The sequence below is a fragment of the Danio rerio genome, chromosome 16, assembly GCF_049306965.1.
Source record: "Danio rerio strain Tuebingen ecotype United States chromosome 16, GRCz12tu, whole genome shotgun sequence".
Classification (NCBI taxonomy): domain Eukaryota; kingdom Metazoa; phylum Chordata; class Actinopteri; order Cypriniformes; family Danionidae; genus Danio; species Danio rerio.
In genome coordinates this window covers 47289341-47577698 of record NC_133191.1, presented here as the reverse complement: position 1 = coordinate 47577698, position 288358 = coordinate 47289341, and the positions used below count along the sequence as shown (strand labels likewise).

At 35.4% G+C, this 288358-nt stretch overlaps 13 protein-coding genes, 2 long non-coding RNA genes and 1 other non-coding gene across 30 annotated transcripts in view; 10 read left to right on the top strand and 6 right to left on the bottom strand.

Moving 5' to 3' along the window:
- Positions 1-2538, bottom strand: part of dbf4 (DBF4-CDC7 kinase regulatory subunit) — an 11001-nt gene extending 8463 nt beyond the window's left edge. Inside the window, exons 1-2 of one of the 2 annotated variants that reach the window (XR_012391604.1) lie at positions 2250-2510; positions 1895-2055 (exon numbers count right to left, since the gene is read on the bottom strand). Coding sequence is in view for 1 of the 2 variants with exons in the window: in NM_001135135.1 (NP_001128607.1) it covers positions 1895-2055; positions 2250-2286 (198 nt within the window). In the remaining variant the exon portion in view is untranslated. 2 annotated transcript variants of the gene reach the window in all.
- A 228-nt stretch (positions 2539-2766) lies between these two features.
- Positions 2767-15795, top strand: slc25a40 (solute carrier family 25 member 40). Of its 3 annotated transcripts, none has more exons than XM_005158270.6 (11): positions 2767-2806; positions 3119-3226; positions 5130-5189; positions 5502-5608; positions 5676-5743; positions 5818-5942; positions 6044-6217; positions 8609-8718; positions 9846-9927; positions 11719-11799; positions 15037-15795. In XM_005158270.6, exons 2-11 carry the CDS (start codon positions 3127-3129, stop codon positions 15189-15191), a joined length of 1062 nt encoding a protein of 353 aa, XP_005158327.1. In that variant the 5' UTR covers positions 2767-2806; positions 3119-3126; the 3' UTR covers positions 15192-15795. The 3 variants fall into 3 exon arrangements, 2 of the variants coding, with proteins under 2 accessions (XP_005158327.1, NP_001002360.1); NM_001002360.1 differs by having other exon boundaries at positions 2791-3025; positions 15037-15790; XR_012391405.1 differs by having other exon boundaries at positions 2800-3025; positions 8609-8945; positions 9646-9927.
- An 8156-nt stretch (positions 15796-23951) lies between these two features.
- rundc3b (RUN domain containing 3b) lies at positions 23952-64286 on the bottom strand. The gene is given in 11 exon segments (NM_001007416.1): positions 23952-24438; positions 28640-28767; positions 30431-30577; positions 39604-39761; positions 42927-43098; positions 45871-45951; positions 46260-46349; positions 49319-49404; positions 52682-52815; positions 55489-55604; positions 64074-64286. Coding segments are annotated over 11 exon segments (1353 nt in total). The 5' UTR covers positions 64169-64286; the 3' UTR covers positions 23952-24292.
- Positions 64287-77029: 12743 nt separating this feature from the next.
- On the top strand, positions 77030-95268 carry sema4aa (sema domain, immunoglobulin domain (Ig), transmembrane domain (TM) and short cytoplasmic domain, (semaphorin) 4Aa). Its single transcript, XM_009292609.5, has 14 exons — positions 77030-77190; positions 82835-82995; positions 83110-83166; positions 85640-85735; positions 85844-85937; positions 87420-87542; positions 87769-87902; positions 88470-88651; positions 88747-88888; positions 90183-90372; positions 90481-90596; positions 90751-90914; positions 91661-91725; positions 94265-95268. Exons 1-14 carry the CDS (start codon positions 77091-77093, stop codon positions 94858-94860), a joined length of 2220 nt encoding a protein of 739 aa, XP_009290884.1. The 5' UTR covers positions 77030-77090; the 3' UTR covers positions 94861-95268.
- A 4246-nt stretch (positions 95269-99514) lies between these two features.
- On the top strand, positions 99515-112889 carry si:dkey-7j14.6. The gene is made up of 7 exons (NM_001199721.1): positions 99515-99690; positions 101656-101858; positions 105312-105413; positions 105677-105733; positions 108775-108927; positions 109036-109137; positions 112331-112889. Exons 2-7 carry the CDS (start codon positions 101685-101687, stop codon positions 112406-112408), a joined length of 666 nt encoding a protein of 221 aa, NP_001186650.1. The 5' UTR covers positions 99515-99690; positions 101656-101684; the 3' UTR covers positions 112409-112889.
- A 1802-nt stretch (positions 112890-114691) lies between these two features.
- On the top strand, positions 114692-126549 carry si:dkey-7j14.5. 5 transcript variants are annotated; one of them, XM_002664987.8, is made up of 8 exons: positions 114919-114945; positions 115080-115180; positions 117613-117723; positions 117820-117876; positions 120684-120800; positions 121114-121182; positions 123473-123586; positions 125365-126549. In XM_002664987.8, exons 2-8 carry the CDS (start codon positions 115121-115123, stop codon positions 125449-125451), a joined length of 615 nt encoding a protein of 204 aa, XP_002665033.1. In that variant the 5' UTR covers positions 114919-114945; positions 115080-115120; the 3' UTR covers positions 125452-126549. The 5 variants fall into 5 exon arrangements, with proteins under 5 accessions (NP_001313430.1, XP_002665033.1, XP_021322368.1 ...); XM_021466693.3 differs by having other exon boundaries at positions 114919-115002; NM_001326501.1 differs by lacking the exon at positions 121114-121182 and having other exon boundaries at positions 114692-114945; positions 125365-125862.
- Positions 120717-123477, bottom strand: LOC141378307 (uncharacterized). The gene is made up of 2 exons (XR_012392492.1): positions 122141-123477; positions 120717-121968 (listed from the first exon to the last, which is right to left on the bottom strand). It is a non-coding gene; the product is annotated as an uncharacterized lncRNA (long non-coding RNA).
- Positions 126550-129470: 2921 nt separating the features above from the next.
- Positions 129471-140141, top strand: nudt17 (nudix (nucleoside diphosphate linked moiety X)-type motif 17). 4 transcript variants are annotated; one of them, NM_001030103.1, is given in 9 exon segments: positions 129471-129580; positions 129706-129781; positions 130654-130770; positions 130851-131034; positions 133114-133139; positions 134612-134704; positions 137604-137702; positions 137786-137922; positions 139517-140141. In NM_001030103.1, coding segments are annotated over 8 exon segments (903 nt in total). In that variant the 5' UTR covers positions 129471-129580; position 129706; the 3' UTR covers positions 139689-140141.
- A 2027-nt stretch (positions 140142-142168) lies between these two features.
- On the bottom strand, positions 142169-162037 carry LOC101886004 (uncharacterized). Of its 2 annotated transcripts, none has more exons than XM_017351547.3 (8): positions 161889-162037; positions 161169-161350; positions 156036-156109; positions 155796-155956; positions 152041-152702; positions 149194-149334; positions 143211-143276; positions 142169-142454 (listed from the first exon to the last, which is right to left on the bottom strand). In XM_017351547.3, the coding sequence occupies exons 1-7, from the start codon at positions 162010-162012 to the stop codon at positions 143220-143222; spliced, it is 1401 nt and encodes a 466-aa protein (XP_017207036.1). In that variant the 5' UTR covers positions 162013-162037; the 3' UTR covers positions 142169-142454; positions 143211-143219. The 2 variants fall into 2 exon arrangements, with proteins under 2 accessions (XP_017207036.1, XP_005158352.1); XM_005158295.5 differs by having other exon boundaries at positions 155817-155956.
- Positions 147098-174167, top strand: LOC100330743 (uncharacterized). Of its 2 annotated transcripts, XM_073926610.1 has the most exons (8): positions 147098-147285; positions 147915-148180; positions 165117-166509; positions 167584-167730; positions 171686-172116; positions 172201-172377; positions 172462-172638; positions 172717-174149. In XM_073926610.1, exons 5-8 carry the CDS (start codon positions 171696-171698, stop codon positions 173397-173399), a joined length of 1458 nt encoding a protein of 485 aa, XP_073782711.1. In that variant the 5' UTR covers positions 147098-147285; positions 147915-148180; positions 165117-166509; positions 167584-167730; positions 171686-171695; the 3' UTR covers positions 173400-174149. The 2 variants fall into 2 exon arrangements, with proteins under 2 accessions (XP_073782711.1, XP_002665043.1); XM_002664997.8 differs by lacking the exons at positions 147098-147285; positions 147915-148180; positions 165117-166509; positions 167584-167730 and having other exon boundaries at positions 169728-172116; positions 172717-174167.
- Positions 174168-175854: 1687 nt separating this feature from the next.
- mtx1a (metaxin 1a) lies at positions 175855-202387 on the top strand. Its single transcript, NM_001128238.1, is given in 8 exon segments — positions 175855-175947; positions 187451-187520; positions 189312-189391; positions 191773-191865; positions 191948-192130; positions 194721-194797; positions 199795-199952; positions 200040-202387. Coding segments are annotated over 8 exon segments (960 nt in total). The 5' UTR covers positions 175855-175866; the 3' UTR covers positions 200258-202387.
- Positions 202388-207923: 5536 nt separating this feature from the next.
- On the top strand, positions 207924-241058 carry thbs3a (thrombospondin 3a). Its single transcript, NM_173225.2, has 23 exons — positions 207924-208091; positions 209393-209599; positions 214036-214289; positions 215773-215875; positions 215963-215989; positions 216088-216170; positions 219099-219150; positions 220104-220252; positions 220859-220999; positions 222047-222121; positions 222204-222356; positions 225958-226068; positions 226403-226510; positions 228380-228539; positions 228619-228737; positions 230047-230099; positions 230250-230452; positions 232272-232450; positions 234297-234345; positions 234417-234613; positions 234733-234905; positions 240404-240543; positions 240694-241058. Exons 1-23 carry the CDS (start codon positions 208001-208003, stop codon positions 240753-240755), a joined length of 2889 nt encoding a protein of 962 aa, NP_775332.2. The 5' UTR covers positions 207924-208000; the 3' UTR covers positions 240756-241058.
- LOC141378306 (uncharacterized) lies at positions 240616-243658 on the bottom strand. The gene is made up of 2 exons (XR_012392491.1): positions 242672-243658; positions 240616-240866 (listed from the first exon to the last, which is right to left on the bottom strand). It is a non-coding gene; the product is annotated as an uncharacterized lncRNA (long non-coding RNA).
- Positions 242786-242867, bottom strand: mir92b (microRNA 92b). The gene has a single exon (NR_030047.1). It is a non-coding gene; the product is annotated as a microRNA 92b (primary transcript).
- A 3107-nt stretch (positions 243659-246765) lies between the features above and the next one.
- Positions 246766-257497, top strand: hjv (hemojuvelin BMP co-receptor). 2 transcript variants are annotated; one of them, NM_001045281.1, is made up of 5 exons: positions 246766-246830; positions 248810-248867; positions 250876-251052; positions 252940-253451; positions 256597-257497. In NM_001045281.1, exons 3-5 carry the CDS (start codon positions 250950-250952, stop codon positions 257212-257214), a joined length of 1233 nt encoding a protein of 410 aa, NP_001038746.1. In that variant the 5' UTR covers positions 246766-246830; positions 248810-248867; positions 250876-250949; the 3' UTR covers positions 257215-257497. The 2 variants fall into 2 exon arrangements, 1 of the variants encoding a protein (NP_001038746.1); XR_012391342.1 differs by lacking the exon at positions 256597-257497 and adding an exon at positions 253943-254216 and having other exon boundaries at positions 246775-246830; positions 252940-253893.
- Positions 257498-268741: 11244 nt separating this feature from the next.
- On the top strand, positions 268742-272260 carry txnipb (thioredoxin interacting protein b). 2 transcript variants are annotated; one of them, XM_073924901.1, is made up of 6 exons: positions 268742-269179; positions 269727-269802; positions 269893-270040; positions 270133-270492; positions 271264-271548; positions 271642-272260. In XM_073924901.1, exons 1-6 carry the CDS (start codon positions 268921-268923, stop codon positions 271651-271653), a joined length of 1140 nt encoding a protein of 379 aa, XP_073781002.1. In that variant the 5' UTR covers positions 268742-268920; the 3' UTR covers positions 271654-272260. The 2 variants fall into 2 exon arrangements, with proteins under 2 accessions (XP_073781002.1, NP_001239433.1); NM_001252504.1 differs by having other exon boundaries at positions 268743-269179; positions 271645-272260.
- Positions 272261-288358: the final 16098 nt, after the last annotated feature.

The following is a 288358-nucleotide window of genomic DNA, read 5'->3' as shown; positions in this document are numbered from 1 at the left end:
TTAAAGAGTCTATTATTTGATTTTAGGCATGGTATAACCGTTTTCAAGGTATACCGCGGTTTTGAAAAGTCAAGGTTTTAAAACCGCCAAATTATTCTGCTATACTGTTCCTATGTTTTATGTAAGATTTGTTTATTAAACTTTTTTTTAGGACAACAGCATCTCCAGCAGAAAAGATATGAAATCTGTTTTTAAATAAATGAAAACAGCAGAAGTCAAAGATTCATTTTAATTACTCAGCCTAAAATGTTTACTGTTGCAAACTGTTTTAAATGTTTCTCAAAATAAAATTTATTGTGTTTAAAGGGGGAAAAAGGTTTTTTACACAGACATTTAAAAATAACATTTTAGAGCAGTAATCACAATACAGTGAAACTGTGATATTTTTATCCAAGGTTATCATACCGCCATAATCTTATACCGGCCCATGCCTATTTGATGTATATTACTGTGTTATTATATTATTTAACTTAAACAAAAAATATACATTTTTTTATTATTTATATTTATTATTTCAATTAACAAGTACAATATCAAGGAGTCTATAATTTGATTTAACCATTATTTGCAGGAGGCAACGAGTTAAATGTTTTTCAGTGTTACAACAGAGTAAACAGAAATCAGAGAGTTAAATTCAACACCTTTTAAGACCTTTTAAAGACTCCTTCCATATATTATAAACACTTTAGGTATCAACCGGAAGCACTTGTGAGATTTTAACTTACAGAATATTTACTAAATATTAACAAAAGAAACTAATCCAAAACTAAAACATTATTTAAATACTGAATAAAAATCAAATAAATCTAGCTAATTCAGCAGGTTGGCGCCTATAGAACTCAAGAAATAATGGTCTTTATTTGGTTGCCGCAGTAAACAAAGCAGCATTTATGTCAAATATAGCAGGATTTTATTGATTTTATTAACTACACAGCATCCTGATATTCACAGATTTGTTTTAGCCCAACTTAAGTATACAACCATACATTGGATAATCAAAAATTATATTAAATTAAATATCTTAAAAATAGCATTTAAATATTTTTTTAAATACTTTTTAGGGCCTTTAATTTCTTTGCATTGATTTATCAACTTGTTATACTTTTTAAAACCCTGCAGACACCCTGTACAATAAGTTTCATACATTATTTTATTTATTTAATCAAAGTCTCATTGAGATACAATATCTCTTCTACCAGGAAGTCCTGGTTAAGACAGACAACATAGAACAGAACTACAGAAAAATACAAAAAAAAACACACACACACACACACACACACACACACACACACACACACACACACACACACACACACACACACACACACAGACAGACACACACAAAAATAATATAAGCCATAATTAATTATTAAGACGTGCACTGTTTTAAATAAACAGATTTCAAAATATTTTTTAAATAGGCAAGATTAAACATGTATTATTATTATTATTATTATTATAAATTTAAACAAGAATCACCAAGTGGAGGCAAATATTACTAATTAATTGTAATTATAAATTTAAACAAGCAAAAAAACTTTGCCAAAATTGTACAAATTCAAGTCACAATAAAACTGAATGATAAATTCATTTTCTTTTTGGCTTAGTCCCTTTATTAATCTGGGGTCACCAAAGCAGAATGAACCACCAACTTATTCATCATATGTTTTATGCAGCACTTGGCCTTCCAGCTGCAACCCAGTACTGGGAAACATCCATACTGAATGATGACTTATTAAAAGTATAGGACAGAATAAGCGTTGTCTAATATTAAGAGGAGCATATTTGCATATATATTACAATGCATGGCTGATCTACGTTTGTTGATAAACTAATAAACAATTGTCTACAAATAATTATCCTGGATGTGAAAATAACAATTATGAGCACTTACACCACCAAGTGTCTTGATGTCATTTTCCAGCAGCTGGGTTTTCATATTCCAAGGAAGATCCAAGTAAAATATTCTGCCTTTAAATGGCTTGTTCTGAAGATCACATGTTGATTTAATTCTGCTTTTAGATGATGCACAGTTGTGTCCTTCCAGCTTGGGGTCTGTGAAGATGAACATCACAACTGAACGGTTAAAAGCCGAAGTTCAAAACACGCACATCGATAAGTTACGTTACGCAATAAACAACAGCATGCACGTTTCTCAAAACATCATTATTATGAGAGACTATTGTTACAAAATAATCAGAACGACACATATCATTAGTCAACAATAAGTTTAAAGAGCTTCACAGCACCTCGGTCCTTAAACCTGGAGAAAGAGTCGTGTTTCATAATGGAGATTTTGGTTGTAACGGTTACAGCCCTAAACTCGGCTAAACCTGCTTTTTAAACCGCCAACATGCAGCAACATTACTTCGAAGTGTTGGTTGATTAAAAGACAACACAAAAACACAACACTGCATTAAATGCATCCGCTGTTTGTAAATATCAACATAACAAACACTCAACGCAGGCTGTTTCCATTTTCCCGCTCGAGGGGACTTCTCTCCACTCCCACAAAACCTGAGTAATCTTGACGTTCGTGAAGAGAGATTCGACGAATATGTTTTGACGTTTTTAAAAAAACTTCACCTCAAAATGTTAATGTTTACCGTTAACTACACTTGTATAAATACTCTGAATTTTATGTAGAATGTTTATTTTAAAACTACTATGAAATATGCAAACTATAACTTCGATGCGCTTTCATGTCGACGAACGTCTGTTTAGTTCAACGGCAAAATTTAAATATCCGGAAGTAACGAATCTGCCAGTGCGAAACACACAGTTGGATAAACACATGGCATATTTGGTAAGCGCAATGGCGCACACTGGTGAATAAGCGTGAAAGTCATGACGATTCACGTGAATTCGTAATTTTTTTTTGGATAGCATTGATGACATTGCTTTTTTTCTTTCGGGGTTACATAGCGTATGCTATTTACATCATTTTTTAAATCTCAGCAGTTGTCAGTTGTAATGATACACTGGAAACTGTCAATGCAATAAGGGCTGATTATACATGATCAAGGCAAGGTTTAGTTTTGGCTGTCACTCATTGAAGACTGAGGTTAATGAAGTTTGTGAATGCAGATTCATCTGTTTTTTTCCCTCTCGATCGCAGGCTTTGAGATGAGCTGTCAGGAAAGTTCTCCAGGTCCCCCGGGGGACATTACACCCTTCCAGCAGATGATGGCGTCCTGCTCCGGGGCAATTATTACATCACTCTTGGGTAAGAGACTGCACATTTGTTATGTATGGATAAATATATAGATGTATACCTTTTATGTTTTTTTTTAAAAAAAAGCTGAGTTGTATGCTATTTTATTACCGTATTTTGTTAGAGTCAGTAAATGTAGATACATTCATCATTTACATTGTGCGTTTTTCTTTTAAATGTAGCATAAAATACTGTACCATACACAATATTGTACTTTAACACGTTGTTACTAAATAGATACCAAAATTATGCATTTATATATAGTACTAGTCAAACATTTGAGAACATTTGGATTGGTTAATGTTTTAAAATTAAAAACTTAGCATGACTGCATTTATTTGGTGAACAGTACTATCGTGAAATATTATTTCAAATTTAGATAACTTTTTTTCTATTATACTGTATTTGATAATGTGATTTATTTCTCTGATTCAATGCTGGATTTTCAAGAATGGCTATGTGAAATTATTCTTAGGAAATTATTCTAAGATGCTGATTTGCTGCTTTGTTAAGATAAATTATTATTGGTGCTCAATCATTAATAATTGTTATTATTACTAGTCTTTATATTTTTGTGGAAACCATGATGGATTTTACATTTCAGGACTCTCTAGTGAATAGTAAAAACATTTTTATTTAAAAACAAAATCTTTTGTTTCATTTAGAAATGTCTCAAACTTTAATCACATTTGATCAATTTACTGTGTCCTTGATGAATAAACGTTTTTTTTTTTTTTAAGATCATGTGACACTGCAACTGGAGTTATGGTTGTGAAAATTCAAGATTGAATAAAAGAAGTAAAATACATTTTAAAACATTAATTCATTCATTCATTTTCTTGTCGGCTTAGTCCCTTTATTAATCTGGGGTCGCCACAGCGGAATGAACTGCCAACTCATCCAGCAAGTTTTTGTTTCTCTGGGAAACATCCAGACACACATTCACACACACACTCATACACTACGGACAATTTAGCCAACCCAATTCACCTGTACCGCATGTCTTTGGACTGTGGGGGAAACCGGAGCACCCGGAGGAAACCCACGCGAATGCAGAGAGAACATGCAAACACCACACTGAAACACCAACTGAGCCGAGACTCAAACCAGCGACCTTCTCGCTGTGAGGTGACAGCACTACCTACTGCGCCTCTGCTTTGCCCCATTTTAAAACATATTGACATGAATTATTTGAGAAAACTATTTGAGGAAATAAGTCATTTTGAAATGAATTGATTCATTCATTAATTTTCCTTCGGCTTAGTCACTTTTTTATCAGGGGTCGCCACAGTGGAATGAATCGCCTGAGTTTAGTATAGATTTGTTTTGTTTATTCATTCATTCATTTTCTTGTCGGCTTAGTCCCTTTATTAATCCGGGGTCGCCACAGCAGAATGAACCGCCAACTTATCCAGCCGCAACCCATCTCTGGGAAACATTTACAGACACACTCATACACTATGGACAATTTAGCCTACCCAATTCACCTGTACCGCATGTCTTTGGACTGTGGGGGAAACCGGAGCACCCGGAGGAAACCCACGCGAAGGCAGGGAGAACATGCAAACTCCACACAGAAACACCAACTGAGCCGAGGTTCGAACCAGCGTCCCAACGACCTTCTTGCTGTGAGGCGACAGCACTACCTACTGCGCCACTGCCTCGCTGATTTGTTTTGTGTCTATATTTTTTATAACAATACTGTTCTTATGTAATTGTTCTTATGTAATTTCTTATGTAATTGTATGTAATTGTTGATTTATTAAATAGTAGCCTTCTTGAACAACTTAAAAAATATTTTACCTTAACCCTTGATTCATTTACCATTCAACTATAAGCATCCTACCTATCTATTTTACTATAAAATCTAACACTATTTCAGTAATACTTATGTTTTTTTTTTGTACATTGACAGTAACACCTCTGGATGTGGTAAAAATCCGACTGCAGGCCCAAAAGAATCCTTTCCCCAAGGGTAAGCTTGAGCTGCTGTCCTTTCAAATAAAGTAAAAGCACAGATCACCCAAAAATTCTTGTTTCAGACATTTATGAGTTTCTTTTCTTCTGTAAAACACACACAAAAAGGGACAATTTAAAGAAAGCTGGAACCACTGACTTCCACAGTAGTTGTTTTTTCGACTATGGAAGTCAATAGTTACAGGTTTTAAGCATAAAACCTGTGTGTCTTCTGTTGTGAGGCTGGGTAAAGAGTGAACAGCTGAATTTTTGGGTGAACTATCCCTTTAAAGAGTTGATTTGGCTGAAAACCTCACTCATATTTTGTCAGGAAAATGTTTTGTTTACTGTAACGGACTGATGGATCATATATGCGTCTGCGAGAATGGCAATACAAAGGTCTGGTACAAAGCACCCGGACATTTCAGCGGCACATTGGTAAGATGAACTATATAGAAATGTAAATCCAGCTGCGCTTGTTTTTAATTCTTTTATTCTGTCCCAGGACGCCTTTCTTAAGATCATACGTATGGAAGGAATCAGGTCACTATGGAGCGGCCTTCCTCCAACGCTGTGAGTGTCTAAATAAATTTCTGAAACCAGACATTAAATGGACCCAAATAATGAAACGTTGGTTTTCTTTGCAGAATAATGGCAGTGCCTGCGACTGTGATTTATTTCACATGTTACGATCAGCTGTTTGCTCTTCTCAAGCTAAAGATGGGCGACCGATCGGATCTGGCACCGCTCTTTGCTGGCGCTATTGCAAGAGGTATTGTTTTAACACGACTGATTAAATGCTTACCTTTTTTTCTCCACGTGCTGAACTTCTGTATCAAACTTCTGAATAACATGACATGAGTTTTGTGTCAGTGGGCTCGGCCACAGTAATCAGCCCCCTGGAGCTCATCCGCACCAAGATGCAGTCTGAGAAACAGTCGTACAGAGAGATGAGTGCTGTCATCCGGTCAGCACTGAAAAACGAGGGTTTGAGGTCTCTGTGGAGGGGCTGGGGACCCACGCTGCTACGGGACGTCCCATTCTCAGGTGAAGCACATAAGCTATGTTTGCATCCACCTATTCATGGAATATTACATAGAAAATGCTTGATAAAAACACCAAGAGAGTTTTGAAAATGCGATTGAAGTAAACCAAACTTTTACTTGATAAGAAAAAAAACGTGCATGAACTACGATGAAAATACATTTGCCGAATAAATTACAGTACGTGCAAGTGGTTTTGTTAGAAATCTGTAAGTGATCACGTGATAACAAAATCGGTGTGATGGGATGGTGTTGATGTTAATAATAAATAATTTGTTACATTTATATAGCGCTTTTCTAGACACTCAAAGCGCTTTACACAATGTGGGGAGTCTCCTCATCCACCACCTGTGTGCAGCATCCACCTGGATGACGCGATAGCAGCCATGTTGCACCAGACAGCACATCCCACACCAGCTGATTGGTGGAGAGGAGACAGAGTGATGAAGCCAATTATGATATGGGGATGGTTAGGAGGCCATGATGGACAGAGGCCAGTGGGCAAACCCATACTCTTTTTCAAAGGACATCCTTCGAAAGATTTTTTTTACGACCTCACAGTTGGAATCTCGGTTAAACGTCTCATCCCAAAGTCGTTAAACATCTGAAATGTTGTTTTGCCCATTCCCTTAGCCACAGCAAATTACATTTTTCTTTTGCATATTTGCTTTATTCGTAAATGTTTTATGCGATATCCCAGTTTTGCGCATAAATTTAATTGGCATCTTTGGATGGAAACAGCTATTCACTTGCTCCTTTAAAGCACAAGATACTACATGCTAGATTTGCTAAAACGCAGATTTAACTTCAATCCACAAAAAGCACTGATGATAGAGGAAATTTCTGAAGATGATCTACTGACAGTGTGCATAATTGAAGAACAAAGGCACTTCAGCTAATTGCCATAATGCAAGTAATGGTTTGGTAGCATTGTCTTCTGGCATTCCAAATAAATGTACATGAGTGAAGAAAGTTATACAATTAGTGCTGGGCAAAGATTAATGGCAATTAATCACATCCAAAAAAACAAATATGTTTTGACATAATACACTGTATGTGTTTCCCAGAGATGGGTTGCGGCTGGAAGGGCATCCGCTGCGTAAAAACTTGCTGGATAAGTTGGCGGTTCATTCCGCTGTGGCAACCCCGAATTAATAAAGGGACTAAGCCAATAAGAAAATGAATGAATGAACACTGTATGTGTGTGCGTTACAATTATTTATGATTTATATGTGATATAAACAAAAGTATACAAAACTATTTTGTTACATACTTTAGATATGTACACTGATATACAGTGGTCAGCATAATTGTATATACCCCATATTAAAAATATATTTTAAAATATATATTTTTTAATATATATATTAAAATATTTTATCCATAACAACATAAATTTGGGTGTTCTAGTTTTTGGGTGTTATCATAAGTTATTTTGTTAGATAAGCTCCAAAAAATAGTAATTTAAAAGAAAGATTTTCCTGAGCACACTATAATTTGCATCATATACATGTATGTTACATATATCAAAACAAACATTTTCTCAAATCTATGCGTGCATGCATGCATTTTTTTTACATACATAAATATGCACAGCACACACGCATACATTGTCAAAACAATCTTTTATTCAGGATGTGATTCATTTTTGCCCAGCACTAAATGTATTATATAATATATATAACAATAATACAATATTTATAATAGGATTTATTTTCTAAATAAATTCTGTTGTTTAAATCAGGGTTTTATCATATTTGAAATGTAAAAATATTTCACAATTTTCGTTTTTTTTTTTTTTTTTTCGTTTTTTTTTTTAGCTGAATTTTTACTTAAATGAAATTTTGGTTTCCTTAAGAGACTTCTTTCAAAAATAAAAACTTTAAAACTTTAAACACTATAATAATATTAACCATACCACAGAAGAGCAATATTTTAACAGGGTTTATTCAAGTCTATTCCAGACATTGAAAGTCAGTGAATTAGTTTTTGTCCGTGCTAGGATAATAGAAATGTTAAGAGCATTGGCTTCAACATGACCACTTCAAAAACTGGGTGTAAAAAGTAGACGACAGGAAATCTAAATATAAAACATAAACAGATTTTTAAAAAAGTTCATTCGTATCCATTGCTGTTCTCATAGTAGCTAATAAAAGTCATGCAAAATAATATCCAAGCTATAACCATTTTAATATTATTCAAAGCACAACAGCAGCAGCCAGCTTTTACCCTTTATTAGACGTCAGTTGAATCTGTCATAGTCAGGGAATTTCACATTTAGCTTTAAGTGGAAAATCCTGTTTAAAAGAGTCCTGCACGTCTTTATATGATACATGTGTCATGTTTATTGTTATTACCTAATATCAATTATCTGACTTTGTGTGTTTGTCCTCAGCTATGTACTGGTTTAACTATGAGAAGGGCAAATGGTGGCTCTGTAAACGCTACAGCTGTAGCGAACCGACTGTTGCCATCACATTCACAGCTGGAGCTCTGTCTGGATCAGTGAGTCCGACATCTACATCTGCACCCACATCTCATCTTTAAGGGATAGTTCACCCAAATGTTAACATTCTGCCATCATGCACTCACCCTGAAGCTTTTCCAAACCTATACAAGAAAAAGACACAAAAAAAAGGTATTTTGAGGAGTGTTGGGAATTAACCAGGCTGTATACAGTAGACTTTGACTTCCATAGTATGATAACTTTGTGGTTTCCGACATTCCTCAAAATGAATAAATGAAAAAAAATGTATATAGAAAGATTCTTGAATATTTACAAAGAGACATTGAATTTCACAGATAACAAATGACATGAGACGTTTGACCAGATATGGGAGAGTTGGAGAAATGAGACGCGGGCGGCATCCAAACAATAAAAATAAATAAAACAAAAACAATCTATGTGGCCCAATCTCTACCCTATCTATCCAAAATAAAAATGCAGAAGTTAGTGAAAAGAATCTTCGCGTCTAATACGCACTACCTAACCTACGCTGATCTTTGATGGAAAAACCAAAAGTACAGTGGGTGGAGCACGCCCCTTACCTAGTGTGTCTAATACAGAGATATTCAAGCTACTTGTGCACAATGTATGTCGCACGACATTCTTACCTGTCCCACTCTCCAACCTCAGATGCGCATGACATCGACGGTAGACAAATGGAGAACAAATAACGGACAGATACCAAATTGTAACACACAGTAGACATATATCAAAAAACACAGACACACAGCACAACACAGAAATTCAGGGCCTCCAGTGTAGCGTCCTGTCACCACTTTTATGCCACGGTGGCAGCGGCTGGATTGGAGACCTTGGATGACGTCAAGGGGGGCACGGCAAACAGCTGGGCAGCGGTAGCCAATCGGAGCCACTGTATAGGTGGAAGCGGGAGAGAGGTAGAGAGCAAGCGAGCACAATAATGTAACAATCTTCTTATACATGTTTTAAAAAATTGAGGGTGAGTAGGTAGAGTTTTTATTTCTGGGAACTCTTTAACCATTTATGAGCCCAATTTGTTTTATAAACAGTGGATACAGTATGTGTTTGTTTACATCTTATGTGCATGGTGTGTCTATGAAAATGTGTCTTGATTTGTCAGATTTGCTATATATTTTTCATGTTTCAGATCGCGTCGATCATCACACTGCCGTTTGATGTGGTTAAAACAAAACGACAAGTAGAAATGGGTGAACTGCAGACCATGAAGTGTGAGTATTGAAAAAATTGTTCAATTGTTTTTTATTTTTTAGTTTTTTTTTTTCACAAACTATTCCAATTTTTCAAATAACCTAAAAATAAAATGCTAAAATATAGGCGTAAAACATAATTGTGTCAGCGTAACATTGTTTTAGGGTTATTCTGTACTTCTAAAATGTATATATTAAAGAAGTGATCCCATTACATTTTATTGTACTTTAAATGATTAAAAACTTCATGACAAATGGACAGTGTGCTATTGTGGCCAAGTATAATCATTTCAAATGAAAATGAGTTTATTTAAATGCACTATTATCCATAAATGTCATCAGATATTTTTTCTCATAAATATGCCTTTTGGCTATATATCATAAACTACTGAGTGACATTTAATTGGGTCTTCTGTAAATCATGGTAAAAGTATATTATTTTTTGCTTAGACTAAAAAGAGAGAGAAGAAAAAAATAAATAAACTTGCTAATACGTCAGAATTATTAGCCCATCCAGTACATTGCTAGATGCTAGTATTCAGCTTAAAGTGACATTAAAAAAAGGTTAATTAGGCAAGTCGGGCGAGGCAGTGGCGCAGTAGGTGCTGTCGCCTCACAGCAAGAAGGTCGCTGGTTCGAACCTCGGCTCAGTTGGCGTTTCTGTGTGGAGTTTGCATGTTCTCCCTGCCTTCGCGTGGGTTTCCTCCAGGTGCTCCGGTTTCCCCCACAGTCTAAAGACATGCAGTACAGGTGAATTGGGTAGACTAAATTGTCCGTAGTATGTGAGTGTGTGTGTGACTATGTGTCTGGAAGGGCATCCGCTGCGTAAAAACTTGCTGGATAAGTTGGCGGTTCATTCCGCTGTGGCGACCCCGGATTAATAAAGGGACTAAGCCGACAAGAAAATGAATGAATGAATGAATGAATTAGGCAACGCATTGTATAACGATGGTTTGTTCTGTTGACAATCGTAAAAAAAATATTGCTTAAAGGGGCTAATAATATTAGCTGTGTCTCATTTCAGAGGCTGCATCCTCTGAAGGATGCAGACTTCAAAGATGTGTTTTTCGAAGTCCACACAGGCCGAACTGAGCATTTTGAAATGAGATGATCTAGCCCAACAGAGGACAGATCTCATCACCAGTCTGCTGTTAATAAACAGTAGTGAAATTTGTAATTTTTTTTTTCAAAGTGATTTTAAAACTTGTTTCAAGCGATCTGAAGGCAAAACAAGGTTTACGAAAGCTAGAAATAGATTTCCTTTGATCCATACATGTACACATAAAACTGTAAACAGTCTATAAAATCACTCTTTAGTTAGACGTGTCATACTCTTTTTGTTTTTTAACGTGTGTTTAGATATCGAAGTCAAATAAAACCTAATTCATACATTTAAGAGAGTTAAGAGAGTTTTTTTTAAAAACATCCTGCCGTTATTAGTGCGCAATGAATCTTGCACTTCGAATGCATTTATCAGAGGATACAGCCTCTGAAATGATCACAGCGATTGACCTTAAAGTTATTATTTTAAAAAAACAACTGTTTTTATTCTAGCTTAAATATAAAATAAGAAATAAAACTTTCTCCAGAAGGAGAAATATTATAGGAAATACTGTGAAAAATCTCTTGCTATTAAACATGATTTGGGAAATATTTGAAAAAGAAAACAAAAGTCACATGAGGGCTAATCATTTTGACTTCAACTGTATAAATTACATTATAATTTAGTTTTGATGTTCGAATACCACTTTTTGTTTTTGACCCATAATGAAATCATTAACAAGTCATTAATATGCAGTAATGTCTGTTTAGTGTCCACGCAAGTCTCATCCAGCACATGCAGTGTGATGAAAAGGATAGTGGCTGAAAATGGAGTATCAGGACTCTTTGCAGGTAAATGGATTTATTGACCAATTTGAGGGATGTAAACAATAACAATGGTACCGACATATTTCCTGTTTTACATTTTTTATTTCTATTGCTTACGAGAATACAAAAAGGTCCACATATTAACAAATAATGTTCTGATAGCTGTTTGAACATTAGGTTATGATTGAATTGCGTATTGTTACAGATATGAAGAAGTTTAATAAGAAGCAGGAAACGTTCATGGGCCTATGACATGACCACACTGAAATGGTCTATAACAGTGGTTCTCAAACTGTGGTACGTGTGCCACTAGTGGTACCGTAGGCTTCCTTCTACTGGTACATGGAGGAATCAAATATGTCATATGTACATGCTACATATATTTTAAAAAGTATCAAAAAATTTTTTATATATGAATATGATGAGATTGATGACATATAGCCTATATTTATGAGGTCCAGGCAACATTTCCAGGTGTTGATAAACAGGCCACTATATCGTCACCTTGGTTCTATTAGCGTTCTAAATGATTTTGAGCTTCCAAGTTTTTGCATTGCATATAGCAAACATTATGTGAGTAACAGTTCTCTTTCATATCTTAACATGACAGAGACCCTTAATGTACTCTAAATGTAAATTATCAAAGTTCTCTTACATTTGCAAATTGGAGTAAACAAACCACTGTAAATGCAGACAGAACCTTCTCATTCTTAAAAGTCTTTTTCCACTTGGAATTATAAGGTTCTATCTGGCAGATCATTCATTGAAGCTTTACTTTTCAAGAAATACAATCAAAAATATATATAAATTGGTGTTGTAACAATATGTTGATGCTTATGAAAGCAACATTTTTGCTTTCTATAACATTTATTTCATGTTTTAGGATGAACATTTGTTCTTGTTCAAATTAAACACACAAGGCTGGGCTAAATATTTTGTGCAGATGGTAATTTTATGTAATTAATATGTTTATTTATAAAATTTTATTCTTAATATGAATTATTGAGTTTTTTTAATATTGATATTTATTGAATTATATGCCCCATAAATTAAATAAAGTATTTTCCCTTTAAGGCTTAATATTAAATTTAAAGAATTTAAGATAAAACAGACAATGAGCAAATGAGTTTAATAAACTCTGAAAAATGTTTTACTTACTATTTATACACAAATACAAATATTTCATGTTTAATATAGACTTTTTTAATATTTGTTTCTTTTGAGACACTGCTTGCTGAAGAGCTACTTGGGCTCCAATGAGAGGGAGCTTGAACTCCAACTCCTTCTCCTATAAGCTGTTTTAATGCGTACACCCTCCCCTAACCCCAACCCCCAGTGACATCACTGCAAGGAAGGAAGGAGGAGCTGGAGCTCAAGCTCCCCCTTGCTGGAGCTCAGCTCTGCCCAAGTGGCTCTGCAGTGCGTGCCACTTTTTCTTTTTCAACAATGTAAAATGTAACATTTCATCTCAATGACAAAAAATGCTTCGAAATCATCACATTTACACACGTCTCAATTTTGTGTGGTTCATTATTTAGTCGGCTCTGATTTTTGTGTGATTTTTAGTGGTGGGCAAAGTGAGGCTTCGTGAAACACTGAAACTATCGAAGCAAATGTGTCGAAGCTTCGAAACGTTTCGAAACACCACTCTACGGTGACACCTACTGGTCATTTTATCTGTATTACACTGAAACTGCTTCAGCAAAGAACAGTTGAGCAAATTGAGGTATCAAACCCCACTTTGTAGCCTTGAATTATCAAATGGTTTAGTCGAGCGGTTAGAGTACGTGACTATCATGCGGGAATAATGGGTTCGAATCCAGACTGTCACAAGTGTGTTGAAATGCTTTACTACCAGTTGGTAATGCTTTGTTATTGTATCGTTTTGTTTCAACATTGCTCTGACATACGAATAAACATTTGTAAATAAATTTGTATTTTGTTCATATAACAGGGTTGTTACTAGATCAGATACAGTTGTGGCCAGAAGTTAACAATAATTATTTATATTATTAATTAAATTTCCCATTGTATTTTATTAACGTCTATCCAAAACCTAAACCCATCACAGTACTGTAAAAATATGAATTATTGTTTTACAGTGTTACAAAAATGATGCTAAATTGATGGTGTATCCGCAGCTGTATCCTATCTAGGCTACACCATAAAACAGTAACATGATTAAAATACATAAAATCATGATTTTGGAGTATTTGTAATAGTCGAGATTCGAACCCAAAAAAAATTTGAAATACAGTTCCATAGTGCACACGCACGGTCCACTAGCCCATACAAGACGGAGACTTATTAAAGATCATGCCAGTGAAATGCAGATTCTCCGGGTCTTGAAACGCCTCTGAAATGATCGATGCTTTGAATCGCTTTTGTCACGTGACCAAGTGTTTCGAAACACTTTAGTCACATGACCTGGGTGTTTCGGATCATGCTTCGGTACAGTGTTTCGAAACACTTGCGCTTCGGGATCTCGACACTGTGTCGAAACGTCAGTTTCACGTCAGCCATCCCTAGTGATTTTTATCTTTCTGGACTTTCCCGCTGTCAGTGGATCAGTTTGGTGAAATGACAAAGAAAGCTGATCCTGATTGGTCCTCGTGCGTGCATTGAAAATGCTGATTGGCTCACAGAAAGAACCTTATAGAGCCAAGCTAACTTTGTAGATAAAACCGTTTTTGTTTTTTAAATAAAAAGTCTTAAAATGTAAACAACTTATAAAAAAAAACCTCCCATAATGTAAACAAGTTGTAATTCAATAAGAATATGTGTGGATATTAATAGAAAGGCAACTCGCCTCCCCCTTTCGACCATTAGAAGCTTTATCACAAATTACAGATGGAAGCTTAAAGGATCAATCCAACCCAATATTGCTTCGTTCTAAGGAAGTCTGGAAAATGGCTCATAAGAGGTGCCAAATCTCTCACTTATCTCAATACTACTCCTCAATATGGAATAATAACTTTTTCAAAATTGGAAAAAAGCCCTTACTTTGGGGTCATTGGCTTAGAAGTGGTAAAGGTACTTTAAATGATTTATTTAATAATGGTAAATTAATATCTAATGATGTTTTGAGAAAAAAAAATTAGAAGGACGAGATCATTTTTGGATGATTTTACTTGATAAAAAAAAGTTTGAGAACCACTGTTCTATCATATATAAATGTGACCATTCAAAGTGCTTGTGTTGTATATTACTGCACCACCACTAGATGTCTCAACAGCACAGCTCACGTTTTCTGTTCTCCAGGTTTCATGCCGAGGCTGATTAAAGTGGCTCCTGCGTGTGCTATAATGATCAGCACATATGAGTTTGGGAAAGCTTTTTTCCGCAAATACAACCATCAGAAAGAGGGTCAAGCAACTGCGTCCCAGCACATCATTTCTCACACAGAAAAGCACTAACACTCGATCACGAACATGCCGATAAATTACTACACAATCCTTTTTCCATCATGTATTATATGTTGCTGCCTATCTAAAAGCAGAGATTATAGATTTGCTGTGAATAAAACAATGTACCTTCTCCTGTAAATTTATAAATAGGGGCACGTTCCTCCCAGATCATTCAGATTACAATTTAATATTTGTATTTTGATATTTATTTATTGATTTAAATGAGCTGAAGAAACTTAAAGCCTATGATATGAACTGATATTAAGGTGATGCCAAATTATTTGCATCGCGTTCACTGTGATTTATTTTATTCTGTGTTTTAATTTGTTGTTTAAGCGTCTTAGTAATGTTTCAGTCCTGCCTTTTGTAGGTGTGTGTTGAAACCAATGCCAATGTGTGTGTGAATGGTGCCAAAACGACTGAAGCTGTTGTGAGTGAAGGCCAGGTTGAATAATCAGACTATTTGAATTGTTCTGTATGCAACTGTTTTTTAATTGCTGATTAGTGTCTGACTATTAATCTGAATATCCACAGCGCTTTTAAAGAATTTCACGGTGTGTAATTCAGTTCGTTTTTTTCAAATTGATTCAATAATGAATTTTTTGAAACCTCATCGTCTCAGTTTCTTCATTCAGACAAATGCACAATATTGTCTCCAGTTTCTTTAGATTAGTATGCACAGGCATTATTCAAATTACAATTCATTTGAACAGAAAAATGTCTTGGTCACACTACACAATAAGGTTTCGTTAGTTAACGTATTTACTAACACACTCAAAAAACTTGCCCAATAAACTTATTTAAAATAAGCTTATTTAATAAGCTTAAATTCTTGAGATTTCATTGGGACAACTTAATCTTTTTATGTTCAATCCGCATAAATATGCTAAAAGTATTAAGTTAACTGGTCACACTTTACAATAAGGTTCATTAGCTAATGTTACTTAATGCATTTACTAACATGAACAAACAATGAACAATACATCTACTACAGTATTTGTTCATGTTAGTTAACAGTTAAAGAAAATACAGTTGTTCATTGTGAGTTCATGTTAACTCACGGTGCATTAACTAATGTTAACAAGCATGAGTTTGGATTAGTAAATGTTAATTAAATTAACAATTAAAAATTAAATTAAAAATAATTAAATTAAATTAAAAATGTAAATTAGTAAAGTTTGTATTAGTAAATGTTCAATAATGATTAATAAATGCTGTACAAGTGTAGTTCATGATTAGTTCATGTTAGTAAACGCATTAACTAATGAACCTTATTTTAAAGTGTTACCAACTTGATTAATTTGTGTTGGGACAACATGAATGGGGAGGTGTCTTCTGGCCCCTGTAAATCTGTAAATCTATTTTTGTGTCACAATAAAAGTGCGTTTAGGAATAAAAATGCAATTTTAAAACTTTTAATAAATTAAGTCCTTGGCTATGTACAGGCTATTATTACGTTAGTTTTACGTTAAGAAATGCAGCCTTGAATTTACTTGTCGGCAATGCTGGAAAATAGATGTAATATTGATCAATTTAGTTTTCAGTCACGCTCATGTCAAAGTAATATTCAGCTCGTTTAGTTTTGCCTTCATTCATTTTTGTTTTCAGTCGTGACATCACAAATCTTCAACACATGATTTATTTACAACACGTTTTTATACATAATAGTTTAACTAATTTCTAACTACTTCTTTGTCTTTTTGCAAGATAGTTGTATTCACATTAAAGTGTAATTAAAACACTTAACTGGGTTATGTTAACTAAGGAAGTTAGAATAATTAGTCAAGTGATTGTATAACTGGTTTGTTGTGTAGACAATCAAAAAATATACACTAATTATTTGTTAAGGAGGCTAATAACACTGACCTTAAATTTATTTATTCATTTTTTTTTATTAAAAACTGCAAGTAATAAACTATAAGAAATAAGATTTATTATGACTCCAGGGGTCTGTTTCAGTAAGGAGGTTCAACCAACTTGGAGTTTAAACTTGAACTCTTGAGTTGATTTACCGAGAGATTAAAAACTCTTCAGCTGTTCTGAAACCGAAAACTCATCTGAGTTAGGTCAATCAACTTTAAGTAGACATACTCATAGTTAAGTGCGCACACAATGACTATAAAAAACATTATCAATGGAGCTCAAATATTACGAGTGACCATGGCAACATCTTAAAAATGAGATCAGCATTTCTTTCTCCAGCTGAACTTGATGTGCTCATGCAAATATAGCAAATATGAGCATATATTTAAAAAAGCAACACCACTGCATCATATCAGACTGTTGTTGAGGCCAAAATATGACCCTTTTTGATGTATAAAAGGGGCTCTTTAAATCCAACTCCCTAACCATAAGCCCGCACGTTATGAGGAATAGCTCTGCATATTTGCCACTATGCTAATTTGTGCTGTGCTTCTTACGTTACTCCACATGTTAATGATATATTATGTCTCTGTTCTTTAAATTGCATATTGTTGGCAAATCATCCGCAGACATTTCCACTCTTATCGGCACCATTTTAGAATTGCCCTGTTTGCTAAATAATTTTTGCCTGTTGCTGGCCCAGTGTTAGTAACATCATAATTATTTATTTCGCAAAGTATTCCAGACAAAACGGAGTCATTCAGCCAAGCTTTTATTAACATTTTAATTTATTGAAAAAACAAAACATGATCATACATGATAACATTAGGTGAACTCTTAAAACATATTGAGGCTAAATTATAATGAATATATGATATTCATCTCAGTGCGCCCTAATTATCCTCATACCTTTAATTCCTGTCACTGTCCAACAGAACATCAAGGAAACGATAGAGAAATACATTCACAAATGTCTGTAAAAAAGGCGACATTTCTGTAGTGTTTTAAATAGATTCGCACTTTACTTGAAATCAAAGCATAGAGATCCATTCACACCAAAAACCAAGAACATATTGTTGTCCAAATGTCCTGTTTGTTGTGCATGTAAATGTTTGAGCTCTTTAAAGCAGGACGGATTGATTGGCTGCATTTAAATTAGTGAGCTAATTATAGCAGGAAGGATTCTGATTGGCTGACAATTGTCTTATTCATTTGCTGGGAATAAAAGCATTCCAAGAGTTATTCCAATGGTTTCATTCTGTTTATTAAACGTGCCCTGCAGATGTTGTTTATCAGCTGAGCAAAAAAAAGTCTTGACATAAATTACCTTTATTATGTGGAAACAGACCAAACCAAAACAATAAACAAAACGGAACAAAACTAAACAGAACAAAATGATACAAAAGGAAACAAAACTAAACTAAATTAAACAATAAAAAATAAAACAGAACTAAACAAAACAAAACAATAAAACAGAACAAAACAGACCAAAGCAAAACAATAAACTAAAATGTAACAATTCTAAACTAAACAGAACAAAACAATTTGGATCTAAATTAAACAAAGGAATAAAAAAACAAATCGGAACAAAATGGACCAAAACACAACAATAAAAAAAACATATATAAAAAAATATGAATGAAACCAAAACAATAAACTAAACTAAACAAAATGGAACAAAACTAAACAATAAAAAATAAGAACAAATCCGACCAAACCAAAACAATAAACTAAACGTAACAAATCTAAACGAAACGAAACAACATAAAAAAAACTAAGCAAAACAAAACAATAACAAATAAAACAGAACAAAACGGACCAAAACAAAACAATAAATAAAACGGAATTACAAAATACAGATGAAACCAATACAATAAACTAAACTGACCAAATTCAGAACAAAATTAGACAAAACAAAAATAAAAAATAAAACAGAACTAAACAAAACAATAAAACAGACCAAACCAAAACAATAAACTAAACGTAACAAATCTAAACTAAACGGAACAAAACAATTTGGAACAACATGAAACAAAGAAATAAAAAACAAATCGAAACAAAATGAACCAAAACAAAACATTAAAAAATAACAGATATTAAAAATATGAATGAAACCAAAACAATAAACAGCAAAACTAAATGGAACAAAACTAAACAATAAAAAATAAGAACAAAGCCGACCAAACCAAAACAATAAACTAAACAGAACAAATTTAAACTAAACAGAACAAAAAAAAAAAAAAAACCAGAACAGACCAAAACAAAACAATAAATAACAAAACAGAACTAAAAAAATATAGACGAAACCAAAACAATAAACTAAACAAAGCCGACCAAAACAAAACAAAAAATAAAAAACTAAACTAAACAAAACGGACCAAACCAAAACAATAAACAAAACAAAAAATTCAAGGGAATCGTTTTCCAGGACACAGTGAGGGCACTAAAGGACAGTGAGGGTTTACCTTTAATATGTGCTGTTAGTGTGACCTATTCATCTGCTATAATTTATATGGATTTTTTTTAGTTCTCGTCCTTGGTGTGACTGTGCCTCAGGTACTGCAATGCATTTCGGTCATTCCACTGCACATTCAGTAATTTTAATTGCACATTATAAAATAATAGGGCTGTGAAAAAACCTGACACAGAAAAACTGGCGTTGAACAATGTAAAACATGCTGTTCACATGTCACAGATGGCACAGAAATGAAGTCACGAACAGGCGGACAAGACATTCTTTACCACTAAGATTATGGATGTTCAGCAAGGCAAAATACGAGCCAAAAAGTCTATTTGAAATGAGTGCAAATGAAGGGAATTCTGCATACGTGTTTCCCTAAGATTTCTGTAGTGTGCCGATGCTAATGAGCTTAATACGTTCCGTCAATTTCATATACAACTGGTGGCTAAGCATGCCTCTTAATAAGCAATTGATGATCAAAGTATTAGAAGTGATTCTTTGACTGTTTAACACAACTTTACCAATTAATAATGAATTTAATAAACAAATAGGTTGCTTCAGATTATAGAGCAGCCAATTAATTAAAAACAAACCATCAAATACATTAATTATCATAAGCTGATTGAGCATCTGAATAAAGAGATGCTGCCAAAAGTTACAATTCTGTCTTCATTTATTCATACTTGACGTGTTCTAAACAATTTCATAGTTTTGTTCAGTTGAATGTAAAAGAAGATATTTTGAAGAATGTTGCAAATTGGTAACTATTGCCATCTACAGTATTTTGTTTTCCCTACTATGGTAAGAACATAAGAAGATATTTTAAAGAATGTTGGAAGTTGGTAACCATTGACTTCCATGGTATTTTTTTCTTCTATGGTATGAATATAAAAGATATCTTGAAGAATGTTGGAAATTGGTAACCATTGAAGTCCATAGCATTTCTTTCCTACTATGGTATGAATATAAGAGAAGATATTTTGAAGAACATTGGAAACCGGTAACAATTGACTTTTATAGTATTTTGTTTTTTTCTACTATGGTATGAATATAAGACAAAATATTTTGAGGAATGCTGGAAACTGGTAACCATTGACTTCCATAGTATTTTTTTCCTTTCTATGATATGAACATAAAAGATATTTTGAGGAATGTTGGAAATTGGTAACTATTGGCTGCTAAAGTATTTTTTTTTTTTTTCTACTATGGTATAAATATAAGAGAAGATATTTTAAGGAATGTTGTAAACTGGTAACCATTGACTTTTATAGTATTTTTTTCCTACCACGGTATGAATATGAAAGAAGATATTTTGAAAAATGTTGGAAACCATTGGGCAAACATCTATATTTTTTGTTTTATTTTTATTTCTATTTTGTTTTTCCTACTATGTTTATGACAGTAAAAGATAGAATGTTGGAAACCGGTAACCATTGATATATTTAGTATTTAGTTTTTCCTACTATGGTTTTAGTGTAAAAGAAGATATTTTGAAGAATGTTGGAAACCATTGGGTAACCATTGACATCTTTAATATTTTGTTTTTCCTAATATGGTTTGTATATAAAAAATATATTTTAAAGAATGTTTAAAATTGGTAACAATTGACTTCTATGGTATTTTGTTTTTTTTACTATGATATGAATACAAATGAAGATATTTTGAAGAATGTTGGAAACCAGTAACCATTGGGTAACCATTGACATCTTTAATATTTTGTTTTTCCTAATATGGTTTGAATATAAAAGAAGATATTTTAAAGAATGTTGAAAATTGGTAACCATTGACTTCTATAGTATTTTGTTTTTCCTACTATGGATATTAGTGGTTAAATGTTTTCTTTTACATTAAACAGAACAAAAACTTTTTGAGGGGGAGTGGGGATGTATTTAAAAAAAAGAGCTAATTGAAAGACATTATATTGCTGTAGCAGATGAACAGACATTTATACAGTGGCTTTACAAGTCAATACATAATATTTATGTTCATCTCAATGAACATCACTGGCCTAAAGTCCTCTTCATTATAAAGTTAAATTTTGCAACATACAAACAAACAAACAAACAAACAAACAAACAAACAAACAAGTTTGATTCGCTCTAGAGGTAGAATAATCACAGCATTCACTGTACACTAAAATAAGAAGGAATTTTTGGCTGGATTATTTGTGTCGTCTTTAAAAAAAAAATAAATAAATCAATACCGGCAATTTCTGTTCACACAAAAATGACAATTTACTGCAGATTTACTCAGGTCAGCAAATATGTTGGTAAACTTTTTCTTCAGTAAAGCATTCAAGAAGAGTTTTGCTGAAACTGTGGCCCTTTGTGACTCAAAATGCAAGTCAATGGATATATTGAGAGACATAAAAACAAACAGGCAAAATAAAATTAAGACCAGTTGCTCCTGATAATACCTGAATGTATTATAAAGAGAAACCTTTACTCTGTGCAAAAAAAAAAAAAAAACTTATTTACCAAATTTAATCCACAGAATCTGCAAATGGTCTTTTGCCTGGTACCTTGCATTTTATGACCACAGCTAAAAATCTCTAATGTTGTATTGAAGAAAAAGAACTTTGATGGTCTGTACAGTGAGTCAATCAACAGCAATTTTGTCACTTCTGGATAAACCACATCTATAAAAATCCTTTATTTTTGGTTATAAATACATTTCTTTACCCCAAATCTAATAGAGCATATTATTTATCGTCCACATTATTCTTAATTATTTTACAAATGCCTGACAATAGATGGCACCATTGCACAACAGCGACTATCTATGAGTGATGATGAGAAAAATGTGATGTTGAGTGCTAGATGAGAATGTTAATCACAAAACTCATGAATATGTAAGAGAACAGAGTGAATCTCAAAGACTGAAAAAATATATTAACATTCAGAGTAAAGGCAAGAAAACAAAGCAATATTTGTTGTTGAACACGCTTCTTTGACACAATTAGACCAATTCATATTGATAGGGCTCCGTTTTTTCAATCTCACAATCCAAATGATTCCTAATAAATTAAAAAGGGGTCATGTCCTAAATATTTCCCCCTCACTGAAATATCACAGCCAATGATAGTTAGTGTTTTGCAGTGTGTGTAAAGAAAATAGTTAACGGTTTTAGATGCCATGGTGATTCTAGTTTTTTAAGTGATTACATTATTCACTATAATTGATATAATTTATAATGAAATGTGGATTAAAAATTCGTATAAACTTCGTATATATCTGTGACAGTTTAGTTTGTGATATGCTATGTGTTTGAATGTTTATAAATCATCATTTTCCAGAACAAAGGGCATTTAAGACCAATCATGATTTAGCAGAGGTTGAAATGTTATTTTAAGGGGACAAAATAAGACACAACAATCAGTATGAATTATGAAATTAATATAAGGATTAAAATATAAAAAGTCCTCACAAATCTTAAAATAAACGAAAATTAAACTAAATATAAAAACAAAAATAAAATAAAAAAACATTTTAAAAAACAGGGGTAAAGTTTAGCCGGAATCAAAGTGTATTTTTTAAGGGCGCCAAAATGTGTGGTGATGGGTCCCAAATCAAACCAAAATAAAAAAAAAAAACTAAACAGAACAAAACAAATTGGAACAAAGAAAAAAAAACATTTTAAGAATGAAAAAGAACAAAACGGACCAAACCAAAACAATAAACTAAAGGTAACAAAACAATTCAGAACAAATTAAAACAAAACGGAACAAAACAATAAAAAATAAAACAGAACAAAACTAATCGGAACAGAACAAAATGAAACAAAATGGAACAAACCAAAACAATAAACTTAAATGTAACAAAACTAAATAAAATGGAACAAAACCATTCAGAACAAAATAGAACAAAAAACAAACAAACAATAAAAACAGAATAAAACTAAACTAAAACGTAACAAATCAAAACAATTAACAGAACAAAACGGACCAAACCAAAACAAAAAACCAAAACTAAATGAAACAAAACAAAAATAAATAAATAAATAAAACGGAACAAAACTAAACTAAACAAAATCGGACAAAACTAAAACAAAAAACAGAACAAAACAAAATAAAAAGGACCAAACCAAAACAATAAACTAAATGTAACAAAACTAAACAAAACGGAACAATACAAAACAATAAAAAATAAAACAAAACTAAACAAAAACAAACCAAACCAAAACAATAAAATAAAAAATACGGACAAAACCAAAACAATAAACTTAACTAAACAAATCAGAACAAAATGAACAAAAAGGCACCAAATTCGGAACAAAATGAAACAAAACAAATAAAAAAAAATTTAACAGAACAAAATGAACCAAATCAAAATAATAAAAAAATAAACTAAACTAAATGGGCCAAGCCAAAACAATAAACAAAACAAAATGAAGGAATCATTTTCCAGGACACATTGAGGGCACTAAAGGACAGTCAGTGATTAACGGGGTTCAAATCTGTAATTCCACACAGGACAAATTTCACATACAGGAGCAAGAAATCTATGGCCTTTGCAAAAAAAAAAAAAAAAAAAAAAAAAAAACAGCAAGTCATTCGAGCTGGGCAAATTCCCCACAAACACTCCTGAGTCAAGATTGTCGTTCATCATCATTCATTATAACTTAATAATCACAAACAGTAGCTCTAGACCTCCACAACCAAATATTCACATAGGAGAAAGAAATTGCACTTGAAACGAAAGTAAAACCAGCCTCATCTCTAGCTTTTTGTTTCTCCATCCGTGTGTTTATGCGCGTGTGTAAAATGTCCATACTTGAGTCTTGGTGCTCAGGACGGGGTCAGTCCAGGGCTGGTCATGTCTGTTGTTGGACTGGCCAGATACTCGCTGGACTTCAGACTGGCCAGAGATTTGTAACTCGCCATTGAGGTCAAAGATCCACACAAACCCCTCAGAGATGGGGTGTCCTCTTTCCCTGCGGAAACACAGGGTAGGAGAGTGAGGAGACAATGCTAATATCATTTCACAAGCCTGATGCCATTACAGGGACACAAAGCATTGCAGCAGACACAACATCTGAGGAACATTTGCAGGGAATTTGTAACACCAGACCACAAAAGCAGGGGCAGTTCACACAGTTTACTGAAGGGCAGTTTATATTTTATATATGTTATTAATAGCCTATTTAAGTTTTAAGGTGGTTTTTAGCCTATTTTTTTTCAGTGCATGCATTGATAGCTCCTTCAAATACACAGAATATACATACTTGTCTTATTTGTGTTTAATTCGATACAATGATAAACACGGACATGCGCATTTTTTAGAAAATACCCTATTTATTTCATTTAAAAATATGTTAGGCCTATATTTATTTATATAGACTATTAAAATATTATTTATTTATTTATTTAAACTAGCCTACAGTAAGTCGCAGGTCAAATAGGCTATTTAATATTAGAACAATAGGCTATTGCCGACTCGCCGCAGCCATGTCTATAATAAAACTCTTATCAGAAAACAGTGAACACATATGCTAAGAGCAACATTGTGTTAGGGTGCTTTCACACCTACACTTTTGTTTCGGAACGTGTCTCGTTTGCCCAGTTAGCGCGGTTCGATTGGCATATGTGAAGAGGGCAATCGCGCTCTATTCCGCGTCAAAGTAATTGCTCCAAGATCGCTTGAATGAGGTGGTCTCGGCTCGATTGAAACGAACCCTGGAGCGGTTCGATTGCAGTGAGAAAGCGATCCGATCCGAGCGCGGTTATATCACAGTGTTTTATGGATATGTAATAGGCTTACGGCTATATGAAGAGAGAATTATGAGTAGGGCGGGAAGTTTCGCGAGTCTCCGGATGCCCGCAAACGAGTGATGATCTCGCGTCTCCCTCCCGGTCCTCAAATAGGCATCGTCACGCACCCTTCTCACCCCTCCCCACCGCATCTCTCCTCAGACACGTCGCGCGCTCGCGCACCTTGTCAATCACCCCCAAACCACCACCTCTCCTGACAGCTGAGCGGGACTCAGCAAAATAAACCCTGACACTCTGACCAATGTGAGGAGAGTTCACTCGCACGTGACTTGTTTTATCTCTTTTGGTCCGATTGGAAACTTTGCAGTGTGAAAGCGAACCGCTCCAAGAGCAAAGAGCAACAATGTAACATTTGTAATCTCTGTTTCGGAACAACTGAATCGATTCACAGGTGTGAAAGCACCTTTAGATCTTAGCAAATACAAATGTGACACTGTTCATGATTAATTTTGTGATTGATTAGACCTGAAGCCGCACCGTGCTTACTAAACAAAGCATTGGAAAACTTCACCGCATAGAAACATCATGTGCGGGTGCAAGTCCTCTATCCGCCTCCCGTCTGAAAGGACCGTAACGCATCCTTGTTTCTTCCGTGCCTAGATAAATATCATTTCATTTGCTTTCATCCATGTGTATTATATCCATTTTGCGGCAGACCCGTGGGCCGAGGATAACGGCATGAACCCGAAGTCATCATCAAATCCTATCCCATCGCACTGTTGCATTGAGTCTTGTTTGATATCATTTTGGTATCAGCACCTATTTAGCTGTAAGAGTTCATATTTGCAGATTTGCATTGATTTGAATTATTATCCATATCAAAGGTAATGCAAATACAGTACGTTATTAAATAAGTTTTAAAAAACAGCCAAAAGGTTAAAAAATATGTTTAGATATGGTTAAATATATTAATAAAAGTATTATACGTAACACTGCTGCGCCCCCATGTGATAGTATCGTGTATCGCGATCTCACAGGGGGACGATATGGCGATCTGAAAATTTCGTATATCGCCCAACCCTATTTTAGACACAGTGCTGCTCATCACTGTCAGTTCCAAACCAGTGGACCAATCAGAAGAACTCAGAGGCGGGGTAATTGTCGCAAGTTTCTGTTTACAGGCACACTGTAGGTTCTAATACAAACATGTGAATTAAATGTATGCACAAAACTGCAATATTGCATTAAAGACATGCAAATAAAGCAGCACCCAATGAGTCAAAGAGAACAAAATCGTCACTTGCTGATTAGCTAGTGCAAAATAAAAAATAAAAATAAAATAAAACCGGAGCTTGCGGCTGTAGGAAAAGCTGCATGAATCTTTATTTAATAAATGACTTGTGCCTCCGCAGACAATGCCGAAACGCAGTAAGCGAGTGGTGGCGTTTGAAGGCGTGAGACACGGAGTGCAGATGCTCTTGACAATTCTGGAGGTAATTATTAATGTAACAACACCAATACTATAATGGTTCAGGCGTAAGAGCTGAAGATGTTTGCCCAAACCTGAAGGAACCCAACAGGTTCAGACTTAATTTCTATCATTTTAGATAGGGTTGGGCCAGGCTCATTCTTGCGCTCCGGCTTGTGTGGTTAATGAACAATCATTTGTTACAACATTAAAACCCATCCGTGCGAAGGAGAAGTCAAACCGAGTAAATTTTGCAGAGTGGGAAAATGTACAGCAAGCTGACAGGGGAAATGACGAGGTCACCAGCTACATTGAAACCGCTGTCATGGAAAATGACATGGATGTTCTTGGCTGGTGGGAGATGAAAAAACAATCCCACCCAAAACTTGCAAAATTAGCCAGATCAGTACTATGCATCCAGGCCAGCAGCAGCATTTGTGAAAGGGTGTATAGTGCTGCTGGACGCACCATCCTGAGCGCAGGACCATCTACAGTGGATTCAATAATGTTTCTCCTCAAAAACATGTAGCCTAATCTTGGTTAATTAAAGGATTTTCAAATTATAACTAAATATTAAATAAAAATGCATATTATAGTCAGAATATATAGGCTATTGTTGCCATTATTCTTTTAATATTCAGCTTCACCGTCGCCTTAAGGCCGGATTGTGAAGAGAAGTGGCGAAACAAATCCCGCAGAGCCTTTATCTTAATTTCGTTATTGAAAAATACCCGTCATCATTTATAATTTATTTTAATTCAATTTGTTAGGAAAGATTTATTTTTATGGGTGTGTTGGCCAATTTAGAGTGCTGAGATGTTACAGTGGACTTATTTTATTTCTTTGTTCCAACTTCTAAGTGTCCTATACGTTTGTTATGAATAAATTATGATAAAACACATAAACAACTCATTCTTTAAAAAAGGCAAAAGAGCTGTGTGCATGTACACATTTAAATAATGTCAGGCTGTAAACGGGTTTAGGCTTTTGAAAAGCTGTCAATCAAAATACTTGTTAAGCTCGGGCGGATTTCTGTCGGGCTCAGGCCCAATCAGGCCTAACTTTTATGGCTCGATTACAGCTCTATAAGGTATTTTAGAATGACCAAAATAACAATTGAGATATTTTACAATGCGGTCAGCCTGCTGGTTTGTCCATTCACATTTTTATCATCATGTGATCTCTTACAACAAAATCACATGGCTTTTTTAAAGCGCGTACTGGAATTTGTTCACTAAAATGCGCATTTTAAAAGACTATTAAAAATGTAAAAATTTACATTTTAAAAAATGACAAATTATTTGTATTTATACATTATTACATAACTGTATTTAAATATGCTAATTTTACTTTTTACTGCAGTGCAAACTACATTAATCATTACAATAATTAAAATGTAGTTAAATAATTTAAATTGCTTTCGAATTTATTAATGTTTTAATATATTTTGGTAGAACTTTAGTTTAGGTCACTATTCACGGCATTAACAAACCATTAACTAACACTACCAATCCTACTAATAAAACTACTAATTAGCTGTTTATTAATAGTTAGTAAGGTAGAAGATGGTATTAGGTTTTGGGTAGGATTAGGGATGCATCTACTAATGAGTTCGTATCCTAGGTAATAAGCCAGTAGTTAATATCATGATTTGTTACCTAAACTAGTGTTTTGTGGGGTGTTTTCAAGAGTTTCACCCAAACAGCAATACTGAGAGAATACTGTTCTCTTCCCTCAGGTGGTGTAATGACATAATGAAGTGACATCATCTATAACAGAGCTTGTTATCAGACAGTGACGTCATTATAGTTGACTCGCACGCACGCATGCACGCACGCACGCACGCATGCACGCACACACACACACACACACACTCACACTCACACCCACACACACACACACACACACACACACACACACACACACACACACACACACACACACACACAACAGACCTTCTCTGTGCCAGTGTGCAAGTCCTGCTTTGCTGTCCAGACTGTGTGTGTTGAGTTGTACAGGATCCAGAGATGTTTGAGAGAGACTCATATCTGCAGAAAGCTGCTCCAGACTCGGGAAACTCTTCCTACACACACAAAAAACCCATTAACGTTAAAAATTATGATAACAATTTACAATAAAGTTAACCTTAATTAAATCATTAACTAAAAAATGCATTTTTATGAATTACAGTATTTATTAATCTTTTGATAATTATCCTTGTTAAAAATGCAAATGTTGGCTCAAATGTTTTGCATCTTTTTACTTGACATGGCTTTAAATATGTATTATTAAATGACTTTGATTATCAAAAATGCTTTAGAAAGGTTTTGTCACTGTTCGTTCAAATTTTAGCAATTTTTAAATGTATTTTTGAAAAATATATGACTTTATCCAATTTAAACAGAAACAAATATTTAAATCAGTCCCAATTCACTGTTAGTAAGTTGTAAAGTAGTAATGCCATTAGTAAAATTTTAAAGAAAAGTATTATGTAAATTATATATATGCGTTTATGCTTATTTACTAAAGTTGAAATGATTAGTCAGCATTAAAAAATACTCTTGTTTTTGAGTTTTCATTTTTATCACGTGACCTAATGTGAAGGCCTGCAATATAATTAATTGTTGAAATAAATGATTATAATAAAAATTTGTACAGTCAAAATAATTAGCCCTCCCGTAAATTTTTAAATGCTTTATTTTGGCTAGAATTAAAGCAGTTTTCACTTTTTTAAGCTATTTTAAGGTCAACATTATCAGCCCCCTTTAGGATTGTCAACGGAACAAACTATTATAATACAACGACTTGCCTAATTACCCCAGCTTGCCTAATTAATCTAGTTAAGCCTTTGAATGTTACTTTAAGCTGAATACTAGTATCTTGAAAAATATCATGTACTGTCATCATGGCAAAGAAAAAAAGAAATCAGTTACACTGCATCTGGAAAGTATTCATAGCGCTTAACTTTTTCCACATTTTTTTTTTATGTTACAGCCTTATTCCAAAATGGATTACATTTATTAATTTCCTCAAGGTTTTACACATAATACTCCATAATGACAATGCGAAAAAATATTTTTGGAAGTTGTTGCGACGGTGTACAGCCACTTTCAGATCTCTCCTGAGATGCTCAATAGGATTTAGGTCTGGGCTCTGGCTGGGCCACTCAAGGACATTCACCGAGTTGTTGTGAAGCCGCTCCATTGATATTTTGGCGGTGTGTTTTGGGTCATTGTCCTGCTGGAAGATGAACCATCACCCCAGTCTGAGGCCAAGAGCAGTCTGAAGCAGGTTTTCATTCAGGATGTCTCTGTACATTGCTTAATTCATCCTGATGGGGTTCCTGATGGGGGTGGGGGGGGGGGGGGGGGGGGGGGGGCTAATAACTCTGACTTAACTGTATTTGACATAATTTTCATAATAAAAATCCAACAAAAATTAACACCAAAAAATAAAGTTCAAAATAACATCCCAGTGTATATTTAAGTGAGAAACAGCACTGAAGTTTGGTTTACGATTCGATCAGCCCATTTAATATAAGCCTCTGCAGCAGATTATCAATACATGAGAGCGATGGCTGTGGGAAGTGTGCCAGTGCTGTAATGTGATTTGAGAGCTGCGGACGCGAGCTAAAACTAGAGCCAGAGAGCCTTGGCTTCCTGAATCATTCGCTGACCATGAAGAACTTGACTGCAATCCAATATTAGATGAGTTGTGTTGTGAAGCTGCATGTATGAAGCACATACTCTTCCCATGGGCCTGTGCGTTTTCTGTACAGGAGCGTATCGAGAGCCACGGCATTGCCATCCAGAGCTCCAGGTGAAGGCCACTGGTTTGTCAGGTGCGAGGTGAGCTCCTGTCTGGAGCGGAGGTCATGGTTCTTCAACACCGTCCTGGAGGAACAAACAAGCATAAATCAAATCTCACAACTTTCTGTTTTATTGGAATATTGTAGTATTTATTGTATTGTGATTTACTTATTTAAAGGTGCTGTATGGCCGTTTCTAGACACATCTAAAGCACACATGTACCATTATGCATTTGCAGATGATTAAGAAACATGCTAAGTGAACAAACTTGTTTGTCTGAAAAAGCTAAAGTTAGTTATTCTCCTTTTAAAAATGTGCATTTACGTGTCGGAACATCCGTCTTTGTGTTTGGCCTCTATAACCCACCCACTACCAGTTTACCCAATTATAATTTGGCACTCCGGGTGGACTTGGTGGAAAACAGTGTATTTCATTTCAGATTTGAAGGCTGCCTCAATATATGTGGCTTGATATTACCTTTTTTGATCACCTGTACCTGTGGCTAGTAGTTTTTTCAACATTACTAGCCACTCACCATTTTTCTGGTACCGGCCGGTGGATCAATTGGTACCGTGCCGCACAAGAAATCATTAATTACTTCTGTTTTATGTATTATCTGAGTCTGAACAATCTTTTATTTTGAAAAGTCTTTTATTTTGAAAAATGACCATATGCTTTCGGTTACATCTCGGCCACTTGAGTGCCCAAGTTTAACCCACAAGCTGCAAAATGACTAAGAAACAGGCGTCTATGGAAAGTTTCTTTGCTAAGGGGAAAAGGCCCGGTGAAGGACCCACAAACTGCCAAGGAATAAATCCACAACCCATTTGTCAACAAATCAGGTAAATCCACCATAGCTGTGCAGGAAGATCAACTGCTGGAGATTGCAAATGATGGCGGCTTTTTAGGGGCCGTGCGCATCTCGCTTGTCTAGTGTTTGCGCAAGTTTGTTATTTCCAATGGAGGCGTGCGGCTTGCGCGCGCAAGCGGCGTGATACGCTCTTGCATTCCAGGCGCACCCACTTGAATGTATACCGCAAGCCCACCGCGAGTCACATGACAAGAACTGACCGATTAGCTTCAGCTTGTCTGAGATAATTAGTCTACAGAAATACCAAAATGTGTATACATTTCAGTTTTTCGGTAGACTAGAGCCCAATCCCAGTTGTATTTTTGTACCCCTTCCCCATGGCCCTTAAAACAGTGTGAAGGGGAAGGGCTTCAAAATTTACCCCTAAAAATTGGGACAGCACTACAGCACCTGCATCGTGATCTCTTGCTTCATATGAGATCAGATGATCGCGACTGCTGTAGTTATTCCAGTTGTGTTATTTTTTTATATTTATCTTCAGCAAATCACTGAAGGCATATATTATATTATAATAACGATCTAATGTGGCGATAAGCTCCTAACTGTACTGTGCATTTACACAGTGGCCATTTCTTCTATGCAGACACACCAAAAAGAACACTAACATTATAGAAGACACTGTAAAAAGCCCATTCCCAGCCACTAGACATTACTGACAGGGTATTCGAATGTCTTCGAGTGTCAGAATGTTGTGATACAGGAGATTTTATTATGGATTGTGGTGCGCGAATTTAGCTGTTTTTATTTTAGGCTTTTTTTTTTTTAAAGCATGATGGTGAAACACAAACGCCCTTATGAACGTATTAAAACATGTGTTTGTGTGTTGTAAAAATTCGTAATGATGACTGTAGCGAGGGGGCGTGGCCGAGAGCCATGGGAACGGAGTGAGGCCACCGCGTATGTGTATACACCTGCGGTGCGTACCTGCCTCGAATCCCACGGAAGGAGCTCTGGACAATAAAAGGAGGAACGATGGCAGAGGAAGCCGAGACAGGACCGGGCTCGGGCATTTTACCTTTGCTTTTAGTTTGACGGCAGTCTCCGTGAGGAGCTGCCGTCCGTTTGTTTTGGTTTAGATCACTGTTATTAATAAATCATTTAAAAAAACTCCGTCAGTTCTCCGCCTCCTTCTTCCCGGCGGCCAAAGGTGCCGTGAACTTTATTACAATGACAAAAAAATATTAATTTGTGGATCTCCTTACTTCCAGGAGCAGCGTTCCTGCTATTGTGGCTGGTGTATTCTGGGAAATCTTTTTTACCCCTTGGTTTCGAGTGTCGTCCTGAAAAATCTTCGTTCGAAGAGGTATCTAACCCTTGCCCTTAGCCCAACACCTTCAAGCTAAAGAGAATTAAGACACCAAGGGGAAGGGCTAAGGGGTAGAATTGGGACTGAGTCCATTTTAAAGAGGACCGTTTCTTTTTGGAACTTTTAAACTGTGCGCAAAAGCCCTCGTCACAGTGAGTGAAGATAGCCCGTGTCTCATTGCGTGCGTGATTATCCTCTCATTCGGTATTTATCGGCTTTCTTTTGCTCACGCGAACACAGTTATTTTTGTCATCTCTCACGCTGACCCTAAACTCTGCTTTTTAAGAAAACTACAATTTAAAAATGAACTACAACCATCCAAAGTGTCTAGTGTGAGTGGCTCTCTAACATGCCACAGTTAAAATCTATCCGCATTTGGTGGGTTGGCGGGTGCTAATGTCAAGCCCTATATGTGGATATAATATATACTAAAGCAACAAGTGAGTGTAAAAAACAGTGCCACCATGTGCATGTGGGTATTTTTGCTTTTAATTAAGCATCAAAAAAAGCATTAGACCACCCCTTTAAGCTGCAGTCTAAAATAAAATAAAAAAATTCACCATCCTGGTTTGGATGGCAGTTGTTTGCAGAATATTTCATTTTTTACACAAATGTATCTGTTACGTTTAATGACTTTAATTTTCACAAATTTATTTGAGGCATTAAAGAAGACACTTGTGTTTGATATGCTTTCTATTTAAATAAAACCACTTTTGTGGACACAAAAATCAGACCCACGTTACAATATGAAAAATAAATAAAATAAAAATGCTGCAGTTCGGGTCTTATGCTGACTTTAACATTTAAAAACACTGCACAAAGTGTAAACACAGCCTAAAAAAAACGTTTGAGAATCAGCAATGCTTGTCCAAATATTTTACCTCCTATCACACAACCACCTGCCCAAATCTCCAAAATCAATTTTCATTGACAAGTCCCTGACCGTGCCCCAACATGCACAGCACAACATTCTGCGCCAAATATTCCCTTTAACTTCAGCAGCTGGACTTGAAAACTGTCCACTCAAGTGAAAAATCACTCTTAGCGGTGTGCAAACACTCTCGGCCCTCAGTATTGATTCATCCAGATGGTTCACTGCAGATGATACTAGGAAACACAAACAGCTTCACATGGACAGAGACACACTTGTATCTGCATTTGTAAACAACATATATACAAGTGTGCACTTTGGGTTGTTGGAACCAAGAAACTATTGCCTTGTGGCTGCCAAACTCTGCAAATATACTTCATATGATTATCGAGTTAAACACCTCAAACCATACATTGACATTAGCAAGATCTCCCCGGATAAGACTAGATAATCAGAATTCAACACCAACTAGCATACTGATTATCCTATGAAATCATTCAAATGTGAAGATTTGGTGTGCTAAACAACATTTTTTATAATTATAGTTGATTATTCAGTTTTTCATGGCACACTATACTACACAAAAGTATGGGTAAAAAAGATTTAAATTAATTGATTGGTTACTTCAATAATGGCCCGTTTCCACTTGGTGATACGGTACGGTATGACAGTGGTTCTCTCGAGGGGTCGCGGGACAATGAAGGGGGGTTGCCTGGTGATTTCCAAAAATCTATTTATTTTTATTAAACCATTAGAATTATCATATTTTATCCATAACTATACTGAAAAGAAAAAAAATAGTCATCTATAGTTACTATGTACTATATAGTTACCATAGTAGCTTCTAGTTACTAGTTCTATTAGATTGCGACCCCTGGGGAAATTACATTATGTTAAAGACAGCAATAGCGTCAGATGTAGCAGATTGATTTTATAACACTAGGTTAAGCTTTCTGCCACATTTACAGCACTGACATACATAAAAAAAATTAAACGAAGAATAGACTTGGGTCTATTGGTGTGTGTGCGCCATTACTGGCAAGGTTTCTGTATTTATAACACCTCAGAGGATATTTTGGTTGTCGCAAGTCACTGGCATTGTTATTTCGGGGGTCAAGGGCTGAAAAGTTTGGGAACCCCTGCGGTCCCCTTTTATGGCCGTTTCCACTGTCAAAAGATTCCAGACGAGCAGCTGAATACTATTGGTTTACAGAGATATGTCACTGTCTTGTGCACAAGCCAGGAAAATCAAATGAAAGGAATCGTCATTTTTATATACACAGCCGAAACACCGTAACAACACAGACATACAATAATGTACCATGATTGACCCAAGCTCAAACAAACCTTGTCGCCGTCTTGATGAACAGCCACAAAGCCAAGAAGAAGAGCAGAATCTACCCTGCGTCCTGTTGTTGTTTATAAGGTCGTCTAAAGTGCGAGCATTTTTGCTTTGTTGAGAGAGCTCGCGTGCATGTCTATAATTGAAATAATGAACTTATTGAGCTGATGATAATAACATGGGCGTGATTATATTAAAGTGCTTCTGACATCCTTTCAGAAACGGACAAACCCAAGAGTGAAGAGCAAAAAAACAGCGAATGATTCTTTCAGCAGCCTAAAACATAAACAAACTGCCATGTTTAATTTTTATCATCACCTTTTACATTTCCTCGAGCGACAATGACGTCGGCTGAAACTATCTGTCATACACCATACAACCATTGGTACACTTTTGGCAGTAGAAACACAAGCCTGATAAAGGTGACCCGTACCAACCTGTACCATACAGTACCACTCAGTGGAAACGGGTCATACTGCATTAATAAATTATAAATACTAAAAGGTGAAAGAAAATGCATGTAAATTATATAAGAAATATTATTGTATAGTAAAAATAGTTATTGTTATATAGAATATACTATTCTGTTCTTTCTATTCTATTCTGTAATAGTTAAAAACAAGGTGTGACATGGTGGCTCAGCAGCTAGTACTGTCGCCTCATAGCAAGAAGGTCGCTGGTTCGAGTCCCGGCTGGGTCAGTTGGCATTTCTGTCTGGAGTTCGCATGTTCTCCCCATGTTGGTGTGGGTTTCCTGTGGGTGCTTCGGTTTCCCCCAGAGTCTAAAGATATGCACTATAGGTGAATTAAAAAAAATAAAATGGCCGTAGTGTTCGAGTGTAAAGGAGTGTGTATGGATGTTTCCCAGCACTGAGTTGTGGCTGGAAAGGCACATTGTGTAAAACATGTGCTGGATAAGTTGGTGGTTCATTCCGCTGTGACGACGCCTGATTAATAAAGAGACTAAGCCGAAAAGAAAATGAATAAATGAATATTTAAAAATAATTGTGCTTGTAATGCAATTACAATTCTATATTTTAGTAATACAAATCTGGAATAAAATCTACTATTAAAAACTACAGAAAATAATGTTAAGGTTGAGTGTCTGTATTAGTGTGTAGAGTGGCTGTAATAATAATAATAACAAGTAAATATATATAAAAAAAAAAAAGAATATTAACATGATTTCTGGAGTATCATAGGACATTGAACATCGGACACTGGATTTAATAATTTTTAAAAATTGTATTACAACAGAAAGCCTTTTAATTTATGATAATATTTCAATTTTACTAATTCCAAAATGTTGACAGGTTTAATAGTTAGAGATTTACTTTCTTTAAGTAAATTTACAATTTTGTGGGGTGTAAGAAATGGGTTATTTTTTTGTTTCTTTCCTGTTTCACTTAACGATCAACCAAATAACCAGAGAAGGGTCTTATAAACTTAAGACTAACTTCACACCTTTCTCCAAATTTCAGGAGGGTAAAATATTGACCCTCAAGCATGACCAAATGACCAGAAAAGGCTCTCATGACCTTAAGGTTAACCTTCAAATTTCAAGAGGTATAATATTCACTGTATGATAATCATGCTGCCTCTACAAACCTCAAATTTGTGCTTTGCAATTAGAAATAATCCACACCTAGTTGAAAAAGAGAGAGAGCGGGCCTGATCAACTTACTCTTTCCTCTTACCTAACTGGCCAACCTTTGGCCAGCACCCAAATTCTGACTATGAAGGTGAGGGTTTCTTGCTAAAACATTGGAAGCTCAGCCGTGGGATAAGTGCACATTGCCCACCATTTTCAAACACACGTGTTGGTTTTCCAATGTGACTCCAACGGGCTCTCCAGTCTTTGAAGAGGAAAATAAAGGCACATCTCTGAGGTTGTATATATACGTATATCAAATTGCTTGGGGTTTCATTATCTGTCATTTATTCCTGTAATCCTTATTACTTATCTATATTTCGCATTATAAGCCTTTTATGCAGTTTTCTCGTATTTCGGTTAATGATGTTCATGAGTATGATTCATGATTATTGACTATTATTTTGATAATAGTCAATAATTATTTTGATAATGCTGATTCCAGCTGTGTGTACCAGCAATAAACAGATGTTTTGCTTGATTAGTATGGTGTATGGACCGTTATTGGTGCCTCCTCTTGTTGATTAACTCCACACTTGTCTCAGTTGCATAAACACAAACAATACTAAAACCTTCTTGGTATACTGAAACATTTTACATACTAAAATTGGGGGCATACTAAAACATGGGGAAACGATACTAACCCATATTTATGTATACATATACCCTTATCTAGCCAATTGCTTGTTAATTGTTGTATAATTAGGTTGCATAATTTATTCAAACACGAAAACTCTGTCATTTTCCAACCGCTTGTTATTTTTGCAACTATAAAAATCAATGGTTACCATTAAATTTCTGGTTAACCAACATTCTTCAAAATATCTTCTTTAGTGTTCATCTAAAGAATCAAGATTAGGAACAACAACAAATTAAATTGTTGGTCTCTTAAATACTTGACACATTGTTCACAACACAATCAGTTTAATATACAAGAACAATAGCCAAAAAAAAAGTCACAAAACAATCAGATTCTTTGTCCTGCCATCAGTCTCTCTTACACTCCTCCCTTCCATCTGATTCCATCCTCTCTCCGCTTACATGCTGCAATAATCTATTAAGTTATTTGCGTCAGTCTCTATAGAAACCCGGCTCTGGTTCAGCTTGTGACGTCTCTCCAGAGCTCAGCTGAACCGTGAACTCCAGCTGTCTGACAGAATGAGCCGAGAAACGCATTCAGACATCATCCGCACTGACACTCGCAAAACGCTGAAGATTAACCGCTCTTCAAAATAGATGAGCAGCATAATATCTGCATGATAAATGAGAGCACGCTGCAAAAAATCTCTTTAAGGCGAGACAAACCTTTCGTCTTCTGCAACGGCACATTTATATGAACATGAATCATGCATACATAAGCAAATTTAATAAAGAGCTGTGCCACTTTTGCATGCAGGAATTTAGCACAAAATCCATAATCATATTCAGCAACCAACCACAATTCATTTTATCCCTCTCAAGGCAGGCGTTGCAGATTTGCAACAATTAAAAATTAACTACTTTATTACTCCAGATACATATTTTATGAGTTTTTTTACTCAGAAGTACCACTTCAGGACTTGCAGGAGATTGTCAATTAGCAAAAACAGTTTCCCCACTTGCACACCAGATGACACAAAAGACAAAAACTGTTTCTTGGAGTACCACATGACAAAGTGACTTGGAAACATGACCTACTCAAAGAGGATTTGAGATATTGGATTGGGATCCCATATTGGTTTTGTTGTTGTTCTCCCACTGAAAAGCAATTTGTTACATTGTTTGAAAAGTTGTATATAAAAAGTTATTGTTCATATCATATTCAGTCGTCAGTGTCTAATTACCACACTGGGCCAATGTGGCAAATCTGCAACATCCCAGAATGCCTTGCATGTGAAGGTCTCTCTAAAAAAAGTCAGGATTCTATTTTACTACCCCATATGACTATTTTCCCCAAATATCAGATTTTTCCTGTTTCTAAAACTTAATTTGAGCCTGAATTATTATTGTTTGCCTTAAAGGTGCCCTAGAGTGCATCGACTCGAGGTATTTGGCTTGTGTAAGTATAAAAATTCTCCAGAAAAGTTTTATAAGCTCATTTATAAGCACAGGAATTACCCTTAGAATGAAAACATCCATTTTGACCATATTTGGAAGGGTCTAAATAAGCTCTATTCATGAGCTCTGCTTTGATTTACATAAAACGAGGAAACAATGTTTTTTTAGGCTCATGCTATATGTCATTTCCATGTACTGAACTCTTATTGTTCAGTTATGCCCTAAAAAGAAAACCTGTGTATATCTAGGAGTAGTCTAATAATAAGAGCAGTCACATCACTTCATCAGACAAAACACAGACTGATATGTTGCGCACTGTATCATTAATATGCATGCGCCAGGATGCATTTACTTAATATTTATGTGGGACGTTTATTTTGAAAATGGTAGCTGTGCATCAGGATGTAAAATGCTGGATATACGGATTGTAAATGTATTCACCTCCATTCTGAAGAGGCATACGGTGTTTAATTGTATCTTTTGGTATATTATTGTGTTTATTGTTTAACTGAATGTAACTTGGACCTAAAAAGGTATTAAACAACAGCAACATTTCTGAGCGCAGTAAAGGACAGCAAATTAAGAACAGCAATGACCAAATACGGACTGAGTGCTTACAGACAGACTTAGCGTGTGATAGAAACATCTGTACAAATTTTAAACACATTTTTAAAAACTAAAACTGAAATAGACTAATTGAAGCTAAGAAGAAAAACTTATAATAAAACAAAATCTAAAAAGCAATTAGCAAAATAAACACATTCTATTCAATACTTCTTTGCAAACTGCATTCAGCACTAATGGTTTGGGAGTGTTTATGTTCCTACCTGATTTGATTATGTTCTAGATCACAGGTGTCAAACTCAGTTCCAAAAGGGCCGCAGCTCTGCACAGTTTAGTTCCAACCCTAATTAAACACACCTGATCAAAATAATTGAGTCCTTCAGGCAGAAACTGTGCAGGGCTTCGGCCCTCCAGGAATTGAGTTTGACACCCCTGCTCTAGATTAATAGTGTCAGTGTTTGAGACTCACAGCTGATCCTGCAGCTCCAGTATGATGATCTCGAGCTGCTCTTTCTCCAGTTTGTGGCTGATCTCGGTGTCGGTGAGCCGCTGCAGGAGAGCTTTATTCTGAGAGACAGACTCAGAGAGCTGAGCTTCTCTGAGACGCACTAGCTCCTCCAGATAACCCTACAAAATCACAACAGCTCACGTCAAAGACTTTTACAGGAACATCTCATATATATGACACACAGGACTGAAGCCATCAGAACACATGACCTAAACTGCAGACTGTCAGATATTTAATATGCGAGCCTGGAACACAAAACCTTCTTATGTTGCACAGGTATATTTTGGCATTAGTGACAAATCCACTGTATGGTCAAAATTATAGATTTTTCTTTTGTGCCAAAATGCACTAGAATACTAAGTATTAAAGGTTCAGGACACCCTGGAGAACTTTTTTTATATATATTAACAGATTTGTGTGTGTTGAGCATCAGTTAAGACGATGTTAGCACCTGTCAGCTTTAATTGTGGGGAAAACTGGATAATTTTGTGCTTTTGTCAGCTAATTTCAGCTTCCGGGTTTAAAATGATTTTTGGGGCGGGATCAAAATCGGTGACGTAGCGCAGAACTGCAAGTGCAATGATGACGCGTCGGTTTCTCATTATTATTCATAGCGAGGTTTTCTTATCCTATGAGAAGAGCCGGCTGCTTAATTATTCATCAGACCTGCCAGATTTGCCAGAGTCAAGCCCGAGCTGTGAGACACAGACCGACAGTTTATGAAGTCTCATATGTGTTTGTTTCCATGATTCACGGGGTTTGTTGCATGTTTTTCCCCGCGATCTTGTCAGGGCCGATCATACAGCAAAGCTGTGTGAGTGTGTTGCTAGCATTTTTGTCGGGAGAGCAGCACGAGAATTAGAGAATGGCGGACGCTGTCTTTTATCAGGAGTTCGTTCACATTCAGACACATCACTGTGCTGCTGTGTACGCCTAAATCCTCCAGATTACCAGCAGGGCTATCTGTTAAAATAGACAGGTCAGGAGACCTGCTGCACTGAGTCTGCTGGATATGGGGATTGAGGGAGAAGTCTTTGGTAAGAGTTTACAGGAACACATTTATCTTTATAATGATATAAATTGTGGTTATGTGTATTTGAAATAACGAATAACAAATGTAGCAGGGCACTAAATCACTGTTCATTTCTTTGCATTTTAACTTTGTGAACTATAAACTCATGCGTCTCCTCAAGGTTTGTCTCATTTTGTGAGCTAACTGACATCAACAGTTGTTCGCTCCCCTTCTCCCCTGCTGGCCACGCCCACTCCTGCCCTATGCTCGCGGAGCTCCACGCCCATTAATCATGCATCTTTTGAAAAAAATCTGAAGTAGACTTTAACCGAAAGTGGGGGGTGTCATGGCCCTTTAAAGAATGTTTCATGAAAACATGTTGTTCATTTCCTACTGTAACTATATCTAAGCTAAATTTTTAATTAGTAATATAAATTCAGCGATCAGTCTATACACAACTGATCAAATGGTACAGGGTCAGTGTTTTTTATCATCATTATTAATTTTCTGTGGATATATATATATATATATATATATATATATATATATATATATATATATATATATATATATATATATATATATATATATATATATCCACAGAAAATTAATAATGATGATAAAAAACACTGACCCTGTCAGTATATGTATAAGATTATCTTATACATATATATATATATATATATATATATATATATATATATATATATATATATATATATATTTATATATATATATATATGTATGTATGTATAAGATTAATTATAAGATTAATTGCTATAAATTCTATCATTTGTACTTGCATAATATATGTATATCACCGGCCACTTTATTAGGTACAGCTGTCCAACTGTTCATTAACCCAAACTTCTAATCAGCCAATCACAGGGCCGAAACTCAATGCATTTAAGCATGGTCCAAACAATCTGCTGCAGTTCAAACCAAGCATTAGAATGGAAAAGAAAGGTGATTTAAGTGACTTTGAATGTGGCATGGTTGTTGGTACCAGACGGGCTGGTCTGAGTATTTCAGAAACTGCTGATGTACAGGGATTTTCATGCACAACCATCTCTAGGGTTTACTGAGAATGGTCCAAAAAAGAGAAAATATCCTGTGAGCAGACATTTTGTGGGAGCAAATGCCATGTTGATGCAAGACGTAAGAGGAGAATGGCCAGACTGGTTCAAGCTGATAGAAAGGCAACAGTAACTCAAATAACCACTCGTTACAACCGAGGTATACAGAAGAGCATCTCTGAACGCACAACACGTCCAACCTCGAGGCAGATGGGCTACAGCAGCAGAATACCACACCAGGTGCCACTCCTGTTAGCTAAAAACAGGAAACTGAGGCTGCAATTCACACAGGCTCACCAAAACTGGACAATAGAATATTGGAAAAACGTTGCCTGGTCTGATGAGACTCGATTTCGGCTGCGAATTTGGCGACAATAACATGAAAGCATGGATCCATCCTCCCTTGAATCAACGGTTCAGGCTTGTGGTGGTGGTGTAATGGTGTTGGGGATATTTTCTTGGCACACTTTGGGCTCATCAGTACCAATTGAGCATCGTTACAACACCACAGCCTACCTGACTATTGTTGCTGACCATGTCCATCCCTTTATGACCACAGTGTACCCATCTTCTGATGACTACTTCCAGCAGGAAATGTACCATGTCATAAAGCGCATCTCAAACCAATAGAGCACGATGGGATATGGTGGAATGGGAGATTCGCATTATGGCTGTGCAGCCGACAAATCTGCAGCAACTGCGTGATGCTATCATGTCAATATGGACCAAAATCTCTGAGGAATGTTTCCAGTACCTTGTTGAATCTTTGCCATGAAGGATTAAGGCAGTTCTGAAGTCAAAAGGAGTCATTACTAGTAAGGTGTACCTAATAAAGTGGCCGGTGAGTGTAAAAATTTGTATCACATATATATATATATATATATATATATATATATATATATATATATATATATATATATATATATATATATATATATATGACAGTTATGACTTATTTATGATAATACATGAGCCACTAAAATAGTGAATTCACACAGATTTCTAAATGCAGGATGCCTGAAAGTCACATTTCCTTTACAGCCAATGAAAGCCAAAACAGAAGGACAGGGAAGTTTACGGTGCTCTCTGGTTATACAATATGATATTTCCTTTTTTTTGCAAACAGAAGTTCAGCATTCTGCACACACAGTTCTCTCTCCACACACTCAAACAATCAGATAAGCAGTGGTCTTGACCTTCTGTTCCAGCACGACTCTGTATTTCTGCTCCAGCCTCTTGCTCTTGCTGAACCAGCTGCTCTGATCCGCCATCAGACTGGCAGCCATGTGGGATTCAGGAGTTCCTGCTTCACTGCCGCTGCTGCCCAGCGTCCTCATCTCCTCCTCATCACTGCTGATACTGTCAGAACTACAGCGCACATGTTCAATATATGAGATTTAACCATGTGCTTTACAGGGATAGTTTTTCCAAAAATTCATATTCATCATTTACATGTTTCAAACCTTTATGAGCTTCTTTCTTCTTTTGAACACATAAGAGGATATTTCGAAAAATTCTGGAAAGCTGTAACCATTGACTTTCATAGTGTTTGTTTATCCTACTATGGACAAACTTACAGGTTTTCAGCCTTCTTTAAAATATTAACTTCTTTGTGTTCAACAGAAGAAAGAAGCTTATAAAGGTTTTGGGGTGAACTATCTCTTGATATCGCTTGATATTTAATAACATATTTTCAATATAACATCATACAATATATTACATGCCTTTATGTAGCACTCTTATATGAAATGGATTAAGTGAAAGATAATTACCATGACACAGACTACATGTTGTTAGAAAATACAGAAAATTATGAACTGCAATTCTTCTATTCGAATGTTCATGTTATTCTTTAAAAGGCACCTATTTTACCCCTTTTGCAAGATGTAAGATAAGCCTTTGGTGTCTCCAGAATGTGCAAGTGAAGTTTCAGCTCAAAATACCCATAAGATTATTTATTATAGTCTCCAGAATCTGCCAATTTTGCTGTACAGTGTAGCGGTTTTTGTAGCCTGTGGCTTTAAATGCAAATGAGCTGCTTCTCCCCGCCCATCGTTCTCACATGCATGTCTGTTTCTCATCACAAGTTATTTCAGATAAACAGCACAGTGACAGAGACAGACTTGGATGAAGCTGAAATACAGCTCATTAGTCAAAAATTGCCGTTTGCAGTACACACACACACACACACACACACACACACACACACACACACACACATATTAGCATTTACTGACAGCATGCGGCCAAGGTGATTATATCGGTTAAGAATTAGATCGCGTTTTTTGGTCTTTATTACAAACATGCCCTGTTTTAAAAATGTTTTAAACTTATAAAAATCACAGAGAGTTGTAACAAATGTTTTAATGGCAGTTTATTTGCAAAAAAATGTTGTGGACATGTGTATACACAGGCACATGCAGAGACATTCCAAGAGGCATGTGTACGATGAAACACTTGAAGAGGGGGGAGAATGGTTGTTGGGTGGAGCGAGGGCACTTCAGATCATTTTGGAAGGGCACTTTCTATCCATGACGAAAAAGGGCATGTGCGCTGCACAGGTTGAGCCCTATGTGTGCACGTGCCTGTGTATACATGATATTATTGAAACATGGTGCCTATCAATCAATGGTGGGTTTAACATGGGTTTTTTATTTCTCTTTGCTATTTGGGCTTATTGGAACCTAATTAGAATAAAACCTAAGTATCATCTTTTGATAAGATGTACTTATTGAGAAAAATGATGTCCATATATGTGGACTCGCGGTCCGAATTTACACAAAACACTTTTTTCCTGACTGTTTTTTAATGCATTGATGACATATTATTTTTTTAACATGTTTTGACTATCACAGGGTAAAAACACTTTTTTTTTTGCCCATTTTGAACAGTTAAAAATAGTGTTTGGGACATTTCTTATGCTGCAAAACAGTTGCAGGATGACTGTATGTTTGTAACAAAATATAAAACATTCAAAGTATTTTAAATAGAAAGAAAATTCACTAAATAAAAGTGAATTGTTGTGATTATATCACTCCAATATGACTGTGGACACACTGTACATACACACAGCTCTGTCCAAACAGCTTACAAAAGTTGATTTTCATCATAGGTGCCCTTTAAAAATATTACAAAGTTCTGAAAAATGCATCAGGGTTTTCACCAACGAGTTTTCAATATGATCCGAAAAGCTTCTTAAGCATAACATCTGCTTGATTTATGATTTTACACATGATCATTTCATATAGCAGTCAAGTCTATAAATACAACATAATATTTTACAGATTTAAAATGCAACTAATCTCTACAAAAGCAAAGCTGACTTTAGTAGTAATTAATTAGTTCATTGGTTCTGCAGTAATTAAATAAATCAATAAAATGGTATATTGTAATAACAATTTGGACACACAGTAAGAGTCGATAGGTTCATGTTAGTTAAGGAATTTACTAACACGACTCAAGAATGAACAATACTTGTACAGCATTCATTGATCTTTTTTCAACATTTAATAATGCATTATTCATTCGTTTTCCTTTGGCTTAGTCCCTTATTCATCAGGGGTCCCCACAGCGGAAGGACCGCCAACTATTCTAGTATATGTTTTACGCAGCGAATGCCCTTCCAGCTGCGACCCAATACTGGGATACACCCATACACAATCATTCACTCACACACACACACACACACACACACACACACACACACACACACACACACACACACACACACACACACACACACACACACACACACACACACACACACACACACTTATACACTTATACACTTATACACTAGGGCCAAATTAGTGATTCCAAATCAACTATAGCGCATGTCTTTGGAATGTGGGGGAAACGGGAGCACCCGGAGCAAACCCACTTCAACACAGGGAGAACATGCAAACTCCATTAACACATTATTAAAATCCAAAATTGTGCTAGTAACATTAGCTCATAACAAGAGCTAACAATGCATGACTGTATTTGCATTAACCTAAACAGAGATGAATAAATCCTGTAATAATTGTGCTGTTTATTATTAGTTTTGTGCTAAAGGAACCTTAAACTATATTATATTAATAACATGATTAAAATACTAATATGATGAAATAAAAGCAGCATTGATGAGCACAAGCTTACGTTTGAGTGAATTTAAGGTAAGGTGTGTAGTCGATGACCACGGGACAGCCTTCATCAAGCCCCTCCCCCTTCAGGCAGAAGCTGTCAATCAAAGAGGATAGTTTCAGCATGGGCCAACAAATGCACTTTGTCTGATGAAATATATTATTGGATGTGATGATCCAACAGAACCTTAGGAGGTTGCTTATCTATATTTGTGTGTGAGAGAGTGTGTGTGTGTGCGTGTGTGTGTGAGAGAGAGAGAGAGAGAGTACATGAGCGTGTGGCTCGTATCAGCAGGTGTTTATCGAGCGCCACCCATATAGTGAATGATCGTCATCCTGTCCTGCGGTGCCTCTGCTGAATGTCACGGTCGCCAACAGACAGGAAGTGAATGAATATGATTATACCTAAAGTCGATGGCGTTCAGGCCAATCAGGGTGTCCGCCAGAAGCCCAGCCTCCTCCCCCAGAAGTAGAGCCCCCTCCTCGTAAAACCTCCTGGCAGACAAACACAAGATGAAAGATTTTTTTTAATATTGAGCTGCATTTAAGCTTCCATCAATGTGCTTTAACATTTCTAATAAGATTATTTTGATTTAGAGCATTTATTTGCAGAAAATGACAATAGGTTGTTTGAAATCACTTGGTTTTGGAGGGCAGGGAGTAAAAAACTGAATGAGAGACGGAGGAAAGTAAGTAGTTTTGCAATTTATACCATATTTCTAAGGAGATACAAATAGAAACTAAGCACATATGCTGGGCATGATCCTTATATCATGAAGATGGTGGTTTTTCTACTAAACTAAAGTATATTTGCATGTCATTGAGGCGGTAGATACTGTGTAAGCTATTACGTTACATAAAAAAATACTATAGTAAATACTAGTGTTTGGAAGCTTATACTATAGATAATTACTTAATAATTATTAATTATTGTCATAGTACTTATATTGTTGCTGTGGTAAAACACAACAGTAGTAATAAACAAATTATTCAATGGGCTTCAGTTTCTATAATTAGACACCATCATAATGCAGCACAGTTTACACTAACATTACAGTACTTATTAGAGTTTATCAGTTTATACTACACCTTATATAATATATAATATATAACACAATATTCTGTAGCATTCGTTAACAAAGAGTTACACATTACATACTTTATTATGTGATTCAAAAACATGTTTATTATAAATGACTATAGTTTTTCCACCATGTGGATATCTTCCAGACATCACGATAACAGATGAAAGCATACAAAAGCGTGGACGCATAGTCTACATTATTATTTATTTATTTTTGTAAGGGGATATAATCCACAGTAATAACCGTCAATTTTTGTTGCAAGGGTTGCATTTCTTTTTTGTTCAGTCACCGACACCAAACATTCACCGATGCTGCGCATATAGATGTTAACGTTACGGCAGTTTATTCTGTCAAAACACCAGTAAAGACTTGGATTATTACGAAACAAGATGGAGATTTCATTGCGATTAGATGGCAGGGTGCATTATTTATATTCTCCTGGATTTTGTATAAGTGTGGTGGTGTTTCAGATTTTATATAACACATGAACATATTTAAACACATAGCTAGGCCTGTATATAATCTTTATTTGTGCTGTCAAATGATTTATCGTCTTCAAAAAAAGTTTGTACACATGGATGTATTGAATTTTTTTTTACTACATTCTTCCATTTTTTAGCCAGTTCTTGAGCTTTCCCCTGTTTATGAGCAAAAACCTTTGGTGTTCTATAAAAGCTGTTCTGCATTTCTTATTATAGCCAGTTTAAACAATTATAAACAACACAAAACAGAAAGATTTCGACGTTCTGATATCCACTCCTATGTAGAAGAATCACTTATTGCCCTCCATCTGAATTTCACGTATCATCAATGATGTCACGTGAAAACAACCTATAAGTCAATATCAAATAAATTACATGTTTTCAGACCTTAAATAGTGAACTAGAAGAACAAATGGAATCAAAACTAACCATATGACTTTGTTAGCTCAAATTTTTATTTTGTGGTGAACAAATTATCTGTGCATGTCATTAAGAAAAAATTAATGGTTTGGCCATACGATCTAGACCTAAAATCTGAAAAAGCAACGTGTTTGTTTTCAGTTAAATTCTCAGATTATGTCTGTCTTAGGTATTAGGCGTGGCTAACATACTTAACCACGCCCCTCCAACTGTCAGTTATGACAACAAACAGAAATGGTGAGGAGGAGGAGGTTGTAATAACTCGAACCGAAACCCTATATTTCTAAATGAAAAGCTTACTTTACTACATCCAATCAGCTAGGAGTACAAAAAAAACAAGCCACGCCCACTGCTTATCATTTATTATTCTATTTCTCTGGGAACAGTGTCACGCAAATGAAACAGAATTATAATAAATGGTCACAGCGTCCGGTTCATGCAGACTTTAAATATATGTATTTAAGTATGCATGTATTAACATATGTAATTATAGGACTTTATAAAAATAAAGGAATTCTAGACTTATAAACATCTCATATGTAAATCATGTCAAACACACATGCACACATTTACGTCAGTGAAACTGTGCTTTTACACTAATCAGAAGCAAAGAATTTGACATTTTTAAATATGTAAAAATGCTAGCAAATCATGTTAGTGGGTGTTTACTTCTGGTCTACAATCAGACAATAGTTTATTACTTTCATTTATTCATTTTCCTTCGACTTTCAAAGGTCGCCACAGCCGAATTAACCGCCAACTATTCCAGCATATGTTTTACGCAGTGGATGCCATTCCAGCTAGGAAACATCCATACATACTCATTCACACACACACACACACACACACACACACACACACACACACACACACACACACACACACACACACACACAAACACAAACACAAACAAACACAAACACAAACAAACGCACACGCGCACACACAAAAACACAGACAAACACACACACACACACAAACACACACTCTACAGACAATTTAGTTTATCCAATTCACCTATACCGCATGTTTAGACTGTGGGGGAAACCAAAGCACCCTTTGGGAAAAAGTCACTGGGAGAACGTCACACAAACATGAGGAGAACATGCAAACTCCACACGGAAATGCCAACTGACCCAGCCGGGACTCGAACCAGCGACCCTCTTGCTGTGAGAGGACAGTGCTAACCACTGAGTCACCTACAATAAGTTCATTATTGTTTTAAATAAAAAAAAATCTTAATAACTTCATAAATGGACCTCAGAAAGCAGTATAAAATGCAAGCAAAATAATAAAAAGCAGTTCTTGATTCTTTTTTTAATTTATAATATTATGCTGTGTTTATTTCAGCGATGTCTCAGAGTTTAAACAATCAAACAAGCGCTGTAAAGAGATATCCATAAAAATAACCGATCCCAATCAGCCTGCAATCAAACATAAGAGTCTCGCTGTGCCTCTGAGTGCAGAGTAAAGATACCTTGTAGTTTTGAAGTCTCTGAGAGCAGCAGAAATGTATTCAGACAAACGCTTCTCCATTAACGCCACTCTAATCCAGGCTCGACCCTAAGAGAAAAAGAGAGGGAGAAAGAGAAAGAGAAAAGAAACATTATTACAAAGCATCTGAATAAATGTAAAGTTGTGTATTGTATTTTAATTTATATTCGTTTACTATTTAATCATAATTAAAAATTTAATTACAACTAATAATTAAATTTAAATAATTAAATCTCTTTCATTGTCTTTTTAATAATCATATTTTTAGTATTATGCATTGATGAAATGAGCAGTTGGATGTGCCAAAACTTTCTTTAGTTAAACAAAGAGAAAACTGAAGTGATTGTGTTTGGATGAGGTCCTCAAGGTGAATCTGTACCTTGGCTCTAATGGGCAAACAACGATAAATGAGGTCAAGAATCTTGGTGTGACTCTGGAGTCAGATCTAAGTTTCAATAGTCATGTCAAAGCAGTAAGTAAATCAGCATACTATCATCTTGAAAACATTGCAAAAATGAGATGCGTTGTTTCTGGTGAGGATGTAGAGAAACTTGTTCATGCTTTCATCAGCAGCAGGGTGGATTACTGTAACGGCCTCCTCACTGGCCTTCCCGAAAAGACAGTCAGACAGCTGCAGCTCATCCAGAACGCTGCTGCCAGGATTTTGACCAGAACCAGAAAATCAGAGCACATCACACCTGTCCTCAGGTCTTTACACTGGCTCCCAGTTACATTCAGAATAGATTTTAAAGTATTATTACTGGTCTATAAATCACTAAATGGCCTAGAAGCTCAATATATTACAGATATGCTCACTGAATACAAACCTAACAGGTCACTCAGATCTTTATGATAATATAAACTACAAAATTCCAAGAGTTCAGTCAAAGCAGGGTGAATCAGCTTTCAGCTACTACGCCCCCTGCAGATTTAATCAGCTTCCAGAAATGATCAGATGTGCTCCAACATTAGGCACATTCAAATCAAGACTGAAAACACATCTGTTTAGCTGTGCCTTTACTGAATGAGCACTGTTACCGACATATCGCACTATTATGTTTTTCCTTTCTTTTTCATTTCTTTAAAACCTGTTTTAAAACATTTTAATCAGTTTTTAATCATTTTTATTCTTTGTTGTTTTTATTCTCTTGTTTTCTAGTCTTGTTTATGTAAGGCACTTTGATTTACCATTGTGTATGAAATGTGCTATTTAAATAAACTTGCCTTGTTGCCTTATCAAAATTCTAACTGTGTTTTTTTTCTGTATGTATGTATTAAGAGCTGCACAATATATCATTTCAGCACTGATATCGCAACGTGTGCATCTGCAATAGTCACATCGCAGGATCTGCATTGTCAATTTGGAATTAGAGTTAACCAGAAAACAAAGAAAACCATAACAGAGTAAAAGTAAGAGTTCTTCAAATAGAGTTCAAATAAACTTGTTAAAATATCACAGAAAAAAAATATCACAATGTCAGTTTTTTCCAATATCATGCAGTATGTATTATATAATACAATTTACAATTTTATTCCTTGTTTATGTACTGTAGTCTGCAATGCTTTGGTAATACTGGACGCGCTATGCCAATAAAGCTCTTTTTGAATTTGAAAGAGAGAGAGAGAAAGAGAGGGAGAGAGAGAGAGAGAAAGAGAGGGAGAGAGAAAGAGAGAGAGAGAGAGAGAGAGTATCAGGGAAAGAGGATTGCTTTTACCTGTCAGCCACAAAAGCCTTTAACGCTGAAGTTATTCAGCAGAGCGAAGGCACTGAGCTGGTTTTACGTCTGATATTAACATCAAAGCAGACACATTTGAGCCTGAGGCGATCTGTCTTAGCTGACCACTTCTGTTCACATCACTGAGATTTCTACAGGACTAGTCTGATCTGCTGGTTCCGCTTTCCTCTTTTCATACTTTGCGACAGTAAATCAGTCCTTTTATTGTTAATGTCAATGAAAATCAGTGTTTCCTACTGTTTTAACCAATTGAAATGAGTCTTATTTTTATTTTTTTCAAATTTTGGGTTACAGTTTAAGTAATTTTTTCTTCTTTTTTATAGGTTTATGTTTTTTTTTTCAATTATTTTAATAAATTAAGTTAAACTAAATAAAAATTTAAAATATAGAAGTACTGTACATACTTCACAGCTAGCAGATGTAATATAATATAATATAATATAATATAATATAATATAATATAATATAATATAATATAATATAATATAATATAATATAATATAATATAATATAATATATTTCCCAGAGATGGGTTGTGGCCGGAAGGGCATCCGCTGCGTAAAAACTTGCTGGATAAGTTGGCAGTTCATTTCGCTGTGGCAAGCCTGGATTAATAAAGGGACTAAGCCGACAAGAAAATGAATGAATGAATGAATGAATAATATAATATAATATAATATAATATAATATAATATAATATAATATAATATAATATAATATAATATAATATAATATAATATAATATAATATAAAGCAAATTAACTAGGTCTTTTTTATATTTTATGTTTTCCTTTTGTTTTGTTAAGCGACTAGTTTTTTGTTGTTTTGCCATTTTTATTTGTCATCATATTTATTATTTTTATTATTAATTATCATTGTTATTATATAAAAGATATTGAAAATATATAAAATTAGGACTGACTCATAATGTAATTAATAACAGTAATTATTCATATTCGTTGTTGGTAGTTAGTACAAATACCAATACTTAATATTAAAAATTTACTTTGTCACCTCTGGCCCATTAAATATTTTTCTATAATTTTGTACAAACATCATTGGAAATTTTACCAATAATTTAGTTAATTAAGATAATCCTGTAACACAAATTTAAAACCTGAAAATAAAATAAAATGTTGAATTGGCAACTAATTGCTAAAACCAAAAAAAATAAAGCTGATAGGAATTCATTCATTCATAATATATTCATTCATTCATTCATTCATTCATTCATTTTCCTTCGGCTTAGTCCCTTTATTAATCAGGGGTTGCCACAGTGGAATGAACCGCCAACTTATCCATCGTATGTTTTTCACAGCGGATACCCTTCCAGCTGCAACCCAGTATTGGAAAAAACCCATACACTCTCACATGCACATACACTATGATCAATTTAGTTTCTCCAATTCACCTATAGCGCATGTCTTTGAACTGTGGGGCAAACTGAAGCACCCAGAGGAAACCCACGCCAACACAGTGAGCCACCATGCCGCCCCAATAACAGTATTTTTTTTTAACCAAATTAAAATTAAAGCTAATTTAAAATATCAATAAACACTACAACAGTATAGTAATGACACAACAACAGCACAATAGATGTGTGTCCTGACCTTCGCTCTGGAGCTGCGGACGTTCTCCATGTTCTCGATGCTGTGGATGCAGCTGTGAGGGACTTTACTACACGCCATGCGGATGAAATCCCAAAAACTACGAGGACTCTCATATCCAAACCAGCTCACTTGACCTACAGAACACACAGGCACACAAAGACACACACATACACACAGACACACACACACAGAACAAAACATTGATTCCACAAGAAGAGCAATGCATTCATTCAGAGGCGAAACCACTCCAGAATAAAAAGCTGCTGATTTTGTTTTGTTTGAATGCAGTTGTGTTTTAGTGCAGAGGAATTGTGGGTAAACATCCAAGCCAGTCATTAAACGGATTGAATCTGACAAGCGAGGAGCTCCGCGGGGAGTTCAGCTTTTTAAGATGTTGTAGAGAATATACATACACATGGAGAGATCAAACATTTGCTGGAAGGCTGAAAAACGGATATTTATACTGTTTTGTCATGCTGTGCGAGTCGACTCTCGAATCCAAAATGAGACACTCAGGGCTTTATTTATACCTCATTACATCTGTGTGTCAGTGCATGCGTGCGTGTGTGTGTGTGTGTCTGTTTTAACTGCGTGTGTGTGTGGCTTAACAAATATCAAATAAATAAAAAATCTCTCTCTCTCTCTCTCTCTCTCTCTCTCTCTCTCTCTCTCTCTCTCTCTCTATATATATATATATATATATATATATATATAAATATATATATATATATATATATATATGTATATTTAACATGTAAAAATTTTCATAATTACATATGCATATATGTGTGTGTGCGTGTATATGTATATATATATATAGTTGAAGTCAGATTTATTAGCCCAGCCCCAACCCCAATTGATTTTTTTTTCTTTTTTTAAATATTTCCCAAATGATGTTTAACAGAGCAAGAAAAAAAAAATTCACAGTATGTCTGATAATGTTTTTTTCTTATTCGTCTTATTTGTTTTATTTTGTCTAGAATAAAAGCAGTTTTTAATTTTTACAATGTAGTCTTGAAAAATATCTTCATGGCAAAGATCAAATAAATCAGTTATCAGAAAAGAGTTTAGAAATGTGTTGAAAAATCTTCTCTACATTAAACAGAAATTGAGGAAAATAAAAACATTTTATTTAATCATGCGTGGAATTAATACTTTAAATTTTTTTTATATTATTTATATTAAGAATAAAACATCAAAACATTAAAAAGAATCATTACAATACAGTCATTATTACTCTTAAAAGAACTGGAGAAAAAAAATTGCATCACAAATAGTTTCCAACTACTACTACTACTACTATTAAAGGCTGATTTATACTTTCGCCTGGCGACGTGTTGTGGACCTCCGCTCACTGCATTTGCACCTCACGAAACAGACGAGGCTTTTATACTTGCTGCATTTGCTGTTGTGATATTCTTTAAAACGACAGGGGGCAGTCAAAAGAAACTGACGGTAAAGTCAGATGGATAAACAGAGTAGTAGGACGTTTCCAGAACTACGTCATATCATTATTATCATTCAAGATTTTAAAAAAAATTATTTTTATAAATTATTTTGATGATTATGAAGATTTTTATAACCATTCGAGATTTGTTTTTAATCAAACTTTGATGCATCACTTGCTTTTGTACATATCTTTGACATTTCTACCTATTAAAGTTTATCAAAATATTAATGACTACAGAACATGAGCTGCTCTATAAATATATTGTTTATAATGGAAAGAAAATGAGCGCACACACACACACACACACACAAAAAATGCAGTTTTTTTTTTTTTACTTAGCCCACTCCACAATTCACACAATACTGTCTGGCTAGTTTGTGTCCTCTACTTATAAGCTAAAATGCAATAATGGTCCAACATTCCTGACCATTATCACCAATAAAGCCTAGAAAAATAGAGCATCAGTATATTGTAAACAGGTTTAAATATTCTTTTCCAGTTATCAAAGTAATAATTTGTTACTTTTTTTAGTTTTGTATCTATTTAATTGTTTTAAATAAAAATACTGTATGTTAATACATACAGTAAGTCAAAAAAATAAGGCTCAACAATTGTGTTTCAGCTTATTTGAAATAAGTAGTTTGAACAAACAGCAAACATCATTTTTGAGTGTGTCCTCGTAATTCAAAATGCGTAAAAATCATACTTAATCGGGTCTTTTCACATTCAAAATTGACCACAGGTGTCATGTGAGGGTTGGTTTTAGGGGCAGGGAGAGGGTAACTTTGCGTTCGTGTTTGCCGCCTTCGGTGTAAACGCATAGTAAGGCTATATCAGGGGTCACCAGCCCTGTTCCTGGAGAGCTACCTTCCTGCAGAATTCAGTCCCAACCCTGATCAAACACACCTGAACCAATTAATAGCACCTAAAGCAGCACTTGATAATTACAAACAGGTGTGTTTGGTTAGGGTTGTAACTGAAATGTGCAGGAAGGTAGCTCTCCAGGAACAGGGTTGGTGACCCCTGGGCTATATAATAAACGGTTTTAACAGTATAAAATACATAACATCTAGAGAAAGTCTTAGAAAACCACTGTAGTGTAGCTCCACTCAATCGATTTGTGTTGGCATGACATCAAGGAATAAAGTTAACTTATTAGTTTTTACAAACTTAAATGGATTGAACATAAAACAATTAAGTTGTCCCAAAAAACTCAATTTTGTTGTTTCAGCTTTTTAAAATTAAGTAGTTCAAGTAGTAGTAGTAGTAGTAGTAGTAGTAGTAGTAGTAGTAGTAGTAGTAGTAGTGTGTGTGTGTGTGTGTGTGTGTGTGTGTGTGTGTGTGTTTTCTTCCTCACCCTTGAGTCTGTGGCTCAGAATATGTTCTAGAATAGAAACAAAGTTGATGAACTCAGCAGACGTGTCGTCTATCGTCTCAAAACATGAGCGATCAATGAGGGTCTTCACGGAGAACCTGAGCAGACAAACACAAACATCAGCATGACAGAAATACACACAACACAGCTTAAACTCTCATAAACTCTCAACAGCTCGTACAGTAAAACACTGACAAAATTTAATTATACAAATATTACCCAAGATTTCATCATTTTAAAGCTCACATAATGCCAATATGAGGTTAGAGAAATGTTCATTTTTATACACCATACAATTTTTAAATATGCATGTTTTATTTAACATTTATAGGATTTTGAACATTGATGCAAATAAAAGACAATTCTCAATAAACATACATACATAACATATGTATTTGTTATATACATCATACAGTTTTGCTTTTACAACACGTACAACAGTTTTGCGCACTTTGAAAAAGCAGAAAAATAGTGACAGTGTAACTTATATTCTATTATGTAATATTTTTTAATTACCTTTTATAATAAACCCATTAAAATTTTTCTTTTAATATTAGTTTTATAATTGTTGTACATGTAGTGCTGTTTAACAATTATTCGTGGCTAAATGAACACAAAATAAAAATTATTATATAATATATTATGTGATTAATGTGTGTGTGTGTGTATATATACACATATCCATGTCTAAATATATATATATATATATATATATATATATATATATATATATATATATATATATATATATATATATATAAAAGTATATATACGCAAGTAAATGTTTATAAATTAAATTAGTATGAGTGCATTTCCATATACATAATGAATATACACTGTATAGATGCATGTATTATACACTCACTGGCCAATTTATAAGGTACACCTATCCAACTGCTCATCAACGCAAACTTATAATCAGCCAGTCACATGGCAGCAACACAATGCATTTAGGCATGTAGACATGGTCAAGACGGTCTGCTGGAATTCAAGCAGAGCATCAGAATTGGGAAGAGAGGGGATTTAAGTGACTTTGAATGTAGAATGGTTGATGATTGGGTTGGTCTGAGTATTTTAGAAACTGCTGATCTACTGGGATTTTAAAGCACAACCATCTCGAGGGTTTACAGAGGTCCGAAAACGGAAAAAAAATATCCAGTGAGCGGCAGTTCTGTGGGTGCAAATGCCTTGTTGATGCCAGAGGTCAGAGGAGAATTGCCAGACTGGTTCCAGCTAATAGAAAGGCAAGAGTAACTCAAATAACCACTCGTTACAACCGAGGTATGCAGAAGAGCATCTCTAAATGCACAACGCGTCCAACCTTGAGGCAGATGGGCTACAGTGGCAGAAGACCACAGCAGGTGCCACTCCTGTCAGCTAAGAACAGAAAACAGAGGCTAGGCTCACCAAAACTGGACAATAGAAGATTGAAAAAACGTTGCCTGGTCTGATGAGTCTGGATTTCTACTGCAACATTCGGATGGTAGGGTCAGAATTACGCATCAACACCATGACAGCATGGTTTCATCCTGCCTTGTATCAGCGGTTCAGGCTGGTAGGGGTGTAATGGTGTGGGGGATATTTTCTTGGCACACTTTGGGCTCATTAGTACTAATTAAGCATTATGTCAATGCCACAGTCTACCTGAGTGTTGTTGCTGGTAAGTGTAAGTGTGCCAGTGTAGTACCCAATAAAAGTGGCCGGTGAGGGTATATAATTTTATTTAACATAATTTTTTTTAATTAGTCAATTAATCGTTAAACAGCATAAAATATAAGCTTGTTATTTTTAGAATTTCCATTTAGCTTTCCATTTATTTTAATTTCAGTAATTTTAGGACAGATGCACTGACGCAGATAAAAATAGAAAACTCAAAGTACACATAATTCAGCGCTTAAACAGACGAAATAGAGCCGAGTCTCCAGTTAAACCCCAAAAATTAAGCTTTTAAAACACTCCTAAAAGTGCATTTAGGAGCCAAAAGAGATATCTCGTGTTTTGTGGAGCACCATTATAGCCGTTTATTATGCTCTCATCAAATGTAATCATGGCATAAATGACTGTCCTTTTCATTATCGGCAGCTCTTGTGCTTTTATTCGTCTCCTCATGACTTCCGAATACCCAGCAGCCTTCTTGCAAATGTCATTTCAGAGAAAATTTCTCTCCTGACATTTCCTTTCTAAAACACAGAGCAAATGTGGAGGAAAAAAAGATGAAAGTTCGAACAGACAGTACTGATTAAACATCATCATATGTATAAAAAAAAACTGAACCATTATCAAATGTGCCGCAGTGCTTTATATAACGAATTTGCAATTAACTTCAAATGTCTCATTAGATTATTTTATCAATGAAACTAAAAACTATTAAAATTTATTTACGAAACCTGGAATGAAATAAAATTATATATAAATATTACATAATGAATTTAAAATATTGTTAAATATATAAAAACAAAAAAATAATAATTTAAATTAAATTAAAATTTCATTTAAATTAAAAGTAAAAATTACATCAAGAAAAAAATAAATAAAGCTAATTAGATAATCCTGAATAGCCTTATAATACAGTACACAACATAAATATATTAATATAGCATAATTAATAGGAAAATTAGCAATAATGTCTTCCAGAAGACACTGTGTTCAGGTTGGCTTATCACTGCAAATCTTGTCACGTATCGTGTTGTTAGACCATGGGATTACAATATCACCTGCTCACCTAATGTTTACATTTGTAATATTTATCTTATTTGCTAATTAATAACCTCATGTAGAACTCTGAATCTGAGTCTCATTTCATAGTCTGCTACTGTCAATTCAGTTGCAGACACACACTTTGTGAGCCTTCATAACTGAATGAATGAAATACGCTGTTTTCCATCAAGGCAACCCAAGTGCTTAAATACAATTGGCTAAAGTGGCATTGGGCGGGTCAAAAGAACCAAAACAAAGACAGACATTCTGGCACGTAGCGCACATGTTCAAAGCAGAATATCTGACTTCAGCATTGTTTTTCAGATCAACAAGAATGTTCACTTGGCATGATTCTTTAATATCTGCAAACATATGATGGTTTTTTATGCTTTAGAAGGGTCAAAAACAACATCATTCAAAGAAAAAACTACATCTTCATCTGCATCTTCCAAAATATTTCACCTCTTTGTGACAAACGTAATTCATCAGATGCAGATCTATCTCACAGCTTTATTTTCTGTTCTAAGATACAGACTTATTGGAATGGAATTTTTGGAGCGCTTTCCGAGGTCTAGAAGTTGCAATTACAACCAGATCCATTGTTTGTAATTCTGGGATTCTCTGAACAAATGCATTTGTTGTCAAATACACAACATAAAATGCTCTCATACTGCTTAACTACTGCCAAGAAGCTACTGCAACTGTTTTAGAAAAAAAGGAATCCCCTACATCACCGGTTCCCAAACTGGAGTGCGTGCACCCCTAGGAGTGCGCAGTCTGACCACTAGGGGTGCGCGAGAGAATGTTTGTAATGGCGGAAAACTCATTTATTCATTCATTTTCTTTTCGGCTTAGTCCCTTTATTAATTAGAGGTCGCCACAGCGGAGTGAACCGCCAACTTTTCCAGCATATGTTTTACACAGCGGATGCCCTTCCAGCTGCAACCCATCTCTGGGAAACATCCATACACACTCATTCACACTAATACACTACGGATAATTTAGCCTACCCGATTCGACTGTACCGCATGTCTTTGGACTGTGGGGAAACCAGAGCACCCGGAGGAAACCCACGCCAACACGGGGAGAACATGCAAACTCCACACAGAAACACCAACTGACCCAGCCGAGGCTCGAACCAGCGACCTTCTTACTGTGAGGCTACAGCACAACCCACTGCGCCACCGTCTTGCGGACGGAAAATGTTATCTTTTAATATTTTTATGCATTTATCTTGGGCAAACTTTACATGTCATATTTATGAGAGAAAAGAAATTCACTGAGAGAAAAAAATAAAATAAAATCACATTACAAATTGTAATTTACAACCCATGCATACTCGCTCATCTCGTGGTTTCATGTCTCCGTCACAATAGCCCCGCCATTTCACATTAGGCGCCAAGTGATAGTAGATTCATAATTGTTTTTCTGCTTACTATATTCATCAAAATGGACACCTGGTCAAAAACTGGCACTTTGAAGAAGTCAGGTGACAGTAGGGATGAATATATGATTTGACACTTACTAATAAGACACAGCCACTTACAAGACATGCCTGTAAGTTTTTGTTTTTTTAAAGGAAAATTGGTGGAAACGCAGAAGAAGTAAAAAGGAGGCACAAAAAAGTAGTACCTTTCATCTGAAAAGTTGCACCATCGGTTTCTTGAGCACTCTGCAGCATCCACCAAGGTGCTCTAGTGACTTTTGTCTATACTTAATGAAGCTGTGAAAATGATCAACTTCAAAAAAGCTTGTCCATTAAATTCACGTAATTTATTATTTTTATCTTAATCACGTATACAGAAAATATGTGTATTTAGTTATTGTAGTAAAAAATGTGGAGTTTAATCTGAGGAAGGGGTGCTTGACAGCTGTCAACTATTAAACGGGGTGCACACAGCAAAAAGTTTGGGAACCACTGCCCTACATGTAAACTGTGGCTTGGAGAAATTGCCTCTATGTTAGATTTGGAGCAAATTACATACTATTTAAAAAGAAAACTTAAACAATTTGACAAAGTTTGGAATCCTTTTACCTTGAAAAATAAAACTCTCATAATAATGCATCATTTGTGTAATGTTTTAACATGCTTTGTCATCATACTGTTGTTCAAACAGGTCTTTGTAACAAGTTTGCTTGTTATGTGGGTGTTTTTTTTATTTAATTTTCATGTTGTTTTTCCTTTAAATGTTTCTTATTTGCTTTGCCTGTTATATGTAGACAAAACATGTAAACTGAATTCTTTTCTTCTTGAATCTGTGTCTTCAAGTCAAAAACTTACATACAGCATCTTTAAAGTGACTTAGGATTGTAATAATATGACTTATTTTACAAACACTGCTAACACAATTTCAGAAAATTGAATTTCTCAGATTAATCCGGCCCGACATTTCAGCTGAGAAGATCCCAAAATAGATTTTTTGAAGTTTCGTGATCATTTCAGGAGCATTTAAGACTTCATTCAGCCCCTTTCATGATTCTCTGAGACGGTGTTATCACTCAAAGAGACCTGCGGTGATTTCATTCAGTCCTCTGGATCAGATCTCACAGGATGAACAGGAGCGGAAATGAATTTTTGCTTATCTGCTCCTCTGTTCTTCTTCTTCAGACACAAACAGTAAAATGCCTTTGTTTGTTTGAGCTTCACTCTGTGATTGTAAATGAGTGATCGCATCACGTCACACTCTGAGCCTTTTGATTGGCTGATTCCTGCTGTGCCTCCTCACAGGTTTGACATTCATTTGTGTTCAGATTGACGTTTTTCCTGCTTCAAACGTGCCCTGTGTTATGCTGCTTAATCAAACATACTAACGTAATTAATCATTTTCACTTTTATACAAATATGTTTGGGTTCTGATGTGTGTGCGTGTCCTACAGCAGCTATTGCTAATTTGACTTCCTCTCATAAGTTTTGGAAAGTTGCAATATAAAATGTTTATATAAAAGGGCAACTGCATGAACTAAGTGAACTAATTCTCAGTTTCTCTGAAATTATGATTCATTGTTTTGGGTGCAAGTAAAATTCATTCAATTATTTTCCAACAGCTTAATCCCTTTATTAATTTGGGATCGCCACAGCGGAATGAACCACCAACTATTCCAGCATGTTTTACACAGCGGATGCCTTTCCAGCCAAGAAAGTGAATTAATACTAACAAAAAAAAACATATGCCAGAGTAATTAGCAGTTCATTTCCTGCAAAAAACAAAAACAAAAACAGCGGAATGAACCACCAACTTATCCAGCAAGTTTTTACTCAGCGGATGCCCTTCCAGCCGCAACCCATCTCTGGCAAACATCCACACACACAAACTCACACACTACGGACAATTTAGTCTACCCGGAATGAACCATAGTCTACCATAAAACCGTGATACATACCAAACCGTAAGTAGATTGAACTGTTGCACCCCTAATAAAAACCCTCAAGCTGACATCAACAGAAGGACTAACATTCCAAACGCAGAAGCAAATAGTCAGACTTTCATTGAAGATTACCAAAACAAACAAAGATATTAATTGGATTAACTTGTACAGATTAATCATTCACCTTAAGAATAACAACTTGAGCATGTTAAATAAACATAAAAAAATTTTGATTCAAAGCAAGCTTAAAGGCTCGATCACATTTTAAAATAACAAAGCACCTTATCTTTAACCTTACTGATAGTGTTTTTAAAAAGCAAACGTTAGATACAAAGGTATTTGCTGAAGCAACCATTTTTAAGCTTACTTTTACAATATGATCAGTTTATCTTGACTGGGGTTTCAAGTGACTTGTACGACCAAAAACGCCATATGTGATCATGTGAGGCAAATGTCAAAATTTATTAGTAAGATCATAACAAAGTGTTGTCTTTGTTAACCCTTTAATTACACTGAAGTGAACTGAACTGTAAAAACTGGACTGAAGCTGTTTCAATTCACTATAACTGCATCTATGTTAAGCTGCTTTGACACTACATTGTAAAAAGTCCATAGAATTAAAGATTAATTGAATTGAATAAATGTTTCTAGGGATGGATCTGTAAATGAAGATATAATAAATATATTGAAGAATGCCAAATTTTATGTCTGTCTTAAAAAACTATTGGGAGAGAGTAGTGAATAATATCCTGGATTCTCTAAAGATCTAATGTATTCATATTAGTCATGATTCAGGGTTAAAGAAATAAAGGTTAAATAGAGTTTAATTAAAAATGAAAATTCTGTTATAATTTATTTATGCTTCACTTGTTCAAAAACTGAGTTTCCTTCTTTCGGTGAACACAAAAGAAGATACTTTGAAGAAACCATCGACTCCTATGTTTGTTTTTCCTACAATAGATGTCAATGATTAACAGTTTTCAGCTTTCTTCAAAACATCTTCTTTTGTATTCAACAGAATAAAGAGACTCAAAAAGCTTTAGAACCACTTCAGAAAAAATTAACGAAGAGCACATTTTAGTTTTTTGGGTGAACTAGTCCTTTAATAGTATTTGACTGATATTGGTTTTAGTTTCAGCTATTACTACAGAAAGCTTTTTTTTTTTGCAAAAAAAAAGACAGACAGACAGACAGACAGACCAAAGTATAATTTTTAAATTAGCTTTCAGCATTTGAAGATGTTTCGACATGGACTGCTGGAATTTAGATATGACATAGATATGTAATTTAAAAAGTACACAACAAAAATTCAATATTAGATCGTATTATGAATATTCGTTTTTATGATCTCAAAGTGACTTTTTATTAGTTTGTTTTAAATCAACTCTTTGACTCTACTAAAAAAAAAAAAAAAACATTGTATAATTAATAGTGGTGGGCCATTATCAGCATTAACGTGCTGCATTAACGCGAGTCTCTTATTCTCAAAGTTGGGTTGGGAGCTGGGTCTATTCTATGCAAGCTATGATGACTTGATATTTTAGTGTGGATGTATACCTAAACGGTGAACCGTCTGAAAAAATTGCCCTTCTAAATCAAACCAGCAAGATGCCTGACTTTAAATGCAGTTCAGCAGTTTCACTTTAACTCATAAACATTTCATTCATGCCGCCGTGACAACCTGGGGTATTAGAAGCAAATAAGGAGTAAGAACTGGTGAGAGTGTTATGGAATTTATTAACGCACACCAAATGGAAAGAAAAAAACTTCAGTGTTATGCAATGTGTGTGTGTGTGTGTGTATTTGTGTGTGTGCGGTCCTTTACTGACAGCCGTGTGTTTATCTTGTCAGAAAATATGCCGAAAAGTCCTACAGGACGGTGTTTACTGATGGCGGTGTTTACTTCAGTAATGCCACTAATATATGCATATATGTATACTCCAATTGTAATTAACTCACCACAGCACTTACAGAGGTAAAATTGGTTTTATATTCTCACATTTGAACATTATCCTTAATACTAGCATCATTTCAGAAAAGTATTATTAGCAAATTAATAGTCAAATCATATTAGCAGCCAATGACCATTAAAGTACAGCATCGTTCAGTCAATTGAATAGTGCTAATGTTGTTTTGAAGTCATACTTAAATGCTATTTCACACCCAATAATCAAATCAGCTTGATAAACAATATATGGAGCGTTAAATGAGCAAATAATAAAGCAACTTTATCTCAATACAGCACTTTTTCTAAGGACTCCTCCATCTATATGACGTGATGCTCTTGTGACAGATCTCAGATCAGCGCTTCTGTGTGCAATACACGTACATCACCTTACCTCCCCGACCCAGCATCATAAATGTGCAAAAACAAACTTTAAAAAAAATAACAATGACCTCACCACACATGTGTGCGTGTGGCCGGTGTTCTGCAGTGTGCTACATGATCAATGTGTGTGTGTGTGTGTGTGTGTGTGTGTGTGTGTGTCAGAAGCAGATTTTACCTGCACACGGTGATCAGATTCCTCCTCTCTACAGCTCTGATGCGCGCCGCCGCTTTTTTACGAGCCCCGCTGAACCCGAGATTTAACGATGCCATGGTCGTGTCTGTCCGATGCACGGCTGTTTATTTCTTTACGTCCTTTTCTCTTCTGATGCTGCTGTGGATCAGTCTCCAGCTCGCGGACTCTCGCTGACTCTCACCGGGGCCATAGAAATGGAATAGGAGGGTGGAAAGGCAATTAGTATGAACGGGGAGTCCAGGATGGGCGTGGCGTTGCCGTATTTCTAGAAATAAAAATCTTACTTTAGCTCTTAATTTAAGTTTGTTTTACTTTAGATTTAATTTTAAAAGGCCATGGTAAATTTCCATTACTACATTTTATACAGAATACATTATAAAAGCCAACGGGATTATCACGCGATCCATGTTACTTTTCTCAGCGCTGGTTGGGATCTACCAATCACAGAATGATTTGTATAATCGATTTTTTTTGTTTACATGCTGATAAGGTGATGAGCCCAATCCCTGCTCATAACGTAACATGTCTCCTTATACACACATATTTACACGTGTTTCTAAAATTGAAGCAGAAGAAGTCTATTAAGTAGAGAAATTAACTTTTTTAAAACACCCTGCACGCCCTGGAGGATAATTTTGTGCCTCAAGAAATAATTTAAACCTCATAACAGTCATAGAACATGTCATCATTGAGCGCTTATAGACGTTTATAAGCCCCGTTTTTAATAACCAGTAAAGGCGTTTTTAGTTATAAAATTGTTGTGAGACATACCAACAAAGGATTTGTATAATTTATTAGTAAAAATCAGTGATTTTCTCTGATTTCAGTTGATGTAGTTTACTTTAATCTCACTAGGTGGCCCCAAAGTTCTAGAAAGCAGCCTATAACATGAAATAAACAATATTTTACAGCTTTCTAAACATTTACAGCTCTCATTTATATCTATCAAAAACATATACCCAGCTACTGAATATAGATAGGGAAAAAATGAAGAGATTGGAAATCGTCAGTGATCTGAGGTACTTCCCAACAAACACACAACGTTGCCTCAACGTAGCGACCTTCCTACAACGTTGTACCAACCTTGCAAAAAGGTTGAGGATTCTACGTTGTTGCTAAACGTTGTCACAACGATGTCATAAGGTTGCCATTTAAACATCACGAGGGCCGCATACTTTAGGTTGTGCTTAGGTGGCGTGGACAACCACTGTACAACATTTACTGGTCACAGCTGAATCAGTTTAAATTTCAACAAGCCGTCGTCTCATTCATCAACGACCGAGGAGACGTGAGTATTGTTTTATTTCTTCTTGCTAAATAAGATACGTAAATCGTGAATATTCAAACAAACCTACGATTTCGACAACAATCTGTTCCAACATTACACACACACAAAACCCGTAATGAAGTTATTACGAGCGAGTAACATTTTAGCATTCCGTTCACGGACGGCGACAACATTAAAATCATTATGTTAAATCTCTCGATAAAACATTTCCTGATTATTTACCTACGCTTAGTCTTTAGTCAAATGGAAAATAATGTTTTTGAAGTTCAGTTTTTTCCATATCCATAGTGATCAGTCAGTATGATACTTTATCACACGAGCCGACCCACTTTTTACAAAACACACAAAATAACTTTTAAAAACAAAACATCTCTGTGCAGTTTGCGTCCCGTTAAAGGAACAGTTCACTCAAAAATGATATGTACTCACAAATTATTTGCCCTGTAAATAATAGCCTAAGTGATTCCAAACCTTTAAGTTTCTTTATTCTATTGAACACTAAAGACTGTAAGCATTTGCTTTCATAGTAAGAAAACACTAATTAAATAGTTACAGTTTTCCAGCTTTATTTAATACATCTTTTTTATTGTTTAGCAGAAAAAAAGCTAAATAAGTTTGGATCAAATAAAGGATGAGGCTAAATGGCAGAATTGTCAGTTTTGGGTGAGCTATCCCTATAAGTTAAAGTATATAAGTTGATGTTCATATGCCTGATTAATATAGATATTAATAAAAAGGTCTGCTAGTCTAAATTTCTATTTTGATTTATCTTTTGATGTTTTATTTAAAACCCACTCGTTTCTTTGCTCAACAGGCTATTTTCACATGGAGGTAATCTTCTATTGATAATTTCTGGATTTTAAGTATGTGTAAGTTGCATAAAACTCTATTGTTTAACCACTCACTGTTGTTTTCAAATTACTTATGTAACTTGTCTTTCAGAATTTTTTCAGCTGTTGAATTCACCTCAGATCAGTGTTGCTGTAATTCCTGATCTATGGAAAGAATAATTGAATGAGGTAAGAAGTATACTACTCTATTTACTATCATAATAAATGTAGTATTGTTACCTAAAACAGCATGTTCATAATGTGGAAAATAGATCATGCTTATGAAAAATTACTTTATTATTTTGTACAGCTGTTATTGAAATGACACTAATTTTAACATTCCATTTACAGCGAGCAACGCCACAACTACAGGGCCTGTTCTTTCTCTTCTCATAATTTAAGTAAGTATTGGGAGACTAACTCTGACTTCTGTTAACTCAAACCTGTTTTCCCTGTATCTCTAAATTTATTGAATTGTATGTAATTTTGGTATATGATATATTATTAAAGCATTAAAATAAAGTAGGCTACATAATTACTCACTGGAGATTTTATATAATGAAATTACAATAAATGTCTGAAACTTCAATAACTTGCTAGTCATAGTCGTTTCCATCTGTCCTCTCTTGTTCACTGCCTATTTTGACTTGTGTCTGCTGTGGATCTCTGAAGCTGGATTATCTGTTGGATTTGTTTCTTCCTCTGACTGCTTTCTCCATACCAACAACTACGACTGGTCTTCACCCAACAAACACACAACGTTGCCTCAACGTAGCGACCTTCCTACAACGTTGTACCAACATTGCAAAAAGGTTGAGGATTCTACGTTGTTTCTAAAGGTTGTCACAACGATGTCATAAGGTTGCCATTTAAACATCATGAGGGTCGCATGCTTTAGGTTGTGCTTAGGTGGCGTGGACGACCACTGTACAACATTTACTGGTCACAGCTGAATCAGTTTAAATTTCAACAAGCCGTCGTCTCATTCATCAACGACCGAGGAGACGTGAGTATTGCTTTATTTCTTCATGCTAAATAAGATACATAAATCGTGGATATTCAAACAAACCTATGATTTCGACAACAATCTGTTCCAACATTACACACACACAAAAGCCGTAATGAAGTTATTACGAGCGAGTAACATTTCGGCATTCCGTTAACGGACGGCAACAACATTAAAATCATTATGTTAAATCTCTCGATAAAACATTTCCTGATTATTTACCTACGCCTTGTCTTTAGTCAAATGGACAATAATGTTTTTGAAGTTCAGTTTTTTCCATATCCATCGTGATCAGTTAGTATGATACTTCATCACACAAGCCGACCCACTTTTTACAAAACACAAAATAACTTTTAAAAACAAAACATCTCTGTGCAGATTGCGTCCCGTTAAAGGAACAGTTCACTCAAAAATGATATGTACTCACGAATTATTTGCCCTGTAAATAATAAGTGATTCCAAACCTTTAAGTTTCTTTATTCTGTTGAACATTAAAGACTGTAAGCATTTGCTTTCATGGTAGGAAAACACTATGGAATTAAATAGTTACAGTTTTCCAGCTTTATTTAATACATCTTCTTTATTGTTTAGCAGAAAAAAAGCTAAATAAGTTTGGAACAAATAAAGAATGAGGCTAAAATGGCAGAATTGTCAGTTTTGGGTGAGCTATCCCTATAAGTTAAAGTATATAAATTGAGGTTCATATGCCTAATTAATATAGATAGTAATTAAAAGGTCTGCTAGTCTAAATTTCTATTTTGATTGGTCTTTTGATGTTTTATTTAAAACCCACTCTTCTCTTTGCTCAACAGGCTATTTTTACATGGAGGTAATCTTCTATTGATAATTTCTGGATTTTAATTATGCGTAAGTTGCATGAAACTATTGTTTAATCACTCACTGTTGTTTTCAAATTACTTATGTAACTTGTCTTTCAGAATGTTTTCAGCTGTTGAATTCACCTCAGATCAGTGTTGCTGTAATTCCTGATGGAAAGAAGAATTGAATGAGGTAAGAAGTATACTATTCTATTTACTATTAAATGTAGTTATGTTACCTAAAACAGCATGTCCATAATGTGGAAAATAGATCATGCTTATGAAAAATTACTTTATTATTTTGTACAGCTGTTATTGAAATGACACTAAGTTTAACATTTCATTAACAGCGAGCAACGCCACAACTACAGGACCTCTTCTTTCTCTTCTCATAATTTACAGTAAGTAAGTATTCGGAGACCTACTCTGACTTCTGTTAACTCAAACCTGTTTTCCCTGTATCTCTAAATTTATTTAATTGTTTGTAATTTTGGTATATGATATATTATTAAAACATTAAAATAAAGTAGGCTACATAATTACTCTGGAGATTTTATATGTAATGAAATTACAATAAATGTCTGAAACTTCAATAACTTGCTAGTCATAGTCATTTCCTGTGTAGTGCTGTTGTGTCAAGCTCTGATCTGTCCTCTCTTGTTCACTGCCTATTTTGACTTTTGTCTGCTGTGGATCTCTGAAGCTGGATTATCCGTTGAATTTGTTTCTTCCTCTGACTGCTTTCTCCATACCAACAACTACGACTGGTCTTCAGCTGCGCTCCCCGGTCTGCTGTATTCTCCAGTCCAGAGCTTCACTGACCAGTGTTTGAATTTTAATTTATATATTTATTTATATATTTATTTACATTTTAATGATTTCTTGTTTACTTTTCTTGTTTGTTTACCCTTTAGTTTAAATATATATATATATATATATATATATATATATATATATATATATATATATATATATATATATATATATATATATATATATATAATCTAAACTTTATTTTATACTGTTTGCTTATAATTAGATACTGTATGTGTACTGTATGTATTAAATGTTGTGAAATATATAATAAAAAGTTTGATTATATTCATTTGTGTGGCATTTTTACACTTTAAAGTTTACACATGCAGTTTTTAAATTAAATAGGAAAAATAAATGAACAATATTTCATATTAAGCAATACTGGAAAAGAATTGCTGCTTATCCTGTATTCTAGGCAGTAATGATAAACTGCCACAAAAAAATATTAATACAAGTAGTAAGAACGCCGCCTCGCGGTTGCTGAATGTCGCACGACAACGTTGCTACAGCCTTCTCACGTCTTACATTTCTACGTTGTGACAATGTAGCGAGCACGTAAGCGGCAACGTTGCCTTTGAAAAAATACAACGTTGTGCAGACATCGCTACAACGTAAATGTGTTTGTTGGGTTGATTGATGGTAGCTCTGGGTTTCATAACATTTGTGATATTATGTACAGGTCTCATCACATTTTATCTTCTGAATTTTATCATCTAAAAATTATTGCAGTATGAATGATTTATGTATTAGTAAACACACAGATATGAAACAGATGGCACTGTATAAAATCAACAGTTTATAAACTGCATAGCCCAATAGTTTTGGTCCCCTGATTGATCGATAGCCGTGGCCCATGTTTTATTTGTAACTGCTAGCCTTTCAAACAGTCAATATTCTGTCACATTCATAGACCTTACGCATTTAAGTTATTTAAAGTGTATTATATTAATGTAGGCTATATTTGGCATAATTCACATTTAATTTTAAACCACACCAAAGAAACTCTTCTTGTGTGGGAGAAACGTTTGTTGACATGAACACGTTTAAAGTAATCTAAAGTTGGGAAAGCTAACATTTTCGGTGTGGAAAATAATCATTTGAAAATGTAAGGGAAAAAATCAGGTGTTAAAAATAAGTAGTACTGTCTCTAGAAGCATCTCAACTTTCACTATTTTTTGCATTAACATTTGTACTGTTTAGAGATTTTAATAATTCATTAGTAAATGTTGATTACTAAATGCTGTACATGTATTGCTCATTATTAGTTTATGTTAGTAAATAATTAACATAAAATAATGAAGGTTTATTGTCAGGGTGCATATTACAGGGGGGGGTTAGGGGAATTGACCCCCCCACCAACCCAGGCTCATTCTGAAAACGTACCGATATATACATTTTTGGAGAGTGCCAAATACATCCCAGAAGGTACGTTTTTAACAGTTTTTGTTTTCGCAAATCCATCAAAGGCTGCTGTGTGTGCTTTTTCAGATCTCAAATTTCTCTGAGTGCCATTTACACCTGCTGTTCTCGCTTAAATCCACCAGAGGCCGCTGTTGACTGACTGACTGACTGACTGACTGACTGACTGACTGACTGATTGACTGACCCACCCTCCTCCTTCCCTAAGCCCAATCACAGTGTTTTGAAAAACAATCCTTGAAAAAGAAAAGCCCTGACCTGATTTTTACCAAGTTTTCAGATTTTACCACATTCTCACCCTGTTATTAACTTGTTTATTTTATTTTTTGGATTCTTGTTTTTGTCCACTTTCTGGAACTGTTCTTCGCCGTACTCGAACCTCGTCGTCACAGTCAACTCCTCTCTCTTTAAAGATGAAATGCAGCCATACGTACTTCTGGCTACATAATTTGCAATCTCTAGAAATGTAAATAGGGCTATTTGTTTAGAACCAATCAACACTTGATCTCCTCTAAAGGATGTCAAATCAAGATGTTTGGGGTGTGGGTGGGAGGGGGGGGGGGTCAGCCTTTTAATAGTGAGAAATAGTCTTCTCTGATCTGTAACTTAAATAATATAATTAATAGTTTCTATAATAAAATGCATGCAATGCATTTCACCACCCCTGCAACGGTTCATACCATTGTGAATGCATAAACGCACCAATCAGTTTCAGCAGTTGGTTTCAACAGTCTAAAACCTTTCAGCACGTGACCCCCAAAATAACAATGCCAGTGACTTGCGACCCCCAATATTTACTAAGGTGGTTATAGACATATAATCCTTGCACACAAAACAGCGTACACATACCAATAGGCTTAAGTCTATTCATCGTTTAATTTTGGTGAATGCCACTTGGAGACCATCCTCTATGTTCAGTTGTGACCTGTATTCATTTTTAATGTACGTAAGTGCTGTAAAAGTTTTAGAAAGTTTAACCTGGTGTCATAAAATCAATGTGCTGCATCTGACACTATTGCTGTATTTAATAAAATGTAATCATACTGAAGGCTTTTTATTTGCATGTTGTTTTTTATGTTTATTATTAACAACATGTTGACAATGTAACTATTATTTTGTTCTTCAGTAGGTTATGGATAAAATATGGTAATTCTAATAGTTTCATAAACTGAATTTGATTTTTGGAAATTGGCAAGCAACCCTCTTCATTCAACCCACACTTTGGGAACCACTGATAGAGCAGGGGTTCTCAAACTTTTCAGCTCACGACCCCTAAAATAACAATTCCAGTGACTCACAAGTCGCGACCCCCACTATGCTTAGAGGTGGTCATAAGTATACAAAAATTGCACACACTGGTGCACACACACCAATAGAAACTATATAAACATAAGCATATTGACAACACAAAAAAGTGCAACAGTCTTACAACCATATATTATTTTATAGTTATTATTAATTCGTTTAATTTAATATTAACCTCACTTAATGAGAATGGTGAGCACAATGTTTATAGCACAAGACTATTCTTGCTTTAATTTTGGAAACTTGAAGATCGTTCTCTGTGCTCAGTTGTGGCCTTTATTTTTAATGTATGTGAGTGCCATAAAGTTGAACATTATACCGTAAAATGAATCTGCTGCAACTAACGCTACTGCTGTGACAATAATCTAGCAAAATCACCTCAGGGGTCGCAATCCAACAGAAAAAAACTGAAAAGGTTATGGATAAAATATGTTAATTTTAATAGTTGAATAAAGTATATGATATTTTTGGAAATCACCAAGCGACCACCAGGGGGTCCTGACCCCCACTTTGAGAACCATTGCAAGTGTTCACAAGACACTTCTCTTCTAAAATAGATGAGTGTATCTTCATATAGCCTAAAAATAAAGCAAAATTGGACAGTTTGTACTTGTGCACATAACTACTCTGAGATTGCTGTAGGTCAGAATACACTAAATATCCTTCAAAACACAGAAAATTTTATGTTTTATTATTAAATTTAGTTATAATTAAAAAATGTAAAAATACACGTTTTTGAATCACTGAAGCATGTATTACACATAACATTACTGAAAACATTGACCCCACTTAATCATCAATGTATAATTTGCACCCTCCTTAATGTAAAGTGTGATTAACGTGGCATTATGGGACTATTTAGGCAGTGAATGTTTAGTGCACAAGAAGAAGTTTGCAATTGATCAGTGCTTGTGTGACCAACATCCTTATCAGTGCACTGACCACTGAACAAGCCCAGCAAGCATTTTTTGTTTCTGAAAGATGTCAATAGACGTTGTTTTGGCTAAAACAAAGCTAAATTGGGTCTGTTAGTAAAAATCTAATAGACTTCTAAGAATAGGCCAAAACTAGACTACTTATCAAATAAACAGAGATGAATGACTGCACATATAAAGTCTGTCTAATATGTCTATTTGACGACTAGTCTAGTTTTGGGCTATTCTTAGATGCTTATTAGATTTTCACTGACAGCCCAAGTTTAGCCTTGTTTTAGGTAAGAGATCTACATTTAGATGTCTATTAGATGTCTGTTAAACACAAAATTGTTTGCTGGAAGGGAGCAGCTTGAGCTGCATACTGTATAGGCAATTTTAATCATCACACAAAATCTTGAATTTTATTTAATCGAATACAGCTACTAGACTAAACTATGCAAAAATTGTGTTGTTATCAGTGCTTGTAGTGTTTTGAGCAACTCAAAAGGTGGCAATACAGTATTTCTCACTTCAGCCCCCAGGAGCCCCGTAGTGCTCACTTTAGAAGTCTCACTAATCTCGCACACAATTGAGGTCATGGAGCCTCTAATAATGAGAGGATGAGTGGAATCGAGAAGAGGAGGAAGAGATTTCAGTGCCTTAGGGCTTCCAGAAGCAGGATTTTAAAAAGACTGTGGTGGAGAGAAATAGGAAATTAGCTCAGCGCACATCAATGATGTCACTGTCACTGACTCATAATGCTGTTTTCAGCGATTTGTCTCCATCATGTCAAAAATAAAACCATCAAGTTTTTGTGTGTGTGCAAAGATACAAACCATAAGTCAAACAATTCTTTTTTTTTTTTTTTTTTGCAGTGCACTAAAAACAAACCCAATGAAAACAAGTCACTTCTGACTAATAACAGCACTACAAGCAAAACTACAGCACTGACAGTACATTAAGAAAGTTATTTGAGAATATCTGTATCAAATTAATCTTATGAGTCTATTGAACTAGTATTATGTTAAACTGATGTAAAACAGCTTGCATAACTTACAGAATTCAGTTGAAACAAGTTACAATGAACTAAAACATACTGTCATGACTAATTGTTCATATACATTTTTACAGTACAGAAAGTGATAAATGACCCACCGTATATGGTCAAATAAGGTCTCTCCTGGGGCCTCATGGGATGATAGTGAAGTGTCCATTTTCAAGAATTTCCATTTTACCTGTTTTCCAGTAATCACCTAGCACAAATGTGAATATAAACAGAAGTGAGATGTTAAGTTCTGAGGGAACAGATCACTTCTGTGTGTGAGAAAGCTTCGTCTGTGTTAGTGTAATGTATTGGTTTGTTTTGCTTTTTTGGATATAGGTTTGTCAAAAACAATTACTTTGTTTTCATTTTAAATTTACCATTGCTGTGTAATTATAGTGTTTAAGATTGGAATTCATCTAATAAAAAGATAACACATTGTACATGCCTAGTTGTCCAAAGTTTGAAAAATCACAAGTAGGAATTAATGTTTAAGACAATTGCTTAAATGCTTTGAATTTCTTAATATGTAAAATAGAATAAAGAAATCGAAACATTTTAATTGTCTAATCTATGAATTAAAAAATGTAAAGAATGAATTGCTTGGGTGTTACAATCTTATTTGTATTTATTTATTTACATTTTTTGTTGCTGTTTACATTATAGTTCAAAGGCTAAAACATTATTTGGTCACTTGTATGTAATATCTAATCAAGTAATATAAAATCTGCAAAAAGAGTCACTGTCACTAAACTGTTGTGCATGTCTCCTTTTCTGCCTTTAGTTCAAGTAAGCATGTTTCCGTTTTTGTATTGTTTTTTTTAATTCACTTGTTTGCCTAAAATAGCTACAGTACCTGGCATCTTCTTGCTGTAACCAAGCTCTGTGCTCTAAATGTGTATCCACATCCCTTCTCATAAAACCACATGCTTTTCACTTGTCTTTTTCTAGCACTGCTTCAAAACCTACCTATCTGAACAGCATCATAGCTGTGCTTTTCAAAACAAAAGGTAGGCTACATGAACATATTGCATTAAAAAACTCATTAATAATATAATAATGCAAAATTCATTGAATGCTAATAAAGCTAACAAAATATTCAAATTATTAACATATAGAGGAAATAAGTATTGAACACTTCACCATTCATTAAATGCATTCATTTTCTCAGAAAACATGGTTTTCTGAGAAAATTAAAAGGTGCCGCTGAGTTGAAATTTTCACTGAATGTTGGTAACAACCAAAAAAATCCATATATAGAAAAAAACAAAACTAATTAGTTTAAAAATTAAGTTCTGTGTAATAAACTTTAACAACAAAGGGGAAAGGTATTAAACACATGAAGAAAGGGAGCTGTAGAAAGGCAGCGAAAGCCCAGACAGCAGCTGAAATCTCTCAGTATTTATTTAGCAACCCTCATTCACACACCTGGTCCAGATTCCACTTGATTGCAAACACACACAGCTGAAGCAGTCCAGGACAAATCAGTTGTACTATAGACACAGCACACACACACACATCATTGCTGAGTCTTGTTTCTGTTTCAGAGCATCACATAAGCATTTTCCTTGCCTTGTCTAGCCGTGTTTTGACCATTGCCTTGTCTTACCATTTATATTGATTTTTTGCTACCTGTACTAACCTTTTGCCTGTTTTGACTACAATCTAGGATGATCTTTATGTTCCTGTTTGCTACCTGTTTGACCGTTGCCTGCCTGACTACTGTCCTTTATAAACTGCATGTGGATCCTCACCTCTGTTGTCCCAGACTCTTACGTGACGCCCTGACTGACTTATCTGAGATGTAAGAGCCGAACCACAGCAGTGTGGATCTTGAGATTAGTGGCGGGCAAAGACAGGCTTCATGAAATACTGAAACAGTTAAAGCAAATGTGTCGAAGCTTTGAAGCATATCGAAACCCCACTCTACAGTGACACCTAGTGGTCATTTTTTATGTTTTGCTCTGGAACAGCTTCAGCAAAAACACAGGTAAGCAAATTGAGGTATTAAACACACATTATAGAGTTGAGGTTTCAAGTGACTTAGTGAAGTGGTGAGAGTTCCAGACAAGCATGCAAATATAATGGGTTCGAATCCAGGGTGATGCAGCTATAGACGTTAGTATTTAAATGCTTTGTTCTTGTAATGTGTTTTGTTTTATCATTGGTCTGACATTCGAATACACTTTGTGAATAAATATGTCTTGTTTCGGTCATAAAACAGTAACATTATTAAAATAGATCAAGTCATTAATTCAGAGTATTTGTCAGGAATAAAACCTTTGCTGCACAATAACTGTGCACACACATAGTCCACTAGGCTACATAAGACAATATTTTCTGACACTGTCAGTCAAATGGAGATTTGCCAGGTCTCAAAACACATCTGAAGTGACCAATGCTTTGAATCGCTCTAGTCATGTGACCTGGTGTTTTAAAACACTTTAGTCACGTGACTAAGATGATTCGAAACATTCAGGTCATGTGACTAAAGTGTTTGGGCTCAGTTTCACATCAGCCATCCCTACTTGAGATGCACAATGTCTTTAGGGTTGCCAAGAGAATTAGGTTTTGGGATGAAATGAAAGTAGGCAGTGGCAAATATGGGCGATTGCCCAGGGTGCCATCTTTCTGGGGGCGGTACCAACCCACCCACACCAATTCATGTTTTTCGTGTTTATTTTATGCTTTTGAAATGCATTATGGGGCCTTGATCTTTCGTCCATCAACCTTCAACCTTGAAAACGTAAAAATAAGTGACTTTTATTAAAATTTTTAATAGTTTAAAGTGATATTTGTTTGGGTTGGTGTTGTATATTACCGTACAAAAACTTTTTAATAAACTGCCTGTTCATTTTTCTGATATTTTACAGACTCACTTCACTCTATATATTATTTCTTATACATTATATTATTTCAAACTACTAAAATGTCAATAAAAGTCACTGTAATAATCTGTAGAGTTGAAATTTCAACATCAAAAGTCGACAGAGCAGAGATCCACATCCTATGATGCAATTTACGACCATAAACAAAACACTGGTGAATCACAAAATACAGAAACTGTTTACAGCGTACAGGAGAAGATGTATGCCAGTATTTGATTTCCTTCAAAGCAAGCTGATTGGATTGTTGTTGTTTACTATTGTTGTGATCTCATATGATTGACAGGTTGTCCCGCCCCCACGCAAACTAAAATATCCCATTAAAAGAACCTTTCTGCTCATGTTATCTTTAGGAATAAGACATTTATTAATCAAATCACACATTTTCCACATCCAACTGAGACATAAACGGAAACGCACTAATATTGAAAGATATCTTGATAATAATATAATTCAATTGCTTGTGACTCATTCCGTGCTGCTGTCTGGTGAAAGGCCATTAGCATAAAGTGTTCAGTGAAGGAAGAGCATGGAGCCTAAACTCTAAGTGGTTTGAGGTTTTAAATCTTCCTTCCTGTTGTGTTCAAAGAGGGCTGTTCAGAGGAAGTGAAATCCAGTCACACTCTGTTTCACGAACTGATCATAAGGTTATTTTTTTCCTCAAACATCTGTCAGCATGGCAGCATTGTTTGGGATCTGGATGTTTAAAGTCATCTTCTTGGGATTAATAGATCCATCTCAAGCTTCAGTGCGTCCTCGCGTCTCATTCGCCCGTGGTAAGTGAAGCTCTGATAGCTTTATGGTAATAAGATATATTTGGGGATATATAGTAATTGCCAGATGTGCAAGTTGAGGATATGCTGGTAGACATGCTTGAGCTCCAGAAACCAGAACAGGATTTTTATTCGTCATTTGTGACTGCATTTCTGACAAAATCAGGGTTTTCAAACTTTCATAAACCCGGATTATCATCATCTTAAACAACTATTTTAACCCCATAAAAAGCTATTTTGACACTGTACAATCCCAAACTTGTGTTAATGTTCTTATTTGCATATATGCATGGTCATTGTCACAGACTGGACTACTAATGCAGCATTGGATGTTAACGTTTTTCATTCTTCATTTATATACTGCTATAAAATGTTATGTTGAATGGCCTTTTCAGCTGTGAAAGAGTATTTTTAATGTGTTTTCTTTTGCTTCATGCTTTGCACATTTATTGTATTAAAAGTGTAGTAAAGCCAAACAAAAAAATAATAAATTGAACATCATTTGTTTAACCAGTTTTACCTCCACCTACTTACAGTGGAAAAATATCTGTTAATTAACACTTTCCATATTTTGTGCTTCACAAGTTTTTTTTTTCTGTTTATTTTCATATATATAATGGTAATTGCATTATAGGATGTTGATCTCTGCTCTGTCAAATTTTGATGCTGAAAATTCAACTCTACAGTTTAACAAAGTGACTTTTTTGACATTTTAGTAGTTTGAAATCATATAATGTACAAGAAATAACATTAAGAGATAAACAAGTCTGTAAAATATCAGGAAATGTACAATTTGCAATTTACAGTGCAACACCAACACTGACAATATAACAGTTTAAACCACGGGTCACCAATCAAGGTCCTGGAAGGCCGGTGTCCCCGCAAGGTTTAGCTCCAACTTGCCTCAACACACCTACCTGGGTGTTTTAAGTATACCAAGTAAGACCTTAATTAGCTTGTTCAGGTGTTTTTGATTAGGGTAGGAGCTAAAATCTGCAGGACACCGGCCCTCCAGGAGCAAGTTTGGTGACCCCTGCTTTAAACTATTAAAAGCGTTAATAAAAGTCACCTTTTTGAGCTTCCAAAGGTTAAAGTTGTTGGAAGAAAGATCAAGATGCCATGACGCAATTCAAAAGCATATTAAAACATGAATCACAAAATATGGAAAGTTTTAGTTTTAAATAGTAATACTTTGGGTTTCATTTGTCAGTGTTAAATTTCATAAAGGCAAGTAAAACTTGTGGTAACCCTGTTTCTAAACCTGGTATTGACACCAAAAATAAAGACACTAACCCAGGGTTTATAAAGGGGCATTTTATTAATTCTCCGCATTGATTCTTAACACATGGTTAATTTTTAATGTAATTATTAGCATTAATTATTAACGTTTTGCATTAATTATTAATGTAAAAATGGAAGTAGGGTAATGTTGTTTATACAGGTTTTGGAATGGCCCTGGTTAACTATTTCAACTATCAAAAAATAAAATTTCCTTAATGAATAAATGACAAATTGTTAACATGACTTCTAAACAACATAATAAAATATTAATAATATACAAAAATAATAATAAAATAGGCTTTATTTGTGAACTACAAACCGTTTTTGAATATGATTGCATTATTATGAGATTAATCTTACAATTTTTTAGCGTAGAATAACTTCACCAATTGAGTCATGTTTGGCAAACACTATTTCTGTGCATGTTTTGCAACCATGATTCTCTTAACTTGTGAGTTGTGGTTTTGTTTGTTATTATTACCCATTACTGTTGTTCTGCAAATGGTCTAAACGTTGCAGGGTTCTGATGGTGGAAACCACCGCTAGCCGATCATACCAACCACACGGTTTCTGAGCTCAGTTCATCACTGAAGACATGCATGGTGAAAAGCTCAATTTAGATAAGTGGATTTCTCATGAAAAAAGAAATTGTACACTCTCTGCTGCGTTTTACTTATAACTAATATATGTGGCTGCACTTGAAAGAGGAACTGCTTTGAAATGTTTTTGTCATGCTTCTTCTAATAAACACTGAAGTTTGGGCTTTTATTTGATGCATTTATTCAGCAAAGATGCATCAAACTGATCAAAATTGGCAGTAAAATTATTAGAATCATTTTTGCTCTTTTGAACTCTCTATTAATCAAAACATTCTGGTGTACACATAAATATTAAGCAGCATAATTGTTTTCAAAATTAATATTATTAAATGAGCAACAAATTTTATCAGCATATTAGAAGGATCTATGAAAGATTAATTGACACTGTAGCTTAGTGTATAGGTGTTGAAAATTCAGCTTTGTATCATAGGAATAAATTACGACATTCAGTTGGTAGGGTCAGAATTTAGTGTCAACATAAAAGCATGGATCCATCCTGCCTTCTAACAACAGTTCAGGCTCGTGGTGGTGTAATGGTCTTGGGGGATATTTTCTTGGTACTCTTTGGGCCCATTAGTACCAATTTGCCATCGTGCAAATGTCACAGCCTGAGTATTGTTGCTGACGCTGTCCATCCCTTTATGACCAAAGTGTTACCATTTTCTGATGGCTACTTCCAGCAGAATAACACTGCATGCCATAAAGCGCGAATTATCTCAGACTGGTTCTTGAACATGACAAAAAATTCACTGTACTCAAATAACCTCCACAGTCACCTGATCTCAATCCAATAGAGCACCTCTGGGATGTGGTGGAATGGGAGATTCGCATCATGGATGTGCAGCTGACAAATCTGCCACAACTGTGTGATAATTTCATGTCAATATGTACTAAAATCTCTGAGTAATATTTCCAGTACCTTGTTGAATCTACGCCACAAAGGATTAAGGCAGTTCTGAAGGCAAAAGGGGGTCCACTAGTAAGGTGTATCTAATAAAGTGGCCGGTGTGTGTGTGTGTGCATATATATATATATATATATATATATATATATATATATATATATATATATATATATATATATACACTGACCGGCCACTTTACTATGTTATAATTTACATCAAGGGTTCTTAAACTCGGTCCTGATGGTCTGATGTGCTGCAGTTTTTAGCTCCAACTTGCCTCAAAACACTAGCAAGGATATTTCTAGAACCCTAGTTAGAGTTTGATAAGCTGGCCCAGGTGTTTCTGATTGGGAATTGAGTTCAAATTTGCAGGACACTGGCCCTCCAGGACAAAGATTAAGAACATTGATTTATAGTATAATCTAGTGTTAACATCCTCTTATAAGACACTCTGGGTGACATTTCTGTTTGTGCAGGATTACTAAACCTCAGCACATGGGTTGTGCCTGTTTCCGCAGATCAAAAAGAGGAAAGGAGTGTCAGTGTTGAGGGTTCATTGCAAAACTGTGAAATGTAAACACAATTTAAAAGTCAACAGCAAGTTATGAATATTAAAAATGATAAAAAAGTGTGAATATGTAAAAGTGCCAGTCTGATTTCTTCATATTTTCAGATTTAAGTTTTGCATGTATAAATTGACGATTGGTCACAATAATAAATGTATTTGTTTGTTGTGATATAGTAAATCATAAAATGTAGATTTAAGATATAGAATTGAAAGCACTGGTGTTGTATGAAAATATTGTCTATATTAATGTGTCAGTAAACAGTGTAACTTAATAAACATACAGTACCTGAAAATGAAAATGCTTAAAAAAAAACCATCTACACATACAGTATAACTGTGGGCTTCCTTAAGCAATCACACACAGCATTGGTTTTCCTGCATGAGAAGACTTTATTTAGCCACATTTCGATTAGACTAGTGAGAATCATTTAAGAAATTTATGCAGACAATATTTTTTTACAACACATTTACTTGTGTGTTTTGCCCAGCGTGAACTACAGTAGATGCTCTTAGGCTGCATTCATACTAGTGTAAAAACACTCCTTGTCTATACTGCCATCTTTACCACGTTTCTGAATGATAATCATGCCTTTCATGTTCACTGGGCAGGCATATAGTATGTCAAAATCCGTACTTGAAGTGTACTGCAAGTATATAATGGCAATATGAGAGGAGCCATGCATATCAGAGAATGATACACGACCAATCAGAGAGTAATTGTGAATAGCCATACATGCATTTTAAAAGGTTTTATACTAAAATATAACACAAACGTGGATGCCAGGCATAACTGTATTAAAATGACTGTGCATTTCTGAGTGTGCTTCACACAGGTGAGTGGGCTTGACAAACCACTTGTAGAAACACTTTTCTCTGTATATGCAGATACTTAAACTGCGTTCTACAAGGATAACGACAATGAAAACAATGTTTACCAGTGAATGAACCACAAATCATGTTGCACTACTTGTTTTCATGTTTGCACAATATCTTGCACAACATTGTTCTGTCTTGATGTAGATGTAAAAGTAATTGCATAGTCTCTCTTGGGTTATGTGTATAATTCAGGTACATGTAAAGATAGCAGTTAGAATAGTTAGATTATCATGTTAGGTTTAAATGAATTTGGCAGGGCCGGAGTGGGACTCCTTTTCAGCCCTGGAGATTCAAGCATTAGACCGGCCCACCTCAGTTCACGACTGACTATATTAAAATAACGTCATATCCAAATCCGTTTCTAATGGACTATCACGTCTTTTTCAAGAAAACAGCTGCTTTAGAACTTCAAATGTTCAACAACCCTAACAGTATTAAATGTCTTAACAATAAAAAAAAAATAATAATAATAATAAATTACTCAGTTAAGATTCGAAACCGGGTCAGCAGCGTCATAACGCAACATGCTGACCACTGGACCACAACACATCACCACTGAACCGTTACATCATCATTAACCTGGAGGCTTCATCTTGCTCACGAAGCTGTAAGAAAATAGATAAAAAGAGCGAAGCTGCGGCAAAATAATGAATAAAAAGAGTGAGGCTGTGGTCAAATAAATAAATAAATGAAAAAAGTGCGACTGCTGAGAGCAACAGAGTCTGGGGCTAAGGACACTGGCCAATGCGGCCAAAAAAAAATAGACCAGCCCACCGGGAATTCTTCCGGTCCTCCCGATTAGCCTATCCGGGCCTGCATCTGGTGGTTTAAAATAGCTCTTTTATCTAGTCCTGTGTTCATATTTACGATTACGTTTATTCATGTATCTCAACTAAAATAAAAAATCAATTTGACTCAACGTTGTGTCAACTTGAAACACTTATGCACTAGTGTTAGACAACAACTTCTTTTTGATGAGTGCCATTTACTATGGATGTCGATTTGTTAAGTTATTTTCTAAATAATAATTTAAAAGCCAAAATTGTGTACTGTAATATCGTAGTATGGAATAAGATTTCTTAATTTCTCCTCTTGAATGTCTTATGTAACCTTATTAAAACTAAACATGGGTTTACAAACAAATCAGTAAAAAAACTGTTCATCCAAACAGAAGCGTCTAGTCTTAGTCTGTGCAATGAAACAGCCCCTGCAACCTTTTAGTGTTGACAGCATATTGATTGTTTGTGTTGCTAAGGGTGCATAAATACGCGTGTGACATGAATCAGTCATAGCTGTGCATTATAGTGAATAAATAATCAACTTCAAAGTGAAAAATGGAAATGAGTTCAGTGCAGTCGTAGAGTCACATCACTGATCTCCAAACATAACCCGTCGGTTGTTGTTTTTGTGTTTCCACAGGAAGTTCAGAGCGTGTGTTGGGCATCTACAGCAGCTCTACACTGAAAAACACCTCCACTCTGCTGCTCAGCACAGATGAAGACACATTGTTTGTTGGCGCTCGAGACGCTTTGTTCTCTCTGGACGTCAGTCAGTCTGATAGTATTACACTCAAAGATGAGGTGATCCAGATATTTCAGTTTACAAAATGAAATCTCATTTTGGCATGATGAAGACTGTACTAGACTTGGAGAACATTTTACAACATAATATTCATAGTTAAAATGTTTTTACAGTTGAAATGGACACCATCTTCAGACCAAACAAAAACCTGTAGAGTGGCATCAAAGCTGGTATGTGGCACTGCTAATGTTATTCTACACAAAAAAATTACAATTTTTACATTTAGTCATTTAGCAGATGCTTTTATCCAAAGCGACTTACAAATGAGGACAAGGAAGCAATTTACACAACTATAAGAGCAACAATGAATAAGTGCTATAGGCAAGTTTCAGGTCTGTAAGGTCTAAGAAGGAAAGTTTTTTTTTTTGTTAGTTTTTTGGGTACAGTTAGTGGTATATGTATATAATATATATAATTATAAATATATATATATATATATATATATATATATATATATATATATATATATATATATATATATATATACACACACATATATATATATACACATATATATATATATATATATATATATATATATATATATATATATATATATATATATATATATATATATATATATATATATATATATATACACACACATATATATATATATATATATATATATATATATATATATATATATATATATATATAATTAGAAATTAGAAATTATATATAATTAGAAATCAATTATAAATAAACATTATATAAAATATACCATATGTCCAATTGTGCTCTCTCTCTCTCTCTCTCTCTCTCTCTCTCTCTCTCTCTCTCTTAATTCAATTCAATAATTGCTTTATAGGCATGACAATTGTTACAAATGCATTGCCAAAGTAGTTATAAAATTTACATAAAAAGTAACATACATATATAATAAAAAACAAAACAAAACATACAGTAAATAGTAGTAGTAGCAAAAAAAAAATATATATATATAATAATTAAATAGAATATCAACAATACATAATATTATTCAATATATCACATTAACATTCAATATATTATATTATTATTCAACATTAATTATTCATACAAATCAATACAAAAATAGATCAGAATAAACTGTACATTTTTAGGATAAAACAGTAATAAAAACAATAATAATCAGTATGTTTACAATGATTCATTTATAATCATCTAGGTGTGTGTGTGTGTTTCTCTCTCGCTCTCTCTTTCTCATGTATATATATTCTTTTTTTTTTTCTTCTGTAGGAAGTCTTATTTGTTTTATTGCAGTTAGAATAAAAGCAGTTTTAAATCTTTTAAAATCATTTTAAGGTCAATATTATTAGCCCCTAAACACTATATTTTTCATATAACAATATATTTTAGTCTACAGAACAAACCAGAACAATAAGTTGCCTAATTACCCTAACCTGCCTAATTAACGTAATTAAGCCTTTAAATCTTACTTTAAGCTGAATACAATCTCAAGTCTCAATCAACTGTATATGTAACTCATTAAATTTGCTTAATGTCTCTTATAGTTTATTTAGGATAACTTCAAAAGACTTCAAAATGTACAACACATAATGTGCATACATGATATTATTTGACCTTTGAGTTTAAGTTAAATAAAAACATAAATGTATTTAAACTTTTATTTGATAAAATCATGTTGGTCCAACTCAATTGCACTTAACTGTAATTAAAAATATTCATACGAAATATATATATATATATATATATATATATATATATATATATATATATATATATATATATATATATATATATATATATATATATTCATTCATTCATTCATTTTCTATTCGGCTTATCTAGTAAAATTTTATGTACTGTCATCATGGCAAAGATCAAATAAATCAGTTATAGAAATGAGTTATTAAAACCATTATGTTTAGAAATGTGTTGAAAAAATATTCTCTCCTTCAAGCAGAAATTTCAAACAGAATTTTTTTTTCAAAAAAAATCAACAGGGGGACTAATAATTCTGACTTCAACTGTATATATAGATGGTGCAAAACAAATTTAGTGGATGGAAATTCTGCCCTCAATTAAATTATGTTCACAATGAGTTTTTTTTGGGGGGGTGTACTAGTATCCTAAAAAACTCTAGTAAGATATTATGTACTGTTATCATAGCAAAGAAAAAAGAAATCAGTTAGAAATTAGCTATTAAAAGTAATCCGTTTAGAAATGTGTTAAAATAATCTTCTCTCTGTTAAACAAAAAATGGAGAAAAATGTACAAGGGGTTAATATTTCTAAAGTCAACTGTATCTTAACCAAAATAATACTATTTGAATAAAACAGAAAATACTCTGTTTCTTTGTATTTACAATTTATGTTTATGTGTTTAAGTAAAACCTATTTTTTGTTTTGATGACATGTTTTTTAAATCTATAAAATGAATTGCCATATAATATTATAATTTTATATACAAATATATAATTTTAAGAGTTAAGACATCAACATTTTGATGGAATGACCCTCTTATTCTGACCAATTGTCATTTATTTAGGAAAAAAGCAGAAAAAAGTTACATTACAGATCCAGACAAATGGCAATCATCAAATGATTGACCCTTAATGCCATTAAAGAGACTTTAAACAAGCTTGATATTCATTTTAAGATACCTCTTAATTTTGACATTTTATACTTCTCCACACAGGACTGTGGAAACTTCATCAGTATTCTACAGTTTTTCAACTCTACACACCTCTACGCCTGCGGGACAAATGCATATAAACCACAAGCAATCATCATTGTAAGTCAAATAAAACCACATAAATTACACAGATCAATAAATGAGGATAAATGAATTATTACTTGAGGGATGGACTGTCACTGCTCAGACTGGACATCTCTGTTTTAGCCAGCAAGTTCTCTGAATGCAAACATCGACAAAAAAGATGCCAAAAACTGCTGTCCCTTCAGCTCCACGCAGAGGAACACAGCCATCATTGTTGGTGAGAAAACACGTCAGCTCAAAGATCATATCTAATGCATTCACACACAAAGTCAGCATGAAATCATACTACTGTACAATAATGTACATACTATGATACATATCTGAGGAAAAAGACTCAATTGAGTATTGAATAGTTTTTATTTGGGTTGGGTAGATTTTATGTGAGGCCCTTTTTTAATGTGATTTTAAATTTTTACATAACATTTTCAGAGATCTGATCAAAAGGCTACCCTATCTTTCTGCTATTTGCATGTTGTCGAGACTCTGTTATTTTGTAGCGACCTTTTACAGGAGGGCTCAGATAAAAATGTACCACAGATTCATCTTTCATAATAAATTTGACTTTTTAGCTTTAGTAAGTGTGTTGTCTTGGTGTTTAGGTGTAAACAACATCTGCCAAGGTATGATGCTTAGTTTAAGCTCAAAAGATGCTCAAAGTTTAAAGCTTTTACAAAATTAGCTTTTTAAAATTTAGCTTTTTTGAATGGCGGGTAGAAACTACAATATTTCAAAAGTTCACACTTAGCTAATGGTTGATTACAGTATAAAGCATGTTTGGCGTGCTGTCCCAGGAGAGAGCCCTGAGCTCATAAGATCATTGAGTCCTGGGCTCCCTCCCGTTTCCAAGGAGTTTGAGCTCCGGTAGGTCTCGATAACTCCCCTGCTTATTTATGGCTAATGATTGCCATAATTGGGATTGCTACGGAGAGATATACTGTTGATTAAGAGCTCATCTATCGTGCTAATTTGGTTTGGTCAATTCACCTATGTCGCATGTTTTTGGACTGTGGGAGGAAACCAGGGAACCCTGGGGAAACCCACGCAAGCATGGTGGAAACATGCAAACTCTGCACAAAAATGTCAACTGGACTGTTAAAGACTATGACCAGTTGCATTCTTGCTGTGAGGTAACAGAGCTAATCATTGGGCCGCCGTGCCGGTCAATTAAGGAAAAGGAGGAGAGGTAGGAGTGGAAGGGGAGATTCTTCAATACAAAGATGACTGAGGTAAGAAACTATGCTTATTTATAGTGACTTAGGAATCATCTGGTGAATCATGAAGTGCTTACGCAGCACCAGCTGTGGTCAATCATAAGCACGTAATCTTCTCGAAATTAGTTAATAAACTTCACTAAGTTTGGTTGGCTGGTGACATCACAAACCCTAAAATGTACATAAATCCCACCCCTGGCCATTATATTTCTTTAAACATGCACAAAATAATTAGCCAATCAGGGCACACTGATCCATCTGACCAATCAGAGGCCATTGTTTATTTTTTAGGGAGGGGCTTCATACAGTATAATCAGAAAGTTAAAAGACTGTTTTTAGGTGGATGACACAAAACTAAAATAAAACAATGCAAACAATATTGAGATTTTATTTCAAACATAGAACAAACACATTTAAGCGAACCCCATAAACGCAAACAAGCCTTGAATTAAAGCTGATTTTTAAAATGATGACCTCTTTGTTTACAGATGGAGAGCTGTATACAGCAACCAATGTCGGCTTCTTCGGGGACAAAAACGTAATTTCTCGCTGTCATAGTAGAGGAACACACAACAACTTGGAGCTTGAGACTGTACCGAAATTGCTACAGGGTTTGTTTGTTTTTCTGTAAAAATATTAATGCTGCCATGATGCTAATAACACATACAAGGCAAATGTTCTTGATGTCCTTACTTTAATATAGGCTGACACAGGAGTTGTTGGTTTGATTTGAGTTTACTTTACAAAACTCCTTCATGGGTGATTACAGTAACCTTGAGCAAACATAGGCTACTATTTTTATAGATTGAATAAGTTCCTTTTTGTTTTTTGTCTTAGAGCCTGTATTCATAAGCTCAACACATGTCGCCAGTGAAGGGAAGATCCTGCTGTTTTTTACTGAGAATGGGGACTTGAGCGGAGACTATTTTGGAAACTCTTTTACTGTGTCTCGTGTGGCACAGGTCTGCACGGTAAGACTTACAGTAATAATTAACCCTTAATCAAGTAACCCTTATGGTCACATAAACATATGACTTATGACATACGAGTCTTTACTATTATTCAATTTATTATTACTATTTTCGAGTATTCAGGAAATAACAAAGTAAGCTGATTGCTGTAGTATATTTCATCTTATTCTTAATACAACGTTCATTATCCACACGGATAAAATAATGATGTGCACAGATGTTTACTTAAAGTATTTATTAGCAAACATGATATAAAATGATGTGATATTTTAGCCTTGAGAAAAAGGTTTTATTAGTTTTTATATTTTTTATGAATAATGCCACCTTTCTGTCTGTGATGGTACTGCACTTCAACTGTAACGATAATTAATTGACTCTTTATTAATTTTTTTTTCTAATGTTAGGCAGAAAAGGGACCTAATATAAGAACTATAATAACTTATATTTAACCTGTCCTCTCATTTGAGTCATAAAACACCGAAGCAGCACAAGAAGGAAGCGTTTGAGCTTGTCTGTTTTATAGGCTCCTCAAAACTAAATTTTTAATGACGTAATTCTTTATATCAGGATGACAATGGAGGAACCCTCACCTTACAAAGACGATGGACATCTTTTGCTAAGGCTCAGCTGGTCTGCCAACAAGGAGAAGATCTTCAGTTCAACAAACTTCAGGATATTGTCAAACTTTCCCCATCCGACAGTGATTCTCCAGACAAGACGCTGTTCTACGGGGTCTTCACTTCACAACGGTGACAAACATTTCTAGCAAATGCTCCATCATACTGTTCTGAAAGGTCTTGGGTTTTCTGTTTAAACATTTTCTTCCCATGTTTCTCTTATTCAGGTCGGTTTCATCTGGTCTGTCAGCGGTGTGTGCTTTCAGTCTGACGGATATTAAAGCTGCGTTTTCAGGGAATTACAAGACATTCGACTTGAGAGGAAATCACTGGTCACCTCAGCCAAATACAGACGGCAAACTCGGCAAGGTAACAGACTGAGAGAGATGTAATCTGTAACTTCACGAATCTTCCTAAATTTAGTTGAGGAAAAAAAATAATTATAAATAATTATAAATAGTTATAAACATAATTCAAGTTTAAAAAAATATTACTTTATTGTTTATTTTATTTGTATTTATTTGTACCATATTAGATATATTTTACTATATATATATATATATATATATATATATATATATATATATATATATATATATATATATATATATATATATATATATATATATATATATATATTTATTTATTTATTTATATATATATATATATATATATATATATATATATATATATATACAGTTGAAGTCAGAATTATTAACCCTCCCTTTTATTTTTATATATTTTTTTTATATCTCCAAAATGATGTTTAACAGAGCAAGGAAATGTTCACAGTGTTTGATAATATGTTTTTTTCTGGAGAGAGTCTTATTTGTTTTATTTCGGCTAGAATAAAAGCAGTTATAAATTTCTCAAACACCATTTTAAGGACAAAATTATTAGCCCATTTAAGCACTAAATTAAATTTTTTTTTTACTGTCTACAGGACAAACCATCGTTATACAATAACTTGCCTAATTACTCTAACCTGCCTAGTTAATCTAATTAACCTAGTTAGGCTTTAAATGTCACTTAGAAGTGTCTTGAAAAATATCTAGTAAAATATTATTTACTGTCATCATGACAAAGAAACTATTATGATTTAATTTATGATTTACTTTTATGATTAAAACTTTTATGATTTGAAACTTCTCTCCTTTAAACAGAATATATATATATATATATATATATATATATATATATATATATATATATATATATATATATATATATAATGCTGTTTATTATAGCATTATTAAATTATACAATATTATAATATTATTTCATATTATTATTATTATTACTTTGTATATTTTTCATGAATATTTGTTACTCTGAATGTTTAAGGACATTTAATTTCCCCAAAAGTTATTTTTAACATTAAAGTAGACACTTAACTTTCACTTAATACATTTTCTTTCTAAACAAAATCTAAGCTTTGGCCCATAAATGGCTGGAATACAGACATTGTATTTAATATATATCTTTTTTAATGAACACAGTAAAAAGAAACAACTATTAATGACTATTAATGACACTCCTCATGAAGTCTGTGTTGTTGTTTATTAACAATATTTCATTCAACTGAGCCAGAAGGATACAGTACATGGGTTAACGTCTAAAAATGGCATAACCCTATAACCGGATTTCTCTCATGTTTTCACAGTGTGGATTATTTAATGACACTGACAGCGTGTTGAACAGAGTGAAAAAGAGCTTCCTGACCGAAAACGTTGTGCATCCAATGGATAAAACACTGCTTCTGTCCTCCGCAGAAGAGCAATATACTCGTCTAGCTGTTCACAGGGCTCAAGCTGTAGATGGACAAACTTACACCATCCTGTACCTGCTCACCGGTGAACATACAGTCTTTTCTGGTTTACAGTATTCTTATTTTATCCTATGTTTCTGTATGTCCAGACTTTTCCCTGTTGCCCATTTCTGCTCATGAATATTTTCTTTAGAGTCTGGATTTCTTCATAAAGTGGTCCTGCTTGCTGAAGGTCCTCATATCATCGAGGAGATTCAGATTTTTAAGCAGCCACAGATTGCGAAAAACATCCTCCTGTCCAAAAGCAAGGTTTTAAAGCATTCTCTTTCCCCTCTTTACCTGGTTATCATTTTGATCTATTCTGTTTCATTCTAATAAAACAATGCTTGGTCTTGAAATTGAGTCATATTTTATTAGATGTACAATAGATGCACATCATGTCCTGCTCTGTTTGAATCTCCAGAGTGTGCTGTTCATCGGCTCTTCTGAGGGAGTGTTCAGAGTGCCGCTGTCAAACTGTTCAGCTTATCCAAACTGTGCAGAGTGTGTATTGGCACGTGACCCGTTCTGTGCCTGGGACACAGAGACCAGAGCCTGCACTGCTGTGTCTGAAACAAAGTCTACCCTGTGAGTTCACACTTCTGCACCAACGTCTGATCTTATGAAATTATCTCTATTATGGTCACAAAGTGGGTATTCTCTGGATTTTACTGTATTTTACTAGTATTTTACTGAAGTTTCAGTATTTTCAATTAAGCTTTATTTGATTAATAGTTTAGTTCATTTTTAATAGTTTATTTAGCTTTCATTTTCTATTTAGCTAAGATTTCAAGGCAACAATCATAAATTGTTTAATTTGATTTTAATGTTTATTCATTTATTTCCCTTCGGCTTATTTAGCAGGGGTCGCCACAGCGAAATGAACCACCAACTATGTTTTAAGCAGCAGATGCCCTTACTTTAATTTAATTGAATTATTTAATTTAATTTAATTTAATTTAATTTATTAATTAGTCTGTCTGTCTGTTTATTTAATTAATTAATTAATTAATTTACATTTTTCATCTAAAAACTAATGATTTTAAATTTATTTAAAACTATATAATATAATAATATAATGAAATACAAATCAAAGTAAATTTGGAAATCACTACTTTATTTTTTTTACCATACTGTCCCAACTTTTTCTAATTTGGGGTTGTATATTTGTGTTTTAATTGAATTAATGAAAACGTTTTTAAAAATGTATGTGTATAAACTAGTTTTAGTGTTAGCAATAACAACACAAGAAAAAAGCCCTAGTTTTTAAGTCCTTTTATCTGAAATAACAGATACCACTGTACTATTCTTATGTTTTTGTGTCTCAAACACAGGCGGCAGGACGTGGAAAGAGGAAATGTCACAGAACAGTGTATAGAGTTCAGAAATACTGCTGCAGGTAAACCGCTTCTGTGAGAACCAAATGATTTGTAGACCTTAGATGTTTATTTTTAGCTCAACCCCAATTTGTTTTATCACACTTTTTATGTGAAGGTGCAAGAAGTATCTTAATTCCTGTAAAAATAAATCATAAAATTTGTGGGTAATAGCTGAAAAGAGGTTTTCAAGCATCTTATCTTTAGTAAAGTTATTAGTTAGACAGTTAACCTGCATTTGATATTCTTTTTATTGATACATAAAGTTAATTTTGATGCACAAAGTAAACATAAAATTTGATATACAAACTAAAACAGGATGTTTAGATTTCTTTTTGTTTTGTAATTAAATACAATAAAAAATAATATATATATATATATATATATATATATATATATATATATATATATATATATATATATATATATATATATATATATATATATATATATATATATATATATATATATATACTTACCGGTCACTTTTTTAGGTACACCTGTCCAACTGCTAGTTAAGAAAAATTTCTAATCAGCCAATCACATGGCAGCAACTCAGTGCATTTAGGCATGTATGTAGACATGGTCAAGACGATCTGCTGCAGTTTTAACCAAGCATCAGGATGTGGATGAAAGGTGATTTAAGAGACTTTGAACATGGCATAGTTGTTGGTGCCAGATGGACTGGTCTCAGTATTTCAGAAACTGCTGATCTACTGGGATTTTCACGCACAACCATCTTTAGGGTTTACAGAGAATGGTCCAAAAAAGAGAAAATTTCCAGTGAGCGGCAGTTCTGTTGGCACAAATGCCTTGTTGATGCAGAGGTGAGAGGAGAATGGCCAGACTGGTTTGAGCTAATAGTAAGGCAACAGTAACTCAAATAAGCACTCGTTACAACCGAGGTCTGCAGAAGAGCAACTCTGAACGCACAGAACGTCGAACCTTGAAGCAGATGGGCTACAGCAGCAGAAGACCACACCAGGTGCCACACTTGTCAGCTAAGAGCAGGAAACTGAGGCTACAATTCACGCAGGCTCGACAAATGTGGACAATAGAAGATTGGAAAAAATGTTGCCTGGTCTGATGAGTCTCGATTTTTGCTGCCACATTCGGATGGTGGGTCAGATTTAGGCATCAACAGCATGAAAGCATGGATGCGTCCTGCTTTGTAACGGTTCAGGCTGGTGGTGGTGGTGAAATGGTGGGGGGGATATTTCCTTGGCACACTTTGGGCCCATTGGTACCAATTGAGCATCGTGTCAATGCCACAGCCTACCTGAGTATTGTTGCTGATCATGTCCATCCCTTTATGACTACAGTGTACCTATCTTCTGATGGCTACTTCCAGCAGGATAACATGCCATGTAAAAAAGCGCAAATCATGTCAGACTTGTTCTTGAACATGACAATGAGTTCACTGTGCTCAAATGGCCTCCACGGTCACCAGAACTCAACTCAATAGAGCACCTTTGAGATGTGTTGGAACAGAAGATTCACATCATGGATGTTCAGCAGGGCCGGAGTGGGACTCCTTTTCAGCCCTGAAGTTTCAAGCCTCAGATCGGCCCACCTCAGTTCACAACTGACTATTTTAAAATAACGTCATATCCAAATCAGTTTCTAATGGACTATCATGTCTTTTTCAAGAAAACAGCTGCTTTAGAACTTCAAATGTTCAACAATCCTAACAGTATTAAATGTCTTAACAATAAAAATGAAAAAAATAAATAAATAAATTACTCAGTTGAGATTCGAAACCAGGTCAGCAGCGCCATAACGCAACATGCTGACCACTGGACCACAACACATCACCACTGAACCGCTACATCATCATTAACCTGCAGGCTGCATCTTGCTCACGAAGCTGTAAGAAAACAGATAAAAAGAGCGGAGCTGCTGCAAAATAATGAATAAAAAGAGTGAGGCTGTGGTCAAATAAATAAATGAAAAAAGTGCGACTGCTGAGAGCAACAGAGTCTGAAGCTAGGGACACCGGCCCTCACGGCCAAAAAAAACGGCCCGGCCCACCAGGAATTCTTTCGCTCCTCCCGATTAGCCAATCCGGGCCTGATGTGCAGCCAATAAATCTGCAGCAACTGTGTGATGCTTTCATGTCAATATGGACCAAAATCTCTTGAGGAATATTACCAGTACCTTGTTGAATCTATGCCATGAAGGATTAAGGCAGTTCTGAAGACAAAAGAGGGTCCATCCCAGTAAATAGTAATGTGTACCTAATAAAGTGGCCAGTGAGTGTATATATATTTTACATTAAGCAAAGTTTAAAAGTTTCCCCTTACAGATTTTAATTTCAGTTTATATAAACTTTTACATTGACCTTTAACCGTTTACATTTAAATTAAAATATAATAATATAATTCATTCACAATAAATATAAATAAAATAACTCTGATTGTCGTCTAGCTTGTAAAGTCCAAAACACACTTGTTGATTGCCTCATTATGATGAACTCTATGTCATTTTGAATGAAAGCATCTGCAAAGTGAATAAATATTAATATCTAACTGTAAAACTTCTGAACTGTCTGTCTTTCTCCAGTGTTGTTCAAGACTGCACACTTGAATGAAATTGTGGTCCTGCCCTGTCAGTCAAAATCCAAACTGGCGAAGATGACCTGGAGATTCTCAAACAACAGCCTCGTTCCCCAGTTCCCGTACCTGCAGTGGACGGATGGCAGTCTGGTCTTCCCCGTCTCTCTAGAGACCACAAACACCTACCGCTGCGTGTCTGAGGAGCTGGGCTTTCAGCAAACCATCGCCACCTTTTCTGTAAATCTCCCTGTGGTTCCTCGATCTCGCATGTCTCCATCACACCAGCAGCCTGAGCACATTGACTTCACCACAATTGAGCTTGATGAATCTGAACCTATAAATGAAGAAAAAATAAATGACAGGAGCGAGGAAAAACAAGCCAGCACTTATCACGATGCTGGAAAAGACACTCTGTGCATCTCACAGAAGAGCTACTACTCTGAAATGGTCGCTGTCTGCATCTTTTTTGTCATTTTTTGTTTCTGCATACTGGCTTTTTTTGTGGTCCTGTGGAGGAATGGCAAGAGGTGCAACAAAATTTTACCTCAGGAGCAGCCTCAGAAAGGCACAGAGTCGGACAAAATCTGCCAGACAGAACTGTAACAAAAGCAGAGCTAAAAGAGCTGTATCAGGGTGCTGGATGAGTCATTCTTGATCCACAGTTTGGAAAATAACAACGTTTACGCTTCGAAATGAATCAGAGGGGATCGGTGTAATGGGTTTAATATGGGTCATGGGATTTAAAATCATTTTTGATATGTGTGATATTTAATGTAATCATATTATTTTATCTAAAAACAGGGTTAGTCAGCTCTGACACATGAATGAAGACTTGTTTGTACCATTTAAAGTCTTAATAGAACTTTAACATACACTCTAAAAATGCTGGGTTGTCTTAATGCAACATTGGGTCAAATATGTACAAATCCAAAAATTGTATTTAAAAAACATTATTCAACCCAACTGATAGATTTGTCGATTAAGTGCTCAGCATAAATGAATACACCCCTCACAAATCTATTTTAAATATAAAATATATCTAAATATATCTATATCTATATCTATATAAATATATCTTATCTATCTAAAATATATTTTTAAATGCATTAAAAGGAAAAATCAAAAGAAACAACAAATATTATAATGTTACATTTTTTCTTTTTTTCTTTTTTTGCAAAATTTTTCTTGAATTTAATTGTATTATCTTTCAATTTCTAAACATGTTTGGTGACTTAAATATTCAATTCAATTCCTCTTTATTTGTTTAGCACTTTTACAATGTAGATTGTGTCAAAGCAGCATCACATAGTAGATTATAGTAAACTGAAACATATAATTTTTAGTAAATATATCTGTTTAATAAATCTGTTTTGTTCAACTGCACCAAAATACATTGCCTACATATGCACTGGATAAAAAAAAATATATTATTTTGTAAATGAGGTGTACTCATTTAAAACAACTCGTCTCAATGTTCAGCTGACAAAACGTTTCTAAAAGACTTTGAGTGGACAAACATTTCATTAAAAGATTTTAAATAATAATGCAATATGGGACATTTATACAGTGAATATTGTAAACACTGTGAGACTCAAAGCCTTGATTCAATGGGCGTCTACTTTAAAGTTTATAATTAATAACTCAGGAAAATGCTAAATGACTTTTGCAATTAATGTTAATTATTTTTTTTCTTTGTTTGTTTGTTTGTATGAATAACTATCTATCTCACTTTAATTGTTCATCGAAGCCAAGGCAAGTGGCACAGTGGCTCAATGGTTAGCACTGTCACCTCACAGCAAGAAAGTCGCTGAGTCCCGGCTGGGTCAGTTGGCATTTCTGTGTGGAGTTTGCATGTTGGAGTGCTCCGGTTTCCTGTCCAGATACATGTGCTATAGGTGAATTGAATAAACTAAATTGGCTATAGTGTGTGAATGCGAGAGTGTATGTTTCCCAGTACTGGGTTGTGGCAGGAAGGGCAAAAATATATGCTGGAATAGTCAGCAGTTCATTCCACTGTGGCGACCTCTGATTAATCAGATCCTAAGCTGTAGGAAAATGAATGAATGAAGCCAAGGCTTGTCAACAAGCTAAAGTCGCTCATTTAATGTCATTACATTTGTTTAAAGACAAAATATAATAAGTCCCTAAGGCAATTAAGCATAATTTGCAATTATGAGTATTTTTTTTCTGATTGCTATTTTGATGTGAGCCAAAGTAAAGATCTAGCAAGATCTAGTAAGATTTAGCAACATGCTGGAAACTGGTAACCACTGACATATTTTTATTTCTTTTTTAGTATTATTTTTTCCTACTATTGATGTCAGTGGTTACCAGTTTCCAGCTTCAGAATATCTGCTCGTGTTTAATATATAAAAAAAACTCATAAAGGTCATAAACAACTTGAGGGGGAGTATATTTTTATTTTTAGGGTTTTTATTTTTAATTTTTCTACCTCTTTAACGAGTATTTAAGGTACTTCTGCATCGTGTCACTGGTAGACTGGCTTAAAAATCCCACTTATTTTCAACGGCCTATCAGAAATTTATTTCTTTAAAATTTCTTGACTTCTTTTTCTCCCTGATGTTGGCCAGACTTGTGGCTGTTTTAAACGCAAAACATAAATATCAGATCATTTTAGCATTTAGGAGTATTTTTTTGTGATTGCTTTTTAGATGTGAGCCAAAGTAAAGGTCACATGTTTTAGTCCCATCATAAATTGTGCCCTACAAAAAATTAACCATGGTTTTACTACAAATAAAACAAACACACAAAGGAAAATCATTATTACTGTAGTTAAACTTAAGTCTGCACAAATTTTATGGATTTGCTACAGCCATAATTTAACTCTTGTAGTTAAAGCTTGTACAAATAGAACTTATGCACCAAATACATTGTTAAAACACTTAGACTGTAATATAACTATGGTTCATTTTCATGAGTGGTTACAAAAAAAGAACAATAAAAAAATCTGTCATCATTCACTTACTCTTGTCACAATGAGTTTCTTCTGCTGAACACAAAAGAAGATATTTAGCAACATGCAGGAAACTGGTAAACATTGACTTATTTATTTATTTTTTTTTTGTATTATTTTTCCTACTATTGATTTCAGTAGTTTCCAGTTTCCAGCTTTAGGATATCTGCTCGTGTTTAATATATAAAAAACTCATAAAGGTCATAAACAACTTGAGGGGGAGTATATTTTTCATTTTTAGGGTTTTTATTTTTAATTTTTCTACCTCTTTAACAAGTATTTAAGGTACTTCTGCATCGTGTCACTGGTAGACTGGCTTAAAAATCCCACTTATTTTCAACGGCCTATCAGAAATTTATTTCTTTAAAATTTCTTGACTTCTTTTTCTCCCTGATGTTGGCCAGACTTGTGGCTGTTTTAAACGCAAAACATAAATATCAGATCATTTTAGCATTTAGGAGTATTTTTTTGTGATTGCTTTTTAGATGTGAGCCAAAGTAAAGGTCACATGTTTTAGTCCCATCATAAATTGTGCCCTACAAAAAATTAACCATGGTTTTACTACAAATAAAACAAACACACAAAGGAAAATCATTATTACTGTAGTTAAACTTAAGTCTGCACAAATTTTATGGATTTGCTACAGCCATAATTTAACTCTTGTAGTTAAAGCTTGTACAAATAGAACTTATGCACCAAATACATTGTTAAAACACTTAGACTGTAATATAACTATGGTTCATTTTCATGAGTGGTTACAAAAAAAGAACAATAAAAAAATCTGTCATCATTCACTTACTCTTGTCACAATGAGTTTCTTCTGCTGAACACAAAAGAAGATATTTAGCAACATGCAGGAAACTGGTAAACATTGACTTATTTATTTTTTTTTTTGTATTATTTTTCCTACTATTGATTTCAGTAGTTTCCAGTTTCCAGCTTTAGGATATCTGCTCGTGTTTAATATATAAAAAACTCATAAAGGTCATAAACAACTTGAGGGGGAGTATATTTTTCATTTTTAGGGTTTTTATTTTTAATTTTTCTACCTCTTTAACAAGTATTTAAGGTACTTCTGCATCGTGTCACTGGTAGACTGGCTTTAAAATCCCACTTATTTTCAACGGCCTATCAGGAATTTATTTCTTTAAAATTTCTTGACTTCTTTTTCTCCCTGACGTTGGCCAGACTTGTGGCTGTTTTAAACGCAAAACATAAATATCAGATCATTTTAGCATTTAGGAGTATTTTTTTGTGATTGCTTTTTAGATGTGAGCCAAAGTAAAGGTCACATGGTTTAGTCCCATCATAAATTTTGCCTTACAAAAATTAACCATGGTTTTACTACAAATAAAACAAACACACAAAGGAAAATCATTATTACTGTAGTTAAACTAACTGTGGTTAAACCATAAAACTGTGGTTGTACAAATGTAAGTAATGCACCAAATACATTGCTACAACACTTTGACTGTAGTAAAACATCTTTCATTTTCATAATAGGTGATTACAAAAAATAGAATAATAAAAATCTGTCATCATTTACTCACCCTTGCTACAATATCTGCTTGTGTTTAATATATGAAAAGAAACTCATAAAGCACTTAAAAGTGAGTGAGTTTTATTTTCTTGGGTGAACTATTCCTTTAACAAGTATTTAAGATACTTCTTCATCGTGTCACTCACTGGTAGACTGGCTTAAAATTTCCACTTATTTTCAATGGCCTATCAGGAGTTTCATTTCTTTAAGATTTCTTAATCTTTTTTTCTGTCTCTTTATGTGTTTCTAGATTTATGATGTTGGCCAGACTTGTTGCTGTTTTAAATGGTAAACATAAATATCATATCAATTTTGCAATTATAAATATTTTGCAATTATGAATACAAAAATAATATAATAATAAACATCTGTCATCATTTACTCACCCTTGTCAAAATGAGTTTCTTCTGCTGAACACAAAAGAAGATATTTTGCAACATGATGGAAATTTTTGGGTGAACTATCCCTTTAACGAGTATTTAACGTACTTCTTCACCATTTCACTAGTAGACTTGCCAGAAAAAAACCCTCTCATTTTCATTGGCCTATCAGGAATTTTATTTGTGTTTCTGTTGTGTTTCTATTTCTATCTTTTTTCGATCTCCCTTTTTGGATGTTGTAAAAACACATTGATCACACTTATGGCTATTTTAAACGTGAAACATAAATAAAGCACATTTGAAACCAAACCTGTGTTGATTGTGTTCTGATTGCTCATAATCTGCGGGCTGACTCCCCCTACTGGACGCATAAAGAACAACAGGGCCGTAAATCCGCCTGCTCCAGATTTTGTGTGTGGTCCTGAAGAGGTTAAATAATTCAGTGGGAGGAGAAGAAAGTTTACTTTCCCGTAAAGCGTTGTTGTTGTTGCAGTCGGTAAACGAGGTGTCTCGTCATCAGTCAGATAGAAAAGTTAACGGTAAGTAAACAGGTCAAAGATTGTTATTTTGTTTTTATAGTACAATCTAGTTTTCACGACCTGAAAAAAATCTGCGTAGTGAACAAATCTAGTAATGGTTGTTGTGATGGCTGGCATCTTGGCATGCTGCCTACCTAGGCAAAGTCTAGTATAGTCTTGCGTATATCCAGTAAATTTACTACCCAGGCAGCCTTTTTACACATTATATTGGAAAAATATCAGTGGTTTGTAATAATACGTCTATTCGATATGAGGCATGTTGATCGTTTTACTGTTTATGTAAACAGTGTGTAGACTATAACGTTACAGTTGGTCTCAAACTCAATTCCTTGAAGGCCGCAGCTCTGCACGGTTTTGCTCCAACCCTATTCAAAAGCTGATCCATTAGTAACCAAGGTGTTCAAGAGTAACTAGTTCAGCTGTGTCTGATTAGTGTGTGTTATTAAAAATGTTTAGTACAATTAAACACTGCATATATATACTGTTATTTCAGTATATGCCTACTATTGAAAGCTAAATTGTATCCCTCTTGTGAAAGGTCTATATATATTTTTCAAATATTTAAGGGATATTTAATGGAGCAAGGAAATTTTCACAGTATTTCCAATAATAACGTTATTTCTTCTCGAGAAAGTCTTGTTTCTTTTAGTTTGGCTGGATTAAAAGCAGTTTTTAACTTTTCTTAAAGAAATATAAGGTCAATATTATTAGGCCCCTTAAGACACGTGTGTGTATATATATATATATATATATATATATATATATATATATATATATATATATATATATATATATATATATATATATATATTGGCTGCCTACAGAACCAATAACTTGTTGTCCAATAACTTGCCTAATTAGCCTAGTTGCACATTTAGTTGCACATTTGCACTATAGACCCTTTCTTAATCACTTCACGTCTCTAGGAAACATTGTGCATGGTTTTGTAAAGGGTGATTGGTTTTGACAAACCACCTGTAGAAACACTTCTCTCTTATCTAAACTCCATCTTACAAGGACTCAATAATGAAAATGATGTTTACTTTAAATGATCCAGAATCATGTTGCAGTGCTTGCTTCAACCTTAAATACTTCTTTTGCACAATATTAAACCTTAAATACCTATTTTTTGCACAATATTCACCTTTAATACCTCTCCTGCACAATATCCTGCACAACATTGATCAGTCTCATGTAAAAGTACTTTTGTGTGTATAAGTATCTTATAGTATATGTTGGTTATGCATAGGTTTTTTAAAATAGCTCTTACTGTATGTCCAGTGTTGTGTTTGTAATTAAGATTATGTAGCACCATTGTCCTGTGAGACACAATTTTGATCGTCTGTATGTCCACACATGTAGTAGAATGACAATAAAGCTCGACTTGACTTAGTTAGCCTTATTAACCTAGTTAAGTCTTTAAATTGCACTTTAAGCGAAACACTAGCATCTTGTTAAATTAAATATGAAATATTATGTACTTTCATCATGGCAAAGACAAAAGAAATGAGTTATTAGAAGCAAGTCATTAAAACTATTACATTTAAATATGTGTTACACACTTATCTGCAATAATAAAATAAAAATACAAGAATAAAAATAAAATAAATAATAATAATACAGTATACTTGTCTTGCAGTATACTGTCTATGAATCTGTCATCTGAAACTGAGGTTTGTTGTTATCAGGAAAAAATGCACAAAAGCACGCACATCAGTCTAAAATGGGTGCTCAGCCAAACAGCCGGAAGTACAAAAATATACAAAAGGGTGGCAAAACACACCAAAGCTTCAAAAAATCTGAGTTTAGTAACTTAAAAAGGCTATCACAAAGCATGTGACGTTTACATTAAAATAAAAGATTAAAGGTTTTGGTGTTGCTGCCTTTTTGTTGTAATCAAGAAATGAGAATCAGGTTTGCTGAGTCCGCATGTTACATGTCGTAATCATTTCCTTGTTGTTACAGCGTAAAAGTGAGCCTCATATTTCTGAGAGATGGCCTCTTCAATGACTACTGAGGCGAATGGAGTGAGGGTGATCACTCACATTATCCCAATCCAGGAGAAAATATTTTCTCCAGAGCTTAAGGAGACCTCGGTCAAACCCAACAAGGTCAAACTGCTACCTAAAGCTAGGATGTTCCTGAAGGGGATCCCCATGCCACTGGGGGTGAGAGCTGGACACATTTATCACTTTCACACAATATATGTACAAATCAGTGTTTTGTTGACACAGAAAATTGATGAAACTGTTTAGATGAAAGGAATTTGTGAAATAATAAATCACTTATGCGTATATACAGTGGTGTGAAAAAGTATTTGCCCCCTTACTGATTTATCTTTTTTTTTTTTTTTTTTGCTTGTTTGTCACACTTTATTGTTTCAGATCATCAAACTAATTTAAATATTAGTCAAAGATAACACAAGTCATGCAGTTTTGAAATGCAGGTTTTATTATTAAAGTAAACCAAAATTCTAAACTACATAGCCCTGTATTCACCTTATTCTCAGCTGACGAGTGGGCGCTGCCATATGAATCTTTTTGTCTCGCGACTTCCGGTCACATTCACTTCCATTCATTTTTTGACGTTAACAACTGCTCGTTATGCTGCTTGATGTTGCAATTTAATATTTTCTTATTATATTATGCTACTTGGTCTGTGTAGTCATGCAAACATTTGTTTGTTGAGCAAGTAGTTTGGCCATTTTCTGCCGTTTATTATTCCTAGTCATTTCTCCCATAGGCTACTGAATCGGAAGTTCTAAGACAATCGCGAAAACAGGCGCACTTCCACATTTTAGAATAAGGTCAATATAAAAGTGTGTAAAATGCAGTTAAAATACAAAGGTAAATTGTAAAATACAAATAAAATGCAGTAAAATATGAAATCATTAAGGGAGCAAACAGTTGCTCACACCACTGTAGGCTCATTATGATGATATAAAATATTCTTGTGATTAATTGCTGAAGCTTTTATCAGGATTTACAGTATTATCACACTATTGACTGAATGCAGAAAGGTGGTCACACTTTATTTTGATGGTCTTTTTGTTGAATTTAATTTACATTGCATCTACATGCCAACTAATTCTCATTAGATTATAAGTAGACTGTTAGGGTTAGGGTTTGTGTAAGTTGTACTTGCAAAGTTTCTTATAGTCAGTTAAATGTCTGTTTTGCAGCAGTATCAACATATATTAAGCAGACAGTCTACAAGTACTTAAATATACCATCAAAATAAAGTGTTAGTGAAAGTGAAATAAAGTGAAAGGTTCATTTAACTGGTGTAATAACAAAAAAAAGCTTAATGTATTGCTTTTAGTGTATACAGTATAAAGGTTCGGAGTAAACGTTTCAAGCAAGTTAAATTGTGAAATGATGAAAAAGTACAATAGGTTACACTATACAATAAAGAAGTAAATCTTAGATAATGAATAGAAATAATCAGAGAGAAGAAAATCTGATTGCGGATGCTATTAGTTAAAGGGCATCTATGATGAAAATCAACTTGTGTAAGCTGTTTGGACAGAACTGTGTGTAAGTACAGTGTGTTCACAGTCATATTGGAGAGATATAAACACAAGTCTCTCTCTTTTTTTTTTTTTTCTGACGTTAAAATGGGACCCAGTGATTCTGAGGCCCACCGCAATATGATGTAGGAATGCAGTTTTTCCCAGCCACCGAATTGATTGACAGGCGCCATTTTTCTATAATATCATGTATACACATGTGACATTTTCTTTGCAAATATATTGGGATTAAAATATTTGTTACAACTCTCTGTGATTTATATAAGTTTTAAATGATTTTATTTTAAAACAGAGCATGTTTTAATAAACAGGCCACATAATCACCACAGCAGTAAACGCTAATATGTGTGTGTGTACTGCAAACAGCATTCGTGTGAGACGCATCATTACATGAAGGCTTGATTAAACTCCACCACGAATACATGAAACAAACTTACTTGGTATTTTTGACTGAGCTGTATTTCAGCTTCATCCATGTCTGTCTCCATCACTGATGGCTCTTTATCTGACAAAATGCATGACGAGAAGCCGACACGCATGTGGGAACGGTGTGCAGGGAGTAGCAGCTCATTTACATTTAAAGCCACAGACTACAAAAACAGCTACACTGTATTCAGACACCAAACTGGGCAGATTCTGGAGGCTGTAAAATAATCAGATGGGTATTTTGAGCTGAAACTTTACAGACACATTCTGGAGACACCAAAGGCTTACATCTTGTAAATTATGTACCCTTTTATAAAACTATTTAATAACTAATTATTTAAAACGAGTTAATAAAAGCCATAACAACTAATACAATTCAGTGGTATTTTTATTAACTATAATTCATTAAACAATTCTAATTGCATTATGTCTATGAATTTAGTGCATTGTTAACTTGGACATTAACATCACATAAGATTAATAAAAGCTTTTTTTTAGTTTTCATTGTGAATTTAGGTAAATTTACTGATGTTAGCAAATGGAGCCTAATTGCAATAAGTGAAATCCGAGGCACATAATCAGAGCTGTAAAGCTTAACCTTTCCATTTTAGGTGAAAAATCGAATCTGTTGGAGACGTCCAATAGATTAATAGGTACCAAAAAAGTCCACAGAGGGGGGGTGATCACCAGAATGGTGAAGTCCTAGAGTAAAATGAAAAAATTTAATCACAGAGTTTTCAGTCAATATTTAAGCCATAGTAAAATGTTAATGTTTTGAATTTTAAGCTTAACAACTAAGTCAATTTGGCACTGTTATGAACATCACTCATAATACAGTGTGAATATTCATAAAAAGCAGTCTAAATGCTTAAGTAATAAATAATTATTTGTGGTATTTTGAAGTGCCCACGATATCAATATTGTGCAAGTTCATCAGCATATAACTGCTAATATATTTATTTATATGTACATATACATATACATATACACTTGTAATCATGCTTATTTATCTGCATACTACTGATTATTAATAGCAACCTGTACATATATTCATATATTGTAACATATACACTTTTAATCGTGTTTATCTATCCCTGTATATATATATTCATATATTGTAACATATACACTTGTAATCATGTTTATCTATCTGCACACTACTGATTATTAATAGCAACCTGCACATATATTCATATATTGTAACATATACACTTGTAATCATGTTTATCTATCCCTGTATATATATTCATATATTGTAACATATACACTTGTAATCATGTTTATCTATCCCTGTATATATATATTCATATATTGTAACATATACACTTGTAATCATGTTTATCTATCTGCACACTACTGATTATTAATAGCAACCTGCACATATATTCATATATTGTGAATCTGTTCATAGCTTATCCAACCTGTATATAATTTTGGTAGTACATCCATCTGTAAATATCACCATAGTTTTTCTATAACTGCACTTTATAACTTATTCCTGTATCCTGCACTTGCTGCTATTGCACTGCTGGTTAGACCTAAACTGCATTTCGTTGCATTGTACTTGTACATGTGTAATGACAATAAAGTTGAATCTAATCTAATCTAAAAAATATATACTTGTGTTTATATATTAAAATGATTGTTTTTGTTTGTGTTTGTGCAGTTGGTGCAGGTGTTTACTGGTTTGATAATGATGAGTCTGTGCACCATCGCAATACTGGTCAACATACTGAGGTTTAATTATGTACTCTGTCTCGGACTTCCAGTAAGTGAATATTTCTGTCCTAATAATACTCCAACATAACATTTATATACTCTTTATAGTCTATAATGCACACAGTAAACCTCAATGCCTTTTGATATCTCTGATATTGATTTATTTATATTAAGTCTTATATCTATATCACAATAGTTGTGTTTTATGTTCTGCATTTTTAACAATTTATATACAGTACAGCCACCACAGGGGAAAGTGAATATGGACAAATGAAATAAACATTCTCTTTCTTTCCTTTTCTTTTTTTTCAGTTTGTCATTTCTGGGTCTGTGGCAATTGCTGCATACAGAAGATCCAGTTCTTCATTGGTGAGCAACTTCTCATATTTACACTATATATTTATCAGGAGATCAGCTGAAGATCAGTTGGAACTTTTTATATTTTTTTATCTAAGCAAATAAATAAAACTTGCATTTTAACACAATAGAAATACACATCAGTGCTTTGTTAATTCTGTTTACACTGTAAAAAATATAAATATAAAAACATTAGTTAAAAAGATAAAAATGAGAATATTAGTTAATATTAGTTAGTAAGGTTAATTTAACAGGTATAATAACAAAAAACCTTAATGTATTGCTTTATTGTATGTACAAGTTCAGAGTAATCAGATATTTTAGACAAATTAAAATGTACAATACATCAAACTTTACAATAAAGAAGTAAATCTTAGATAATGGATACAAATAAGGATGAAAGAAACAACTGATTGAAACTAAACGAAAGATTGATTTGATTGATTGATTGATTGATTGATTAAGCAGAAGTAATTAAATAAAGGCAACTACTAACTAAACAGAAATGATAGAAAATTTAAAAGTGCAATACTATGGTGAAATCAGGTAATGAGGGCAAAACAAACATAGTAATCAGTAAAAATTATAGTGCAAATTTAGCAATGTCGTTTACCTACAGTTGAAGTAGTATTATTAGTCCCCCTTTGATTTTTTTTCTTCTTTTTTTAAATATTTCCCAAATGATGTTTAACAGAGCAAGAAAATTTTCACATTATGTCTGATAATTTTTAATTTTTTAATTTTTTTTGGAGAAAGTCTTGTTTGTTTTATTTCGGCTAGATTAAAATCAGTTTTTAAATTTTTTAAAGCCATTTTAAGGTCAAAATTATTAGTTTCTTAGCCTATATTTTTTTTCGATAGTCTACAGAACAAACTACTGTTATACAATAACTTTCCTGATTACCCTAACTCTCCAACTTAACCTAGTTAAGCCTTTAAATGTTACTTTAAGCTGTATAGAAGTGTCTTGAAGAATATCTGGTCAAATATTATTCACTGTCATCATGGCAAAGATAAAATAAACCAGTTATTAGAGATGAGTTATTAAAACTATTATGCGTAGAAATGTGCTAAAGAAATCTGTTCTCCATTAAATACAAATTGGGGAAAAAATAAACAAGGAGGTTAATAATTCTGGGGGTTTAATAATTCTGACTTCAACTGTGTTTTGACCAAATGTTTTCAAGTATCAAAATCTTGAAAGTTTCTTTTCTGAATGTAGTGTAGTCTTGACAGCTCTGTCAGCCACATTTTAGGAACAGAATTTTTTTTTTTAAACAAAAGTGCAATTTCTTTTGGGAAAGATTAATTTATTAATTAATTTTATTGATATAGGATAAAGTTCAATTACATGTGCAATCGGAGAAAAAAATAAGAATTTAGTTTTAAGCCCAACATTTATAGAAAATTTTGTTTACTTTTTAATTTTACCACAAAAAAATAAGACAAACTGGAGTTGTATAATACACAGAATGTAGATCCATACATAATGTAAGTCTGGAAAAATGCAATTCACACATGCAATGACGAAGCCTGTGAAGTACTTTAAATGGGACCTATTATGCAAAAATCTCTTTTATAAGGGGTTTAAACACAGTTATGTTGCAACATTGTGTGAATATAGCCAGCTTCTAATGGTAAAAAATGCATTGATTCTATTTTTTATAACCACACATCAGAAAAACCCTTTGATTGACATTCTCCTATTGTACGCATCATCAGAAGGGGAAACCCGCACCCATTAATGACGACATACCCCTCATTAGCATAGACAGCTCTGAGTGAGTAGCAACCATCCGCCATTAGTTTTCACCTTACCTGCTGAAGATAATGTCATCGACTAAGAAGATCATAAATGTTGATTTTTAGGAAGCACAAATGAACACTGGAGTCTCCATTGACTCACCTCTGCTAAGATACCTTTTTTGACATTTTCAGTTTCTCACAGAGGTAACCTTATTCGACATTTGTAGCTCCGCCCTCTTTTCAAAAGAGCACAATCTCATTTGAATTTAAAGCGACAATCACCAAAACCAAAACGCCTAAATTGGGCAATTACAAAGTGGTTCCTTGTTAATCGCGGGAGTTACGTTTTAAAAATAACCCACAATAGGTGAAATTTGAAGTAGTCCGCTTTTTTTTGTACAATTATTAAAGAGGTTTTAAGGCTGTAAAACCCGTCACTACACACTTGTTACAAACTGTCCGACTCTACAGTCTAGCAATAGCGCCATTTAGTGGACATCCCAGCACCAGCAAAAGAAAAAGGAAAAAACAAACCAGTCACACACTTTATACACTTCTCAGACAGGCAATAACATATATTTCCTGCAGTCACTGCTCCACAAAGCTAAAGCAGACTCCATCCTTATGATGGTCTTGTTGCAGACAGTTACAACCCGTTTTTTGCATCTTTGTCGAAACTTCTTTCCGCTTTGCTGTCGTCCTCATGTTATTTCCCTCCTTCTTTATGTACCTTTAGCATGGCCAGAACGTTTTGTGCGGTGGTTCCTCTGTCTTTTGTTCTCTACCCGCAGGTGCCTTTGGCGGTGCAGTTTCATTGACATTGTGGGGTTTGTTCGGGAGAAAACTTGCAAACATACAGTCCAGCATTTCAGCGTCACACTGCTAGCGTTTGTATGTAAATTTGGCAAGCTGAATGTGTTCTGTGCAGGAGACACTGCATGTAGAAGATTGATTGACAATGGTCTGCAGCCAATCAGGACGCATCAACAGCATGTCAAATTGCACAAAAAATATCGGCAAAACTGCGTTATAGTGAGGGACCACTGTTAAACATTATTTGTGTGGTATTTTGAGCTGAAGCTACACACTCTTGGGACATCAGAGACTTATTTTACTTCTTGCAAAAAGAGGAATAATAGGTCCCCTTTAAATGAAAAAATCAATGTAACATCTGTAGTTTATAGCTAACTGTATGTCTTTAAAAAGAATATAGCCACAGCACTCTCCCTGAAGACTGGGAAAATCTTCTAGGATTTCAAATGTTTGTTAAAAACCTAAAGACTTGCTTTTTCTTGGTGTCTGTGCAGATTAAAGGCACGCTGGCCATGAGTGTGATCTGTGCTCTGCTGGCTGCTGCAGGAACCGGTTATTTCATCTGGGAGATCAGCACACAACAAAGACAAGATCATTGCAGCGAAAGGGGTGGCTGGAACTGTTCCGACATGGTTTGGAAATTTTATGTACGTCTGCAACTAATGCTGGTCTCAAGCTCAACTTTAAATTGAACAAATGCATATTCAAATAACACAATTTGACCCTCTGCATCATTGTGTATTTCTTTAATGAAGAATTTGAGAGAAGCAATGTTGGGTTTGCTGCTGGCGCTGTCTATTCTAGAACTGTTTGTGTGCATCTTTCTGTCCATCTTCAGCGGCCTGGCCATGCAGCAGGTGAGATCCAACCCAGAGTGATCTAATCTAAATCTAGATTAATCTCATTGTAATCTTGGAATTAATCTAGATTAAAATGGCTCATTTGAATTCTGCCGAAGGCATTCAGAATACGTGTGCTACCCAAATAATGACTAAAAGTAAGTCTTTGAGAATAGGTTTCTCAAGCCAGGTGGCGCATTAGACCAGGGGTTCATCTCCTGTTTCCAAAATGCATCATGAACTGCTTGAGAAACTGTTCTACTATGATTATTGGTGATGAAAATAAATGATGTTCAGTAAGATTTACTTGTGTTTACTAACTGTTTATTCAGTTAAACATGAGTTTTGAACTGTAGGCTAGGGCTGTGGGATTTGAGGAAAATATCTAATTGCAATTTTTTTTTACAGATATTAATTTTGTAGTCAAGCTTCAACTCGATCTGTATCGTAGCTTCTTACTGCTAAAGTGCAGTGAGTGTTGGTTAAAAAAAGAAATGAAAAGATATTAACTTAAACATTTATTCAAATTTATTTTTAAATATTCAGAAATGAAGCACTCATTTTTCTGTAGAGCGTGTCACAGTCACTGGCAATACTTACAGTTGACTTTTTAGCAAGACACTCATCACTCAATTGTGCTAACTCAATTGCTTTTAAGACTATCACACAAAGACAGCAGCCACATATTTGCTCTGCGCAGGGGAAATTAAATTATACAAATGTTTCATATCGCAGCATCTTGCGATTTAGCTAATCGCAACCTTTCAGATTGTGAGTTTTCGATGAATCACACAGCCCTACTTGTAGGCCTTCATAAGGTTGAAACAGTAATTTTTTCGATCACCTTAATCTCGTCGTCACCTAAAAGTCGTAACTGAACTGAACTAAACAGAAATGGAATTAAGATGTGGAGTATGCATATATTAGCGGCATTACTGAAGTAAATACCACAATTAAACCATTACCGTCATGTAGGACTTTTCGGCATATTTTCCGACAATCCACACACGCGGCTGTCAGTAAAGAACCACGCACATATACACACGCATACACACATCGCGAAATGTGGAAGTTTTTTTCTTTCCTATTGGTGTTTTTAAATTCCACAACACTCTCACCAGTTCATACTCCTTAGTTGCGTCCAATACCCCAGTTTGTCACGGGAGCATAAATGAAATGTTCATGAGTGCACGCCTCAATGTCTCTAGCACCCCACCCCACAGTTTGAAAACCCCTGAGCTAAGGGATGCTTTGCGTTATGGTGGTACTTGAGACTGGAAGAACTCCTACAGTAAACTAATTCCACATTGCACAAGGTGCAAACAACCTTAGTTTTGTTGAGGTCTCCATTGGAAAGCTTATTAAAAATCAATTTTCCCTGAAGCAAACCCGTGGCTTCATAGCTGCATCCATGTTAGCATGTCACGTTTGATGTGGTAATTTCACAGTAGGAATACACACGTTTCGAATGAATACTCCTTCTCGCCACCTACAATGCAATTCGGCCAGGTATACATCCGTGCTAAAATATCGAGGTGAAAGTCATCATAGCTTGCGTAGAATAGACCCAGTTCTCAACCCAACTTTGAGAATAGATTAATGCCGATTTAAAAAAAAATAAATAAATAAAATAAAATAAATTATTTTTATTTTTTAAATAGCCTGATAAGAGTCTTGCATCAACGCAGCATGCCGATAACGGCCCACCACAAAAGGTGTCTGAGCTGATGTTATAAAGCGTGGCTCTCGGGTGCCAGTTACACTAGTTTAGAATTGAAAATGCTCCTCCACTGGCATTTTTATTACATTTTTTAAAAATCAGTCTCCTTCCACACATACAACCCAAGACCTTTAGCCTAACTGCACGCTACACATGATAAAAGTATCTTTTCCATTTTTAAAAGGACTTTTTGTTTTAACCCTTTGCGATTGGCGAAGCACAAAATGTCTATTTTAGAAATGCTTTCTATTTCTGTGAAGTTGCGGCAGAACAACAGCATACACTGTAAAAAATGGCCGTGATTTCAACGGTAAAAACTGTAAAAATGCTACAGTATAAATCTGTAACCTGGTTAACGGTATATTTCCTTAATATATACGGTGAATAACCGTAAATTGACTTTCCCAGAATTCCCTGCTTGGCACATAACTTTTTATGCTTTTGTTTGACATTAATAAGAATCTTTTTTAATTGTTTCCTCATCAATTATGTACATAAAAGATTTATGTTACATCTAATGTTGATAAACAATGTTTCTTTCATGACTTTAATTTTATGCATGTTACCATACTGGTGTTTAGTAGCTGTGTGAATGACACTGAGCGCCTTCTATGTGCTGATACTCTTTTCTTCTTGTGGGATAGTTGATTGTGATGAGCATTGGCTCATTATGTAACTTCCTTATCACCACCTGCATGTGAGTGTGCTAATGTGTCTAACTGTGTAACAAAAGATGTGTAGATGTTGATCATTCAAAATACAGACATATTACCTCTATAAATTAATAAAATACGGTAATTTACCGTAAAAATGAAAAATTACTTTTATGGTTTGTACCATGTTTTTAACGGTAAAGTACTGGCGACCACAGCTGCCGTTTTTTTACCGTAAATTTACCGGATTTATTTTTTACAGTGTATACTATTATGACAATGATCATCTCAGGTAATGATTATGTGCTTTATTCAGTGTTAAATGCGACCAATGTGAGTTCATATACCATTTTACTGCCATACATCATTTATTGCCATTCTACTGAAAGCAGCGTCAGATAGTTCAACTCAGATCTTTAAAATGAAATGCGCAGTTGTCAAGGTCTTGCGCCATGGAGTATGCCAATCGCTCTGCAGAAAAATAAATCAGGCTTTAGTACATTCTACTGCCTTGCACTTTTTAGGGGTTATTAATTTAGTGAATACTTTAGTAGACACAGCTAATCTCTAGCTTTGTTTCTAAATGAATCAGCTGTTTTGAACAAATCAATTGAATGAATCAGTCAGTAACTCACTCAGAGAAAGGGACTTCTTGCCACTTACTGCTGATGTTTAATTATTCATGACAGGCCGAAACTTGCCCAGATACCAGCACAAGTACACACACACCACATAATATTGTTTAACTATGTTAGAATATGCATTTATTACTTTATTTAAGCGTGTAGCCCCTTACTCTTACTCTCGCCTAAATCTTTTTTCACTCTTTTTATTTTAGGATGAAAGTGATGATGACTCCTACAGCAGTAAATCCTGTCTCCTGCAGCCCGGCCTGGATTCCATCTCCAGCTCTTAAAAAGCCACAAGCTTTTGGCCAAGGTTTATCTATACAAATGATTAAGCATCATATATAGGCCAAACATTATCACACCATTATAGAGGTCATTTTCATTTGCTGTGATTACAGTATTGCACATTTCCATTTATCCCTGTCATGTTTAGTATCCGCACTTCTTTATGGGAATGTTTTGTGAGATCTTTTGTACTCTTTTTGATAAACGTATAAATAAATAGCTATCTGTTTCATTATTATTCTTGTTTCGTATTGAGGGTGGTGACTACATTAGTGTTAGAACTGCAATGGTTTATTGTCATTATAATCATGCACTGCAGGTTGTTACGTCAGGCAGACTCTTGCAATGGCTATAGAGCGTGCATTGAATGAACTGTTAAAGGAGACTGTTATTGACTGTTTACGCATTTCAGCTGAAAACAGTTGTAGTGTAGACATCACTGCTCATCTGAACAATTAATAAAAATTTCAATTCATTCATTAATTGTTTCCCCTTTTTCATAATAATTGCATAAAATTGTATAAACAATATATTTTGGGAGCATTTAATCCAATAAGACATTCCATAAATGTTCAGGATCAATTTTAAATATATACTTGATATATATTTTTCGTGCATTTTTTAACAGCTTCTCTAAATAGTATTAATTTTAATTAATATGCGTTGGCTATGAATATCTAAGTTGTTATCCATTGGCTATCTACTGTATGTGAAAATTATGAGATATTGCTTAATGTTTTCGTTTAAACACTGATTCATGGAAGTCCATTTTTGCCACATTTTAGTAAAGCATATACAAATGATAAGTATAACTGAAATCTAACTGGATAAAAAAATTAAAGTTTAGCTACTACAGTATATCATGTCACAATTGTGAAATAAAGCTATTATTTCATTAATAATAAAAATTACGACATAATTTGATAATTATGCAATACAACTAAATTAATGGAAATATTTAAATTATAACAAAAATCCTACAAAGTTATAACTGTCAAAAAGGTTTAGTTTATTAAGATATAATTATGATTAAGCAGTAGAAACTAAAAATATATATTATGGGTGGGCCATTTATATGGATACACCTTAATAAACTTATTAGTAGTTTCACAAGTACTATAGTGCTATGAACAGTTTATAGTATAGTTTTTATACTACACGGTTGACCGTCATTTTATTTGCATAATCATATTCTCCTAACTTTTCTGACTTAACAATAAGGATTTATGATTTATTTTTTTCTTATGTGAAGCAGTCAGGCTATAGTATTACTATAAAATACTATAGTGCTTGAAACAGTTTATACACTCTCAGAAATAAAGGTACGTGAGCTGTCACTGGGGTAGTACCTTTTCAAAAGGTACAAATTTGTACCTTAAAGGTCCATATTAACACCTCTAGGGTACATATTACTACCTAAAAAGTACAAAAGTGTTCTTCTTCATTTTTTTAGGTACTAATGTATACTTTTAAGGTACCTATATGGACCCTTTAAGTACAAATGTGTACCTTATAAAAAGCTACCACCTCAGTGACAGCTCGCGTACCTTTATTTCTGAAAGTGTAGTATAGTTTATAAGGTTGACTTTGATTTTTTGCATAATTATAACATCCTAATATTGACTTGTAACAATTAGAATTTACTATTCATTTTTATTATGTGGTGCAAAGGGGCTTGCCTAGTAATAACTGGCCTGTGGTCAGCCAATAATCTCTTTATTTCGGTCTGTTATTTATTTACTCCACTGGTTTTTTCATCTTTTGACTCCAAATATACAGTAATACACTCTACTATAATATAATTGAAAACACTATAGTAATTACTATAAAATACCATTGAGATATAAACAATTTATAAAATAATTTACATACTATTTTTGCATTATCATAACCTCATAATTTTGAGTTGTAATGTAACAATTTGGATTTATGATTAATTATTCTTAAGTGGTGCAAAAGGGATTGCCTATTAATGACTGGCCTGCTGTTAAGCAGGGTCCATCATTTATTTACTCCAGTGCTTTTCTACCTTTTTGACTCCAAAGCATTATATACACAGTTACAGTATAATACACTCTACTATGGTATTAAAAACATTATATATTTACTATAAATTGGTATATATTTTTTATGTGGGCAGTTATCACATTTGAATGCCAGTTTACTCTCCACTCCCTATTCACAACTATACTTGGCCCTTTGGAAAATCCACAACCCATCTATTCGCATGACACATTTGGGCTGAAGAATACAAACAGATGTTTTCCCGAACGTACCAGTCTGCAGTTTCTCCAAGCGCGCGCGCTTGACTCAGCTCTCTTTCCCTCTTCATAATTAATAACCGGGTTAAAAATACCCGGCGCGTGCAGTGCTGGTTCTGTAGAAAGAGAGCGGCTGGTTTGAGTTGAGTTGTGTTCGGGACGGAGCCAACCTGGATTTCTCCTTGTTTAGTCGCCTCCTCCTCCCTTCATGACATCAACACTGCGGAGGGAGCCGCCGCGGCGCGCGCTCTGCTGCAGAACAACGCCAGTGCGCAAAGGTAAGCAGCGCGCCTCCGCACACAGCAGCATGATACTCGTGCAAACACAGTGACAATGTAATAATAATAATCAGCATGCAATGAGGAAAAGCCTGCAGCATGTTTTGTTGATTGTGTGCTGTTTGTGTCCGCAGCGGATCGTGCGGTATTGATGAGCGATTGGTGATCTGTCAGGATGTCGCTGTACGCTTCTCAGATTAAAGCGTTTAAAGGCTCCGAGCCCAAAACACTTGGTGTGAGTGGGTTTCACTATTTCACGCGATCGCAAATGTACAGATGTTTTATTATGATGTGCGACTGGTGGATGGTTATGATGGACGTTATAGCCTGAGGAGATTGTTTACATACTGCACTGTACTGTTGTTGCATGTGACATTTGAGTGGATTCAATGCGTGGTGTCATGTTGAAGATAAGATTTGGGCTTAAGTTTCATAGAATTGCTCTAGTTGTATATTTAAAAAATGACAGCTGGCTAACATCCAAGGACACACCCATATCTGAGAGAGATGCAACACACTCATACTGTACTACATGCTGATAGTCTGAACTTGATGGAATTGATAATAATAGATTCCTTTATACTTTTTAGGCATGATAATAAGTTATTTTCTTTTTTTATTGACATTATTGCAGATTAAAAGTGAGAGTTTAGACTAGAGAATATGATAGGATGCATTTTGTTTCATAACACCTTGGTGTATCATCAGTTGTATCATCATTAATTTAGTTGTTTCCACATATGATTTTTTGAATCACAAAAATTAGAAGGAAACTCATTTTATGAATAGCCAAGGATTTCATAGTTTCACTAATAAATAAATTAACTTTTTAACAATCTACCAAAGAAAAATGCAATTACATCTTGAATATCGTGAGGTTAGAATTGAAAGGAAATAATTGTGTATACACTCCCTGACAAAAGCCTTGTCGTCAATCCCAGTTGCAAGAGCAACAAATAATAACTTGACTTCTTGTTGATCATTTGGAAAAGTGGCAGAAGGTAGATTTTTCAGATGAATCATCTTTTGAACTGTATCCCAATAATCACAAACACTGCAGAAGACCTACTGGAACCTGCATGTACTCAAGATTTTCACAGAAATCAGTCAAGTTTGGTGACGGAAAAATCATAGGTTACATATGGGGGCGTAGGAGAGATCTGCAAAGTGGATGGCAACATCAACAGCCTGAGGAATCAAGACATTTGTGCTGCACATTACATTACAAAGCACAGGAGAGTGCAAATTAGTTAGCAGGACAGGGCTCTTTCTCAAAGTTCAGCCTCCACATCAAAGTTCCTGAAGTAAAAAAAGGTCAAAGTGTTCCAGGAATGGCCAGCCCAGTTACCAGACATGAACATTTTTGAGCATGTCTGGGGAAAGCTGAAAGAGGAGGCTTTAAAGATGAATCCAAAGGATCTTGTTGAACTCTGGGAGTCCTGCATGAACACTTTCTTTGCCATTCCAGATGACTTTATTGATACGTTATTTGAGTCATTGCAGAGATGTATGGATGCAGTCCTCCAAGCTCCTGCGAGTCATACACAATATTAATTCTTTTTCCTCTGCACCATGACTTTACATTCTATACTGTACATAATTTCTGTACAGTGACCAGACTTTTGTATAAGCAAAGTCAGACATTACTGTCTTAATTAAATAATTCAAAATCAAGGCATGATCAGATTTTATTTTGGTAAAATAAGTGTACGTTAGAGGCCTTTGCCTTTCATATAAGCCACTTCTGATATCAAATGATCAACTAGAAGTCAAGTTATTATTTTTTGTTCTTAAAACTTGAATAGACGACAATACTTTTGTCAGGTAGTAAATGTGAGCATCTTAAAATTCCTATAATTTCTCTGGATGTACTGGAATTACTAGTGTTTTTTCAATAATAGTATACTTCAATAACTACACTGTAAAATTGGTTGCCTTACATTTTTAAGCGGAATCAAATTGAAGTCCATTGAACTTATATTGTTAAACTGACTTAAAACTGCCTGCATAACTTATAAAATCAAGTTAGAACATGATTAACTTATAGTTTATTAGGTTATAATGAACTAAAAACATATGCTGTCATGACTAATTGTTCATATATTTTTTTTTACAGTATACCAATAATGTATTACACTCTCAGAAATAAAGTTACGCAAGCTGTCACTGGGGTGGTACCTTTTTAAAAGGTACAGGTTTGTACCTAAAATGTCCATATTAATACCTCAAAGGTACACATTGGTATTTAAAAAGTACAAAAGTGTTCCTCTTAATTTTTTTAGGTACTAATATATGCATTTGAGGTACCAATATGGACCCTTTAAGTACAAATCTGTACCTTTTGAAAAGGGACCACCCCAGTGGCAGCTTGCGTACCTTTATTTCTGAGAGTGAATACAAAATATTTATCCGTTTTCAAATATTTCCTAAGTCAAGTTTAACCTGATTAACCTAGCCGAGTCTTTAAATTCCACTTTATTCTTAATATCTTGCAAAATAATACTAGTAAACCTATGTGTAGTTTGCAGAATAAACAAAAATGAAATTTTACTCAAACACATAGCAAGCACTGCCAAAACTGATACTCCTTTTGCCAAATAAATACATGTTTCTGCATGTAATACTGTTTGGTCATTTGAAAGATTCCTTTCCTCCTCATTGTTTTAGGCTATTGAGATCATCATTGGTGTTTTGACTGTCATTTTGAGCACAATCGTGTACAAGCTGCACTATCATATCCAGCGGGAGATCATCATCCTCATTGTGAATGGCGCTCAGGTACACACAAACAAACACACACACATACACACACACACACGCAGAGAGTCTGATGCTTGAAACCAGTCATGTGATTAATGTCTCTCTCTCCTACAGCTCCTCATTACTGGTATTCTCCTGGTGCACACTGGGAGGAAGCCGTCCAAATGTCTGGTATGAACAAATGCTTTTATTAAAGCAATCACACATATCGTGATACTGTCAGTCTGGCGCACCTAATTAAAGCTCTTTAAGGTCTTCCGTCAGAAAGGACACTTTGCCCCCGTCCCGTATTGACCAAATTAGTTGCAGCCTCAGCAACAGTATTCTTGTCAAACTTCTGACCACAAAGGTCCTCTTTGCATATTGTTTTGGCCAAGAACTGTCTACTTAGATGACAAGACATTATTTAACCCAAATGTAAGTGACCAGCACGATTTCTGTTTTATTTTAGTGAACGGTGTTATTTTAATGTCACTAAGAAACTGTGTTGATTTTTATTAATAGTCATTCATTCATTCATTCATTCATTTTCCTTTGGCTTAGTCCCTTATTTATCAGGAGTCACCACAGCGTAATGCACCGCCAGCTATTCTGGCATGTTTTATGCAGTGGATGCTCGTTCAGCTGCAACCCAGTACTGGGAAACACCCATACACTTTCACATTCACACACACTCATACATTACGGCCAACTTAGTTCATCCAATTCCATAGCGCATGTCTTTGTGTGGGGCATTGGACCACCCAGAGGATAATATTATTTGATTAGTTGTTATTTTATTTATTTTTAATGAAATTTGGTAATAATTTTGATGCTTGTTTGTCATTTTAGTTTTTGCACAAATATAATAATTTTGATTCGATTTAAATAGTTAAAGTAGTCGGTGCCAATGACTAAGTGGAGAGCACATCTACACATGCACTCCAGTGCTCATGGCGACCTGAGTTCGATTCCTCCCTCAATGCCGATCCCTCCCCTCCCTCTGCTCCCCATACTTTCCTGTCAATTCTCTCTACTGTCCTGTCCAATAAAGGTGAAAACCCCCAAAAAATATTTATTAAAAAAAAAAAAAAAATTGAAGTAGGAATGCACCGATGTATCAGCCACCGATAATTATCGGTCAATATTGAATAAGGTTATTCCTTTTATTTTCAGATTCTCCTGTCCATATCCAAAAACATAACAAATCACAAAATACAAAAACCATACAATTCGATAAAGTCATAAATATACATAATACAACACCATTTAAATATTTATTTAAAGCTATCAGGAATAATAAGAAAAGGCAGTTAATGATAGATTAATAATTTCATGAAGGAAATGAGCTGCACGTCTTTTAAATAATTCAATATTTCACTCAGAAAAAAATCATTAGATAAATTGCAAAAAAAAAAATTCTAAACACAGTTGTTCAGGAAAGCAACTGGTGTGCACTATATGCTCAGGCGTTAGCACGATATTTGGTTAGTTTGGGTTTGAACATCTTGGATATTAAAGGTGCAGTAGGTGTTGGTGATTGTTTTCAGAAACATTTATTGTTGTGCTGGTTGAAAGTCTCTTCCCATTCCAATAGTAATGATTAAAGTAAACGATCTAAATGTATTTCTACGTATTTTTTATATTCTGGGTAATGCAAAAAGTTAATGTACTATAAAGTTTTCTAACTGGTGAATGCCATGATCTAGTGGGCCTCTGTCATCTTTAATGTGCGCGTTCATGATTTCAGGAGGCGTGGCTTTGGCTGCAGGGGAGGGAATGTGTTTCAAATAAATTATGCTAACGGATAGCATTTTGGCAGATCACCTACTGCACCTTTAAAAAACACCATTCAATCCATGTTGAGTAAAACTCATTTAATGGAGAAAATAGCTAGTACTGTATAGTAATGTATGCAATTGATAAATATCGGTATTGACTGAAAGGCTTTTGTTAATAATCTGTATCAGTATTGGCAAAAATAATCATATCGGCGCATCCCTTCGTTAAAGAAATTAAAGTAATTTACTTGTTTGGCATTTTTCATGTTTTTTTATTTTGTTGTGTGTTTAGCATTTAAGTAGTCGGTGTGTTTTTTATGTATCTATATAATTGTAGTTAATGATGTGTTTTTAACAATTGTAGTTTTTGTTACCTCACACACATCTATGCATAAATTTCATTTCAATTTGAGTTGTTTTTACATTTATAACATCATTTTTTTATTTTAATTTGAGCAATTTAGTTGATTTCGTTTGTTTTTTATTGTTGTTTATAAACAGTCGATGATTTTATTTCAGTTTGAATCATTCAAACGGATTCATTCATTTAATTGATTCATTTTCCTTTGGCTTAATCCCTTTATTCATCAGGGGTTTGCTAAAACAGAATGAACCGCCAATTATTCTAGCATGTTTTAAACAGCGGATGCCCTTCCAGCCACAACCCAGTATTGGGAAACATCCATACACACTCATCCACCCACACACACACACACACACTGGCCAATTTAGTTTATTCAATTCACCCAAAGCACTTGTCTTTGGACTGTGGGGGAAACTGAAGCACCTTAAGGAAACCCACGCCAACATGGGGAGAACATGCAAACTCCACACAGAAATGCCAACTGGCCCAGCCAGGACTTGAACCAGCGACTTTCTTGCTGTGAGGCGACAGCGCTAACCACTGAGCCCCTGTCACCCCATATATCGCCATATATTCTATAATAAGTTGAAGTATTTTAGTATGTCATGTTAAGCTAAACTAAAACGTCGCTTAATTTACATTAGTAATCTTAACATCATTGTTTTTTTCTCATTTCATGTCCTGAAAATCTTTTTATGGTTGTAATTTGAGGTAATCCTGGTTCAGAAGTGTCAACATTTTAAATACATTCATCAGCATTCATTAATGGAAATGAGATTATCACTAGTACTCTCTGATTAATTAGACATGCGATGATATTATTCACAATTGAAACACATGTTCATTTGTCGCAGGTGCTGACGACCATTGTTCTGCAGTTACTAACAGCAGCATTTGATATTGTTGGATTTGGGCTCATGGCCAGACACATCCCATTCAGAGGAGAGTCATACTACTACAGGGACACCGAGGTAAACAAACAGAGCCTCCCCGACCCGCTCATCCTCCAGCCAAAACACTCCCTCTTACAACCCAAATAGCACGTTGTTAGCTTTAGCATGGTTAGCTTTTTAAAAAGTGGAAAATGTTATACTTCAACCAACCCGTTTGGCTGTGTTCATTGAGAGTTTTATTATTTCAGTAAATCAGATTTAGGAATCAGAAAAGCTGTTCAATGGTTCTCTGAACGAAGCTTTGGGCCAGACTGCAGACGGTGGTTGAGTGAGTGAGTGTGTGTGAGCAGAAAGAGAGATGTGACTCCAGGCTCTGTCCTGCTTGTTTCAGTGGTGTTGTGACCCACTTCACTCTGTTTGGGCTTGCTGTGGAGAAGGAGAGAAAGGGGGACACAAAGAGGTGAGTCGCATTATTAAGCTTTACGATGCTGGCGGACTAAAAACAAACACATCTTGAGACTCTGAGCGGGAGCAGAACTATCATTTTAGACTAAAGGCTCATTCACACCAAGAGCCAATGCTACATTAGTGTCCACAGGCAGTAATATTGTTCTGTTGACTGTATTTTAGCATTGTGTATTTGTTCATTTGTTACTTTAAAGTGCGTGTAAAATCAAAATGTACAATGTTATTATTGTTAATTTTAGCTTTTTAGGTGAACAATTAATCTGTTAATCGACTGAACATAAATTGTTTTGGTAATCTTTGATCATATTCTGAGCATTTTTTTTAGTGTTTGAAGTGGTGGTGCTTTTCTGTGGACGTCAGTTTAATTGCTTCAGCTACAATATTTTTATGCTGTGTTCACACCAGACGTGGCACACACGAATAACTCACTCTATTCAATTGTAAATAGACATATGAACATTTTGAGTTGACTCGCTTCACTCATGCATCAAATTCGCTTCATTTGTGCGTGAAATTCACTTCACGACAGAATCCGATTAGCGTCATGGGCAGGGCTTCTGTCTGCGGTGACTAGCTTCGTTGCTGAATGGCTAACATGGATTTTATTTAGAGAGTAGCTGTGCTTTATGTCCTTTAGGAGGGCTGAAAAACAGCATATATTTGTTCGGCGCCCTGTCTGAGTGCACTAGATCCTAGAGCCAAGCCCAGTTTGATAAATTTTTGGCAAGAGGATTTCCCCTCGGGACACTAACAAAGGCACTACTTCATAATCACACCCCTACAAGAGCAAGCTCCTGAGTGGTTAACGTGGCGTGAATGTCCACTAAATTTTGCATTTTCCAACTCAATTGATTCGCACATTTAGCATCATACGCGCCGCCTCATTCTCATTAATTGCGGTGCAGGATGTCTATTCGTGTCTTTGCATCAACTTAACAAAAATCATAAACGCTTTCACCCTTCATCCACTTCTTGTGTGAACTCAGCATTAGCCATACCACTCTTACCATTAGTTTGCTATTAGAGAATGATGTGCAAAAACAAACCCCGCCCTGAAATAAAAGTCTTCAGCTTTAGACTTCCAGTTCATGTGGAACGTTTGAATGTTTATGGTGCATTCTGATTGGCTGACAATGATCATTAATTGGCAGAATTTTTTTTCAATATTGTTTCTTGGTGTTATTATTGCGATGTAGACTCTACTGTTCTGTTGCATTTAGAGCAATTGAAAAAATTAAGTAAATCTTTGTTATAATTATAGTTACTGTGCTTGGTGTGAATGAGTTTTAACACAGATTTAATCCACAATTCTCAGTATTTTAAAAGGCGCTTTTTTATTTAGAGTATAGAGTGAAAAATTTGATTAGTAGCCAATAGGAAATAATGATATAAATAACTAGAGTTATCTTACAGTTAATGTTTGCTAAAAATAAAAGTAAGGTAAAGAGCAAACAAAATTCTATAGTTGTAAATAAAATTCATTAAAATAAAAAGATAAATAAGATAAAAGATAATTCATTCATTTATTTTCTTTTCGGCTCAGTCCCTTTATTAATCCTAGGTCGCCATGGTGGAATGAACCGCCAACTTATCCAGCACATGTTTCACGCAGCGGATGCCCTTCCAGCTGCAACCCATCTCTGGAAAACATCCATACACATTCATTCATACTCATACACTACGGACAATTTAGCTTACCCAATTCACCTGTACCACATGCCTTTGGACTGTGGGGGAAACCGGAGCACCCACACGAACGCAGGACATGCAAACTCCACAAAGAAACACCAACTGTCCCAGCCGGGACTCGAACCAGCAAATATCGACCAAATTCAACAGTTAGGATCAAATTTTGATCTACAGAATTAACCCAACTGTTGGATTTGTTCATATTAACCCAAATTTGTGTTAAAATCACCAAGCATTGTATAATTAATTAATTTTAAAAACCATGTATTACTAAAAACACTTAAAAACAAGAAAACACAAGAAAAATACTCAGAATTAATCGAGAATCTAAATCTGAAAATCAAATCAAAGGATACATATGCCGAGAGCCATAAATATTGAAGTTTATAGCTAAAGTAATACACTTTTTAGACATTGATTGATTATTGAAGTATAACATTTTCCATTTTGCTTCTCAGTTGAAATTAATATATATTTATTACCAATATTTGCATATTACTTACTGTATGAGATGCCATATAATAGTCTGGTACCAGTGTAAATTGTTGTATGAATATATTCTTGTGTTTGTGTCTTGTATGTGTGTCTTACAGTTCTTAGTGAACGGGATCTTGGGGACGCTGATCGGTTGCCTGGTGTTAGCATGTATCATTGGTTTGGTTGTGTCTCTGTTTGGGGTCTACGCTCTTTCTGTTAGTGCCATTAAGGTAAGCGTTTCAGCATTATAGCGTGAGGGAGGTTTCAGTATGTGAAAATGCAGTTAACCCCCCGAGTATAGCACAAGTGCAAATGTGATATTGATCTCAAACAACAGTTCTGTAAATAATAAGTTAATATTCTGATATAATATGCACACAATGTTGTATATACTGTACTGAATTATTATATATGAAGCCACCCTGCATCTGCATCTCCAGAAAACACTCAGCAGTGTTTGCTTTCTGAATGAATCTGTGTTTTGAATCGGTTGAACCAATGATTCGATTGGCCATTTATATAAAGAGCTATTTACTTCATTCTTAAACAAATTAGTAGTTTAATTAATTGATCTAATGAGCAAAGACTCAGTGACTTAAGTTCACTACACTAAAAATACATTTGACCACACATTCTTTCAGTCACATTTACACAATGTCTACAAACTTCTGTCCATCAAAAAAAAAATTGGATTAAGTTAGCATTCTGTATTTTGTCTTTCGCTTGTTCGATGGCTGTAAGCTGTCAAAACACCTTTGGAAAACTTGCTATGAATGCAAAAAACTGAAAAACATTGACCCGATGTGCAACAATGTTTGTAATAGGTGGGTTAGGAAGAAGGCAAGGTCGGCGAATCAGGTAGGAAACAAAGATATTTATTTTTATAAACTTTAAAAAATAACTCAAAACTCATAGGGGCATTTAGCTTCTCAGGTCATTCATGCGTCCCACAGGTAGCTCCTGAATACTGTCTCTTCGGCCCAGTTACTGAAAAGAAAACAGGAATTAAAAACAATCTTAATTACACCTACTTTCAGCCGCCGGTTTTCTTTCTCGCTCTCACTTCATGCTGGCCGTTTGATAAAAATCATAGGATGTCCATCGATAAAAAGTAGGGGTTTAACCCTGGTGTAACAAAGCCAGCTAGTGAAGTGCTGTGCAGGTAAACCTCACTCCTCTGACCTCTAATGGTGCTCTAGCTACAGATGCTAGAGGCCTTGGTCTTTAGCCTCCTTGTTAGAGCAACCGACTCCCATGCATGCAAAAGGTCGCCGGTTTGATCTCAGCTTGGGGCAGGTTGGGTGGTGTAGGACCGGCGGGGTTACATTGGTGCCGTGACCAGGATGGGAGTGAGGTTTGGGGGGTGAGTGTATCAAAGGGCAGCTATTGAAGTGCTGTGCAGGTAAACCTCTCACCTCTGACCTCTAAAGGTGCTCTAGCGACAGACGCTAGAGGCCATGGTCTTTAGCCTCCTTGTTAGAGCAACTGACTCCCATGTGGAAGGTTGCCGATTCGATTACAGCTTGGAGCGGGTTGGGTGGTGTAGGACGGGCGGGGTTACACTGGCATCCCCGTATCGTAATTGGCTTTATCACTCTCCACCAATCAGCTGGTGTGTGTTGTGCAGTCTGGCACAATATGGCTCCCGTTGTGTCATCCAGGTGGATGCTGCACACTGGTGACGGATGAGGATATTCTCCCCAAAAATGTTTAAAGCGCTTTGAGTGTCCAGAAAAGAGCTAAATAAATGTAAGGAATTATTATTAGTATTGGCAGCCAAACTGTTTTGGAGATGCAATGCAATAAATGATCTGTAAATATTTGAAAATACCAATTTAGATGTAACTTCTGCATGAAACTCTATGAGCAATTGACATGATTCTTTCTAAAACTGTGTTTTGTAAATGTCTATTTGATTCATTTCACATTAAAAAATAAGTTTTATTTGAAATTTTAATCGAGATTTCAGGCTTGAAACTGACTGTCCAGTTGCTGTTTTTTTTGTCAGGAGCTGACCCCCATCCCTCACTCCACAGCAAACCAACATTACGGTGTTATTGTTCAGTCCCAGAACGCAATCCATGCTGGGAACTGACACACTGAGAGACGTTCAGAGCAGAAGGGTGCAGTTTTAGCACACTTTTACACCAACTGCAAAAGAGGACTGTTTCACCTAAAAACCACTCACAGGTAAACAACCACCACTACAACAACAACAACAACTACAAAAAAAACAACCTTTTGTGATGCTGTAAATACTTTTTTCACAAATAAAGAATGGATAAAATCTCGTTTTTTGCTTGGCTCTCGCTGTCACAGCCTGTAGGACTGCTGAATGCTCGACTCAATAGTTATTCGTGCCTCCTTAATTTTCACTCTTAAAAATGAAGCTTCTTAGCATGAAACGTCCGAATCCAGTGTTTTAGACATGCGCTAGAAGGGTAAGTGTGCTTATTGTTCATAGGGTTTGTGAATTTCAGCATTAAGTGCGTAAATGGGGAATGAGAACGGTAAGAAGGTTGTGATTTGGTCTTGTTTTTGTAGCATTTTGTACCACTTTTTGCATGAATCTCTTTGTATTAACGTTTGTTTTAGCCACATGAGGACACACAGGGCAACATCTATCAAGTTCAATCGAATCACAATTTGAGAAATCTCTATTTAAAAACTAAACATCGTAAGCAGGCCAAATCGTGTTACAAACATGTGCTTACATAATAAAAGCTTGATAAATGTGGCTCGTGTTTAGTGAAACTCCTCTAAAGCAGAGTATTGTGAAGTTTAAAACACCAGTGAGTAACTTTAAAAAAAAGCATCGCTTGGCTTTTTTGTCATCTCGTTTTATCCGTACTGATACTTCAGGAAAGCTATGATGACTGCCAACTCTGTAAGTGCCACCAATTGTGACCAAAATCATGGACACCTATTGACTAAAGCTCAGAGGTTGAACCCTCGGTCAAGGGCTCGACTTTGGTGATGTAAAAATCCTCTTGTGGAAGCATGTGTTGTTCGTTCTGTGTCTGTAGATCTTGGTCTTTATGACAGCATGTGAGATTTACATCGTGCCTGTTCTCCGTGACCTCTGTAGTGATGTGTAGTAAAACAGAAACCTTGTAGTGTGTAGTTATATGGCCGTGTTTGTGTTTGTATCTGACCGAATGATATTTCAAAATAAACTTGATTTAATACACAGTATGATGCTCTGTTGTTTTATTATGTCAAAGTGCGTACTGACAGTAATAACAGAAGATATTAATATAGATGCGTATCAAATCTGTGTTGAGAGTGTAATTCAACATTCAAAATGTAATTCAAAATGGGTTTAAAAAAACTTGATGTGTTTTATTTATTTGCAAAATCCTTTTATTAAATGCATTGCAGTTGGGATATTAACATGTTAGAATGAAGAAGATCATTAGCAATACTACTAATAAGTACTACTTACACTTTTATATAAAATATCTTTAGGAAAAAAATCTATATTCAGATTTTATTTTGTTTGTTCGTACATCATTTGCATGTTCATTCGTTTATTAATTTTCCCCTTAGCTTAATTCCTTTATTCATGCGGGGTCGCCACAGGGGAATGAACGGCTAACTATTCCAGCATATGTTTTACACAGGGGATGCCCTTTCAGCTGCAACCCAGTACTGGGAAACACCCATACACTCTCATTCACACACATACACTACGGCCAATTTAGTTTGTTCAATTCACCTATAGCACATGTCTTTGGATTGTGGGGGATACTGGAGCATCCGAAGGAAACCCACGCCAACATGGTAAGAACATACAAACTCCACAATGAAATGAGAGTTGATCCAGCTGGGACTTGAACCAGCGACCTTTTTGGTGTGAGGTGACAGTGCTAATCACTGAGCCAACATGTTGCCCTTTTTTAGCCTGCGCTATAAGACAATTTATTGCTAAAACATAAAATATATGTATATTTTTACTGTATATATTTTTAATTATTCATCAGTTCTTTTTCTTATCAGCTTAGTGCCTATATTAATCTGGGGTCGCCACGACCATCAACTTATCCAGCGTATGTTTTACTCACCCACACAAACCCACACAAACACAGGGAGAACATACAAACTCCAGACAGAAATGACCCAGCCGAGGCTCGAACCAGCAACCTTCTTGCTGTGAGGCGACAGCCCATACCCACTGCGCCATCGTACAGAATTATTGTTCATATAGTTATTAATTGCCCGAACCCAATAGTTTTTTTTTTAAACAAATAATAATCTAAAGGCGATGTGGTGACGCAGTGGGTAGCATTTCCGTGTTGAGTTTGCATGTTTCTCCATGTTCGCGTGGGTTTTCTCCGGGTGCTCCGGTTTCCCCCACAAGTCCAAAGACATGCGGTACAGGTGAATTGGGTAAGCTAAAATTGGCCGTGGTGTATGAGTGCTTGAGTGTGAATGAGTGTGTATGGATGTTTCACAAGTGATGGGTTGCGGCAGAAATGAGTTGGCGGTTCATTCTGCTGTGGCGACCCCAGATTAATAAAGCCGAAAAGAAAATGAATGAATGAATTTGTAAAAATTCTCAACAATTTTCTGAAAAATAATGCACTGAATCATTTCAATCCTTTTAAATTATCAGAGCAAAACATCTGACATATAATCACTGTTGCATTTCTAAATAGGCTATGTTTGCGGAAAATCAATCGTCGTAAATTCAGCAGTCTGAAACCTCTTTTTTTTCAGTGGTACTTAAAGAAAAATAGATATTTATATACATTCACCGGCCACTTTATTAGGTACACCTAGTACCAGATTGAAACTCCTTTTGCCTTCAGAACTGCCTTAATCCTTCATGGCATAAATTCAACAAGGTACTGGAAACATTCCTCAGAGATTTTGGTCCATATTGACATAATAGCATCACACAGTTGCTGCAGATTTGTCGACTGCATGCATCCATGATGCGTTTTTCCAATCTTCTATTGTTCAATGTTTGTGAGCCTGTGCGAAATGTAGCCTCAGTGGTATACCCAGTGTGGTCTTCTGCTGCTGTAGCCTATCGGCCTCAAGGTTGGACTTGTTGTGTATTCAGAGATGCTCTTCTGTATACCTCGGTTGTAACGAGTGGTTATTTGAGTTACTGTTGCCTTTCTATCAGTTTGAACCAGTCTGGCCATTCCCCTCTGACTCTGGCATCAACAAGGCATTTGCACCCACAGAACTGCCGCTCACTGGATATTTTCTCTTTTTCGGACCTCTGTAAACCCTAGAGATGGTTGTGCTTGAAAATCCCAGTAGATCAGCAGTTTCTGAAATACTCAGAACAGCCTGTCTTGCACTAACAACCATGTCACGTTCAAAGTCACTTAAATCACCTTTCTTACTTATTCTGATGCTCGGTTTAAACTGCAGCAGATCGTCTCGACCATGTCCACATGCCTCAAAGTATTGAGTTGCTGCCATGTGATTGGCTGAATAAAAATTTTCATTAAAACGCAGTTGGACCTAATAAAGTGGCCAGTGAGTGCAAATACCTTAAAGGAGAGTACAAACAAAAAAAGCTGTAAAAAAATTGTGTATTTGTTTGACAAGTTTAAGTCATTGTGAGTTAGCAAGGCCTAGCATTATTTGTAATATCATTTTTCTTTATTATTATATTATTTTTTTTACTTTGTTTTACCTATTGAGGTTATGTACTTCTATATAACTCTGCTTTTCATATCTAGTCTATGTACACTCTGGCATTGTTCTGTTTATGTTGTTCATGCATTAATGAAAAAATCTTTGGGGGAAAAAAGAATGCTGCTTTATCTGGTGTTTAAATTTATGAAAATATGCAAATAAGTGCATATTAAACCAGATACCTCATTTGCAAATGTAAAAGTAACTTTTAAGAATTTTTTAATACAAACAACTGTGAATATGGTGTTAGTTTTTTTAGTTAGTTATTTTTGCTTAGGTAATTTTCAAAGTGTCTTGCCATAGTTGAATATTAATTTATTATATACAATCATCAGACCTCTTTCAGGTGAAGTTCATGAATATTTATCGCGTATTCATACGTCCGCTCAGTTCCTCTTCCTGATTGGCTGTATGGAATCCATATTATTTTTAAGAGAGGGACTTTTATTTTAAAACATCGGAAGCCATTTTCCGGATAGTCTGTTCGGGTGGTGTTTGTTATGGTTTGTATTTTGGGTTCAGAGTCTGGACATCATGAGGGTTTTTCAGCATTAAACTCACCTGAAGTTAGTTATCTTGTTCACGACTTGATTACTTGTACCGTATACAATTTACTGTCAATATTTTGGAGTGATATGTCAAATTATGAATGATAAAGTTGATTATCATATTTTGTGGTGATGTCATACAGTATGGAGAAGGTCCGAAGGATTCTGGTTCATCTGTCGAAGGAAAACGCCGCTCCGCAGTGCGCTCGATTCCTACAGGTCAGCAGAGCTAAACAACATATATAAAGTAATATAAAACTTGAGTATAATATATAAGGACATTAAAAAAACAATTAATATATAGTGACATTGATTTATGATCTATCTATCTATCTATCTATCTATCTATCTATCTATCTATCTATCTATCTATCTATCTATCTATCTATCTATCTATCTTTCGTAAATAATGAAATATCTTTACATATATCTATTTATATATAATGAAATTATATTAATTACTTTTATGTATATATTAACAATGTAAATATGATAATTGTAATCGTATAAGAAATAATAATAGTCTTAGTTTCATCGTTATTAATATTGTAAATTATTTAAAATATATAATATATTCTTGTATACAATATACAATTCTAAAAATATATTTATATATAAATATATTAATAAATAATATAAATAAATACATTAATAAACAATTTGAGTAAATTATTAATAATATAAATAGATTTATTAATAATTAAATACATTTATAACAATAATTTGATTCAATAATTGCTTTATTTGCATTACAAATATATTGCCAATACTATATTACATTACAAGTATAGTACATACATGTATTATAAAAAAAACAGTAAATAGTAGCAGTGGTAAAAAAAATTATTTATACATATAATAATTAAATAAAAATAATATATCATATTATTCAGTATATCATGTTTATATTATTCAATAAATCGTATTCATATATATCGATAAAAATTATTATATATCAGGATTAAACTGTACATTTAACAATCAACAACAATAAAACAAACATAACAAGCAATAAAAATAAAAAAATAAAATATAATCATATAAAATCAGATTTATTTATTTAAATCTGAAATGTGTGTCATTAATTTCAGAGCATAACTGGACACTTTGTCGGGAGTGCTGAGGATCAGGCGACCGTGAGCTGCTCTTTGGAGAATAACAGATTTATTTTAGGTGACCGGCTGTGTGATGGAGGAGTTCCTCTGAAGGTGAGCATTGTTTTTTTTTTTGCTCATTTTCAGTCAATCCAGAATATTATCAGTCACTCAAACTGTTTGTTCTCCCCTAGAGGGCGTCGTTTTGCCCCATCAAGTACCTGTCAGACTCGGAGGCCGTTTCTCTGCCCTCTGAGACCCTCAGCCGTGGGGTGGATGTGGGCGTGGCTGTGCTGCTGCAGTCAGCCAATCAGAAGCTGTTGCTGACGCGACGTGCCTCCAGTCTCAGGAGCTTCCCCAATGTTTGGGTTCCTCCTGGTGAGTGTGGTGTTTACTGCTGTAGGGCCAGACGCTGCAGGGCAAAACATTTTTTTTATTTTATTTTCTTGCTCCTATTTTAAGATTTTGAGCTTTTGGCTCTTTAAAAATTGATTACTTCTGCTGTCTAAAGTTAAACACTTTTTAAATTCCACCACTCTAGAGATGGCTGTCCATGAACTTTACTGTGGCATGTCAAAATCCCAGGTTTCTCGCCTTCAGCTGGTCCAAAACACTGCTGCTAGATTTATTTGTAATAGCAGAAAATATGACCACATTACCCCTCTTCTAAGAAGCCTTCATTGGCTGCCTGTGCAATTCAGAATTGATTTTAAAGCGCTTTTACTGGTTTAAAAATCCCTTTATAATCTAGCCCCATCCTATCTCTCAGAGCTGCTTCATTCTTACACTCCTGTGAGATCTAATAGGTCGAGTGAGCAGAATCTTCTTTCAGTTCCACTGTCTAGTCTAAAACGTAGAGGGGACAGAGCTTTCACTGTGGCAGGTCCTCGGTTGTGGAACACCTTGCCCCTTGAGATTAGAATGGCTCCATCATTATCCATTTTAAATCAATCATTTAAAACCTTCTTAAAACCTACCTTTTTAGCTTGGCTTTTTAAGATTATTTTAATAGTTCATTCTACCGCTAATTTTTATTACATTTTTACAGACGTTTTTTCTTGCTTTATTTCAATGTTTTTATATTCTGTCTTTTTACTTTTTTTTTTTTTACCTTGTCTTATGTACAGCACTTTAGACAGTCTTATAAATAAATGAACTTGAACTTGAAATATTATTTTTTAAATATTTTTCAAAATATTTACATTATTTTTTTCAGTCTAATTGAAAAATAACATAAAAACATATTAAAGTCCCTGCTAACCCCTGATTAATTGCACAGCTACTCTCTAGTATCTGACATGTCCCTCTCATTTGCAAATCAGACAATGTTTATTATACCACAAGCACAGCAATAGAAAATTACTGCTTCCCAACATTTTCCAGAGATAATGCAGACCTTGAAATTGTGACATTCCCTTGTCTCTTACTCTTGAAAACATTTGCTGCTTGAATCCACACAGTCATAAGATTAGAACAACATGGAGAAATGAAATAATAATAAAGCATTAATTGTTGGAAAATAGTAATAATAAAATATCAATAAAACATAATCAACTGACAAATAATAATCAAATCATTAACTAATAATCAATCAAATAATATAACGATAATTATGTAAATGACTAATGATCATATGATTAAATAAAGTCATTGAATGAAGAATAAATGAATAGAAACAAATGAAAGTAAAACTCAACACAAATAGATGGTGGTTTTATTAAAACATGCACATTCATGGCACATGTATTCATGGCTTCCGATGCAGATATCTGCATCTGTTATTAGTGACTGACTGTGATTTAATGTACTATAAAAATGTAATTTATAATTTAATTTGCATAGGACAGTAATATATAGCTTCATTAGTTTCAACATTTTAAAGCAGTTTAATGATTTAATACATTTCATTGAATTTTACGTCATTCAATGCGGCGCACTGACTTTATGGAGAGCTTACAAACTACTTACTACGGTTTTCCCTAAGAACATGAGGTACAACCGAAGAGAGTACAAATTTAGTAACAAACTAGCCAGTAGTTACTAAGCATCGAGTGTAGACTTTACGTTCCAGTTTAAGAAAGAACTTATGATCAGCTGGTGCAGGGGTGGCCAACCTTCCTGCAGATTTCAGTTGCAACTCATATCAAACACACCTGCCTGTAATTATCACGTGGTGTTCAGGTCCTAATTAATTGGTTCAGGTGTGTTTGATATGGGTGGCAACTGAAATCTGCAGGAAGGTGGCTCTCCAGGAACAGGGTTGGCCACCCCTGAGCTGGTGCAACCCTACCCTGAACTGTTTTGGGTTTATTACTGTCTTTATTTGTGCAATCTCATATCTGGCTCTTCATTAAAGACAGTGAGCTGAGGTTATCTGTTGATATTAAAACACTCACAGAAATGTGTGTGTGAATACTGTGGTGTTCTGGACTAATGAGTGCAATTTGTTTTGTTCAGGTGGCCATGTGGAGCTGGATGAGAAGGTATAAAAGCTTTTCATAACATTTGAACACAGTTGCACATATTCTTTTTTAATTACTGTACTAAAAATATAAAAATATTTAATGTTTTGTGTTTTCATTTGGTTAAAATTCTAAAACGACGTAATAATTTTAAGGTTTATAAAAGAACAAAAAAAAAGTCCCTCAATGTGTCTGCTGTTCCAAACATTCATTCATTCATTCATTTTCTTGTCGGCTTAGTCCCTTTATTAATCCGGGGCCGCTACAGCGGAATGAACCCCCAACTTATCCAGCAAGTATTTACGCAGCGGATGCCCTTCCAGACACAGTCACACACACACTCATATACTACGGACAATTTAGCTTTCCCAATTCACCTGTACCGCATGTCTTTGGACTGTAGAGAAAACTAGAGCATCCCCAGAAAACCCACGCGAACGCAGAAAGAACATGCAAACTCCACACAGAATCGCCAACTGAGCCGAGGCTCGACCAGCGACCTTCTTGCTGTGCAGCGACAGCACTACCTACTGCATCCCTGCTTCGCCCCGTTGTCCCAAACACTTCGACCAAACAATATATTTTTGCTTAATATATCAATTACATTTTTTCTTTAAAAAAAACTTTAAAAATAAAATATCACATTATAAAGGTTTTGGTCAATTTTTTTGTTTTGTCATTTTTCATTAATTTTTTTAAATGCCTGTATGGCTTTTATTTGTACTTTAGTTTTAGTTATTTATTATTATCAGGTCATATTCAATGACATCAATAACAGTTTAAACATTTTATTAGGTGTTAAAAGAATAAGTAGTAGTCAATTTAAAATGTAAAAATAAAAGTAATAAGAATAATAATAATTGTAATTGGTTTATTATCTCAATAATAAAATTATATTTTAAAATAATGTACAATACAATATATGTTTAATAAATAAGGATTTTTAAATAAAATAAATATAAAATGAATATTTAATATATACAATATATATTAATGAATATAAAATATAAATATAATAAAATATAAAATATATTAAAATATAAATATATTAAATATAAAATAAATATTTAAAATTGATTTCCCATATTCATTAAATAAATTAAGCGGTTTAGTGTACCGACATATAGCACCGTGGTACTCACAGTGACCTGAGTTCAATTCCCTGCTCGAGGTCCTTTGCCAACCCTTTCCCTCCCTCTGTTCCCAATACTGTGCCCTCTACTGTCTATCCCAATTAAAGGTGAAAAACCCCTAAAAAAATAAAATAAATAAAGGTTTTTAAGTTACCTATAATAACCCTGATACAATGCAAATATATTTGTGAAATAAAAAAAATAACCACATGAAAAATATTCATCAATGTCCTTCAGTATGTTAAAGTGATTTATTTATTTTTTTAATACTAAAATAATATTCTGAATGGTCCCATGGCTCACAAATTTTTGTGTTTGTGTGTGTTTTCACATGGCTGTGTGTGTTTTGTATAAAACTAGCTCCTGGATGCCGGACTGCGAGAGCTGCTGGAGGAGACTGGTCTGAATCTGAGTCCTGATGAGATCTGCTCTCGTCTGCTCGGCCTGTGGGAGGTGTGTATGCGCCAGTCTTTTTCTGAGACCTGTAGCCAAAGTCCAGCGGGGCGGTAGATTCTGATAGATTGGGGGCCAAATGTTTGTGTTACCCAGAACAGAAAGTCAAACACAGCACACATCTGTTGTCCATCTCAAAGTCTTCATCACTGGCATGAAGCTGCTGGCTCCAGATGCAAACCTAATCAAGCTGATTTAGAAAGTTTACACTGATTTGCACAAAACAAACCAATATCAGATGATAAAGAAACAGTTAGTTTAGAGATGTTGTCATCGTGTCCTGCCTGGATGTTGTTTACAAGTTATTTGTATTATTTAGTTGAAAACAAAGCATTGAGACAGAAGTTTTACTGCTAATTTTCCTTCCCTGGACCAAAATCACAGTGAAGAGTATCCAAAAAATACAGGCTGTCTCTCTAAAAAAAAAAGTCTAATTTCAGATCTAAAATTTTAGGTCTTAGAAAGTCTTAAAATCACAGAAAGAATGTCGTGTCATTTTACATTTGGTCTTAATTTTGCTATGTCCATGTAAATTTATTTATATTCAGTTATTATACTTTTAAAAGCTTTTTAATAAAAAAAGAATATCTGTTGAAAAAAATGTGTATGTATAAAACTAGGGGTTGTTTATTTATTTTATTTATTTATTTTTTATTTTTTTGTAAATGTGGCTAAGAAATATCTTTTTTTTTTTTTTTTTTTTTTGATGGAGCAAGTAAAAAACTGTTCCACTCCCCCATCATAAAAACGTCTGTAGTGTTTAGCCCTATTTAAACCTGAAATTTTATTCATAATGGTCTTAGGGTGCTTTCACACCTGTGAATTGATTCAGTTGTTCCGAAACAGAGATTACAAATGTTACATTGTTGCTCTTTGCTCTTGGAGCGGTTCGCTTTCACACTGCAAAGTTTCTAAACGGACCAAAAGAGCTAAAACAAGTCACGTGCGAGTAAACTCTCCTTACATTGGTCAGAGTCAGGGTTTATTTTGCAGCGTCCCGCTAAGCTGTCAGGAGAGGTGGTGGTTTTGTGGTGATTGACAGGGTGCGCGCGCGTGACGTGTCTGAGGAGAGATGCGGTGGGGAGGGGTGAGAAAGGTGCGCGACGATACATATTTGAGGACCGGGAGGGAGACGCGAGATTACCGGGAGATCATTACTCGTTTGCGGGCATCCGGAGACTCGCGAAACTTTCCGCTCTACTCATAATTCTCTCTTCATATAGCCGTATGCCTATTACATATTCATAAAACACTGTGATATAACCGCGCTCGGATCGGATCGCTTTCTCACTGCAATCGAACCGCTCCAGGGTTCGTTTCAATCAAGCCGAGACCACCTCACTCAAGCGATCTCGGAGCGATTACTTTGACGCGGAATAGAGCGCGATTGCCCTGTTCACATATGCCAATCGAACCGCCCTAACTGGGCAAACGAGACACGTTCCGAAACAAAAGTGTAGGTGTGAAAGCACCCTTAGAATGGTCTTAAAAAATCTTAAACTTGACTTAATAAAACCTGCAGAAACCCTAAAATAGATACTTTTTAAAACACATTTTTGCAGTATAAATCATAATTTTTTTTTCTTTGCTAAATTGTTGCTCAGAGATTATTCTTAATATATTATTTCGTTTTCAAAGAGGAAAAAAGATCTTCTCGAAATATTAAGTATAATAGTAGTGATGGCAAAATCTTAATTTCTCGTTGAGCTATCTCTTTAACTAGAATAGCTACAGTAATGTCTAAATATTGTTTTGTTTACAGAGACTTCATTTATTTAATGTAAAATACTGTAAAAACAATATGATAAAATGTTATTAAAATTAAAAAATATATATATTTAGTTTTATACTATTATAATATATAAAATTTTAAAAATGTTTATATTTTAATTTATTTAAATAATTCCAACCTGAATTTTTATCAGTCATTCATGCAGCTTTGGTGTCACAAGATCCTTCAGAAATAATTCTAATGTGCTTATTTTTGAGATACCCTTTTCTGGACTTTTTTGATAAATGAACAACATTTATTTGAAATATAAATTTAGAAAACACACTCTTTCATCTCTCTGACACTTTAACCGACACTCAATCACACGTGATCACCCAGGGTGGCATGGGGAGACTGTAAAAAAAAAACTTGCCCCAGTAAAAATGAACTGTGCCCCAGTAAAAGCTTTGAGATATGATTAACTTTATGCAAGTGTATTAATTAAGAGGGGTAATCCCAGAATAAAGACGTTAGGGATCGTTCACATTTTGGTGTCTTTTGCACGTGCAAGTTTGTTACTCTCTATGTACAATCGAAACAACACTTGTGAAACCAAACTGACACATGCACACAGAAATATATGGGGTATTTCGCACAGTGTCATTTAAACTAGAACCGCCGCATCCAACACTTGTGCAGTTATGACACAGGTGAGTGGGCTTGACAAACCACCTGTAAAAGCACTTCTCTCTAAAAAAACAACACCCCCCTAACAGTTCCTTTGTATAATTCACACTTCTTGTGTGTATTGCCTCTTCTTGATCACTGAATGCCTCCTCAATTGTAAGTTGCTTTGGACAAAAGGGTCTGCCAAATGACTAAAAGTAAATGTAAATAAATATTGTCGCATTATAAGTGCATTTATCTTGACTTCTGACCAACTTAATGCCTTCTTCCTGAATAAAATTAGTTATTAATTATGCATTTATTTATTAATTTTCCTTCGGCTTAGTCTGTTATTTATCAGGGGTAGCCACAGCAGAATGAACTGCCAACTATTCCAGCCTTGCTGTGAGGTGACAGTGCTAACCACTAAGCCACCATGTCGCCCCAACTATTATTTAATTAATAATAAAGATGAAGCGAATTTACTTGATATGATGTTTTCTGCTCTTGTTCTCCATCCAGTCAGTGTATCCGCCCATGTTGACTATAGGACTGCCTAAGAGACATCATATTGTGACTTACATACTTCTGAAGAGCTCTCAAACACACCTGCAGATTCAGGTACAACTTAAAGTCAACCATACTGAAACTACACATATATATACTACATATTTGGGCATTGGCTACCCCCTGTTGTTTCTCAGGCTAGTTTGCGTCCGGATCCTGCTGAAGTGAGCGCGTGTGTGTGGGTGGATGCAGATCTGGTGAAGGCTGTGGTTTCTGCTGTAGACGGTGAGAAAGAGTGTGTCCAAATTCCGGCTGACCTGCCAGAGAGCATCAGGTATGGCATGTTTAAACTTTTAGATTGACTCTAAAATTAAATGTTTATTAAAACTGTTAAATATGACATGACAAAAAGTAATGACAACAAATGTTATTTGTTACTTTAACTTATTTTAGTAAGTTAAGCAGGTTTCAACTCATGTTTTAAGTTATAGTTTAACTTAATATTTTCAGTCAGTTTTGATGTAAGTTGAGATGACTCGAAATGTTATTTTGATTCAACTAAATAATATATTTATATTTTTTAAGCAATAGCTTATTTCAAGAAGTTTTAACTTTTTTATTTTACTTTCAGGAAATACTTTTCTGAATAATGTAAAAAAATCTAAAATATTTAAGTGCAAATCACTACTACTTGAAGCAAGAATTCTTTTACAATGTAAAATGAAAACTTGTGTTTGATACATCTGGTTTTCATGGCTCATGTAGTATAATTTTCATTTATTTATTAGGCTGAACATTTCCCTGTGTATTTCGGACTTCATTTATTTTCCCTCAGCTTAGTCCCTTTATTCATCAAGGGTCACCACAGGAGAATGAACTGCCATCTTATCCAGCATATGTTTTACACAGCGGATGCCCTTCCTGCTTTAACCCTGTACTGGGAAATATACGCACACACTCATTCACACACATACGGTACGGCCAATTTAGTTTATTCAATTCACCTATAGCTCATGTCTTTGGACTGTGGAGGAATCCGGAGCACCCAGAGGAAATTCACGCCAACAGGAGGAGAACATGCAAACTCCACACAGAAACGCCAACTGGCCCAGCTGGGACTCGAACCTGCGACCTTCTTGCTGTAAGGCAACAGTGCTAAACACTGAGCCACCATGTCGCCCCCATTTCGGACTTAATTCTATTAAACATCTTGCAGAATGCAGTATTATTTTCTGGTTATCATGTGTATTTCAGTTAAATAAACTGCATCTGCCTTTTGATTTCTTATTCATAATACACACAACTTCATTCTTATTAAATCAGTACAGTTGGAAGCTGAATTTCTTTCTAAACCTGATATGTATATTTTGTATTTGTAAAGAAATGAAATAATTAGTATATAATTGTTTGATCATTTTGGTTTATCATGGAAAAACAATAAACAAATAAACGAAAGTTTATTTATGTGGTTCTTGGTCAAAGAAGAAGCATCAAACCCCGTAGCAACAGTTACATTTATAAATCTCTAAAGATTTTACAGCAAAAATTGCACAAATTGAATGAAACTGAATGTCGAATTGTCCCACAAACTAGATGCATGAAACAGAGTGTGTGAACCAGCATTTTTATTTTTAAGTTTTAATTATTTCGAGCAGTGTTTCTCAACCACGTTCCTGGGGGACCACCAGCACTGCATGTTTTGGAAGTCTCTGTTGTCTGTCACACCAATTACAACTCTTTTAGTCTCTGCTAATGAGCTGATGATCTGTATCAGGTGTGTTCGGTTAACGAGACATGGAAAATATGCAGAGCTGGCGGTCCTCCAGGAACATGGTTAAGAAACACTGATTTAAAGAGCGTAATATACTAGTCGTAATACTTAATACACTGTTTTGAGTGTTTGTTATCTTTATGTTTTTTGTGGTCAGTGTGACAAAGGTTTCTCCCGACGGTAAGATGAGCGAGTCTTCTCTGCCGGTGTCTGTGCTGTGTAACCGGGCCCCGGATTATGGAGATGACATTGAACGCGTGAGCACTGGAACCAAATTTGCCTTAGAACTGTGGTTAAAAACACTGGAGCATCATGCTGATATGGGCTGACGGCTGCTCCTGTACGGTACCATTTAACCAGTGCCTTGAAAAACACAGCGCCACCTGCTGGACTGGAGTTATTCCATGTTATTTGGGCACAACATTCAACTCAACAATTTTGTCAAAACTGTGTTATAGTAACAGTTTTTATTAGAATGTGAATGATTGAATCATCACTTGAATGTTTGTCATTGTGGCACTTTACACAGTTTCATATTAAATGCAACAGAAATAATGTCTCGATTGTACTACAAGGGGATGGTAAAGCCCCCTCTTCGAAAGCTGGCAAAGTCTTTTACCTTTCATTCCGCAATTAACTACAGAGGCTTTGTTTAAAAGATGGATTATTTTAATTTCCCACAAACAGATGTTAAAATTACGTATATATATTGCGTGCGTCTTGGTAACTTCCAATAATGAGATGCTTTCATATCATATCTTAAATAAACTGTTAATGGATTATTATTGAGTTACTGTTATTACCAGTTTGATTCTAAATTCTAAAGTTTTATGCGCACATACTGTGTGTGTGTGTGTGTGTGTGTGTGTGTATTTTATATATATATATATATATATATATATATATATATATATATATATATATATATATATATATATATATATATATATATATATATATATATATATATATATATATATACAACAGTTCTGTCTGTTTCTCAAATCTGATTGGCTGATAGCCGTGCAATATTCTGCAATATCAGAACTCCTACAGCCTCTTTACCCTTTGTGTATTATTCCGCCCACATACAGCCAGCAAAAAGCAGACACTACAGATCTAAAGTTAAAGATGCTTGCTCAACTGTTTAACTGTCAGCTTATGATTTGAATCCGGAAAAAAGTAGTTCCTCATACAAAAGGGTTTTTGAGACTCTCCATGTTTGATTTTGTTTTTATATACACAATTATGCCGTCAAACTGTTGTATAAACGCAATATCACACGAGTAGCAGTGCGATATGGCTGTATATCAACCTGCGGCCTCGTGCCATCGCACGCCTCCCACCAGTGCCGATATACAGCCATATCGCACTGCTACTCGTGTGATATTGCTCATATATATATATATATATATATATATATATATATATATATACACACACACACACACACAGTTGAAGTCAGAATTATTAGCCCCCCTATTTATTTTTTTCCAAATTTCTGTTTTAAGGAGAGAATATTTGTTCAACACATTTCTAAACATAATAGTTTTAATAACTCATTTCTATTAATGTATTTATTTTATCTTTGCCATGAAGATAGTAAATAATATTTGACTAGATATTTTTCAAGACACTTTTTTTACAGCTTAAAGTGACATTTAAAACCTTAACTGGGTAAATAAGTTAACTAGGCAGGTTAGGGTAATTAGGCAAGTTATTGTATAACAATGGTTTGTTCTGTAGATTATCGAGGAAAAATTTAGCTTAGGGGCTAACAATTTTGTCCCTAAAATGGTGTTTAAAAAATTAAAAACTGCTTTTATTCTAGCCAAAATAAAACAAATAAGGCTTTCTCCAGAAGAAAAAAATATTATCAGACAGTAAAAATTCCCTTGCTCTGTTAAACATCATTTGGAAACTATTTAAAAAAAATAATAATAATTAAAGCCGGCTAATAATTCTGACTTCAACTGTATATATATATACATATTAAAACTTACACAAAACATTGACATGATTCTTCCAGGTAAGACTACAAAATGATGATATTTAGAGATGGAATTGTTTCATGATAACACTCTGCATTTCATTCCATAATGTAATCCTAATGGTAATTATGCAAAAGAAACACCTTTGAAATGAGAGAAATAAATGACATTTTAACACAAGTTACAAAAAATATTTCAATTCAGTAACCATATTAATCCCTGTGCAAGTGGGTTCAGAGTAAGTTTGACCGGAGCCTTTTAAGACTCAAATATGAGAAAAATGCAATTTCATCACAGATTACATTTGACTACAGATAAACTGTGGTGTTCGCCTCTCCCTCTCTGTCCTCTCTGTTCAAACACTCCATATTTTGATTTCTTAATCGGGATACTTCCTGGCACATTTTTTGCCCTTTGTGCTTTTAAACCGAAATTGACCTGAAGTGACACAGAGCCTCTGTCATGACCTGTAGTTTTGTTCGTTTTCCTTCAGACTGAGTTTGTCACTTGATGCACAAACGAGCGGATCATTCTGCTGCTTAGAAACATGAGCCACATCTTTGTGAATGTGCAAACAGTACTAGTAAGCTGAATTTACAGTATAGATCTGCGGTTATGATCAATGACACTGCAATATAGTGCATTAAAAGAACATTTTAACCCAAATTTTGGCAAAATGGCTGCTTTTCATTAGTGTTGCAACCACATCATTTTTTAAATACATTTTTTTAATGAATAAATTTGATATATTTTTATCACAGGGATTTTAGAATTTCAATTTCATTATGCATTATAAAACTCAACACTCCAAACACCTGTTCATTTTCAGAAACTCCTTTTAATTTGACTAAATCATCGTTTATACATATCTCATTATTGTCATCACGCAATCCATTTCGAAATGTTACAAAATACATTGTCCAAAAGGTATACTGTAGGAATATATATTCTAAACAGATAGCAATGGCATGTAAAATCCCCTTCCTGTCTGTTGTTGAGCTTCAGCTGCTGTTCACAGCCACTTGTGTGACAGTAATTCTTCATTAAAGGTTTCCTCGTTCCTCACATACACACTGAGGACTGAAAGTGTTGTGCTCTGAGGACCTGGGTAACAAAAGTAACAGTGACTACGTTTACATGGACACCAATAATTTGATTTTAATACGATAAAGACAACACTCTGATTAAGAGTCTACCATGTAAACAACGATTTTTGATTAATTTAGTCTGATTAAGGTCACAATTGCACTAAACAGAAATTGTATTATTGCATTATTGAAGTGCAGTACAGACATGTAAACACCACAATCAAACTATTACCATCGTGTAGGATTTTTTTGCGACAGGATAGTCTATATACACATGACTGTTTGACACTATTCTCTGCAACTACAGAGTCAGTAAAGGACCACTAACACGAGAAACGCGGAGGTTTTATTCCCATTCGGCGTGTGGTATCAAATTCCATTAAAACTACACTCTTCCAGCTGTTCATACTCGCATCCAATATCTCGTTTGTCACAGGAGGGCATGCATAAAATGTTCCTGAATGAAAGTGAAAGTCCCAAACTGCAGTTAAAGCCCAAAAATTAAAAATTAAATCCAAAATTACATAAAACCCTGAAAGAAATGTCGATAGCGCAATGGCACAATGACGTTAATCGAATTATGTGCTGTAACATGGATCATGAAAGGACCACTCAAAAGGCAACTCAAGTAAACACTTCTTTATATTACTGCCTTATTCAGATTAAGGCAAATAATTTGGTTACAGATGTTCTTGTAAACGTAGTCAATGCGTAACAATGCGAGATGTTCTAGGTTTGTTAAATATGTCATTTGTTTTTTTATATTCCATACCTGTATCTTTTATTTGTTTACCACATACATTCCTGTGCGGATTTTTGGAGGTTTTTCTCTGACATCCTGTTAAAGAAAAGAAAAAAACATCACTTAACAGCACTAATCAGTGCATTCATTTGCAGTGACATCCAATCAACAACTTTTTTTTTCTTTTTTACGTTTATTATCATTCATGATAATAAATGTATTATGGCCCGTTTTCACTGAGTGGTACTGTACGGTACGGTTCGGTTCGGTACGCTTTTATGGCCGTTTCCACTGTCAAAAGATACTTCAAATCTAACCGTACCGTACCACTTTTTGGGTACCCTTTGCACAGGGTACCTAGCAAAACAAAAGGGTACTAAAAGGCGGAGCCAGACGCGCAGCTGAACGCTATTGGTTTACAGAGAAACCTCACTCATGCATACACAAGCAGGAGAATGAAAACAAAGAAACTGCCATTTTTAGGGTGCTTTCACACCTGCCTTATTTAGTTTGATTGAATGCAGCAATCGTACTCGAGTGTACACCAAAAGCGGACCAAATAAGCGTACTGTGACCAGCTTGAAGAGATGGTCTCAATATGCTTTCAAACGAACCCTGGAGCGGTTTGTGTGTAGTGAGAACATGATCCGTACTAAAACAGGGCCAACCGCAAAAAGTACTGCACCTCTTGAACTAATTCAGCTGTCGTAGGCAGATGCGCTGTGCCAGGCCCGGATTGGCTAATGGGGAGCACCGGGAGAATTCCCGGTGGGCCGGTCCGTTTTTTGGCCGTGAGGGCCGGTGTCCCTAGCTGCTTCACTCTCAGCAGTCGCACTTTTTTTCATCTATTTATTTATTTGACCATAGCTTCACTCTTATTATTAATTATTTTGCCGCAGCTCCACTCTTCTTATTTATTTTCTCGCAGCCACGTGAGCAAAATGCAGCCTGCAGGTGAACTAACGTTAATGTTGATGTAACGTTAACTATCATCATTCGACCCCAAACAATAATTAATATTAATGAATAATATACCTGCTCAATGAAAATCAGATGATTCACTACATTAATAAATCTGACATAACTTAATCAGAAATCTAAAAAGGTGAGAAAAGTATTAAGCCATCAACAGAAAGTAATACCGTGTCTTGCGGGTCATAGTACAATATTTTTTTTTCACGCTGCAATAACGCCGTTGTGGACCAGCGGTAAACACGTTTCGTTACAGCGCCGCCGACCCGTGTTCGTATCTCACCTGGAAAATTATTATTATTGTTTTTTTTTATTATTATTGTTAAGACATATAATACTGTTAGGGCTTTTGAACATTTGAATTTCTAAAGCAGCTGTTTTCTTGAAAAAGACGTGATAGTGTCATTAGAAACTGAATTGGAAATGACCTTATTTTAATATAGTCGTGAACTGAGGTGGGCCGGTCTGGCTTGAAACTCCAGGGCTGAAAATGAGTCCCACTCCGGCCCTGCGCTGTGCATTATGGGATATGGAGGAAAATATTTGTTGACAGCGCTTTACCAACAGAGAGAGAGAGTGGAAAACATTACCTGATGGATCGTTGGTAATATTTCCGCAAGATGACCATGTCGCAGTTGAAGTGACGAGCGATGCATTAAAACACTGTTTTCCTGTGCTTCATTCTCGAAATGTATAGTTTGTCTAAAGCAGGGATACAATCAGCCAGCGCAGTCGTCCCTACAGAGTAAAAACGACATTTTGTGTCTGCCGGTTTTGTTTACTTGCGGAAGTTCATTGGCATTTTTCCGCACGTGAATTCTGACCAATCGATAAGCAGGTTATGAGAAATGTGGATTTTGTCAGATGACTGCATTTTGGTTCGTTTTAACTGGTTCGGACCAAAGCCAGCAGTGTGGTGTGAAAACGACCCAAAGACAGCAGAAAATGCAACAATGTATTATTTATTGCCCTTGGTCCGGACCAAATGAAGCGACCTACAGATGTGAAAGCACCCTTAAGTACACATCCGAGACCTTACATTTTAATATTATATGCATCTTATAACAAGCCATGGTTGACCCGAGCTCAGACAAACCTTGTTGTTGTCTTGATGAACAGCCACAAATCCAAGAAGAGCAGAATCTGTTGTGTCCTGTTGTTTATGAGGCCGTCTAAAAGTGCGAGCGGTTTCACTTTCTCCAGAGAGCTCGCGATCGCTTGTGTGCACGTCTATATTTGAAAAAATTTACTTCTTGAGCTGATGATAATAACCTGCACGTGATTATTGAAGTGCTACTGACATCTGATCTTTTCAGAAACAGACGAACGCGAGAGTGAAGCGCGAAAAAACAAAGGAGGAGCCAAAAAATCAAAGGAGCAAATGATTCTTTCAGCAACCTAAACTGCTGGTGAAGATTAAAGATACAGATGAGAGGTTTGAATGACTGGGCTACTGTATATGTTGTGTGTTGTTTTTGAACCCAAATGTAGACTAAATGTATGCTGTGTGTAGTTTTTCTGTAATTGTTAACATATCGGAGACTATAAGGGGCTGTATTTGTTCAAATATGTTGCATTTATTTATTTATTTTATATAATCGCAGACGTTATAGTACGCTATTTTATCATTGATCTGCAGTTATAATCAAATCATGTTTATAGAAAAAGTTAGTAATAAACATGTATACACAAGTATTTATGTATATAAAGCATCTGTTTTGTGATAGGTGCTTCTCATATGACATGTGAACGACCCGCACGGCTTTACTTTGAGTGAGAATGGCGTCGACTAAAACTTTCTGTCGTACACCATTGGTACCCTTTAGGCAGTGGAAACGCAAGCCTAATAAAGGTGACCCGTACCGTACCGTACCGTACTGTACCAGTCAGAGGAAACAGACTATTAGTCTCTGATTTATCAGAGGTTGCCACAGAGGAATGAACCGCCAGCTATTTCAGCATGTGTTTTACGCAATGGGTGACCTTCCTGCAGCAACCCATACCGAGAAACGTTTAATAAAATTACTAATATTATTATTTCTTCATAAAATATTAAACTTACAATTTCCTTTTGTAGTATTTTGTCGTGAGTAATATTCTGATTATATATATATATATATATATATATATATATATATATATATATATATATATATATATATATATATATATATATAATTTTTATTTTTTTTTTTTTATATATATTTACACTAGAAAATACTGGGTTGTTTTAACCCACTGTGAGGTGATTTATTTTCTATAAAATTTAAATGACACATTTAATAACCCAACCCAACTTTTTAACACCTTTTCTTGTTACAACAAACCTGCAATTTTTATAATTTTAATATATTATTTAATATGAAATAGTGTTATATATTGTATATATGTCCAATCTTGACTTTTTTTTTTTTTTTTTCCAACTCAAGTTTATCTAATTTAGTCTGCCATTTTGTGTCTGTCATTGTATAAGGGTCATTGAGTTCGGCCTTCTTTTGATACTCTCTTTATATACTCATTGTGAGTCATAACAACTTGTTATCACTGTAAACATCAAAGAAATGCCTCCATTCACTTAAAGGGAGAGTTCACCCAAAAGTGGAAAATTTTACTCCCCTCTTACTTATATCAAAACTTTCTTTCTTTCTTTCTTACTTTCTTTCTTACTTCTGTTAAACACAAAGTTATTTTGAAAAATGTTGGAAATCTGTAACCACTGACTTCCACTATATTTGTATTTCCTATTTAATAATTTTCAGCTTTCAAAGCTTCAGGACAAACTCAGGTTTGAAACTATTTGAGGGTGAGTAAAAAGTGTGTAAACAATAATTATTAGGTGAACTATCCCTTTAATTACTCTCTTGCTCTGATCAGCCCTCGACCGAAAGTTGCTGTATTCATCCGCTTTGCCTCAAACTGAAGGCTCGATTGAGAGCTCAGCCTCAGGTCTTTCTCTGGGTCTTTGTTCGGATGTAGGCAGGGCATTGTATTGTGCGCGGTGACGCCGTGGCTGCTGGACGGTGGAGGAGACGCAAATGGAGGCCTCAGAGTCGAGTTTCCCAGGCTTCAGGTTTCTCAGTCACAGCCGCACAAAGAGGAGCCTGTGCGGGCGACGGGGACGCTGGAGCGACAGGTAACACGAGACAATTTCTCTGGGTCTGATCTGTGATTGTGGGGTCAGTGTTTTACATGGACAGAGATGGGGATGGAGAGCCTTCCTGAAAACCCCTCTGTTCCCCTTCACAATAAAGCCGCAGTTCTATAGTTAAAGGGACAGTTCACCCTAAAATTAAAATTCTGTCATCACGTACTCAAACCACCCACTTGTTGCAGACCTATTTGAGTTTCTTTCTTTTGTTGAACGCAAAAAAAGATAATTTGAAAAATGTTGGTGTAAACAGTAGCCATTGACTTCCATAGTAGGAAAAGAAAATACTGTGAAGGTTAATTTTCAACTTTCTTCAAAATATAGTTTTGGATGCACTTAAAGTAAAAAAAAAAGTATATTTTAATTTTTCTATTCTTAATAAGGATGATAACGCATAAAGTGAATAAATAGCTAATCAATTGTATAATGAAGAAAAAATTTAAAGGATTGTTAGCCAATCAAAATCCATCCTGCTTTAAAGAGCTCAAGCATTTAAAGCAACAGACACCATGAAAACAGCACAAACAGTAACTAAATATTGTTTAGGTGTTTCTGTAAATAATAGTTTTCATTGCTATTATTTCATTAATTTATTCATTTTCTTTTCGGTTTAGTCCCTTTATTAATCTGGGGTCGCCACAGCGGAATGAACCTCCAACTTATCCAGCATATGTTTACGCAGCGGATGCCATTTCAGCTGCAACCCATTACCCATGGGAGAAACGGGAGTACCCGGAGGAAACCCACGTAAACACAGGAAGAACATGCAAACTCCACACAGAAATGCCAACTGACCCGGCCAAGGCTCAAACCAGCGACCTTCTTGTTGTGAGGTGACATCGCTATCCACTGCGCCACTGCGTCGCCTCAGATCACAAAGGTAAGTTTCATAATTAATTTGTGATCGTAAATAATGTAATATAAAATGGAAGAAAAGCAGAATGTTCTCTTACCTGTCCCGATAAGTTTTTTCTTTTGCAAAATTTCCCTACCTGTTTAACAGCAAAGATTTCTGTTTTCTGAAATCATCAATATGTCCTTGTTGCAGCTCACAGGTACCGCCCATGCTACTGTGATGGTTGGGTTTAGGGTAGGGAGAGGTGTAGGCGATTGTCAACTATGTAGCAGACCTTGTACCACCCACTATGGTACCGTCCATGCTACCGTGACGGTTGGGTTTAGGGTAGGGGAGGTGTAGGTGATTGTCAAGTACGTAGCGGACCTTGTACCACTCACTATGGTACCGCCCATGCTACCGTGACGGGTAGGTTTAGGGTAGGGGAGGTGTAGGTGATTGTCAGCTACGTAGCGGACCTTGTACCGCCCACTAAGGTAGCGCCCATGCTACTGTGATGGTTGAGTTTAGGGTAGGGGGAAGTGTAGGCAATTGTCAACTACGTAGCGGATCTTGTACCACCCATTTAGGTATCGTACCGGCCATGCTACCGTGACGGTTGGGTTTAGGGTAGGGGAATGTGTAGGCAATTGTCAACTATTTAGTGGACCTGGTCAACTACGTCATCAAGTTGCGGGCTGCATCGAGGACTGTCTCGAAATCTTCACGGAGGTGACCACACTCTGCTACATGTTGTGTGGTCCTTTACCTCCACATCGTGCATTAGAATCCTTTAACGCATGGCAAGCTGTTGAATATCCCTTACTTAAATAGACTAATATATTTTAAATAGTTTCCTTTCTAGTTTTGAACCGTTTTGACCACACTATTTAGAACATGTTAACAATGACAGACAGCGAAGAATAAACGTCGTAATAGATGTTTGTCAAGAGTCTATTTAGTTCAACTCTCTTCATTTTTTTTTAAATCTGAAGATTTAAAACAGTCAACAAAAGCAAGGAAAATTGCATCAGAATGAGTTATGAATAGTATCACACCGCTTGTTTGCCGTTGGTTGTGTCAAACGTGCTCTGCGTGGAGTACATGGGGATGTCTGGACTGAAGTACATGGGTGGATTCATCTCTTCAGGTTCATTGACAAAAACCCTTCGTTTTGGACAACAGCACCAGATCACCACCTGAGAGGGGGAGGAGGAACACCATTGTCCTTTAATAGTATATATTTTTTTACAAAAAAAATAAATAAAATACCACATTATTTTGGCTTTTTGGACAAAGTCTAGTATTATGTGAATGTCAGTTTTATGCATGTACTTAATAAGCCATAGTATTATTTTAAGTGTTTTATCACACATCTCTTTATTTTTTATGTAAATATGGTAATCATTTAACAGCTTGTGTTGTGACAAATTATTCCATAAAGTATACTTGACTTAAACCAGCCTTTTCAAAAAAAAAAAAAAAAAGTCTCAACTTCAACCACTGAAGCTTAATAAATTCAACATTTCTTTGCAACCGGGTGCTTAAAAAATTTAAGTTAACTCAACTTTTTTACAGTGCACAACCAGTGCTACAAATAGCTAGCAATGCAGTAAATGTGATGGTTTATAAAGGTTTTTTTTCCCAGCAGGGGCATTTTGAATAAAACGATTTAATATTTAACAAAACATCTACATCCGGCAGCATGTATTGGAGAAAAAGCTTGTTGGCAAGTAACTAGCACTCACTGTAAAACAAAATGCTGGGTTACACACAATTCCTTCATGTTGACCCAACACAAATTGATTAAGTTAACTTAATTGTTTTTATAAATTTAAGCGGGTTAAACATGAAAAATTAAGTTGTCCCCAAAAACCCTTTTGTGTTAATTCAAGTCATTTTAAATATGTAGTTTGAACAAGTACTGGAAGTGAGCAAAACCTAAAGCCCCACACATTCAAGATTCAATTACTATGTCCACTCTTACCTTTAAAATAAGGGGGACATATCAAAAGGACAAACCTCTTAGAGTAGTCAACATTTGCAGTGGATCAAAAAATTATTTTTTTTTCGAAATTGTCCTAAGACAAGAATGTGTGTTGTTGAATAGTTTTAAGGCAGCTTTTTAATTATTATTATTATTATTATTATTATTATTATTATTATTATTATTATTATTATTATCATAGTATTTATTTTACCAGGAAAAAGAACATTGAGATTAAAAACCTTCTTCACTAAAGCATCCTGGCCAAGATTTAGTAGTATACAGTTTGGGTTTCACAAAAAATACAGATAACATCTTTTATCCATCAGAACACACATAAAATGACAATTAAAACTAGTCAAAACATCAAGCCAATGTTTCACATTCCAAATTATTTAAAATCTTTTTTAAAGTGTAGTGAAACTTTGAAAGTTTGTGGTGAAACTTTGAAAATCTGAAACTTTGTTTGCAGATTATTCCTTGCAAGAGGTGCTGCATGTTTAAATTATGCATGTCCTTTATGAAGGGTTTTGGTCCACTTTAAATGCTGACTATTATATATTTCATATAATACCAATGTACCAGCATTTATACATATATAGTAATATAATTTGCTCAGTTTTAAGAGTTAAATAAATATATAACTTATATTTCACACAAATAACAACAGCTTTTAAAGATTTGAATCTGTTCTGTAAAGGTGCAGTAAGTGAATGCCTTCAGAAACATTTTTTGTTGTGCTGGTTGAAAGTCTCCTCAGAGTCCAATATTAATGGTTAAAGTAAATGATCTAAATGTATTTATTTGTAGGCATAGGTAAGGCATAAAACTAAAAAATGTTCATCCAATTAAATATTGTCTGCCTACAATTTCCATAATTCTGATAAGTAGCTCCAACTGTCTGTCAACAAATGCAGATTTGTACAAGTGCGCACCTCTTGCTCTTTTGGCAGATCACCTACTGCAACTTAAAAAAAAAACTAAACCATATTTTAGATTTTTCTTTCTAAGCCCCATTTAAAAAAAAAAGGCAAACAGATACAGTAAAAAAACAGATTTTATTTTAAAACCCTCACTGCTGAAACAAGAAAACTGCAAGAAAACATCTAGATTTTTCTTGACATAAAACCATTTGCATCTTGCCATTGTTATGTCCTCTTTTTTTAATTCACAGTGACTCCGGCTAGCAAAACCTCATCTAAACCAATCATCTGCTTTATGCTACTAGTCACATCATGCAAATAGCACCAATCAGTACTCTCAGTGAAATAATCCATAAGTCTTTAGTATATCATGCCAATACCAGTACAACTGCTGATACACAATTGAAGTCAGAATTATTAGTCCCCCTTTGTATTTTTCTCTTTTTTTTATATATATTTCCCAAATGATGTTAAACAGAGCAAGGACATTTTTACAGTATTCCTGATAATATTTTTTCTTCAGGAGAATGTTTTATTTGTTTTATTTCGGCTAGAATAGAAGCAGTTTTTAATTTTTTAAAAACCATTTTAGGGTCAAAATTATTAGCTCCTTTAAGTTTTTTTTTTTTTTCTCGATAGTCTACAGAACAAACCACTGTTATACAAAAACTTGCCTAATTACCCTAACCTGCATAGTTAACCTAATTAACCTAGTTAAGCCTTTAAATATCACTTTAGGCTGTATAGAAGTGTCTTGAAATAATATTTGACTAGATATTTTTCCTGTAATCATGGCAGATATAAAATAAATCAGTTATTAGAGATGAGTTATCAAAACTATTATGTTTAGAAATGTGTTTAAAAAAATCTGCTCTCTGTTAAACAGAAAATAGGACAAAATTAACAGGGGGGCTAATAATTCAGGGGGGCTAATAATTCTGACTTCAACTGTAAATGGTGCATCCCTAATCAATCCTACACCCTCGATCACTCACCAGAATGATGAGGAGGATGAGGAGGAAGAGACTGACGCCCACCAATGCTAACAGGGCAACCGCCCATCCAGGCACCAGATCAGCGATCGTGGGAGGAGAATAATACATGGGTGTGGTCTTTTGGGGTGGAGCTGTTGAAATTGGGGTGGAGCGTGTTGTAAATGGAGTGGAGCTTGTTGTTGGATTCCCAACTGTGCTGTGGACGGATGTTAAACTGGTCCTGACAGAAGTAATGGTGCTGGTGGAGGCTGCAGGGGTGGTGGTGCCGGTTGTTGATGGGGCGGTGCTGACATTTGGGACTGTAGTGATGGTGGTGCCATTGGAAGCTGTAGTAATGGTGCCAGTTGGTGTTTCTGCAGTGGTGCTGTATAATGTACTTGTGTTACTTGTTACTACGTTGGGTGTTGGGTGCACCGTGGTGGAGTTAAAGAGGGTGGATGTGGAGTGGTTGGAGTGTGTAATGTTTTCTACACCAACAGAAGTGGACATGTTGGGCGTGTGCGTGGATGGAGAGCGGCTGGTGAGGGATTCTGCATCAGGAGTGGATTTAAGGGGTGTGGTCATTAGGGGCGTGGTCGAAAGAGGCGGGTCTTTGTATGTCGTCATTGTCAGACTGCTAAAGTTCTTCTCTTCCTCAAAAGGTCCTTCAGTCGGTAGTTCATCTGCAAATGAGAATGTATGTACTTTTTAGTGGCTCATAATGATGTATTGGGCAACAGTGGTTTTGAATTTTATAACTATTTTAGGATGTGGTGAATTTATGTTATGTAATCTCGTGCATTATCATGTTTCTGTTAATTTCAATAGGGTTAGAACAGTGTTTCCCAACCACACCAACAGTACATATTTTGAATGTCTCCCTTATCTGACCCATTCATTTCAGGTTTTAGAGACTCTTCTAATACCCTGCTGAGTTGATTCAGGTGTGTTTGATTAGGAAGCGGTTTAAAATGTGTATTGTTGGTGTGCGGTCAGGAACATGGTTGGGAAATACTTGGTTAACGCTAAGTCTTAAAGGAATATCACCCAAAAATGAAATTTCCACTTCTTCTAAACCTGCTTGAGTTTCTTTCTCCTGTTGAACACAAAGGAAGACGTATTGAAGAGTGTTGGCAAAAAAACAGCCAATATTGATAGTTTTTTAGTCACGTGATCCATGCGGAGACCTGGCAGGCATAAAAGTAATGAGCTGTAATAGCAGCTGCACTGGGCTTGCCATAGAAACGCAGACCAAACAGGTCATATTTCCATCTGTTTCAAGCTACGGATATTTGGATCACATATCAACAGAACAGAACCGAGATGTGATCACAAACTGTAAATAGTGGACACTTGCGATTCATATTCTGCACCCGCAACCATTTTTCAGTCATTTGAACCTGTCATGTCCTTGTCGGGCACGTCATAAAGTACGATCCGATCCTGGATTAACATCTATGTTGATCCTGGAACATCTTTTCTGTTTGAATATGTAATCCATACCTATTCCCTACCCTCAATTACTACTACAACTATAACTGTAAATTATTTTCAAAATCAGAGGGGAATAATAGTAGGATAACAATCATGTAGAAGTGCAAAAACCTTACCATAAGCCTAAACTTAACACAAACTGTAAACACATCGCTTAATTCTGATTGGCTGATTGGAATGTTGTTTCAGGATCAACATAGATGTTATCCAGGAACACGTCCTACTTGGTAAAGTCAGTTTGGCATTCCTGTCAGAGCTCCAATTATTACATCTGTCTTTAGGATATTCTTCAGCAATTTAATCATCAAATCAAACACAAATCCATAAATTTCTCCCTTATGACTGTTCTTTCTCTCAGGTGTGTCTCCTTGTCGGTTAGTAACGCTAAAGGCTTTAGGATACACAAGACATATCACTCTTATAGTTTTGAATAGGGAAAAGTGTAACGGTCAATATGGCGAATGAAGTCCCGCCTTCTAGTACAGGAGCAAATCAGCTATTGCTACAGACTGATGATTCTCCGGGGGAGGGGCTCAGTCCAGACTGTGGCTGCATTCAAAATCGCATACTTCCATACTATGTAGTACATAAAAAACAGTATGCGAGCCAAGTAGTATGTTCAAATTCATAGAATTCGAAAAACAGTGCCCGGATGACCTACTACTTCCAGCGAGATTCTAAAGTGTGTATCTAATGCACACTGCGCTATCCCATGATGCACTGCGAGAGAATTCATGAATGGGAGGAAGCGGCGCAATTCACACAGGTAGGTCACGTGATTATGACAAAATGGCAGATGTAGTATGTCCAAGTTCAATTCATACTACTGACATTTATACTGTAGAGAACTTACTTTTCTTATAGCCGAGACTAGTAATGCGTTTAAATTCAAATTCAGTACCTGCTGAGTAGCAGGTGGTTTCGGACGCAGTCTGTTTCTGCAGATTTTGTGCGATTTAACTGTTTAGAAATTTAACTAAGGAGACAGGTGTTGTTTAATTTTATTAGTGATCTCTAATACGAAATTCAGTCGAAAGCTTGGCAAGCAGTTTTAGACTATTTGATGTTTCCACATTCAAACAGAACGCCAGAGCATACTGCCTGAGTAGTGTTTCAAAGATGGACACCGAGTGAAATTACTTACCTTTAAGTGACTTTGGTAACAAAAAACCTTACTGCACAGCAATTATCCGGCTTTTTGGCAAAAAAGAGAAATTATTGAGCCTGTGACTTTGGTATTGTTTGCCCACCAGGGCGGGGTTCCTTCAATACTGTGAAGCCACATGAAATCTATCAATTTTATTTTGATGTCAATGGCTGCTTTTTTCCAACATTCTTCATTCATGCGTTCAGGAAGCATGGCTTTGAATGGTGATTGGCAGGGTGGGACATAGACTTTCAGTGCTAACAGGCTAACGTTAGCTTTTTCAAAGATTTCCTATTGCGCCTTCGATGCCTACTTTAGCTGAAATTCAAATCCCCACTTCATAAAATAGTTATTTTCTTGCAACACTAAAAAAAAGCTTGGTTTCACACAATTCTTTCATCTTGTCTCAACACAAATCGATTTAGTTAACTTTAGAGGTGTTGCTTGACATAAAGCTGGTTATATCCCTTGGTTTTCTGCACACATGCAGAGATGCTTCAATTTGCTTTTTGATTAAACTACATTGCTTTCACCAGCATTAGTTCAGTTGAACATGCTGTAGAATAATGTCTTCATAACTGATTTACTTCACTTATGAAGTAAATCATATCTCAAAGCATTTACTGGGGCACTGGCAATTTTTCACTTCGACATGTGCCCCAGTAAATTTTGTCTAGCTACACCCCTGGATTTAAGTGGATTGAACATAAAACAATTAAATTGTCCTTAAAAAACCTTAACAACTTTGTTGTTTTAACTCATTTTGAATAAGTAGTTTGAATAAGCCGGAAAAGTCATTTTAAGAGTGAAGACTAGGTTATGTGGAACCAAAACTCAAACTCCAGAGCAACCCAGACTCATTCGAAAAACGTACCTCTATATACATTTCTGGAGAGCACCAAATACGTTTTTTTTACTGATCGACTGACCCACCCTCCTCCTTCCCTAAACCCAACCAATAGTGTTTTCAAAAGCACAGATTGACCAGCCCCCACCCACTTCCCTAAACCCAACAGACAAATAAAAAGCAATCCAGAAAAAGATAAACCCTCGCTTGATCTCCAGAAATATATACATGTATAGGGCTACGTTTTCAGAATGAGCCTGTGTTGTTAAAAAACAATGTGAAATCAACCATTGTTGCCAGTTTTTTTACTGTCAGTGTAGCTGAAGTCGATGTCTAGTGATGGTGAGGGAATTTGTTTGTACGCTGGCAAAAAGATGCCTCTCACAAGCTCTGGACTGACGTGCGTTGGCCCAAACAGCAGTCGAGAAGTGGCGATCACAGATCCGTTACTGCAAGAGAAGCACTCGTAAGATTAGAAAATGATTTGTTTTTATTGCATTCAGATTTAAGGTTAGGAGTTCATCAAACCTGAAGATCATCTCATCTGTCCCCAAATACATCAGATGAGTGCTGTTATATGAGAGTGCGTAAATATCATCGAACTGTAAAAAAAAAAAATGAAACAGGTAAAGATCAGTGTTCATTAGAATAAGACCAGGTTGCAAAAATGCTGAGTTTTCGTCTTGCTATTCGTCCAAATATCTAAAAAATTCCTCAAGAAGATTTAGATTTTTCTAGACAAGCAAAAAATATTGTTTTGTTTTCAGAAATAATGAGTCAAAATTAAGGTAAAAGAAGGAAAATGGTTGGCCAATTGGGTAAGTAAGTTAATCTTGTTTCTGGTTTAAAATTAGATTATTTTACTTACCCTATAAAGCAGATTTTTAGCTTGTTTTGAGGAAAAGACTTTTCACGTTTGACTAGGGCTGGGCGATATGGCAAAATGCAATCTCGATAATTATTTTCCATATTGAGTGATAACGATATATATTTCAATATCAGTTGTAAATGCTTCCAGATTTAAAACAGTACCCCAACAATGACTGATGCCTCAAAAATTAGTGGGTCCATTTAATGATATAATATATTTTCGGATGATAAATTTTCGAAGACAAAAATCTCTAATATCAACACTTTTATATTCCCATTGTTGAACATTTCTGCTGTGTGATCGACTCTTAGATTAATATAGAGTAAAAAAGTCCAGAGCTTATCATTGTTATTGACATAAATGTTATTGCGATTTGATATAATATAGTTTATTGGCCCTAATTTTGACATTATTTTTGAATACTAAACAATATTTTTTTACTTGTCCAGAAAATGCTTCTTAATTTAAGACATTTTTGATAATTACACAAAAAAGCAGAGTAATATATGCATTTTGAACAGTGCAATATACAGTGCATCTGGAAAATATTGATAGCACTTCACTTTTTCCACATTTTTTATGTTACAGCCTTATTCCAAAATGGATTAATTTGTTTCCTTAAAATTCTACAAACAATAGCCCATAATGACAATGTGGAAAAGATTTTTGAAATTGTTGCAAATTTATTAAAAATAAAAAACCTGAAGAATCACATGTGCATCAGTATTCACAGCCTTTGCTCAATACTTTGTTGATGCACATTTGGCAGCGATTACAGCCTCAGTCTTTTTGAATATGATGCCACAAGCTTGGCACACCTGTCTTTGGGAACTTTTGCCCATTCCTCTAGCAGTACCTCTCAAGCTCTATCAGGTTGGATGGGAAGCAATGGTCTACAGCCATTTTTAGATCTCTCCAGAGATGTTCAATAGGATTTAGGTCTGGGCTCTGGCTGGTCCACTCAAGGACATTCTGAGTTCTAAAACCTAAAACCACTCCATTGATGTTTTAGCATAGTGCTTTGGATCATTGTCCTGCTGGAAGATGAACCGTCACCCCAGTCTGAGGTCAAGAGCACTCTGAAGCAGGTTTTCATTCAGGATGTCTTTTTACATCTTTCCCTTTATCCTAGTCTGCCGAAAAACATCCCCACAGCATGCCTCACTGTAGAGATGGCATTACTCTGGTGATGAGCGGTGCCTGGTTTTCTCCAAACGTAACGTCTGGCATTCACTTCAAAGAGTTCAATTTTAGTCTCATCAGACCAGAGAATTTAGTTTCTTTAGGTCTGAGAGTCCTTCAGATGCCTTTTGGCAAATTCCAGGTGAGGAGTGGCTTCTGTCTGGCCACTTTGCCATGCAGGCCTGATTGGTGGATTGCTGCACAGATAATTGTTCTTTTGTAAGATCATCCTCTCACCACAGAAGAATGCTGAAGCTCAGACAGAGTGACCATTAGGTTATTGTTCACCAAGGCCTTTCACCCCCAATCACTCAGATGGCCGGCCAGCACAAGGAAGAGTCCTGGTGGTTCCAAACATCTTCCACTTACGGATGATGGAGGCCACTGTGCATATTGGAACTTTCAGAGCAGCAGAAATTTTCTGTAACCTTCCCCAGCCTTGTGCATTGAGACAATAATGTGTTAGAGGTCTACAGACAATTCCTTTGTCTTCATGCTTGGTTTGTGCTTTGACATGCACTGTCAACCCTGGGACCTTATATAGACAGGTGTATGCCTTTTTAAATCATGTCCAATCAACTGAATTTACCACATGTGAACTCCAATTAAGCTGCTGAAACATCTCAAGAATAATCAGTGGAAATAGAATGTGCCTGAGCTCAATTTAGAGCTGCATGGCAAAGGCTGAGAATACTTCTGTACATGTAGTTTTTCAGGTTTTTTTATTTTTAATAAATTTGCAACAATTTCAAAAACTCTTTTTTCACATTGCCATTATGGGGTATTATACATCAAATGCTGAGGAAATAAATGAATTGAATCCATTTTGGAATAAGGCTGTAACATAATAAATGTGAAAAAAGTGAAGTGCTATGAATGCTGTCCAGATGCACTGTAATAACAATCTCAAATGACTGCAGTGATCACTAAAAATATTTAGTTTTCCTGATAATTTCACTTCATAATTTAAAGTACCATTCTATTACAGCAATTTGAACTTGATTTACAATGGTAATACTTTGTTTTCTACTCAATTTACATTACATTGCACACATATTTGGCAAATAAGTTTATCCAAAGTGATTTGAGTACATTGTGATCAAGATATGCATTTCACCAGTTCAATATATTACACTGATAACACTTTGAAATTATTTAAAGTACCATAGCTTATTAACATAACTTAGATTATTTATGATATCATGGTTATTTTTATGGCATACATTGTAACGTCTTGTAAATAAATGAATCTGGTATTTAAACTGCTACTGTGTCTATAGACCATTTTAAGGGGTGTAAACAATAACAATGATCCTAATGTATTTCCTGTTGTACATTTTTAATTTCCATTGCTCCGAAAATCTTGAAAGGTCCACATATCGATGAATAACATTATGACAGCTGTTTTAACGAGATATGATTGAATTGCCTCTGCATTTACTAAAATAATTAGACGACAAGCAGGAAATGTTCATGGGCCAATGACATGACCACATTGAAATGGTCTATACCATGATATTATGGTATAACTATGGAACTGTAATATAAACTGTAGTATTTACATGCAGTTATTTAATCTATGCTTAAAAAATAAAGGTTATCAGTGAAGAACCTTTAACATCCATGAAACCTTTCCACTGTGGAACAAAAGGTTCTTTATTGAGTGCATTAGTGCCTGTCCACTTTTAACAGAGCTTTTTCTAGAAGCATTTTCTCCACTCATTTTCTCCACAGAGACTTTTAAACAGTCTTTGTTAAAGTGCTGCAGGCCATGAACAAAACCGATCAGCTACAAGGTGAATAACTACATTACAAACTTCAATTCGAAGCTAAGAATTATATGAAAATCAAGGAAAACAATGCTGAAAGAAAGAACTACAATCCCATACAACATTGCAAATGACACAAATGAAAATTATAAATGTGGGGTATCAAAATAAACAAAAAATATTTATAAAACTCAAAATAGGAACAAAAAAACATCCAAAGGCATTTTCTGTCATAAAAACTCTCCGAATATAAACTCAAACTACCTTTTTTATGAAGAAAACTCTAACATGACAGCACCGTCAAAGTTAATCTCCCATTCACCCGCTCTCTGCTCCAATCAAAAACTACCTTTCAGTATTTGAGGCATGGCAGTAACATTTAAAGCCACCAGATGAAGAGAATTTCTCCAACCATATTTGCATATAGAGTTTCTAAAAAATGTTTTACACTCTAAACTGGTGTATAAAAAAATACAAAAGCCTTTTGAAATACAACTTTAACATTCATTAAGCAAGAATTACTCTGAGTTGCATAAATATACAAAGCATATACAAAGTGGCCGGTTTTAAGCACTTTGGTTCGAAACATAGATATATACATTAGAATTCACCTGGCCTATTGTTGTCTATTGGACGGAATGCGTCAATAGCGCCGCCATCTTGGTACAGGGTAGCGCTCCTTTGAAATGAATGCGGGACCAAGGTACAGTGTTTCAACAATAATACAAGTTTCTGGTAGCGCAGCATCTCGTTGTCATATTTCTTTTGCATTGTTTACTGAGTTTATTCAACAAAACTAGCATAAGCCGAGTGTTTAGTGCGAGTTGGAGCTGCTTTGCCTTATGGTGAATGCAGTAAGTGACTGTTATAATCAATAAAGTTACCTGAATAGCATAAAAGTTCAGAACATACAAAAACAGAAAAAACTTAATCTTACCTATGAAATGTTCTGCCTTTGTGCTTTGTTTTCTTTGTTTGCTTGTTACTACACCCGTAGACAGCGCTAAAGTCCAGCATTCACGTAATAACACCGTCTTGACTAGTGCGGTTGAATGACATCTGTCCTGGGAGCACTGTACCAATGTGGCGGTGCTATTGACGCTCAGGGTCCCTATGCGATATCTAGTGTATATATCTATGGGTTTGAAATAACACAATATGGCAGCCATGATTGTTTTACTGCACTTCAGAGTATCTCATTTCGATTGCACCAATGCTCTACTCACTTCGACTTTCTGATTGGTCGTGTTATCTCTACGGCGTTATGGGTAATGTAGTTTTTCTGGCCAAATTCCACTATTTAAGACAGCAGTTTAAAAAACAGGTGGAGTATTTTGTTAACAGAATGGTTTAAGAATTGCATAGATAATCAATTAAAAGCCTGTCTGCTTATTAGTTCATTTAAAACATCCGATTCCAGTATGGAGAAAGTAAATGGAGCTCTTACTTCCAAGTTTACTCCTTGGTGAAACAAAGTTCATCAGAGTCTCTTTGAGTCTTTTGCATTTGGGACTTTTTAAAAGTGTACATCAAAGTATTGTGCTGTAAATCCATTACTGCACAATTGTACATTTTTCTAGACGATCTATCAGAAAATGCATGCTCATCCAAAGAATACACATACAGTTAAAGTCAAAATGATTAGCTCTAGTGGATTTCTCATTCAGATATTTACCAAATGATGTTTAACAGAGCAAGGATTTTTTCCAAGGTTTCCATTGAACAGAATGTGGGGAAAAAATATGCAGGGGGCTAATTATTCTAACTTCAACTGTATATATCACAGTATACTGTAAATACGTTGTTAATGATGTATAGAGCTGTGATTAAAAAGCTCACCAGTTGATCCAGTTCTTGTTTGAGCGTTGTGTACTCTGCTGATTGCTGGTCAGCCAGTGACTCATTATAAACACGGTTAGTGATGCGGAGGTCCATGATAACTGATGTTAAAGAGTGTGGCGTCGAGGCATCTGTGCTCTCAGTTGTGGAGTCCACCGCAGATATATTGACCGAGTTTACACCTAAATCACATTTACAATTATTGATCATAATTTAATTCAGGTTTATTTGTATACCGCTTTGTTTTTTTTTTTTTTTTTTTTTTACAATAATTATTGTTTCAAAGCAGCTTTACAAAAGGTCTACATTACAGTCAAATTAAGTTTCAGTTACTTAAAAAGGTTGACTTGGCTTTAATGATTGACTTTATTGTATGCAATATAAAAATCAAATGTGTTTTTTTTATTTCACTTAATGTTCACCAAAAATTTTTATATTTTACCTTAAAGTGAACATTTTATTATGTCATGTGACTAAAAAATAAGTTTGAAGTATATTTTTTCCGCATAAAGTGAGAGATAATGATGTCCAACAAAAAAAAACACACTATGACTTTTATTCTGTAGACAAAAACAATTGTTTTAAATATTATTTTCATCTGCATAAGAATGAGTATATAATAACCACATTTTAATTTAAGTTAATGACCCCTTAAAATGTTACAAATACACAATAATGAATTGACTAGCATTGAATTTTTTTAATATAGTTGTTACTTACCAATAAAGAGTAAAATCCAGCAAATAACTAAGGTGGTGGAAGCTCTTAGCATAATCATAATCATCTTTGAAGACGAGTAATCCTTCAGAGTGTGATCTCCGCCAGCAGGTTGAATCAACAACATCCACTAATGTTCTGGAGAAAGTGCCCCTTTATCACAGTGAACAGTCTTTTTATTGTTTGAGCACCTGAGCAGGTACTGCACACACATGGGTGGAGCTCCTGCACCTCCTTTTCTTTCATGTTTGGAAAAGGAGGAATAAAGAATTCGGATGAGACCTCATTAATTTCTTCTTGAAAGAAATTTGTTTGTCCTCAGGGAAAATTCCACGTTTAATGTATAGTTTCAGAAGTGGTCTTAAAGGGGCCCTTTTATGTACCTTTATACAAGATGTCAAATAAGCATTTGATATCCCTCTGATAAATGTGAATGTGTAACTCAAAATACCCCACAAATATTGGTTTATAACTCTTTGACACTCTTTGAATATTAAAATTGTGTCGTTTGGTTGACTGTCGCTTTAAATTCAAATGAGATTGTGATGGTTTGAAAAGAGGGCAGGGCTACAAACAGCTGTGTGTCAGCGTAGCTGCAAATTTATTGTTGCTCTCCTTCACTTCACTTTTTTTCTTCCGCCACCCGATGGAAAAAAATCTGTAAAATAACGGAATTTTTTACAGTGTGTGTTAAAAACCCTTATAAAATCCGTTAACAGTGTCTCACACTGATGTGTGTTGAGTTCATATTAAAATAACCCTGACAATCTTTGACTAATTTGTGTTTTTTTTTTATTTTTGTCCAAGGTATTTTAGCAGAAGCATCATCTAACAAAGTTGATACTGAAATGATATATAAGCAATAAAGCACAATATATGAGCAATAAAAGGCTCCAGTGTTCATTTTTCAGGTATTCTTAGGTGAAAAAACTCAACATTAAACTGAAAATAGTTATAAGTGGCAACACGGTGGCTCAGTGGTTAGCACTGTCACCTCACAGCAAGAAGGTATTTAGATATAAGGATATAAGATATAAGATATAAGGAAAAATTGCAATAGGGACAAAATAAATTAGTACGAATAATTTTAAAAATGCATCCTAGAGCACATTTGCACAAAGAGTTTTTTAATAAATTAGGTATGTTAACTGTTAGTAATAGAGTGTGTTTTTTAAAACTGGAAATGGTACGTAAAATGTTTAATAATGTGGTTCCTGGTTATTTGATGAACTATTTTCAAATGGTGAGGCAACAGCATTCATACAGTACTATAGGAGTTGGGATTTTAATATTTGTTTATTTAAATTTAGAAGTTTAGTGGGGGAAAATATGTTTTTATATACAAGTGCAATCATGTGGAACAAACTACCAAAATCAATCAAGGAAATAAAAGATTTAAGGTTGTTCAAAAAAGCTATCAAAAGATGGTTGTTTGATAAGGATAATTAGTTTGCATGGTGGACGAGGATGTTTTAATTTATATGTTACTTGAGTGTGAATAGGGTTGCGGCTGGAAGGCCATTAGCTGTGTGGAACATGTGCTGGATAGGTTGACTGTTCGTACCGCTGTGGCGACTGTTTGTTTTATGCATCATTGGTATATTGAAGCCATACATTGTTTTTATTTAACAGAGGACCACAATGGAAATAAGCCCAGGGCTTTATTGTGTTTTTATCCTCGACAGTTTTTTTTTTTTTAACAAAGTGTATGGAATACTTTTTGTACAGTTTGTCTAAAATCTGTCAAATAAAATTCAATTCAAATTCAATTCAAGGTCACTGGTTCGAGTCCCGGCTGGGCCAGTTGGCATTTCGTGTGAAGTTTGCATGTTCTCCCACGGGTGCTCCAGTTTCCCCCAAAGTCCAAAGACATGCGGTACAGGTGAATTGGGTGAACTAAATTGGCCATAGTGTGTGTGTGAATGAGTGTGTATGAATTTTTCCAAGTACTGTGTTGCAGCTGGAAGGGCATCCGCTGTGTAAAACGTATGCTGCATACTGTAAGTAGGTGGTTCATTCCGCTGTGGTGACCCCAGAATTATAAAAGAACTAAGCCGAAAAAAAAATGAATGAATGAATGAGATGGTATACGGCCACATTTTCTGTTACAAGTCCTATTTTATAATAATTCAGTGCACTACAGTCAGTTATTCTGTGGTGACCACACCTAAAGACGTTATTACCTTGTTAAACAGATTTTAAAAGATATGTGCATATATGTCTCATATTGGGCATCACGGTGGCCCAGAGGGTAGCACGATCACCTCATAACAAGAAGGTTCCTGGTTCGAGCCTCAGCTGGGTCAGTTGGCATTTCTGTGTAGAGTTTGCATGTTCTCCCCGTATTGGTGTGGGTTTCCTTTACAAGTCGAAAGACATGGGGTACAGGTGAATTGGGTGAGCTAAACTTGTCCGTAGTGTATATGTGTGAATTAGTGTGTATGGGTGTTTCCCAGGGATGGGTTGCAGCTGAAAGGGCATCTATAAAGCATATGCTGGATAAGTTGGCGGTTCATTCCGCTGTGGCGAGCCTAAATTAATAAACGGACTAAGCTGAAAAGATGATGAATGAATGTCTCATAGTTATGTCAACACTTTCTATGGCTTTCTATACAATGAGATGTTTGATCAAATGTACAGTATTTATGTATATTATTTACATATGGTGTTGTTTTTAAATATTATCATTAAATTGATAGAAAATGTTTCAAAATATCAATATTTTTTATGTATTTGTGGATAAATTATTAGTGATTTGTTCGTTATCATCTAACCAGAAATAGCTCATGTCACCTTTGCTGAAATGCATCTATGTGATGACATCACTCATGACATCAGCAGTGACATTATCCTGCAGAGTCTGTGTGTGTGTGTGTGTTTAGTGTGTGTTTTTCTGTTACTACATTTCTCTCTCCCTGCCCATTTTAACAGCCTTAATCACATCTGTCAGTCCTTTATAAGCATCCACTATATATAAATAAGACTTTAAAAGGGTCTTTCATTTCTTTACCAATGTACATTAGTCTTAAATCACTACTGTGGCATGTTTATGCAACGTGGTTCAACCAAATCATCTGTATTCATATAAATATTTTGAATCGCTTGATGTTATTCCTTAAGGTCAGAGTCTATGTCTATTCTCAAGTCACGGATGTTTTGTTCACTTGAGGTTTGAGTGTTTGTCTTGTCTGAATTTCGAGTTGTTAAACGGGTCATTTGGTTTTTCCACAGGGCTTCGGTGAAGAGCTTTATGCCAACCTGATGGGAGGAAGGATGAAGTTTTACCACACACAGCCTGAAACTGGACTGAATTTACACTCTTGAATGCCTTGTAAAGGGATAGTTCACGCAAAAATGAAAATGTGCAGTTATTTAAATCACCCTCAGATCATCTTTTTTCTTCAGTACAGCATTAAAGAAGAAATAATTCTTGGTGGTTTAAAAAACACATGTCAACAGTATACCAGCACTTTAGGGGTTAAAAATATACAGGAAAAACAAAAATAACACCCATCGCTCCTGACTGAGGCCCTCTAAAGCAAAATGATTAATCTGTGCAATATGCAGACAATTATTTACAACATTATTTTAAGCCTGACAAAACAGTTGTGATTGTTTGTAGCAAGAGCTTCTTTAAAGGAATAGTTCACACAAAATTACAACTACCCCATCAATACATTCTTGAGGTACATGACTTTCTAATGTCAGATGAACACATTTTATCACTGCTCTTTCAGGTTGTGTAATGGTGTTAGAAGTGCATAAATCTATTATAAAAACCAACCCAATCGCTGGAATTTAGTGACTTGACTTTATAATTTAAAAATGAGATATATTGAACTAGAAAAAAAAATCTATATAGTCTAATTCTAGAAAAAAAAATTAAGGGGCACCTATGATGAAAATCAACTTTTGTAAACTGTTTGAACTGTGGAACTGTGTATGTGTGTCTACAGTCATATTAGAGTGACAGTAACACAACAAATATCTTTTTTAAAATTTCCTGACAATGAAAATAGGACCCAAATCTCAGTGAATTTCAGGCCCACCACAGCGTGACGTAAGACTGCGGTTTTTCCCACCCACTGAATTGATTGACAGGCACCATTGTGGACATATACACTTGTCCACAGAACATTTTTGGCAAATAAACTAGCATTAAAATATTTGTTCCAACTCCCTGTGATTTTTCAAAAGAGCATGTTTGTAATGAAGACAGTAACATCGCCATGTAATTCTTTACTGCTATAATCACCATGGCCGCATAGTAAATGCTGATGTGTGTTTGTGTGTGTGTGTGTGTGTGTGTGCTGTCAAAAAAATTTGTGTGAGACTCATCGTTTCAGAAAGGCTTGAATAAACTCCACCATAAATACAGGAAATAAACTTATTTGGTATTTTTGACTAATGAGCTGCATTTCAGCTTTATTGTGCTAAATTGTGTGAATGAGTGTGTGTGTCTGTTATTTTCTCTTTGTTTAGCTGTCAAAAAATCTGATGAATAAATCTTAAAAAAGACTAATTGAAATATTTTTGTCTCAAAAACACATCATTTTGCTTCATGAGACGTCTTGGATTTTGTTCACCTGGATAAAGGACGTCATAGACCAAAGATGGGTTTATGGTTAGTAAATTACAAGATAATTTCAACCCGGTCCCACAAGGAAAGTAACTATTTTATGTATGTCAGAAAAGTTGTTCATTCTTATGAATTTATATGATTTAATTCACATGAAAATGGATTAATTTTAAAGGGAGGCATGTCCCCAAACCCCACCCCTCATCGAAGGATGAGAATATCAAACTAAAATATATGAATGAAATGTACAAATTTAACAAATTTATTCATTCTTTTTCCTTCCGCTTAGTCTCTATTTCAGAAGTCACCACAGCGAAATGAACCGCCAACTATTCCAGCATATGTTTTACACAGCGGATGCTCTTCCCAGTACTGGTAAACACAAACACACACACACACACACATACACACACTACGGCCAATTTATTCATCTATATATTCATCTATATATTCATCTATAGCGCATGTCTTTGGACTGTGTGGGGGAACCGGAAGACCTGAGGAAACCCACGCCAACACAGAGAAAACATGCTAACTCCACAGAGAAATGCCAACTGGCCCAGTTAGGACTCGAACCAGTTACCTTCTTGATGTGAGGCAATAGCGCTAACCACTGAGCCACCGTACCGTCTCAAATTAACACTAATAAGCAACAAAATCAAAAAAAAGTTATGTATTGCCATGAGATCACATCGGGTAATTATAATTTTTGGGTGAACTGTCTCAATATTAGGTTGTGGCTGGAAGGGCATCCGCTGTGTAAAACATATGCTGGAATAATTGGTGGTTCATTCTGATGTGGGGACCTTTAAAATAGACACTAAACTGAAGGAAGCTGCATGAATGTTTCTTTAAAACTGCATGCGTTTAACAAAAAATCTTTTTGTCCTCCGTCCTGCTCTTGGAATAATAATTAAAAAAAATTTCCCAATAATGCCTGAAGTCCTTTTCCATGCCAGATTTTCTCAATATGTGGAACTTTTCTTGTCTTCACTCTTAATGAAAGTCAATGATTTAAATGAGAGCACATAGTTTAAGCAGCTACATGTGTGTTATAGATTGAGTGAGTGTGCTCTAAAGGATTACTAGTTTTGAAATGGGTGCTTATGTCCTCTGCAGGAATGTACTGGACTCTATCAGTCTCTTGGGACTCTGGAGATGATGATGTCATCATGTGTGCATGTTGTTTTGGCTTATGAATTTTTGGCAGCTTCTTTGGAATGGAGAGTTGCAACAGATGTGACTGATTGTCCATTTGGCCAGGAGGTGATGTCTTCTCTCTCTTTCTTAATATATAACACAAGCACAATGTAAAATGCCAAATAATGTCATGGTTACAAAATGTTTGTGCCTAGACACAGCACACTTAAATTGTTTTTGTTAAACAGTTGAAGTCAGAATTATTAGCCCCTCTAAATTATTAGCCCCCCTGTTTATTTTTCCCCCATTTCTGTTTAACAGAGAGATTTTTCAACACGTTTGTAAACAATAGTTTTAGTAACTCATCTATAATAACTGAGTTAAATTACCTTTGCCATGATGACAGTAAATAATATTTGACTAGATATTTTCAAGACACTTCTATACAGTATAAAGTGACATTTAAAGGCTTGACTAGGTTAATTAGGTTAACTAGGCAGGCTAGGGCAATTAGGCAAGCTATTGTATAATGATGGTTTGTTCTGTAGACTATCCCAAAATAGCTTAAAGGGGCTAATAATTTTATCCTTCAAATGGTGTTTTAAAAATTCAAAACTGCTTTTATTCTAGCTAAAATAAAATAAATAAGACTTTCTCCAGAAGAAAAAAATATTATCAGACATACTGTGAAAATTTCCTGAATCCGTTAAACATCATTTGGGCAATATTTAAAAAAAAAATAAATTCAAAGGGGGGCTAATAATTCTGACTTCAACTGTAGAACATTCCCTTATGGCTATTATTTTTAGAATGAGAGTAATTTTCAGGCGCGGTGGTGCAGTGGGTAGCGATGCCCCTCACAGCAAGAAGGTTGCAGGTTCAAGACCTTGGCTGGGTCAGTTGGCGTTTCTGTGTGAAGTTTGCATGTTCTCCCTGCGTTTGCTTGGGTTTCCTCCGGGTACTCAAGTTTCCCCAACAGTCCAAGACATGCAGTAGGTAAATTGGGTGAGCTAAATTGTCCGTAGTGTATGTGTGTGAATGAGTGTGTATGGGTGTATATACTGGATACGTTGGCGGATACGTTGGCGTCCGCTGTGGCGACCCCAGATTAATAAAGGAACTACGCCGAAAAGAAAATGAATGAATGAATGAATGTGCAATTTTCAGCAGCAATTATTCTTATAGTGATCCTTCAGAAATCATTTTAATATAGTGCTACTCCTTTATATAAATATAATAAATAAAACACTTATGGTAATGTCAATGAATGTTTTACTTTTGTGATGAGGAAAGACATTAAGTTTAAGTAAAAGAATAAAAGAAAACCAATTGAAAACCAGGAACACATAAAAAAGCAGAAATAAGATAAGAAATTTTGTGAATTTCACTGACTGAATTTGTATGTTTTTTTATTTTCCTCACTAAGCTATACTATCTTATGTGTGTGTGATTTCAAAAACTGATCGTCTAAATTTGTTTTAACTAAAAACCACCACTATTTATGGCTGTGCTGACTACGTATGTTTACACAGTTGAAGTCAGAATTATTGGCCCCCCTGAGTTATTAGCTCCCCTGTTAATCCCCCCCCCCACCCCCACCCCCCACCCCCATTTCTGTTTAACGGAGTGAAGATTTTTTTCAACACATTTCTAATCATAATAGTTTTAATCACTCATTTCTAATAACTGATTTATTTTATCTTTGCTATGATCACAGTACATAATATTTGACTTTTTCAAGACACCTCTATGCAGCTTAAAGGGACATTTAAAGGCTTAACTAGGTTAATAAGTTTAACTAGGCAGGTTAGGGTAATTAGGCAAGTTATTGTATAACGATGGTTTGTTCTTTAGACTATTCAAAAAATATAGCTTAAAGGGGCTAATCATTTTAACCTTAAAATGGTGTTTAAAAAATTAAAAACTGCTTTTATTCTAGCCAAAAATAAAACAAATAAGACTTTCTCAAGAAGAAAAAATATTATCAGACATACTGTGAAAAATTATTTGCTCTGTTAAACATCATTTAGAAAATAAAAATAAAAAGAATAAAATATTCAAAGGGGGGCTAATAATTCTGACTTCAACTGTATGTGTGTGTCTTTTCCGGCCAGAGCCAGCCTATTGGAAGAGGTGGTTCTTTTCTCTAAAAAAGAAAATATTTTTGCAGTTATTTATTCATTCATGCATTTTCTTTTCAGCTTAGTCCCTTTATTAATCTGGAATTGCCACAGAGGAATGAACCGCCAACTTATCCAGCAAATGTTTTACCAAGCGGATGCCCTTCTAGCCGCAACCCAGTGTTGGGAAACATCCATACACTCTTGCATTCACACAAATACCATACGGCCAATTTAGTTTATTCATTTCACCTATAGTGCATGTCCTTGGACTAGAGGAAACCGGAGCACCTGGAGGAAACCCACGCGAACACGGGGAGAACATACAAACTCCACACAGAAATGCCAACTTACCCAGCTGGGGCTCGAATCGGCAACCTTCTTGCTGTGAGGCATTGCTGGATTAGATTGTCGAATGGTGACACACTTTTTGATGTAGCAAAAATATTTTTCACATTTTTGTCGAAGTGCTGAAAATACTATTTGACCATAAGTGTATATTTACTGGTGTGAATTTAAACTGTAAGTTATTAAAGTTTTTTAAATAATTTTATGAAATTAGCATTTAATGTTTTACATAGAAATATGAAAATTTATTATCATCAATTTATCATCAGTCAAAAAAAAAACTATTAGGAAACTGTTCAAACTTGTTTTAAATTAAAGACTGTAGTCTATAGGCAAATAACAAACTGGCCAGCTCATTCAGTTTTCCTCAGTATTTGGCCATTTGAATAATTAAAAATTTAATTAGTCTTAAAGCCTTTATCTATGCTTATTTTATACTGCATAAATAAAACAATTAATTAATAAATATGCAAATAAATAAATTTGTAAAAATCTTCAAATTTCTGCATAAATAAATATAGACATATTTAATAGTGCAGGCAGGTAAATAACTGAATAAGTTGCATGTTTATGCAATTTATTTGGGGAATGCTGGGGAAATTACATTTCTAAACGTTTATTCATTATTGAACGTTGGCTATTTACTTTTCCTCAGGTCAACATGATCATGAGAGTCTGTTTGTCAAATCATCAGAAGGCGCTCTTTATGCCATCATTGATCCTTACAAAAAATTGCATACATATTTTTTGACTGACTTCTGACAGCCTCTCATTCTCATGTTGACCTGAGGAAAAGTAAATACCAAACTACGTGCAAAAATGAAAAAACGTTTAAAAGGGAGGGAAAAGAAACATTAAGTTTAGCACTTTTTATTTCCCCTACATTTGTGTAATTTATTTAATTATTTACTTGCCCACACTATTATTTATATATTTATTTATGCAGAAATGTGTGGATTTATTTACTCATTTAGTTATTTATTTGCGTATTTATTTATATACTTATAGGGAGAGGAATAACTAATATCTATTCAATATTGGCCTAAAATAAGATTTTCACCTCTAGAGGGAGCCACACTTTCACTTATACAGTAGACCTGCTATATTAAAATCTGCCCCAAATCTGATTGCGTTAAATCCGTCGTTTAAAAGTGCGCTCAGAGTAAATTAAGATGAGAACTGATTTGATGAATTTATAAATAAAATAAACAAATGTAGTATGTAAATAAAATGCCTGTATAAGTGAATATGGGCTATTCTACAGATTTAAATGATGCCTGATAGAACGTCACAGGTTTGAAGGCACGCGGACGTTCTAAAAGAATGTTGACATCATAGCGGCCATTCCACGGTGAAAAGTTACATTTGACAGTCGCCATTATCGCCTGTTGGATCCAGTTTGTCGTTGTTGTTGTGATATAATCTTCACTTCACTTTTTCAACATGTGGTCTAACAGTCAGTCCGTGCCACGATCTCCAGAACACCGAGACGTGAGCTCTCCTAAGCGTCAGATGAAAGTTTCAGTGAAAAGTGTCAGCTACTTTTTACCTGTGTCTGATCTGAACGCCAATGCTGACCGTTCCTCGTCTGATCTGTCCCATTCCTGGAGCAGTTCAGTGAGGATGGACACAAGTACGCCTCTCCATCAGCATGAGGTTGTATGCTCAAACCTGACTGTTCTGAAGCTGCGCCATGTTCCTGTGAAACCTGCTGAGAAGCAGAAGTTCACTGATGGTCATGGACTGCCAAAACGTCGCGGAGTGAGGTCTCATAAACATATGATGGAGGTTTCACTGAAAGACATCAGCTATCTTTCATGTGAGCCTGACCTGAATGCCAGTGTTGACCATTCTTCATCTCTTCTGCTCCATTCTGAGAGTCGAGAAGAGAGAATGGATAAACGTAGGCCTCTCCGTCATCATCCTGCTCCACGCTCCAAACTGCCCATTCTGAAGTCAAAGTGTGTTCCTGTGAAGCCTGTCAACCAGCAGAGTTTCACAGATGAACCCTCAGAATGGATGGGCGTGGACTTGAATCAAAAAGGTACAGTGAAAAACATCAACCCTTTATGTGAGTCTGACTTTAATGTCAGTGTTGCTCTTTGCTCATTATTTACGCCTTTTTCAGGGAGCCAATCAGTGAGACTGGATAAATGTAAGCCTATCCGTCATCATCCTGCTGCTCCACGCTCCAAACTGCCCATTCTGAAATCAAAGTGTGTTCCTGTGAAGCCTGTCAACCAGCAGAGTTTCACAGATGAACCCTCAGAATGGCTGGGCGTGGACTCCAATCATATTATGAAAGGTACAGTGGAAAACACCAACCCTTCATGTGAGTCTGACCTTACTGTCAATGTTGCTCCTTGCTCATTTTTTGTGCCTCTCTCAGGGAGCCAATCAGTGAGAATGAAGAAGCGTAGGCCTCTCCGACATCATCCTGATGCTCCACGATCAAAACTGCCCATTCTAAAGACAAAGTGTGTTCCTGTGAAGCCTGTCAACCAGCAGAGTTTCACAGATGAACCCGCAGAATGGCTGGACGTGGGGTCGAATCATATAATGAAAGGTACAGTGGAAAACATCAACCCTTCATATGAGTCTGACCTCAGTGTTGCCCCTTGCTCATTTTTTGTTGCCCTTTCAGGGAGGCAACCTGTGAGGATGGACAAGCGTACATCTCTGCGCAAACATCCTGTTGCTGGACGCTCAAAACTGCCTGTTCTGGAGTCAAAGTGTGTTCCTGTGAAGCCTGTCAGTGGACAGAAGTTCACTGATGGACCTCCAGAGCATCAGATGAAAGTTTCACTGAAAGATCCTCCATGTGAGTCTGAGCTGAATGTCAGTGTTGAGTGTTCCTCATCTCTTCTGGCAGTGAGAGTAGGCAAATCCCAGCATCCTGCTGCTGTTTCCACACACTCGCCTGTTTTGAGGCGACGCTGTGCTCCTGTTAAGCTTTTGAGCAGACAGAAGATCATTGACGAAGCTCCAGAACGTCAAGTGTCCAGGTTTCCTCCACTAGTGAATAAGGCAGAGAGGAACGGCGCTGACCCGTCATGTGGGTCTGATTGTAAAGTTGAGTCTCGCCTGTCTTTACCCAGCCTGCCACGTCTTACAAGTGGAGTGAAGGTGGACGAACATGTGCCTCTGCCTGTTCCTGTGTTTACAAATTTGCCTACTCTGAAACCAGCTCATGTTGCTATGCGACCTGCTCTTCCTTCAAACTTCATGTTTTTCCCACTTGATAATGATGTCAAGATGAAGAGGACTCGCTCAATAACAAGAAGCCCTTCTCTGCTTTCAAGATTCCACTCTGCAACATATTTTTAGGACTATTCTTGTTTTTGTGTGTCATTAAATGTTGTCAAACTTTAAAATTATCCTCTCTGTGTTGTTCTTTTTGAATTATTATTTGTGTATTAATCAGTTATTTGAGCATTAGATATAGTCAGATTTTTGTGGATCAGAAAGATTTTCAACTTGCTTTAAAAGGTTCCATCATAAATAAATAAATTAATACTAAATTAATCTCAATAACATTTTAATTTATGATGATAGGTTTGACAAATTATGAAATGAGCTTTACATTTTCCTTTCATTATTTAAAAGCCATTGATTTAAAGAATACAGTACAACAAATCAATAGAGAATAAAACAAAATATCAATAAAATTACAGGGGACATATAAAATTACAAGACATTTGCATAAGAAGTTGATTAAAAAATTGCATACATCTTTATAGCTTTTTTATCTTTACTGTATTTTAGGGTTTCCATATGATGCTTAAGATCAATTTTTAACAAATAAATGTTAGGTTCATCATTGGACCATTTTTGTTTGTGTACATGGTATTTCCCATATACAGTGCTCAGCATATATGAGTACACCCCTCACAAATCTCTCTTTAAAATTGATATTTTTAATAGGAAGCTATACAATATTATATTTGTGCATATACATTAGAATAGTCAGTACTGAAGCCAAATCTGGAGCATTTCTAACAATATAACTTATGATAACAGTCCAAAAACTAGCACACCCACAATTATATGTTATAGAAAAATATTAAATACTAATTTAAAAAAGAGGAAAAATTCAAAAGAAGCAAAAAATTAAAAAAAAATTTAGTTGAAATGTTGTAGGTTTGTAAGTTTTTATTTATTTATTTAATTGTATTATGTTTCAATTTCTAAATCTGTTTGTTGACTAAAATATTATTTTAATAAATATATCTGTAATATATATAAATCTGTTTTTTTTTTAAATGCACCAAAATACATTGCCTATATTTACTGAGAAATGGATCAAAATAGTCTTTTTTTTTTTTTTAATGGAATGTACTCAGTTATGCTGAGCACGGTATAATCATTAAATTAATAAACCATTTTTGCTCAAACGTTTTATTATTAGTATTAGCATTATTATTATTATTCAAAAAAATCTTTACAAGATTGCTGAATTTTTTATTTTGTAAGTTTAAATATAAGATATTCAACATCAAACCAAAACATTTGGGTATATGTGCATTCAAAAAAACAGATGTTTTATTAATTCCTTCTCTAATTCACAAAAAGTGCATGCAGAATCCCTGTCTTAAAAAACAAACAGGGAACAATATGTTTCACTAGATAAAATAAATGATTAGTTTATATGTCACTTCTTTAACTTTATTGGTCAGACAGTATGTACTAGGTAAGTTCCAAACTGTTTTCCATTCAATCTGCTCAAATAAGGAATTCCAAAAAGGTTTGCATTTAGGAAATAATAAAGTTCTGCATAACTTTTTAATGTAAAAGTTATTAAATATACTGTTTATAATTTTCATACCAGGGCTGCACGGTGACGCAGTGGGTAGCACTATCGCCTTACAGCAAGAAGGTCACTGGTTCGAGTCGCGGCTGAGTCAGTTGGCATTTCTGTGTGGAGTTTGCATGTTCCCCCCCCCACTGGTTCGAGTCGCGGCTGAGTCAGTTGGCATTTCTGTGTGGAGTTTGCATGTTTCCGCCCCAAAGACATGTGGTATAGGTGAATTGGGTAGGCTAAAATGTCCATTGTGTATGTGTGTGAATGAGTGTGTATGGATGTTTCCCAGTGATGGGTTGCAACTGCTGCGCAAAACATATGCTGGATAAGTTGGGGGTTCCGCTGTGGCATCCCAGTTTGAGAAAGGGACTAAGCCGCAGAGAAATTGATAAATTAATTTTCACACCATTGATACTTAATTGATTATTATGTAAAAGATTAGATTCAAGGGATATATTACCAGGTAAGAGCTGAACAAGTCCACAAGGAATTGCATAAGATACTATTGCAAATTCTTTAGCAGTTATGGAGGATCTTGTAATAACTGAGAAATTCACAATAATTAAAAAGTTGTCCATTATATTTGAATAACTGCCTCACAATTTAATATCATTATTGTACTCATTTCTATAAAATAAGGTTTTATTTTTAAAGGTTAACATTACATTTGTTGTTCCATATCACTGATTTATCTTACTTTCAAAATTACACCTCAAAAAAATCTGAATGAATGAATCTGAATCCATTTGTTTTTAAATACACTGAATTCAAAAACACTGAGACCACCATCTTCAACTGGATTGCAGAAAATTATTTTAAATAATGTGGTCTGTTCCTCCACATGAAATAGAAAAAAATATATCAACCTCTTTTAAAAAAGTATTTTCTGTCACTTTTGATCATCCCTTCATCTGTAATAAAAAACTTACAGTCTCAGGACTTTTATTTGTGAAGCATCAGCTCCCCCGGTCAGAGGTGACTGGAGTTTTGAAGATGGCGGCGCCCTGTGAGCTGTTTTGCTGGAAGGCTGGTTTGGGTTTACCGTCAGTAAACACAGATTGTCTCATCGTATTGGTGAGTTTTCATCTTCTGCTTATGTCGACTGGTGTTCATATAACGTTATGTCGGGTTCTGTTTGTTGATGGATTTTGCTAGGTAACGTTAACTACCCGCGAGACCGAGTCGATCGATATATAAATTTATAGTTATTAATTAATTCACTAGTTAATGAAAAGATGTCTCAAAGACAATATTTTTGTTTTAAATTTGCACCAATGGCATCAGTAGTTTACAGATGAATAAAAAATCCGTTTTACTCTAACACACAACTAGTTAAATATTAGTAGTTTACAGCGTTTGTTGTTTTGTTTTGTGTAGGATCACAAAAACTGCCATAATTTCAGACGTTTGTGTTCATTATATTCAAACGGCACTAATGTTTTAATTTCAGAAGTGTCAAGAAGTTAATATATAATTGAATAACCCTCTATCTAATTGTCATTATCTGGGGAAAATGCTCTAAGTAACGTTTTTTTTTTTTATTATTATTTGAAACCACAAGAATTGCACTCAGACTTTTATAGAATAAAACATACTTAAAGACTACAGATATACATACTTAACAGTACTTACAGAGAACTAGAGAGTTTTTCAAGTGCTTTCTTTCTTGCTTGCTTGCTTTCTTTTTTCTATCTGTCTATTATTTTATTTATATACAAAGTAGATTTAATGGAGAAAATGCAGGGTTCCACAAAATGTATTCATGTTGTTCCAAATCAAATTGATTAAGTTAACTTAATTGTTTTTACAAATTTAAGTGGATTGAACATAAAATGGTAAACCCTTTACTGCATGCATTATGATAGATCTGTATAAAAAATTTACTGTTTTTTTTATTTTTAAAATGCCTTAATTTGATGTGCTGTGATAAAAATTGGGAGATTTTTTTTAAGGTACTTAATGTTGCCATATGGCAACAACGTCCAACAGTAGATCTAACTTAAAAATTTAAATTTTCCTCATAATTAATAATTTAGTTGCTTGAAATTATTTATATGGTGTTGCAGTATTACAATCTTTAAGAGAGAACTTATGACACCTTTTGCATACTTTCCAACAACTGATATTCCAACAGCTTTCATTTATTCCATTCTTTTTTGCTGAATATTATTGAAAACAAACATGTATTATCTTGTTAACAACATACAGTAGGTATAAATATTTCCTCCAATAAACATTATAACAAAAAACAAGCCTAGTATATCCAGATTTATCAGAATAATGAAGCTACTAGCAAACAATGTTTATATTATTCTTTATACTATACGCCGTCTAATGTGCCTCTGAACTAACTTACCTGAACTGTCTCCATCACTGCTCTTATCAAATGTCCAATCTGCATAATTTTCATGATCACCACCCATCTCGTCCTCACTTTCATCTGCAGGAAGAGCCAGTTCTGTCCTTTTCTTCTTTCACTTACCATAGAACATGGTGGTGCTCGCTAATTCACTTTTCCCTGTATTCATATCTAATCAAAAGTAGCATTGTCATTACAATTAGATTTTATCCATAATGCAAAAGCCGAACATTGTATTACTAGCATTCATGTTGTTATTGTTACAACTTAAAAGATAACAGCTGACCTTGCAAGCTAGTTAAACCATTGCAATAATACACATTCCACTATTGCACACTTACATTTGATTGATTTACACAAAACTAATTTGATAACATTTTTTGAGTTGTGAATATGTCACCATAACTTACTGGAGGTGACGTCTCAGATTTTTTTGTGGATCTGACATAATTTGATCCTTTGTTTTTATTTACATTTTCATTTGCATTTAGCAACTTCTCACAATGAACGCCAGTCTGTCAGAAATCGCGCTGCAGAAAAACACAGCATGTCATGTGACCTAACCAAAGCACATCATTGGCTAAACTAAGGTTTTCTCTTTCCAACAAAAAAAATTAGAACGCTGGTCTTAAAGAAACAGTGGCAGGGAAATTAATATAAATATCTTGTTATCAAATGGCAAAACCATGCGGTAGAGGGTTAAGTTGTTCAAAAAAACGAAGAATTGTGTTGTTTCAACTCATTTTAAGTAAGTAGTTTAAGCAAGCAGCATTTTTTCAGCGTATTATGAATGAGATATTTTGCTTGTAAATAGTCCAGAATTCAGATGTGTAGATCAGGGGTGCGTTTCCGAAAAAAACATGGTTAGCCAACTAAAGTTGCAAGTTGCGTCGTTACAAACACAGTTTGTTGATTTGGCATTTGCCAAATCCATCGTTCCAACAAACATTCACAAACTACGTCGCAAACTTGTATGCTTGCAACTACACCTCTGAATCTGTAGTTAGAAGCATAGTTCCTGGCTGTGTTCTATTCCCATTTCTCCTCCCTATGCCCTATTCATTTAGAATGTTCCAACATTTAAACTTGGAATGATTAAAAAAAAGCATTAAAGTCATCTCCCATATTTGCTTTTAAAGTATTTACAGTTCAGTTTCAGTGATCTTCATGTTTACATTTGTGCTCCCTTCACAGTGTACTTTGAAAACCATTGATGTCATTTTGGAAGTCATTTTGCATTGATGTCACAGCTGTGGCTCATGACGAAAGCTATAGGTGACCTATTATTTAAAAGCGGAATTTATGTTATGTTTCTAAAGCATGAGAAAACAAAATATACAGCATATGTTAATGCTTTTAATTTATAGTAGGATATTTATTAAGCATCTGTACTGAATATGACATGGGCCTGTTGGTTAGAACATTTTTGCAGCGGTTTGAATGTCAAATTGTAAAAGTAGACTTATCAAATAAATAAACAATATCCTTCTCAATAATAAGAGAATATTAATCATCATCATTATTTCTTTGTTTATATGATTTATATATGATATTAGAATATGTGTTAGCTGTTTGTAAGTGATTTTATGTTGTAGATTAGACAGTGCAATATTATCAATAATATTTATAAAGGAAATATAGGCCCTATATGTGCTGTTTACATATATTTTAATAAATATGGAAAATGAGTGCATGGTTTTTACCAAAACTAATATTGGATTTTTTTTTTAAATGCGTGTGCGTGTAAAACAATATAATTTGCACAAAGAAATTATGGGGTTTTTTTCTCTAAAGTTGTTACCCCACCCCGTTTAGAGCATCATTTTGGGCGTTTTACATTATAACTAATGGGGTTCAAACGATGCATCTGCGACAGAGAAACTACAGTTTTTGGGAAACACTCGTTACTACATTGTTCTTTTCCCAAACGATGCATCGTACTATGATAGTTCAGCTATGAGTTACATTATTGTTTGGGCAATGCACTCAAGATCAGCACCAGTCAGGTCATTCTACCTTGATATGAAAAGCAAATCTTCACTGTTTACCTTTCATGATTTAAGCTTTCAGTCTTTTAATATCTCGGTTCATCCCAAAGCCAAGGTGCTTATCGGCAGATATTCCTGTAGCATGATTCATCATGTGGGTTATGTTTCCTCTGCTTTTCCCTATTTTTCCACTTCAGTTTGGTCACACCAGGGCGCCACCTGTCTGTGCTACTGTAAACCACAAACCCACCACTGTCATCTGGAGTTACCATCAGTCTCATCTCCCATCGGCCACTTTGGAGACTGCATTCATTCACATTTTATTCCTGATCAGCAAAGGTTTGCGTGTGGGCAGGGAACCAGGTTGCTGTTGCTGAAGTGGCATGTTAAAGTGATTAGGTTACATCAGTGCTGTGTGTTTTGGACTCTTGGAGTGTGCTGGGATTTTTCCGGCTCGCCAGCGGTCTGTGTGTGTTACAGTCTGTCTGCACCTACTGAGAACCGCAGGCATGTTTTGCTCGCTCTGTCTGATGCTTTGGTAATGTCAAGTTCATTCAGAATTTTCCAGATTATCTCGTCGCTCCTGAAAGGATAGAGTTGCATTAAATTGTAACTGCATGTGAGGGGCTGAGGGTGTTTGGAGATTGGCCTGGTGGACCGTGATTAAATGTTATTCAAGTAATTGTGATTTTTATTTTTTTTTACCACAATATCTATTTTATTTCTGCTTGTATGAATTTATATATATATATATATATATATATATATATATATATATATATATATATATATATATATATATATATATATTATTAACATTTTAAAATATATATATATATATATATATATATATATATATATATATATATATATATATATATATATATATATATATATATATATATATATATATATATTAGGGATGTGCGGAGCAGCCGGTATTTGTATTTGTATTTGTTGAGGGGGGAAAAGTATTTGTATTTGTATTTGTATTCGAGTAAAATTCAAAATGGCGCAAAAATCTATAATTTTTCTATTACACTTCTAATTTACGTTATAGTGAAAGTATTGTTTAATTATACCCATTATATAAATTATAGATATGCAATATTGGCTGTTGTTTTTGAACATGTGACAAGAAATGTCATTGAAAAGAAAATAACATAGAAGCCATTATGTCATCCATGGTTAAACCAACAACTAATAAAATACCATGGTGAATATTATGAACCCCACCACCACCGTTCTTGTTGAAGGACACTGAATAGACAGAATAAAAACAAATAATACTTCAAAAAACTGTTCTTCTTCTGAAAGAACTTCTTTCCAATGCACAGAATTCCAAAAACTATAATATTAACTAAATAAATCTAAATAAAACCCTGCCTGGGGGATCTGGCAGAACAAAAGTATTCTATATAATACTAAAAGATACAGCCCTGCTATTGTCATCTGCCTGCCACAAAACAGACACAAAGTTTTTTTTTATTTTTATGTTTGAAACTGACTTGCTGGGGCAGAATGTGGCTGTGTTGATGGTTTGGTGCTTGTGGAGGATTTAGCAGAACATAGCTGTGCTGATTGAGGGGATTGATGCTTGTGGGGGGTTCACAGACAGTATCAGGAGAGGATGCTTTTAGTGCATGTGATAATACATTACATAGAAGGTTGCGCAGTGGCAAAGTGAAGGTTGCTGGTTCGAGCCATGACTGGGTTCTCCCCAATGTTGGCATGGGTTTCCTCCGGGTGCTCCGGTTTCCCCCACAGTCCAAACACATCTAGACAAGCTGAATTGGTTACAATCAATGACCTTAATGTAATGTTTTTTCAGTGTATATAATTTTACTTTACAATTTAAGCAATTAATAAGTCTACAAATATTTTAAAATAGTTCTCTTATCTGCTGCAGCATAAAGAAATATTAAATGTAAAAACAATCTGAATTTGTTAAATTTTCTTTATATAATATAGGCACACATATTAAGAGACTGTTCAAAGTTATTATTGATGTTTTTTCAGTTCATAAGTAATTGGTACATGATTTGATTTAAAACCCATATTTATTTGTAGAATATTAGAACAGGTCAATATAAAATATTGCAAGGTTTTGGACTTTAAATACTGGAAAATAAATGTAGATTTTTTACGTGTCTTGCATATAAACATTTTAAGCAACTTAATAAATTAAATTAAATGTTACAAATATTTTGAAATCGCTCTCTTTACTGCTGGCGCATTATGCAGAAATAATTTTAAATCTAAAAACAATCTAAATTTGTTACATTTTCTCATTATATATAATATAGGCACACAAAATAAGACATTATTCAAAGTTGTTATGGATTTAAAAAAAAATTTTTATGAATTGGTATGATTTGATAAAAAATTACAATTTCACATATCTTGCATATATATATATATATATATATATATATATATATATATATATATATATATATATATATATATATATATATATATATATATATGAGCAATATCACACTTGTAGTAGTGCGATGTGGCTGTATATGGGCACTGGTAGGAGGTGTGCTTTAGTGCCTTAATGTCCCACCAGTGACGATATACCGCCATATCGCACTGCTCGACTGCATAATCGTGTGTATAAAAAAGAAAATCAAACACGGAGAGTCTCAAAAAACCTTTTGTATAAGGAACTACTTTCTTCCGCCATTCATACACATCTGCAGCTGACGTAGCAGAAACCCTTACTAATTCACTAACGCTACTTTAGAGCTAGTATTTGAATGATTCTCTAATGTAATGTCTAAAGTGATGACAAAACAAGTGATTTTGCTCACATTTTAAGATTATAAGGCTGAACGGCATGAATTGCCATCAGTCTACAGAGATTTCCCAGTATTTTTCTGTTGCAATCAGGATATGACAATAACTAACCCTGAAAAAGATAAAGCAGTTCAATGACTACCAAATTACTGTTGTGTTTGCGATAAGGAAAAACGCTAAACACATGAGGGCATTTCTTCTTTGTTTCTGTTTACTGAACTAGTCGGCTGTAATGAAAACAGGAGTTCAGATATTGCAGAATATTGCACTGCTATCAGCCAATCAGATTCTAGAACAGATTCGAGACAGAATTGTTGAGTGCATATACAGGGCTTGACATTAACACCCGCTAAATGCGAGTAAGTGTAAGCAGGTTAGACAGACACTCCTACTAGCCACTTTGGCTGGTTGAAAATAATGTTTAAATTGAAGTTTTATTAACTAAAGTCTAAAGCCTAAATTTAACTGTGTGCACGTGACCATCCTTTCATTATCACTCACGATATGTTTCTTTTTATATGATATGTAATTTTACAGTAATTTTTTTGTTAATCTTTTTGTTTTTTTACAATAACATTGCTTTAATTTGAGATTACTCCACATTTATGTGTAGTTAACTGGTGATCTGGGACCTTTAGCCTGGTCAGATTACTGTGAATATTTTATATACATGACAATAGTTATTTTTTTAAATGTAAATTGTTTTTAAAGACCAGTTGTTTAATTAAAAAGTGCATGTATAAAGCTATTGCTTGTTTTGACACATTATTTAAATGGCTGGGAAATAATAATTTATTTATTTTTAGCTGTGGTCAGAGATAAATTTGGTAAATCCTTTTGAGCCCTGAAAAGTCATGTCAAATAAAAACTAATTGCAATGTGACAACCCATTTATAATAATAAATAGTTCAGCTAATAATTCAGGGGGGCTAGTAAAGTAAAAATTATGCCAAATCTAACTTTTTCATAAATATGTTTGTTTTATTTCAGACCTTCAAGTAAAAAGAAAACATGTAATTTTAACATTAACAACAGTTGTGCTTGGTTTTTGGCGGTGATCTCGGAAAACATCTAATGTGACACGTAGTTAATCCATCTTTCAAATGTTAGTGTTGCTGTTTGCTGTTGTGTATGCGTGTTTTGTGAATTAACCTCTGCAGTGGCCGTTTTGTTTTGTTGTATTGGAGCATTCTCCCTTAACAACAGAGCAGGGATTGGACGCTCTGCGTTTTGTGGGCGTGGCTTTAAATCAGAACCACCCAATCATCATAAGTGCCACTCTGCTTAGGGATCTTATGAAAGGCTGAAACTAATTATTACCATCTGCACTTTCAAGAGGAGCTGTTCTGTCATCCGTGGCCTAATTTCAGAGTGTTTATGTGAACAGCAGGAGTCAGATGAACAGTTTTTACTGTGGGCAAAGTGGACCTCGGCCAGCTGTAGTTTTAATTCTAGTGTTTGCTTTGGACAGTGGCGGTTGTTCGCAGAACAGTGGTTTCTTTCCAAACTTGATCCCCTTCACTTTACGAGCCACAATTTAGGATTGTGTAGGAATCAATCTAGTAATAAATCTGAGGCTATGATGTCAGCCTTTGATGGAGCTAACTGGGCTTTTCCAGCTCACCGCTCGACTGCAACCGGGAAATGGAGAAAATCTCAGAACTCAATACTCAGCTCTTTCCGCAAATCCAGTTTCCTTTACACATTTTTATAGTTACTGTTTTAAGCTAAAACTATACTTTAGATTGTTGTATGTTAGCTTACAGCATTTTACAGTATACCACATGTGATGGTTCCACATTTGCTTGACACATCATCCAGTGTCAGCTTTTTTTTTTCCAGAAGTTATGAGCAAGCAAACATGTTATGTTCATTTAAATATTTCAAAAATTAAAAAGATTTGAATTGTAATAGGTTTGCAAATATTTTTATCTTTTAATTATCATTTACTATATTTTTCATTTCTCATAACTCAAAACTTAATCTAACCGATAGACTATAACAATGTATAACCAGTATATAGGCCATAACTGATGTATAACCGATATATAGGCTATAACTAATATACAGGCCATAACTGATGTATAACCGATATATAGGCCATGGCAGCTGGATAACCGGTATATAGGTTATAACCAATATACGGGCCATAACCGATGTATAACCGATATATAGGCCATAACTGATGTAAAACCGATATATAGGTCATATCTGATGTTTAACCGATAAATAGACAATAACTAATGTTTAACTGATATATAGGCCATAACTTATGTATAACCGATAGGCCATAACTGATGTATAACCGATATATAGGCCATAACTCATGTATAACCGATATATAAGCCATAACCGATGTATAACCGATATATGGGCAATAACTGATGCATAACCGATATATAGGCCATAACTGATGCATAACCGATATATAGGCCATAACTGATTTATAACCGATATATAGGCCATAACTGATGTATAACCGATATATAGGCCATAACTGATGTATAACCGATATATAGGCCATAACTGATGTATAACCAATATATAGGCCATAAGTGATGTATAACCGATATATGGGCAATAACTGATGCATAACTGATAAATAGGCCATAACTTATGTATAACCGATATATAGGTCATAACTGATGTATAACCAATATATGGGCAATAACTGATGCATAACTGATATAAAGGTCATAACTGATGTATAACCGATATATAGGCCATAACTGATGTACAACCGATATATAGGCCGTAACCGATATTTAGGCCATAACTTATGTATAACTGATATAGGTAATAACTGATGAATAACTGATATATAAGCCATAACTGATGTATAACCGATATGTAGGTCAGTATATATGACATTATTAAATAAGTTTTTTAAACCCTCCCTAATTAATTGGCCAATAATTTTTTTTTTCTTATCGGCCCGATAATAGTAAGATTATAAATACGCATTTATCGTCAGATACGGATAAGACTGCCTATATGTCAAGCATTATGTCTATTTATGTCCATTCACTGTCTGATCTCACTTCTTTGGTTTTATTGAATCAATGAAATTAGGTTAATCTTCTGTTTATAATGCAAAGCTATGGGGATTTTCTTTGCTTCTTTGTGAGTGTTTGGAGTTTCTGTCTGAGAGCGCCCTCTGGCGTTTGGAAGAGATATACTACTGATCAAACAACCGTGCTTCCCTGACAAGATGCACATGGCAATCACAGCTTTTCTTAATCACGTTTGCTATTTTCATTTCCATCAATCTCCTTGACCTTACTGAACATATAATACATAAATTATTGTAAAGTGATAAAGTTTGGTATCTACTCTCTATTGCCATCTACTTTCCTGCAGATATATGCATGCAGTATATAGCTGTTTTCCCACCATCGCGTCTGTGATAACCTGAGATCATTTTGACAATGCTAATAAAAAAGAACAGTGTATTTGTACCCTAGGCATCAGGGCTGATTATTCTTGAGTCATTCTTGGCCTCAGCCTGAAGTTTAAAGAATCGCTCAAGGACATTTAACCCCAGTGATCAGTCGTATAAGATTATTGTGAGTGGAAAGAATCTGCTGATCCAGGTGTCAAGCTCTGAATCTGTCAGCTCTCGGCTGCATGTGCTGGAATGTAATATTACGTCGATTTTTAAAAAATGTATTTTATTTTTTTTCCGGATATTGTCGTAAAATGAGGCATCCCGTCCAGAGATATTTGGTTAATAATATAGATTGTGAGATCACTGTTTTTCCTTTTTGAGTGTTTGTTTTAATTTAATAGGGGCTTAAAAAAGATTAACTGTTGATGTTGTTTTTGTAGTAGTAGTAGTAGTTGTTGTTGTAGTAGTTATTGTTGTTGTAGTAGTAGAAGTAGTATAGTAGTAGTTGTTGTAGTTATTGTAGTTCTAGTTTTAGTTGTAGTAGTAGAGTTGTTGTTGTAGCCGTAGTAGTAGTGGTTGTTGTAGTTGTTGTTGTTTTAGTTCTAGTAGTAGTAGTAGTAGTAGTAGGAATATAGTATTAAGTAGTTGTTGTAGTTCTAGTAGTGGTTGAAGTAGTATATTTGTAGCAGTAGTTGTTGTAGTTCATGTTGCAGTTCTAGTTGTAGTAGTAGTAGTAGTAGTAGTAGTAGTTGTGGTTGTTGTAGTTCTAGTAGTAGTAGTTGTTGTAGTAGTTGTAGTTATCGGAGTAGTTGAAGTTCTGGTAGTAGTTGTTGTAGTAGTTCTTGTTGTGGTTCTAGTACTAGCTGTAGTCGTTTAGTTGCAATTACACATCTTTCATATATATATATATAGTAGTAATTGTAGTTGTAGAAGCAGAAGTAGTAGTAGTAGTTGTTGTTGTAGTAATAGTAGTTGTAGCTGTAGTAGTAGTAGTTGTAGAAGCAGAAGTTGTTGTTGTAGTAGTTGTAGCCATCGTCGCTGATTTTAAAAGCCATATTTATTGCTATAGAATTAGAGATTTTTTTTTTTTCTTCATTTTTAAGTTTGTAATTTTATTGTTTTTTATTCTTTTGTTTTTATAATATTAATAATGTTACACTTTAATTTAGAAGTAATAAAAAAAATCTTGTGTATAATATATTTTAGTTTTATGATCTCAGTTGAACTTACTGATAATGACCGTTAATAAATATTTAAAGAATTGGATAGGAGAAGATTATTGAGCTGGTTAATTACATTTTACACAATTATTGACTAAACCAGCAATTTGAATGCATAAATTAAAATGTATACACTAAATAATAATAATGATAATAATAATAATAATAATTATAATGATAATGATACATTTTATTTATAGAGTACTTTTTTAAGTAAATTCTCAAAGTGCTACAGAAAAATTACGATGAAATAATTAAAAAAAAACAAGGTAAAAAAACAGAATTTACCCACTTGTGCTATACATTTACTGCAACTCATTTTTAGTTTCAGTCAGTGCATTATAACCCAATTTTGAGTTAGCATATCTTATTTATATTACATGCAATGACAGCTCAATTTATTAAATTACTTTTCTTTTTTTATAATTCATACTTTTTTGTTTTTTTAGTGTTTCAACATCAGTTTACAAATCTTTTAGGTCATTTTTATTTGCTACTATTCTTTGTAAATTCAAAGAAGCTTGCTTGTAGAATACAAATATGAAATAATTATGTACACGATACCCTTAATTTGTTTTTGTCTCATCTATATAATTTAAAGCCTTTCTATTTCCTTTCTTGCCTAGAATATGCTAATAAAAATCAGTAAAAATGCAAATCCAAACACCTTAACAATCACGTAAGTAACACACTAACAATGGGAGAGTTTGTCTAATTGGAAATTTGAATCTAATTAGCCAGCAAAATAAAATATAATTACTGTGTTTATATATTAAATATAATAATCATAATAATTATCTTTTACATCATTTTCCAGGCATACGCTCGCTTTGCTGGAGCTCCACTCAAAATTCACAAGATCTCTAACCCCTGGAGAAGCCCTACAGGTAAGTAGGCCTAGATTTAACAATCTGTTTCTTGGCAAAGTCTCCATATTCATTAAAGTGGTTTTGTTTAGTGTGCGCTTTAACTGAAGCAAACAGGCCTCTTCCTCTTTCCTGCCAAGCTGCTGATAACTTGCATCTGTGGGTTCTCTCTTTTCACGTTCTTGTCTGTCTCCATTATTATTTCCTTTGGCTCCCACATTTTCCCCAATTGATCCAAAATATTCCATATTGAAGACCAGTGCTACCTAAATAGTTTGTACCTGGCAGACTTTCCTTGACTAGGAGCAACTTATGTACTTTGCCATTAGAAATTAAACCTAGATTTAAGACCATCTAAAGGATAATATGCCTTTTTCTAGCATTTAAACATGTTGGAAGCTCCTCTTCGGGTGGCTAAATTTTCATTCAGTTTAATTAAAGGTCGCCTATTTTGATGAGATGAGACTTTGGTGTCTCCAGAATGTGTCAAGTTGTGTTTCGGCTCAAAATATTCAACAGATTATTTATTTCATAATGTACAATCTTCCCATTTTTGTGTCTAAGGACAATGTAGCGGTTTTGTAGCCTGTGGCTTTATATTCGAGTGAGCTGCTTTTCTCCGCCCACTGGTCCGACATGCGTGTCTGCTTCTCATGCATTATGTCAGGTAAACAGCCGTCAGTGATAGAGACAGCCTTGGTGGAAGCTAAAATACAGCTCGTTGGTCAAAAATACCAAGTAAATTTAGTTGATGTATTTGTGTTAATTCAAGCCTTCCTGAAATGATGAGTCTCACACAAATGCTGTATGCTGTACACACGCACAAACCCACACACATATACTGTATGCACATTTACTGATACCATGCGGCCGTGGTGATTATAGTGGTTAAGAATTACATGGCGATTTTACCCTCTTTATTACAATCATAAAATTAATTGTTGAGGTGCAGCTGATCACAGAGACTTGTAACATGTTTTAATCCCAGTTTCTTTGCAAAAAATGTTCTGTAGACATTCGTTTACATGTTATTATGGAGACATACTGTAGCACCTGTCAATCATTTCGGTAGGCGGTGAAAACCACAATCCTACGTCATGTTGCAGTGGGCCTCAAAATCACTGGCATTTGGATCCTATTTTAATGTCAGAAGTTTTTTTTAAAAGAGACTTGTTGTGTTTCTAATACTCCAATATAACTGTGGACACACTATATAGTACCTGCACACAGTTCTGTCCAAACAGCATACAAAAGTTGATTTTCATTATAGGTGCCCTTCAATTAAGCTATATAATACAGTTGCTTTTAACATATTAATAGACAGTTATCTCAAATCATTAGTTGCATCCAACATAAAAGGTTATATCTACAAAAAATACGTTTATATTCTGTGAAAATGTATTATATGCACAGGTATGTGTCAGCCACTAGAGTACATTTGATTGGTCAAGATTTGATTAGAATCAAGTTTGAGGTGACGTGAAAAAAATAGTTGATCCATGGCACTGCAAGCATTACATGTTCATATCAGTTTTATATTTTCTAAATGTGAGTTTTGTTATTGTTTTGGAGCAAACTAGCTAATAGATATCCATAAAAGAAAAAAAAAAAAAAAAAAAAAAAAATATATATATATATATATATATATATATATATATATATATATATATATATATATATATATATATATATATATATATATATATATATATATATATATATATATAATCATCTTTGTAGCCCTGATAAAACCTTGGCTTTAAAATCATTCAGGCAAAAATGTGTTTACTGATTCTGATGTCTTCACCGAAGGTTCACTTCCAGCTCTTAGGACCAAGGATGAAGGCAGCTGCTCACAACCCAGTCAGATCATCATTCAGCTGAGAAAACAGGTGATTGTTTTCTCTCTTTAATGCTGTCAGGATCAAATTTTTTTCTTCTTTACCAAGCACTGCTCATAACCTCCAGTGTAATTCACTTCATGGGCAACGTTTGATGTGCTGCCTTATTTTCTCATTAATCATGTTCGATTGCACAATGAAAGTATCCATTAAATTTGAATGGAATGAGACACAGTAAACTTGGGTTTTCAGGAAAGGATTTAATTATGTGCGTAAGTAAAACATTTCCTAGGAACATGTTTTTTGCGTCTCATTCTACCTGCTGGTAGTGCTGTTCTACTCAGAGTTGTTTACAGTCAGAGTCTGGTTGCATCATGAAAATAAAGCCAATAGGTTTTAGTTAAAGGGGTGCTTTTTACTAATATCAAAAATTATATATCTCGATATATACCTGTTAGTCAAAGAATTTCAAAATTTCCCAATTTAGGTTTAACAAGCAAATTAAATTTTCTCTTATAATATTTTAATGGGGGTAAAATAATAATAATAAATTTGGCCAATAATATTGGCCCTATTATTAGCAATGTTATTATTAGGAGATATATCTACAGAACAAATAAACCCCTTTTATCCAATGACTTGCTATTACACCCGAAGTTTAGGGGAAACGACATGGGCATAATAAAGGAAAAGTTTGTAAGTTTGTTGTAAATGGTGTATTTTCCAAAGGGAAACAAACAAACAAACAAAAAAAAAACTTGTGCAAAAGATCACAATAACAAACAAAAGAATCTGCAAAGTAAATAAACTAAATAACTTTAGTCTAGTCTAGTCTTTAGTCTATAACAAAATGTTAATAAATAAGCAGGCCACCCCTACAAGCTCAAACTCTCAAAAAGTTGCAAGCATATAAGGACATTTGTACAAGAATAAAGTTTTGTTGTCGGCCGGAGGGGTAGGGAAATCCTGGAGCTCTCCACTCCCAACAACCGTCGCACCAAAAATGAGCTCATTGAACTCTCCCGGAAGTTCCCTTTCATAGCTCTCCCCGATCAGCAGCCAATCAGAGCCCGACCACAATAAAATGGGAGCCTATTGGATAACAAAAAACAAAAGAAGAAGGTGGGACAAAGAAAAAGACACATGCAATGCGCTAGGCATGGGACAATAACCGGTTTCAAGGTTTACTGCGGTATGGAAAAGTCAAGATTACCGCTAAAATGCTTTCTTATAATGTTCCTATGGTATATGAATTTTTTTTTTTAATGTTTTTTATGTGTTGTAAAGAAATATTTTTTTTGGAAAATAATGAAGAGAGCAGATGTCAATGATTTACTTGTAATTATTTAGTCTGACATGTTTACTGTTCCAAAATATTATAAATGTTACCTAAAATAAAATAAATTGTGTTCAAGTTAAACATGTTTATTTAAGGTTTTCAAAAAATTGTACAATGTGCTTTTACAGACATAATCAAAGGCAAGTTTTACAAAAATGTGCAAAGAATTGTAGGAATTGTAGTAATCCTTAAGCCAGCAGGTATATGGAGGTAAGGGGAAAAAAAAGGAAAAAGGGAAACGTCATACTATCTATAAGTGTCAATATTGGCAACCAATTAGTCATATAGTCCCTGGAAAGGCACACAAAACTAAATATATATTTTCCTCATCACAGCACATTCCTAATAATATGGACATGTCATTTGAAAAAAAGAACATTAGAACAGAACAAAAGAAGATAAAAAAGCAACAAAAATAACAAACAAAAAACAAAAGACCATTCTCTGAGCCTCTGACAACCCTCCTCTACAAAACAAAAACCTAATTAACACACAAAACTATTTCCCTCACATGTGAGGGATAAATTGTGTTCAATGGACGAAAAAAGTTTTTGTTTATTGATTAATCAGACATTTTAAAATAACTTATTTTAGATCAGTAATCACAATACCATGATACCGTAAAACCACGGTATTTTTATCCATCGTATCGTCAGAAATTTATACCGGCTCATGCCTACAATGCGCAACCAAAATAAATAAATAAACTCGTAACACGTTCCTAATTATCCTAACTAGCCAAGTTAACCTAATTTACCTCGTTAAGTCTTTAAATTGCACTTTGAGCTGAATACTGGTTCTTGCAAAATAAAAAAGATATTATACTTTGCCACTCTGGCAAATAAAAAAAATAGTTATTAGAAATTAATTAATAAAACTAATAAAAAAATTATATTATGTAAAGAATTTGTTGAGAAAATCTCCTCCTTTAATCAGCACTTTTTTAATTTCACAGGTCTAAAATGTCGACTTTAACTGAACATATCACAGTGTCTTGCAATTAATGCTTAATGTTTGGTTTCCCTATTTGTTCTATTTCCAATTTTGAAAAATGTTTTTACTGCAGTGTTAACAGTGTAAATTTGTCTTCTAGAAATTTAATGCAGACTACGATCTCTCGGCCAAAGAGGGTGCAGACACACTGGCCTTTATCTCTCTGCTGGAGGAGCGACTGTTGCCGGCGCTGGTGAGATACGCATCATGAAACTCCAAGAGGAAAGTTTTTTTTGTCGGGTACATGCTCAAGGTTTCTCCTCAACTCTTAACAGATCTACGCATTATGGATTGATCCTAAGAACTATGTGGAAGTGACACGCCGCTGGTACGGAGAGAATATGAGCTTCCCTCTTAACTTCTTCCTGCCGGGCCGCATGCAGAACAGGCAGCTGGAGCGACTCCGACTGATCCGAGGAAACGGCACACTCGAGGCCGGAGAAGAGGCAGAGAAGGAGGTGAAATGGAAAAATTTGCAAATATGTTTTCTTTTCCACCTTCAAGAGTTATTCCTTGTTTTAGATTTGCAGATTGTACAGTAACCTAACAACGTATTCCAGAAACCAAGGTGAACTTACCATCTGATAAAACCAAGAGAGTTGCTAGACATAAAGCTCTACTAGGGTACAGGACCCCCTTACTCTTATCACAGATCTTTCTTTTCCATATAATTTCAGTGAGATCTTGGTATTTGTAACTAACAATTTCTTAAAGATCTATTTCTGTTCATTAAGCACATCTGAAATGTAATCCTTGAGGTTGATTTATTCTTCTGCTTCAAGTGCACGTGTATGGTCCGGCACAGCCTTTACATGGTTGCATACCGTTCGCCATGGCTGACTAGTTGTCATGACAGTTAACCTACTCTGCATCACCCCCTGTGATTGCAAATAACAGTTCAATGGGGAGTGCATCAAATATGAAATCCTACGCAACTCGTGGCGGTACGTTAATAACTGTGATGGTTGGTTTAAGGATTGTTAAAGGTGTAGACGTTAAGGGTTGTGGTAGGTGTAGATGTTAATAACTGTGATGGTCGGGGAAGGTGTAGATGTTAATAACTGTGATGATTGGTTTTAGGGTTGGGTTGGTGTTGGTGTTGACTTTAACTATGATGGTTGGGGAAGGTATAGATGTTAATATCTGTGATGATTGGTTGTAGGGTTGGGTTGGTGTTGGTGTTGACTTTAACTATGATGGTTGGGGAAGGTATAGATGTTATTATCTGTGATGGCTGGGGTTGTTGCTGACGTTAACTATGATGGTTGAGTTTAGGGTTGGGATAGGCATAGACATTAAAAACTGTGATGGTTGTGTTTAGTGTCAGGGTCTGTGTTGATGTTAATAACTTTTACCGTTGGGTTTAGGGTTGGGGTAGGTGCATACGTTTATAACAGTGAAGGTTGGGAAGGTGTCGACTTTAATAACTGATGGTTGGGTTTAGGTTTGGGGAAGGTGTAGACGTTAATAGCGATGATGGTTGGATTTAGGTTTGGGGAAGGTGTAGACGTGAATGGCTATGATATTTGGGGTAGGTGTAGACGTTATAACGGATGATGTTTGGGGTAGGTGTAGAACGTCTCAATGATGACGGTAGGGTTCAGGTTTGGGGTAGGTGTAGATGTTAATAACGATGATGTTTAGGGTTGGGGAAGGTGTAGACTTTAATAACAGTGATTTTTGCATTTACTGACTGTTGATGCAGAAGTGTAAATCAGCCTTTAGAATGATTTCTGCATAAATAGTAGAAATCGATATTGTAACTTAAAAATTAGCAGTCTTTACTGGGCCATGTGGCCTAGTAAATAGGGTCTAGCAATGCCTCTGGCTAAAACCTAAACTCATCTCGGTTCCAAAATTTGTAATTGGTGTAAGTTCAGGCTTGGACATCCCACTCGAGATCTGACACCACTTAGGAACCGTCTGAAGATCACGATTCATTTGTTTGGCTCACAGTTATTACAGTGTTGGGGGATAACCCGATTGACAATCTTTTAATCCTTTAATCTAAAAAGAAGCCATTACTTTCTTAAGAATAAAGTTAATCCCTGTGAATCCTCCCGTTCTGGGAAACACCCATACACTCTCTCATTCGCACACTATTGCCAATTTAGTTTATCCAGTTCACCTAAACCCAGTTTGTGGGAGAAACTCAAGCACCTGCAAGGGAGAACATACAGAAATGCCACCTGGCCCAGCCGGAATCATTCATGCCATTCTTTTCCTAACTCTATTAATGATAATATTTGGTATAGGTGGTGTTTGTTAGGCCTGTATGCAAGTAACACATCACTGGAAAACTTCCATACACACTCATTCACACACATACACTATGGACTATTTAGCTTACCCAATTCACCTATAGCGCAAGTCTTTTGACTTGTGGGGGAAACCGGAGCACCCGGAGGAAACCCACTCAAACACGGGGAGAAAATGCAAACTCCACACAAAAATGGCAACTGACCCAGCCGATGCTCGAACCAAGGACCTTCTTGCTGTGAGGCGAATGTGCTACCCACTCCGCCACCATGCAGCCTTAATAATAATTGTGCAAGATAAAACTTTCATGAATGCCAATTACGAGCATTATTTTAATAGTGTTTATTGTGCTTAATGCATCTTTTTTATGTGGTGTGCAAAATGTATAATTTAGACAGAGTGGGTGGGCCATCTCTGACACTAACGCCCTCTGAGAGACCGGAGAGTCCAGCCAGAGGCAACAGTGTTCTGGTCCCTGAAGAGGACACAGATAAAGCAGCAGATGTGAGGAATCTGGGCTCAGACGGAGCAGAAGTTCCGTTCTGGCAAGAGTTTTGTTCTAGCAAGATGATAATCTGGGGTTAGGAAACAACTCTGTTTATGACACTGAGAGTCATAATATGGATTGCTTAAGATACATTTTTAAATGACTCTAATGCAAAACTGTGATATTGTGGGAATCAGAGCAGACATGAAAACTGTTGTCTATTGTTTTTTTGCATACCTGTGTAAATTGTAAAAGCTTCTCTCACAGTATTTGATTTCGTGAATGTTTTTGTTTCTCTTCAGCTTTACCATGATGCTCTGGAGTGCCTGAATCTTCTCTCTCAGCGCCTGGGATCAAACAAATTTTTCTTTGGAGATTCGTAAGTTCGATACTTGTGTTACATACAGTATTGGGTAGGTTACTTTAAAAAAGTAATTAATTGCTAACAATACATTTGTATTTGAATAATGTTTCTAATTACTTTGTTGGAAAAGTAACTTATTTACTCAAAAATTAATTACTTGACTAAATACTACAATTTCACACAAATCTCAGTGCATAGACAATAGACATTGAACTCTTCATTTTTTAAATTCAAGTCAAACAGGTCTTTTTAGTTTAGTATTTTTTTTTTCTTCTAAATATCACATCAATTATAAACAGAATATGGATCAAAACATAAAGGGCCCTATCATACACCCGGCGTAATGTGGCGCAAGGCGCAGCACAATAGTCTTTTGCTAGTTCCAGCTTGGTGCAAGAGTCGTTTTGATGCATTGCGGTAAGCTGTTTAAATAGCAAATGCATTTGCGCTCATATGTGTGCCCATAGGCGTTCTGGTCTAAAAAGGAAAGCGTTCTGAGGTGTATTGCTGGCGCGTTGCTATTTTGAGAAACTATAATAGATTTTTCAATAGACCAAAACAAACCCGGTCTAAAGTCAAGGGCAAAGTTGCACCTCGCTTATACACTGCTTAATACAGAAGATGTAGAGCAATACGCAAATATCTTTACATATGAACAATATAAAATATTAAGGATATATATATATATATATATATATATATATATATATATATATATATATATATATATATATATATATATATATATATATATATATAGGATATAATAAGAATATATATATATAGGATATAAATATAAAGGATTAAAATATTACAAAAACATATTATTTTCTAGCCTACATAAATATGAAAAAACACTGCTTTTATGCCTTCTTCATCACAGGAGGCTTTTTCAGTTCATTCATGACAATTTGCTTTTGTATAATGTTATTATTATTAGCAGTATTATTTATTATATCCATAGTTATATTTGTTTTATTAAAAACAAGCTTAGATTTGCCCACCAGGTTTTAGACCATATGGGGCACAGCATGTGTTTTAGTATATAACTCAGGTTTTTGAACACACTTTGTTATTATTGTTCATTTATAGGTTTGCTGGAAATTAGAACTGAATTTAGAAATAGTTTTGAAACAAATATTTGCGCTTAACAAACAAAATTAATTATTTATAGGCTAATTGATGTCTGTGCGTAATGGTTTCCCTATCCACGAGAGCGAAAGTGAAAGTAAATCATTTATCTCTCATTCTCAGTAGATGCTCTGTTTTCTGTTTAAAAAAAACTGTTAACTGTTGGCTTGTGAAATGCTCAGTTTTTCCATGTACACTTACTTTACGTCCTGTAAATAGCGAATGCGCTTATTTCGCGACTCAAGGCTCTTAAAGGGAATGGCATATGAGACTCTGATTGGCTTATTCTCAAAACACACCTATAACTCATTAAGAAAATAAACTCAACCCTTTTAGATCATGCGCCACGGCGCAAAGCGGATTTTTCCGTTCTTAAATTAGCAAAAATGCATTCTGACATGCCCTGAAAGCGTTTGCACCCTGCGATTTGTGCATGGACTGTCAAAATAGAACCCAAAATGTTTTAAATTATACCATATTTCAAACATCATAAATTGGCATAAATCTACATTTCACTAGCTATGTTTCCATTCACCTCTTATGCGCATTTTGCAAATGTGCATAAAAAAATGGTTGATGGAAATGCCACGATGCGCATAAAAACATGTGCATAACTGAGTAGGATAAACTTTTTATTTGATGAGAAAAGATGCGCATAAACTAAGATGAAAACACTTTTAACGCACAAATTTTAGTATATGCATTAAAAAAAGTAATGTGATTTTGTTATAAAAGATCATGTGATGATAAAATGTTTGTGAATGAACAAACCAGCAGGCTGAGCACACTGTAGAACATCTGAAATGTTGTTTTGGAAATTCTAAAATGCCTTAAAGTTTCAGTATTAGCGTTATTATATTATTAATAACCTCCAGAATCAAGAGTGTCTGTGCTCCACATCTGACACCTTCAAACACCACTGCGCGTTTACTGCGTGTCAGGATTGCCCTCTGAGGCACAAGTCATTTATTAGGTGAAGAAAATATTGACACAGCTTCTCCTACTGCAGAACATTCAGTTTTCAATGTTGATGTTTTGCGCCAGTTAGTCAGGAAGTGACGATTTTATTTGACTCATTAGATGGAAACGCTGCTTTATTTGCGCATATTTTATGCATTAATACAGTTTTGCGCATAAAGTTCATTATCATTTTTTGATGTTAACATAGTTATTGTTTCTTAAACGTGCAGTTTTTGGACAAATAAAACCTCCTTCAGTTGACAAATTGAGCTAGTATGCAAAATAACGTTACAATAAAAACATTTTTTTACTATTGCTCTGATTCTTTAAATGCATACCTTATATTGTCATTAACTAATTTCTCGATAATTTAAGCGTTTACAATTGTCTTAATAAATTATTTTTTGCTAAATATACAGTATATTATTTTGCTTCTTTCAGTTGATTCTTACGGAACTGTTAAATTTATGTACAGTATTTAAGGCAAGTAAATAACAAGTAACTGTAATTAAATGACCTAAAAAATAATAGTAATCCCATACTGTATCATTTAAATGACAACTAAAAACCCATCTTTTCCACTATAACCTGAGAACTTAAACACTTAGACTTTACTCTAGCTTTCATTTTCTGAGCCTTGTCCCTGTGTATAATTAGCCCTTGTGTGTATTGCCTCTTTATGAATCGCTGAATGCCTCTTTATTTGTAAGTGGTTTTTGGATAAAAGCATCTGCTAAATGACTTAATGTAAATGTTACTTTTTCAGCACAGGGTTCCCACACTTCTTGAAAGTACTTGAATTTCAGACATTTGTACTCAAGGTCTGAAAAGTACTTAAAAACAAACACTGGTCCTGAAAATGCTTGATTTTAAAAGTGATTGTGTTTTTTCAACAATTGTACTGTGCTGCTTTCAAAAACTGAAGGAAAATCTATGAAATTCTTAATTAAAAAATCTTAAGTTTAAATCTTATACAAGAACTATAATGCTTTTCATCTAGAATTCATAATCTGCACTTGAATACTGCCAGTATAGATTTCAACTTAAAGTACTTAAAGTATTAAAGTGTTTTGAACATGACTGTTTCAAATGGTCCACAATTTTTGAAAATGGCACATTCATTCATTTATTCGTTTTCTTTTCGGCTTAGTTCCTTTATTAATTGGGGAGTCGCCACATCAGAATGAACCACCAACTTCTCCATCATATATTTGCCCTTCCAGCTGCAACATCATCATTATTGTGACATTTTATTGTAATTATTAACTTCAAGTGACATGTTAGGTACAGGAAGTACTCTTGTGGTGCTTTATACACTCACTGGCCACTTTATTTTTGTCTAACTGTTCATTAGCGCAAATTTCTAAACAGCCCATTACATGGCAGCAACTCAATGCATTTAGGCATGTAGAAATGGTCAAGACGATCTGCTGCAGTTCAAACCGAGCATCAGAATGAGGAAGAAAGATGATTTAGGTGACTTTAATCGTGGCATTGTTGTCGGTGCCAGACGGGCTGGTCTGAGTATTTCAGAAACTGCTGATCTACTGGGATTTTTTTAAAAATTAGACAATAGAAAATTGGAAAAACTGTTGCCAGGCCTTGTCTTGATTTCTGCTGTGGCATTCAGGTGGTAGGGTCAGAATTTGGTGTTAACAACATGAAAGCATGGATCCATCCTGCCTTGTATCAACGGTTCAAGCTGGTAGTGGTTGTGAAATGGTGTGGAGGATATTGTCTTGGCACAATTAAGTCTATTAGTACCAATAGATCATCGTGTCAACACCTACCAGAGTGTTCTTGCCGACCATTAAAATTATTAATGGTTTTAAAAGTCTTTGAATTTGGTGTCCATAAAAGAGTGGGAACCCTGTCAGCATAAATGTAATTTAATTTTTGTAACTACTTTGTACACAACACTGTTTACATAATAGCCCCAACAAACAGTGATACCTGTAAATATCAGGAAAATTGCTGGAACGACTTTACCAGTATATTAAAAAAGTTGTTTACACAGACAAGGGCGTTCCGTAATTTTTCCGGAATAGACCATTCACACATCTATTCCAAAATACTCGTTATTAATCATTAACCAGAAATGCCCTATAAACGGCCGCGTTTGTATTTGTCAACATAGATAGGTCTGCCTTTTCTTGATGGTGTCACTCTTATTTAAAGCTTTAGCATTCATGCAGTTGCTTTGTGAGACATCTAAAGGCAAAATCGCGAGCCGCAGCTAAATGTTTACACACTTGACCACATTACAAATTATGTGGATGGATAAGTATTGTGAATAACTTATATAAAAACATGTGGAGGAACACTTTCACATATCGAGATGTTCATAATATGTACGTGTGCTGGCGCTCACCGGTTCCTTTATGTGCACACGTGACGCGCCAAGCTTGAAGGTAAACAAACAGCGGGTTATCGTAAGCATTTTATTGATACTTTTTTACACAGTTGGCATTAAGAAGGAACATAGAAACGTTATCTGAACAACTAGCAGCTAGATGTGTCTGGAAAAATATTCAAAGGCTTTTATTTTCATAAAACTGTGCGCACGTGAATGTGTCTGAGTGTTCTGATTGGCTAAAGTAGACGTCTCACGTCAGCGTCTTCTTGGACTTGAACGTGCTCTTTCCGGCAATTTTCCTTCTGCGTTCACACAGCGCAGCATTCTGGCAAATAACCGGTAATTTTACAACTTCTCCTTCCGGAAAATTGTCCGAAGAAATTTACCAGTACATCCAAAGAGGGCCTGTTCACACATACAGAACTTTCCGAAAAATTGCTGGTAATTTTCGGGAAACATCTGTATGTGTGAAAGGGGCAAATGTCTATAAAGGCAGATATTTGAGCTACTTTGCAAGACTCTGTGTTGAATTTGATGAACACTTGCTGTCTTTTCTGTATTGAAGGCCATCTTCTCTGGATGCGTATGTGTTTGGTCATCTAGCGCCGCTTTTTAAGATCCGGCTGCCTAACTGCAGACTACAGCAGAACTTGAAGAACCTGGACAACCTGAACACATTCTGCTCTAACATACTGTCTCTCTACTTTCCCAATGAAAGTATAGGTAGGTGACCAGCGACCACAATAAAGCATTTGCAAAGAACAAACCCCTGCTTTTTTCTGTCTGATGTTGGGTGTGTTCTGTGTTCAGAGGGCGTCAGTCGTCCGGTGTCCAGCACGCAGCCGGGAAGCGACTTGGACAATGAGCCATACAAGAGACGCAAGCAGCTGCTGTCCGTGCTGGTTGCGGTCGCAGCTATGTTGAGTTATGCACTATTCACCGGCATAGTGGCTATTGAGCATGTGCAGGAGGAGGAGCCTGTAGGCTCACACATAGGCCCCTCCCATGAGGAAGAAGAGGAGGTGTGAAGGAAACGAATGAATGAAAGTAGGGCTTTCTGTTAGTTGCACTGGGATGTTCACTTCAACATGATGCAGAAACCGTATTGTTGGAGATATATGTTTTATTTATTCATTGACTTTAGCTTTAATTGCATGATAATCTTTGCTTTTATCTAAATTTTTTCCCTATTGAGCTGCACTTGCTTTAATCTCTTGACTGGGTATGTTGAAGGGTTTACTTTTTCTGAAATAATGTAATTCGGTCTGTACTTTAATTTTAACGTCCATTTCCTGCAAATATTTTAGTGCTGTTGAGCACGTACTAAAACACTGCTGATGCCATTTTGTTCACCTGCTTAACAGAAATGACTATGATTGGCTGTGAAGCTCATCAGTTCCCCAAACTCACCACTGTTTGAGTGTAACCACAGATACAGGGACACTGGAGCGTTTCAAAGTCACGTGGATAAGCTGGTTTGTCTATAAGCTTAGATACAAGCGATCTGCTGATGAATCACTGCTTTTAAAACGCTCCAGTGTCCCTCTATCTGTAGTTAAACTCAGTAAAAAGTTCAGCGAACTGATGACCTTCACGGCCAATTACAGTCATTTCTGTTGAGTATGCAAACACAATAGCATGTCAGCACTGTTAACGAACTCAACAGTACTCAAATGTTTATGTATCAAATTTCAGTATCGATTGATATCTAATTCCAGTATCACGACAACCCTACTTTGTAGCTTATATATTTCAGATGAGAAAGCACTTGAGAGCTGAGGGAAACCCTAAACTTTAATTGTGTGGACCAAGACCTTAACTCTAGAGAGATTTAGACTCTTTTTACAGCTTTATGATATCACGAATATGTATCTTATAAGTGTTTGCCTCATATGTATTGAAATTCAGACCGTGTTTTTCTTGCTTTAACGCACAATTTCATCCACACTAGTTTTTTGGTTATACTACAGTTCCAGTTTGAGTCGAAGAAGATCTCTGAGAACAAAATCGTGTTGATTCAGATTACATATTTTGTAGATTTGCTGATTCCTGCACAATGAAAATATCTAGAATTTTTAATTTTTACTGTGTTAATAAAACAGCAGTAAACCGTGTATGTACTATTTTAGTAATCTGAGCTATACTATCTATAATTTGCATAATTAATTGCTAAAGATATTCCCTTTGGGTAGTATTTGTACATATTTGAATTTAGAGCAGCACGCTTGGTCACATGATGTATGAACTAATAGGATTTGCCATTACTAATTTGTGTACTGAACATTTGGATATTAGCTTATAACGTGCAAAACCTACAGGTTTACAATGACCAAGTGTGAGTCAATGATTATACAAGTTATATAAACATTTTCATTAATATTTCCGTCTAACTAGAAAAGGAACTCATGTGAAAATTGCTCACTGATGTCATTTTAGATAATAAAGCCAAAAGATACTGTCCAATGAAGTCTCGCTGACCATACCTGGCAACACTCCCACATTCCCGGGAGTCTGCTGTATTTCAGACCCATCTCCCGTCACCCTCCTGTTTTGTTATTTCTCCCGGAAAACACTTAATTCCATCGATCCCGTAAACCCCCTACCACCCCCATCTCCCTTACCCCCACCACCCCCACCTGGCCTCTGCTTTTTGGTACAGTCTATAACACCGCCGGATTGCTGAATGGTATATATGATCGCTGCCCGAAACCTGGCGCATAGTCTAATTACTACTGTGTTATTCAAACACCTTACCCCTGACACCCCACCCCCCACCGCCAGTTCTCCCGAATTTTCACAAACAAATGTTGGCAGGAATGTCGCAGACAGACCGCAAAACTTGCTAAGTTTCAGTTTCTGTAACTTTCTATAAGGGTCCTTGCAAATGTTGTCATATGTTCTGTATTTTTTTCTTTCTAGTTAAACTATGTTTGAGAGACAAACAGTGGGTATGTATAAATAGCTGATTTGGGTAATGTATTGTCTAGAGTATTTTTTTTTTTGCCTAAACTTATTTGTTTTTCACCATAATGCTTTCTAGGAGTGTAATCAGTCATTTTATGAAGTTTTTTTTTGTCTACATGTGATGTCTACACATTGCTTTGGGATTTCTATTTTCATAATTTAAGGGGCAAATAAATGATCCAGAGTAATCCCGATTCTCCTTTGGGTTTCTTTATTTTCTGCTATGCAATGTTGCATTGACAACAAACAATTTGCTCCAACAAAACTGATTTTCTCTGTTTCATAGTTGTAACAAGAGGCCCTGAGGACTAAAGTTGAGGTTGTAAGAAAGAAAGCCATTATAATGAGATGATGCGAGGTCATGAGATGATTCAGATTAACTATATTTTTGTGCAGATCCTACAGGTTTACAATGACCTCAGTGTGAGTGAATGATTATAAAAGTTATATAAACATTTTCATTAATTCTCCATGTAACTAGAAAAGGAACTCATGTGGAAATTGCTCACTGATGTCATTTTAGTAATAGACTATTAAAGCCAAAAGATACTGTCCATTTGAAGTCTCATTGACAGACCGCAAAACTGGCTAAGTTTCAGTTTCTGTAACTTTCCATGAGGTCCTTGCAGATTTCTGTGTAATATGTTCTGTTTTCTTTCTCTCTAGTTAAACTCATGTTTGAGAGACAAACAATGGATTCATATAAATAGCTGATTTGGATATTGTAATGTATTGTTTGCAGTATTTTTGCCTAAGCATGTATGTTTTGCGCTATAATGCTTTATAGGAGTGTATTCATAAATCAGTCATTTTATAAATGCTTTTGTCTACATAAGATGTAAACACATTGCTTTGGAATTTCTATTTTTTATAATTTAAGAGGCAAATAAATGGTCTAGACTAATCCCGATTCTCCTTTGGGTTTCTTTATTTTCTGCTATGCAATGTTGCATGGACAGCAAACAATTTGCTCCAACAAAAGCTGATTTTATCTTTCATTGTTGTAACAGGAGACCCTGAGGACTAAAGTAGAGGTTGTAGGAAAGAAAGACATTCTCTTAAAGCGTTGGTTTACCTGCCGGCAGTGTTTCCGAGCATCCGAGCCGACAGATCGAGGGCTGTGTGAATTCGTGCCCTGGGGAGACACAGCTGTGTGTTACAGCACCAGACTGGAATCTCTCGCTGGCTCCTGATTGTTCTTGGGTTTGTTTCCTTGTACTTGTGTGTGGAAACACAGTGATCCCCCTCCCCACCATCACATCCAGAGCAATCAGGAGCTCCCCGAAGCCGCACGGCAGCATTTAATGACCTCCACAAAGATCATCTAGGAAAGAATTCCTGTTCGAGAGGGAAAAATGCATTTGGATGGTGCTCGTTTTCCACACAGGATTTGGGATGGGGGGGAAGCAGTGGGTGGAGTTACGATCTGAACTGGTTCTGGTTTTGTTCAGAGTGTAAAAGTTTGATTCATGACTCCATTGTGAAGATTTTACTCAAAACTCATATTTTCCCTTCTGGGAAGAGGGCTGTTTAACTAGCTGCTCATTTAAAGCACTTTCGGATGAAAAGCTGAACCATTTTTTTTCTGCTTCCAGGGTCCAGTAAAGCTCAAGTATGACTGAACTGTTCCCCTGACACCTGCTGTTAAAAGCTGTTTCTAAGGAAACTTAGAGGTAATGAAAAATAAACATCGTCCCAAGACAGACTGTGGAGACTGGACGCTGAAACTGAACAGCCCTCATACTGCTCTACTTTAAAATGTCAACAGCGATTTCTTCTTAACTTGTGTTTGCATGCAGACTGGCACAAAATCAAGGGCTTAAACGGGATACGTTTAAATGAGAATGGGCAGCGAAAGCCAGTGTTTGGATTTGCTATTATATTGACACTGACATAAAATTAAAAGGGTTTTAAGTTTTTGCATAATAAAACAAGGAAATGGAGTGTTTGTAGCCATGAGGTCAAAACCCTGAAGGCTTCATTGACCACCGAGGGCCATTCTGAGGTCAATTCTGAGGTCAAAACGACTGGTGGTATGTAAGAAAAAAAATTTGCAGTGTGTGCTGAAAAGTGCATTCGCACTGACTTTTTAAAGACTGAATTCCTAGATGCAATGCTGCATGCTGGGGTAAAAACTTGTCATTTTTGCACATAAATATTGGTCGAAGGCTCACAAATGACAATATAATGTGTAAAAGTGGTCAAAAGGTGGCTCCCACTGGTCGTGGAATTATGGAATATCATAGTATTTTAAAAGTTCTATATTTCAGACATTCAAGACAGCAAATTTTATACATTTTGTCCATATATCAGGGACTTTTGGTTATCACTTTACACTTTATTTTAATGGGCTATATGCACACAGACTTTTAATTTTCAGCCAGGCTGCCCAAGGGCTTTTGATGAACTGTCTTTCCATTACAAAATTGACACGTTTAAGATCTGATTTCTTTAAAAATCAGCAATCTTCACTCCCTGTTAGATATACAATATGAAGTGGGTCTCAAATTGGAAAAGAAGCACTGCATAAAATTACATTTCCCCCCGCCATGTCTTTAAAATATGACAACTTATTTTACCCCAGTATTTTCAATGGAATTTCTGCGCTGGATTGTTGCTACTGACTAGCGATTACATCTGTCATCTTGTTTCACGCTTGAAGAAGTAAATGAATCCTTAAGTCTATTTAACTAAATGTATTGTAATTACATTAAAACATCGATGCTGTAAAAACAACCTTGTGAAATTTAATATAGTCTTATTAAGCTGTCACAGTAAGTTTACCGTTGGCTTTTAAACTCTAGCTGTGCATAGAGCCCATTTATCAACATGTATTTTACATCCTATGATGTTTTGATCATGTTGTTTCACACTTTTGCCTATTGTTACGATTCTGCTATTTTTGATGCCATTTTTTCATCTTTCCCGCTCTTCAGCTGGCAGTCACCAAGCTCTAGGCAAACCTGCCAGGAAAACAAACATTTCAAGAGCTTTGGCTACAAAATGGACCCTTCAAAAAGTGTGATGCTCTTGTCCGTTTTCTAAACCTGAGGTAAATTATCCATCATTGCTCTCATAATAGCTATTAAATTGATGAAAAAATTATATATCTTTTTTCCATTTATTGTAGGTCATGGAGATACAGATTTTTAGTCAGTGGAAGTCAGGGAATTTGGCTAAAAGAGGGGGAACTCTGCTGTCAGGGACGCTGTCTGATAGGATATTGAACTATAACTGGCAACATGCAAGAAATGTGGTCGCGTCTTAGTTTTTTATTAGTTTAGATCTCTTTAATCAATGTTGTTTATATTTAGGTTAAATTAGAGTTCGGTTAGAAGCAGGGTGCGAATTACAGGTGGTTTGGGGAGGGTAAGCCCTTTGAAACTAAGAAAAAAGTTCACTCTGATCTGTATTTTTAATAATAATGTTAATTAATAAAATTAAAGTGAAGTTTAATATTAAATTAATTTCGAGAGGAGCACACGCTCATGATTGACCCAGCTGACCAACAATACCTAATCATTTTCCAATAAAAGAATCCCAACTCACTATGTATATATCCTCGTTTCCTATCTTCTTCTGGAAGAAACCCCCCTCCTCCCCTTCTTCCACCTTTATTCAGAATGGGCGGCACGGTGGCCCAGTGACTAGCACTGTTGTCTCAGCAATACCAATGGCGCCGGGTCCTCGCTGGGCCATCTGGTATTTCTGTGCAGAGTTTGCATGTTCTCCCTGTGTCAGCGTGGGTTTCCCTCGGGTTCCCTGGTTTCCTTCCACCGTCTAAATATGCTCGATATAGACAGAATAAGCTTAAATTTTTTTTATAGATGTCTTACTCTCTGGAAGTTTACCTAAGCCTCAGCAGCGGGGGAGTTTTGAGATAGGTCTGAGCTCAGTCTCCCCTCGCCCTGTGAAAGGAAGGGAGCCCTAGGCCCGAGGATCCCTTGAGCTCAGGTCTGTAGTATACGTAGTATATATTTTGTTATTAACTACATAACGGGAAAGAAGCCTTTAATGGAGTCGAAAATTAAATGTACATATTTGCTCACCTGGGTTTGAAGGGAATTAGCAATTTCTCCTTAACTTTCTTTTTTAACTTTCTGTATGAAACGTCAAACAGACACCGGTGCTTCTGTCAAACCTCCACTAGTTTTTCCTCCAATTCTTGGGTCCAAATAAACCGAAAAATGAAAACTCTTTTAACTTCTCCCCCAACTTCCCGCTGGCCAGCTGGTACACACACAAACACACACACACATGCTGCTCTCTTATTGGCTGTAGCCTGTAGGCGATCACCGATGTTATTTTCTGTCAACTCATTTCACATGGCATGATTTGAATCGCCGACAGCTCCAGATATTTAGCATGCCAAATATCTCGGAGGCATCTGCGACTCATCGCGATTATCTCAGATCGCGTCTTTGATAGTTCACACTGTGTGATTGTCACTCATGTGCATGAGCACCGATTTGCCTGTGATTTCAGGCATTTGTCAGCGGTTTTCTCAAAACCTGTTGGCGAGTCAAAATCGGGCCTAAAATCATGCAGTCTGAATTAGGCATTAAGTCGCAAAATTTAGGACTTGAGACTTGCTTGACAAATATCCAAAAAGACTCGACTTGACTTGGACTTGACTGTCATGATTTGAGAGACTTGACCTGGACTTGAGTTAAATGACTCGAAATAGCTTGTTTTTTGTTAATTACATATCCGTTTGTTATATTACATTCAAAACCAAAAGTTATATATGTAAATATAGTAATAAAAAAATCAACAAAAATTTGATTGACTTGAAAGTGACTTGCTAGACCAAGCACGACTTGACTTGACTTGAGTCTGACAAAAATTTACTTGACTTGCTTGAGGTTATTGAGGTTATTGACTTTACTTGAAGGTTATGACTCAAGACTTGCTTGTGACTTGCACATGTGTGACTTGCTCCCACCTTTGGTTCATACCATTGTAAATGCATATTCGTGCCAATCAGACGCCAGAAAAAAAAACATTCAACAGTCTTGAAACTGGCAGATTTAGAGCACCGATAGATACCGCAAGAGTACAAGACGTGGAGAAAACCACATTTTTTCATAAAATGTATAATTCACACACTGGTTAGAATTTTTGTTTTGGTGCACACAGAGTGAGGTAAAGTTCCGAAAACATCACTAACAAAAGCCCCAAAGAGTTTTGATTAGGCTAAACCAACCGATTAAGCGTAAAAACACCAAAACTAAACATAAAAAATGTTTCAGTTACCACAAATGTCCATCTGACAGAAGCCTATTTCTACTTGAATCAAAACCATTGAGTTGACATTATCTAGGCTAATTTATAGAATTATTGATATTGTGTAAGGTTTCCTGAGCGCCTCAACAAAACGAACCCTGATACCAACACGAATAGGCTAACTGTCCGTTCATTTAATGGGTTTTATGGTTCACTAAAATCAAACACGTTAATTTTTCGCTCTAAAGACGGCGTCTTTATCATCTACGTTTTTAGTTACTTTATTAGTTAAGTATACCCTAATTAACGTTCACAAACACGTTTAGTTATAATTTACAGCCCTGAACGCGTCTCGGGTAAACGGCCCCCTGCAATCCATCATGCTTGAGTGTTTTACAAGAGAATAAAGTGTTGTAGGATGGTGATGAGGGCGGATTCAGCTCTCTCTCTCTCTCTCTCTCTCTCTCTCTCTCTCTCTCTGTGAGCGCAGGTTTGCTCTATTATATTCCGTCTTTCAATGCATCGCTGACGGATCTGTTCTGGATATTTTCTGCACCACTTTTGCGTGTATTTTTGTAAACATGAAACAAATGTTTGTACACATTTGGGTCAGTCTGGTCGTGTTGATGTCCGTCTGGTCAGCACAGAGCGACAAGAAACAAGACGTGCCAGGTAATTTTTCTCTCTTTCTAAACTTCGAGTAATGAACTATCTTACGTACTTGAAATAGCTATATTTTGTCTTTGTAACTGTATATTTTTCATTATTGTCTCTGCTTAATTTGCATTCACTCAGTTTTTTAAATTTGTCTTCACTCGGTTTCGAGAACGTTTGAAGAACATTTGACCTTCCGTTTTATGAAAGCTACTATAGAAAAAAGTACATTTACACCGTTTCAATTTTCATATTGCAGTATAGGCTATATTGTTGTAAAAACGTATAACTTTCAAATTGGACTGTACTACTGAATGTAGTCTAATTGTCCAACAATTAAAATGAATGTGAGTTGGAGCTTTCAAAAAGAGTATAACAGTTTAATAAAAGTGACTCATTCATATGGGACTCTATTCAAAACTTTGAGTCATCATTGAGTCCATGAGCTATTTCATCTGAACAGTCTGAATGATTCATTCACAAAAATCGGTCTGATTCGGGCTCTGTGTTCAGCTTTAATTTACCCAGCCAAATAACGAGGAGCAAGTTTATCCTTTAGTACAGATTGATGGGAGGTAAATAGGACAACTCGTATAATTAAAAAAAAAATACAATGCAATGGATCAGATTGCACAAAAATAATTATACATTTAAAAAGCATTCATTCACATGATTTGCAGAAGATTCCCAGTAAACTGACTTCAGTGTTAGAATATTTAATCTATTTATAAATCATACTTACATATTTAGACATGAAACAAATGTTACATATTTAAAACAAGAATAATTTGAGGGATCACTTCAAGGATATTTAACTCATTTAAACAAGTTTTACCAATTTGTCACAAGATGTTTAAATCATAAGATAAACCAAAACTGGGCATAATCGCTTATTATTTGATATATTTAAAAAGTACAGATCAGAAAAAGCATGTTGTTTCATTTTTTGATGAATATCTGTTATGCTGAATGATAACGGAACATTATTTTGCCTAAATTTTCATAGAGGTTTATTGAAATAATACATGCACATAAAATCAAACCGACATTGTCCAAATGGTCAAATCGAAGTCTCCACTTTGAATTATTATTATAATATAAGCCTTTGTTTCAACATTAATCAGATTTGTAGACTACATTTATGATGCTTTTATGACTTGTTTGTTGTCTGAATGCTATTTTAAGACAAAAAAGAGGTTTATATAAAGGCATTACTAGCTTTTATGAGGAGTAAATGACAAAAGATGTGTCTGGAACATTCACGTACATTAACATACTGTTCATGTATTTCTCGCTGTCTCTGTGTTTGTGCCTCTCAGTGATAGACGTGTTGGGTTTGGAGGATGTGAAGCAGACCGTGGCCGCGGTGGAGAAGCTCTCATTGGCTCTGAAGACTCTCAGTGACGTGTATGTGATGTCTACTTTTCGTCTTCCTCCAAAACTTGGTGGAGTTCTGCTGGGGCTCTACAACAAACAGGACAACAAGAAGTACCTGGAGGTTGCCATCATGAGCAAGATTAACAAAGGTAATTCTACTGTGATCCTTTATTTTTATTTTTTTGCATTCTATAATCATAATCCACATGCAACTGCTTTCTTTTTCCACTGACATCAGTGCATATGCTATTGCGTAATCTTGACCAACAGCCAAATAACAACATGTTGCTTTAAAAGGGTCATGAACTGCATTTTTAGTTTGCACAGTTCTCTGAGGTCCACTTATGATGTTATCAAGATTTGTATTTAATTTAAAAAACATTATTAAAAAATAATGAGCTATTTATGTGCTGTTTTGGCACGCCATTTAAATAGGATTGTTGACTCAAGATAATCATTCATTGATACGATTGGCTTACACAAGATGCTGGAAATTATTGAAGATACTTAAATCTCAATCTGGTGTTTTCAAAGATTAAAAAGCGCTTAGATTTTGGATTAAGGGCTTGAAACATCCTTTAAAATATTATTGTGTTGCTTCTATAATAATTGATCTTCCTACATTTATTAACTATTTCAATAAAGTTAGTATTTTTGCTTTTGCATAAAATGAAAACAAAATGCATGGAGATGACCTCTTCATGAGTGAATAATGCATTAAATTAAAATAACATTTAAGATGAAATATGGCTTATTTAGATGTGATTAAATGATATTTAATAGAGCAAATGACGGTAATTTAAAGTTGAGCTTGGGGCAAACATGCCATTAAAATTGTGCAAAAGGACAATAAGTCCCATATGACACCAACCAATCAGTGTGCACAATGCAACGCAGCATCATTGAGGTGAGCTGAGCAAAGAACTAGTTGAGAGTGACAGTGCACACGGGAGATAATGCTGGATAACTCACCTGCTATCTAACACACTCGGCAAAAAGGGACATAACAGTCGCTTGTGGTATACTGTGTTACAGTGTGCGTTTCTTAAAAAACACACACGTTCCATTTGTATACCAATTCCTTCAGTAAATTCAAATCACATCTAAATATCCTGAGTGCCTCTCTTCAATTAAGAAACCATCACTCAGTTCTGACCCACTGCCTATTGTGTTTTACACCCAAAATGAAAACATCCACAAGCCCCTCCATTTCAAAATTGTTCATAGCATCTGATATATTTAGGGATGTAACGGTATCAGAATTTCACGGTACGGTAATACCTCGGTATGAATGTCACGGTACGGTATTTATTGAATCATTTACAGGAAAAAACAAAACTTATGAAAATACTCCAAAAAAGTGCCAAAAGTGTCAATGACATACAGATTAGCCATCTATCTGTAAGCTTTGAAACAGGAACTTCAATTTTAATAACAAAAAAATATTAAACCATGTAAAAAAATAAAGTTTCAATTTAGTATTGTTGAAAACTCATCACATTCAACATTTAATCACTCACTCACTTAGATAGAGATGGGTTTAAAGGAAAATTATCATATAAATATAATCTGGTAAAAGCTGGTATCTCTGGGCATTTACAATGTCCCCTGCAACAGAAAAAAACCCTCTCATTTGGGACTGAGGTTTCTGGGACAAGAGAGATATGACTTGGCCCAGGTTGACAGCAGTGAGTAACGTTGTGCATTGTCTTTCCCCCACTTGAGAGGACAAACCATGAGTAAGATAGAGATCTCATGTCTGCATCAATCTGAACAGTGTGCTGACAACACCGCTATTCAGTACGCGCGCGACAACACAGCTGATAAGAACTCGCGCGACAACACAGCTGATAAGAGCTCACGCGACAACACCGCTATTCAGTACGCGCGCGACAACACAGCTGATAAGAACTCGCGCGACAACACCGCTATTCAGTACGCGCGCGACAACACAGCTGATAAGAACTCGCGCGACAACACCGCTATTCAGTACGCACGCGGCGACTACACCCGCTTTAGAGTTTTCCGACTCTTTTTCATCCCCGCTTCTAGCAGCACACTCCATTTCCGCATTACTGGATCTGTAGCGACAACAGACCGCAAGGGATGATGGTCAAGCATGGGCTGATGGGAATTGTAGTTTTCGCTACCTCCCGTTCGCTTCATTCGCCTGAGCAAATTTTCTCAGAAGACCTATAGTTTTACAGAGTCATGTGACTTCGGTAATATCGAAAAAAATTAATATTGCGGTATGACGGTATTTACAATATCGTTACATCCCTAGATATAATGTAATAAAGTTAATATGTCATTCACCATAATTGTAAAGTGCTGATTAAGTTTGAAAATGCACCTGGAAAGTGCTTGAAAAGTGCTTAAATTTAACTTTAGAAACGTGTAGGAACCCTGCTTACAATTTTACATGTTAAGATTTCTAAATTACTTGCTTCTAAAATAAAATGCTAGTGCTTGCAAGGATGTGCCCACCAATGTAAACCTTTACATGTGTGTTTGACAGCCTACTACATCCTTTGTAGATACTAAAAGGTAAAAAAAAATGCATTATACAAAAATACATTGGTGACAAAACCATCTGTAATAACGAAGTAAGAGTGAAAATATAATGAAGACTGTTTCAGTCTTTGTGAAATTACAGTGTGTAATTGTGTCTTATTTTTCAACTGAATTCACTGTAAAATAAAAGGAACAGGTGACTTAGTTTTTACTGTTGGGGTTTAAAATTTTATCAAAAACAAAGTTCATCCACTCATTCATAATGTTGGGATCAAAAGGAAGGCTAAGCAGTCAGCGCCAATTGCCTGGTGGTTAAGTCAAGTCAAGTCAAGTCAACTTTATTGTCAATCAAGTGTGCCGACATATAGCACCATGGTGCTCACGGCTACCCAAGTTCGATTCCCGACTCGAAGTTCTTTGCTGACCCTTCCCCTCTCTCTGCTTCCAATACTTTCCTGTCTGTAACCGCCACTGTCCTTTCAAAATAAAGATGGAAAAACCCTAAAATATATTTGATAAAAAGGAAACAAAGGAAGGCAAAGCAATTGCTGTTTTCCCACAGTTTGTCTTTGTAGCCATTTTTATAATTTGGTGGCTAACCAGTTAAGTTTCAGTTTAGTTTGCACTAGGGTTGGGTCGATAGACGATGCCATCGTCCATCGCTGATGACTGATAGACATCATGATGCTGAGCCGACATCCCAATCCTCGCGCCCCAATACACTTAGGGTTACACTAATACCTTTCAGTTTTAAAATGACATTTTAGAACGAAAATGATCCACGTCTACACTGGCGTTTCATCTAGCATTTCTGAACAGTTCTCCGTCCACACTATACCGCTGTAAACGCACATGACGTGACCACACACACACTCTAGCATATGTGCACATCTGAGCTCTAGGCAGTCAGCGGGTGCTTTGAGAACAAAACCACAGAAAGCATTGCACACCGGACAGTTTATCAAGGATGTACTGCTGGATCACGTCTAACTATAGTCGTTAAACGTGATATTTAATTAATCTTGTCTCTATCTAACGACTCTTCGGTCTTTTGAATCTTTCAGGTTACGTGTCACAGCGTCAGTACACTGCTTCAATCTTTTGCTTTCACGGTTGTACTTAGTAATTTTTGCGAAAACCTCAGATACTGTTGGTTAGTTGCTGTTGGTTGTGCATCTTTTTACCAACCAACAAACAATGACTACAAATTACTACAAAGTTTTAGTACTAAAAATGTAACCCCGCCGGTCCTACACCACTCAACCCACTATGAGCTGGGATCGAACTGGCGACCTTCCGCATGGGAGTCGGTTGCTCTAACCAGGAGACTAAAGACCGTGGCCCCTAGAGCACCTTTTAGAGGTTAGAGGAGTGAGTTTGACCTGCACAGCACTTCACTAGCTGGCCTCCGTTACACAAAGACATGTACAATGCCAAATTGGTCGACATCGCCCAACCCTAGTTTTAGGTACCACGCAGGTGACTCCGATCAGCTGCTCCATAATACCATGGCAACAAAGAGTAATTTAAATCGTCTTCATGCTACCTAAAACCCACAGTAAACTGAAACTTAACTTGCTAGTCAGCTAATCCTCCATCATAGTACAGATGTCTGCTTTAGTCTTTTTATTTGCATACTGCATGCATGAATTAGTGGGTGGAGCTAAACAGGCAGTGATGTAGAAGTGGGTGTTAAACTTGTTCTGTGGATGCAAGTTTGGTCACACTATTACATAATAAAGTCAGTTTCACAATCAACAACCTTGGCACTTACTTCCAGATTGATTTTAATGTACAGTAAGCTGTTTTTAGACTAAAAGAATATTTTTGAGTTGAGAAACTTACAGGAGTTTTTATAGTACCCTGACCTCTTTTATATCCAAAGATATCTCAGTTCATGACCTTTATAACTTGTTCCAATTTAGCTCCATTTTTTTCAGCCGTAATGCCCACTTTTAACTATTCAATTAATAATTATCTTGTTCTACCAATACGTAATATGTAACAGATATGACATGGCTTGTGAACATGCCTTCAGAAGATATCTATAAAAGCTGTGTTTTTGCTGTAGTTCTGGTCAGGTATGTCCGTGAGGATGGAAAGCTGCATACAGTGAACATGCAGAGCCCGAATGTTGCGGATGGACGTCCTCAGTCACTGATTCTGCGTGTCGGAGGCCTGCGCCGGGAGTATCTGAGCCTCGAGCTCTATGTGAACTGTCGTCTGGCTGACTCCGCCCAGCGCCTGCCCCCATTGGTGGATTTGCCCAGAGATGCTGAGCTGGTGGAGATACGAAATGGACACAAGGCATATGCTCGGATGCAGGTACATACATGGTTATAATCAGTGTCTTCACAACATTTAATTATTTATGATCTGTATGTTTTTGGTAACATTTTAAATATATAAAAATAACATTTTAAATAAAATGTTTTTTTGATCGACTTCAAATGTTGACTACTTGATGAAGACAAAATGATTAGCCCTCTTTTTAACTTTTTCAGATATTATTTTAACACATTTTATAGCTCTAGTTTAATTAAGTTTAATAGTTATATAGTTTAATAACATATCTATTTAGTCTTTGTCATGATGACAAGGAATAATTATTTTCTAATTAATACAACATTCAGCTTGAATTGAAATTTGATATGTAATGTTTAATAAATGTAATAAACTATAATAATTAGGTTAACTAGGCAAGTTAGGTTATTTGGGCAAGTTACTGGACAATAGTGTGTTTGTCATGCACTCACAGGCCACTTTATTAGGTACAGCTCACTAGTATTGGGTTTGTACCTCCTTTTGCCTTCAGAACTGCCTTAATACTTCAAAGCATAGATTCAACAAGGTACTGGAAATATTCCTCAGAGATTTTGGTCCACATTGACATGATTAGCATCACACAGTATCTGCAGATTTGTCGGCTGCACATCCATGATGCAAATCTCCCGTTCCACCACATCCCAAAGGTGCTCTATTGGATTGAGATCTGGTGACTGGGAAGGCCGTTTGAGTACAGTGAACTCATTGTCATGTTTAAGAAATCAATTTGAGATCATTCGTGCTTTGACACTTTTTAGATCAGCAGTTTGTGAAATATTCAGACCAGCCGGCTGCACCAACAACCATGCCACGTTCAAAGTCATTAAGTCACCTTTCTGCCCATTCTGTTGCTCGGTTTGAACTACAGCAGATCGTCTTGACCATGTCTACATGCCTAAATGCATCGAGTTGCTGCCATGTGATTGGCTGATTAGAAATTTGTTTTAATGAGCAGTTGGACAGGTATACTTTATAAAGTGGCCGGTGAGTGTATAGCCTGTTAAAAAACAAAATCTGTTAAACATCACTCAGGAAATTTTTTTAAAAAGAATTGAACATTTCACATAATTTTGTATTCTGATATATGCATCCATGTATAAAACTGAACAAATGTATTGTCTATTAATTAAATCTATTATACGTGAAACCTACACTTTGTGTAGTGTGTATTTAAAAGCATAATAGGTGTTTTGTGATTATAAAATGTTTATTTTTTTTTCAAAATCTAAACTGCAAGAATTCCGCAGAAATTTAGTTTTTTAGCATGGAAACAAATGACATAATTCAGGTTTGCATCAGCATGAGTGAGTAAATAATTACGGTGTTTCCATTTTGGGGTAATCCATTTATTTATGTTTGATTAAATAGAAATATTAGATGTGATTGGGTAAGAACCACAATCCAGATATCAAGAGTAATTACAGGGTCAAATGCTGAATCTAAATAAACCTTAACCTTTATAACCAAAATGTTTTTCTTCAAGGGTTCAATGGATACTCTTAAGCTGGCACTGGGGGGCACTGTTGCCCAGGCTGGCGCTCTCACCGACTGTCCCTTTCAGGGAGACGCTTCTTCATACAACATAGGTCTGCCAACATCAACACAGGACTGAGGTTTTTGAAGGCTTGAAAATTTTTGTCTGAATATTGCTTTGTTTACTCTTTGTTTTTCAGTGAATGGTGAGGTTAATTCTATTCTAGGTGAGTTGACTTTGCAGGTGCAGTTGCGATAGTGATTTATTCATTCTTATTTATGTAATAGTTGTTTAATTTGACAATATTTTATTGTTTTTGCACAGGTGACCACACTAAAGCTCTGATCGGCCAGCTGATCATCTTTAATCAGATCTTGGGAGAGTTGAGAGAGGACATCAGAGAACAGGTGTGTGTATATGATGGGCATACAGTATCTGGCCACGCATGTATCATTACATGGGCATGACACGGGTATATAAAGAAGATTATAAAGACATTGCTGATGTCTCCTTTTTCAAAAGGCTTTTATCATACAGAATGTGTTATTTTTCAAATGTAAAGACAGTTTGTAAAATGAATGGAAACCTACAGTATGCGTATGTGTTTGTGCATTTGTGCATATGTATGCGTGTGAGCAAGAGAGTTTATGTTCTGAACATGCTTTGTTAAGGGAATAATTCACCCCAAAAAGCATTTGCTCACCCTCAACAACAAAAAATAAATTTACTACAGGGTTTAACGCTAAGGATTTTTTCAACTGGCCCGATTCAGTTTATTTACTTTCCCTGGCAAAATTTTCAGTGGCCCAACAAAAAAGTTAATATTTTCAGTCACATATTTTTAATAAAATGTCAAAAATAACATCTGCAAATCTATATTTTATAACATTTCTATATAGTATTATTTCAAAAATGTAAATAAATGGATAATTTGCAAAATTCAAAGTGTTATGCAAACAAAAAAAACAGTATAAAGAATCTGCAGGTATTTTATTGCAGTTCTAAATTATTAAACAAAAGGTGGTTGACTAGCCAAACTGATGGCAAACTGTGCAGAACATTTGATTTTGTTCATCCTGTTGTACCCATGTAAATAAACCTCATAATTTGATGTTGCCGCAATGTTTTTGTCTCTTTCTTGTACTGGTTGTTACCAGGTTACAAATAAAAAAAAACTTCCACGCATGACCCTTTGCTGTGGCCATCGTCAACACTAACGCATACCTCTCAAAAAATGCAACTACACGTTGCAACAACGCATAGCGCAAGCTCTGTGATTGGTCAGCTTGAGTGTGGGCGGGCAAACGCGTTAGAGTGAGTGTTTACTAGTGTCGAGTCTCATGAAGGAGGTCCAGGGGTCTGTTCTTCTTAACGTGGATTACGCAGTTAGCTGGATTTGGTTATTGACGATTTGACATGATCCAGGATCGTTTCGTTCTTTAAAAATGATCTGAGAGTTGTTGTCATAGCAACAGTTCTGGTAGCTCAAACCTGGTCTGGAGCAGGCTCATTTCATATAAACAGGATTAAATCGGGTCAATTCAAGCAAAGAAAATACTGAAAGTATGTACCAAATGATGATATTTTCTTACTGTAGTACTAATGTACAGTTGGGAAAAAATAGTAAATATATTTGACAATATAAAGTAAAAAAAAAAAAAATATATATATATATATATATATATATATATATATATATATATATATATATATATATATATATATATATATATATATATATATATATATATATATATAACTTATGCAATCTGCACCCCCGAATTAAAAGTACAAAGACTGCCACCTGGTGGTGCAAAAAAACCCATATTGATTATGAACTTTTTAGATCGCTTAGTACAGGGGTGTCAAACTCAATTCCTGGAGGGCTGAAGCCCTGCACAGTTTAGTTTCAACCCTGCTCCAACACACTTACCTGTAGGTTTCAAACAAGCCTGAAGGACTCAATTAGTTTGATCAGGTGTGTTTAATCAGGGTTGGAACTAAACTGTGCAGAGCTGCGGCCCTTTTGGAACTGAGTTTGACACCTGTGGCTTAGTACAATTTGTTTATGATAAATGTTGATTAATGATTAATAAATGCACAGTACGTGACTTTTTAAAAGCAATATTACATTTATGCAGTCATGAACATGTTTTGACAGTTAATATGACAGTAATTTGATGCTTCACAAAAGTTGCAGACGCCTTTACCAATATCAAAATGCTTTTGTAAACATCCAGTTATTTTTTACACTGATTTTAAAAACAGCTACTGTAATACTACGATGGCTACTATAATAAGGAAAATCCCATCTAACTGTAAAACTAAATCAGTTGCTTTTGACACTCTTGAATGGGCCAAGCATCCAGCCCTCAACAAGGTGTAAAGTTATTGCGTATCATATTTAACAAACCGTTTACTTCGAATTTGATGTAATTTTGCTCACAAGGATAATTGAATATTAATCAGATGATGTCATTATGCTTCTGTGCCATCAGCCAATCGTTGCATTGCTGATCATGATTTTGAGGATCGATAGATCAGTCCTTCACAACACACGCAGCAAAGAACCAAATTAGCTAGAGATCAGGATCTAGATCCAGGATCTGCCCAATTATCTTAGATCATTTAAGGGAGCTACGAAGAACAGACCCCAGATGGAAAATGTTGTTTACCTTATGGTTAAACTGGTTGCATGTAAGCCGGTTCCTGCCTCAAAATGAGCGATATTAAGCTACTTTTACATTAAGGTAGCGTTTAAAAAAAACAAAACATCAGCGAAGAAACTCGATACAGAGAAACATAAAAACCTACTGCCAGCAAGTGTTTTGGAAGTGTTATTGCAGAGCAACACGAACAGCGCCAGAAGTATAAATGCACAGCTACGTGCAAGGCATGCGCCGTGGGACACGCCAATCACTTGACGCAGAAGTATAAACCAGGCTTTAAAAGCATAAATTGTTTCTCAATTCTAAGACTGTATTTGCACGCTAATTGTTGCAGGCAAATTAAACTGTAGTGTCGAGGCAGCACTGGGTCATTCCGGCCAGTAACAATCCTGTCTCGAGCATATTGCGTGTTGGCCCCAGGCCATCGGGCATTCTTTATTTTTAAGCCCAGTATTACTTTATTTCTTTCAGTTGACTATATTTTGAAGCCTGCTGGTAGCCCTTAACTTCTAAAGTAAGAAAAGTCAATGGCTACTGGTTTTCAACATTATTGAGAATATCTTCTTTTGTGGTAATAAAATATTTTTGGAACAAGTGGAGTGTGAGTAAATCACTTTTTTGGGGTGTACTATCCATCTAACATTAAAGTGTTCTTGTGCTGTTTAGGTGAAAGAAATGTCCCTGGTAAGGAACGCTATTCTGGAGTGCCAGATGTGTGGTGAGTAGCAACATCACACCCTAAAATCAACCTGACAGAGTCCATTAGCTGCATTCAGACAGAGACCGAATACAGTGTTTGGGCTTATTTGTAGTGCTGACCATTTAGAAGGAGAGTGATAAGCAGAACCACTGTTATTTGATATGCCTCTGTAGACAGCAGCCTTAAAGGTATAGTTCAGGCAAAAATTAAGATCTGCTGTTAATTTGTTCATTTAATAGGTAGCTGACTTACTTTTCATATCGTTATAGAAGGTTTCTAGCTTTAATCATTCTTTTTGAGGATACACAAATAATTCAAGCAAGTAACTATCAGTATTTTAAGAATGCAAAGATGTTATAAGATATTTTTCAAGATGCTTCTATACAGCTTAAACTGACATTTAAAGGCTTAACTAGGTTAGTTAGCTTAACTAGGCAAGTTAGGATTATATGGCAAGTTGTTGTATAATGATGGGTTGTTCTGTAGACTATCGAAAAAAATCTAGTTTAAAGGGGCTAATAATTTTGACCTTAAAATTGTTCATAAAAAATTGAAAACTCCTTTTATTCTAGTCGAAATAAAACAAATACAACTTTCTCCAGAAGAAAAAAATATTATCAGACAAACTGTGAAAATTTCCTTGCTCTGTTTAACATCGTTTAGGAAATATTTAAAAAATAAACAAAATTCAAAGGGGGGCTAATAATTCTGACTTCAATTGTATATTAGAGCATTCTGTGAGTATATCCCATAATGCATTGCAGCTGAACCTTAATTTTCATGAAAAACCACAGCCGATTGTCTTTGAATCATTCTGTCTGTATTTGAAAAAGAGATAATATTCACAGGAGGGCTAATAATTTTTGACTTCTATTATATAATTCACATGATGTTCGAGTTCTTTGGGCTCTTTATTCACTTATTATTTCTTATAGTATTTCTTATTTGGTCCATCTCTGTGTTTTGACTAGGGTTTCACGAGCCTCGTTCCCGCTGTCAGCCAAACCCCTGTTTCAAGGGTGTGTCCTGCATGGAGACGTTTGAATACCCAGGGTACCGCTGTGGGCCCTGTCCAGACGGCATGACGGGCAACGGCACACACTGTCAGGACATCGATGAGGTGATTACACTAATATAAAGTCAAAATTATTAGCCCATGTGATGTTTTTTCCTTTACAAAAAAAAAAATCCGAAATGATGTTTAACAGTATAATATTTTTTCATCTGGAGAAAGCCTTATTTGTTTTATTTCGGCTAGAATAAAAGCAGTTTTAATTTTTTAAAAGCGTTTAAGGTGAATATTGTTAGCTTTCTTAAAGAAATATTTGTTTTCGACTGTCCACAGATCAAACCTTTGTTATACAATGACATGGAAAATTACCCTACCTTGCCTAATTAACCTTATTAACCTAGTTAAATGTCACTTTAAATGTTTTTTGAAAAATATCTAGACAAATATTATTTACTGTCATCATGGCAAAGAAAAAAGATTTCCGTTATTAGAAATAAGTTATTAAAACTATTATGTTTAGAAATGTGTTAAATAAAATGTTCTTTCCGTTAAACAGAAATTGGGGAAACATATACAAGGGGGGCTAATAATTCAGGGGTAGGCTAATAATTCTGACTTCAACTGTAAAGTGATTATGTTGTTTAAGTTGAATTTTTAATTATTTTGAGCGTATTTTGAGTTATTGAATGTGATCATTGTGTTTCACTTCATCAGTGTTCAGAGGCTCAGCCGTGTTATACACCGGGTGCTTGTGTCAATACTGCAAGAGGTTTTACCTGTGAGTCGTGTCCCCCTGGCATGTGGGGTCCACCTTTGTCTGGAGTCGGTGTGGAGTATGCTAAGAGTCACCGTCAGGTACAGGGCATTTGCATTATTGAAAATACTGTAAAAACTGTGATATTGTGGAATATTATCAGAGTTACTACAGCTTTCAGAGTCAAATTATCAATCAGAAATCACTCTATTATGCTGATATGGTCCAATGATGTTTATTTGGAATTTCTGTAACATTATATGGAACGTAAAAAGTAAAATTAGCAGGAAAAAATGTTATATATATATATATATATATATATATATATATATATATATATATATATATATATATATATATATTAATCAACCAAATGTTATGGAGGGACACTTCAATGTAAAAGTCTTCTATGGTTTTGTGTATAAGACTTCATATACACTGTGAAATATTAATGTGTAATGTGAATGGGACGCTGACAAGGGAGGTCGGATCCAAACGCAGGATTTATGTAGCAGAATAGGCAAGCAACAGTCAACACAGGAGCAAACAGATACAGGCAATCCAGAGTCGTGGTTGATTAAACAGGCAAATGGTCAGTACAGGCCGGCAGGAGGCAGTGTAAACAAACTAACTAAGTTTGTTTGTCAAACTAAGGTGAGGGCCAAAAACACGACAAGGCAAGGAAACCATATCGTAATGTTCACTGTACAGTGTAACAGCTTACAAGACTCAGCACCGATGTGTGTATGTGTGAGTTGTCTATTTATAGTCCATGCAATTACATCATGAGCGGCTTCAGCTGAGACCTTGTAGTCCATGAAAAGGCGGATTTGTAGTCCTTTAGCAATCTACAGCCACTAGATCGCTGGTGATCATAACACAATGTGCCTAAAATATTATTAGCACAATTAATTTGTTTCTATTTGGCTGAACAATGTTTTATTTATTTATTAATATTATTATTATTATTTATAAGATTATTTTTAGTCTAGAGTAACAAGGATATCAAAAATGGCAAACCATTCAGAATAAAGGTGGAAGTGTTGTTGTTTTTTTCTAATTCAGTTTATCTAAAATGCATTTATACTTGAAGCCAATATGTCATTAGATCATCAAAGCAAATGTCAACAAGTTTGTTTGTGTTTCAGGAGTGCTCTGACATCGATGAATGTGTAGATTTGGCCAACGCCTGCACACCCAACTCTGTCTGCATCAACATTATTGTGAGTATGAGTCAGGAAAATCTCAAGATGTTTTCTGTGTAAGAAGTAAAAACTTCTTTTATATTCCTCCCTCTTCTCTCAGGGGTCATTTCGATGCGGTCAGTGCAAGACTGGATATGTTGGCAATCAGACAGCCGGATGTTTCCCTCGAAAGTCATGTTCTTCACTCAGTTTCAACCCCTGTGACACGAACGCTCACTGCGTCATGCAACGCAACGGGGACGTGTCCTGCGCTGTACGTTCACACCCAACACTGCATCTGTACCGGCTTTAATACAGAAAGAATGATCAATCATTCATTAGAGGGCTCCTATAGTACAATCATTTGCATCCAAAGTCAAGAAACATGTTTAAATTTCTCATAAAATCCTTTGCCACATCAGATATTTTCTCATACTGTTTAAATCAGTTAATTCATATATCTGATTTCTCTAAACCCCGCCTTTCTAAGAGTATTCTCTTCTTTGATTCTCAGAGAGCTTAATATATTGTGACAATTTTTATTTGTTATTAGTTGCTACAGAATAGTCACTACTATTATATATTCAAAGATGCACATGTCTAATAATTAAATTCTAATATCTAGACCACGTGTCAAATCCAGTTCCTGGAGGGCCGCAGCTCTGCACAGTTTAGTTATAACACTAATTAAACACACCTGATCAAACTAATTGAGTACTCCAGGCTTGTTTGTAACCTACAGGTAAGTGTTTGAAGCAGGGTTGGAACTAAACTGAGCTGAGCTGCGGCACTCGAGGAACTGTATTTGACATCTGTGATCTAGATCAGCAGTTCCCAACAGGGGGGTCCTGAGCTCTGTGGGGGATCGCTTCAAATTAAAAAAAAATAGCAGTTGACAATTGGTTCATTTTATCCCCTGACTGACCAAAAAATGGACAAATTTGTGATTCGTCCTCCACCAAAAAAGAGTCTCCCTGATTTGCCTTCAGCAGCTAATACTAATGACCCAAGCGTACTGGACTCAGGTGAGGAAGCTCTAAACATTTTGGGTCGCAGCGCTAGTAATAGTGGACACACAAAATGCAGGAAATAACAAGACAGTTACCTGAACTATTGCTTTATTCCATTTTCTTGAAGCAAAGAGTCCCTGACCCAGCCACAGTGTATTATCTGTGCCAAAGTTCTTGCTAACGAATGCATGAAGCCCTTTGCAAAAGACTCATCCCCAATACCACAACAAACCCAGAGGATTTTTTGAGCACAAGGCAAAAGAATTGACACACTCCCAAAATGAGATGAGAGACATCACAACTATTGACAAAAAACTTAAAAAATAAATTGGCAACTAAAATAGGGCCAATTTAAAGGTCAAAGGCTTACGTTTTTCAGTTACAAATGGCCTACTGATGTTTTGCTTTTACATTTTATATTAGGCTATTATTTGTGCATAAACATATCTAGATATAGTAATAAACAAACCATTTGTTAGAAAACAATTTAATTCCTTCCTGCAAACTTATTTGAGCGATAATGTAATTAAATGTTGAGGGGGGACTTACAATATTTTCCATTGTAAAAGGGGGTCTTAGGCAAAAAAAGGTTGAGAACTACTAATCTAGATGATTAAGTACCAGTTTCTAAAAATGATAATCATTAGGCTTTAATACAATTTTATTAGTAGGCTTTTGTTTTGTAAAAAAGGGTGACACTTTATTTTAATGGTCCATTTGAGTATTAGTAGACCGTCTACTTAATATTTGTTGATATTGCTGCTAAACAGACATTTAACTGACTATAAGAAACTTTGCAAGTACATGTCAACTTACACTAACCCTAACCTTAACAGACTACTTATAATCTAATAGGAATTAGTTGGCATGTAGATGCAATGTAACTTAAATTCATCAAACACACCATCCAAATAAAGTGTGACCTTAAAAAGTACTACTCCCTAGGAATAAGCTCTAGTAACCAATGAATAAATACTAATACTACTAAGTGGAATAAATATATATGTGTCAAAAAAATAAGTAGCATGAAAATTGATGTGTTGTTTATATGTTTTATGGGGTACATTTTATGGGCTAACCATAGCAGGATTTTGGACAATGTTGATGTTTCAATGTGGGCGGGGCTACCCAATAGTGTGTAGAAACCAAGTAACTGGCCAGGCAGCTGTTTTCTGATACATTCTAAGTGCATGTCAACAACAAGTAATATATCTACCTAGTATATAATTAGTTACTAGTAGCATATAAAATGTATAAAATGCGACGGCCACGACGTAGGGCTATCGGTCAACGTGTAGGCTGCGCCGAGCTCTGTGATTGGTCGGTTATGCCGGTCACTTGACGCAGAAGTGTAAACCAGGCTTTAAGTTGGTGGTTCATTCCGCTGTGGCGACCCCAGATAAATAAAGCCAAAAAGAAAATGAACAAATTAATAAATGTTTAATAATAATATTAATACAGATTAAAATGAATCTGTATTTTAAAAAATGTATTATCTGTATTAACACATATTTATTTATATTTGTTTAACTTGATTTAGTTTGTTTTATATTCAGAATTTTTGTACTGCACATGGATTCAATGTTTTTATGGCTTTACACACTATTTACACATAAATAGACAAATAATTGAGCATGAATTCAAGTTTCTTATTTGTGTTTAAACAATTAAACAAAAACAAACAACATCCAATTAAAGTTTCATGTTTTCTCTTTGTACAAAGTTTTTACAGAAAATATACACACAAGTAAAAACCAAACATGTATTTAAATTTCACATTAATGCCTATTTTGATCGATTTTATGTAGGTTTAAATAATAAATTGTATATATTTATTAAATGTTATATATGTTTATTACATCAGCTTGAGTTGTGTGCAGAGATTTTTCTATTCATCATAATGTGTTTGTCTTGAATAATTGAGTCGTTTTGTTGATAGATGAGTGTTAAAAACGTCACATTAAGAGTTGTTGATGATATAGCAGAAATTTTACATAATGTATATGAATAAAAATATAAAAAAGTATTAGCCCCCCTGCTTAAATTAAAAAAAAAATTCTAAACATAATACTTTTAACTAATTTCTAATAACTGATTTATTTTGTTTTTGCCTTTGAGAAAGTAAATAATATTTTACTAGATATTTTTGAAGATACTAGTCTTCAGATAAAAAGTGACATTTAAGGCTCATAATTAGTTTAAATAGGTAAGTTAGGGTAATTAGGCAAGTCATTGCATAACAGTGATTTGCTCTGCAGCCAATCTGAATAAAAAATTGCTTAAGGGGGTTTAAGAATATTAAGCTTATATTAAATAAATATGTTTTATTATGTTTTTACAGAATAAATGTGCCATATCAGGATTTTGGACCAATGAGGATTCAGTGTGGGTGGACCTACCCAACAGTGTATTAAAATAACTGACAAGAGACCCAATCACTGAGCACTTCTGTTTATCACTACTAGTGTATATTTAAATATGCACAAGTATTTAATGTTTACGTACTAATATTTAGATAATTAAGCACCAGTAACTAAATAATTACAAATATAAGGGTTTAATAAAATTTGTGTCACATTTTTTAAAGCACTGTACTTCTAAAATAAGCACTAGTAACCAATAAATAAAAACTTCTAGTTAATAGAATAGATACTAGTGTCTAGAAAAATAAGTATCTTGAAAATAAATGCCTGCATCTTTTATGGGCTAAATGTTATAGGCTAGCCATTGAGGGATTTTGGACCAATGAGGTTTCAGTGTGGGCGGTGTAACAAAGTAGCTAACAAGATAGTCACTAAGCACTTCTGCTCATCTATCATATCTTTGCCACAGTTTTCTGATCAGCATTCTCTCTGGCTCTTCTAGTGTAATGTTGGATGGGCTGGTAATGGTCACACCTGCGGGAAGGACACAGATATTGATGGTTATCCTGACCGCTCTCTGCCCTGCATGGACAATCACAAGCACTGCAGACAGGTTTGAAAATCATCATCATCTCACCCACAATCCTTCTTTGACTCTGTATAAACATTCACTGATGTCATTCTTTAGTAGATTTTTTAACCATGTTGTTTTATTTATTCTGTGATGGTTTATAGACTTGGTGCACTGCAGCTCAAGTGCTGTTTATACACCTTGTAACTTTCAAGTAGATTAAGCTATTCGTCCTAGATGAGCTAATGTGTTGACATTTGATTTTGCATTTGTTTGTGCACTTATATGATGGATAAGAGTGCTTTTAGATTTAGTTTGTCTGAAGGTTTAAAGTACTTCAAGTGTAGGGATGTTCATATGTTGTGTGTTTTTTCAGGACAACTGTGTCTACACACCTAATTCTGGTCAGGAAGATGCGGATAATGATGGAATTGGAGATCAGTGTGATGAAGATGCTGATGGGGACGGAATTAAGAACGTAGAGGTGTGTTTGTGACCAATACAACTAATGTTTTTAATATGGATGCTCCGATCAGGATTTTTGATGCCGAGTACCGATTTTGATGCTTCAAGCTATAAATGTGCATAAAGCACATTTCCCCTTCAAGTATGATGCTTACTCTTCTTACCTAAGAGAATAAATGAAGGATGTTGCATATAATTGCTTAAAAACATCTTTTATAATAATTTAGTGTGGACACGTCATGATCTAAATCAGCTTACAGAATATAATAGATGAAGCAGATTTAAAAATTGGTAAAAGAAATGACAAACAATACAATCTAGAAAACATTGCAAATGATGGAAGAATAATTCAGCATGCCTCAATGAAGAAAACATTTGGAGTGCATATTTGATGTATAAGTAGTTTTCCTCTGCTTGTAAATTTGTAAACAAACACTTCTGATCGGTTCATGAGATCGGCCAGAGTAGCGAGTTCCGATCGAGTCATAAAATGTGATTATCGGCCGATATTGATCTCTGGCTGATCGATCAGAGCATCCCTAGTTTCTAGTTGTAGTTTTTTTCATTTAAATACAGCTTCAACTGGAAAAGTTCAGGGTAATTTAGATATTTTACTCTGGGAATTAGAAATTGTGTTTCAGTTCTACTATTTACAATACTATAGAAACCAAAGTTTATAGAAACCAAACTGTTAAACATATACTTGTGAAATATTTTTAATGTTATCAGACAACAATTTTTATCTGGAAAGACTTTAAGTAAAGAGTTTTCAAATGTGAATTCTGCCAAAATTGTACTTTTATTAAAAGTAAACCTTAAAAACAGTTTTAGATTTTTATCTCTTAAATCATTATAGTTCTTCTTCTTATTATTATTTATGTATTTTATCTTGTGTATTTGTTTTTATTACTTTTGATGACTTTTTATTGTTAAAATATTTTTTAAATTGTAGAAAAGTAATATTTGTCAATGTAATCTTAATCTGTTTTCTTGCCATGATATAGCCAGAGAGGACTCACTCACTCACTCACTCACTCACTCACTCACTCACTCACTCGCTTACTTACTCTCTCTAGTTGCTTGATTGGCATGACGTATTGTACAGAATTGCCAAAGCATTTTAAATATGTATGAGATATGTAATATATTAACATCATCAAATTAATAAAATAAGAAATAAATGACAAAAAACAGATAATAAATTCATTCATTCATTCATTTTCTTTTCGGCTTAGTGTCTTTATTAATCTGGGGTCGCCACAGTGAAATGAACTGCCAACTTATCCAGCATATGTTTTACGCAGCGGATGCCCTTCCAGCCGCAACCCAACACTGTGAAACACCCATACACACTCATTTACACACATACACTATGGCCAATTTAGCTTATACAATTCACCTATATGGCATGTCTTTGGACTGTGGGGGAAACCGGAGCACCCAGAGGAAACCCACACCATCATGGGGAGAACATGCAAACTCCACACAGAAATGCCAACTGGCCCAACTGAGGCTCACCACCGTATGGCCCTAAATATATATTTTGTATATATGAAATATATATTGACATTTTCAGTTATCTCTTTCAATTTAGTTTATTTATTTTTGTATTCAGTTTTGTATTCTGTTGTTTTAGTTTTTATTAATTTTCAGTTTACAATTTTGGGGCTTCAACTTATTTCTGATAGTTGGAAAGACATAATGTTTTAATCTCACAATTTTCTCACAATTTAAAGAAGTCAAAATTGCTTGAGATCAGATATCAGAAAACAAACTAATATAAATTTTCTTTTCATTGTTTTTTAATGTATTCATAAATGCTTCAGATCTTATTCTTATAAAATAACAAAGGAACACTGCATCAAACATGTCTGTGTTATTTCTTCAGGATAACTGTCGTTTGGTCTCCAATAAAGACCAGCAGAACTCGGACACAGATTCGTTCGGAGACGCGTGTGATAACTGTCCCACCGTTCCCAACATCGACCAGAAAGACACTGATAGCAACGGAGAGGGAGACGCTTGTGATGACGACATTGATGGAGATGGTAAAAAATGTTCAGCTCTATGGATTGGACTGTTTTGTGTTTTTACAGCATCATCTTGAGTGGATGTGATGTTTTGCAGGGATTCAGAATGTTCTGGATAACTGTCCTAAAGTGCCGAACCCGATGCAGACGGACCGAGACAGAGACGGAGTGGGAGATGCGTGTGACAGCTGTCCTGAGATCAGCAACCCCATGCAGGTACTGAAGCACAGCTTATATTAGTGCTGGGCAAAGATTAATTGCATCCAAAATAAACGTTTGTTTTGACAAACAATCGTTATACAATAAATTGCCTAATTACCCTATCCTGCCTAGTTAACCTGATTAACCGAGTTAAGCCTTTAAACGTCACGTATAAAAGTGTCTTGAAAAAATATCTAGTAAAATATTATTTACTGTCATCATGGCAAAGATCAAATAAATCGGTTATTAGAAATGAGTTATTAAAACTATTATGTTTAGAAATGTGTTATAAATCTTTTCTCCGTTAAACCTAAATTGGGGAGAAAAAATAAACAGGCGGGCTTATAATTTTACTATGTCTACTATGTTGTTGTAACGCCGGGGGAGTGACAGAGACAACTGGAGGTAAGATCCACAATGCAGGTTTATTCAACGTTAGGCAAGCAATGATCAAACGGGTATATTTAGGCAGTCCAGAATTGTAGTCGAATAACAAGCAGTAGGTCGTAAGGCAGGCGGCTAAACAGGAGAACACGGGTAAACAAGGCTAAGGTCTAAACACGGGAAACAAGACAGGGAAAACGCTTTGTAATGCTACTGATACAGCTAACATGATGACATTTACTGGATGAGTAAATGAGTGGTTTATGTAGGGTGAGTAATCAGTCTCTGACAAGGCTCAGCTGGTGAGAATGTAATCAATCTTGATGAGTGAGCATGTGTGAGTGTGACCGGAGAACATGTATGGCTATGTAGTCCAGAGGAAGGCGGAAGTGTAGTCCATGGTGTTCGTGTGAGAACCAGCGATCTCTTGAGAGAGATCGCTGGTTATGTGACAGTTGTATTATGAACTATTGCTGTTGTTTTTTTTTTGTTTTGTTTTTTTCGTTTTAATTATATTTTTATTAATGTTTAATGACTACTTGGTTTTAATTATTTGTGTTTTTAGATGCGTTTTAGTCCAGTTATAGCATTTGGTCATTTTCATTTATTAATTTAATTTTAGTGGTTTAATGTAATTTATGTATTTTAATTTACGTAAATTTTTTATTAATCACGTTTAATTTTTTGTAGTTTTTGTTTTATATTTGTATCTCGATTTGTTTTTTTTTTGTTTGTTTTTTTTTAGCCAAGAAATTTTGTTACTAAATTGACAATTGTAGTTAACTTTTTTGGAATTACATGATGTTGAGTAAATACTTTTTTTTTTTTTTTTTGCTTTGAAAAATGATTTGAGTACCTTAAAACAGCTATTTGTTCATTTATTTTATGTTTTCTCTCATATTAATGCCATGAATAATAAACTCAGTCATTACTTTTGCAGACGGATGTAGACAATGACTTAGTCGGGGATGTTTGTGACACCAACCAAGACACGTGAGTCCTCGCAAAACACTATTCATTGCATTATACATTATATAGTAAGATCAATATTGTAATGTATATAAGACGTTTGCTGCCATCTAGTGTCTCCCAGCATTGAATGTCTCTTCAGTTGAGCTCATGTTTTAATATTGTGTTTTTCAGAGATGGAGACGGACACCAGGACACTCGGGATAATTGTCCCGATATCCCAAACAGCTCTCAGCTGGACTCAGATAATGACGGCATCGGAGACGACTGTGATGAAGACGACGACAACGACGGCATCCCGGACAATCACGCCATCAATGGCATAGGGCCCGATAACTGCAGACTCATATCCAACCCCAACCAGAAAGACTCAGACAGTAAGAGCCTTCATATCCACCTTTCCTTATTAATGAACAGACATAAGCTGAATAACGACATTCTCAGCTTGTTGAGTCTGACTTCACGCATCAGTTTTTAGGTCCAGATGGTCTAGCAGATGCCAAAAGAGAGCAACAAATGTTACTAATATGTGCTCTAGTAGTATAGTGCTACACTATAGGAATTCATAGTAAATACTATAATGTCTTCGAAACAAACTACACTACCTGACAAAAGTCTTTTCTTGATCCCAGTTGTAAGAGCAACAAATAATAATAAATAATAACAGTACAAAAGTAGCAATTTTACCCAATAAATGCATCGATAATATCCACTGATTTTTATATAGTCAATCAAATGAGCTTAAACGATTAAAAACGGCAACAAATATTTATTTGGGCCCGAACTACAAAACCAAATTTAATACAGTTTTATTATTAGTTTTGCTTAGTAAGTTGCACACTAGTTTGATCATGTATGAACATCATCATAACTATATTGTATAAATATCACTATAACTATAGGCCTACATCATCCTCCTGACAATCAAAAACAATATGACATGATATCATAGCCGATTATCTTCTGACCGAATGCACCTGAAAAGACATGAATGACACTTCTCAGAGCTTGAGAAGCATACAGTTCTTTAGGATCTATATAATTTGTAAAAATAAAGACTTGCAGGTCAAGGAAACAGCATAGGAGGAAGTTGCTGCAGGCCTTGGTGCTGATGAAAAGTAAAAAAAAAAGTATTTATAGATCGATGGGTAGCTAGATAGATTAGACAGAGATAGATTGATTTTTGCAGCAGCTGCCGATGAGCTGCTCGCTGCAGACGCAGTCAGTGTGAAAGGCAAGCGCTCTCCATTCTGCTCTCCATTCACGCTGCGCACACGCTGCTCATGCTCTGCTTGCGCTTGCAGTGTGAAACAGATGTTATGTAATCTGAGAGCTCTCTGATCCTTCATAGACAGCAATAATCAAGAAAACGTACAAACTAAATAAAACAAAAATGTTGTCAAAACATTCCATGTGTCTTCAGTAGTTTAACTGTTATATGAAGCTCCAAGAACAGTTTTGTGCACCTTAAAACTTTAAAAATGACTTTGTTCACCCAAATCTTCCATGTCCGGTCAAGGTGTGTGTTTACTACGGGCAATATAATGCTTGCTTGTTGTGCTGCCGACTTTAATGGCAATTGGTTGTATTAACCATAGTAACCACTAATGAGGAATAGAAGATACTGTGCATCTTTTTCTGGTGCACAAAAGGGTTTTTGAAGCTTCGTATGATTACAGTTGAACCACTAAATTCACAAGTTTTTATAAGTGTTTAAATTCCCTGTGACCATTGTTGTCTATAGAGGATGAGAAAGACTGCAGATTTCAAATTTTCCTAATTTTGTGTTTGAAATATCATAAATAAATATATAAGAGGATTGGAATGACACGAGGGTGAGTAATCAATAACATTATATATGTAGCTTATGTTTTACGCAGCGGATGCCTTTCCAGCTACAACTTGGCACTGGAAATCACCCATACACTCTTGCATTCACACACATACACTTAGGACAATCTCATGCCAACACGGGGAGAACATGCAAACTCCACACAAATGCCAACTGAACCAGCCGGGACTCGAACCAATGACCTTCTTGCTGTGTGGCAAAAGTGCTAACCACTGAGCTACCGTGTCGCCTAATCAGATAACAGAATTTTTCATTTTGTTCTGAACTAATCCTTTAATCCTTCCGAATAACGACACGTGAAGTATGCATCATTCACACATCATTTCTTTCATTCTGTGTTATAGGTAATGGAGTGGGCGATGTATGCGAGAATGACTTCGACAATGATTCAGTGATGGATTTGGTTGACGTGTGTCCAGAAAGTGCTGAAGTCACACTTACAGATTTCAGAGCCTATCAGACGGTCATTCTGGACCCGGAAGGTGACGCTCAGATTGACCCCAACTGGGTGGTGCTCAATCAGGTAGAGGATCATGGGAGTCCTGTTGATCTGATACGTGCTGCTCTGATACAGTTTATCCCAGAGATTCCTATTGTGACCTACTTATACATTGTTAAATGACTGTTTTTAGCATCAATTAAATCATTCGGTACCTGCATTGTTGCATTGTGGGTCCACTTGTACCCAAAGAGTCATTATTTTAGAAAACGTATAAAAAAAAGAAAGTCATATTGAATCAAAGTGGGGGAATTAATGTTCTGAATGTTTTAACAATGTTATTATTATTATTACTTTAAGAAATGGAAAATTCTTTCAAATTTCTGATTACACTTGAACTATACCTAAAACTAATGCATTATAGATGAACAGTTGGGAAATATTTGAAAAAAGGAATGAAGGTTTTTTTTTAGGAGGGCTGATAATTTTGTCTTCTACTGTATACTTTTGATTCAATGTTGACAAGTGTTATTTGATTATGCGAGTATGCACTGTAAGATTTATAAGAACTACCTGACAAAAGACTTGTCGTCGATCCCAGTTGTAAGATCAACAAATAATAACTTGTCTTCTAGTTGATTATTTAAAAAAGTGGCAAAAGGTAGATTTTTCTGTCAAATCATCTGTTGAACTGAATTCCAATCATCACAAATACTGCAGAAGACCTATTGGAACCTGCATGGACCCAAGATTCTCACAGAAATCAGTCAAGTTTGTTGACGGAAAAATCATAGTTTGGGGTTACATTCAGTTTGGGGGCGTGCAAGAGATTACAAACCACAGGAGAGGGCAAATTCTTCAGCAGGACACCGCTCCTTCTCATACTTCAGCCTCCACATCCAAGTTCTTGAAAGCAAAGAAGGTCAAGGTGATCCAGGATTGGCCAGCCCAGTTACCAGTTATGAACATTATTGAGAATGTCTGGGGTAAGATGAAGAAGGAGGCATTGAAGATGAATCCAAAGAATCTTGATGAACTCTGGGAGTCCTGCATGAACGCTTTCTTTGCCATTGCAGATGACTTTATTAATCAGTTATTTGAGTCATTGCAAAGATGTATGGATGCAGTCCTCCAAGCTGATGGGAGCCATACACAATATTAATTCTTTTTCCACTGCACCATGACTTTATATTCTATACTGGACATTATTTCTGTTAAGTGACAAGACTTACTGTCCTAATCAAATAATTAAAATTCAAGGCATGATCAAATTTAATTTTGGTAAAATAAGCATAATCTAGAGGCCTTTGCCTTTTATATAAGCCACTTCTGATATCAAATGATCAACTAGAAGTCAAGTTATTATTTGTTGCTCCTAAAACTTGGATAGGCAAAAAGACTTTTGTCAGGTAGTGTATAATCAGAAATTAGAATTTAATGCAATCTTGCATTTGAAAGAGAATGAAAGATATTGTATTTTGAAGGTCTTAAAATGCAGTGTTATGAGGATTAATATCATGATTTCTAAGCATAATAGTTTTAATAACTTGTGTATAGACAATAGGAAGCTGTAATTAAACTGTCTTAAAATGCAATGTAATCTTTCACTTTGCTTTTCAGCAGATACGTATTTAACTTTGTAACTAATTACCAGTATTGGGTAAAGTTGCTTTTAAAATTAATATAATCTTGGATTCACTTCAAAAAAGTAACCAAATGTGTTACTTAGTTCCTTTTTAAATAAATTGTGTGTAATCAGTGTTGGAGAAAGTTACTTTTGAAAGTAATGCATTACAATATTGAGTTTGGAAGCACTCTAGGGTGAGTAAATAGTGAGTAAATTGTCAATTTGGGTGAACCATCCCTTTGAATGTGGTGTGTAATTGGCAATACTGTAGTGCTCATATTAACAGATGAATTTGGGTTTCAGGGAATGGAAATAGTTCAGACCATGAACAGTGACCCTGGACTGGCAGTGGGTGAGTCTGGATTCAGATTTGAGCTGCTGAACGCAGAGCATATGCTCAAAACATGATTCACCTCTCCGCAGGTTATACAGCGTTTAACGGCGTGGACTTTGAGGGAACATTTCACGTGAACACAGTGACCGACGATGACTATGCCGGCTTCATCTTCGGCTACCAGGATTCATCTAGTTTCTACGTGGTGATGTGGAAGCAGACCGAACAGACGTACTGGCAGTCCATCCCATTCAGAGCCATGGCTGAACCGGGCCTGCAGCTCAAGGTAAAAAAAAAAATACTGCTAAATTACATTCATTACAAACTTTCACTGAAATATATTGACTCGCTAATGATCATGTGACCTCTCTTGGAGTGGAATTTCAAGACGTTGTGTTTGTGTAGGCAGTGAAGTCTCGTACTGGTCCTGGTGAGTTTCTTCGTAACGCTCTGTGGCATGCTGGAGATACTGATGGAGAGGTGAAGCTGCTGTGGAAAGACCCACGAAACGTCGGCTGGCTGGATAAAACATCGTATCGGTGGCAGCTCAGCCATCGGCCTCAGGTCGGATACATCAGGTGAGACTTCCAGCGACAGATTAAACAATACTGTTTGGGGACAGATAGTTTTTAAATAATGAATACTTGATTTTTGCAAGGACACATCAACTGAATTAAACTGCTGTAAAAATGCATCAGAAAAAAAAACTATCACTTTGATCACCTGATCAAAACTACTAAATATTTTTATTAATTACAGGATTTTAAATATTTAATTGTCAAATTCAAGTAACTGTGGACTGGATTTGTTTACCTTTTATCACAGTTTTGGATATGTGATAAAAGATTAGTAACAACATTGGCTTTGATGCAATTTTATTTTTTGTGCAGCATAAGAGTTTCAGTTTTTTCTCCCTAAGTGACTGTTTTTGCCCCATTGTTTTTTTTTATTATAACCACGTTTTTTTTAATTGCAAAGCCATGATATCTTATAATGATGCATTATTATTGTTGGTGGTTTTCCCTGTTGGGAAGAGGTAAAATTTGTCATTTGTACTGATTATCAGTTAAATTAAAGTGTGTGTGTGTGTGTGTCTGTAAGAGTGTGAAAGGGTGAGAGCTTACCTTGATGTGTCGAAAGAAAATCCGAATATGCATCTCCGCTCTCAGAACTACATGAAGTAAAAAAACACAGACTGTAGTTATAATTAAATTCAGTGGTGCAAAAAACAGCCACCAACAGTAAATAAAGGAGTAAATTTTAGTTTTTTTTAGTTTTGTTTTGTTTTTTACCCATGGGTGCTCTTCCAGCCGCAACCCATCTCTGGGAAACATCCACACACACATTTACACACACACTCATACACTACGGACAATTTAGCCTTCCCAATTTACCTGTACCACATGTCCTTGGACTGTGGGGGAAACCGGAGCAACCGGAGGAAACCCACGCAAATGCAAGGAGAACATGCAAACTCCACACAGAAACGCCAACTGAGCCGAGGCTCGAACCAGTGACCCAGTGACCTTCTTGCTGTGAGGCGACAGCACTACCTATTGCTGTTGCTACCTAGTACTAACATTGTATCAAAGCCAATGTTGTTACTAATCTTTCATGTCCAAGACTGTGATAAAAGGTGAAAAAAATCCAGTCCACAATTACTTTTTATATTGAAAATACGTCATTGTGTGTGTGTGTGTGTGTGTGTGTGTGTGTGTGTGTGTGTGTGTGTGTTTTTCCCCACCAAATCATTGGCATCATTAATTAATTAAAGAGGCAATTAAAGAGTTAAAATCCTGCTATTTTCTAAGCAATTGAGTAATTAAAAAAAAGCTAATAATATAGCTAAAATGTTTTTTAAATTCAAAAAATTTAAAACTGCTTTTGTTTAAGCCGAAATAAAACAATTAAGACTTTCTCCAGAAGAAAAAGTATTATGAGACATACTGTGAACAGTTCCTTGCTCTGTTAAACATCATTTAGGAAATATTTGAAAAAGAGAAAACATTCACTGGAGGGCAAATAATTAACTATATACCGTTATATGAATACGAAATATTGTATTTTTCAAACTGTACTCTTTACATTTTTTTTATTAAATTAAAACACAAAACACCTCTAAAAAACTAGTTGCTAAAATAAGCTTTAGTATTTTTGTATGCCACATTCTGGTCACAAGAGGGCGCAGTATAAGACTCTGTCAGCTACAGCACTGCTGTGAGCTGCTGCTGGTTCTGGTAAACTGTAGGGATGCTGGTGCTGGTAGAAGGGTTTGACTAGTTCTTCAAATGTCTCCTCGTCGCCCCCTCCTCTCGCCCCTCACACCCCTGAGACTCCGCTGAGTGGTTGGGCCCCCGGGTCGCCCATTGTTGCGGTTGCCATGCCAATGAAATCCTTGGCAAGAATTTTCTTGGTGCCTGTTCATATGCAGATCCAACGGAAACTACTGTAGTGGACGAGCCGTTAAAGAAAGCGAGAAAACCGAGCGCAGAGGACAGTTCAACACACATTGTCTATGATTTCCTGTACTGGGTAAATTCTTGGCTTTGTGTTGTAAATCAAATGATTTTAATGGCCAAAGAAATAATGCAAAACTCTCAAAATGCTTTTTTAATCGTGTCATAACAGAAATTTGACTCATTTATTCATTATAAATAGAGACAATAGAGGTTTTCCATACTCCTGTCAAGTTATGATAGTTTAGTCTGTAGATTTAAATTACATTCGAGTCCACGATGTAAAAAAAAAAATAGAATTTTGCACCGAATACATTCAATATTCAGATTTTTAGGCAGGACATTTTATGAAATGCTTATTTAACATTTAAGAAAACTTGTAATATAAGAAAATTTGACATAACCTGAGGAAGCATGAGTCATTTTTACCATGTTCGCCTGCAGCCTCCTGCTTCTGATGAACTTCTGATGCTTCCAAACTTTTAGGAACACTTTAAAATACATTTTCAGAAAATCTAGTGAACATAAATGCCTACAGGAGAATGCAGAGATCAGTGTGTGTGTGTGTGTGTGTGTGTGTGTGTGTGTGTGTGTGTGTGTGTGTGTGTGTGTGTGTGTGTGTGTGTGTGCACGTGGATGAACATTTGTGTGAGACAATGTGTAGCTGAGGCTTTGTAAGGGCCCTTTCAAACACACACACATATAAACACACCTGCTTTGTATTCAGTGAGAGGAGTGAATAGAACGCTGGACTTCACTTCGCACACACACACACACACACACACACACACACACAAAGCTCGCTCATACATAATGCAGTTGAAGTCGGGCGGCTGCTAAATCAAATCAGATGTCATTTATTATCAGGTAATTAGAGAGTGAGCAGGTGGTATAAAACAGCTCTCCGCTTCATTCACAAGAAATATTCTAGAAAAAAAAGTTGGGTCAGTAATGCTGAAGAGAAATGATCAAATGCATCCAACATATGCCCAAAAAGTGTTTATTACTAAATATTATTTATACTGTACTGGAAAATGATAGTATATTGTATTGGTAAACACACAAACACGAAGATATATCAGTATATATGTGTATATATATATATATATATATATATATATATATATATATATATATATATATATATATATATATATATATATATATATATATATATATATAAGTGCTTCCTAGAGGTTTGGAATATACTTGCGATGGTAGCCAGATTGAGCACACCATTTACCCACATCATATAAATAGTTCACTATATGCGACAAACAAAACATAATTTTTAACAATTATTGTATTTATTATGACACTGTTATAAACTGTTTCTTTTTTAATGGATTAAAGTTTTTTTAAAAAGGCTGTTGAAATAAAATAAAGAAATCCACTATTTCTCTTACTGTTATGCTATTCAGGAGCCATGTAGACACACTGACAGGTCAAATCTGCTTCTCTCCCTTTCAAGTTCAAAGCAAACTTGAATGCCAAAGCATTTTAGATATGTATATAAAACAGCCTATGTAATGTTAACATCATCAAATAAGCAGCAAAAGATAAATAAATGAGAGGAAAAGGGGAATAAAACAGACAATATATATAAAAATGAGCATAATTACAAGATTAAAACGTGTAGATTTAAATAAGGCAAATGAGTTGAGACCAGTCATTTCATCCTCTCTGAGCATGTATTTTTTCTGAGTCGTTTGATTCAAGAATGAGTTAGTTACTGTTTCTCTTGCGGCTGTGCATGCCCAGTTAACTGCGAAGCCAAATGAAAGTAGGCTTAAGTAAAAAGGTAATGCGAAAATGCATTCAATTAACCACAGATTTAGAAAGCAAAGGACAAATCCCGGACATTTTAGGAGATTTAGAAACCCCAGCCAGACTAATTTTTTAAGTGCCACAAAGGAGCGTCTCGGTGTGTTTGCAGAACATGTTAGACTGTCTGTGAGAGTGTTGACGGTTCACGCGCGTACAGAACGAAACAGGTAAACGAGAGAGGTTTTTCCACTATTTAATCGATTTCGGATGTTTGGTCATATTGGGCGGATACAATATAATGTAAAAGAATGATAATAATAATAAAAAAATCATATATACTTGGACAGCCGATAATATCCCTATGTGGCATTGTATGTGTGTATAGTTGAAGTAGTATTATTTATTAGAAATTATATAATTTCTTTTCCTTTTTTAAATGTTTCTCAAATTATGTTCAACAGAGCAAGGAAATTTTCACAGTATGGCTGATAATGTTTTTCTTCTGGTAAAAGGCTTATTTGTTTTATTTTGCCTAGAATAAAAGCAGATTTTCATTTTTTTTTAAATATTTAAAGGTAGAAATTATAAGCCCCTTTAAGCTATATATTTTTCCGTAGTCTATATATATATATATATATATATATATATATATATATATATATATATATATATATATATATATATATATAATTTAAAATATGTTACATGTTTACATACATTTAATATACTGTAGTTTCTCATGTACATTATAATTTTGATAGTATAGAGAATTAATGATACAGATATTTTAAGGTAATATATACATTTAAAGTTTTATAAAAATGACATTTTCTATAATATTTTATAAATTTAGATTGTATTAAACAAAAATATTAAATTACATTTTTATGTTTAGTGTTTATCTATACAAGTTTCCATTTATACAATATCAATTCGATTTCGATTAAATTACCAATTTCTATAATTTATTATCGTAATTCATTAAATACATTTTCCATAACACTTTATACATGTAGAATGTGTTATAATTAATTATACTGTACATTATAACACTATATAAGTGTGTGTCTGTCTGTGTATGTATAAAATGGACTATTAAACTAATGTTAAAGAGGTGGTCCAGAGTGTATTTTTAAGGCTTGGTTGTGTTTACAGGGTGCAAAGCAATGTGCTCATGCTTCATTAGTAGAAAGTCATGTTGTTATTTTTTTTTTATGTATCCTACTTTGATTATATACAGCTGCTCACCTAACATGAAAAGGATATTTCCTAGTTGCTCCGAAGACCCGCCCTCTAGAGGCTCTGATTGGTCAGCTAACATAATGTTCTGTGATTGACAGATCAGCTCCACATCACCAAGCCGCATCTCTGTTAAAACATTACAGTGCTTCTGGACATGCTCCTTCACTGCGCAGGGTGTATGTATGTAACCTGAAGAGTTTATGACATCATTAACCCGGAAGTATTTTTTTTGTAGTCCCCAAAGTTTGTTCGCTGTAGGCTTTGCTAAGTGTAAAAGCCAATGTCTCCCTTTGCATTGAACTTTGACCGTCTTACATTTAGAGATGTTGTTTATGTTCATACAGCTACATTACACATCAACTAAAATATGATACCATAGTGGACCACCCCTTTAAATATTTTAATGTGTTAAATTAAAACATTATACAAGCATTACATTATTCTAATATTTAATATGCGTCTACACAGTATACATTTAATAAAATGCTAGATTTAAACTATTCACTATTCATATGTACTTCATATAAATAAAGAGAACTGTGTGTGTGTGTGTGTGTGTGTGTGTGTGTGTGTGTGTGTGTGTGTGTGTGTGTGTGTGTGTGTGCGCGCAGGGTGAAGCTGTATGAGGGCTCAGAGATGGTGGCAGACTCAGATGTGGTAATCGACACCTCTATGAGAGGAGGTCGTCTGGGCGTCTTCTGCTTCTCTCAGGAGAACATCATTTGGTCCAATCTGCGCTACCGCTGCAACGGTAACAAGTCATCCGATCTTTGCCAATTATAATAACAATCCCAGCCCCTCAAACACAACACTAAACCAAATCTCATATTCAGTTGTTTATTGACAAAAGAACAGCACTACGAGCATAAAACAACACACTGACAAACCAAATGTTTTCCAGATACCGTTCCAGAGGACTTCAGTTCACACCGTAAGCAGGTTCTGATGCACATAAAGGTGTGAAGAACTCCAGTCGCCCTCCGTCTCTCTACATTTCCTAAAACCAGTGTGGAGTCCGTCTGTGTGCGGGCCAAACAACCAGACTGACCAGCGTCTGTCAATCCATCGTGGAGACTGAATGAAAAGACAGAAAAGACTTTTATTTTACATATTTTGTGCATTTGAGTCATCGTGGAGCTGTATAATGTGTGAGTATAAGTGTGTGTGTGCGTGTGTGAGTGTGTGCGTGTGTGTTTGAAATACCATTAGTGTGTATGCATAAACAATATGTCTTGAAATAAAGGTATATGATGTATTTTCTACAACACAATGAATATGTGGTTCTATAATTTTATTAATCCATTACTAAAGCAGAAGTCAAGTTTATAAATATCAAGAATGGCATTGTCCGGTTCAGTATTACATTAATGATAAATTAAGTATTTGTATTAATTTAACATTAGCTGAAATAATATAAAATTATATACATACATACATACATACAGTTGAAGTCAGAATTATTAGCCCCCCTAAATTATTAGCCCCCTTGTTTATTTTTTTCTCTAATTTCTGTTTAACGGAGAGCAGATTCTTTCAACACATTTTAATAACTCATAATAGTTTTAATAACTCATTTCTAATAACTGATTTTTTATCTTTCCCATGATGACCGTAAATAATATTTTATTAAATATTTTTCAAGACACTTCTATACAGCTTATAGTGACATTTAAAGACTAAACTAGGTTAATTAGGTTCACTAGGCAAGTTAAGGTAATTAGGCAAGTTATTGTAAAATGATGGTTTCCTCTGTAGACTCTCAAAAAATACATATAGCATAAATGGACTAATAATTTTGAACTTAACATTAAAATTTGCTTTTATTCTAGCCGAAATAAAAGAAAATCAGACTTACTCCAGAAGAAAAAATATTATCAGACATACTGTGAAAATTTCCTTGCTCTCTAGAACATTATTTAGGAAATATTTTTAAAAGAAAACCAAATTTAAAAGGGGGCTAATAAAAATACTTATTTACTGTGAAAAGTTCTTTCTAAAGTTATGGCAACAGTTGTTTTAAGTAAAATGTTAAATGAATTTTGTTCTATATTTTTTAATTATAAATACAAACATGTAAATAACATTTTAGCAGCTTTTTTAGCTTCAGCATGTTTATTTTATAATAATATTGAATATATATATATATATATATATATATATATATATATATATATATATATATATATATATATATATATATATATATATATATATACTTGTTCTTTACTCATGAAGTGCAACATATATTATGCACAGTATGAGATGTTGGCATAAATAACCAAATAATATGAATATTTTCCATAATTCTGTAGCATACATTAGATCAGAGATAACCAAAGTTGGCCCATTGTAATCTTTGATTTGACCCGCCATCCTATCTGAAAAGAGAGTGAGAATGATGGAGAGGGTTGGGGAGAATGCTCTTCGTCATTTTTAATTTGAAGTAACACTTTTTTTTTTTTGTTTGTTTATTGTTTTATTGCTGATATGCAAATGTTTCGATTAAATGTTGTAGGTCAATCTGATTTTCTTTTAAATGTAAATTCTGTCACTTAACAGATAGCGGACTATGCAGAAAACATCGATGAGCAAGTCACAGCAAAAATGATTGTATCTCCATTCAGTTAAAAAAGAAATAATTTCTGTTTTTACTTTAATAAGTTCATTATATCATGGAAAAAAGCATATTAAGTTAAAATAAAGCAATGTTTGCTAGTTGTTTTTAAATATGATAAAATAAATTATGAACTCCCCCATGACAACTATATTTACGTTCAGCCCACAAGCCTCAAACAAGTTTGGTTTTTGACCCTTCATAAGAAAAAGTTTGAGTACCCCTACATTAGATGATTGTAGTGCACTTAGCACCACATACTCACAGTGTTGTGGATCAAACACCTCAAACACCTGCTGTGTGGCGCCGCCCTCGCGGTCGATATGTTCGGCGGTTGTTGTGGCGGGAGATTACAGCAGGGAGTCGCGTGTTCCTCGTGGTCAGGGAGGCCGGGACGAGTGCAATATTGGCGGGAGATTGAACAACACTGCACAACATCCCACACCTCCCTGCCCGTAGGATTACAAACACAAATGAAGACTTCAGTTCGCTAGAGCTTCAAAAATTAACACAAACATTTATTATGTAGACTTTAATGTATTCATAGGATTTTGTTTATCTCTAAAACTAAATGTCTTATAAAACTTCTGAATATAAGTGTTGAACTTCAAAAGTGTACTGTTACACATATAATCGTGTAAAACCTTCAAGATATTAACAAACTAACCTCATGACATTGCGTAACAAGTCTAATAGAGTGGTGCAATGTACATACATTAAGTTTTTTAACATTATGGAACGAGTTTAAAGTGAAGTTTGAGGAAGTTTTTTTGTAATTGTGGCATTAATAACATTATTATCATCGTGTTATTTTGATATGACAAGAAAATAACGACATCTTAGGGTATTTCCGTTATTTTTTGTTTGCTTTTCGGTTTAACGGTGAAATCGTTCCAAGTATTCTTGGCATTGGCGAATCACTGTCCTAGACGACCTGTTGCTTAGTAACGGGTAATCTGTTGACCAACGGAAAGTGCAGCACTCAAATCTGTAAGTTACCAAACAAATGGGTAACATGTGTCTGTGAAGAAAACAAAGTCGTCTAAGATAATTAGTCCCACTTCTTTAAGGATCCTCGACAAATAACAACAATAATCATGACACTAAAACCAAACAAGCGGTTTAACGCTCACCTGCAGTTTCTCGGCGCGCTTTCACGGTACTGGACGTCGCTGTGCGTGAAGTTTGTAGCTAAACTATTTTTGTATAGTCCGGTTTCATGCTTTTGGCGCGTCTGCAGCTCTCTGGTTCTGATTTTGCCCAAAATGTGAAGGGCACAAAAGGACCTGCGGCCCCGCAGCGCCCCGCCTCCATCCAGCCAACAAAGAGCCTGAAACTCACTGATGCATGCATGCATACTGCGGACAACAGAGCAGATCACACACACACACACACACACACACACACACACACACACACACACACACACACACACACACACACACACACGAATGATGCCAACCAACAGTGTACAAGTGTGCAGCATACACTGAACTACTTATTACAATTCATTTTATAATCTAAAACTTAAAAGTTTTAATAGCTGGTGTATTATTGACGCCTTTCGCTGTTTACTGTATTCTGAAGCGCAACTTTTGTGTTTTGTTTCGCTCAAACTCAATTTACTTGCGCACGTTCATTCCGTTCTGGTCAACAGCGCCACCTCGCGGTCTGAAATGCAAACTCGCAGTTTCGTTTGTATTTATTCAAACAGCACAGCAGCCAAACATTTAGTGTAAGTGCAAATAGAGCGACCTAATCAGAGGATGGGGACTTTTTCTGGCATCCCAGAGGCCAAAGATGGACAAGCAGATCCTCAAACACGCGTCTTTAACACCAAACATAGGAAAGAGACTGCAAAATAACACAAAAACTCTCTTCTGCTATGTGCAGACTTTACATTTGTTTTAAAACAGAGGTTTCTGCTTGGGGCTGCTTCCCATGATGTATTTAAAAAAAATTAGACACTAAAATATATGGCTGGGCTGATAAATTATATATTGAGTTGCTATAAAATTGATGTCGATAATGATGATATAAGCTATAGACATTGTTTTAGATTCTCAAATAAGACTACTTATACTCATTTGAGGGACTCCATCATGAAATTGAGCAAATTGAATGGCATAATCAGAGAAAAAAAGTTTTTCAGGCATTTTGGAGTCCGATGGACAGGCAGATCCTCAAACATGAGTCTTTAACACTAAACAGAGGAAAAACACTGCAATATAGCACAAACACACTCTTCTGCTATGCACAGACTTTACATTTGTACTAAAACAGCTGTTTCTGCTTGGGACTGCTTCCCATGATGTATTTTCACATTTTTAGACACTCAAATATTGCCTAATTATTCTTATTTGAGGGACTCTATCATAAAATTGAGCAAATAGAGCGACCCAATCAGAGAAAGAGAGTTTTTCTAGCATCCTGGAGGCCAAATATAGACAAGCAGATCCTCAAACGCACGTGTTTAACACCAAACAGAGGAAAAACACTACAATATAACACAAGTACTCTCTTCTGCTATGCGCAGACTTTACATTTAAAACAGTGGTTTCTGCTTGGGGCTGCTTCCCATGATGTATTTTCAATTTGTAGACACTCAAATATATGGCTGGGTCGATAAAGGATATATTGAGTTGTGATAAAAATTCATGTCGATAACTATAACATATCTATGGACATTTTTAGACACTCAAATAAGCCTAATTATCCTCATTTGAGGGACTCCATCATGAAATTGAGCAAACAGCATAATCAGAGAAAAAGAGTTGTTGTTTTTTTGGCATCCTGGAGGCCAAAGATGGACAAGCAGATCCTCAAACACACGCGTTTAACACCAAACAGAGGAAAAACACTGCAATATAACACAAATACACTCTTCTGCTATGCATAGACTTTACATTTGTACTAAAACAGCTGTTTCTGCTTGGGACTGCTTCCCCAATGTATTTAAAAAATTTAGACACTCAGATAAGCCTAATTATCTTCATTTGAGGGACTCTATATAAAATTGTTCGACCCAATCACAGAAAGAGTTTTTCTAGCATCCTGAAGGAGATGGACAAGCAGATCCTCAAACATGCTTCTTTAACACCAAATAGAGGAAAGACTTTGCAATATAACACAAATACTCTCATCTGCTATGCGCAGATTTTACATTTGTATTAAAACAGATGTTTCTGCTTGGGACTGCTTCCCATGATGTATTTAAAATTTTTAGACACTCAAATATTGCCTAATTATTGTCATTTACAGGACAACATCAGAAATTGTGTAACGAAATGCATCTTTTTTGTATAAATACCTGATTTATACTGTATTTTATAAATAGGTTTAAACAATTATTTGGGAACTATTTCCATTCTCTTTAGTTGCATAAATGTTTTCAACTCAAACTATTTTTTACACATTTCACATTCAGTTGAATGTATATTATTTCAGCACATTTAATTATTTAGCTAGTTTTTATGTAAAGTTTACAATTAATATTTTTGTAGTTATACATTTTATTTTAATACATTTTTACATGTTTTTAAATCCCGTTTTATTTTATTATTAGCCTATTAATATTATTTTTTATAGCTTTCCTTGTTACTTTTTTAACATTCATTCATTCATGCTTTTCAGCTTTGCCCTTTATTAATCCTTGGTCGCCACAGTAAAATGAACCGCCAATTTATCCAGCCTATGTTTACGCAGCGGATGCCCTTCCAGCTGCAACCCATAACTGGGAAAGTTTTTTAAAAGTTCAAACACAATAACTTAAACATTTGGTTCAACAAATATTTACACATTTTACAATAAAAGATACAATATACAAACAATACATTTAAAAATAAAATAATAATAGAAATAAATAAATACAGTAAGTATATAATAATAAAATATAATGGAAATAAATGCATATTAGCCTATTATTGTCATCGTTTTTACTAAAGTGTTTATCTAAATGTTTGAATATTTGAATAAAAAAAAATTATCTCATAATTTTAGAAATTAAGGACACTTGATAAAATCTTTACCTAAAGCAAAAATATTTAATAAAATGTGATTAAAATTCTGGATCACACTTCTACACCATTTACAACATTCTTTTGGGTAATTTATGTAACCTGTTGCTGCAATCAACAACTATGCGTAATGTAATTGAAACAAATCCAGTAATAAGAGCGTGTGCTGTGTCTAGGATAAACACGTGTGTGTTGACAAACAGCTCATAGAGAAAGAGAGAGAGAGACTAGAGCTGCTCTCCGTCAGCTGGCGCGCGCGTGTGGCAGGTGCGCACCGCGGGTGATTTACGCGTCTTCTCCTTCAGTGCGGGACGGTGACGCGGATCACACCGCACACGAGCGCGTCACTGTCAGAAGTGACGGGGAAAGATCTCAGCGGCGGTCTACAGGAGACAGTCCTCTGATTCTGTGAGTTCATATATTATATTTTACCTGCATTTATTGTCATTAATTAACAATTCAACTAATGTGAATGTAAGTGTGTTTGACCAAACATTTAATACTGCTCAAGAGCTACTATATTTGATCTTTAGACACTGTTTTGGAATTTTTGAATGTACTTTATTTTAATATCTGTTTATCAAATATATAGGTCATATATACCCTGAATTATGACTACTTAAATGTGTCAATTTAAAAAAAAAATACAGGATTATACAGGGAGTATTTTTTGGATATTTTTTAACATAAGACGTCACTTCAAATGTTGACTATACACTGAACAAAACGATGTCTGCAAACATTTTATGTGTTGAATTTAAACAAACTAATTAAATTTAGTAATGTTCAACTTAATATGTTTGTTTAAATTCAGCCCAAATAAATTGTTCATCATCTTTGAATCATACATAAGCAATGTTATTTTCTTACAGTAATTAAGTTCACCACTTTGGATTATTTTGTGATTTAAAAAGCTACCACACAAAGAATTTAAGATATTATTTGTTTAATATAATGTTATCTTCGTAATAGTTTACAATTTTTAAAACATTTTCCTTCTATAGTTAAACAGTAAACTGAATATATCTGAACATTAAAATTAAGCCTTGTAGCTCTTTATAGTTTACACATTGCTAACTAGGTCACACTTTACAATGAGTTTGATTAGTTAATGTATTTACTAACATGAACTAATTATGAACAATACTTGTACAGCCTTTATTAATCATAGTTCAACATTTAATCCATTATTAACATCCGTATTCATGCTTGTAAAGATTAGTTATTACACCATGAGTTAACATGAACTAACAATGAATGACTATTTTCATTAACTAACATGGATAAATACTGTAATACATGTTTTGTTCATTGTTTGTTCATGTTAGTAAATGCATTAGCTAATACAACCTTATTGTAAAGTTTTACTGCTAACTATTACTTAATATCATAGAACTAATATCATATAATGATATATATAATCATACAATGATTGCACCGCTATAAGAACCTACTTTGTCATAGTTGTCTACTCTCATAACGCACAGTTGAAATGACAGTCATGTCCAGCAGAAAGGCATTGATTTTCAATTCACTGGAATCTGTTTTCTGTGTGTGAGACTGAAAGAGCAGCAGCTGTGCAGTTGAGCATTCAGTGTCCTGAAATGTTTGGTAGCCCATGAGCATTTACACCCATTTGGAGTGGAAATGAGCTCTTGGTAAAAGTGCTTGCACACCAGCTTCTACCCGTTTCCACAGTTCGTTGAACGAGGGACTGATTCTGATTCCGTCCGGCTGAAATTAGCCTGCAGAAGGAAACAGAGAGCTGTCGAGTTTCTGCTGTGTGTCTCACACCTGCTACTGTGCTGCAGAGCTTTCAGACGCAGCTATTTCCACTAGGGCAGGTGCTGGAGGGGTAGGCCGGTGTGCTGGGTGTATATTTAGACCCCCTATTTCTGCCCTGCAACTCTCGTAACTTTGCCCCGCCAGCAGTCGTCCTAGCAGAAAAAATAATCAGCTGTCACTGTTGAGGAAAAAAACACTCTGAAGCGCATCCAAAAGAAACCAGATTTAAATGAGATTTCTGATATCTGTTTGTTGTGTTTAAACTGAAAGGATTCAGCTCTGCCTTTGACAGATTGCTGATATCAGAGTTGTTGGTCAAGTGCAAACACGCATATTGGATTGGAGTTTACTCTCGCGTTCCTCCAGTGTTTGCTCTTGAGGCTTTGTAAATAACACATCGGTGCAGAGAGTCCAAACTGCCAGCACTGACAGCATTGTGTGACCATTTTTTTCAGTCAGATTGTATTACCTGAAGCATTCTGATCGTATTGCCTTGGATATCAGCTAGTGTGAATTCATGGATGTTGGTGTTGTGTGATAACATGCACACAACTGTCCATAAAATTTGATCAGTTTATAATGTGCTGCTTTCTCTTTTAAAGGGTGTTCAACACGATCAGGACATTATCAGTCTCTTGATGACTCTCAGTAACTCTTAAGGTAAGGGAAAGTTTCTAAATGATCAGGTGTAATGCTGGTGTCCTGACATTTTATCCTACCCATCAGATTATCCTACTAAAACTGTATTTAAATGGTTCTGAGGTTGCGGTTAGGGATTGGGTAGGTTAGGGAGATATTACAGCTTCATGTCCCACTACTCCACATTAAAATGTACACTGGTAGCAAAGTCTGATGGGTAACATTACATCATCAAAATGTGCTAGCTACTTTTTGAATGGGAGGTAGGACAATCTGACAAGGACAAATCGACAGAACAGTTCTGACATGATCTGATGGAGAGTGTTGTTTTGAATCATAAATGGCATGGCACAAATGTTTTTTAACATTTTCCTCTTTATTTTTGTGAGTTATAGGTGTTTTTAGCGTATTTAAATTTTTATATTGCATTTTGGGACAGTAAAATGTCTGTAAATGAAACTTTTTTTTTGTGTTTTGTGATGCTTTATTTATTTATTTATTTATTTATTTATTTATTTAATCCTCTTGAGTTCCATTATGAGACCTTGATGTTTCCATTAGCTGTATTCTTGACTATATTCTTTATTGAATTGGCATTCTCTTCATTCTCGTCGACAAATTCATTGGTTTCTATTCATTTACAAAACTCTTATTGGGAAAACTCCACTATATTTACAGTCACTTCTTAACGATTAGAAAACATCTTGAAATCTGCACTCTAGTAGTTTTATTAACCTTCGTTTATCCAAGTTTGCACTTGATTTGGTCGCTACTCTTTTCAGCTCTCTGCTGCTGATGCTTGGACTCATCTGCAGCAGACTTTAAAGCTCAACACTTATTCCAGTATCATCCTTTAAAAGTTCAATTCAGTAATAGATCACTGTGCTTGGTGACGCAGTGGCGCAGTGGGTAGCACGTTCACCTCACAGCAAGAAGGTCGCTGGGTCGCTGGGTTGATCCTCGGCTCAGTTGGCATTTCTGTGTGGAGTTTGCATGTTCTCCCTGCGTTCGCGTGGGTTTCCCCCGGGTACTCCGGTTTCCCCCACAGTCCGAAGACATGCGGTTTAGGTGAATTGGGTAGGCTAAATTGTCCGTAGTGTATGAGTGTATGTATGGATGTTTCCCAAAAATGGGTTGTGGCTGGAAGGGCATCCGCTGCGTAAAAACTTGCTGGATAAGTTGGCAGTTCATTCCGCTGTGGCGACCCCAGATTAATAAAGAGACTAAACCGACAAGAAAATGAATAAATGAATCACTGTGCTTGTTTTTAGTTTTTCCTTGGTTTTATATGTTATTATCTGCATTTGTGAAATTGTTTTTGTATTGTGTTCCTGCTGCTTCGTATCTGCTTTATGTGTTGCCTCTTGGCCAGGTTGTCATTGTAAATGAGAACTGATTCTCATTTGACTTACCTGGTCAAATCGAGGTTATTATTCGCACTTGTTAAGTAATTAAAGTATATAGCTTTATTTTACATTCATAGGAAATCCAAATCACAGATGTTTCGGCACAAAACTCTCTCAGTGTGTGACACAATATTCTCACTCCACCCTCTTTTTGTTTTATGCAGCGGATGCTCTTTCCAGCCGCTGGGAAACATCCACACACAGTCATTCACACACACACGCTCATACACTAAGGACAATTTAGCCTATCCAATTCACCTGTACCGCATGTGTTTGGGCTGTGGGGGAAACGGGAGCACCCGGAGGAAACCCACGCGAACGCAGGGAGAACATGCAAACTCCACACTGAAACACTAACTGACCCAGCAGAGGCTTAAACCAGCGACCTTCTTGCTGTGAGGCGACAGCACTATCTATTGCGGTGCTGCGTCACCACAGTGTCTATTGCAACAGCCAAAAAATAAAGTCTAGCCAGGCATTACAGAGCATGCTTGGCAAAGACTTTATTTTGCTGTATGCATTTTCCTGATATGTTATAAATATTAAATAATAATTGTCTTTAATATTCCAAAAAAGAAGTGCTTTTTTTGTCCAGTTTTTAAGTGTTTTTGTTTCCTTTATAGTGTTCTTCAGTGGTCCGAGCTTCAGCAGCTGTGTGGACACCTGTGAGCAGGCCGTCCTGCCTGTGTCTGTATGGATGGGAATGGCAGCATCAGCTGGTGGTGGGAATCACTCACACACAACATGGAGACACATTGTGATCATTGTTTTAATGGTCCTGCTCTTTAGTGCTCCATCAGGTAAAAATTCAATTTTAGCCTTATAAAAATTAGTATGTGATGTCAATAGTGTGCTACAGCCTGGGTTACCAGGTTTTCTCAACAAAACTAGTCCAATAGGCAATCAAAACTAGCCCAAAGTATATTAAAGAACACTATTTGCATTCTACCATTTATTTTTTAAATCTAAAATTATATTAAAGTCTTGTCATCATTAAAAATCATCTTAACTTAAGATAACATCACGGAATACGTTTCATCCTCCCGAAACATTTTATCATTGTATCATAATTCATTTTATCTTTGTGAAAATAAACACTCACTGGCCACTTTATTAGGTACACCTTACTAGTACAGAGTTGGACCCCCTTTTTGCATTTGGAGCTGCCTTAATCCTCTGTGGCATAGATTCAACAAGGTACTGGAAATATTCCTCAGAGATTTTGGTCCATATTGACGTGATAACATCACACGGTTGCTGCAGATTTGTTGGCTGCACATTCATGATTGTTTTTTTTCTTTGTTTTACATTTATTTTTTTTTTAAATTCCTTTTGTTAGTTTTTTATTATTGTTTTTTTAATCTTATGTGTGTATATTTTTGTGTATATATACAGTTGAAGTCATAATTATTAGCCCCTTTTTGAATTTCTTTTTCTTTTTTTATATATTTCCCAAATTATTTTTAACAGAGCAGGGAATTTTTCACAGTATGTCTGATAATATTTTTTCTTCTGGAGAAAGATATATTTGTTTTATTTCGGCTAGAATAAAAGCAGATTTTCATTTTTTAAAAACTATTTTAACGTCAAAATTATTAGCCCCTTTAAGCTATGTATTTTTCTATAGTCTACAGAATAAACCATCATCATACAATAACTTGCCTAATTGCCCAAACCTGCTTAGTTAACCTAATTAAGCCTTTAAAAGTCACTTTAAGCTGTATAGAAGTGTCTTGAAAAGTATCTAGTAAAATATTGTGTTCTGTCAAAAATCAGTTATTAGAGATGAGTTATTTCAATTCAATTCAATTCAATTCAATTCAGCTTTATTTGTATAGCGCTTTTACAATGTAGATTGTGTCAAAGCAACTTCACATAAATGGTCATAGTAACTGGAAAAGTGTGGTTCAGGTTTTAGTTGTCAACTGTATATATACACAAAATATATATACACAATATATACACAGTTCAAGTGTATATATACACAAAAATAAACACACATAAGATTAAAAAAACAATAATAAAAAACTAACAAAAGGAATTTAAAAAAAAAATAAATGTAAAAAAAAAAACAAAGAAAAAAAACAATCATGGATGTGCAGCCAACAAATCTGCAGCAACCATGTGATGTTATCACATCAATATGGACCAAAATCTCTGAGGAATATTTCCAGTACCTTGTTAAATCTATGCCACAGAGGATTAAGGCAGCTCCAAATGCAAAAAGGGGGTCCAACTCTGTACTAGTAAGGTGTACCTAATAAAGTGGCCAGTGAGTGTTTATTTAACTAATATAATTATAAATGTATTGAACAAATCTTCTCCACGTTAAACAGAAACTGGGAAAAAATAAACGGGGGGCGAATAATTCTGACTTCAACTGTATGTGGTATTTAACTTATTATTTATTTACTTATTCAGTGTGTAATTATGTTTTCCTGATAATTTCTTGCTTGGTGAATTGTATCAGTGTGTATATATATCTATATGTATCAATATTATGTGTATTTTACTGTCTGACATAAGATGAACCTAATAAAGGGGGAAAAAGTGTCAAATTGTTAACAAAGCTAATGCACCATGCTAGTTTGTTAAAAAATGTAAAACCTTTCTCCTTTTGGAGTCTGACACATTAAGTGAAGTGTAAGCCATCGTTTTTCTAAAATAAAGCATGTGTTTTCCTGCAGTATGTGCGCAGTGTCGAATCTTGCGATGCAACTCAGACTTCGTGGCTGCGACTTTGGAGAGCGGTGTCATTGGAGGAGGCAATAAAGAGGGTGTAAATACGGGATACTGCAGCGCCCTGCGATCCTACGCCCTCTGCACCCAGCGGACGGCCCGAGCCTGCAGGGGAGACCTTGCGTATCACTCTGCTGTACAGGGCATCGAGGACCTGCTCATACAATACCGCTGCCCAAAAGCAGGCCCCACGGCTCAGCCTCAGCCTCGGCCCCTGCCCCAAGCCCCTCTCTCCGGGGATGGATGCTTCTACGAGAAGGGTTTTATACAGAGGGAGGGCCGGGCCCCAGAATATCTACACTGTGGGGTGTTTGGAGACCCGCATATCCGTACCTTCAACGAGGAGTTCCAGACGTGTGCAGTGCAGGGCGCCTGGCCTCTCATAGATAACCAGTATCTGTACATCCAGGCCACCAGCAGTCCCACCAGGGAGAGCTCTGACACCACCATACTCACAGAGGTCTGGAAAACAATCACATTCACATCTTTATTATTAGGGCTGCACGATATTGGGAAAATCAAACATTGCAATATTTTGTTATTCTGTAAAAAAAAAAAAGTCCCCCAAAGAATTAAAAGCCCCAATTGAATTGTTTATTTTTAAAATATTTCTCAAATGATGTTTAGCAGAGCAAGGAATTTTTTTACAGTATGTCTGATAATATTTTTTCTTCTGGAGAAAGTCTTGTTTTGTTTTATTTCGGCTAGAATAAAAGCAGTTTTTAATTTTTTAAACACCATTTTAAGGTCAACATTATTAGCCCCTTTAAGCTATATACATATTTAATAGTCTACAGAATAATCTATCATTATACAATAACTTGCCTAATTACCCTAACCTGCCTAGTTAACCTAATTAACCCAGTTAAGCCTTTAAATGTCACTTTAAGCTGTATAGAAGTGTCCTGAAAAATATCTAGTCAAATATTATTTACTGTCATCATGGCAAAGATAAAAAAAATCAGTAATTAGAAATGAGTTAAAACTATTATGATTAGAAACGTGTTGAAAATATCTCTCAGTTAAACAGAAATTGGGGGAAAAATAAACAGAGGGGCTAATAATTTAGGTGGCTAATAATTCTGACTTCAACTGTATATTGCCATATGACTATAATTTCACCAGATGACTTCAATATCTCTATTCAGGAAGAATTAATTATTTTACATTTAGATTCTGTAGGGTGGTGCATCTGAAAAACAAATTAAAGGGCACCTACACTTTCAGAAAAAAAAGGTACACGGTGGTACGTATAATGCTCCGTAAGGAACAGTTTTGTCGAAGTTGTACCTTATATGGTACAGAAAAGACCTTATACTGTTCTGTACCTTTTATGGTACAACTGAAATGAGGGTACACAATTGTTCTCATAAAAAAGTACAGAAGTGTTGAACAACTTCTTTATTACAATATCTATGAAAATAATTATTACTGGAAAGGCAAAGTGATTTATGAATAATTTCCATATTAATACATGAATCATCATTTAAAAGCATATGTTTAAAGAAAAATTCTATTTATTGTTTATATTTATTAAGTTCTATAATACAAAACAACTGGTAAAACATAACTATAAATATTGTAAACTAAACATTTAAGGCTTTTTAAATAAATGTTTGGTAAGCATTTTCTAATAAATAGGGGCGAAGCAGTGGCGCAGTAGGTAGTGCTGTCACTTCACATGCAGCAAGAAGGCCGCTGGTCCGAACCTCGGCTCAGTTGGCATTGCTGTGAGGAGTTTGCATGTTCTCCCTGCATTCGCATGGGTTTCCTCCGGGTGCTCCAGTTTCCCCCACAGTCCAAAGACATGCTGCAGGTGAATTGGGTAGGCTAAATCGTCCGTAGTGTATGAGGGTGACAGGCCCAGACGACAGGCCGGCCGGAATGTGTAAAAAAAAAGTCATTAATATATGGACAAGTCTAAATGGAGGACTTGTTCCAAAGAGCCGACCTCGCAACCATACAGGACTAAGGCCAAAGAACAAGCAGCATTTTCTAATAAATACATTTTCATTATTGATATCTGCACCTTTTGACGTTTGCTTTCCACTACACACGTGAGCTGGCAACAGTCCTGCATATGTAAAGTGTTCATGCAGACATTTTAGTATTGTAAAAGTAATCAAACTTTCCCAGAGATGGGTTGCGGCTGGAAGGGCATCCGCTGCGTAAAAACTTGCTGGACAAGTTGACGGTTCATTCCGCTGTGGTGACCCCGGATTAATAAAGGGACTAAGCCGACAAGAAAATGAATGAATGAATGAATGAAATGTAATCAAACATTGTGCATATGTCATTACAATACTTTTGCATAATTCTATTTCTATTTTACAAATGATTTTGAAAAAGGTGCATTTACACAAAAATAATCTTTAAAAAAACATTGTTTATTAATGTATTTCAGGTTTTATATTTACTGTAAATAAATTGACACATTTTGGATAGAACAAAATGCCTTTAAATTGCTCTTGAAGGAACAGATTTGACACTGTTAAGGTAAAAAGTGTCTTGTCACTGTAGTGGTACCTTCATGGATTAGATTTGTACCTTTGAGGGTACAATATTGTATCTGCAGGTTTTAGAAACCAAAGATACATTTGGTTTCCCATGGTACAGATCATGTCATTAAAGGTACTAACTGCAATGGTACAAACTAGTTTCTTTGTCTTAAGGTACAATAAAAAGGTACTACCACAGTGACAAGGGTTTGTAACTTCTTTGGTACAACACTGTACCATTTTTTCTGAGAGTGTACAGTGTTTGTGGGTGGGGCTGGGGGTTTCAATTTTCCCGGTTCTGCACATGCAACAAATGGGCGGGGCTTGAGTTTTGTATTGACGTCACGCTGACACGACTAAAGACTCGTTACCCTTACGATTCATTTAAACCACTTTGTGTCGAGTCTTTTATAGATGAAACAACAGTTTTAAAGATGGTGCACTTTCAGATTTAAGCCCTTGCTGGATATTTGACTTCACTTTGAGCTGTGTTCCACACTGCATGGAAGCTCGTTTTTCAAAAACCCAGAGGCTTTTTCTGTCAGAGGTGTCCAGATTTTCAGCTAAACTCCTTCAACGTAAACCTTTTTATTCATTCATTCATTCATTTTCTTTTTGGCCTAGTCCCTTTACTTATCAGGGGTTACCACAGCGGAATGAACCGCCAACTTATCCAGCATATGTTTTACGCAGCCACAAGCCAACTCTGGGAAACACCCATACACTCTCATTCACACACATACACTACTGCGAATTTAGCTTTTTTATGAACATTTTCATTTCAATATAAAACTTTTTATTGTAATATAAAAGCTCCAGCTCTTCTTTTATCTACTCTATCTCCAAGTCTGCTCTGTAATTTCTCTCCTTCTAAGAGCCTGTCCAGCTGAGAGGAAGGAAGCTATAACACATTTGTCTTCTTTCACCGCTGTTTCAAACACTAAGCGTACTCCACAGCCTGGCATCTGATGATGAATCGCTATGAATAATTGATAAGCCCCGCATAATGGGGATGTGTGTGTGTGTGTGTGTGTGTGTGTGTGTGTGTGTGTGTGTGTGCGGGTTTTGAATCAGCTGACAGTTCTCTGGCCTCTGTTTCCTCCTCAGGTCACGGTGATCTTCCAGAACTGGCGTGAGTGCGCTGAACAGCAGGTTTATCAAGCAAAACTGGGCAACGTTCCTCCAGCGTTTGCGGACGGCTCTGTGACTGGCGGGGACCGCAGAGGGCATCAGAGTCTGCGTATTCACTCACAAGACCCAGGCCGGCATGCTGAAATCTGGGCTACTCATATTGGGACCATGATAATAGTGCGGCAGGTTGGCCAGTCGCTGAGCCTGTCCGTCCGCTCTCCTCGTGCCATCGTGGAGTCCTATACGCCGGAACAGGACCTGCAGTTGTGTGTGTGGGGGTGTCCCATTTCACAACGTTTAGAGATGCTGCATGCACATCCATTCGACCCCGCATACACACACTGTTCCTCGCTGTTTCCGGGGAGAGATGTGTATTTCCAGGCCTGCCTGTTTGATGTGCAGGTGACCGGGGATGTGAACTCCAGCGCTTCAGCTGTGGCTGCGTTAGAGGACGCTCGAGCCATGATTTCTGACCCCGCGAGTGTTCATTTGGTGACTGGTGGGACGGGTAATAACTCCCCGTCATTGCTGGTGGTTCTAGGTTTCAGTTTCCTTACAGAGACCCTCAGACACAGTTTTTTGGGGTCAGCGTGACATCGTGAACACTACACTAAAGCAATATTTAAGGATATTTATACTGGTGTTCATTGTTTACATCTCAGTGGTTTTGGATGGTGGTGTTTTGTAAAGGCTGTCTGGAACGGCCTTTATGTGATGATTTTGTGTGCGCGCGTGTGTGTTTCAGTGCTCTTGAAGTGTGTATGTACTACACATTTTTGGGAACACTTTTTTTAACTAATGTTAATATTTTCTCAAAGAATGATGAAATTTGTTCAGGAGTGTATTTATAATAAAGAAAAAAAATACAAACAAAAAATAAAACTAAATCAGAGATTAATTTTCATGTGAAGACAAACATAGAATTAATGATCATCAGGGTAATTTTGGTTTTAATTTTGGTTTTAAAAGTGCACATATTTTACCAATAGTGTCTCCAAAATGTGTCTGTAAAGTTTCAGCTCAAAATACCCATCAGATTATTTAACGTAGCCTCCAGAGTCCGCCTAATTTGGTGTTGTATGTTGCTTTAAATGCAAATGAGCTGCTTCTCCCCGCCCACCGTGCCCACTTGCGTGTCTGCTTCTCATCATGTGTTATGTCAGATAAACAGCAGTCAGTGACAGAGGCCCCGTTTACACTGTCAAGTCTGATTTGTTCCCTATATCTCTTTTTTTTTTTGCCTGTTCGTTTACACGTTCTTTTAATTGGGATCCATATCTTATTCATGTGTTTACACTTGCCATACAATTTACTATGTCGTGCATCCGTAAAAGCGGGTTCTAGCATCTGCACCACAGCCACGATGGACGAAAATGTCTTGCTTTTAGCTCTGCAAAATATGCGAAGTTGGCCAAACTTTAAAATGATTTTGAGGCGGAGGAGGGTGGAAATCCCCCTCACAGGGCGAGAAGGCAGGTAACTTCTGCCACTTTCCTCCTCCATGTTTCCTCTGTTGTTATTGTTGTTGTTTACCACGTCGGCGTCTGAACACACGCTCCTCGTTCTACGTCATTAAACCGCAAAGAAGTACCACAATGTCTCAAGTTTAATGACGTACAAAACGTAATGCCTTAATAAATCCGATCTGCCTGTTTACATGCTAGTCGCATTGACACATACTGTATCTGATTTATTTCCACATGTGAAGGAAGCCTGAAACCGATCTCTGAACATCCAAATGTATGCATTTTTTTTCGTGTTTACACAGTCGTAGAACAGATCCGATCTGTCACATATGAGCAACAAATTGGAAATGGTTCACATTTAACTGGCAGTTTAAACAAGGCAAGAGACAGACTCGCATGAAGCTGAAATACAGCTCATTAGTCAAAAAGACCAAGTTAAAATTCTATGTATTTGTAGAGTTTATTCAAGCCTTTCTGAAATGATGAGTCACACAAATGCTGTTTGCAGTACACACACACACACAAATGTGTGCGTTTACTGACACCATAGGGCTATGTGATTATAGCAGTTAACAATTAGATAGCGATTTTACTGACTGTATTACAAACATGCTTTGTTTTAAAACTAACATTTTACCTTATAAAAATCACAGAGAGTTTTAACAAATATTTTAATCCAAGTTTATTTACAAAAAAAAAACTTTCTGTGGACTTGTGTATACATGTTATTATAGAAACATGGCGCCTGTCAATCAATCAGTGGGCAGGAGAACCGCCCCTTCTACATAAAAATTGAAAAAAAAAAAATACATCCTTCGTCAAAATAGGACCCAAATCCCAGTGATTTTGAGGCCCACCGCAGGTAATTGAGGCCACAAAGTCAGGGAAAAAAAAGAGACTTATTGGGTTTATATCACTCCAACATGACTGTGGCCACATTATACATATACACAGTTCTGTCCAAACAGCTTACAAAACTTGATTTTCATCATAGGTGCCCTTTAAATGCTCAGGTTGTCCTTTTGTAATTTACTTTCATTTTCTTTTTTAGATTTTCTTTTAGATTTTGTTTAAATGTGTTAAAAGGGATAGATTATTCTGTCATCATCGCTTCACCTGAGTTTCTTTCTTCCACTGGACACAAAAGGAAATATTTTGAAAAATATTAAACTATGTTGACTTACATAGTATTTTTTTCCTGCTACGGACATCAATGGATTCAGGTTTTTAACATTCTTCAAAATATCTTATTTTGTGTTCAACAGGATAATGAAATGCATAAAGGTTTGAAAAGGGTGAGTGAACGGTAAGTAAATTTACATGTTAGGTGAACTACGCTACCAAAGTTAATGCGTTAATGATTTAATTGAAATAAATGTAAACAGTAAACCTGTCTCAGGGTCAGGGATGTGAGAATAACCACTGTAAAATTAACATACTAATCTTGAGTTTTTAGAATTAGTTATTATAAAGAAAGAAAAAGTCAAAATTAAGCCCAAGACTTACTTTAATTTTAAAATGAACTGTATTTTGCTTCATCAAATCATTTATTATTTAATACAATCATTTATACACACACACACACACACATATATATATATATATATATATATATATATATATATATATATATATATATATATATATATATATATATATATATATATATATATGTGCATCTGTTGCTGACAGTTAAACAGATAAAATCTAAACAGTTTTTGTTCGATACTACCATATGGATGCGAATCACATACTTGTGTGTAATCAAAAACCGATGACTGATATCATATCAGGCCTGTAGCCAGCCTGGTAAAAGGGGTGGTTCTTTTTTCTGAAGAAGTGGACCTTTTTGCAGTTGTGTGACTCATTTTCTATTTCATTATGAGATTTAAATACATTTTAAGCGCTATTTTAAGCTTGATTAGCTTTTCGGATGGTCATCATAACCACACCTTTTGATGTACCAAAATTTTTTCTAGATTTAAAATAAAGAAATATAAAAAAAATACTAATTTTATAATACTAATTTATTACATCATAAATCATTAAAAAAAGAACATTTTAATCCAAAACAAGACTATTGCCATGTATTAGTAAAATTATAAATAACAAACTGGACAGAATATTCAGCTTTCCTCAGTCAGAATTTGTTAATTTGAATGATAATGATAATAATAATATTAACAATAATAATAATAAATAAATATATAATAACATAAACGTAGAGCTTCACAATTTTTCTAGCCTCTCTTGTAAAAAAAAAGTCATGGATAACAACAATTATATTCAAATAAAATTTTAATTTAATGGTTTTCAATGGGTTATTTCCACTATTTATGATGGAATAGCAGTCAAACTAACTCATGTATGGGACAAATTCTGGACCTTTGTCAGTAAGGGGTGGGTCTTTCGAACTTAAATGTTTATGTTATAATAGTTGATCAAGAGCTATCTTTTCCCTCAACTCTTACCTTAAAGTACCATTCACTTTAGTTTTTGAGGTTATTTTTTAAAGTGTTATTAATAAGCAGTAGCCTACTATTACAGACAGAGGGAGTTGAACATTACGCAAGACCCACCTGCCTAGGACGAGACTCGGTGGAGATTTATGAAGGAGGTAAGCAGCTGTTTGTTTTTGTATTCTTGTTGTGATGTTATATAAACAGACTCCTCCTAAACTTTGTGTATGAAGTATGTTGCCTGGAAATTACGTATGCAGTGAAGTACGTTGTATCAGACAGCAGATGGCAGTGCTCAGCCAATCAGAACAGCCCATGTGAGACACGTTTCAGAGCATGTGGACTGTTTGGTTTGGTCATCTCTGATAAACACTGGGCATCACTGAACCTGTCTATCCTGTCTGATTTATCTCCAGAGTTTCATAAAGTACTCAAAATTTGCATCATATTGTAATATTTTAAATATGAACGGTAGTACCATGGTATATTGGATACCTACCACGTTAAGTAATACAGTACCATGGCAATGGCAAGTTTATGACATGTTTCAGGGCAATAGTGGTGTCTACCAAGGTAAATAGCATTATTTTGTTGTTTTGGTAGAGGGTTATACCACAATTTTGGAAGATGTATGTAATGGTAGTCTAATATTTGCCAGAATAATGCCATTCTTTCTAGACAAACGCAATTATATTTTGTCTATTAAAGGGAAAACATCAGTTCGGAAATAAGGATCATCATACCATACATTTTGGACATGCATCAATGTGATATTGTAGTTTCTGACTACATAGCAGGGTAATACGATGGTTTCTAGAAATGCATCATATCAAAACCATGTTATTTTGACAAATGCTGTAATTTATGTTTTTATACATATACCAAAGCAGTACTATTGTATTTTTACAATTTACATGGGTAGTACCATGGTTTTTGGGCATTCTAGGGCAACGCCATAGTATTTTGGATATGCATCAATCTAATATTGTAGTTTTTGGTAACGCTTTCTTTTACAACCCGCAAAGTACCGCGTAAGTACAGTGAAATTACAGTGTACTTTTCTGTACGTACTGTGTAAGTATAATGAACGTATGTGTAGGTATGAGGGAACAAACCGTAATGCTTGGGTAAAAAGGGGGTAACAACCAGATGTTCATCACGAAAATGACCGCGTAAGTACAGTGAAATAACGGTGTACTTTTCTGTACCTATAGTGTAAGTATAAATAACGTTTACGTAAGTATAAGGGAACAAACTGTAATGCTCGGGTAATAAGGGGATAACAACCAGATATTTAGCATAAAAGGTACCGCGTAAGTACAGTGAAATAAGGTTGTACTTTTCTTTAAATTGCAAAAGAACAAACCATAATGTTTGCATAAAAGGGGAGTAACAATAAGATATCCATCACGCAAAGAAGTATATTAAGTTTACGATGTACATTTCTTCAAGTATTGTATACATATAAAGAATTATGCAAGGATGGTGACAACCTATTGCTATCTGCAAATGTACTGTATATGCACCTGCGTGAGTACATTAGTATTCTTATTCAGTGCTTGGGTTTTATATGGGGTGTTTAATGAATAAAAGGTTTACAGCCTGTGAAATTATGAACCCTTATTGTATACTGTATGTATTTTAAATCTGCAATTCAATATAAAATATATTTCCATACACTACTTACCTTATGTTTACTCGTCGATCTCACCAAAGCCATCAATGTCTCCATAACTCACTATCAACAAATAACTTGCATGACATAGGCCTACCGTCAGGGTTCAATGCAGATTAAAACAGGCTCGCATCTTTACTGCTGTTGCACAGGGGGGCTAACTGTTGCATTTCAGTAAATGTATAGCTGATGCTTTATAGAAAAATCTAGTAATTTGGTCTTCAATCAATAAAAACTGCTGCTGTAGTTTACTCTGTTCTTAGTGTTCAAGTATACACTAGTATGTTAAAGTTCAGCTTCTTCCCTCTTTGTTCCCTGTAGTTAAAGGGTAAATACAGTATTTGTTCCCTCCTTGTTCCCTGTACTTACAGGGTAAATACCACATTTGAGGGTTGTAAATTAAAGTGAAGCTTTGTTCCTCTCTTGGTACCTCCTTGTTTCCTGTACTTACAGGGTAAATACCACATTTGAGGGTTGTAAATTAAAGTGAAGCTTTGTTCCTCTCTTGTTACCTCCTTGTTCCCTGTACTTACAGGGTAAATACCACATTTGAGGGTTGTAAATTAAAGTGAAGCTTTGTTCCTCTCTTGTTACCTGTAGTTAAAGGGTAAATACAACATTTGTTCCCCCCTTGTTCCCTTTAGTTTACAATGTAAAATCTTAAAGGCAGTGAAATAAATATACAAACACACAATATATTTCTTCTTTACTTTGTAACCTTTATTTTAATAAATAAGCATTTTAAAAGACTTCATATTAATCAAACATTGTCTTGTCTATCATTGCCTATACTCATTCATTTTCTCTTCGGCTTTGTCCTTTTGTTAATCTGGGGTCGCCACAGTGGAATAAACCACCATCTTATCCAGCATATGTTTTACGCAGTGGATGCCCTTCCAGCTGCAACCCATCTCTGGGAAACATCCATACACACTCACTCACATGCATTCACTACGGACAATTTAGTCTACCCAATTCACCTGTACCGCATGTCTTTGGACTGTGAGGGAAACAGGAGCACCCGGAAAAAACCCACGCGAACGCAGGGAGAACTCCATGCAGAAACCTTCTTGATGTGAGGAAACAGCACTACCTACTGTGCCACCGTGTTGCCACCCAGCTGCAACCCATCACTGGGAAACATCCATACATACTCATTCACACACATACACTACGGACAATTTTACCTTACCCAATGTCACCACATATTTTTGGACTTGTGGGAGCACCCGGAGGAAACCCACGCTAACATGGGGAGAACATGCAAACTCCACACAGAAATGCCAACTGACCCAGCCGAGGCTCGAACCAGCGACCTTCTTGCTGTGAGGCGATTGTGCTACCCACTGCGCCTGCCTATACTCAAACAGCTAAATAACACATTATTTCCTTCCCCCTTTTTTTCTGGCATCTCTTGCTTGGCTTCCTCTTCTGCTCTTCTCAGCTTCCACTGAGGACTCTGATGGTGAGTGGCTGATGAAATCCCATGGGTCTTGCTGCTCTGCATTTATATAAAATATATGAACAGACAGAAAGGCTTTTAGTAAGCTATAGACATGTTTATTTTCCTGTTTAATGTGTGTGTAGTGGTTGTCCAACAATTTCACACACTAAACATTTACAGATACCATACAGACACTATACATTACTATCAAACAAAAGTACTTTCATCAGATCATATGGGAGATTGTGATCATTTATAGTGATAATAATTAAAGCGCAGAGGGGAAAAGGCTTAAATAGTAGGCTACTGTGCTAAAGTCCTAGGCAAACGTTACTAGTAATTGGGGGGGGGGGGGGGGGGGGGGGGGGGGGGGGGGGTGGTATTGATATATCAAACTGGCATGCTACAGAAAATATCAATTTACATTTCCAAACATTAATTTTGTCATTAACTTTGCTGTAATTAACGTATAAAGGGAGAAAATCGTCTGCACAGTCAGTATGACAACAGCCACAGAGATCTGACCTGCTCATCATCCAGTCTTTCTGGAATGACATGAAGAAACTAAATCCAGAGGAACTTGGCAACATTTCTAAGATGTGCAAAGTAAACGACAGTAAACATTGGTAAATATTCGCTGCTGGCCGTTTAGATTCGGCCATGAACTAACGTTAATGTTACGCTAAAAACAAATGAAACAAAATAAATATAATCTGGTTAATGCACAATTTCTAATCGTAACAATAGCCTTATTTACTGACAACGATTTACTCACATGTGTTACATGGTGACAAGACGGAGCAATTCCAAACGTCCCAAAAGTCTGAGCAAAACCTCGTGGCGTGCTGCTGCAGTTTGATTCGGATCTTTAGAGGCTTCTTGATTCACAACTCGTTTGAATCAACGAATCAGTAGGCGCGTACCTGAAGTGATACAATATCGCGAGATGGATTCAAATGCACACGGAGCTGTCTGTTGTTCTCGCGATGTTTTGATGTCACACTGATCGGTTTGTTGAAGACGAATCGATTCAACTCTCCGTCCTCCATTCCCAGAATTTCCTGTTCACGGCAGTACAAGGACGGCAGCGCGAGGTAAATAAAACAAGTATTTTTATGACGTTATGTACATAGAAGTGTTTGTTTAGGTTTTTGTTTATATCTTATGTTTGTACCTATTTTTAACAATTACACCCTTTTCACAACACTGTTATGACGCGTTTAACGATCATCAGGATCTAAAATCCTTGAGTTTTTTTATATGATTTTTTTTATAAAATACCATTTATTTGTATCTACGTATGCATTATATAATATGATTGCATGTGCGAGGTGTTTCAAACAGTGTCTATGGTCATGAGTAAATTAGAAGTTATTCTCTCTTCTTGCTGGCGTTATCAGTTTCACACTATTTTTTTATTTTTCTAATTGTCGAGACAACACCATCGTAAAGTTTTCATTTTATTTGAGCAAAGAAGATTGTAAAAAAAATGTGTTGTACTTTCCCATTCACTTTGCTGAAATGTAAAAAGGGTCCATAACAGTACATCAACCATATTATGTTATCTTTCACTTTATTTAGGACTAATGATGGGTTAAGACATGTACTTTAATCAAAAACTAACCTTAGGGGTAGTTAACCCAAACGTTACATTTACTTACCATTTAATGAGTGACACAGAATTTAAATATGTACACTGAACTGCAAATAATCTTTACTTCAAAGTCTATACTGCCTGCACATATATTTAAGCCTTTTCCCCTCTGCGCTTTAATTATTATCACTATAAATGATCACAATCTCCCATATGATCTGATGATAGTACTTTTGTTTGATAGTAATGTATAGTGTCTGTATGGTATCTGTAAATGTTTAGTGTGTGAAATTGTTGGACAACCACTATACACACATTAAACAGGAAAATAAACATGTCTATAGCTTACTAAAAGCTTTTCTGTCTGTTCATATATTTTATATAAATGCAGAGCAGCAAGACCCATGGGATTTCATCAGCCACTCACCATCAGAGTCCTCAGTGGAAGCTGAGAAGAGCAGAAGAGGAAGCCAAGCAAGAGATGCCAGAAAAAAAGGGGGAAGGAAATAATGTGTTATTTTGCTGTTTGAGTATAGGCAGGCGCAGTGGGTAGCACAATCGCCTCACAGCAAGAAGGTCGCTGGTTCGAGCCTCGGCTGGGTCAGTTGGCATTTCTGTGTGGAGTTTGCATGTTCTCCCCATGTTAGCGTGGGTTTCCTCCGGGTGCTCCCACAAGTCCAAAAATATGTGGTGACATTGGGTAAGGTAAAATTGTCCGTAGTGTATGTGTGTGAATGAGTATGTATGGATGTTTCCCAGTGATGGGTTGCAGCTGGGTGGCAACACGGTGGCACAGTAGGTAGTGCTGTTTCCTCACATCAAGAAGGTTTCTGCATGGAGTTCTCCTTGCGTTCGCGTGGGTTTTCTCCGGGTGCTCCTGTTTCCCTCACAGTCCAAAGACATGCGGTACAGGTGAATTGGGTAGACTAAATTGTCCGTAGTGAATGCATGTGAGTGAGTGTGTATGGATGTTTCCCAGAGATGGGTTGCAGCTGGAAGGGCATCCACTGCGTAAAACATATGCTGGATAAGATGGTGGTTTATTCCACTGTGGCGACCCCAGATTAACAAAAGGACAAAGCCGAAGAGAAAATGAATGAGTATAGGCAATGATAGACAAGACAATGTTTGATTAATATGAAGTCTTTTAAAATGCTTATTTATTAAAATAAAGGTTACAAAGTAAAGAAGAAATATATTGTGTGTTTGTATATTTATTTCACTGCCTTTAAGATTTTACATTGTAAACTAAAGGGAACAAGGGGGGAACAAATGTTGTATTTACCCTTTAACTACAGGTAACAAGAGAGGAACAAAGCTTCACTTTAATTTACAACCCTCAAATGTGGTATTTACCCTGTAAGTACAGGGAACAAGGAGGTAACAAGAGAGGAACAAAGCTTCACTTTAATTTACAACCCTCAAATGTGGTATTTACCCTGTAAGTACAGGGAACAAGGAGGTAACAAGAGAGGAACAAAGCTTCACTTTAATTTACAACCCTCAAATGTGGTGTTTACCCTGTAAGTACAGGGAACAAGGAGGTAACAAGAGAGGAACAAAGCTTCACTTTAATTTACAACCCTCAAATGTGGTATTTACCCTGTAAGTACAGGGAACAAGGAGGTAACAAGAGAGGAACAAAGCTTCACTTTAATTTACAACCCTCAAATGTGGTATTTACCCTGTAAGTACAGGTAACAAGGGAGGAACAAAGCTTCACTTTAATTTACAACCCTCAAATGTGGTATTTACCCTGTAAGTACAGGGAACAAGGAGGGAACAAATACTGTATTTACCCTTTAACTACAGGGAACAAAGAGGGAAGAAGCTGAACTTTAACATACTAGTGTATACTTGAACACTAAGAACAGAGTAAACTACAGCAGCAGTTTTTATTGATTGAAGACCAAATTACTAGATTTTTCTATAAAGCATCAGCTATACATTTACTGAAATGCAACAGTTAGCCCCCCTGTGCAACAGCAGTAAAGATGCGAGCCTGTTTTAATCTGCATTGAACCCTGACGGTAGGCCTATGTCATGCAAAGTTATTTGTTGATAGTGAGTTATGGAGACATTGATGGCTTTGGTGAGATCGACGAGTAAACATAAGGTAAGTAGTGTATGGAAATATATTTTATATTGAATTGCAGATTTAAAATACATACAGTATACAATAAGTGTTCATAATTTCACAGGTTGTAAACCTTTTATTCATTAAACACCCCATATAAAACCCAAGCACTGAATAAGAATACTAATGTACTCACGCAGGTGCATATACAGTACATTTGCAGATAGCAATAGGTTGTCACCATCCTTGCATAATTCTTTATATGTATACAATACTTGAAGAAATGTACATCGTAAACTTAATATACTTCTTTGCGTGATGGATATCTTATTGTTACTCCCCTTTTATGCAAACATTATGGTTTGTTCTTTTGCAATTTAAAGAAAAGTACAACCTTATTTCACTGTACTTACGCGGTACCTTTTATGCTAAATATCTGGTTGTTATCCCCTTATTACCCGAGCATTACAGTTTGTTCCCTTATACTTACGTAAACGTTATTTATACTTACACTATAGGTACAGAAAAGTACACCGTTATTTCACTGTACTTACGCGGTCATTTTCGTGATGAACATCTGGTTGTTACCCCCTTTTTACCCAAGCATTACGGTTTGTTCCCTCATACCTACACATACGTTCATTATACTTACACAGTACGTACAGAAAAGTACACTGTAATTTCACTGTACTTACGCGGTACTTTGCGGGTTGTAAAAAAAAGCGTTACCTAGTTTTTTTTTACCAGATACCAAGTTAATACCTTGATTTAGGGTGATGCCATGGTATTCTGTATCAGGGCACCTTGGCATTACCTGAAGAACAATTTAGAACCATACTGCAAATGCAGTAACCATTTGCTACTATGGTATAAGCTTATTGTGGCAGTATCAGGGGCAGTATTTATATTTAACATGCATTTGCATGGTACTCTAGGGTAATTTTGCAAAAATACTAATTAAATTAGTTTGTCCAAAATCGTGATCTTTTACTGTTTGAACAGTACGTAAACACTTACATGTTTGGTGCTAGGAACAAATAACTTCCTTATGCATAAAGAACCCCACTCTATTATGCATATGCCACACGTGTGAGAGTCCATATAACATTGTTTTGGATCATGTGCCCATGCAGTGCGCATTCATTCTCCACCCCTGCTCCATATAATTACTCCACCTCCAAGTCGACTTCTGCCCCTTACCCATGAGCTGTCCACGCGCTCTGGACAGACTGTCATTGGCCCGAATGAACGCAAACAGCCCCTGCGTCCTATGGGAGAGACGCGCGTGGGGCGATCCACGGGGCGCATGTGGGTGTCCAGCACTGATGCCCATATCTGTGTCCAGCTCACATCATCATCAGAGCGGCCGTGTGAAGTATATAACCACCCACTCCCACTTAGTGTTTACCGACAGAATAGTCACCAACAGATTTCCAAAACATCTAAAATAGTATTATAATAGATAACATCAGAACGTAATGGTGAGCTTGTTGCGCAACTGATTCATTCACTTTTAAAACAACTCAGAAGGTACCTTTAATTTGAGTATCGTAAAAATTATTCAAAAACTAGCTTAAAAAGAAAAATGGGCGTACTGACGAAGAAACCCAAGGCCTTCGAGGTTCAAATGAGTGACCCAAACAAGATCGCGTACAGCGGCGGAGATAAAGTGGCCGGGCGGGTGATCGTGGAGGTGGCGGAGCTGCTGAAGGTCTCCGCCGTCAAACTGTTCGGAGTCGGATGCGCTAAAGTCAATTATAAAAAGGGAAAACTGCACTGCAGCGAGGAGATTGAGTACCTGAAATATGAAGAAATTCTTCATCTTGATCATCATTCAACAACAGGTGAGACACAAACTCTGCTCCGTGTGAATTCAGTCTACTTTTCCTGTCAGGAATTTCCGGACGCCGTATAAATTAGTTCGACTCTCCAAATGATATTTGTGGTGGTCAGCATTAACTACCAGCTTTCCTAAATTTATCTTGACTAAAACTGTAATAAGTTGCAATAAATTTGAGAAATCTACAATATATGACAGTGACTAGGCAGAAAGTGCAGCAGTTACGCACCAACTGTCTAAATAAGGGCTAGGCTACTTAGCTTAGTCTGAATAAACTTTAAATCTTACTTTTATTGTCACTAAAACGTTTTAAAACAAGTATTAACTGTTTAGTTTAGAAAAGCCATTGTTTTGTGGTGATCATGGTTTAACGACAAAGGCCTAACCTTGACCTTAAGTGATTATGGGTGGGAAGGGGGCCATTTTAAATTAAAAATCAAGTTTTTTGATAAACATTTTTTGAGTGTGTTTGAGAGAAAATTTGTGTGAGACATGTTGTGGATTTTAATGATGGGTTTCAAAGGTTTCTCAAAACAATCTCTTCTCCACAGATGATGAAGGCTCCATCACTCTCAGGCCTGGAAACAGATACGAATTCATGTTTGGGTTCGAGCTTCCTCAGTCAGGGTGGGTTTTCTTTTAGAAAATCATCATTACTAATCCTAAAAATATGTGTGTGTATTTCTAACATAATTATTTTTAATGCTAAATCTCTAGGTGCTTAGTTTCATCTTATGAGGGGAAGTTTGGCTCAGTCCAGTACTACGTGAGGGCAGTCATGGAGAAATCATCCCAGACGTTTGCAGAATGCAAGCGATATTTCGAGGTGGTGGAACCCATTGATGTGAACACTCAAGAGCTCATGGTGATTAATCCCAGACTTGTCACTTATATTATTAAAATATGAATGTATTTCAAACATGAAATAGTAATTTGGTACGTCCTGCTTCATTGTAGGCTCCGGTTAAAGGATCGAAACAGAAGAAAGTCACCTGCATGTTTATTCCCGATGGCAGCGTTTCAATAGTTGCTAGCATAGGCCGCAAGGGTTACTGCGAAGGAGAAGACATTTGCATCGATGCTCAGTTCGAGAACACCAGCTCTCGGATTGTCATTCCCAAAGCCGCCATCATAGCCAAGCACATTTACCTGGCCAATGGTCGCACCAAAGTGTTCGAAGAGAAACTCACTTCTGTTAGGGGAAACCACATCATCTCTGGCATGGGTGATATTTGGCAGGGCAGAGTCCTCCGTGTGCCCAAGCTGAAGCCCACCATCTTAGGCTGTGACATTATTCACGTCGACTACTCTCTAAGGGTGAGTTATATTCTTAAAGAATCTACACCTTTTTCGGGAGGAGAGGGGGATAGGCTAATTTTACAACTCTCCTTAAGTTAAACATTTGAGTTTTACCATTTTTTTAATCTATTTAGCCGATCTCCGGGTCTGGAGGGAGCCCTTTTAGCTTAGCTTAGCATAAATCATTGAATCAGATTAGACCATTAGCATTGTTCGAAACAAAAAGTTTTGATAATTACTAAGTAGAGATAATTAAGAAAAATACTTAGACTAAAAGAAATGTAAAGTTGCAATTTTCTAGGTCAATATGTCTAGAAACTATTTACCATATTCTTCATGTAAGAATAAGCGTAGACATTAGAACCTTAATGGCTTAAGACTACCAGTCTTATTCCCTTTCAATGATTTTAAGCCAAAAAAAGTGTCTTATGTAAACACACTTCTTTCATTTCAGAATAAGGTCAATACTCTTATGCAGCATAATAATCAAGGAACTTTGCTGCCGTACCATGACTTTTGTACGTTTTTTTAAAGGCGATGCTAATGGTCTAATCCGATTCAATGAATTATGCTAAGCTAAGTTAAAAGTTCTACCGTCAGACCAGAAGATCGGCTGATTTGATTCAAAACTTTCAAAACTCATCTGTTTAACTCTTGTTGACTTGTAAAAAGAGCCTATTTCCAAAAAAAAAAAAAAAAAGTGAAGTGTTGCTTTAATAATCAATGCAGACACCTCATATTCAATCAGATCAGAGTTTAACATGTTCTCTCTCTGTCTCTGGTATCTAGATCTACTTGCACATCCCAGGAAGTGAAAAGCTGATCCTAGAACTGCCCCTGGTCATTGGGACGATCCCCTACAATGGCATGAACAGTCGCACCAGCAGCATGAGCAGCCAGGAGAGCGCCTCTAGTACCTGCGTGTCACTCCCGTCTTCTCCACCCAGCTACAGCAACATCTCCAACCGCATGGATAGTTCGTTTATTCCTCTGCTGGATGATTACGATGAGGATGACAGTCCAATCTTCATGCAGATTCATCATCCTCTCCCCCCTCCTCCACTGTACACTGAGGTACACACACAAACACACACACGTATAAATACAGACAGAACACAGCCTCAACCCTAGTTGATATCAAGAATTGTGTCTCTTTCTTTGATTAAGCAGCATATCTGAGACTGCACTGGAAGTGGAGTTTTTTCAATCGCTGCCTCAAAATATTCAACTCCAGATGAAGATCAAATGGAGGAAGATTCAGATTTCGAAAAAAGGACCATGCATACTTGTGGACTATCTATCTTTGGTGAAGTCATCTGAGGGCGATTTATTCAATCACAGGACATTTTTGCTGATGTAAGAATCCATCTTTTGAATTCTACAATCTGTGTGTTTAATTGTGAACCGTCCTCAGCATCTGAGAGTTTGTGGATTTATCATTTTGCCATATTGGCGCAATATTCAACCGGCTCTTTTTCCAAATTGGAATGTATAGAGTGTATGTTCATTCATATCCAAGGGACTTATAATTTTGTGCTGTTTTGTGAGTGGAAACCATATTGCGTATCATATTGAGTTGTTTGTTTGCTCACCTGCATGGGTATTTCTAATTAAATATAGAAATCAGAATATGCATTTATATGATTATATACAACAGACATATGTAGTCAGTTTGCTATAGTCTGTAATAGAGTATCATTGCCAGATGTCTTGAAAAATATTTGTATTAATTTTTTTATTTGAACATCACAGTTCTACCGATACAATAAAACATTCAATTATCAAATCCAGTCCAGTGTCATTGGTATTAGACCGCATCTATCTATCTATCTATCTATCTATCTATCTATCTATCTATCTGTCTGTCTGTCTGTCTGTCTGTCCGTCCGTCCGTCCGTCCGTCCGTCCGTCCGTCCGTCCGTCCGTCCGTCCGTCCGTCCGTCCGTCCGTCCGTCCATCTATCTATCTATCTATCTATCTATCTATCTATCTATCTATCTATCTATCTATCTATCTATCTATCTATCTATCTATCTATCTATCTATCTATCTATCTATCTATCTATCTATCTATCTATCTATCTATATCTATCTATCTATATCTATCTATCTATCCTTTGCTCTGACTGGAATTTTCTATAAATGCATCTGTCTTGTTTGTATGTTTACTGTGCTGTATATTCATTCATTCATTCATTCATTCATTCATTCATTCATTCATTCATTCAATTTCCTTCAGCTTAGTCTCTGATTTATTAGAGGTGACTGCACTGAGACATCATGCAGTCGTACCTGACAAAAAGTCATGTCACCTATCCCAGTTTTATGAACAGCAAACACTAATTGACTTCTAGTTGATCATTTGGTATCTGAAGTGGCTTATATGAAAGGCAAAGGCCTCTAGATTACGCTTATTTTACCCAAACAAAATACGATCATGCCTTGATTTTTAGTTATTTAATTATAAGACAATAAGGTCTGACTTTGCTTAGAAAAAAGTCTTGTCATTCAACTGATATAGTGTACAGTATAGAATATAAAGTCATGGTGCAGTGGAAAAAGAATGAATATTGTGTATGACTCCCATCAGTTTGGAGGACTGCATTCATACATCTCTGCAATGACTCAAATAACTCATTAATAAAGTCATCTGGAATGGCAAAGAAAGCGTTCTTGCAGGACTCCCAGAGTTCATCAAGATTGTTTGGATTCATCTTCAATGCCTCCTCCTTCATCTTACCCCAGACACGCTCAATAATGTTCATGTCTGGTGACTGGTCTGGCCAATCCTGGAGCACCTTGACCTTCTTTGCTTTCAGGAACTTTGATGTGGAGACTGAAGTATAAGAAGGAGTGCTATCGTGCAGAAGAATTTGCCCTCTCCTGTGGTTTGTAATGTAATGGGCAACACATTTGTCTTGATACCTCAGGCTGTTGATGTTGCCATACACTCTGCTGATCTCTCGTATGCCCCCATACTAAATGTTACCCCAAACCATGATTGTTCCTTTACCAAACTTGACCGATATCTGTGAGAATCTTGAGTCCATGTGGGTTCTAATAGGTCTTCTGCAGTATTTGTGATGATTGGGAAGCAGTTGAACATGATTTATTGTAAAAATCTACCTTCTGCCACTTTTCCAAATGATCAACTAGAAGTCAAGTTATTATTTGTTTCTCTTACAATTGGAATCAACCTCAAGGCCTTTGTCAGGTAGTGTAAAATGCGCTAATAAACATTTTACAGTCAGTAACAATATTAAGAGTGTAGCTTTGTTTCTGTGTATTGGTGCAGAGTCTGTCTACAGTCCTGGCATAGGGATGAATAGACAGGAAAGGTTGACAGCAGACGACAAAACATGTGGCGGTGTTAAAGCACCTGTTGTGTGTATCAAAAGAGGGATATTTTACAAGAGCTATTTACTCATGGCTAAAGCACGTCCATGCATGGGCCGGCGATCAGAATAGCACTTTCGTTATGTAACTCTAATCTAGTTAGGCAAAGTGAACGTGCTGGCAACTCCCAGACAGATCAGACTACATACAGCGTACAGTATTCCTACAAAATATTATGCTCTATTTTGGGATGGTTCAACCAAAAAGGAAAACCTGTTTGACTTTCTTTCTTCTGTTGAACACCAGAGAAGATGTTTTGAAAAATGTTGTATGCTGGCACCCATTGACTTTACCATCAATTAGCATTCTTCAAAATATCTTCTTTTGTGTTCAACAGAAGAAAGAAACTTGTGAAGGTTTAAAATCTCATGAGGCAGAATAAATGATTAGGTCATTTTCATTTTTGGGTGAACTATCCTTTAAGCGGCTCATCCTTCAATAGAGACATTTGTATTAAACTGCACCAGCATTCTACCATCACTCTGAATTCTGACTGATATGCTAAAATGTTCCACAATCTGTAATGTTATAGTGTTTTGTTTTTATTTTTTCTAATCAATGTAAAGCTGCTTTGACAAAGAAATAAAGATGACATTTAAAGTCCATGTGAAATTTTCATTTTACAAGTGTGATCAGTCAATTTGCGCAAGTTTATCCAATTTAAAAAAGTTTGCTTTTGGTAATCTTCAATCAAAATCTGACCATTGCCTTCACGTTTGGTGTGGCCATTCTTCTCTGTTGATGTTTACTGACAACTTACAAAGCCCTAAACGGCTTAGCTGCCCAGTATTTGAGGGAGCTATTGGTGTATTAAAGCCCCTCACGTCCACTACGCTCAATTAATTCTGGACTATTGATTATTCCCAGAATATCAAAATCACCTGTAGGCGATAGATCTTTCTCTTAACTGGCACCTAAACTCTGGAACAGCCTTCCTAGCACAGTTCGGGAAGCAGACAAACTCTGTTAGTTTAAAACTGGAAAAGACACATCTCTGCGTTAGCATACACAAAATACAAAGACTGTTGAAATCCAAATCCTCTAAAGGATTGTTGTTCTACATTATTTAGGGCAACTGGAGCTGGGAACACTTACCTGAAGAGATTATCTTGGCTCATGTTAGTTTTTAATTTAAATTTTATTTTATAAATTTGTTTATTATTATTTCCGAGGTTTCCATAATCATGGACCAGGCCGTATCCTGAGCAGCTGCTGTGGTGGTTATGGAGGAGTGGAGAGCATGAGACTGATCCTTGTAAGACCCCAGTGACAGACGAGTCCTCACATTGATCCTGAAGGGAAAGCCTGTACGCCAGCCTGTGACCTCTCCCACCTGCAGCTTCTCCACGATGGATGTCCAGTGCTCTCCAGCTTCCGGCGCCTAGACTGCAGCTCTGCACAAGACATTTGGCCATAGGAGAAGTAGTCATACCCAACTGAGCCTGGTTTATCTCTAGGTTTTTTATTTCTTCACTTTCGGCAAATAGTGAAGTTTTTTCCTCGCTGCTGTCGCCACTGGCTTGCATGGTTCAAGACCCAAGAGTTGCGCATCGATGTTCATCATGTCAACCGAATTCTTTGTCATCTTTGTGGTTCACTTCCGTTATTTGGTACGATTAAATTCATGTCAGGGCGACACGGTGGCTCAGTGGTTAGCACTGTTGCCTCTCAGCAAGAACGTTGCTGGTTCAAGTCCTAGCTGAGCTAATTGGCAGCTGGAGTTGATTGTTGTCCCCATATTCACGTGGGTTTCCTCGGGGTGCTCTGGTTTCCCCCACAGTCCAAAGACATGCGCTATAGGTGATTTGGGTAAGATAAATAGTCCATAGTGTATGTGTGTGAATGTGAGAGTGTATGGGTGTTTTCCTGTACTGGGTTGCAGCTGGAAGGGCATTGACTGTGTAAGGTCGTACTCACACTATGTACAGTTGCCTTGAACCGGGCCAAAGCACGCTTGTCCCCCCTCCTGTCTCCCCCGACGGCCCACACTCGCATTACATTCGAGTACCTGGGTGCGCTTACGTCATCGATGATGCGCTGTTCATTAAGAACTTTCATCGTTAAGAACTTTCATATCGTTAAGTTGTTTGATATGCAGTGACACACAGTTAAATATTTTGCCGAACAGATCAGCCACTTTTGACGCACATGAACAACCATAAAGTCCTCGTGCTGCAGGAATTAGGAGGTTTGCTGAAGGTGCAGCTCTAGTGCAGTGAGGGGTTTGCGTCTTTAATAATCAACAGTTTGCGTTCATTGAACAGTACGAACGATTAATTAATCCATATCAAACAGTCCCATAAAAGTCATGTCTAGTCTTTATTTTTGGGCTCAGGCACACTTTGCACTCAAACTTCATGCGTACCACGTCAAAGCCCAAGTGAACCACGCTCTGGCACACCTCTCCCAACCAGGCCAGGGCCAGCCAAGTGAACCGTGCCTGAGCCCGATTCAGAGCACTCACACTTCCCAAACAATCTGGGAAATGGGCCTGGGCACCGTTCGGATAAAAATATGCCCTAAATCATATGCTGGATAAGTTGGTGGTTCATTCCACTGTGGTGACCCCTGATGAATAAAGGGACTAAGCCAAAGCAAAATGCATGAATGCATTCATATCAGAAGTGAACCATACCAGAGATTGCGCTAACTGTACCCCAGACCACCTCTTTCATGAAGAAGTGGGAATGGTTGGCAGATCCTCAATCGAGTTCAGAAAACAGCGTTCACACTAGCCAAACATACTGAACTCTGACTTCAAATGAACCCGGGTGCAGACCAAAAGCGCTAGTGTGAAAGCACTTTTAAAGATTTTCTCAACACATTTCTAAATATACTGGTTTTAATAACTGATTTTTTAAAAAAGATTAAAGATTTATTTTAACTGATAATATATTTAAAGTGACTTTAAACTATAGGCAAATCATTGTATAATGATGGTTTGCTCTAGAAAATTGAATAAATAGCTCAATATCAATCAAATAGATTTTTAAAAATAATAAAACCTTTTATTCTAGAGAAATAAAACAAATAAGACTTTCTCTAGAAGAAAAATATTATCAGACATACTGTGAAAATTTCCTTGCTCTGTTAAACATCATTTGGGAAATATTAAAAAAAGAAAAAAAGAAACCACAGGAGGGCGAATCATTTTGACTTTAACTGAATATCTATATTTTTAAATACTTATGAACTTTAAAAAAAACTATTAATTATGTTATTTTTGTGAAGTTGTTCTTCATAAATGTTAGTTTTTTGTGTTCCTGCTGTGTCCATATAATGTCATTTTGTTCTGCATTACATCTGTGATGTTTTAAATGACAAAATAAAGCAAACTGACACTAAAGTGACTAAACTAAACTCTTACTTTTTTTCCAGTAAGGAGCTGTGCGGTTCCCTGTCATCCATGCAGGGCCGCATGCGTGCAGGGATGGAACCGAGTCAAGGCCGAGATCAGCAATCCTGAACCATTAAATCAGACATCAGAAACCCGACGCGGCTGTTTACCCACCATGCAGCTGTTTCTCTTTATAGAGCGCTCTCAAAAAGGATCTCTCCCGAAGCCTCTCCGTATCTCTCGTGTAGGCTACTCATCCATTTCTAGCGACTGAACTTGAAGCTTGTTTAGGAATCCACGCAGATCGTTTTCTCTAGATTTTCTTATAACTATGGTCTGAATTGTGTAATGCCTTTGCATGATTATGTGTGGGACAAATAAATCAGTGGTTGAAGCCCACCGCATGTAGGTCAGACAGGGAGGTCTCTGCGAACCTGCTCTGGCATTTATCACTCTGTGCATTTGTGAAGCAGTTTAAAGTGAAAATGTCAAACGGTGACACTGAACAGAGATGGGCAGAATATTTGAGCGACATCCCATTGTCTATTTATATTCAGTTTAGTTTATTAGAATTATTTCAATATAGAAGTCCAATTTCTTTTATAATTTTTTTTATTTAGCAATAACCCAGATGTGGCTCAGTGGTTAGCACTGTCGCCTCACTGCAAGAAGGTTACTGGTTCGAGTCTCAGCTAGGCCAATGGGCATTTGTGTTTGCATGGGTTTTCTCTGGGTGCTCCAGTTTCCCCACAGAAAGACATGCGCTATAGGTGAATTAGGTAAACAAAATTGGCTGTAGTGCACGAGTGTGTGTGAATGTGAGAGTGTATGGGTGTTTCCCACTACTGAGTTGCAGTTGGAAGGGCATCTGCTGAGTAAAATATATGCCAGAATAGTTGGCGGTTTATTCCGCTGTGGCGACTTCTGATGAATCAGAGACTGAGCCAAAGGAAAATGAATTATTGAAAAACCCAGTAGTCTTCGGTTTCTCCAGTGTAATGCAAAGTGGTCTTGCCGACTGATGCTGTCTATTGCCAACAGGGATTCAATGCTGTGATTGACAGGTATCATATGAACATTAATACTTTAAGTCACAGCAGTTTTTTTCTTCAGCGGGGTGGTCCTAAGAAGCCATGTATTCAAATATTTTTCTCTCCTGTTTTCTTATGATCGCAACTTATCTTGTGATCTTGACATAACAGCTCATCGTAGTGATCACGACTTTTGGCAAAGAGCTTAGAATGACCAAGAGGCGAAACTCTGGTTTAATTTGAGAAACAGCCACTAGAGGGCGCGGCGGCAATTTTGGAATAAATACTCCAATAAAACAACAGCATATTATAAGTCTTTAAAATAAACCATTAAAAGTGCTGATGTTCGTGATAATACGTGTTGTATTGTCGTCTTTCAGGTTGTATCTCAACTTTAATGCGCTTTTTGAATAAATAAAAAAAAACAAAGCAGCTGCTTGCCATCCCGACAGTAATGAGATCCAATGGACGGCCGATCACTTTCACTCCAAAATGGTGGAATCCGGGGCTGTTGCTGGGCGCTGCTGTTACAATGGAACGTTCTATTGAGTGTCGCCTCTTGGTCATTCTAAGCTCTTTGCTTTTAGTGTGTGATCTTGACAGAACAATAGTAATTTTCTCGTGATCTTGACTTTTATTTTGTCGTGATCTCGACATAACAAAAATTATTTTACTGATAATCATGACTTTTATTTTGTCGTGATCTCGACATAACAAAAAGTGCTTTTCTAATGATAATGACTTTTATTTTGTTGTGATCTCGACATAACAAAAAGTATTTTACTCATAATCATAACTTTTATTTTGTCGTGATCTCGACATAAAAAAAAGTATTTTACTGATAATCATGACTTTTATTTTGTCGCGATCTTGACATAACAACGTATTTTTCTCATGATCATGACTTTTATTTAGTCGTGATCAGGAAATAACAAATTTTTTATAGTGATCATGACTTTTATTTTGTCGTGATCTCGACATAACAAAAAGTATTTTACTGATAATCATGACTTATTTTGTCGTGATCTCGACATAACAAAAAGTTATTTTCTCGTAATCACGACTTTTATTTTGGCGTGATCTTGACATAAAAAGTATTTTTCTCATGATCATGACTTTTATTTTGTCAAAACTTGACATAACCAAAAGCCGCTTTTCTAATAATCTTTACTTTTTTTTTCGTGATCTCGACATAAAAATTATTTTGTCCTTATGATTCTAAGAGGCCATGCATTCGAATATTTTTCTTTCTTGTTTTCTTATGATCTCAACTTATCCTGTGATCTTGACATAACAACTCATCGTAGTGATCACGACTTTTTTTTTTTTGGCTTTTTATTTACACAGTAATAATAATATTTATATAGGTGAATTGAATAAACGAAATTGTTTGTAGTGTGTGTATGTGTGTGAATGAGTGTGTATGGGTGTTGCCCAATACTGGATTGCAACTGGAAGGGCATCAGCTGTATTAAACATGCTGGAATAGTTAGCGGTTCATTCCATTGTAACAACCTTTTAAATAGAGACTAACTCGAAGAATGAATGAATAAATTGTTTTGGTTCCCGTTGACTTCCACTGTATTTCAGTCCAAAGTTCCCAAATGGCAAGTAAAATGGCTCTTTAGAAAGTAATTTATACACATTTAATGATGAAATGATTATATTTTTCAGATTAATATTTCATTTATTTCTGTGAAAATATTGTGAAAAAATTGAGTCGTTGATTTAAAAAAAAAAGGCTGGTAATTAAATAGTTTGGAGGCGGCACGATGGCTCAGGGGTTAGCACTGCCACCTCACAGCAAAAAGGTTGCTGGTTTGAGTCCCGGCAGGGTCAGTTGATGTTGCTGTGTGGAGTTTGCATGTTCTTCCCGTGTTGGCGGGGGTTTCCTCCAGGTGCTCCTGTTCCCCCACAGTCCAAAGACATTAAGTTGTCCATAGTGTATGTGTGTGAATGAGAGTGTATGGGTGTTTTCCAGTGATGGGTTGCAGCTGGATGGGCATCCGCTGCATAAAATATATACTGGATAAGTTGATGTTTCATTTTGCTGTGGTGACCCATGATTAATGAAGGGACTAATGAATAAATGAATGAACAATGTCATCAAAGCAAAGCATAGCAACACAGGGTGAACCAATGGTGGAAGCATGGGGCGGGGCTATCTGTTTTGATTAACCAATGGCAGGTGGGTTGACCAGCAACCTGTTTATTTCATTGTTTATGCAAATCTGTTTGGTGACTCTAGTGGCAAAGCATGAAAGCAATGACACACTGTACATACCTCACCTTTAACACACTGACCAGAAGGCACAGGCAATAAATTAAACCATCCAAATAAATCCTCCTATCAAGGATCCTGCATGGATGACTGTAAGAGTCCTGGGATGATGGAACCTTCTGGACATCAATCACAGCATCAGCAAACCTGGATCCATCAAATCAGAGAATTGGAAACCTGATCTGGTTGTTTACTCGCTATGCAGCTGTTCCTTTTCTTAGAGCGCTCTCAAAAAAGAATCTGTATCCTGACCTTGCTCACGTACACTTTCTGCCTCTCTCCATTTCCAACTTCTGAACCTTAGCCTAGTTTACAAATTCACCAAAGTTCAACTGTGTTTCTTATTTTCTTTCTTGCTTTTTCTGTGGCATTTGTTTGGCTGTGATTTTTGTAAGCTTTATCGTTCTTGTTCAGTAGCAAGCCTGGTAGACTTGCATGATGTGGCAGCAATCAAACAAAAAATTTAAAATAAAATAAATAAGGCCACATTTTCTAGGGTAATACATTATATTTGTATATTTAATGGTTTTTTTTCCTTCAAAAGTTTGGTTTAGCTATTTTGTTCTGTGTCTTAACCCCTTATGCTCCAAGTTTCAGAAAAAATGATAAAATGGGGGGTCGCTTGGTGATTTCCAAAAACCTAATAAATTTGAATAAACTTTTGAAATAACAATTGTTAATTCATAACCTACAGAAGATAAAAAAATTGTTTAATAAAAATACAATATCCAAACAAAAAGCCATCAGCCTTTTGTTGTTGTTGTTGTTGTTTTACATTGGATTATAAGGGTCTTTACATTAGATTGACTACAGCGCAATAGCGTCAGTTGCACCAGATTGATTTTACAGCTCTAGCTAAATTTCTGACATCTTATCAGCACTCACTCACATACATTTAAAATAAATATAGGCCACGACTGAACATGGAGGATGATCATTAATTGGCAGTCTCCAAAATTAACCACTTAAACTGTTAATTAATTAAACTAACGTCATTAATTGACGTCATCGACTTTTGCTTTCAGATTTAAAGGGCTAGCGTTGCACCAGACCCCCGTAAGTGGTGTCGTTTGAAAGTGTAGAATCTATATTTTATGCACATATGCATCACTTTGGTTTTTATTCTACTGTATAAAAGTTATTTACACTTAAATACACAGTATTTTTGATACCCGAGCTAGGTGTTTTACATTGGTTCATTTTCATATTTTTTATATGACACATGTACAAGTTATAGCTCAAATGAAAGCTCTTGCCGGTGCTCATACAGTTCTAGCATTCTTTTTACTGAATTATATTCATATGCCAAACAGTTGTTGAATTAATTGTGGCGTTTCCATGGTGCAGAAATGTAAACAATACATTCATGATCAATAAGCAGCCCCAGATAGCACAGACAGCTGTCATCTCTTACCTTATGCTGTGCCCTTCAGAGCCATTCTCCTCTGTTTTTGGGGGGATGTGCATAAGAAATCCTTTTATATGTCTGATGTGGTCCAAACACAGTGAATTATGTTTGATCAAACAAAAGAATAGTGAAATATGTAAACAAGGATCGGTCTCTGTGGCTTGTATAGCACCTCTCATCAGTTGGAATGCAATAACTTTTGCATAGATTATGGTAGAGACCTTTTTCTTTTTTCCTATGATTACAGACATGTGCAGGAACCACCAAAATTAATCACAGCACGCTAGACCACACAGAACCTAAAAGGTACACTTTCAAATTTGAGTTAATAAAAAAAATACAAAAAGCGCCTCTTTTTTTAGGTGTTTATTATAACACAGACGATATATACAATTATTTTAAACACTTTCAATAGTGTTTTATGAAAATTCAAAGGGTTTTCTTCAAAATGACACCAAATTTTAGCATTTACACCTCTGCATGTGGATTTGGAAAGCTTTTAAATTTGGGTAGGCAAAATCCAGGCGGAAATCCCCAACAGTTTAACTGGTTAAACCAACAAAAGACTTGTAATGTAACTTTAATATAGTGCCCATCAGTCTCATTAGGTGAGGTTAATATTAAATAATAATAAAAAAGAAAAAATGATATGGTTGTTTGACTGTTGCACTTTTTTGTGTTGCCAATATGCTTGTGTTTATATTGGCCTATTGATTTGAGTGTTGTGCGCACCTCTTGTAAGATTATAACCACTTCTGAAATTAGTGGGGATTGCGAGTCATTAGCATTGTTATTTTGGGGTCTCGGGCTGAAAAGTTTGAGAACCCCTGATGTAATGCAATGTAATGTGTATTTATAGAGTGCATTTATTGTGTTTGAAGAAAGAAATGTCCCCCCAGACCCGGCCTTGTTTAGTAGAACAGATCTTTTTTGTTAGTGTTACATTGGTTTACCATAATTATTCAAACCATCAGCTGATTTTCAGTGTTATGGTTTGGTGTTATGTGAGAGAATTACTGGGATCGTCTGCTGAATAATGCTTTCGACTCCAAACAGGGAGAAGGGGGCTTTCTGCTGTGATTGACAGGTGCAGCTTGGGCTTTGGTGCTTGTTTTACATGTGTGGCCTAGAATGTGAAGCATTTCTTTAAAATGCATAATAGAGATGATGGCAGTTGTTGATGTGTGTTGTTAATTCTAATGCAGAACTTACATATAATAAAGAAATGCATTTAGCACTCATTGACTTGTTGAATAAACCAATAGTGTTGTACTGCAGGCTTGCTTATGCAAGCTGAGACATGCAATCTCAGACATGTTATCTTAGACACAATGCAGTCAGTGAAGCTAATGACGTCATTGTGAGGGGTAGGGGCAGGTGTGTGCATTAAAGAGGTGGTCCACTACGATATTGTATATTAAACTTTAGTTGATGTGTAATGTAGCTGTGTGAATGTAAACAACATCTCTGAATGTAATATGCTCAAAGCTCAATGGAAAGGGAGACACTGGCTTTAACAGAGTTATCTTAGCCAAACCTACAGCAAATGAAATTTGGGGACAACAAAAACTACATCTGGGGTAATGAGATCACAAACGCTTCAGGTTATGCTTCAGTGACGGGGGTGGCCAGAGGCGCTGTAATGTTCTAGCAGAGAAAGCTAAAATGGCATCCAAATGCTGCTATTTTCACAGAGCTTGTTCTGTTTCTGTATTTGGACTTCCAAAGGGCACGACACAAATTCGAACATCAATTATGTTCTAGAGAATTATAAAGAATATATAGCGCTAGCATTTGACAAAGGACAGCTTCCAGAATCTCTCCCTGTTCAGTGCTGGATTCAGCTAAAAACTCGAAGAAGGAGCAGCTCCAACCATAATAGACGAAGTTGTGGACACAACCTGTAAGTGTTTTATTTGTTAAAATTGATCTTTTACATGTACAATTTCTAGCGTTAACAGTATGTTGTAGTGAGGATGTAAACAGGGATGTAAACAATGGGAAATCCTGTTTGGCACCGCTAACAATTTAGCTACACATTCATATTTATCCGTCAAACCCCTATAAACACTCACTGTCCACCAGCGCTGCAGTGTCTCTCTATGCAGCTGCTTTCCCTGCGTTCTACATCTCAAATAACCAACTAGTAAAATATACATGAACGCTTCATATTACTTAAACATGCTTATTCTGAATATATGTGAAAGACACTTGTCAGGTTTTATATTAGAGAGCAGGCAGGCGTGAGGTTTAGCTGTGTTCTCTTCATTTTATGTCTAATTCAGCCTCACACTGACGCGGCTACACTGACTGCAGTATTTACACAGCAGAAGCTGTGTAATTAACGGTATCCCAAATCGCATACTTATGCACTATTCTACGCCATTTTGTAGTATAAACAGTGTAAGTAGTGCGTTCACACTGAAAACTCAAAAAATAATAAGTGCACTTTAATTACCCGGATGATGCACTCATTCAGCCGCTAAAATTAAGTGTGTAATGATGGACACTTTACGCACTCAACGACCACAGTTTTGCTCACGTAGCGGAAGGGGCGGAGCTATCATGCACATGTTGGATAACTTTATTTTTTTTGGATGGTAAAAGCAAAATTCCCCTATGAGAGTGATTATAGCGCCTCCCGATGGTGGACGTAGAGCCGATCCGCAAATCACAGCACATTACATTAGCTGACCAATCAGAGCCTCTTGAGAGCGGGCTTTCAGAGGAACTATGAAATATGGTTGTTTTCATGTTAGCCGAGTAGCAGTATATAATGAAAGTAAGATATATGAAAAAATAATGTGCATTTTTACAAATGAAGCATGAGAACACATTGCTTTGCTTCTTATAAACACAGGCAAGCCTTAAAAATACACTCTGAATCACCCCTTTAAAAGCATTGCATGCAGCTCAGCTTGCATCTGCACCCAGTGTGCAGCCCAATGAACTGCCTAAAATAGGCTTCTAAAACAAGCTGCTTTTTTCATACTGCACACCTGGGTACATAAATAATCCTGCATTACAGATTAATGATTCTATCGTCTATATAGTTCTTTTTCACTTTTAATTAATGTCATAAAACTTTATAGAAGGGCCATTCCTTTGGACCAAACAAAGAGACTAGTGTTCCTATTTTCTAGGTCACCATGCTTACCACATAACAACATTTTAAATAAATCTTTGTCTTGATTTCCGCTCTGAACTGAATTGTGTAATGCTTTTGCATGATAATGTGTGGGACAAATAAATCAGTGGTTGAAGCCCACCGCATGTAGGTCAGACAGGGAGGCCTTTGCATGTGAACCTGTACTGGCATTTGCCAAGCAGTTTAAAGTGAAAATGTCAGACAGTGACACTGAACAGAAAGACATTCTAGTTGTCCTTATTTATGTACAGTTTAGTTCATTGTAATTGCTTCGCCAAATACAATTTATTTCATTGTACTAGAATAAATAAATAAATAAACGAATGAATGAATAATATATATATTTATATTTATATATATATATATATATATATATATATATATATATATATATATGTATATATATTTATGTATGTATATTTATGTATATATATATATGTATATATGTATGTATGTATGTATGTATGTATATATGTATGTATGTATGTATGTATGTATGTATGTATGTATATATGTATGTATGTATGTATATATGTATGTATGTATGTATGTGTATATATATATATATATATATAAATATGTATGTGTATATATATATATATAAATATGGCGATGCAGTGGCGCAGTAGAGTGCTGTCGCCTCACAGCAAGAAGGTCGCTGGGTTGCTGTTTCGAACCTGTTGACGTTTCTGTGTGGAGTTTGCATGTTCTCCCTGCATTCGCTTGGGTTTACTCTGGGTGCTCCGGTTTCCCCCACAGTCCAAAGACATGTTGTACAGGTTTATTGGGTACAGTAGTGTGTGTGTGTGTGGATGTTTCCCAGAGATGGGTTGTGGCTGGAAGGCTAATAATTCAGGAGGGCTAATTATTCTGACTTCATCTATCTATCTATCTATCTATCTATCTATCTATCTATCTATCTATCTATCTATCTATCTATCTATCTATCTATCTATCTATCTATCTATCTATCTATCTATCTATCTATCTATCTATCTACATATATATATATATATATATATATATATATATATATATATATATATATACAATTTTATTATATTTTTTAATTGTAAATATGTACAAATTTAGTAGGAAAATACATCTCACAACCATTATGAACAATAAATAAATAAAATGAGAGAAATTATCCTAGTTACGATCAAAGTATAAACAGGTGCCAGGGTTAAAATATAAATAGGTAAGATAATAATAATAATAATAATAATAATAATAATAATAATAATAATAATAATAATAATAAAACATTTATTTAATCAAATGAAATTTACACAATGCTTCATATCTTTTTTTTTTTTTTTTAGCTTTTCTGTTTCTATTGTTACATAGTGTATTACCTATTGTTTAATCTCCTTTATAAAATGTCCACAATTTGGCTTAGCTTTGGCCCATTTCTTGACATGAATATGGTATTTTCCAAGTAATATTAATAGTTGTATGAGAAAATGAGTTGTACTTTTGAATAAATTCCATCTTGTACTAAAGCAAATATGACATCTTATAAAAATATCTAGTGTATCTATGAATCATTACTTACTCCGACCCAAACTGAAACGATTCAAAAAATGAACTCACAAAGGGGCGTTACCGTTTAGTAAACTCGACCAATGAAATGTCTGCTCACAAACTGTACGTCAATGCTATTGGTTAAGCTTTAGGAAGTGAGTCTGTCGAGAATGAATCGTTAAAAAAATTCATTCGCAAACACAGAAGCAGCCTGACAACAGTCTGTATCTGCTGTAAGTCTCTTTTGTTCAAATTGTCTTGGATAAAATTGTGTTCTAAGTGCATAAATGACTATGCAGATTTATTCCAGATTGGATTTACAACGTTTGGGTTGAGGCCAGGCTATTAAAGGGAAGTGGCCTTTAAAATGACTGATCTTGCCTCTTGAAGAACGCTATAATCAGATGCAGAGCAGACTCAAACACACACACTTACTTTCATTCAAAGATTAGTTAGGCCTTCTTGTGCTTAATCAACCCTCAAACGAACAATATTCAGGTCATTGTTTGCAGCAGATAAGCATTTTTAAATGTGATGCAAAAAATACGAGCAGTTCCAGCGTTATGAATGTGACATGCAGTAAAAACTTTAAACATAAGTTTACAGAGAAAGTATATGTTAACATTATACTAAAACATCTGTTTTTATTTCCCAAAACAACTAACCTGAGTGTTATGGGATCAGAAAAATATCAATCTGTAAACATGTTTTATATTTTAAATGAGGAAAATAAACATGCGTTATGGATTTGGCCATACTGCGAGTTTGCAGTAAACAACATACTTTCTGTGAATTAAACTGCACTACTCAAAAGAAATAATGCTAATCAAAAGTATAAGTTGGCTCTCTGTAGAATAAATTTCACTAATTTTATTTTATTTTATTTTTTTGTATTTATAAAAGACAAAGCTTTTGTTATGGATGTGACAGATGTAAAATTGGTGCATGTGTGACTTTGGTAAATCAAATGTAATTTTATTAAAGCACTGACAGAGACATTTTGAGTATCATTTACAGTGCAGTGAAATACAAGTCTACACATAAAACTTAGAAAGGGTTAGAGTTGTCGTGATACCGTTAATTAATCTTAATATTTATACCAGCTGAAGTATCAGAATACCAAGTAGTATTGCGATACTGTAATTCATAACTCAAATTATAAAGAAATTGTCAGAAATACTATATTTTATATTATAATACACCTACGTGAATTGAATTGAATGTGTATTTTTGTTATAATAGGCCTACTTAAATGTAACAAAATTCCCTTAAGACCAAAAAGTAATATTTGCACGTCACTTCGCCTAAAATGTTTTCATTCTTTTTGTTTATTTTGTAGATAACTGACCAAAAAATGCATTAAAAGAAAGATATAAATTATATTGAATGAAATTAGGTACAAAAGAGCATTTTCCCAACTAAATTAGGCTACATGAGGTGGTCAAAATTAGTTTTAATGTTTCCTGTTGCTATTTTGGGTTTTTCATCAAAATAAATTTCAGTCTTATCAGGTAACAATCCAAAGTAATTTAAAATTTCATTTTGTGAGTCGTTCTTTATAAGAGATTGTTGTGGTCGCTAATAAATCATATAAACAGAAACAAAAATGAACCGAAGGGTTAGAAAAGGTGCAATAGGCTACCATAAAAGGTGCGAATTCAACACAGTTTTCCACTCCTAAAGTGCTTCACAGACTATTCAAATAAAATGGTCTATTATTGCATACATGTGAGCATTTAAGTGAATTTCCACATGC

Bases quoted from the DNA above. Each gene is read 5' to 3' on its own strand.
- slc25a40 (XM_005158270.6), top strand. From the start codon at position 3,127: ATGAGCTGTCAGGAAAGTTCTCCAGGTCCCCCGGGGGACATTACACCC. The intron at 3,227-5,129 runs GTAAGAGACTGC...GTACATTGACAG, and splicing joins AATTATTACATCACTCTTGG to TAACACCTCTGGATGTGGTA. The intron at 6,218-8,608 runs GTGAAGCACATA...GTTTGTCCTCAG, and splicing joins ACGGGACGTCCCATTCTCAG to CTATGTACTGGTTTAACTAT.
- sema4aa (XM_009292609.5), top strand. From the start codon at position 77,091: ATGGCAGCATTGTTTGGGATCTGGATGTTTAAAGTCATCTTCTTGGGA. The intron at 87,543-87,768 runs GTTTGTTTGTTT...TTTTTGTCTTAG, and splicing joins TGTACCGAAATTGCTACAGG to AGCCTGTATTCATAAGCTCA. The intron at 87,903-88,469 runs GTAAGACTTACA...TCTTTATATCAG, and splicing joins GTGTGGCACAGGTCTGCACG to GATGACAATGGAGGAACCCT.
- si:dkey-7j14.6 (NM_001199721.1), top strand. From the start codon at position 101,685: ATGGCCTCTTCAATGACTACTGAGGCGAATGGAGTGAGGGTGATCACT. The intron at 105,414-105,676 runs GTAAGTGAATAT...CTTTTTTTTCAG, and splicing joins TACTCTGTCTCGGACTTCCA to TTTGTCATTTCTGGGTCTGT. The intron at 108,928-109,035 runs GTACGTCTGCAA...TCTTTAATGAAG, and splicing joins ACATGGTTTGGAAATTTTAT to AATTTGAGAGAAGCAATGTT.
- si:dkey-7j14.5 (XM_002664987.8), top strand. From the start codon at position 115,121: ATGTCGCTGTACGCTTCTCAGATTAAAGCGTTTAAAGGCTCCGAGCCC. The intron at 121,183-123,472 runs GTGAGTCGCATT...TGTGTCTTACAG, and splicing joins AGAAAGGGGGACACAAAGAG to TTCTTAGTGAACGGGATCTT. The intron at 123,587-125,364 runs GTAAGCGTTTCA...TTTTTTTGTCAG, and splicing joins TTTCTGTTAGTGCCATTAAG to GAGCTGACCCCCATCCCTCA.
- nudt17 (XM_005158274.6), top strand. From the start codon at position 129,707: ATGGAGAAGGTCCGAAGGATTCTGGTTCATCTGTCGAAGGAAAACGCC. The intron at 133,140-134,611 runs GTATAAAAGCTT...GTATAAAACTAG, and splicing joins ATGTGGAGCTGGATGAGAAG to CTCCTGGATGCCGGACTGCG. The intron at 137,923-139,516 runs GTATGGCATGTT...TTTTGTGGTCAG, and splicing joins GACCTGCCAGAGAGCATCAG to TGTGACAAAGGTTTCTCCCG.
- LOC101886004 (XM_017351547.3), bottom strand. From the start codon at position 162,012: ATGTTGTTGATTCAACCTGCTGGCGGAGATCACACTCTGAAGGATTAC. The intron at 155,957-156,035 runs GTTTGATGAACT...CTTCTCTTGCAG, and splicing joins ACAGATGAGATGATCTTCAG to TAACGGATCTGTGATCGCCA. The intron at 143,277-149,193 runs GTGTGATACTAT...TTTCTTTAACAG, and splicing joins CAACCAACGGCAAACAAGCG to GATGTCAGAGAAAAACCTCC.
- LOC100330743 (XM_002664997.8), top strand. From the start codon at position 171,516: ATGTGGTCTAACAGTCAGTCCGTGCCACGATCTCCAGAACACCGAGAC. The intron at 172,117-172,200 runs GTACAGTGAAAA...CGCCTTTTTCAG, and splicing joins CGTGGACTTGAATCAAAAAG to GGAGCCAATCAGTGAGACTG. The intron at 172,639-172,716 runs GTACAGTGGAAA...TTGCCCTTTCAG, and splicing joins GTCGAATCATATAATGAAAG to GGAGGCAACCTGTGAGGATG.
- thbs3a (NM_173225.2), top strand. From the start codon at position 208,001: ATGAAACAAATGTTTGTACACATTTGGGTCAGTCTGGTCGTGTTGATG. The intron at 222,122-222,203 runs GTGAGTATGAGT...CTCTTCTCTCAG, and splicing joins CTGTCTGCATCAACATTATT to GGGTCATTTCGATGCGGTCA. The intron at 240,544-240,693 runs GTAACAAGTCAT...AATGTTTTCCAG, and splicing joins TCTGCGCTACCGCTGCAACG to ATACCGTTCCAGAGGACTTC.
- hjv (NM_001045281.1), top strand. From the start codon at position 250,950: ATGGGAATGGCAGCATCAGCTGGTGGTGGGAATCACTCACACACAACA. The intron at 251,053-252,939 runs GTAAAAATTCAA...GTTTTCCTGCAG, and splicing joins GCTCTTTAGTGCTCCATCAG to TATGTGCGCAGTGTCGAATC. The intron at 253,452-256,596 runs GTCTGGAAAACA...TTTCCTCCTCAG, and splicing joins ACACCACCATACTCACAGAG to GTCACGGTGATCTTCCAGAA.
- txnipb (XM_073924901.1), top strand. From the start codon at position 268,921: ATGGGCGTACTGACGAAGAAACCCAAGGCCTTCGAGGTTCAAATGAGT. The intron at 269,180-269,726 runs GTGAGACACAAA...TCTTCTCCACAG, and splicing joins TGATCATCATTCAACAACAG to ATGATGAAGGCTCCATCACT. The intron at 269,803-269,892 runs GTGGGTTTTCTT...CTAAATCTCTAG, and splicing joins TTCGAGCTTCCTCAGTCAGG to GTGCTTAGTTTCATCTTATG.